General features: G+C 43.0%; 3 protein-coding genes across 4 annotated transcripts in view; all 3 read right to left on the reverse strand.

Annotated features, from left to right (window-relative positions):
• Positions 1 to 57,597: 57,597 nt before the first annotated feature.
• Positions 57,598 to 226,023, reverse strand: GDF11 (growth differentiation factor 11). Its single transcript, XM_069972291.1, has 3 exons — positions 225,326 to 226,023; positions 63,505 to 63,878; positions 57,598 to 60,251 (listed from the first exon to the last, which is right to left on the reverse strand). Exons 1-3 carry the CDS (start codon positions 225,723 to 225,725, stop codon positions 59,871 to 59,873), a joined length of 1,155 nt encoding a protein of 384 aa, XP_069828392.1. The 5' UTR covers positions 225,726 to 226,023; the 3' UTR covers positions 57,598 to 59,870.
• Positions 120,544 to 121,163, reverse strand: LOC138793630 (CXXC motif containing zinc binding protein-like). Its single transcript, XM_069972290.1, has one exon. The coding sequence runs from the start codon at positions 121,039 to 121,041 to the stop codon at positions 120,685 to 120,687; it is 357 nt and encodes a 118-aa protein (XP_069828391.1). The 5' UTR covers positions 121,042 to 121,163; the 3' UTR covers positions 120,544 to 120,684.
• Positions 226,024 to 270,095: 44,072 nt separating the features above from the next.
• Positions 270,096 to 288,358, reverse strand: part of PAN2 (poly(A) specific ribonuclease subunit PAN2) — a 21,688-nt gene continuing 3,425 nt past the window's right edge. For both annotated transcript variants that reach the window (XM_069970483.1, XM_069970482.1), the window contains exons 6-26: positions 286,338 to 286,605; positions 285,323 to 285,665; positions 283,480 to 283,576; positions 283,249 to 283,359; positions 282,126 to 282,245; positions 281,405 to 281,533; positions 280,490 to 280,692; positions 279,433 to 279,581; positions 277,157 to 277,266; positions 276,316 to 276,414; positions 275,139 to 275,212; positions 274,292 to 274,436; positions 274,020 to 274,163; positions 273,678 to 273,737; positions 273,503 to 273,593; positions 273,255 to 273,412; positions 272,192 to 272,335; positions 271,925 to 272,104; positions 271,535 to 271,628; positions 271,163 to 271,360; positions 270,096 to 270,283 (exon numbers count right to left, since the gene is read on the reverse strand). In XM_069970483.1, coding sequence (XP_069826584.1) covers positions 270,249 to 270,283; positions 271,163 to 271,360; positions 271,535 to 271,628; positions 271,925 to 272,104; positions 272,192 to 272,335; positions 273,255 to 273,412; positions 273,503 to 273,593; positions 273,678 to 273,737; positions 274,020 to 274,163; positions 274,292 to 274,436; positions 275,139 to 275,212; positions 276,316 to 276,414; positions 277,157 to 277,266; positions 279,433 to 279,581; positions 280,490 to 280,692; positions 281,405 to 281,533; positions 282,126 to 282,245; positions 283,249 to 283,359; positions 283,480 to 283,576; positions 285,323 to 285,665; positions 286,338 to 286,605 — 2,952 coding nt within the window. In that variant the 3' untranslated portion in view covers positions 270,096 to 270,248. The remainder of the gene's footprint in view (positions 270,284 to 271,162; positions 271,361 to 271,534; positions 271,629 to 271,924; positions 272,105 to 272,191; positions 272,336 to 273,254; positions 273,413 to 273,502; positions 273,594 to 273,677; positions 273,738 to 274,019; positions 274,164 to 274,291; positions 274,437 to 275,138; positions 275,213 to 276,315; positions 276,415 to 277,156; positions 277,267 to 279,432; positions 279,582 to 280,489; positions 280,693 to 281,404; positions 281,534 to 282,125; positions 282,246 to 283,248; positions 283,360 to 283,479; positions 283,577 to 285,322; positions 285,666 to 286,337; positions 286,606 to 288,358) is intronic.

Raw genomic sequence — 288,358 nt, forward strand, 5'->3', positions numbered from 1 at the left:
TCAGAGTGTGTCCCTTTGTTATTGTGCTTATTTTCTTATACTGTTTTCAATCATGTCCCCCATCAAAGAACCTACTTTTCAATGCTGTACAAGTAAGGGCCGTAACAGAGTCGATATTAAGGAGCAAGCGAGCGCCAACCTGTCAGGTCAGCGCTCAGTTCCTCCTAATTCCCCGCCCCCTTACATGCACAGACATTAAGTGGGGGAAGGCCTTTCCAGACGATGCTGGTGGCCCATAGAAGATAGCGGTCTATTACACAGATCGGCGGCCAGCAGGCCATCACTATAGTTATTACTTTGATAGGTTATGTTTTAAGACAATGATCAGCCGACATTGTGTCTGTTACATTAAATAATTATTGGCCGGTAATCGGCAAAGTAGGCTCTGACTGCAACCAAACACTAATTAATTGTGAGAACAGTAAGCTGGGAGGAGGTTCCTAAAACAACAGAGTACACTGCCTTGGAGGTTGGTACTAGAGATGAGCGAATATACAGTAAGGACGAAGCTGCGGCGCTTTGAAGTGTGCTCCGCTATGTGCCGCTCCTTCCCAGGTGCTGGAAAAAGATGGATCCCATCCTGGGAAACTGGGAGAAGATTCCCAGGACGGGATCCATCTTTTCCCAGCACCTGGGAAGGAGCGGCACGGAGCGGAGCACACTTTAGGTTACAAACACACTTGCCGGATCTGCAGCGAGTCTCCTTGCTGCGTTTTTGCAGCGAGACTCGCTGCAGATCCCGGCCCTATACTTTCAATAGCAGAGAAACTCGCAGCAGGGATGTACATCCCTGCTGCGATTTTGTCTGCAGCCCGCCCCATTAACCCCCTGGCCGCCAGACATTATACATTACCCGGTCCCCGTTCCTGCTTGCTTCGGGGCTCCCGGTGTCTTCACGGCCTGCCCGGGCCAATCAGTGCGCTGCGGCGGGGCAGCGCACGGATTGGCCGGGCGGAATGTATAATAATAATGTATAATGTCCGGCGGCCGGGGGGTTAATGGGGCAGGCTGCAGACAAAATCGCAGCAGGGATGTACATCCCTGCTGCGAGTTTCTCTGCTATTGAAAGTATAGGGCCGGGATCTGCAGCGGGTCTCGCTGCAAAAACGCAGCAAGGAGACTCGCTGCAGATCCGGCAAGTGTGTTTGTAACCTTAAAGTGCCGCAGCCCGATGAACGGAATACAGATAGGGATGAAGAGCTTTGCTTCGTCCTTACTGTATATTCACTCATCTCTAGTTGGTATCCAATCAGGCCTGAATCTTTAATTAATTATAAGGTATAGTATACAATTGTGTAAATGTGATCACACTTGTATGTGTATATCTGGACAACATACTTTATAGATCAGTGCTTCTCAACTCCAGTCCTCAGGCCTCACCAACAGGTCATGTTTTGAGGATTTCCACAGTATTTAACAGGTGATATAATTATACTCAGTGCATCAGGTATCATCACAGGTGATCTTTGTATGGGAAATCCTCAAAACATGACCTGTTGGTGAGGCCTGAGGACTGGAATTGAGAAGCACTGCTTTAGATAACTGTGAAACTGCTTCCTTTTTTTGTTGCTACATCAGTCTTAGGCTATGTTCACACAATGTCAAAAATAGAGAAAAGGCACACGCTTTTGCAATTTAAAATAACGTCCATTATTGCTGGGATTAAACTGACTGCATAGCAATGCATTGAAGTCAATGGAAAGACTGATGTCTAATGCACACAATGTATTGAATAATGGACGTTATCACCGCGGACATCAATAATGATCAAATAATGATCATGACAATTATTTTCGGACATCTTTTGCTAACATCATTCTTTCTCTGTTTTTACTATTAAATTCAATGGACTTTTTAATTAAGACACACCCAAAGGCCAATTAGTAACCCAAACTAGAATAATGTACCAACAGCCGCCATTGCGGAGGACAGACAGCTAAATGACATCCATTATTTTGGACTCAAAATGACAGACGTAATTTTAAACGGAGCAGAAGAAACGTTGTGTGAACATAGCCGTATTAAAGCATTCCATAGTCTTTTTGTATAAAGAAAAACTGCACATAAAGAAGACACATTGAAATTTCAAAACCTCCACACACCAAATTGCTTTATGAAAAGTCCTCTTGTGGCTTCATTACGAGGTATCACAACACATGATTAATCAAAATATCTCAATTAAGCCAGACACCATGCCAGATTCTCTAAATTCTCTAGTAAATCAAATGCTCTATGGGTGCTCTTATCTCAGTATTGTCATAAAACAATCAATGCCTTTCAAACATTCTTTTACTCTATTTTGTCCTGGGTGAGAAAATCTGGAGATTTATTTTTTTTTCTATAGTAAACTTAAGTCTGGGTCCTTCATCCTGAATGGAGTCATCTTCTTCTATGGACATCAATGAGAAAAGAATTTCTTCTGATTGTTCAAGTGATAGAGAAGTGGGCCTCAACCCCATCTTCAGAAGTATTTTATTGGCAAATAGTTAAGATGTTTCCGCCAGTCTAAACAAATCTGGAATAATGTTTTTCCATATCATTAACTGACCAGTATGCCATCAGATAATATGGAAGCAGTGGTATTCTCAGCAGGATCCTTCCCCTTTTAAACATCAATCAATACTTCTGCGCTCATCTTTTTATTAGAAGTTACCGTCAATAAAGTAGAGACATTGGCCTTGCATTATTCTTCCGCTCTCATTACAATTAGTGTCATTTCTTATGTAATTGATACATCTGATCAATTGTACACTTTAAACCAATAGATTAGTTATGGTTAAGGATGCTTGACCTTTACATTCAGACACTGGGGGCAATTGACATAAGTGAAATTGATTTCTGGGTCAAGGTGGCTACTTTAGCTGAGAAAAATGGGGAACTGGACACTTCATGCTGAGACTGGACCATTTTAAAAAAGAGTTCTAATTGAATTGAAAAGATGGATGGAGAATACGACAATATCTTGTTGTATAATACCTCCTAATTCAGCAGACAAAGAGCAGCTCATCTCAAGTCTTTGCTGTCTTTAGTTCTATTAGATTCCACAGATTTCTCCAATAGCGCTCCAAAATCTCTTCTGCAAATCAGATAAGGATGCTTTAAGAGGACACGGATGCAATGCCCTTTTGATAATTGGTTTACAATAAAGAATGTTCACCAAAATATACAATTATATGGGATTAAATTGTTCTTTTCAGAATTTGGCTCTAGGCTATCAATATTAGATATATAACATGAAGTCAGTGGAGGTTAGCTGACTGAGGGAGCTATGGTCCATGAGTGAGCACTACTGCCTCTTCATTGTTTATAGGCACAGCTCCAAATATGTAGTCAGGGATAGGATGTGGCTGATTCTTTCTTCTTCTTTTAAAACTAAAATAACAGCTGATTTGGCAAACTGGAACTACAGAGAACTGGTTCTTTTGAATTCATCTGATACAGGCTTCATTTTTACAAGAGCTTGTTTAGATATAACACTTAGACCTGGTTCACACAGATTGAGACACCGGACGTTTTGTGACCCAGCCGTTTCACAGAATGGCCGGTATCAGTGAAGTTCATCCCAGCTAGTACTGCAGTACTGGCTGGATGAACTTCATTTCTGTTGCATTGGGATGCAGACGCATTCGGGTGCGCCCACATCTCAATTCACCATAGCACACAATGCGAAGTGCGTCCGGAGCCGCACTTTCCATTGTGTGAGCTGTCAGTGTTGTGCGGCTGCTATTCAATGAATAGTGGCTGCAAAAAACTGACATGTCAGTTTTCTGTGCGGCAGCTTGCAATCCTGGATCGATGGAATTCCATTGTTTCAATGGAATGTATATTTTGAATTAATCACGGCTGTTGTTGCAAATTGCCTTAAGCTGTGATTGGCTACTTTGGGAAAACCAGTGTGAGTTTCGGGCAGCTTGATAACTATATGGTGTACATTATACAAGAAGCACATTGTGTATTATAATTCATTTCAGGGGGCATGACGTGTATTGTTTTGAGTTTCAGGGGCAAGGGCTGTATTATAAATGACTCCAGGCCTCCTTTAGGAGGCACAGTGTATTATAATGAATTTTAAGGGAGTATGATGTATATATAGTATAATGAATTTCAAGAGCAATGTTATGTATTGTAATACAATCCAGGGTGTTAGTATGTATTGTAATTAATTTCAGGAAGCACAATGTATATTATAATGGATTTTAGAAGACATGGTAGGTATTACAATGAATTTCAAAATGTAATAAAATGTGGTGAGGTGAAAAAGCAAATCACCATTTCACTAATAAGTCAGGGGCTTATTTATTTATTTATTTTTTTAATCAGATTTTTTTAAAATTGAAAACAAAACGTATTTACACCATACATTTGCATTCCGAAGTTATGTCTCACAAAGTAACACATAAAGATAATAACTAAATCATTTAACATAATATTCTTGGTTTTGGTTTTTCTTTTTTTTTGTTCCGAATGTCAATTATGAAAAGGCCAATACACAGACCAATTATAAAACATTAACATCCAAAAAACTGTGACAATAACACAAGTACATGCCATCTTAAGCAATGTAATGTTAAATTCTACCATGTTACTTTCCTTCCAGATTTCATTAATATAATAGATGACCATGGAAAGAACCCTTCCAATCTGAAATCCTCAGAAAGGGGTTTTCCATACCATAGAGAATATGCAAGCCCCTGTACCCCTGTAGGGGGCTTATTTTAAAGAGGTACAGAATAAGAGACAAAGTCTTTGTCAGGGGGCAAAGTATGTGGCTTTTTTTTTAGCAGGCACCCTAAGTGGTGCTGTTTTTTAGATTAGAAGGAGCACGCTGGAGGCACAGCCGTGCTGAAGATCCGCGACTTTCAGGCGCTGAGTGGCAGTCGATTTTCTCCCACTATACTGATGGGAGTCGTAATGGTAGGAATCAAAGAGCTTTTATTGTACAGATAACAAGCTTTGAGGCGTGGCCTCTTCGCCAGATTTTTTTTTAGCTGGCACAGCATGGGACATTATTTAATAGGTATTGCGTGGGACATTTTATTTTCCGGAGCTATGTTAGTTTTAAAGGGAAACATAGTATGATATGAATGTATTTAGGGGGCACAATATGTAACACAGTTGTGTATTTGGGGTATACTGTGTGAAACTATGGTCTGGACCATACTAAAAAGGAAGGACTTTGCCCCTCTGCCATTTCGTCTCAAACCCCCTCCTAATAGTCTGTAAGCTCATTCATGTGTAATGGCCCAGTCCGGTATATATTGTCAGGTGTCTGGAGGTATATTGTTGCCATTGGCAACCCCGGACTGTCTGTATTTGGGCCTATGTGTTTGTGTTTTTTCCTGGCCTTTCTTGTGGTAATGTATTAAATGAGCATTGTTTTCTGTCATGTATTTGTTTAATATGCTGTAATGTATTGACCTCTATTGGTACAAGTGTTATTACAGTTTCCATAGCAAGCCACTAGAAGAATATTGATTGGTCAATTTATATGTTTGTAAACAAGTGTTGAGCTTGATCAGTGCTCATCCCCTGCAACTCATCAGGCAGGGGAAAGCTGACTCCGTCCACCTCCTACCCAGAGTGCTGTGCGGGTCTTGACAATTGACAGTTGGTAGTCTGTCTTGGCCAGAGGGTCTCCCAATCACCATCGATATCTTCCTGGCTCTCAAGTCAGTGGTGGAGATTTATCAAAGGGTGTAAAATTTAGACTGGTGCAAACTGGCCACAGCAACCAATCACAGCTCCTCTTTTCTTTCACCAGAGCTGAAAGCTGAGCTGTCATTGGTTGCTGTGGCCAATTTGCACCAGTCTAAATTTTACACCCTTTGATAAATCTCCCCCAGTGTGCTCATGCGTCTTCCTCTTGCTCGCTAGTGAGCGTTGACAGCGTCATTTCTTTCAAGTCAGTAACTTCAAGTATCTATTCACACATACCTTATAAAGTCTGGAAACCACAAAGTTCTGTCTACCCTATTCCTGTAATCCTATCTATCTACCCCCCCCCCCGAAGCTAAGGGAAACTCTTATCAAGCCAAAATATATTCACCGTCAGATGCCCCTGTATTGGATTGTACATAGTTATTCTTCAAGTAAAGTTTCCATATACTTGCACCGCTACTGTGTAAAGACTTTAATTAAAAATATTTCCCTGTGTATATGCTGAGAGGAGAAGGGCCCTGACACCCTTGGACCCCACTGTGACAGGAAGGTTACAAAAGGTGAGTCCTAAGGTTGCACTACACCACCCAGCAACAACCCCTCTGTGTTGTTGCTGGGTGTGCATGCGCGCAGGACTCAAGACGGACGTGCGCCACTGAGCTCCGGGCCGCGCCGGCCGCCGACAACCACCTTAAGCTATTATAAGCGGGCTACCCGGTCCTTGCAGCTGTGGGAAGGTGCCCTGACTCCCGGGGGAGAGTTTAACAGCCCGGATGGCCACCAGAACGAGTAGGAGAGGCGGCGGACAGTCCCGGGCTGGCACGGGCCCTGTGACGTCACAAAAGAGGGCGGAGCAGAAGCAGAGGGAGACGGCCGCCGCCATTACCAAGAGCAGGAGCAGCGTGTCGCAACCCAGCTCCCCGCAGCTAAAGTCAACCAGCAGCAGGTCTGTGGATATGAGCACCCCTCACCCCAGAACCCCCAGCCCTCAGTCTGATATATTTGGAGACAATTCACAGACATCCTCCATGGACAGAGCTATAGCAGAATTGCCATTCAGTCAGTCCAGTCCTGAGGTAAAGGAGGGGGAAGATAATAGTGCGGACGGAAGGGGGCCTGCAGGGTCCACTGAATATTCTGGGGACAAAGTTCTCATTGCACGCTTCTCTGTGTTATTGCAAAAAGAATTAGAGAAAGCATGTGCTAAGATAACAGCAGACCTGAGAGCTGATTTCCAAGCTATTGGAAGCAGATTTGAGGCCATTGAACAAAAAGTGGACTCCACTATTGCTACAGTGAATTATCATTCTGCTGAAATGGAAAATCTTGTGGATCAATTGGAAGTTACTAATTCCAAGATAGAAGACCTTGAAAATAGGTCCAGAAGAGAAAACTTTCGTATAAGAGGCCTGCCAGAGACGATCACTAATCTAGATGAAGCGACTAGGGAACTGTTGTGTAGTTTGCTACCAGACATGTCTGATCGCTATTATGACCTTGATCGAGTACATCGTGCCCTAACGGCCCCTAGAGCGGATGGCCTCCCCAGGGACATGATCGTAAAACCGCATTATTACTCTACGAAGGAGAAACTATTGTGGGCTGCCCGTGACACGCCACAATTGCAGCTTCGAGATACCCCTATACAAATATATGCAGATTTGGCTCCGCGGACCATACAGAGGAGACGGGAATTGAAACCTCTACTGCAAGTCCTTCAACAACGGGACATTCGCTATTGTTGGGCATTTCCCTTTCGTCTGGTGTTTCTCTATAAGAATCGCAATCACAGCTTCACTACTTTCTCTGAGGGAGAGTCGGTGCTGGAGTCGCTGGGACTTCTCTCTCGAGATCCGCCCTCGTCACCCAGAGGATCTTTTACAGATGCCATCCTGGAGCAAAGGAAACGCCGGCCTATCTCACCGCTGTGGAAAAGAAGCAACAGACCAGTCCCTCCTTGACTCTGGTGCTATTGGTTTTAACTGGTCGATTGTGTAACTGTTGCCAATGGCAGCTGACTGTTGAAGTTGCCTATTCGAGGCCCTCCTGAGAAGTGTCCTGCAGAGGTTTTGTGGGACTTCGGGGTTACCTGTTCGGAAGTGTGTCTAGTTTTAGCTGACCGGGACTGCCACTCTAAGCGGGGCTGCGGCGAGCCGGTGTGGTTATGCGCCTGCACTCTCCGCGACTCCAAGAATGGGTTCCCTGCTGAGTTGCTGGGCAAACCCTGACCCGGGGTCCTATCGAGGGGCTCTGGCCCTTTGGTCCATTGGGACCGGTAGGAGTGTGTCTGTAAGGTGGTTGTCTTGTCTGGTGTGTTATGTGTGTTTGTCTTTGTTCTTCCCCATCCCTCTAATGTTCTGTTGGATTGTCTCCTGCGCTTTTCCAGGGCTATGTCTGTTAAGCGACCTTTTGATTACTCATGATGGCGGATAAATCTATATTTACAGTGGCGTAGCTATAGGGGTCGCCGGGGTCGCCATGGCGACCGGGCCCCTACGCTAGGGGGGCCCGCACGGCCCCCCCTTGCCACTTGTGACACTGTCACTTTAAGCATCCCGAGAAGCTGCGGCCGCGCAGCTTCTCGGGATGCACAGATCGCTTCGATGTTCCGCCTGCACATTGAGCGGGCGGAACATTACAGCGATCAGAATACAGGAGAAGGACCTGTCAGCGTCCTCCTCCTGTATTCTCTCCCATAGGCTGCCGGCACTTCATACCAGCAGCCTATGGGAGGCCGGGACGTGACCTCTCCGGCAGGCGTGATGATGTGACGTCATCACGTCTGCCGGAAGTCCCGTCCCTGTGGCTCGCAAGATGGAGCCCGAAGAGGAGGAGGAGAGCTGCTGCCTGCAGCCACAGCCCGGATTAGGTTAGTAGGATGTTTGTTTTTTTAGGGGCACCTCTGGGGGCATTATTAGTTCTTGTGGGCACCTCTGGGGGCATTATTATTGTATGGGGGCACCTCTGGGGGCATTATTAGTTCTTGGGGGCACCTCTGGGGGCATCATTATTGTATGGGGCACTTCTGGGGGCATTATTAGTATATGGGGGCACCTCTGGGGGCATTATTATTGTATGGGGGCACCTCTGGGGGCATTATTAGTTCATGGGGGCACCTCTGGGGGCTTTATTAGTATATGGGGGCACCTCTGGGGGCATTATTAGTTCATGGGGGCACCTCTGGGGGCACTATTAGCTCATGGGGGCACCTCTGGGGGCATTATTAGTTCATGGGGGCACCTCTGGGGGCACTATTAGCTCATGGGGGCACCTCTGGGGGCATTATTAGTTCATAGGGGGCAACTCTGGGGGCATTATTAGTTCATGGGGGCACCTCTGGGGGCATTATTAGTTCATGGGGGCACCTCTGGGGACATTATTAGTTCATGGGGGCACCTCTGGGGGCATTATTAGCTCATGGGGGCACCTCTGGGGGCATTATTAGCTCATGGGGGCACCTCTGGGGGCATTATTAGCTCATGGGGGCACCTCTGGGGGCATTATTAGTTGATGGGGGCACCTCTGGGGGCATTATTAGTTCATGGGGGCACCTCTGGGGGCATTATTAGTCCATGGGGGCACCTCTGGGGGCATTTTTAGCTCATGAGGGCACCTCTGGGGGCATTATTAGCTCATGAGGGCACCTCTGGGGCCATTATTTGTTCATGGGGGCACCTCTGGGGGCATAATTAGCTCATGAGGGCACCTCTGGGGGCATTATTATTGTATGGGGGCACCTCTGGGGGCATTATTAGCTCATGGGGGCACAGCATGGAATCCTACATACAGGGGGCATCCCACATTCCTACTCACTTTACTGCACATTACACCAAACAGTGCAGTTACTATGGGAGCCTACAGGAGGGAGGAAGGGAAGGAAGTTGCTAGAAATGTGCGGAGCCTAAATTGTTTGTCTCGCAGGTTCTAAGGGGATGAAACGTATCTGGAAGGAATCATCTTGGAGGACTGGGCCGGATGAAGAGGAAAAGGGAAAGTGACGCCTCAGATCAAAGAAGACATCACCGGTGAGTCACTGTATGACGGTTTTCTTATTTTGCAGAACATCATTTAGTAGGGGTGCCCCGAGGTGGAAAAGGTTGGGAAGCACTGCGCTAATCTGTCCCGCTGCGCCCGCTGGCACATGCTGTCATCTGATTGGGCTTCTTACCTAATCAGATGACAGCAAGTACCAGCGCCCCCTCCTCCAGACATCTGCCTTGGCGGCCCAAGCTATGTCCTATGGCCGTATCTTTACCGCGTTGAGCTCCAGCTTGTGCTGCATCTACATTATCTGTACTCAGAGATATCACTGTGTTATCTGTGGTGTTACATAGGACTGCAGGGGACATCTACTACATGATGTGTACTCAGAGATATCACTGTGTTATCTGTGGTGTTACATAGGACTGCAGGTGCCATCTACTACATTATCTGTACTCAGAGATATCACTGCGTTATCTGTGGTGTTACATAGGACTGCAGATGACTACTACATTATCTGTACTCAGAGGGATATCACTGTTATCTGTGGTGTTACATAGGACTGCAGGTGATATCAGGTGACTTCTCCAGGTTGCAGAAGTTCAAACTTCATCATGCCCTGCTGACAGTTTATAATGGGAGTTGTAGTTTTGCAGCATGTGGCTCTTCAGGTTGCAGCACTACAACCCCCATCGTTTCCAACTGGCAGTTCATGATGAGAGTTGTAGTTTTTCAGCTGTAGAGTCAAAGATTGGAATACAATGATTAGACAATGACACAGTACAGTCCATTATCTATAGGGGGCAGTAGTGCAGTACATGAGGTGGAGGCAGTGACAGGGCATTAGAACATGGTGGCACATTAGAGTAATTGGATATAACGTTAGATAGGACTTTGCCTGATCGGGTGAGATGGGGGGCCCCAAGCTAAAATTTTGCACCAGGGCCCATCAGCCTTTAGCTACGCCCCTGTATATTTAAAATAGTTTCTCATAACGTGCAAGGACTAAATAGTCCGGTGAAAAGGAAGAAAGCGTTCCAGTTATTTAAGTCCATGAGAGCGGATGTGGTGTGTCTACAGGAGCTGCATTTTTCAAAAAATTCGGCCCCAAAGTATATGCATAATCAATTACCTTTGTTTTTTCTTTCTTTAGCAGAGGAAAAGAAGAGAGGAGTGGGCATTTTTTTCTCTAAGGCGGTGGACTTTGTGTTGTCTGGTGTGCATTGTGATCCAGATGGCCGATACTTGCTGGTAACGGGTACGCTCCAGGGCTTGCCGGTCTCCTTTCTATCATACTATGCTCCCAATACAGGACAGGTAAAATTTTTTCAGGACATGCTTAAGACACTCGCCCCTCATTTTGTGGGACAGCTCATCTTTGCTGGTGACTCTAATTTAGCATTGGACTCCACTCTAGATAAAAAGGCTGGAGAACTTCCTAAAAGTAGAGCCCCCACCAAAGCAGGCTTGTGCCTGGCCAAATTATTCCATGCATACGACCTGATTGATGCTTGACGGTCAGCTTATCCGACATCCCGAGATTACACATATTTTTCTATAGCACACTCCTCATATTCCCGTATTGATCATGTGCTTCTCTCTTCCCAACTCGCTTTTAATTTAACTTCTGCCAAAATTATCCCCACGCCTTGGTCTGATCATGATCCACTATTAGTGACCTTGGAGTCATTCTGGGTCACACCCACTCGCTTACCGTGGCGCTTTAATGAAACTTTACTGACTAATCCTGTGCTCTGTTCAGAAATTCTAGCTGAATTGAAGGCCTTTTTTCAGGTTAATCTGGCTTCTGACACTTTCCCATTTATAAATTGGGAAGCTCATAAAGCATGTCTTCGGGGGAAACTAATTAGCATTGCTTCTAGGTTGAAGAAAGATAGGGAAGCCACTCTGATTAAAAAACAGAATGAACATGCAGCCCTCTTGTTGAGGCATAAACGGGATCCACAGGCCAATGTGTTGGTGGCTCTGGAGGCCGCCAGGACGGAGTTGAATATGTGTTTAACTTCGGAGGCGACAAGCCTTCTTTACCATGAGAACTGTGAATCTGTGGAACAGTCTACCACAGGATCTGGTCACAGCAAAAACAGTAAAGGGCTTCAAAACCGGCCTAGACAAGTTCTTAGACCAAAATAATATAAATGCATATGTATAGAACTTATCACCCCTCCCCCTTCCCTGTATCCATCCCCTCCTTGGTTGAACTTGATGGACATGTGTCTTTTTTCAACCGTATTAACTATGTAACTATGTAACGCAGTCTGAGATGGACGCAATTTAGATTTTTTAGTCAGAGTGATAAACACGGTACCCTTCTGGCCCGGAGGCTGACCCTCAGATTAGAAGCTTCTGCTATACCCACCCTTAGGTTGGGAGAGGGTTCATATTCCCAACTCCCTCATCTGGTGTTAGAAGAGTTTCACTCATTTTATTCCACTTTGTATGCCAACACTTATTCTTTCAATAGACAGAAAGCAGATGAATTGTTTAGAGACATATTTCTGCCTACCCTTTCATCAGCACACAGTGAGTTAAAGGAAGAACCGATCTATTTAGAAGAGGTCCTTTCGACAATAAAAGTTCTTAAAGGGGGTTCTGCCCCGGGGCCCGACGGCTTCTCTAGCCTATACTATAAGAAGTTTGCTGAAGAACTTTCCCCCCACTTGAAAGATATGTTCAATGCACTACGTGATGGCAGTATGCCATGCCCCAAGTCTTTGAAGGCCTTCATTTCAGTTATCCCGAAACCTGACAGAGATCATGCCCTGTGTGAAAACTTCCGCCCCATTTCATTGATTAATGTAGATTTGAAAATCCTTACAAAAATTTTAGCTACGAGATTGAACTCTTTCTTAGAGGCAAGCGGCTGATCAAACAAGGAGGGTTATTGATTTGACCTCTTTAGTACAATCCCAATGAGCCCCGACTTCCTCTAAAAAAGCTTTGTGTTTGTCCTTGGATTTACATAAGGCTTTTGATTCTCTGAGCTGGGATTACTTATTTTATGTTCTTGAGCGCTGGGGATTTGGTTCTAGATTTGTCACGATTTTACGTGGCCTTTACTCTGCTCCCTGCGCCCTTGTTAACATAAAGGGTCATCTGTCTCAGTCGATCTCGGTAGCTCGGGGCACGAGACAGGGATGCCCGCTGTCACCGGCATTGTTCATACTGGCGATTGAGCCACTTGCACATCTCTTTAGAGCGAATGGTGGCATCAAAGGAATCGAGGTCAATGGGGCTCAACATAAATGTGTGTTATACGCGGATGATATATTGCTAATGCTAACCTCCCCATTGACTTCTCTTCCTAATGTTTATAATGTTTTAGATCTCCCAGATTTCTGGCCTCAAAGTGAACCACAATAAATCTGAAATTCTTAATATTAATATCCGAGTAGAAGAAGCTAATGGGCTTAAGTTCAATTTTGATGTACAATGGAAGGAGGATAAACTTAAATATTTAGGAATTTTTCTCACCCCTTCCTTGCCTACTCTCTTTCCTGCTAATTATGTGTGGATCAGACGGAAGTTGAAGTCAGATTTAACCTTGTGGTCAGCCCTGAATTTGTCCTGGTTAGGTCGTATAGCTGCCATAAAAATGACCCTGTTACCCAAAATTCTATATTTATTTAGAACTATTCAAATTGATGTTCCGATCTCATTTCTACAAGCTTTTCAAAGAGAGATACTGGAATTTGTATGGGGCCCACGGCGCTCTCGGGTGGCTAGGAGGACCCTTTACACCAGTAAGACAAATGGAGGATTGGGGTTGCCCAATCTCACAAAATATTATGCAGCACGCCTAGCATCAATCATTGTGTTGCATCGAAGACTTGCCCGTCCATTATGGGCAGATATTGAACAGCAAGCTTATCTAAAGACTCCCATAGATCTATTGCCATTGATGCTTATGCGTAACAGACCTCTGATTCTCTGCCCACTCCTCTCTTCCTCTCTGGCTCTTTGGGATCGGCTGCGCAAAGCATTTGGTTTGAGCTCTAAACATTCGCCTGCTGCTCCGATTTTTGGTAACCCAGACTTTCCACCAGGGGTACGATCTAGACAGTTTCAGTGGTGGGTGGATAAGGGTTTATATAGGATTGGAAATTTTTTTGGCCGAAAAGGGGTGCGACCTAAAGAGCATTTTATTTCTTTATATGAGGTGCCGAAGGAAGAATATTTTAGATTCAACCAGATTTTTCATTTCCTTTCAGCAGTGCAAGCTAGGGCGGATGATGAGTTAACCCCCACGTTATTTGAAACTCTATGTATGAAGTATGCTGCTGGTGGACACCTGTTGTCCAATATATATAATGTGCTCATATCCCCTCCGGACAAGCTGAGTTATATGGCCCAGTGGGAACACGATCTCTCTTTATCCTTCTCCGCGCGAGAAAAGCAGGATATGGCTATGAATACAGCTAAGGTTTCCATCAATGTTGCCTTGGTTGAAGCCAATTATAAAGTGTTCATGAGGTGGTACATAGTCCCTGCTCGAATAGCAAAAATGGTCCCTAACTATTCAGCTAATTGTTTTTGAAACTGTGGTTTAGAGGGGACGATGTATCACATATGGTGGACCTGTGTGAAGGTTAAAAGGTTCTGGAGGAGGGTTTTTAACATGCTATTCTCGCTAACTCAATGTAATGTTAAAATGTTGCCTTCTTATGCGCTGTTAAATGTGAACATTCCAGGGCTCTCTAAACCTTCTCAACGGTTTGCCTTCTTTCTGTTTTTAGCAGCTAAAAAATTGCTATTGCTACCTCCTGGAAAAAGGCACTGGTGCCCCTAGATCTAGTGAAGTCCAAACTAAATTGGATCATGGTCAATGACCGGCTCCATGCGATTCTTAATGATAAAGAGGAAATGTTCCTTAAGGTTTGGCGGCCCTGGATGTTATATTTGGATCCGACATTGGCTACTGGAAAAGTTGCTTAATTGGTATGGGAGATTGGGGACAGGCTCACTGGCTTTGTCCCCCCTCCTTCCCCTGACCCCCCCCCGTCTTTGTCTCGTGGGTATGTGTGTGGTGTATTTGTAGAAGTTCTATGTGGTTGGTGTTTTAGACCTTTTTTTTATTTTTTACTCTCTTTTTTCGAGTTATGAAGTTGAAGTTAGCAGAAGTCCGTAATACTACAGCTGTGATTTACGAGTGCTTGAATGCGCTGTTTCTATGTGGACATTGCTAATACTTTATGTGGTATTTGCCTACCTGGCCCCTGTTGAAAAAATTAATAAAATTCTTTGAAAACCAGCAACAACCCCTCAGTATATTACAGTACACCGCACATGCGAGCAGGGCCCTCACTCCTCATGTATGGATAATTATATGTAGATCTCTGTAATGTCTGATTTATGTCTATGTATGTACCCCCAAAATTGTAAAGTGCTGCGGAATCTGTTGGCACTATATAAATAAAAATTATTATTATTAAAAATACACTCAAATAATACATCCTCGATCTGAATGAATAAAGTATTCTCATTGAATATTCTCATTCTCATTTGTTCTGTACAAAGTTGAATGTGCTGTCAACAAAATCACACAAAAATTATCAATGGAAATCAAATTTATTAACCAATGGAGGCCTGGATTTGGAATCACACACAAAATTAAAGTGGAAAAACATACTACAGGCTGATCCAACTTTTATGTAATGTCCTTAAAACAAGTCAAAATGAGGCTCAGTATTGTGCGTGGCCTCCACGTGGCCACACAGCCCTCCATGTGCTGCCAGAGTTAGCCTGACTGCCAATAGGTACTAAGATAAGATCCTCAGACCCCTTGTGAGACTATATGCTAGTGCGGTTGTCCCTGGGTTCCTCCTAATGCAGGACCTCATGTGGCTGGAGTGTGTCAGCAGTTCCTGCAAGATGAAGGCATTGAAGCTATGGACTGGCCCGCCTATTCCACAGATCTGAATCCGATTGAGCACATCTGGGACATCATGTCTTGCTTCGTTCACCAACATCATGTTGCAGTACAGACTGTTCAGGAGTTGGCGGATGCTTTAGCCCAGGTCTGGGAGGAAATCCCTCAGGAGACCATCACCTCAGCAGGAGCATGCCCAGGCGTTGTAGGGAGGTCATACAGGCACATGGAGGCCACACACAATACTGAGCCTCATTTTGACTTGTTTTAAGGACATTACATTAAAGTTGGATCAGCCTGTAGTGTGTTTTTCCATTTTAATTTTGTTTGTGACTCCAAATCCAGGCCTCCATTAGTTAATAAATGTGATTTCCATTAATGATTTTTGTGTGATTTTTTTGTCAGCACATTCAACTTTGTACGGAACAAAGTATTCAATGAGAATATTTCATTCATTCAGATCTAGGATGTGTTATTTGAGTGTTGCCTTTATGTGTTTGAGCAGTGTGTATAGTGTGGCAATCCAGAGAAACATTCTAAGCAGAGAGCCTCCCACATTTAAACAGTTTATAGGATGTTATGGTCATGTGAAAAATATTCATTTGGAGCCCACAATTATATACATTTGGAAAATAATAATTTTATTTGATTATTAAAAAAGTTGTTCCTGTGCTTTATATCACAGGCAGCCTGATCATATGTCAGCCAAGAAAGGATCTGCTGATTGCCTCCACCATATCACTAATCCAAAACTAACCAAAAGCCTTTATTGCTTGGTGTTGAGACTATTTTGGGGCACATTGTTGGTGTATTCCCATTTCAAGTTAAATATTTTCACAGATAGCCTTGTTTATCTGTTTCCCCTGTCTTCACTCAACTCCAGTCCCCACCCACCCCATGTATCACACCTGGTACTAGTGATTGCTAAATCCCTATATATTCTGGACTCTGGGTCATATGTGAGTCCATCTAAGTGAGCCATTTTAAGTGTGAAAAATGAATTAATACCAGAATTGAAACCAGAATTAAACCAAAGGTAACACTCCGCCATATTCTCATCTCCTCTCCCTCTCTTTGCTCACAATGTTTATTTTGGCTTTCACCTTTGCTTCCGTTATCCTCAAACTCTGTGTTAACCCTCCACTCCCCACACCAAGTAACAATCTCTTTATTTCTCCAGCTCTTTTACCCGCTGATCTCACCCCTCCTTTTATCCTCTTTATATACACTAAAACCTTTACCTACAAATGCTCTCAATGTCTGCGCCCTCTTACCTACTCACACCTACTGTCTCTGTCTCTGCTACTTCTCACTGCTGGAGACATTTCACCAAACCCTGGCCCTCCCCACCTGAACTCATATACTCCACTGCCCTCCTTTCGTCCACATTCTTCTAGATCACGGCGGCGCCCCTCTAACACCATACGCATCCGTCCTGACCCCCCTCCCCCTGTCCCTTTCTCTGCTGCTCTCTGGAACGCACGTTCTGTCTGCAATACACCTACATTCATACACGATCTCTTTCTTTACCACAACTTCTTCTTCCTAGGCATAACTGAAACATGGCTGTCCCCTACTGACACTGCTTCCCCTGCTGCACTTTCCTACGGTGGGCTCCAGTTTACTCACACCCCTCGCCCTGGCAATAAGCCGGGTGGCGGGGTTGGCCTGCTGCTAATGGACAACTGCTCCTTTACGCCAAGCCCTCCTCTCCCTGCTCTCACCCTCACCTCCTTTGAAGTACACTCTATCCGTATCTATTCCCCCTCTAACCTCCAAGTGGCCGTCATCTACCGACCACCAGGCTCCGCAACCACCTTCCTTGACCAGTTCAACACTTGGCTGTTGCATTTCCTTTCAACAGATATTCCCACCATCATCATGGGCGACTTCAACATCCCCATCGACACAACCAAATCACCCGCCTCTAAACTCCTATCACTATCCTCCTCCTTTGGCCTTACACAGTGGTCCTCCATGGCAACTCACAAAAAGGGCCACACACTGGACCTCATCTTCTCCCGCCTCTGCCCCATATTTGATCTCACCAGCACATCCCTCCACATCTCTGACCACAACCTCCTAACTTTCTCGTTTCTCCTCTCTTCATCTGCCCCCCCAGTCCAGAAACTTGCCCACCCTCGCAGGAACCTCAGAAACCTCAACACTCAAACACTCTCTGACTCCCTTCTGCCTCTCTCCACCATACACTCTCTGAACAACACTGACACAGCCGCAACCTTCTACAATTCCACAATAACCTCAGCCCTCGACTCTGTTGCCCCTCTCACGAAAAAGAAAACACGAAGCACGAACAGACAGCCCTGGCACACCGACCTAACCATACAACTAAGGCGAGTGTCCAGAGCTGCTGAACGGCGCTGGAAGAAGACTGACTCTGAGGAACACTTCCAAACATACAGGAGAGCACTCCTTGAGTTCAAATCTGCCCTCACCTCTTCTAAACAGGACTACTTTTCTTCCCTCATATCTTCCTTATCTCATAACCCTAGGCAACTGTTTAACACCTTCAACTCTCTTCTCCGCCCCCCACTGCCACCCCCCACATCTCTCATCTCTGCTGAGGACTTTGCCACATTCTTCAAGCAGAAAATCAATGACATCAGAGGAAGCTTCAACTCACAGTCCCCTCAGCCCCCCCTAATGCCTGTCTACTGCCCGTCCCCACTAACTCAACTCTCCACCATCACAGAAGAACATCTCTCCAAACTACTCTCCACATCGCACCTCACCACCTGCGCACTTGACCCTATTCCATCCCACCTTATCCCCAACCTCTCCTCAGCACTTGTCCCAGCACTTACCCATCTCTTCAATCTATCACTAACTTCTGGCATCTTCCCATCTCCATATAAACATGCAACCATCACACCCATCCTCAAAAAGCCATCCCTTGACCCTACCTCCTTATCCAGCTACCGCCCCATCTCGCTTCTCCCCTTTGCCTCAAAACTCCTGGAACAACATGTCTACCATGAACTTTCCTCACATTTTTCATCCAACTCGTTTTTTGACTCCCTGCAATCCGGTTTCCGCTCCCACCACTCCACAGAAACTGCCCTCACCAAAGTGGCTAATGACCTGCTGACTGCCAAAACCTCGCACCACTACTCTGTGCTCCTTCTCCTTGACCTATCTTCTGCCTTCGACACAGTTGACCATTTTCTCCTCTTACAAATCCTCTCATCCCTTGGTGTCACTAGCCTAGCTCTCTCCTGGATCTCCTCTTACCTCTCCAACCGCACTTTTAGTGTCTCCCACTCCCACACCACCTCCTCTCCTCGTCCCCTTACTGTTGGTGTTCCCCAAGGCTCTGTACTCGGGCCTCTTCTCTTCTCCATCTACACCTCTGGCCTGGGACATATCATAGAATCCCATGGCTTCAGGTACCATCTTTATGCCAATGACACTCAGATCTACCTCTCTGGTCCGGATGTCACCTCTTTGCTATCCAGGATTCCAGAGTGTCTATCGGCCATATCCTCCTTCTTCTCCTCCCGCTTTCTAAAACTCAACATGGACAAAACAGAACTTATCATCTTTCCCCCATCTCGCTCCACCCCGCCTTCTAATCTGTCAATCACTATCAATGGCTGTACTCTGTCCCCTGTCCCCCAAGTCCGCTGCCTTGGCGTCACCTTTGACTCTGCCCTGTCCTTTAAACGACATATTCAGGCCCTGACCACCTCCTGCCGCCTTCACCTCAAAAACTTTTCCAGAATCCGCTCTTCCCTCACCCCTGACTCCACCAAACTGCTGGTCCATGCTCTCATTATCTCCCGCTTGGACTACTGTAACATCCTCCTCTCTGGCCTTCCAGCTAACTCCCTTGATCCTCTCCAGTCTATCCTTAACTCTGCTGCCCGACTAATCCACCTTTCCCCTTGCTTTGCCTCAGCCTCTCCCCTCTGCCAATCCATTCACTGGCTCCCCATTGCCCAACGTATTGACTTTAAATTGTTGACCATGACATACAAGGCAATCCACAACCTGTCCCCTCCGTACATCTCTGACCTGATATCCCGCTACCGTCCCTCACGCAACCTTCGATCCTCCAGTGACCTCCGTCTCCGCTCCCCCCTTGTTCGTACCTCGCACAACCGCCTCCAAGACTTTGCCCGAGCCTCCCCCATACTCTGGAACTCGCTACCCCGACACATCCGTCTCTCATCCACCATCAAGTCCTTCAAAAGTAACCTGAAAACCCATCTCTTCAAACAAGGCTACAACCTACAATAACTCTGCATCACACTTGAATGGCTGCACTTTACCTCCTGTTTCTCTCCCTATACCCCATAGATTGTGAGCCCTCGCGGGCAGGGTCCTCTTCCCCCATGTACCAGTCTGTCTTTTGCCTTCATGTAATGTTTTCTGATTTTGTATTGTTCCTGCCTGTTGCCTATCTATTGTATAGCGCTCTGGAACTAAGGGCGCTTTATAAATAAATAATAATAATAATAAAGATACATTAATTAAGCAAACTTGCCTCCTGATATGTATGTGTGTATATATATATATATATATATATATATATTTCCAGTTTATATACACTCTATAACTATACAACTACACTATTTTAGTTTAAAGCGACTCTGTACCCACAATCTGACGACCCCCCCTCCCAAGCTGCTTGTACCTTCAGATAGCTGCTTTTAATCCAAGATCTGTCCTGGGGTCCGTTCAGCAGGTAATACAGTTATTGTCATAAAAAACATCTTTTAAACTTTCAGCCCTGTGACAAATTGGCGTGGCTTAAAGTGTCTATGCCCTAGGCTTTCAACACCTCTCTGTCCCTCTTCTCCACCATCTTCATCATTAGGAACGCCCCGAGAGCAATTTCTCCCATTCATCACCGGTGTGAACACTGCACATGAGCTGGATCGTTAAGGCACCTTTGCAGTGTTAGGTGAGGAACAGAAAAATTCCTGCACAGGGGCATTTCTAGTGATCAGGAGGGGCAGGGAGGCGTTGCAATCCTAGGGTGGACACACACTGTAGGCCATGCCAATTTGACACAGGGCTGCAAGTTTAAAAGTTGTTTTAAACAACTGCCGAACGGACCCCGAGGAAGTTTTTCAGACTCCTCTCCTCCTCTCGCCCCACCACCTGCCCTAGTGATCCTATTCCCTCACACCTTGTCCAGTCTCTCTCTCCTGTTGTCACTACGTACCTTACTAAAATCTTCAACCTCTCCCTCTCCTTTGGCATCTTCCCCTCGACTTTCAAACACTCCGTCATCACTCCATTACTGAAAAAACCCTCCCTAGACCCATCTTGTGCAGCCAACTATCGACCTGTCTCTAATCTTCCTTTTATCTCTAAACTCTTGGAACGCCTGGTCTATTCCCGCCTAACCCGCTACCTCTCTGACAACTCTCTTCTTGACCCCCTTCAATCTGGTTTCCGTCCTCACCACAACAGCCTTACTAAAGTCTCTAATGATCTCCTCACCGCCAAATCTAAAGGCAACCATTCTCTGCTCATTCTCCTGGATCTATCTGCAGAATTTGACACTGTAGACCACCAGCTCCTCCTCTCCACGCTTCGCTCTATTGGCCTCAAGGACTCTGCTCTTTCCTGGTTTTCCTCCTATCTCTCTGACCGCTCCTTTAGTGTATCACTTTCTGGCTCCATGTCATCTTCTCTTCCCCTTACAGTTGGGGTTCCTAAGGGATCAGTCCTGGGCCCTCTCCTTTTCTCACTTTACACTTTACCCATCGGACAAGTCATCAGCAAGTTTGGTTTTCAGTACCATCTCTATGCTGATGATACCCAGCTGTATACCTCCTCCCGTGATATCACCCCCGCTCTTCTACAGAACCAGTGGCGTCGGTAGGCTTAATCATTCGGGGCCCAAGCCCCGAATGATTTCAGCTTAGCCCCGAAAGTCTTTTGATGCCGCCAGCGCCGAAATAACAGCAGCCGGGGCCTGTGATAGATCACTATCAGAGGCCCCAGGTTGCTGTTTCTTCAGCGCTGGCGGGCCGCGGGAGCGGGATCAGCCGGCGACACTTAGTGCCGTACGTCCGGACGCCATCACCCTGCTCTTGATTGGACGGAGGCCCGCAGTGGAAGGCCACACGCTCTGGCCCCGCCTCTCTCCTGCGCTCCGTGGATGTCCACAAGTAGCTGTAGCGGCGTCAGGCGCCGCGCCGCGCTCCTTTACCTCAGGCTGCTGCACGGGGGTGAGTATTGTAACCCCCGGGGGAGTTACTGTGTGTGTTTGGGTCTGCAGGGATAATGTGTGGGGAATGGTATGGGGGGGGGGGGGGGGGAGATAGTGACCAGGTAGTACTCTATGTGTGTGTATGGGTCAGATGGGGGTAGTGTGTGTGTAGGAGGAGGATGGGGGTAGTAGTGTGTGGAGGAGGAGGAGGATGGGGGTAGTGTGTGTGGGTGTGTGTGTGTAGGAGAAGGAGGATGGGGGTAGTGTGTGTGGTGGAGGAGGAGGAGGATGGGGGTAGTGTGTGTGGGTGTGTGTGTGTAGGAGAAGGAGGATGGGGGTAGTGTGTGGAGGAGGAGGATGGGAGTAGTGTGTGTGGGTGTGTGTGTGTAGGAGAACGAGGATGGGGGTAGTGTGTGGAGGAGGAGGATGGGAGTAGTGTGTGTGGGTGTGTGTGTGTAGGAGAACGAGGATGGGGGTAGTGTGTGGAGGAGGAGGATGGGAGTAGTGTGTGTGGAGGAGGATGGGGGTAGTGTGTGTGTAGGAGAAGGAGGATGGGAGTAGTGTGTGGAGGAGGATGGGAGTAGTGTGTGTGTGGAGGAGGAGGATGGGGGAAGTGTGTGTGTAGGAGGAGGAGGAGGATGGGAGTAGTGTGTGTGGAAGAGGATGGGAGTAGTGTGTGTGTGGAGGAGGAGGATGGGGGTAGTGTGTGTGTAGGAGGAGGAGGATGGGGGTAGTGTGTGTGGTGGAGGAGGAGGATGGGAGTAGTGTGTGGAGGAGGATGGGAGTAGTGTGTGTGTGGAGAAGGAGGATGGGGGAAGTGTGTGTGTAGGAGGAGGATGGGAGTAGTGTGTGTGGAAGAGGATGGGAGTAGTGTGTGTGTGGAGGAGGAGGATGGGGGTAGTGTGTGTGTAGGAGGAGGAGGATGGGGGTAGTGTGTGTGGTGGAGGAGGAGGATGGGAGTAGTGTGTGGAGGAGGATGGGAGTAGTGTGTGTGTGGAGGAGGAGGATGGGGGAAGTGTGTGTGTAGGAGGAGGAGGAGGAGGAGGATGGGAGTAGTGTGTGTGTAGGAGGAGGAGGATGGGAGTAGTGTGTGGAGGAGGATGGGAGTAGTGTGTGTGTGGAGGAGGAGGATGGGGGAAGTGTGTGTGTAGGAGGAGGAGGAGGATGGGAGTAGTGTGTGTGGAGGAGGATGGGAGTAGTGTGTGTGTGGAGGAGGAGGATGGGGGTAGTGTGTGTGTAGGAGGAGGAGGATGGGGGTAGTGTGTGTGGTGGAGGAGGAGGATGGGAGTAGTGTGTGGAGGAGGATGGGAGTAGTGTGTGTGTGGAGGAGGAGGATGGGGGAAGTGTGTATGTAGGAGGAGGATGGGAGTAGTGTGTGTGGAAGAGGATGGGAGTAGTGTGTGTGTGGAGGAGGAGGATGGGGGTAGTGTGTGTGTAGGAGGAGGAGGATGGGGGTAGTGTGTGTGGTGGAGGAGGAGGATGGGAGTAGTGTGTGGAGGAGGATGGGAGTAGTGTGTGTGTGGAGGAGGAGGATGGGGGAAGTGTGTGTGTAGGAGGAGGAGGAGGAGGAGGATGGGAGTAGTGTGTGTGGAAGAGGATGGGAGTAGTGTGTGTGTGGAGGAGGAGGATGGGGGTAGTGTGTGTGTAGGAGGAGGAGGATGGGGGTAGTGTGTGTGGTGGAGGAGGAGGATGGGAGTAGTGTGTGGAGGAGGATGGGAGTAGTGTGTGTGTGGAGGAGGAGGATGGGGGAAGTGTGTGTGTAGGAGGAGGAGGAGGATGGGAGTAGTGTGTGTGGAAGAGGATGGGAGTAGTGTGTGTGTGGAGGAGGAGGATGGGGGTAGTGTGTGTGTGTGTGTGTGTGTGTGTGTGTGGAGGAGGATGGGAGTAGTGTGTGTGTGTGGAGGAGGATGGGAGTAGTGTGTGTGTGTGTAGGAGGATGGGAGTAGTGTGTGTGTGTGTAGGAGGATGGGGGTAGTGTGTGTGTAGGAGGATGGGGGTAGTGTGTGTGTAGGAGGATGGGGGTAGTGTGTGTGTAGGAGGATGGGGGTAGTGTGTGTAGGAGGATGGGGGTAGTGTGTGTGTAGGAGGATGGGAGTAGTGTGTGTGTAGGAGGATGGGAGTAGTGTGTGTGTGTAGGAGGAGGATGGGGTAGTGTGTGTGTAGGAGGATGGGGGTAGTGTGTGTGTAGGAGGAGGAGGAGGAGGATGGGGGTAGTGTGTGTGTGTGTGTGTGAGGAGGAGGATGGGTGTAGTGTGTGTGTAGGAGGAGGATGGGTGTAGTGTGTGTGTAGGAGGAGGATGGGGGTAGTGTGTGTGTTTAGGAGGATGGGGGTAGTGTGTGTTTAGGAGAAGGATGGGGTAGTGTGTGTGTGTGTGTGTATAGGGGGAGGAGGATGGGGGTAGTGTGTGTGTGTAGGGGGGCAGATGGGGGTAGTGTGTGTGTGTGGGGGGGTCAGATGGGGTAGTGTGCAGGGAGCAGGTTTATTGTAGGCAGAGGGGGGAACTTTATTACTATGGTGGGTACAGTAGCTGCTATATTACTATATAGGGGCATAGAAGTAGGGGGGGCATTTTTACTATGGGGGACACAGCAGGGGGCAATAATACTATATTTGGGTGCACAGCAGGAGACATTACTACTATATGAGGGGCACAGCAGGAGGTAGTATTACTATGTGGGGGCACAGAAGGAGACATTACTATATGGAGGCACAGTAGGAGACATTACTATATGGAAGCACAGCAGGGGACATTATTACTATATGGAGGCACAGTAGGAGACATTACTATATGGGAGCAAAGCAGGGGAAATAATTACTATATGGAGGCACAGTAGGAGACATTACTATATGGAAGCAAAGCAGGGGACATAATTACTATATGGGGGCACAGTAGGGGCATTTAACAAAGTGGGATAGCACAGCAGGGAGCATTATTACTATATTTGGGTGCACAGCAGGGGATATTCTGTATGGGAATGCTGCACAGCAGGGGGGTTTATTCTATATGGGAATGCTGCACAGTAGGGGGGCTATTCTATATAGGGAGGATGCTGAGCAGGGGGGCTATTCTAAATGGGGATGCAGCACAACGGGGGGGCTATTCTATATGGGGATGCTTCACAACAGGGGGAGCTATTCGATATTGGGATGCTGCACAACAGGGGGTATTCTGTATGGGGATGCTGAACAGCAAAGGGTATGCTATATAGTAATGCTGCACAACAGGTGGTATTCTACATGGTAATGCTGCACAGCAGGAGGGAAGTTCTATATGGGGATGCTGCACAGCAGAGGGGGGCATATACTGTATGGGGTCTGATGCATGGGGGGCATATACTTTATAGTGTGTGTTGCACAGGGGGCCATATACTACATGAGGACTGCTGCATGGGAACCTATACTATTTGGAGGCACAAGGTAGCACAGGTAGGGCATATAGGGCACAGAGGAGACCTAATTACTGTGTGTGCTGGAGCAAGGAGCCTAAAATGTTTTTCCTGGCAGATTCTGGAGAGAAGGGTTATGGCTGGGGCCGAATGGAAAAGAAAGAGAAAAGTGAGTGACTCTGATCAGAGAAGACGTCAACTGTGAGTCACAATTTCAAATACTAGCCTATGTGATCGTCTGTTTAAAAAAAAAATGTGTATATATATGTATGTATGTATGTGTGTGTGTGTGTGTGTAACGCCACTGCAGAAGTCAACTCGGGGCCCGTGCCCCGGATGTTTTAGGACCCTAGCAACGCCCCTGTACAGAACACCAGTAACTGTCTGTCTGCCGTCTCTAACGCTATGTCCTCCCTATTCCTAAAACTAAACCTTGCTAAGACTGAGCTTCTTGTATTCCCTCCCTCTGCTAACTGCCCCCTACCTGACATCTCAATCTCTGCCTGTGGTGCGACCATAACCCCTACACAACAAGCCCGCTGCCTTGGGGTTATGTTTGACTCGGATCTCTCCTTCACTCCTCATATTAAATCTCTTTCACGTTCCTGTAATCTGCATCTTAAAAACATCTCTAAAATCCGTCCCTTCCTTACTGTTGAATCCGCTAAAACTCTAATTGTTGCTTTGATTCATTCCCGTCTAGACTACTGCAATTCCCTACTAATCGGCCTTCCTTCCTCTAAACTCTCCTCTCTCCAGTCCATTCTCAATACAGCGGTTTTGGTGTGTGTGTGTCAGATTGTAGGTACAGAGTCGCTTTAACTACAACCTAGCACAAAAAAAAATGACTATTTCATCTTGCCTTTAATTCCTGTTTGCAGAAAGAAATCTGTTCTTTTTTCCTTGAGCATTTATATACATAATTGTTCTCCGGAGAAAGAGTCTGAGAAAAGTAATGTGTAAAGGAGTCGCCCTTTCACATTATTGATAATAATAATAATAATAATAATAATAATAATAAATATTTATTAGTTGCACAAGGAGATTAAATGTGTGATCATTTGATTACTTACCTAATATACTGCACAAATGTGGTGCAGTGTATAATACCTGTCTGTCAGTGTTCCACAAGCAGGGCTAATAGATACACATACATGGCACAGAGGCAGTCCCCTCCCTCTGTGTACACATCTAGGTGTTTTGGCATCTAGAGGGTTAGAAGGCTGGGATCATAAAATAAATCATGCTAAATAGCAAGCTTTCAAAACTACTTAGGTATCTTCATCTTGCATGATTTAAGACATATTAAATTAATGTTTTTAAACATAATTGCTTAACTTTGCTATCAAAGTATTTTTGTAAAATTGCTATTTTATTTTTCTCCTTAAAAACAATTAACATTTCTTGTGCTGCACACAAAATATAACACAAATAAAACATGCAAGCAACATCTTGAAAAAAAAACATGTTTGAAATATCAACAAAAATATAAAATGGTAAGAATTAAGTTGGAAGAAGGTAGACAATAAACTGAACTTTACAGTATACAGAGTGAAAAGGGGGGGCAATACCCCTGGTTGTAAATTTTCAAGCTCATGCGTTTATTTATTTTTCTCCAAGTTAGATGTCAAAAGTTTAACAAGCTCTTTCTATTGTTCTGGTCACGTAGAGGGTCCAGCCAGTGAGTCATATGATACATTGAAACAACAGTGACCCAAATTCACAAATGGAGAGGGGACAAAAAATAAATTCATAATAATCACAAGGGTATGTGAAAGAGGGAGAGTGGAAGGGGAGGAGGTAGTAAAAATTAGGGCACAGAAAAGCTATTTATTCAAAACCTCCCCCATAGCCTCCTGCTGGGCCACCCACAGCTGTCCATGAGCAAGCTTATGGCTAACGCCAACTATGACATCATATAACCTATCACCCCATTGCTGAGCAAACTGTCCTCATGTGACGTTCCTGAGAACATTTGTTAGCCAAGCTTAGGTTGCTGACCTATACATTTAAATAAACCATCACAACCACTTAAATAAAAAAAAAAGCTAAATGGCATCCGTATAGAGGACATAAGTAAAATGAGTACAATTACACTTAGACATTTCTTCTTGCATCATGTTTTACCATGGATGGTTGAAAATCAAACAGTTTCCACATTTGTATGTTAACCCTCTAGAAGTATGGCCGACCACGGTATCATGACTTTTACATAGTCTAAGACATAATTAAGTTTTTAAATAAACAGTTACAATACAAAATCACAGAAAAAAAAACATTTGGCCTTCCATGAATATCTTTTATTCTTGATGAATCTACAGTTATACACAAATCCTGACACTTTAAGCTCATTATACAAAGAATTAATTGGAATTTTAATAAATGTTTACTTATTTAGCAGCTTATTGTGGTGTCTATAAAGAAAAATCATCTATAATTCAGCTATTATTAAAAGGCACTTTTATGATTTTACAAACAGCAATTAACCAATATAATGGTATGGTTAATTGTACCAACCTAGCGCCGATCTGCAGCTCTGTACCTCTTAAGGAGCTAGTTCATTTTAAAATACACCTTGTAGAAAACAAATTGTGTAAATAAAATGTAAGCATCAACTCATCTTACTGGAGTGATGAGAATTATCTTCACTAAGAAGGTACATGTGAAACCATCTAACATTTCCTTTCCACTTCAGGGATTTTCAATGCCACCCTTCTGTAAAATAAACGACTAGCACAATGCATCGTAGAAAAAACACAAGAAGAAACACAATACTTTGCATGCTCTGTTTAAATTCAGGAGGTGAAACAAGGTGAAGAGTCCCCATCTTTCAGTTCTGGTTTATAATGTACTAACCTTTAGCCCTTCTCATAATGTTCCCCATGCAGGTGCCTGCTCCATCAAACAAAGTCATGGACTCAAATAAACCATGCTACCTGTGACCCAGCTCAAGATGTGACCTTTAACCTCCAATCACCAGCACTAAGAGAATGAGCTGAAATCTGCTGTTAGTTTGGGCTGTAGGGTGGCAATTGCCAGATTTCTCTTTGTCTCATATCTCAAATAAAGAGCAGTTCATGGTTCACACTGATCATTTAACCTATGTTCACACACTGACATTTCATCTCTATTCCATCAATTTTCTCTTTACCTTGATAGCAAAACAGCATAACCTGTTGCGCTATTCTACCCAGTCAAAAATGGAAGTCTAGTCAGTAGGTATAGGCCAAAATTTTTGATTTATTTGGAGCTGCCATGAGCAAATGAGGCTATACATTTATAGCTGTGGTTTATAATTTGATAGTGATATTTTTTTCAGATATATTTGCAATATTTTTATGTTGCTTTTTTTTTTTACTATTTGAACTCAAGTGTTTTTGTTGTTACACTGCATGCTGACATTTTGTTATATATAATTCTTAATCCTTGACAGCTACTGTATCTCTCCTGACTTACATAAGAAGAATAAGCTTTTGTGCAACAGGTGGTATGAGTAAATAATACTAATACTGATTTTGATATTGATTGGAAATAATACAAGGAGATATTGATTGGAGATAATACAAGGAGATATTGATTGGTTGCCCTGGGAATGCCATGGCAACCTGCAGCCGTATTTTTCTATCCAGGCAAATAATGGGTCATACTGCGTTGTAGTCATAGTCCAGCAACTTCATCCTTATGGTTTTTCCTCCACTTAGACAAATACCAAAGTGCAGCACAAAGTCCCCTTCCAGAAGCACCAAACACGACAGGACAGGACAAAACATGTCTACAAGTGCCAGATACCACGGTGTAGCACATATATTCTCAGCAGCACCATTCACTTGACATATAGGGCCACTTAATATGGTGGTTTGGGTGGTTTCCCTGCAGGAGCCACCCCTCGGCCGGGTCCTTCCCGGAGGGATATCTGGCTAGTCCTGTGTTTCGAGACTCTTAAATGAGGCTCCACGGGCTCTTCTTTTTGCATATTCATGTTTCCCAGAGAGCAATGCACCTCGGATTTCACTGCATTGAGTGCTTTAACCAGCAGCTGGCAGTGTTATCTTTGACTGGTCTCCCCAAGATCAGTGATCTGTTTCTCTTATGGCTTTACTAGGCATTGCTCCCACCGAGCCAGAATCCTGTTCCACACTGATGAGGGGCAACACCCCGAAACAGCTGTCTGTGGATGGATACCTGGCCTTAATTTTTTCCAATGTCATTACACTGACATATAGGGCCACTTAATATGGAATATGGTGGTTTGCTTACAGGAGCCACCCTTTGGCGGGGTCCTTCCTGGAGGAATATCTGGCTAGTCCTGTGTTTCAAGACTCTTAAATGAGGCTCCACAGGCTCTTCTTATTGCATATTCATGTTTCCCAGGGAGCAATGCACTTGGGATTTCACTTTATTGAGTGCTTTACCCAGCAGCTGGCAGTGTTATCTTTGGCTAGTCTCCGTGAGATCAGTGATCTGTTTCTCTTATGGCTTTACTAGGCATTGCTCCCACCAAGCCACAATCCTGCTCCACACCGATGAGGGGCAACACCCTGAAACAGCTGTCTGAATGGATACCTGGCCCTTTTTTCCCCATGTCATTACATTGACATATAGGGCCACTTAACGTGATGGTTTCCCTACAGGAGCCACCCCCCTGCTGGGTCCTTTGTTTTAGACTCTTAAATGAGGCTCCACGGCCCTTCCTTTTGCAAATACCAAAATAAGTTTTCACTAGGGATGAGCAGACTTTTGAAAAGTTCAGTTCGGTTCGATCCGGTGAACTTTCGTGAAATTCGGATTCGTACGAATCGAACCTAAAACAAACCTTGCTATAACGGCTGAATAATTGCAGCTACAATAGTGGGAGTCTGATAGGGTATAGTTTTGTTTAGTTGCAGTTGCAATGAAAAAAGTGCAAAAATAGTGAAAAAAAATTAGCCAAGACGTAAGTGATTACACGGGACATAGGACACAAAGTTCCTTGGGCCCAGTAGGGTGGAAAACAGACGTTTTACAGTGGAACCAGCACCAATAATAGTACTGTATTGGACCCAGTATGGTAGAGAACAGACAATTGATGGAGGAGGAGGAGGCAGCAGCACTTGATTGCACCCAGCCCAGTATGGTTGAGAAGAGAATATTGGAGGAGGCGGCACCACTTGATTGCACCCAGCCCAGTATGGTTGAGAACAGAATATTTGAGGGGGAGGAGGAGGCGGCAGTACTTGATTGCACCCAGGCCAGTATGGTTGAGAACAGACAATTGACGGAGGAGTAGGAGGAGGATGTTCAGCCTTGGAGTGGTGGCCTGGGAATCCTTGCTGATGATGTTGTTCAGCGCACTTTCCAGAACACGGACGAGTGGGATGATGTCGTTGAATCCATAGTCATGCCTGCTCACAAAGGCGCGTCCTCAAAAGGGATCAACAATTGGCAGGAAATGTTCGAAGAAACCTGTGCACTATGAGGTTTATCACATGTGCCATATAAGGTGTATGACTCAGCCCTCCCTGCTGCACTGCAGAGACAATGTTCCTCCCATTGTGAGCTACAACACTTCCCACCATTAGTTGACGTGGGGTCAACCATTTATATATCTCCTCCCTGATGGTCTGGAGGAGCTCCTGCCCACTGTGGCTCCATTCACCCAGTCTTACAAAATGGAGGACAGCCTGAGAGCGCGGGGCCTGACATCGTTGGTAAGACATCGGGGCAGGTTGGACTGCAATTAAAGCGGTGGATGGTTGCAAGCTGGTGGAGGCAGAACTTTTGCAGAACTGGCCCCCTAAAGTACCGGGGAGGTGACAGTGGAAAGAATGGGCTAACTTTCTGATGGTTTTCTGGGGGAATGTTGACCCAATGGGCAGTAACAGACATGTACTGCCCTTGCCCATAATTAAAGGACCAGACATCAGCACTGGGGTGCACGGTCTTGGACACCAAGAATCCCAACGAGTCACCAACATTTTTCTTTACAACTGTGCAGTGACGGGACAGTGATGGGCCTTTTTTTGTACATTTTTTTTTTTGCGGCTTAACGGAGTTCTCCTATTTTTTGAATTTTTATTGTAAAGATATGAATTGAGATTTTCACTTAATAAAGTAGATCAGCTTGAAAAACTGATGTTGCTTTCATGTGTCTTGGTTGATACTCACAGACAGGATTATATTTTTGATTAGGCAGCACCCAGGTATATCTGAGGAGACTAATTTAAGGTCTCACTCTAACAGGGGTGAGGTCACACGTCTTGATATGCACAGAAAACAGGATACAAGGAATTATAGGAGTAATAATCCCTTGTATCCTGGTCTATTCTGTGATTTTATTTGTTATTGTTATTTTAACCAGATTCGTGCCGAACCAAACTTTTTGCAAAGTTCGTAACGAATCTGGTTTGTTAAGGTTCGGTTCGCTCATCCCTAGTTTTCACTAATTAGACTGTCCACCGTTTTTGTGCCCAGCTTTGGACCCATTCTATTTTATTAATATCCTATTTTAGGTGAGGTCTCAGTTCAATAACAGCCCCCCGGCTCCACCACAGAGACAGTGTCCGGCTCTGGCTCTGCAGCACCTCTGCTGGCACGATCCTGCCCCCACACAGGGTTCATTCTTTGGGTGGACGGCGGAATCTGCCTGACCATAGAATGGCATGGTAGTGTATGGCACAGGCAGAGAGTGAAGCGGGAGTGCGGGGGGACGAGCAGCAGAATCTGACGCAAGTCCTCTGCGTGTTTTCCTCAGTGTGCACATATCCTAAAGGCCACAGAGTTTCCTTCCTCCGCCCCACAGACTACACAGCTAAGGCCCTGTTTACACAGGGCTAGTTATACCTGTGTCTGTCATCCGTCCTATGTCCTTCTGCTTAACCCTTTATGTACTGCAGTGTGTTAGTGACACAAACTTCCCTTACATGCGCAACACAAAAAGGATTAAAGGGTTAAAAAGCAGAAGATGGAGATCTTTCATTGCTCATGCATTGATAACCCCTGATCTCCGATCTCCAGCTGCTACAAGTAGAAAATCCTATGGTCTCCTACAGTGATTTGGGGTTATCAGTGCACAGGCCATGAAGCAGAGGTCTACTTGTCTTCTGCTCTTTAAAGGGGTAGTGCGGTGCTAAACAATTATTCACAAAATAACACACATTACAAAGTTATACAACTTTGTAATGTGTGTTATGTATGTGAATGGCCCCCTTCCCCGTGTTTTCTCCCACCCATGCTAGACCAGGAAGTGTGGTGCATTATACTCACCGCATCTCGTGTTGACCCCCGTCCGCCATCTTGGGACAATGATGTAGTTTTCGGGAGGGCGGCCAAACCGCTCCATCCGTCCCTCATGCCGCCCCCCCTTTGCCTGCCTCTTTGTAATGTGTGTTATTTTGTGAATAATTGCTTAGCGCCGCACTACCCCTTTAATCTTTTTTTTGTGCTGCAGCACACAGTATTAATTATGTTCCAGTTTTCTTACTGACAATTGTGATATTGTGATTTACCAGTCCAACTTCAATCTTAGCCGCATACAGTCTACTATATCAAAGTAATGTTCCATGTTTGACAAAGGTTTGGAACTAACAACTGCGTACAGGGGACATTTTTCAATCCAGAACATATTTCTCTTTATGCTATGGAATGCTTGAATACAATCATTGTAGCATTTTTAAATTATGTAAGGGTTATCCTACCCCTCAGGATAGGAATAAAATGGAAATATAAAAACTGAGTCAGTAAACCCCACATGATCTGCAATACGTGGTGCATTCCAAAATATATTTAAAGTTTTAGATTCTATCTTCTGTAGCTTAACTTTTAGACCTTCCCAAATTTACTAAATGACCTTATATATGCTGGTTATTGATATTATTGATGAATACTCTAGGGAGAGGGGGCCCAACTGCTGTGACGCCCCTTCTAGGTGACACTGTCCACTACACAAAAGAACACAGAGCAAGAGTGACAGTATCACTTCAATACCCAATACCCTGTTTAACCACTAACATACTAGCCTTATTGCTGACTGCAGGCAACTAAATTGTATCCTTCAAAAGGAATTCCTACTATTTTAGCTTTTTGTTTTAGATTTATGTATGAACAAAATGAATACTGTAGCTAATATTTTTTTTCTTTTAGTTTATAAAGCTTTACCTGAAAGCAGCCATGTTAGGGACACATGATTTCTACATTTCTTGGAGTGTGTGTTCTATGTCAGTTGCATGTATAGGAGCCAAATGACAGATCAGTGGCAAATTATTTTAGCCCTGTTACACAGAGAAATAGGCCAGTATCATCCTGCATAATATGGTTAGCTCATTCAATCATGTGCCTATCCCTGTCAAAAGAAAAAATACTTGGCCTTACATTGCCCATGTAATATGTGCTACGTGGCTGATAAATGATAGAAGTAAATGGCTGCATGAACCGTCCAGCGATGGTCCAGCTATGTGTGGGGCAGGGAGTTTATATACACTACCTACTAAAAAATAAAGGGAACACTTAAACAACAGAATATAAACAAACTTCTGTGGATGTTGCATATTGTACATACACTTCTATTTTTTATTTAGAGTGCTTATTGTGTTCTCAGGCTCAGTCACATAACCACTCTGCCAGTGTTTTCTTTACTTCCTGTGATGTCACGTTCCCTTTCTGTTTCCTGTTCCTGCCAGTGAGGGAACAGTGAGTCATCAGGTGGGTGGGGTTATGCATCCACAATTCTTTAGTCCCACCCCTGTAGGAGGAGCTAACATCTGAGCCCAGTAGTAACTGCAGCAGTAAGGGGAGCATGACATGGTGGAGACCAGAAGCTGATAGCTATGTTGTGGATGGCACAGAGGTTATGTGCTATGAGCTATGTTGCTTTGTAGTGTTGGGGTCCTGGGATATGTATGTCCCCAATGTTTACATGGGTTTTTGCACACTCTCCAAAACATTGTGAGCTCCATTGGGGACAGGGACCTAGATGAGAGACTACAATCTCTGTACAGCACTGCAGAATAGGTTGGAGCTATATTTAGCAAAACATGTGCAGCAGAGTAGGAAAACAGTTGCCCATAGCAACCAGTCAGATTCTATGTTTCATTTTTAGAGGTCTTTTTAAAATGAAAAAAAAAAAAAAAAAAAAATAAGAAGCTATCTGATTGGTTGCTATGGGCAACTGCTCTACTGTTTGTATGCACAGGCATTGATAAATGTTCCCCCCACCATATTGTTACTATTGTACTATATAGTGGTACAGTGTTAGGGCAGTGCTACTGCTGTGTGTAATATGGAGAGGAGAGATGCTGCTTCACCTCATGTCAGTCACCATTCTATCTATTGCTGAGGTAAACTTGCAACACAACCCTGCCTCATAGAAACCCCGCCTACCTGTAGGATGGCTACTGTAGTGTATATGTAATCCAGGACTACAACTCCTATCATGTACATGTGTGCTGGGGTTTGTAGTGCTACAGCAGATAAAAGATTCAAAAAGCTAGTTTATTTGATAATACAAGTAGTAAGCAGATGCTGAGCCACCATGCTGCTTAAAAGGCTCTTGTAGGTAGAAAGACATTATCCTGCCTATGCATAGAGTGGTTGGAGCTAGATTCATAGAGGAGGGGGTGGAGCAAAAGGCTTACAGAGCTGAATCATGTGACCTGGAACTTCTTTATGTAAACAAAACAAAAAAACAGCAACAGAGGAGGATGCCCAGGGCCACAGGGGTGAATATTTATATAAGCAATGGTGTGTTCCTCATTTCAAGCAATTTATTGAAACAAAAGTCAACACCAGTGGTGGGTATACCCCAGCAAAAAAATTTCAACATCTCAATAACTTGTCATGTGTCCTCAGCATCAATTATGGCTTCATAATTTCATTTGCTGTTCACAAGTCGACTTATTGTCTGCTGAGGCATGGCATCCCACACTTTTTAAAAGACAACCCTCAGGTCATGAAGGTTCTGGGATACGCCTCTACACTGTGACTCAGCTGATCCCATAAGTTTTCTATGGCATTTAGGTCTGAAGAAAAGGCAGGCCACTCCATTTGAGGTCTTCCAGTCCCCAGCAGCTGTCCCCTAATAATGAGACCTTGATCTGGACCATTGTCATTAGAGATGAGCGAAGCAGCTGAAAATTTGGGTTGGGTTCGTAAAAGTTTCTGAATCGAATACAAACAAATCTCATTAAAACATCCAAACTATAGTTGCTACAATAGTGGGGCTATTACAGAGTTGTTACAGTGTCAAAAATTGGAAAATTGCAATTAAAAAAAAAAAGTCACTCGGCCAGTCAAGCATTTAATTTCCTCCATGGATAGCAGTGGACCTTGGTAAATAGGCAGCATAAAATGACACTTTCTCCCAGGTCAGCAGTGGACATTGGTGGACCAGTGGCATAATGTCAATTTTCTCCCAGGACAGCAGTGGATACTAGTAAATGCGCAACGTAGAATGACACTTTCTCCTAGGACAGCAGTGGACATTGGTGGACCAGTGGATGTTGGTGAAGCCGCAGTATATACTTACCTTTTCTCCATAAACATCATTTAATGCCAGTGGATTAGTAGCGTTAAATGACACTTTCTCCCAAAAGAGCAGTAGACATTTTAAAGCAGAAGCCATATCAGGGGAAATGGTCATAGAAGGCTCCAGAACAACAACTGCACATGGCAGTACTCTGACACTCTTCAACCCTGAGAGGCCTAGGACAGACACTGGGAGGTGGCAGGGGCAGCACTCTGACTCACTTCAGACCAGAGGGGCCTACCACAGACATTTAAGAGTGGTAACTGTAGTGGGAGTTTCCTTTTTTCTTTAAAATATACAAGAAAAGAAAGAAAGCCCCCAATGAATAGATATACACACACAACATATTTTTTTAACATGTCAAGTAAAATTACTCAGACAGTTCATCTGAATGGGCCATCCAACTGACAAAAAAATTGAATGAACATCTAGTCAATTAGGATACACTTAAATAGACCGGAAAAGCCCACCCGCAAAAGAAGGTACCATGTGATGGAGAATGAAATAGAGAAAAGTCCAGATTTGAGAAGGCTTTACATTAATTACATTAAATAAAACAGTGGCAAATGTTCCTACAATCTTAAAAAAGTCCGTTCAGGTACTTTTTATACCTGGCAGGGGCAGGGGGTGGAACATAATAACCAGTCCTTACTTACCTCTCCCCGTGCCTGCCTTCTGCCACGTGACCGGCTCTGAGACCACTGCTGGAGGCAGTGGCGTCGGTAGGCTTAATCATTCGGGGCCCAAGCCCCGAATGATTTCAGCTTAGCCCCGAAAGTCTTTTGATGCCGCCAGCGCCGAAATAACAGCAGCCGGGGCCTGTGATAGATCACTATCAGAGGCCCCAGGTTGCTGTTTCTTCAGCGCTGGCGGGCCGCGGGAGCGGGATCAGCCGGCGACACTTAGTGCCGTACGTCCGGACGCCATCACCCTGCTCTTGATTGGACGGAGGCCCGCAGTGGAAGGCCACACGCTCTGGCCCCGCCTCTCTCCTGCGCTCCGTGGATGTCCACAAGTAGCTGTAGCGGCGTCAGGCGCCGCGCCGCGCCGCGCTCCTTTACCTCAGGCTGCTGCACGGGGGTGAGTATTGTAACCCCCGGGGGAGTTACTGTGTGTGTTTGGGTCTGCAGGGATAATGTGTGGGGAATGGTATGGGGGGGGGGGGGGGAGATAGTGACCAGGTAGTACTCTATGTGTGTGTATGGGTCAGATGGGGGTAGTGTGTGTGTAGGAGAAGGATGGGGGTAGTAGTGTGTGGAGGAGGAGGAGGATGGGGGTAGTGTGTGTGGGTGTGTGTGTGTAGGAGAAGGAGGATGGGGGTAGTGTGTGTGGTGGAGGAGGAGGAGGATGGGGGTAGTGTGTGTGGGTGTGTGTGTGTAGGAGAAGGAGGATGGGGGTAGTGTGTGGAGGAGGAGGATGGGAGTAGTGTGTGTGGGTGTGTGTGTGTAGGAGAACGAGGATGGGGGTAGTGTGTGGAGGAGGAGGATGGGAGTAGTGTGTGTGGGTGTGTGTGTGTAGGAGAACGAGGATGGGGGTAGTGTGTGGAGGAGGAGGATGGGAGTAGTGTGTGTGGAGGAGGATGGGGGTAGTGTGTGTGTAGGAGAAGGAGGATGGGAGTAGTGTGTGGAGGAGGATGGGAGTAGTGTGTGTGTGGAGGAGGAGGATGGGGGAAGTGTGTGTGTAGGAGGAGGAGGAGGATGGGAGTAGTGTGTGTGGAAGAGGATGGGAGTAGTGTGTGTGTGGAGGAGGAGGATGGGGGTAGTGTGTGTGTAGGAGGAGGAGGATGGGGGTAGTGTGTGTGGTGGAGGAGGAGGATGGGAGTAGTGTGTGGAGGAGGATGGGAGTAGTGTGTGTGTGGAGGAGGAGGATGGGGGAAGTGTGTGTGTAGGAGGAGGATGGGAGTAGTGTGTGTGGAAGAGGATGGGAGTAGTGTGTGTGTGGAGGAGGAGGATGGGGGTAGTGTGTGTGTAGGAGGAGGAGGATGGGGGTAGTGTGTGTGGTGGAGGAGGAGGATGGGAGTAGTGTGTGGAGGAGGATGGGAGTAGTGTGTGTGTGGAGGAGGAGGATGGGGGAAGTGTGTGTGTAGGAGGAGGAGGAGGAGGAGGATGGGAGTAGTGTGTGTGTAGGAGAAGGAGGATGGGAGTAGTGTGTGGAGGAGGATGGGAGTAGTGTGTGTGTGGAGGAGGAGGATGGGGGTAGTGTGTGTGTAGGAGGAGGAGGAGGATGGGAGTAGTGTGTGTGGAAGAGGATGGGAGTAGTGTGTGTGTGGAGGAGGAGGATGGGGGTAGTGTGTGTGTAGGAGGAGGAGGATGGGGGTAGTGTGTGTGGTGGAGGAGGAGGATGGGAGTAGTGTGTGGAGGAGGATGGGAGTAGTGTGTGTGTGGAGGAGGAGGATGGGGGAAGTGTGTATGTAGGAGGAGGATGGGAGTAGTGTGTGTGGCAGAGGATGGGAGTAGTGTGTGTGTGGAGGAGGAGGATGGGGGTAGTGTGTGTGTAGGAGGAGGAGGATGGGGGTAGTGTGTGTGGTGGAGGAGGAGGATGGGAGTAGTGTGTGGAGGAGGATGGGAGTAGTGTGTGTGTGGAGGAGGAGGATGGGGGAAGTGTGTGTGTAGGAGGAGGAGGAGGATGGGAGTAGTGTGTGTGGAAGAGGATGGGAGTAGTGTGTGTGTGGAGGAGGAGGATGGGGGTAGTGTGTGTGTAGGAGGAGGAGGATGGGGGTAGTGTGTGTGGTGGAGGAGGAGGATGGGAGTAGTGTGTGGAGGAGGATGGGAGTAGTGTGTGTGTGGAGGAGGAGGATGGGGGAAGTGTGTGTGTAGGAGGAGGAGGAGGATGGGAGTAGTGTGTGTGGAAGAGGATGGGAGTAGTGTGTGTGTGGAGGAGGAGGATGGGGGTAGTGTGTGTGTGTGTGTGTGTGTGTGTGTGTGGAGGAGGATGGGAGTAGTGTGTGTGTGTGGAGGAGGATGGGAGTAGTGTGTGTGTGTGTAGGAGGATGGGAGTAGTGTGTGTGTGTGTAGGAGGATGGGGGTAGTGTGTGTGTAGGAGGATGGGGGTAGTGTGTGTGTAGGAGGATGGGGGTAGTGTGTGTGTAGGAGGATGGGGGTAGTGTGTGTAGGAGGATGGGGGTAGTGTGTGTGTAGGAGGATGGGAGTAGTGTGTGTGTAGGAGGATGGGAGTAGTGTGTGTGTGTAGGAGGAGGATGGGGTAGTGTGTGTGTAGGAGGATGGGGGTAGTGTGTGTGTAGGAGGAGGAGGAGGAGGATGGGGGTAGTGTGTGTGTGTGTGTGTGAGGAGGAGGATGGGTGTAGTGTGTGTGTAGGAGGAGGATGGGTGTAGTGTGTGTGTAGGAGGAGGATGGGGGTAGTGTGTGTGTTTAGGAGGATGGGGGTAGTGTGTGTTTAGGAGAAGGATGGGGTAGTGTGTGTGTGTGTGTGTATAGGGGGAGGAGGATGGGGGTAGTGTGTGTGTGTAGGGGGGCAGATGGGGGTAGTGTGTGTGTGTGGGGGGGTCAGATGGGGTAGTGTGCAGGGAGCAGGTTTATTGTAGGCAGAGGGGGGAACTTTATTACTATGGTGGGTACAGTAGCTGCTATATTACTATATAGGGGCATAGAAGTAGGGGGGGCATTTTTACTATGGGGGACACAGCAGGGGGCAATAATACTATATTTGGGTGCACAGCAGGAGACATTACTACTATATGAGGGGCACAGCAGGAGGTAGTATTACTATGTGGGGGCACAGAAGGAGACATTACTATATGGAGGCACAGTAGGAGACATTACTATATGGAAGCACAGCAGGGGACATTATTACTATATGGAGGCACAGTAGGAGACATTACTATATGGGAGCAAAGCAGGGGAAATAATTACTATATGGAGGCACAGTAGGAGACATTACTATATGGAAGCAAAGCAGGGGACATAATTACTATATGGGGGCACAGTAGGGGCATTTAACAAAGTGGGATAGCACAGCAGGGAGCATTATTACTATATTTGGGTGCACAGCAGGGGATATTCTGTATGGGAATGCTGCACAGCAGGGGGGTTTATTCTATATGGGAATGCTGCACAGTAGGGGGGCTATTCTATATAGGGAGGATGCTGAGCAGGGGGGCTATTCTAAATGGGGATGCAGCACAACGGGGGGGCTATTCTATATGGGGATGCTTCACAACAGGGGGAGCTATTCGATATTGGGATGCTGCACAACAGGGGGTATTCTGTATGGGGATGCTGAACAGCAAAGGGTATGCTATATAGTAATGCTGCACAACAGGTGGTATTCTACATGGTAATGCTGCACAGCAGGAGGGAAGTTCTATATGGGGATGCTGCACAGCAGAGGGGGGCATATACTGTATGGGGTCTGATGCATGGGGGGCATATACTTTATAGTGTGTGTTGCACAGGGGGCCATATACTACATGAGGACTGCTGCATGGGAACCTATACTATTTGGAGGCACAAGGTAGCACAGGTAGGGCATATAGGGCACAGAGGAGACCTAATTACTGTGTGTGCTGGAGCAAGGAGCCTAAAATGTTTTTCCTGGCAGATTCTGGAGAGAAGGGTTATGGCTGGGGCCGAATGGAAAAGAAAGAGAAAAGTGAGTGACTCTGATCAGAGAAGACGTCAACTGTGAGTCACAATTTCAAATACTAGCCTATGTGATCGTCTGTTTAAAAAAAAAATGTGTATATATATGTATGTATGTATGTGTGTGTGTGTGTGTGTAACGCCACTGCAGAAGTCAACTCGGGGCCCGTGCCCCGGATGTTTTAGGACCCTAGCAACGCCCCTGGCTGGAGGGCATTTTCCCCCTAGTCGTGATGACGTCACTACTCAGGGGAAAATACTTGTCCCAGCTGACAGAATGGCCACGCAGGCAATCAGTGAGCTGAGCAGCCAGTCAATAAACCGGGTTGTGACATCGGCTCTGGTTGAGATCCCTGAGCCTGGCGGGGTTCCTAGAGCAGCGATCTGCTGCTGAAGAGGCACAGAGAGAGATGAGTTGAGATAGTTATTTATGTTCCCCCTCTGCCCTTTGGCAGAAATTATGTGTTCAAAAACCTTGCTCAATCTGGGTCATGCATACATATTAACACCGGGTTAGTGATTCAACAAAGTGGAAGATGCAATGCATTAATGCATCTCTTGGGGTGTTTAAGGTGTCTGAACCTAAAATGAACAGGGAAGGGGGCTACCCCAGTAGGGTATGGGAGTGACCTTCCCACTCTCCCCTTTGTCACTCCCAAAAAACCTCATGCTAATGGTGCATTCATGTGTCGCTCCAGGACTGCTGCATAAAACCATCAGTGGATCATTGTGCTGGTGAGTACTATATTGACATTGGGAAATATGTAGTTTCAGTGTTGAACTAGGTTGTACATCCGCTGAGAGTTTTAAGCAGCAGAAACCAAAAGGCCACCATTCAAGGATGAATGCACTATAAATAAGGGAAGGTAACTTGCCTTTCAGCAACAGATAGTTGCTGGTAGTAGCTTTAGAAGTTTCCTATATCATGTTTAGAGGACATCATCCTCTGAGATATATACCTCATAAAGAATCTTTACTATAGCTTGAAACCACTGAAGAGACCACAAGAGCTTATAAAACGTCACACAACAAGTACCCTATTAGGAACCATTGTGTAAGCTCTAAGTTCCCTTGTAATATCTTAAAAATCCCAAGAACAGTTATTGTCCAGTTTCCAAACTTGTCCGCAAAAATGGGACACAAATGGTAAGTGCCAGGGTTGAAACCCAATGGCTATGGTAAACCAGGAGGGAAATGTCCTCTTTGTGAACCATAGTCATGGGGATGTGTGTCTGGATAATCCTGTTCTTGGGGCATGGGTTGCACATTGTACTTTGGTGAGGCATTAAGCTGCTATCTATATCATAAAAATGAAAGTCGGTCTGTCTGTCTGTCCCAAATAGACTTCCAAACGCCTGAACCGTTTGACCCCAAATTTGGCACACAGATACATTGGGTGCCCGGGAAGGTTTTAGTGAAGGATCCGTCCCCGCCAGATGTACAGGAGGGGAGGGGGAGGGGAAAGAGCGCCCCATAGAGATGAATGGGAAAATCTCCTCACTGCAAACACAGGTGATATAATTAGCTGCAGCTTTGCCCAGAGAAAACGGCAGTTGGAGCCTTAGCAACCAATAGGATTACTGCTTTCCTTTTCACAGGGAGTTGTGGTTGCTAGGGCAGCTGCCTCACAACATCCACAGTAATAACTGGTAGACCCCCTACTCCATCTATACAGTACATGTATATACAGGACCCCCTACTCCATCCATACAGTACATGTATATACAGGACCCCCTACTCCATCTATACAGTACATGTATATACAGGACCCCCTACTCCATCTATACAGTACATGTATATACAGGACCCCCTACTCCATCTATACAGGACATGTATATACAGGACCCTCTACTCCATCTATACAGTACATGTATATACAGGACCCCCTACTCCATCTATACAGTACATGTATATACAGGGCCCTCTACTCCATCTATACAGTACATGTATACAGGACCCCCTACTCCATCTATACAGTACATGTATATACAGTACCCCCTACTCCATCTATACAGTACATGTATATACAGGGCACTACAGGTATACCAAACTGTGACTGGGTAACACTGCCACACCAGACCTGACCAATACCGCCATACTGTGCTGGATAACACTGTCATACCAGACTTGACCAATACTGCCATACCATGACTGGATAACACCGCCACACCAGACCTGACCAATACCGCCATACTGTGACTGGGTAACACTGTCATAACACACCTGACCAATACCACCATACTATGACTGGAAAAAACTGCTATACCAGACCTGACCAATACCGCCATACTGTAACTGGATAACGCTGTCATACCAGACCTGACCAACACCGCCATACTGTGCTGGATAACACTATCATACCAGACCTGACCAATACCGCCATACCATGACTGGATAACACCGCCACACCAGACCTGACCAATACCACCATACTGTGACTGGGTAACACTGTCATAACACACCTGACCAATACCACCATACTATGACTGGAAAAAACTGCTATACCAGACCTGACCAATACCGCCATACTGTAACTGGATAACACTGTCATACCAGACCTGACCAATACCACCATACTGTGACAGGAGAACACCGCCATACCAGACCTGACCAATACCGCCATACTGTGACTGGATAACACTGCCATACCAGACCTGACCAATACCGCCATACTGTGACTGGATAACACTGCCATACCAGACCTGATCAATACCGCCATACTGTGCTGGATAACACTGTCATACCACACCTGACCAATACCACCATACCATGACTGGGTAACACCGCCACACCAGACCTGACCAATACTACCATACTGTGACTTGGTAACACTGTCATAACACACCTGACCAATACCACCATACTATGACTGGAAAAAACTGCTATACCAGACCTGACCAATACCGCCATACTGTAACTGGATAACACTGTCATACCACACCTGACCAATACCACCATACTGTGACTGGATAACACTGCCATACCAGACCTGACCAATACCGCCATACTATGACTGGATAACACTGCCATATCAGACCTGACCAATACTGCCATACTGTGACTGGATAACACTGCCATACCACACCTGACCAATACCGCCATACTGTGACTGGATAACACCACTATACCAGACCTGACCAATACCGACACATTGTGACTGGAGAACACCGCCACACCAGACCTGACCAATACCGCCATACTGTGACTGGATAACACCGCCATACCAGACATGACCAATACCGACACACTGTGACTAAATAACACTGCCATACCAGACCTGACCAATACCGCCATACTGTGACTGGATAACACCGCTATACCAGACCTGACCAATACCGCCATACCCAACCCGAAAAGACACCAGATTTTCTGGCAAGTCTGAACGGGAGGGTACTGCCCCTCTGCAAGGTGCTACCCTACGCACCAGACCATGGGTGCCTAATGGTAAATACGACCCTGCAGGTATACAGGACACTACAGGTATACAGGACCCCAAAACTATACACTACAGGTGCACGGGACCTTCACCAACTATATACTACATGTATACAGGACCCCAAACTTTACACTACAGGTATACAGGACCCCAAAACTATACACTACAGGTATACAGGACCTCCACCAACTATATACTTCAGGTATACAGGACCTCCACCAACTATATACTACAGGTATACAGGACCCTAAACTATACACTACAGGTATACAGGACCCCAAAACTATACCCTACAGGTATACAGGAACTCCACCAACGATATACTACAGGTATACAGCACCTTCACCAACTCTAAACTACAGGTATACAGGACCCCAAAGCTATATACTACAGGTATACAGGAACTCCACCAACTATATACTACAGGTATATAGGACCCCAAACTATACACTTTAGGTATACAGGACCTCCACCAACTCTATACTACAGTTATACAGGACCTTCAAACTATGCACTACAGGTATACAGGACCCCTGAACTATATACTACAGGTATGCAAGACCTCCACCAATTATACACTACAGGTATCCAGGACCCTCAAACTATAAATTACAGGTATACAAGACCTCCACCAACTATACATTACAGGTATACAGCACCAACTATATACTACTGGTATACAGGACCCCGAACTATACAGTACAGGTATACAGGACCTTCACCAACTTTACACTGCAGGTATACAGGACCTCCCTCAACTATACACTACAGGTATACAGCCCCCCCAACTACACATTACAGGTATACAGGACCCCCCCAACTATACACTATAGGTATACAGCCCCCCCAACTATGCACTACAGATATGCGAGACCCCTAAAAACTATACATTGTGGGTATACTGAACCCTTCCAACTATGCACTACAGGTATACACTAATTTCACTGATTAACTCAGATGAAACAATACCTTTAGCTTTGCCTCCTGGGCACCTTAGAACAAATCTAGTTAACACACTGACACTTTATACCCGGGCAGCGCCGGGTACATTTTCTAGTCTATATAATAAAAATCAAAGTCTGTCTGTCTGTCTGTCCCAAATAGACTTCCAAACGCCTGAACCGTTTGACCCCAAATTTGGCACACAGATACATTGGGTGCCCGGGAAGGTTTTAGCGAAGGTCCCGTCCCCGCCAGATGTACAGGAGGGGAGGGGAAAGAGCGCCCCATAGAGATGAATGGGAAAATCTCCTCACTGCAAACACAGGTGATATAATTAGCTGCAGCAGACACGGCAGTTGGAGCCTTAGCAACCAATAGGATTACTGCTTTAATTTTCACAGGGAGCAATGGTTGCTAGGGCAGCTGCCTCACAACATCCACAGTAATAACTGGTAGACCCCCTACTCCATCTATACAGTACATGTATATACAGGACCCCCTACTCCATCTATACAGTACATGTATACAGGACCCCCTACTCCATCTATACAGTACATGTATACAGGGCCCCCTACTCCATCTATACAGTACATGTATATACAGGGCCCACTACTCCATCTATACAGTACATGTATACAGGACCCCCTACTCCATCTATACAGTATATGTATACAGGACCCCCTACTTCATCTATACAGTACATGTATATACAGGACCCCCCCACTCCATCTATACAGTACATGTATATACAGGGCACTACAGGTAAAGCAAACTGTGACTGGGTAACACTGCCACACCAGAACTGACCAATACCGCCATACTGTGCTGGATAACACCGCCATACCAGACCTGACCAATACCGCCATACTGTGCTGGATAACACCACCATACCAGACCTGACCAATACCAACATACTGTGACTGGATAACACTGCCACGCCAGACCTGACCAATACCACCAAACTGTGACTGGGTAAAACTGCCATACCAGACCTGACTAATACCACCATACTATGACTGGAAAAAACTGCTATACCAGACCTGACTAATAACACCAAACTGTGACTGGGTAACACTGCCATACCCGACCTGACCAATACTGCCATACTGTGACTGGATAACACTGCCATACCAGACCTGACCAATACCGCCATACTGTGACTGGATAACACTGCCATACCAGACCTGACCAATACCGCCATGCTGTGACTGGATAACACCACTATACCAGACCTGACCAATACCACCACACTGTGACTGGAGAACACCGCCACACCAGACCTGACCAATACCGCCATACTGTGACTGGATAACACTGCCATACCAGACATGACCAATACCAACACACTGTGACTGAATAACACTGCCATACCAGACCTGACCAATACCGCCATACTGTGCTGGATAACACCGCCATACCAGACATGACCAATACCGACAAACTGTGACTGAATAACACTGCCACACCAGACATGACCAATACCGCCATACTGTGACTGGATAACAACGCTATACAAGACCTGACCAAAGATTTTCTGGCAAGTCTGAACGGGAGGGTACTGCCCCTCTGCAAGATGCTACCCTACACACCAGACCATGGGTGCCTAATGGTAAATATGACCCTGCAGGTATACAGGAAACTACAGGTATACAGGACCCCAAAACTATACACTACAGGTGCACATGACCTCCACCAACTATATACTACAGGTATACAGGACCCCAAACTTTACACTACAGGTAAACAGGACCCCAAAACTTTACACTACAGGTATACAGGACATCCACCAACTATATACTTCAGGTATACAGGACCTCCACCAACTATATACTACAGGTATACAGGACCCCAAACTATACACTACAGGTATACAGGACCCCAAAACTATACACTACAGGTATACAGGACCTCAAAACTATACACTACAGGTATACAGGACCTACACCAACTCTATACTACAGGTATACAGCACCTTCACCAACTCTTTACTACAGGTATACAGGACCCCAAAGCTATATACTACAGGTATACAGGAACTCCACCAACTATATACTACAGGTATACAGGACCCCAAACTATACACTACAGGTATACAGGACCCCAAAGCTATATACTACAGGTATACAGGAACTCCACCAACTATATACTACAGGTATATAGGACCCCAAACTATACACTACAGGTATACAGGACCTCCACCAACTCTATACTACAGTTATACAGGACCCTCAAACTATGCACTACAGGTAAAGAGGACCCCAAAACTATACACTACAGGTATACAGGACCTCCACCAACTATATACTTTAGGTATACAGGACCTCCACCAACTATATACTACAGGTATACAGGACCCCAAACTATACACTACAGGTATACAGGACCCCAAAAATATACACTACAGGTATACAGGAACTCCACCAACTACACTCACCGGCCACTTTATTAGGTACACCATGCTAGTTACGGGTTGGACCCCCTTTTGCCTTCAGAACTGCCTCAATTCTACGTGGCATAGATTCAACAAGGTGCTGGAAGCATTCCTCAGAGATTTTGGTCCATATTGACATGATGGCATCACACAGTTGCCGCAGATTTGTCGGTTGCACATCCATGATGCGAATCTCCCGTTCCACCACATCCCAAAGATGCTCTATTGGATTGAGATCTGGTGACTGTGGAGGCCATTTGAGTACAGTGAACTTATTGTCATGTTCAAGAAACCAGTCTGAGATGATTCTAGCTTTATGACATGGCACATTATCCTGCTGAAAGTAGCCATCAGATGTTGGGTACATTGTGGTCATAAAGGGATGGACATGGTCAGCAACAATACTCAGGTAGGCTGTGGCGTTGCAACGATGCTCAATTGGTACCAAGGGGCCCAAAGAGTGCCAAGAAAATATTCCCCACACCATAACACCACCACCACCAGCCTGAACCGTTGATACAAGGCAGGATGGATCCATGCTTTCATGTTGTTGACGCCAACTTCTGACCCTACCATCCGAATGTTGCAGCAGAAATCGAGACTTATCAGACCAGGCAACGTTTTTCCAATCTTCTACTGTCCAATTTAGATGAGCTTGTGCAAATTGTAGCCTCAGTTTCCTGTTCTTAGCTGAAAGGAGTGGCACCCGGTGTGGTCTTCTGCTGCTGTAGCCCATCTGCCTCAAAGTTCGACGTACTGTGCGTTCAGAGATGCTCTTCTGCCTACCTTGGTTGTAACGGTTGGCTATTTGAGTCACTGTTGCCTTTCTATCAGCTCGAACCAGTCTGCCCATTCTCCTCTGACCTCTGGCATCAACAAGGCATTTCGGCTCACAGAACTGCCGCTCACTGGATGTTTTTTCTTTTTCGGACCATTCTCTGTAAACCCTAGAGATGGTTGTGCATGAAAAGCCCAGTAGATCAGCAGTTTCTGAAATACTCAGACCAGCCCTTCTGGCACCAACAACCATGCCACGTTCAAAGGCACTCAAATCACCTTTCTTCCCCATACTGATGCTCGGTTTGAACTGCAGGAGATTGTCTTGACCATGTCTACATGCCTAAATGAGTTGCCGCCATGTGATTGACTGATTAGAAATTAAGTGGTAACGTGCAGTTGGACAGGTGTACCTAATAAAGTGGCTGGTGAGTGTATAAATTACAGGTATATAGGACCCCAAACTATACACTACAGGTATACAGGACCTCAAAACTATACACTACAGGTATACAGGACCTACACCAACTCTATACTACAGGTATACAGCACCTTCACCAACTCTTTACTACAGGTATACAGGACCCCAAAGCTATATACTACAGGTATACAGGAACTCCACCAACTATATACTACAGGTATACAGGACCCCAAACTATACACTACAAGTATACAGGACCCCAAAGCTATATACTACAGGTATACAGGAACTCCACCAACTATATACTACAGGTATATAGGACCCCAAACTATACACTACAGGTATACAGGACCTCCACCAACTATATACTACAGTTATACAGGACCCTCAAACTATGCACTACAGGTATACAGGACCCCCGAACTATATACTAGAGGTATACAGGACCTCCACCAATTATACACTACAGGTATCCAAGACCCTCAAACTATAAACTACAGGTATACAAGACCTCCACCAACTATACATTACAGGTATACAGGGCCAACTATATACTACAGGTATACAGGACCCCCGAACTATACAGTACAGGTATACAGGACCTTTACCAACTGTACACTGCAGGTATACAGGACCCCCCCAACTATACACTAAAGGTATACAGCCCCCCCAAACTATGCACTACAGATATGCGAGACCCCTAAAAACTATGCATTGTGGGTATACAGAACCCCTCCAACTATGCACTACAGGTATACACTAATTCCACTGATTAACTCAGATGAAACAATACCTTAAGCTTGGCCTCCTGGGCACCTTAGAACAAATCTAATTAACATACCGACACTTTATACCCGGGTAGCGCCGGGTACATTTTCAAGTGGATAATATATTCTATGTTGGAAATGTTTTGCTTTGGGCCCCAAATTAAAAGATGGGGGAGATTTATCAAAGGGTATAAAGTAGAACTGGCTCAAGCATATTCACCTGATACTGACAGACGTAGGCTTGCAACCGGTTTGTGCGACTTTTTAAAAAGTCGCAAATGATAAATTGGGCGCTAATCCCAGATTATCCAAACTTTTGGGTGTATACTCAAAACAGGCAAAGCTGCTATGGATAATATATTATATGTTGGAAATGTTTTGCTTTGGGCCCCAAATTAAAAGATGGGGGGAGATTTATCAAAGGGTATAAAGTAGAACTGGCTCAAGCATATTCACCTGATACTGACCAGACTTAGGCCTGGTTTGTGCGACTTTTTTAAAAGTCGCAAATGATAAATTGGGCGCTAATCCCAGATTATCTAAACTTTTGGGTGTATACTCAAAACAGGCAAATAAAAAAAAAAATAGAAAAAATATCTAAATATCTTCTCTAAAAAATATTCGCCCGTCAAATACCGGTTCATGAATAGAATTTAGACCAGAAATGGATGAAAAAACTAATTATTCACCTAAAAATAGACGCAAAGTCCTTGATAAATTCCCCCCGAAGAGTTTACAGAGTTTAAAGCGAATCTGTACCCACAATCTGTCCCCCCCAAACCACTTGTACCTTCGGATAGCTGCTTTTAATCCAAGATCTGTCCTGGGGTCCATTCGTCAGGGAATGCAGTTATTGTCCTAAAAACAACTTTTAATCTGGCAGCGCTGTGTCTAACGGCCGGGGCTTACATATGTATATGCATTAGGCTGGCACACCCTCTCAGTCCTTCCTCCCCACCCTCCTTATCATTAGGAATGCTCCAGGCAGATTGCTTCCTATTCCCCACCTGTGTGTATAATGAACATGGGCTGGATCGTTAATACACCTGTGCAAAGCTCAAACAGCATAAATGTTCCTGGATCATTCCTAATGATGAGGAGGGTGGGGAGGAAGGACGGAGAGGTGGTGCCAGCCTAATGCATATACAAATGTAAGCCCTGGCCATTAGACACAGCGCTGTAGGATTAAAAGTTGTTTTTAGGACAATAACTGCATCACCTGCCGAACGGACCCCAGGACAGATCTTGGATTAAAAGCAGCTATCCGAAGGTACAAGTGGTTTGGGGGGGGGGGGGGGGTCAGATGGTGGGTACAGAGTGGCTTTAAGGCGAAGCTTTGTAGACTGCATTCTAAGTCAGTTCAACAGTTCTGTACACCTCTCACTTTAGGAACAGATTGCATGCTGGTGTTTTGAGACTGTATTCAAACTAATGAACTTTATTTGTACAATATGTATGTTTAAGAAAAACAAACTCTTTTGTGTCCAAATTAGTACTTACCTTATTATGAAAGCAAATCAGTTATCTGACAACTCCTGTTTTCATAAGTATGTAATGCCTTTTGTTTATAAAATGTTTCCCTACCTTTATTCCTTCAACAGACCCTCAAATATATTTCCCATAATAGTCCTTAACTTCTCGCTGACAACCCATACACTTTAAAGCTATGTTCACACTACGTAAAACTCTGGCCATAGTTCTCGCCGCAGAACTACGGCCGAAGTTTTGCAGTGTGTAACATAGCCTTACTTTCACTGGCATCCCGGCCGGAGCGTACACACATCGTATGCGCTCCGGCCGGGATCCCATGCGGCGGCGGGAAAAACTGACATGTCAGTTTTCTGCGGCTGGAGTTCAGTGAATTCCAGCCGCAGAAAGACCTGTCAGTTCACACAGTAAAACGAGCGGCTCCGGCCGCTCGCTTCACTGTGGGCTATGGGAAGCTCTGATGCTGGCGGGCGCTGATGCGCCCGCATCAGTGCTCCGCGACCGGAAGGATCACCCGGCCTGTACTTAAGTCACGGAACGGCCGGGTGTTCACGTAATGTGAACATAGCCTAAACATCCTAGCAGTCAGCAATGAACTCTGCATGGATGGAGAAGGTAGGGATACTTTATTACTGCCACTGCCTTCCCAATTACTGTGTATATAAGCTTAGCAATATGGCTTACTGCTTCCCAGCCTGGTGAGTTCATAATGACAGCTTTTTCTAGCAGAATGTTCCATAGTCTCACTGCTCTTACAGTTGAGAATCCTCTTTTGCATTTTATGAATAGCAGTTTGTTAGGGACAAATGCTTTGCAAGTGTCTCATGGCTGATGTACTGCTCTGGATCAGCTAATCTCAACTGCCAGCCCTGGATGGTTTAGAACAGAGTTCAAGAGTGGTTAGCCTTTTTGGCTTGTGCAGTTCTATGCACATTGTACCATAAGCTGTTTGCATCTGTTTCTGTGTTCCTTGCACTTCTAGTACCATATTCTTCTTTTAGCTACTGCAGTCATTTCTTGGTTTTTCCTTTGTTATTTCTTGTGTTTGTATTTTAACCACTTCATGACATAACCTAAAATTGCTTAAATGAACAGGCCAAATTTATTTTTTTGTACCTTCGTTCATTAGTTCCCCCCCCCTCGTCGTCTAAGACCTATTATTTATTTATTTCTCTATCATCTCATCTATAGAGCCATGAATGGGCTTGGTTTTTTTTTCAAAATCAGGTGTCCTTTCACTCTACCATAAAATGTATGACAGAACCTCCAAAAATATTATTTCTTTGGTCTACGTAATACATTTTACAGTAAAGCTGACAAAATATCTTTATTCCATACAAGAGTCTGAACACAACAAATGTTTTTCTATGTTTTTTTTTTACAGTAAAACTTCTTTTTTTGCAAATAATTGTAATTAAAATTGCTATATTGTGACTCCTGTAACGGTTTTATTTTTTCACCTACGGGGCTGTTTGTAGCATCATTTTTTGCACCATGATTTCTAGTTTTTATTAGTATTATATTTGTGTAGATCAGATGTTTTGATCACTCTGTAGTAATTTCTTTATTCTATATAATGTTACAAAAAATTTGCAATCTTGGCTCAGAAACATACACAGGAACACTATTGTTATATTTTAATAGATCAGACAATTACACAAGCTAATATATATAACATGTTAATTTTTAACTGTATATTGGGAAAGGGCTGTGATTTTAACTTTTATTGGAAGATGGGCTTTGGCATATTTAAAAAACATTTTCATTTTTTCCCTGGGGAACTATTTCATGCAGTCATTGGATTGCATATACTGATCAATGCTATGCCATTTAAGGAGTTAATGATGGGCTGCACGGTGATCGCTGCTATCTGTCATTACTGGTGAGGGCCTCCTGAGCTTGCTGCATAGCGCCGTTGGTTGCCTCTTTGATTTAGTTTGTGTTCATCGTTGTTTTTTTCAGGTTTTTAGTGCCTGCTTACTGTTTCTGCAAGGGAATGTTATATCAGAGTTTCAGTAGGGTTATTTGCACGGACAGTGAAGCTTAGTGGTGCCTGGTGTATTTCAGGTCACTCAACAGGACTGAATATATTACACTGTATAGACACTGAATAGATAACACTGTATAGACACAGACAGAGCCATACAAATTGAAAGCCTAGAATTGACTATGTTCACACAACTTTTTTTCAGCTCTGTTTACAAGAGTCTAAAATAAGTCTAAAATAACGGACGTTGTTTAGCAGCCTTACCTCCCCTTAGTGCAATGACTGGTGTTTTTACATTATACTAGTTTGGTTACTAATTGGCCTTTGGGTGTGGCTTAATTGAAAAGTCCATTGAATTTAATAGTAAAAACGAAGAAAGAACGGTGACAAAAGAAAAACTGTGTGTGACCAACTAATAAAAAACGTCTGCTGTTTGTAAAAGACGTCCGAAAATAATGATCATGTTCATTATTTTGACGTTCGCGGTAAAAACGTCTGTTATTCAATGCATTGTGCGCATTGCAAGTCCGTCTTCCCATTGACTTCAATGCATTGTCATTGCAGTCAGTTACATCGTGGCAAAAGCGAAATCGGGCACCTTTTCTCAATTTTTAACATTGTGTGAACATAGCCATTATGTATTTTTACAAGAACACGGCCTAAATATAAACATTTATGTAGCATTTGTAACTGTTACATTTTATTGTTTATATATTTTAACCTCTACTTAACTATAAAATTGTTTATGGAAAGTTCTTCTAAAAGGTGTCTTGTGCGACCAAACCACTTTGAGTTTAACTATGGTTTAACTATTATCTGCTTTTTATCTTTCTGTAATACTTGTGGACTATAACATTTTATACATTTCAAAAATATTGTATTTGTTTATTAGAACACTTTTGAAGGATTATAAAATTGCTAATCCGAATGTAAAAATTCACTTCCTAGTAATTTGGTTGAATGCATTCCTTAAGAGAGCTAATAAAATAACCCAAGAAATAAAAGCGTTTGGCTATATTAATGCACTTTATTGTACAAAACAAAGTCTATAAAAATGGAGGAGGTGGTGCTAGGGTGTATGAAATTTACAAGAACAAGTACTAAAACATATTATAGCGTAACACCATTTATACATGACATAAGGAGCTTGAAAACCAAGTTGTTTCTCTCTACCAATAGAAAGCCAGCCATTCACAACCTTTACTGTGCTGCCATAAAGTTTATAAATTGAGACTGAGCCAGTACAGAAATATAAGGAGATATTCAAGGTAAAGTATAGCAAACAGAACCAGTACTATAGACAAACGTAATGTACGTGTGATTAGAAGCTAGTATTACAATGGATAAAAGTTAATGTTGAGTGTTTGCTTCATGTTCATCCATATTTCATATGTGCAACTATAACATGAAATCTAAAAGAAAATACTACATAATGTTTTTTTTTATTACATATCTGCCCTATACAGCCCTATGAGCAGCTATCTATGATGAGATCAAATGGTTCTGAAGTGAAAATTCAAAATTTAGAATTTTAAGAACTGGAGATCAGGATTCAATAAACGTTATATAAGCATATATATATAAATTAAATATAACACGACAATTCCTTTTAAATTTAGACCCCTCTTCCCTATTTCTCTGGACATCCAAGATGCATAGTGTTGATAACTTGAATTCTAAACAAAACTCCATGTAATGTTACAGATAGTGGAGTTAATTTAGAGACTAAGCCACCTAGCCCAGAGGAATGACTACTGGTTCCCAATTATATATTTGTAATAGGGCTCCCAGCTATCATGTTTTATGTTTAATACTGATCTTCGCAACCTTAGTAACAAATCACAAAGCATAGTAACAAATCAGCTAAGCGTACATATCCTAATGAGCTCTGGTTAATAAATGAAAGCTGAGCTGTTGGTGGTTACTATGGGCACAGCCAGACAGCTTTGGGTTCAGGCAGATTGACATATCGCAGCCTTTTATATATTTTAAATTCTTTTTTCGCAATGCTTAATAGTTATACTAGGCATGATAGATCACTAGCCTGCCTATTACACCAACAGATCTGGCGACAGATTATCTGCCAAAGATTTGAAGCCAAACCCAGGAACAGACTATAAACAGAGAACAGGTCATAAAGGAAAGACTGGATTTCTCCTCTTTTCAAATCCACTCCTGGGTTTGGCTTCAAATCTTTGGCAGATAATCTGTCGTCAGATCTGTTGGTGTAATAGGGCCTTTAAGGCTGGCTATGTAGCAGGTACATTTTTCAAAGACATGGTTGGTATAGTAGTTTTAGGGTGGTATTACACGGGCCGAGCAGGGCCCGATAATACCTGTAAACGAGCAGCGATCTGCTAGATCGTTGCTCGTTTACTGGACCTATTACACGGCCCGATAATCGTTTGACAAGAGCTGCAAGGACATCGTTACCGATGTCCTTGCAGCCCTTGCTAAACTGGCATACATTACCCATCCACGTTCCAGGGCTGCTCCTGCCGTCTGCTTCTCCCGGGGGTCCCGCGCGCTCTCTAGTGTCACAGCAGCCTGTCAGCTGGTAGGCCGCTCAGCCAATCATAGGCCGGGACCGCCGCGGCCTGTGATTGGCTGAGCGGCCTATCAGCTGACAGGCCGCTGTGACGCTATAGCGCGCGCGGGACGCAAGGAGAAGCGGACGGCAGGAGCAGCCCTGGAACGTGGATGGGTAATGTATATCGTTAGTCGCCGGCCACGCACCGCTATTACACGCAGCGGTGCGCGGTCGGCGCCCGACGAAAATAGGTTCTAAATTATATCAACGATCAGCCGATGATCGTTGTCATCGGCTGATCGTTGCATTTATTACACGGAGCGATAATCGGCCGAATCGAGCCAATTCGGCCGATTATCGTTCCGTGTAATACCACCCTTAGTGTGCTGGTCTGGGCATTCAAAGTATCTTCAAAAATAATTGTTCAGAGTAGACAATGACATTACAATCGCTATGGATATGGTTCCTGATACCTCTAATAAATTCCTACTTTATTTTAGTATCTAACTGGTCTGAACTATAATAATAATTCTACTTAGGGGAGTAACTAAGTGGTAGTTACACAGTGGTATCTAAAACCTGGTTGGAACAAGAAGGTCCATGTGCCCTATATGAGGAGATCAGTATTAGGGTCATTTTACACAGGGAGATTTATTTGACAGATTATTTAAGCCAAAGCCAGGAATGGATTTGAAAAGAGGAGAAATATCAGTCTTTCTTTATGACCTGTTCCTGGCTTTGACTTCAATAATCTGTCAGATAAATCTGTCTGTGTAAAAGAACCCTTAAACATAAAACATCATAGTTGAGAGCCCTATTAAAAACATGTCATTGGGAACCAGTAGCAACGCCTCTGGTCAAGGTGGCCCAGTCTCTAAATTAGCACTGTTTTGCTGCTATGGGGAAAACCAGTTTTTTCAATTAGATTGATAAATCTGGGTCAAAAAGTCTCTACTCATAAATATAAGTAAAATAATAAAGTTCTAAACCACTGGTGTAATTGTATCTGCAGTATCCGTATGGAATAACAGGTAAATGACAGTGAAATCCACCTATTTTGCCCAAACCAGATTTTCTGTGATAAAATTCTTGGTTCCACCATATACTCAATACATATCATATATCTTATTATGGGTGGTCAACTCAAATAAATGTTTCATTTCTGGTTTTTAAACATATCAGTAAACCAAGCTGTCATAATCCGATTGGACTGCAATATGAATTTGAACAGTAACAATGGGGAGATTCCACAATTTGTCCTTGGTACAATTTATATTAGTTAAACATTGTATTAAATTATACACAAATTATTCAACAGTATTCGAGTGGAAAAAGAGACACGTTTACAGAAATATAAGTTACAGCACCAGGTTTCCTCCATTTTTGCGGATGAGCTCCAGAACAAAGAAGTAACAACAGACATAAAACATTCCTTGCCATTATAGACAAACCATAAACCTTATATAAGAATATGTCTGCTCATCTTTCAGACACAATTTTATAAGGGAGGAATATGTGTCCTCAAATCATACATACAGTTTCATACATTGATAAGGCAAAAGATCCCACTGGTAAGCACAGGTTCCTTCATCAGAATATCTGTCATTGACAAATGACAGTCACATTGGGGCAGTATCATTTTGGCAGGTCAACACAGAAAAGAATAATCCTTCTTCTTTTCAAAGAACTGGCAGAAAATCCATTTGTTAGAGTATCCAGCCACCAAATGCGAGTGCAGTAAATGGTGTATGCTTTAGCATGTAGTTACGAGAACATCAGGTAATGATAGCAATGATGGTTATATTGTAACTCAAAGCTTGAAGCAGTCAAGTCAAGTTTGTAACAGATAAAGTCCATTAAAGTTTGTGGAGGCTTGCACAGCAACACAGGGCTTAGTTAGCATTTGGCATAAGGATATTGTCACCCCTAAAGTAGGCATTAGTTTTGTTTTCTTGCTGTTCTCATGGCAGGAAATTACCTTCCAGCAGAAAACAACCTTCTTTTTCAACGCTATACATACCTGCTACAAACTGTTCCCACTCACACAGGTAAACATACACATATAAATGATGGACAGTCCCAGCTTGGAAGGGACTACCTCTAGTAGTCCTGGATGTACAATTCTGATGCATGTGGGTGCTTACAGTGCAATGCCTCCTATAAAGAATTTACAGCATCTGGACAACCTGTCCCTTCAAGTCTGGAGCCTGTTGGAGACTAAACAGGAACAAAAAAATGGCATCTCTTCTTCCACTGGTCCAAAGACCTTCTATAGTGCAAATGGTGCCATTGACCCCCCAACATAAAAAAAATAAAAAAGAGATCCTTTGTAACCCCCGATGCTAAAGAAATATGCAAAATAGATGTGTCAAAAAACAAACAGAACCTATAGTCTGTGATTTTCTTCTCTAAATTTCTCGATTTCACAATGGTGCGTTTACACAGACAGATTTATCTGACAGATCTTTGAAGCCAAAACCAGGAACAGACTATAAACAGGGAATCAGGTCATAAAGGAAAGACTGAGATCTATCCTCATTTCAAATCCATTCCTTGCTTTGGCTTCCAAAATCTGTCAGATAAATCTTTCTGTGTAAACGCACCCCTTAGGGGTATGAAATACAATGAAGTATTGTCTCTTCTGCCCAAACTATTATTGCTAAGATTAAATTTGCAGTGAATTGTGTTCCTCTAAATCTAAAGCGTCTATCCAACAAATGGTTAAAAAAAACTTAAAATAGAACCAGTTTAAGTTTTAATAATGTTTTCTGGGCACTGCAAATGTATCATACATGATAACAGTTTTCAGAGCTGTACATCATGTCTCCAGTATTATACACTCATCTCTTCCTAAAAGTAAATGTTTAAAATGTCGCCATGATTTAAAGCTATTATATTTGGGGTAAAATTTTGCAGAATCTAAATATATTATAGGGTTTGGACTATGTGTCTATTCAAAGGACATTTAAAGTGAATATTTCAGCTTCATACCAGGATCCTGGCAGATAGGTGTTAGGTGGATGAAATGTACCATACCTTTAGTTTTGTTAGTTTGTAAAGATATGAAAGTGCCATTTTTATTAGTAGTTGAGGAGTCAAGCTGTTGGTGCTGAGTTGCAGCAGTATGCCTCTTCTCTCCCTCCCCCAGGACCTGTCTTGCATTATTGATTTACATCAGTCAATCAGTAAAAGCAAGAAGAGGTGGGAAGGAAGGAGGTGCTGCTGCAGCCCAGCAACACCAGTTTAACTATTTAGCTGCTATGAAATAAGAGACTTTTTATAACGATACAAAAAAAAACATTAAAACAACTAAAGGTATGGTTCATTTTATCCTCCTATGTACTTGAATATACAGCTCCATACCTGGTACAGAGCTGACACTGAGGAACTAAAGTCAAAATTATAAGATACTCTCATTGTTGTGAGAGTATGTGAACAGTGGTTGATATGTGAACAGCTACCATTTATTCCCAGGTCAGTATCATTTAATGCCACATATCGTATACAAGGAATGATTGTTTCCCACAGTGTCCTACATTACCCACATTAGAAGTGCAAGTATAGATGGGTATCTAGAACATTATGTATAAATACAATTTAAAACGTTTGAGTGACTTTAGGAAAGATTGGTGCCCTGGTTTATTATTTGGGGGGCCCTATTTGATAGAGTTAGGTATATAACAAAAACAACAGAGAATTATAACTTGATGAGTGCAAATGGATTGAAATAGCAAATTGGGCAAGCTTCCTTTTTAAGAGACACTGGAAATGAAAATGAGTTGAAGTCGACTGGTCTGTACATCACATACTTATGATACAAACCAAATAAAAAAAAACTTGATAAATAGGAACTTCACTCAAATCTGATGTTAGCCCAATCCCTGAGAAGGATTAACACTGTGATTCCTTGTGATTTCATACTCACTGGACTGCTATAGGAAGAAAATCCAGGCTAAACACGAAACATTTTTAGGCAAAGTATCTTCCTAGTATATTATATTTTCAAGTTTTAAGATAACCCTATTGATTGTGGATCCAAACCTTTGCCGTCGATTTTCAAACAGGATTCCTGATACATATGCTATGTATGGCATATGACTGAGAATAGGAAAATGACGTTACATGATTAGCCAAAAGTGGAAACTTCCAAGGAATTCTTTATTTAACTTATGCTTTGTATTTTGTATTGCACAGAGCAGTAGATACAGGCAACCTCCAGAGGAAATTCTACTGGAGTCTCCCTTTAAGGGAATAGTTGCAAAGGAATAAAGGTAGGAGTGAATTTCCAGTGATTTTAGGGCAGTAATATATGAGTGAGTAGAGTGTAAAGCACAAAGCAATCCATGCAATGCACTTCCGAGAAGGCCAGTTTGTAAAACATGTATAATGCAAAAGGCAGTTGTTAAGTGCAAAACAGATCTTTTTGGCCCCAGTTTGCAACCAACAACTTGCAAAAAATATTTTAAAAATCTTAGAAGTGAATATATCCCCTTCATACCCATTAAACTTGCAGCTTTGCACAATGAAAAAGATTAGCTTTCACTGTAAGCTGCCTAAACAATAGCAGGTCTTTTTCATCTAGTACAATATGACGCATTGTGATTTGAGCTACCGCTAGCTTTGTTTCATCATAGTCACATAAAAATAGGCCCAAACACTGGGGTGCCATATTGACCAGGTGTAAAGACAATGGCAGTCATTGCAAAAGCTTAACTAGATGCAGAAATAAGACATAAAAGTGTCAAATCTCTAGCTTTATAACTAGGTTTGGATAAAGGGATTGATAGCATAAATACTGCACTATCCCCAATACCAAATTTTGGTCTGCTTGTACCCTTGAGAGAAAGAAAAGAGTTGAATAGGAGTAGTTAGAGGACAGAGAGCCAAAGTGTTAAGAACATCCACAGCGATCTACGACCATTCCAGGGATCTTGCCATAAATAATTTGTTGTTTGTCATTAAAATATAGCATATTAATGGGTGACATTTTGGTAGGGGTACAACAAGGACCAGCAGACCCCCGTGGATTTGCTTGTTGGACCAGATGAGTATGGGGGTACTTTTGCATGAACATGTACTCGCACTGGCCAGAACAGTAGTTGGCTTTGTAGCGTTTGGGAGCAATAATCCAGTCCCAGCCAAAGGCCTCAAAGTCCACAGTAAGTGGGTAGCGACAGCAACGTGACTCTGTAGAGTGTTCATCACAGTCAAGGCCCAAGTTCCGCCTTGATCGCTTGTTGTTTTCCATAACACGTAATTCCATAAAGGGGTGCTGTGTAGGGAAAAAAACATACTTGATAATAAAGCCTAAGAAAAAGGAGAAGAATAAATATAACATTACATATCATTTATTTTTATGAACATGGTGGAATACTTGGACTGACACACTGTTCGAACACATATAGTGTGTCTTAGTGCATTGCTAGAACTGCGGTGGTGATGAACATATGGCTAAACAGTTTCTTATTGTCTGAAAACAAAGAAAAAACTAGCACTAACTTGGCACATTTGCTATGTTTCCTGATGTACAAGGGGTATCAAAAGAGTATCAATATACTCAAACATTTTTGTAGCTGCAGTATAAGGTAAACAGGTGCAAAAGAAGATGGGAGTAGTTGCTCATGGAAACCAGATTCCTTCTCTAAGTTTTCAGGGACTCGTTGGAAAATAAAAGCAGAGACCTGAGAAGAGGGAACACAATCATTTTTCAACTACCTTAATGCTGTGTCCGACTGCATTGATCACGAGAAAAGAGGGCAAATAACCCCAGAAGAAATAAAGCAATAGCATGAATGCACCGCCAGCACTCCATTCTCTGTGGGGTTATCAAACAATGTCATAGCCCCCAGAAGTTGGGAGCAGGGATAATAGGGATAAACACATATTTTTTATATTTTAACCCCTTAGCGACCCATGACGTATCTGATACGTCATGGTGCCACTCGGGGTGTTCAGAGCGGGGTCCCGCCGGGACCCCGCTCTGTACGGCGCTGATCCCGGCTGATACGTGCAGCCGGGCAGTGCCTCTATTAGCCGGCGTGGGTCCCGTTGCCGCGCCGGCTAATTAAGCCTCTAAGTGCAGCTGTCAAACCTGACAGCTGCACTTAGAGGCTTCAGACCTCACGTCCCTGGTGTCTAGTGGGACGGATCTCCCCCCCGCGATGCGATCGCGGGGGGGAGATCCGTTCTTCTGCCCGTGCCGGGCCTCAGCGTCGGAATGACGCTGATCCCGGCTCGGCAATAGATTACTATGGCCTGCAGCAGGCCATAGTAATCTATGACCGATCTAATCGATCTTTGCTGTGTATATACACAGCATTGATCTCTATGAGAGATCAGTGCTGTCTATATACAAGTCCCCCAGGGGGGCTTCTAGTTACAGAAAAAAAAAGTAAAAAAGTGTTTTTATTTATATTATTAATAATAATAATAATTATATTATTAATAAAAAATCCCCTCCCCTAATAAAAGTCCAAATCACCCCCCTTTTCCCATTTTATAAATATAAATTAATGAATAAATAAATAAATAAACATATTTAGTATCGCCGCGCGCGTAATCGCCCGAACTATTAATTAATCACATTCCTGATCTCGCATGGTAAACGGCGTCAGCGCAAAAAAATTCCAAAGTGCAAAATTGCGCATTTTTGGTCGCATCAAATCCAGAAAAAATGTAATAAAAAACGATCAAAAAGTCGTATATGCGCAATCAAGGTACCGATAGAAAGAACACATCATGGCGCAAAAACTGACACCTCACACAGCCCCATAGACCAAAGGATAAAAGCGCTATAAGCCTGGGAATGGAGCGATTTTAAGGAACGTATATTTGTTAACAATGGTTTGAATTTTTTACAGGCCATCCGATACAATATAAGTTATACATGTTATATATCATAGTAATCGTAACGACTTGAGGAACATGCATAACAAGTCAGTTTTACCATAGGACGGACGGCGTAAATGCAAAACTCCCCGAAATAAAAACAAATTCGTTTTTTTTTTCAATTTGACAGCGCAAATGATTTTTTTCCGGTTTCGCAGCATACGTTATGGAAAAATTACGCCTGTCATTGCAAAGTACAATTGGTTTTGCAAAAAATAAGCGCTCATATACGTCTCTAGGTGAAAAAATGCAAGCCCTATGGACTTTTAAACTTAAAATGGAATAAGCAAAAGCGCAAAAACGAAAATAGGCTTTGACCTTAAGGGGTTAAAGAACCCTGAGCTGGAATCTCTATTTGAAAAATCCTACCATTTTAAAGAACCACTTTACTACTTGGTATAAAATATGTTTCCTCATCATTAAAAGTTATCCCCATTCACAGCACAGCAAAACTAACTGATACATATAGTATATAAATCATTCCTGTACAGTGTAGTCATTGTCACAGTGTTGATCCCTGCTGAGCTGCACTTTTTTTTGTACAAAAAGAGATAATCAGCTAGGCATTGCCTCTCCGTGTGTACAGCGGGTAAGTTATTAGTGCGGTAAATCCCGGGCGATGCTGGATGTGTTGTTCATAGTGTGGCACTATAGGTAGTGCTCTGCCTGATAGAAGTCCAATGCAAAACAATAAGGTAGCAAGAAGGCGGTCACTCACCATACAAGTGCTGGATTTACTGAAACATCACCATAATAGGTTACAGGCAGACATGCTACGTGCGTCCCACTAAGGCTATGATCGTTTCGCGTTTACACGCTTCCACTGGCCTCGTAGCACCAATGTAGTACTACGAGGCCAGTGGAAGCGTGTAAATGCGAAACGATCGTAGCCTTAGTGGGACACACGTAGCATGTCTGCCTGTAACCTATTATGGTGATGTTTCAATAAATCCAGCACTTGTATGGTGAAAGACCGCCTTCTTGCTACCTTATTGTTTTGCACTTTTTTGTGTCAGTGTTGGCACAAGGACCTGCCCTCTCAGCCAATCAGTGGATGCAGTGGTGTTCCATCTCCACCACCAACTGGCTGAGAGGTCAGGTCAGGAAGTCAAGGAAGTGCAGTTCAGCATGGACAGACAGGGTAACAGTGGGGGTACAAGAGCAAAGAAGGTATGTTTTTTATTTCTATTTTATAGGCAGAATCTTTTTTAAAGTTCTTTCAAAGCACCCAAAATTAGATGTTGCTATCATTATTAGCTTAGGATGTCCCTATTACACACATTTCTTACAGTTTCTTGATACATTAATCCATTCCCGAGGTGTCTGAATTTATAATTTCTCTGACAATTAAGTTAATAGTCCGATGGTCATGAACTTCATTTATATTATAGAATTGGAGGTATGTATTAGATATACATGCCAATCTGACTACTAAAGTGCCAAATTATAAACCCACATATCTTGGGAACAAAAGATTGGATTAAGAAAGTGTAAAAAGGCCTGTGACCAGGGCAACCTGAGCTATTTCATTATAGTAATATCTCATTTTGGGGGATTGGCTACAGGTCCTCTTCAATAACATTGAATATATTTTCTTTCACTTCTTGTAATTTTTTTATATTAACAGATATACCCACCAGGCCTTCTGCTCCAGGTCCAAGCGAAGTGACTGCAAGATCATTTCCATTGGGATCAAACGCATTAATCTCAATGCCCCAGTTGTTGTGTGGCTGCTTGAACCAGTTTTGTAACACATGCTTAAAATCAATGCTTTGCCAATGGCCTGTACGTGAATGTAAGTCAATTTTCAAAGATCTAATGCGAATGTGCTTGCTGCCTTCTTCTGTTACAGGCTTCAGGCGCAGGATCTGCAGGTAGACTGTGGAGGTGTGCTGTACAGGTCGTAGGTAAACCCACAATTGGGCTTTTACTACCTTGGTGAACATAATTTTGGGGCTAAAGTTAAAAAAACAGCAGTGAGGGTTTCCATCCAACCTTACTACTGGGTCCGCTGTAAAAAGAAGAGAAAAAGTAGAAATGAGAAACATGGTAATTGAGCTATTTCAGATATCTTAGTAAACATATAACTTGGGAACGTTTATATAGGTACAATATACTCAGCCAGGTCCAAGCCTGGCTCATGGTTGTACCTCCCTAAGTGTTCATTGGTTCTACCATTAATAGACAGCTGCAATCTTTACACACCATACATTTGAAGGTGGATGAGTTTTTTTTACTTGAAAAAATGTATCCTCTTTTGATACCTGGCAAATACAGAAGTTCAATAAACAGTGGTTTATACTGTCTTTTGCCTCAAGTATTAATTTGTCTGACACTGACCCTTTAAGTGTTGGTGAAACCCACCAAGCAGGTTTACCCGTCCACCCTCCATTGAAAACACAAGTATGTTCAACAGAGAACCTGTATGGGTCCCAGGCAAATCTGGTTCGGGGTTCCCAGGAACACAGAAAGCATTAAAAGCCTTTAAAGAAGGTTTAACATACCCTCTACTAAGCTATAGAACAAAACTTCCAAACAAATACCAACCCCATTTAGAACTTGATGGCAACAGCAAATCTTAAAAAAGTTGGCACAAGGGCAAGAAAAGCCTGGAAAAATAAATGGTTCTAATAAAAAAAAAATACAAGTGTCACATGACTGTGTATAAAAAGAACATGTTACAAAGGCACAGTATCTCAGAGGCAAAAATGGGCATGGGTTTCCCAGTCAGTGAAAAATTGTGTCTAAAAATGTGTGAAGAAGTTTAGTAAAATGTTCCTTAATGTAAAATTGCGAATATCCCACCACCTACAGTAGATAATATTATGAAAAGATTTAGAGAATCTGGAGAAATCCATGTGCGCAAGGGACGAGGTTTCCAATTTTTGGAAACCATGGACACAACATCTGGTGGACTCAAGAGGAGAGGGACCATCCAGCTTGTTATAAGCGCACAGTTTAAAAGCCTGCAACTCCGATGGTATGGGGTTGCATTAGCGCCTATGCCAAGTACAACTAACACATCTGGAAAGGCTCTATCAGTACTAAACAGTATATTTTTGAGCTGTGTTGCTGCCATCAAATTCTAAATGAGGTCATTTTTTAATGATATGGTAAGAAGTCTCACTTTCAACAAATGATATGTGTTTTATGCTATTTTGTGCATAAAATATTGGTGTATAAGGTTTACAAATCATTTCATTGTGTTTTTATGTACATTTATTTATTTTTTTGAAATTGGGATTGTGGAATATTACCAGCACTAGCTGACAGATAGCATTTCGCTTCTATACATTGTTTGTGCCTACAAATATATTTCAACAAAGTGTTATAGAGCAACTCTATGATATAGTGCAAATCATTTACTAACACTGATTACAGCTACTGTAAAACTGAACGTTCTTCCAAAGCTTCTTAACAATGGAGGGGCTTGGAATGTATTGCTGGAGCTGGCTTTAAGCCTTTTCCTCTAACAAGGTTTCTGCATCCTGAAGCCATGGCAATGATTTTGAACAGTTTGTCTCTATAAAGGTTAAACAGAGCATGACAGGACCGGACAAACTGTTAATCAAACATGAGAAAATGCATCATGTATTCTTGTCCATTCAATAAAATGACCATAATAAAGATACTAGTATGAATAAACATGGCTAGCTTTGTTACATGGTTGTCTTATTAGAATTCCTACATTACGTAAGTGATACTGCCCTATTTCACCTATTTAATAACCCTTACTTTTTCTTATTCATCCAGCATTTGCAATCACTATTCCCCCTTCAAACTTGTTTCTCCAGCTCTCCCTCCTTCTTTTTCTATGGCAGGGATCTTAGTGGCACCAGTTCTTCAAGAGACGGAGCCCCAAGGGACAGACGGAGGGACATCTGTTTCTAATAAAGTTTCTGGTGCAGCAGGCCGTTTCAGAGCTCCCCGAGGAGTAATGAACACTGGGGAACAGAGCCAGAATTCCTCCAGTATGGAGCCAAGCCAAACAATCAACTCATCAAATCCCAAAGAACCAAACATAAGAGAGGGCAAGTGAGGGAGGGGAAGTACAGAAATAGAAATGTAGAGTGTACAGTATAAAATTGTAATAAAATGAAATAATAAGACAAGAGAAAAAGAAGTAGACAAGAAATAGACAAGACATACTTTAAAATGTATCACTTTCGGTAATAATCTTTTTACATATAAAGACAATGGGGGAGATTTATCAAACTGGTGGAAAGTAGAATTGTCTTAGTTGTGCCTAGCAACCAATCAGATTCCACTCCTCATTTCTCACAGATTATTTGAAAAATGAAAGGTGGAATCTGATTGGTTGCCAGGGGCAACTGAGCCAATTCTACTTTACACCAGTTTAAAAAATCTTCCCCTATATGTTGAATGATATTTTGTGGGAGTTACACAACTTGTGTAAGTTCTTTTGACTGTTATGGGATTTGTGTAAATGATGTAGCCCTACAAGCTTAGCTGCTTGCGGGGCTACACTTTTTGCAAATTCCCCACTTTGGTTGTTTTCAGCTTCACGACCACCTCCAATGGCTGCAAGACCTCCAAATCTGAACTGTCTTGCTAGTCCTTAAAAAAAGACAGGGAGAGTGTATGCCTATCATTCTATGATCAGTTTAATGAAAAGAATGTTGCCAAAAGAAGAATGGGTCTAGATATTAAGTGCTCTAGAACAGCATACAGGACATCTCTTGAAATTATGATGTTGTGATAGACCACAATCTGATTATTACTTCTGACTACGCTAAGCCCCTTTGGAGACAACATTAGGTCCACAGTTCACAACATTGTAATTTATAAACATTTTTAAAAGGGGTCCAAATCTTCAGATGATCTTCATTCTCGATCACAAAAAAAAAACATTTGTGGAGATTTATCAAGAAAAAGTAAAGTATTTGCTTATAGCAACCTGATTTCACTTAATTTTTTCATCTTTGTTTTCATCTTTACAGAATGCAATGTATTATGCAACCATGTCTCCTGTGTCTCCATCTTCTTTTTTCTCTGTTTTCTATGATCTACCCCAAGGCTTCAAAATATGTTCTTCATATATTATAGCAAGATTTCTAACACATGAAACTTTACATAATGGAAACTTTTCTTCACGATAAGTTCATGCTTTTCAAATAAATTTAGTAGAAGCAGATTTTACTCTTATTTCATAAATATTTATATAAATATGTGAAGTTTTTTTTTTTATTTGTTCTTGTTTTGTATTGCATGTTAGTAACAAATATGGTAACCACGGCAGTTTCTAAGAAATCCTTTTTTTAAATATGCATATGTTGCCATTACTATTTTTATGTGCATAGTTACAAAATTTTATTTGCTAAATGAAAAACATAAGGCAACAAGCAACATGCTGCAAATATTTCCATGTAAACAGGAAAATACTTCATATAATTTAATTTATTATGGAGAAGTATTGCATGATTTTTAATAAAGTATTATCTCATTTGAATAAAATGTGGAAATAAATTCAATTAAAAGTAATGCAATAACACAGATTATTGCTCTTTTCAGAAAAAGTTTTTTTTCTAACCTTGAAGGTAAACTAAATAAAAGCATAACGTTAGCAAATGTAAGTATAATGTACAGAACTTTTTGTTAAACATAAAATGTTTTATGATTAAAATAAATTGTTTACTTGAATCGCTTTTAAGACTTAAGCGCCCTACTATTATTCACCTGGTATTAGCCACAAAGAAGAATCTTGCCTAAAGCTTGTGAACCAACCTGTTAAACCGTTGGTCTTTAGTAGGTATGGCCGACACCCCCCCCCATCCAAAAAACAAAAACATTACCATCCATTACTGGCTTTTCCCTGAATATAAAGAACAATTTGGGTCCATAAACCCAGTGGGGAATTAAGTGGATGGCCGTCATCTAATGGCAAATAACGGACGTTATTTCAAAACAACAGCCGTTATTTTAAAATAAGGTCAATTATTTGTCATTAAATGGCGGCTATCCACTCAACTTCAACAGTGTGTGAACATAAGTAAATGAACAAAAAGTCCAGCTTGCAGGAAACGATGAATTCAATGAAATTTATTCATATCCACTCTACAGTGCACACACCACGATACTACCCCCAGTGTGTGAACATAGCCTTTCTGTGTTTTCAATCCACTCCTGGTTTTGGTTGCAAAATAGTGACCAAAATACTGAGGAAAAATACTGTGTGGGAACATGGTCTAAGTCTTTTTGGGCTGGGAGCTGGGAGTTAATGCGCTGAGCTTGGACTTCTCCTGCCTTGTTCTTCTGATCTGTTGCGGTCTGAACACTCAGACTATAACCGATCAAAACCTTTGACTTGTCTCTCTGGCATGTCAAAAGTTTTTTTTAGTGCCAGTGCCCATTTTTAAGTAAAATAATGGATCTTACATATATCATTTAATAAGTTACGAGTGCTGTCAAATGTTTGTGCAAATCGAGTACAATCTAAAAAATCGGGAACATCAGGCCAGTGCATTATGGAGTGATTTTCATTTTACAGTTTATCATAAATCTTGCATCGAGACATAAAAGAATGATAGCAGAAAAATATAGTCCATCTAGCCTGCCCTTATACAGTATCTGTTCCTTTAAGTATTTTTATAGAGTAGTTACCAACTAGGAAAAAAAAGCACTACTGTATAATATAGAGCACATCAAAAATGGTTAAAAATAGCTTTATAATGAACAGGCTAGAGTTAAAGAGATTTACAATACAAATAGGGTGTGCATTTAACCTCTACAGGGCTAAATAAAGTAACATATTTGAGCCACGTTCACACTACGTATTTTTACAATAAACAACAGCAGTTGTTGCAGATTGCAACAATGGCCTCTGTTTATTGACAGTGTGGCATTAATAATAATAATAATAATAATAATAATAATAATAATAATAATTTTTATTTATATAGCGCCAGATTCCGCAGCACTTTACAATTCATTACATTCATGTAACAATGGTCGTAGAGTATACAGACTGTATACACTACGGCCGTTGTTCTCTACGGCTGCACAAAGTACCTGACAGGTCTATTTTGTGCGGCCATTATTCAGTGAACAGCGGCCGTACAAGATAGCCTGTGCACACAATGTAAAGTACGGCTCCCAGCATTGTGCTCTATGGCTAACTGGAGTACGAGCACGCCCTTATGTGCCCACATTCCCATTAAATTGAAGTGATGTTCATCCAACTGATACTGCAGTTCACACAGCGTCTGAACATGGCCTTATACTGGGAAGTATGGCAGTATTGCACTTAAATAACAATACAACTCCCTTGTAATATAATGTCACCTAAGCATGTAATAAGGTAATAAAATGTAACACAATATGCCGCATAATACAGGCTATGATATAAACACACTGTGTAGCCCTAAGAGAGAATATGCATATTGGGCAATATACAATTGAGTAGAGTGAACACAGTCATTAACAATATGCAATGGGAAAAAAAAGATGTTGTATATGATCTTTTGTATAAGTTTCCCTGTAGGCAGGGGAAAAGACAAGAGCCAACTCAGAGATGCAAGTAGTTCAAAGTATAGAGTGAGGAAGTATTTTATTTTTGAATTCTACTCAGGCTGCTATATAATAGGAAGAAAAATCCATAATTACCTTCCCTGCTCGCCCTGCCACCACCATTCTCATGAAGCCCAGTGCTGCTGCTCAACACTTCCTGATGTTAGAGCTGCAAGTTTTCATTGTTTTGGTGCTTTATTTAAAAAAAAAGCGAGGCAGAATATCAACCGTATTACACAATTAATTATGATCAGCAAACAAATACACTTAAACTACCTATATTAACTGCAAACATATGAAGACAGAATATGGCCCAGAATAGGCTCTTGTGACACACCACTTGTAACCAGTGGTGTAGCTACCATGTAGAAAGACTACCCATGCGGCTAGTACTTTCTACCTGAACTTAGACAATGGCGTTTGACTGGCTCACCCAAATAATTTATATGTACTTCACGACTCTATGTCCAATGACAGTAACATCGCCAAATAAAGCACTTGTTGCCTCTCGTGTCACCCCCAGTCATCCTAGTCTGTAAGCTCCCGCGACCAGGTCTCTAACTCTGTATCTTTATTTATTTAAATTTGTTGAATAATGTAATATAAATATAACCTGTAGTGTTTGTGTATCTATCTATCTATCGCTACGGAATCCATGGGCGCTATACAAATAAATATTATTATTGTTATTACAGCTTACAGGTGTGTATGTGTATGTGTGTGTGTGTGTGTGTGTGGGGGGGGGGGGGGGTCTTACAGAGTGGGAATTACCTACAGGGGAGGATGTTTATTGCTGGGAGGGGAAATCACAACATAGAGGATTAACTACAAAGCGTACTAAAGGGGCATAACCTGCTTGAACAATACATGGGGTAACTACTAGGGAGACTACCAACCTGGAGGATAGGTGTATGAGGAATTCTACTTATGGGGGGGGGCTACCTATATGAATGCATACAGAGGCCTAACTACTATATGGGGGCACAGAGTGCCCTAAATAATACTTGAAGGCATAACTGCTTATATTGGGCCCGACGGAGGGGGGCACTATGTAAAGCATTTTGTGTTGTGCTTACTGGTGGTGGGGGGGGGGGGGCCTGTAGGTTTTTGTTATATGACCCCATGAATCCTAGTTGCATCCCTGCTTCTAACCCGAATGAACACCAGTAACAATACTGTTATCTATCTTTTAGCAACTGCAAATCAACTAAACTATCCAGGGTTAATTCCAAATTTCAATAAGTTATCAATCAATTTCTAATGTAGAACTTTATCAAAGACTTTGCTGAAGTTCAGGAAGGCACTATCTACTGCACCACCTTTATTTTTGTGACACTGAGAAAGTTGGCATTAGTTTGATATTATCTGCCCTAAGTAAAGCTGTGCTTTATTTTTTTACCACTGCAGATCAAGCTACCTGGCCTGTAGTGCTACTTTAATACTACCCCTCTTGTGGATGGGTATAGCATTGGCCATTTTAAAATAATCAGGAACACCTCTTGTTAAAATGGACCGAAGCAGTAATTACCGATTGAGGTTCTCTAACCCCTCAAGTCCACAATGCGTATATATATAGGTTCCTACTGCCGATGGATGTGAAGGGTGTTTAATGTGTGCAGGGGCCCTTTCAATGTGATCTGCCCTGCACACATTAGTGTCCCAGGAGCCGGCATAATGACAGGCAGCCGCAGTCATGCAGCTGCCTGTCATTAAAGTGACACTGTCACCCCCTTTTTGCATTTTGACTGCTCTCCACAGGTGTAAAGGGTAAATGGTACAGCTTTCAATACTTATTTTATATTAATCGTCATGGTGCTTGTTCTGGTAAAAAGTGGTTTTTATTATCTGTGGATTGGTATATGTGGGTGGGCCCCCCCTCAGCAGCCATTGGAAGGGCCAGCCTAAAGATCTAGGCACCACCCCCCTAGATTGACCCACACAAATGTCCGCAAAGGGGGCGGGGCCTATGTGGCGATGATGTCAAGGTTTGGGGGCGGGACAATGTGGCACATTAGAGACTAAGCCACGCCCCTTTGGTGCAGTAACAAGCGGATAGAAGTACACTTTTCACAAGAACAAGCACCATGATTAATAATCTGAAATAAGGTATGGAGACAGCTAAATTAGTCATTTAAACGTTTTTAATTATGTAAAAATGACAAAATGGGGTGACAGTGTCTCTTTAACCCCTTAAATGCCGCAATCGGTATAGATTAAGATTTCTATAGATTATTATAGATTAAAGGGGTATTCCCCCCAAAAATTTTTTTGCATTAATACGTTGCCCACCCGTAGCTTTCCATCTTTCCAATATAAAGTTATTACGGATTCTGCACAGTTTTGCTGTTATCTAGAAGCACTCACCCCCACAGTTTGCATAGAATCATCAGCTCTCAGTCCACTCCGACACGATTCCTGCTCCTGGCCCCGACCCTCCGAGACGGCATCACGTGTCCTCCCTCTCTTCAATGGGCTGGCTTCCAACCCTGCCTATTGAAGTGAGGGAGTACACTGACAGCTGCTGCTGTCTCCTGACTGCCTCCCCCCAGGTCACCTGTGTGCCCCCCCCCCCGCAGCTCACCTCGGCACCCCCCGCCCCCCCTCCAAGACTCACCGGCACCACAACCCCCGTTCTCACCCGCGGCACGACCACCCCCGTTCTCACCCGCAGCACCTCGGCCCAAGACCCCCCCCGTCTCACCCGCGGCACAACCACCCCCGTTCCCACCTGCAGCACCCCGTCTCACCCACGAACTCCCCCCCCCGTCTCACCCGTGGCACAGCTGGCAGCGGCGGTACCAACACCACCGGACCCCACGCAGCTCAGAACAGCACCCCCCGCCGCCGGCTACTTTGCTTGGTTGCCGGGATGCGGGGGGGTGCTATGGGGGGCTCACTGATTGTCCGATCCCCCCCCTCCTCCTATACCAAGTACATCCCCCCCCTCCCTTCCGATACCGAATACATCACCCCCTCATCAGATCTGCAGCACCGGGCAGCTTCCATCACAGCAGCTGCAGCAGCTCACTGTGCTTTGTCCAGCACAGAACGCTGTGAGCTCCTGCTGTGATGGTGATGTATTCGGTATCGGAAGGGGGGATGTACTTGGTATAGGAGGAGGGGGGGGGATCGGACGATAAGTGAGTGCCCCATAGCACCCCCCCGCATCCCGGCAACCAAGCAAAGTAGCCGGCAGCGGGGGGTGCTGTACTGAGCTGTGTGGGGTCCGGGGGTGTCGGTACCGCCGCTTCCAGCTGTGCCACGGGTGAGACGGGGGGGGGGGGGGGGGGGGGGTGGGGCGGGTGGGAACGGGGGTGGTGATGTCACCCCCACCCAAGCCTTCACCTCCTCTCCCCCCCCCCTTCACATCTCTCTCCCCCCCTTCACCTCCTCTCCCCCCCTTCACCTCCTCCCCCCCTTCACATCTCTCCCCCCCTTCACATCTCTCCCCCCTTCACATCTCTCTCCCCCTTCACATCTCTCTCCCCCCTTCACATCTCTACCCCCCCTTCACATCTCTCCCCCCCTTCACATCTCTCTCTCCCCCCTTCACATCTCTCTCTCCCCCCTTCACATCTCTCTCTCCCCCCTTCACATCTCTCCCCCCCTTCACATCTCTCTCTCCCCCCTTCACATCTTTCTCTCCCCCCTTCACATCTCTTTCTCCCCCCTTCACATCTCTCTCTCCCTTCACATCTCTCCCCCCCTTCACATCTCTCCCCCCCACCTTCACCTCCTCTCTACCTCCCACCTCCATCTCCCCCATCACCTCCTCTCTCCTCCATCTTCACCTCCTCTCTCCTCCCTCCTCCATATAGATATATAGGGTCATTGTACTTCGCAACTCAACCCACGGCACCCAACCCCCCCACGCACGGCTCACCGGCTGACCTGCGACCCCCCTCACTTAAATAACTCAACTCTGCTATGCAACACTCACAACTCTGCTATGCAACGCACACAACTCTGCTATGCAACGCACACAACTCTGCTATGCAACGCACACAACTCTGCTATGCAACGCACACAACTCTGCTATGCAACGCACTCAACTCTGCTATGCAACGCACACAACTCTGCTATGCAACGCACACAACTCTGCTATGCAACGCACACAACTCTGCTATGCAACGCACTCAACTCTGCTATGCTACGCACTCAACTCTGTTATATCTTGTGGATATCAGCTCTGCTACATCATGGACTAATCAGACGTAAGCATTGCATGATGGGAGATGTAGTTTTCTGGCTGGAGCCATGTTGGATATAGTTCGGCTTTCTAAAAAACTTGTAACTCAGGAACGGAAGCAGCTAGAAAGACGGGAGACGGCTCAAAATTCTCAGGGGGACTTGGTGAGTAAGACCAGCTAGGTTTGGGAGCATTTTATTTTTTTTAGCTCTTGGGGGAATACCCCTTTAAGGGAGTAAGTGACAGGAGCAGTACCTGTCACTGACTTATTGGGATCCCCACATCGTGACTGCAAGGGTCCCAATTACTTTCCCTGATGTGCAGGGGTATAATATTTACCTCTGTCCTATAGGATCGTCGATCTCATAGAATCTGGCAGACTCTACATGTAGATCACTCATAATACTGATCAATGATGAAATGGCATAGCATTGATGAGTTTATGTTATGGGCTTTCAAAATATAAAAAATTATATATATATATATATATATATATATATATATACCGTATGGTATGCCAGAAGTGCCCATCCAACCAATCCAACTTGTGGGAGCTGCTTCTAGAAGCGTGGGGTGCAATTTCTCCAGCTTACTTTAACAGATTAAAAGCTAGAATTAGGGATGGTCCGAACGGAGTTCGTATGAACCCGAACCATCCGCAATGATTACCGCTGTCTGCCCGCTCCGTGCAGCGGGTGGATACAGCGGGAGGACCGCCTGGAAAACTGGGATACAGCCTATGGCTATGGCTGTATCCCAGTTTTCCAGGCGTTCCTCCCGCTGGATCCACCCGCTGCACGGAGCGGGCAGACAGCGGTAATCACTGCGGATGGTTCATACGAACTCCGTACGAACTCGGTTCGGACCATCCCTAATTCTAGCTTTTAATCTGTTGAGGTAAGCTGGAGAAATTGCACCCCACGCTTCTAGAAGCAGCTCCCACAAGTTGGATTGGTTGGATGGGCACTTCTGGCATACCATACGGTCAAGCTGCTCAATGGGGTTCAGATTTGGTGACTGCGCTGGCCACTCTATTACCGATAGAATACCAGCTGCCTGCTTCTGCTGTAAATAGTTCTTGCACAATTTGGAGGTGTGTTTAGGGTCATTGTCCTGTTGTAGGATGAAATTGGCTCCAATCAAGAGCTGTCCACTGGGTATGGCATGGTATTGCAAAATTGAGTGATAGCTTTCCTTATTCAGAATCCCTTTTACCCTGTACAAATCTCCCACCTTACCAGCACCAAAGCAATCCCAGACCATCACATTACCTCCGCCATGCTTAACAGATGGCGTCAGGCATTCTTCCAGCATCTTTTCATTTGTTCTGCGTCTCACAAACGTTCTTCTTTGTGATCCAAACACCTCAAACTTGGATTTATCCATCCACAACTTTTTTCCAGTCTTCCTCTTTCCAATGTCTGTGTTCTTTTGCCCATCTTAATCTTTTTCTTTTATTGGCCAGTCTCAGATATGGCTTTTTCTTTGCCACTCTGCCCTGAAGCCCAAAATCCCGCAGCCGCCTCTTCACTGTAGATGTTGACACTGGTATTTTGCGGGTACTATTTAATGAAGATGCCAGTTGGGGACCTGTAAAGCGTCTGTTTCTCAAACTAGAGATTCTAATGTGCTTATCTTCTTGCTTAGTTGTGCAACGCGGCTTCCAACTTCTTTTTCTACTCTGGTTAGAGCCTGTTTGTGCTGTCCTCTGAAGGGAGTAGTACACACCATTGTAGGAAATCTTCAATTTCTTAGCAATTTCTCACATGGAATAGCCTTCATTTCTAAGAACAAGAATAGACTGTTGAGTGTTTAATTGACCCCACAAATGTGATGCTCCAGAAACACAATCTGCTCAAAGGAAGGTCAGTTTTGTAGCTTCTGTAACGAGCTAGACTGTTTTCAGATGTGTGAACATGATTGCACAAGGGTTTTCTAATCATTAATTAGCCTTTTGAGCCAATGAGGAAACACATTGTACCATTAGAACTCTGGAGTGATAGTTGCTGGAAATGAGTCTCTATACACCTATGTAGATATTGCACCAAAAAACAGACATTTGCAGCTAGAATAGTCATTTACCACATTAGCAATGTATAGAGTGTATTTGTTTAAAGTTAGGACTAGTTTAAAGTTATCTTCATTGAAAAGTACAGTGCTTTTCCTTCAAAGATAAGGACATTTTAATGTGCCCCCAAACTTTTGAACGTTAGTGTATATATATATATATATATATATCTATAATTTATAAACATGGCAAATCCTCTCCCCCAATAAAAGTTTAAATTACCCTGTTTCCCATTTTACCATCGCATGAGGAACTGTCCAAGCTATTCAATAAAAAAAATCCCATTTGCACCAATAAAAACTATAGATCATGGTGCAAAAAATGAGCTCCCAAGCAGCCCTGTAGGGAAAAAATTAAAGCGTTATAACTCTTCGAATGTGAGGAGGAGATCACTGCTTCATTGACACCTGGACATCCGTGCGTCAATGACCTTTGTTCATGAAGGGCTTAAGAATTCTAAAATATATTGCTTAATTCCACATGTACGCAAGGTAACCCGAAATATTAGCCACCAAAAACGCTAGAAGTCTCATAGGTAGAGGTAATGCTATGCCCAAATTTAATGCTATGTTGAAAGGGACCCTTTTGAAAATATATTGAAATAGGCACCTTATCCCCATCAAGATTTCCTGTCTAACATTTGTAATTCCGCTGTTAAGCTATGTTCACACAAAATTTTTTCCTCTCCGTTTAAAATTACCTCAATGTCATCTTGAGGTTAAAATGACGTATGTCATTTTGCTGTTTGGCCACCCTGCAATGACGGCTGCTGGTACATTATTCTAGTTTAGGCGGACTAATTGCCCTTTGGGTGTGTCTTTAATTGAAAAGTCCATTGAATTTAATCCCTTAATGACCAAGGGCGTAAATATACACTTTGGCGTCATTAAGGGCGTTCCAAGGGGGGCCATTCGGCGACACTGCTCTGAACCGCCGTGATCCCGGGTGCTATTTGCAGCCCGGGACTGCGTCAATTAGCGGGCATGGTCCGATAACCGTGCCCGTTAATTCGCTTTTTAAATGCAGCTGTCAAAGTTGACAGCTGGATTTAAAAAGCTGCTTTTCAAATCCCCTAGTGGGGGGGATCGAGGTACCGATAGAAAGTACAGATCAAGGCGCAAAAAATGACACCTATAAGCATGCTGTAAGCATGGTAATAGAGCGATTTTAAGGAACATTTTTTTAAAATTTTTTTTAAAAGCCATCAAATAAAATAAAAGTAACACAAGTTACATATTGTTGTAATCATAAAGTGCTATGGCCTTATATACACAAGGAGGAAAAAACGAAAGCACAAAAATGGAAATTGGTCCGGTCCTTAAGGGGTTAATAGTAAAAACTGTGAAAGGATGGTGAAAAAAGAAAAACTGTGTGTGAACAACTAATAAAAAATATCCGCTGTTTGCAAAAGACATCCTAAAATGATGATCAAGTTTATTATTTTGACGTCCGTTATTACACTGTAAGCATTGCATGTCCGTCTTTCCATTGACTTTAATGCATTGCCATTGCAGTCAGTTAAATAGCAGCAATAATGGACGTTTATTAAATATCAAAATTGCAGTTTCTCTATTTTTGGCTAAGGGATTTGTCACACTATAGTGCTCCTCAGTGCTCACTTCTGGTTTATGTGTTACACTCATATTCATGCTCATGCCATCGTATATATTCGTTGTTGGAGAGGCCCCTTTTCTTTGTTTTTTCCAGATTACATGTTTTATGCTATTGCACGTGTTTCAGCTGACATAAATTACTCATAAATTGTTCACCGTTTGTTTCATAACTTGCCTTATGACATTGCAATGTCTTTTGACTTATGTTTGTATGAAAAATAGAAAATTCAATAAAATAAGAGTTAACATATTTTTGACATTGTGTGAACATAGCCTCACACAAACAATGTCTATAATTTAATGTATTGTGTGCATTGGACGTATTGCATTGCATTGAAGTCAACTAAATTGCGGCAATAATGGATGTCTTTTTAAATAGAGAAGGAGGACACCTTTTCTCTTTTTTGACATTGTGTGATATGTCAATAATGTATCCAGAAAAAAAAAGTTTTATGCCCCTCATTAATATATTTGGACATTTCTCCCTCAATTGATGCTTTAGCACCTTTTAGTTTTTTTTATTCTTTTATAGGCAAACATGTTCTACTATACTATTTTTTTCCTTCCTACAGCCTCTGCAAGGTAGAAACCATCCTGCAGTCTATGCAAATATAAAAGAGTGCTGTCTCTTCAAACAGCTGATCTGCGGTGGTTTTGAAACCTATACTTTAACCCAATAAATTAAGAACTAACTGGATTATCCAACCTTTGAGGCTATATTCCCACTATGTATAAACATTGGCTGTTATTTGGCATAGCAGTTGTTTTAAATAAAAAACGGAATTAAAGTCTATGGATAGAGATGAGCGAACCGGGTTTGGGTTCGAGTCCATCCGAACCCAATCGTTCGCCATTTGATTAGCGGGGGCTGCTGAACTTGGATAAAGCTCTAAGGTTGTCTGGAAAACATGGATACAGCCAATGAATATATCCATGTTTTCCACATAGCCTTAGGGCTTTATCCAACTTCAGGAGCCACCGCTAATCAAATGCCGAAAGTTCGGGTTCGGATGAACTCGAGCATGCTCGAGGTTCGCTCATCTCTATCTATGGACAACGGCCGGGAATAAATGTCATGAACATTATTTTGATGGCTGTAGCCAAACAACGGCATTTGTTCATTATATTCTGTGACACAACTACTGTTGTTTGCATTAATTTCAATGCAATTCATGGCATTATGAAAAGAACGACATTGTTTTCAATGAATCCAACAGCCATTCTTTTCATAAAAAGTACAGCGTGTACACATAGCCTTAAACTTAGGATAGCCAATCCATTTAATATCAATAAGGTATCTTATGGATAGACCATCAAGGTAAAAAGGTTGACTAACCCCTTTAGCTCATGATTTAATGGATTACATTCTTGGTTTCAAGAGTGAGCAAAGCAGCTACCAGTTTTTCCAGAAAATCATATCATCCAATATAAGCTCCTTTATTCCAAGAACAGAGGATGTGGGGTAAGCCTTGAGGACATATATGATTTATTTCCATTTTAATATTAGAATATTTCTGGAAACAGCCTAGTGAGGCTAATGGATTGTTTTGGGTACATAACCTGATGATTTTTTTCCCTGTAGTTTTCAGCTGGGAGACTTTGATAAATGACAACATTAGTATATCAAATTCTTCCTCTCTGTGTGTCATCCTGTCTCCTTTTATGAGTCAACACTCAATGCCAGACCTGAAAAGCATGGGCCTTTCTTGCTGGTAATCTGCGTGAAATGTAAAGATCTAAACAGCAAGTCATTTACTGCTAATCAAAATGCCGCTGTGCTGGGGGCAGAGAATCCTAGAAGGGGTGGAGAGGTTTTTAAACTAGGGATGTGGAGGGAGGACAATGTAGTATGTAATATAGTGGCGGACAGGTTAGAGAGGGGACAGAACATTAAGGTGGGAGGAGAAGGGTCCTGTGGGGGGAGGATAAGACCAGTGGATAGGGAGATCCATATGTTGCGCATGAGCAGTGAGGATGATTGTAGCCACAGCACAGTAATAAATCCTATTTCTTATAATGAAGCGGTTAAACACGATGGTAATATAAAGTGTATGGTTACTAATGCCAGAAGTCTAGCCAGCAAGATGGGGGAGCTAGAGGCCTTGGTTCTGGTGGAGTCCATTGATGTGGTTGGTGTGACTGAGACATGGCTGGACTCCTCACATGACTGGGCTGTCAATATTCAGGGATTTGCGTTGTTCAGAAGGGACCGGGTGGGCAGAAGGGGAGGAGGAGTATGTCTGTATGTCAGAAGTGATATTAAAGTGAGTGTAAAAGATGCAATAGTGGGCGATGACTGTGATGATGTGGAAGTATTGTGAGTAGAACTACAGAAGGAGGTAAAGAGTGAAAAAATTATTCTTGGTGTAATCTATAGACCCCCCAACATTACTGAGGAGGTAGATGGCCAGTTGAATAGACAAATAGAGCGGGCTGCCCGGGAGGGGACAGTAGTGGTAATGGGGGACTTCAACTACTCAGATATAGATTGGGGTTACGGTTCAGCTAAAACCACAAAGGGGAGGGAATTTCTTAACCTCCTGCAGGATAATTTTCTGGGCCAGTTTGTGGAGGAGCCAACTAGAAGTGATGCCTTGTTGGATCTGGTTATTTCTAACAACGCTGAGCTGGTTGGGGATGTCACTGTCCATGAACACCTGGGTAATAGTGACCACAATATAGTGACTATTAGCTTAAAGTGTAGAAAAGAAAAACATTTTGGTAGGGCAGAAACTCTTAATTTTAAAAGGGCCAATTTTCCTGGGTTAAGGGCTGAACTTCAGGGCATAGACTGGGAGCGGCTGCTGTCACATACGGATACAGCTAATAAATGGGAAATCTTCAAATCCACATTAAATAACTGTACTGCCAAATATATTCCTATGGGTAACAAATATAAACGGTTAAAATCCAATCCCACATGGCTTACAACCGAGGTTAGAAGGGCTATAAAGGAGAAAAAAGGGGCATTCAAAAAATACAAATGAGAGGGGTCAGCTTTAGCCTTTAAACATTACAAAGAAGTCAACAAAACCTGTAAAAATGTAATAAAAGCAGCAAAAATTCACAATGAAAGACAGGTAGCTATAGACAGCAAAAGAAACCCCAAAAAATTCTTCAAATATATTGATGCAAAAAAACCAAGGTCAGAGCATGTAGGACCCCTAAATAATGGTGACGGGGAGTTAATAACTGCGGATCAGGAGAAAGCTGAGTTACTTAATGGCTTCTTCAGTTCTGTATTTACAAAAGAAGAGGATGGAGCTGTGGTGGGTGGGGCCAGTACTAAGGTGGGTGGAACAAGTGCTGCTAACACATGTAATGTACTGAACTGGTTTACTATAGATATGGTCCAAGATAAATTAAATAAACTCAATGTAACAAAAGCTCCAGGGCCTGATGAATTACACCCCAGAGTTCTTAGGGAACTCAGTTCTGTAATTTCTCTACCCTTGTATGAAATATTCAGTGATTCTTTGCTTACTGGTATTGTGCCGAGGGACTGGCGTGAGGCAAATGTAGTGCCGATCTTCAAAAAGGGCTCTCGAACTTCCCCAGGTAACTATCGACCCGTAAGCTTAACGTCCATTGTGGGGAAACTATTTGAGGGGCTTATAAGGGACTACATCCAGGAATATGTAGTGGCTAAAAGTAATATAAGTGATAACCAGCATGGTTTTACTAAGGACAGAAGCTGCCAAACCAACCTGATATGTTTCTACGAAGAGGTAAATAGAAGCCTGGATGGCGGCGTGGCTGTGGATATTGTGTACCTGGATTTTGCTAAAGCATTTGACACAGTTCCTCATGGATGTCTGATGGGTAAGTTAAAGTCTATCGGTTTGGAAAGTTTAATGTGTAACTGGATTGAAAACTGGCTTAATAATCGTACCCAGAGAGTGGTGGACAATATTTCCTACTCCGAATGGTCCCCGGTAATAAGTGGTGTACCCCAAGGGTCAGTACTGGGCCCTCTTCTGTTTAACTTGTTTATTAATGATATTGAGAATGTAATTAAAGGACAACTCCCGCGGGACCCCCAAAAAAAAAAAAACACAGACACACACAGACACCATACTCACCATCTCTCCGGTGACGATCGCCACTCGATTCGCCCGCCGTCCGCCTCTCCGTCGCCGCCGTCCGCCATCCAGCGATGTCTCCGACTTCCGGGTCCAGGGGATGGAAAAGGCTGCCAGTGCGCTTGCGCACCGGCAGCCTTTTCATTGGCTGGAGCGCATCACATGGCTTCCAGCAAGCTCAGCCAATCAGGGCTGAGCAAGCTGGAAGCCATGTGATGCGCTCCAGCCAATGAAAAGGCTGCTGGTGCGCATGTGCACCAGCAGCCTTTTCATCCCCATTCACTTTGCATGAAGACACCGAGGAGGAAGAAGACCCGGACCGCCCCTCGGCTCTGACGTCGTCGTCACCAGATGCCGCCCCGGAGAAGAGGACCGTGACGATCGTAATAGGTAATGTATACATTCTTTAACTTCCGGGGTGGGGGGTCGGGGGTCCGAAAGTGGGGGAAGGGGGCCAGGCCAGGTATTTAACCACATTACAAAGTTATATAACTTTGTAATGTGTGTTAAATGAGCAAAAAAAATTTTTTGTGGGAGTTGTCCTTTAACAGCAATGTTTCTATCTTTGCAGATGACACCAAGCTTTGTAGTACAGTACAGTCTATGGAGGATGTGCAGATGTTACAAGCTGACTTAGACACACTGAGTGTTTGGGCGTCCACTTGTTTCTATCTTTGCAGATGACACCAAGCTTTGTAGTACAGTACAGTCTATGGAGGATGTGCAGATGTTACAAGCTGACTTAGACACACTGAGTGTTTGGGCGTCCACTTGGCAAATGAGGTTCAATGTGGATAAATGTAAAGTTATGCACCTGGGTACTAATAACCCACATGCATCATATGTCCTGGGGGGAGTTACTCTGGGAGAGTCGCTAATGGAGAAGGATGTGGGTGAACTTGTAGATAATAGACTACAGAACAGCACACAATGTCAGTCAGTGGCTTCTAAAGCCAGCAGGATATTGTCATGCATTAAAACAGGCATGGACTCACGTGACAGGGATATAATATTACCGCTTTATAAAGCTTTGGTGCGGCCTCATCTGGAGTATGCCGTCCAGTTTTGGAACCCGATTCATAAAAAGGAAGTTCTAGAGCTGGAGAGGGTACAAAGACGGGCAACTAAACTAATAAGGGGAATGGAGCATCTTAGTTATGAGGAGAGATTAAAAGAATTACATTTGTTTAGTTTGGAGAAGAGACGTTTAAGGGGAGATATAATTAATTAATTAATTTAAATATATAAATGGCCCCTACAAGAAATATGGGGAAAAGATGTTTCAGGTAAAACCCCCTCAAAGGACAAGGGGGCACTGCCTCCGCCTGGAGAAAAAAAGGTTCAATCTCCGGAGGCGACAAGCCTTCTTTACAATGAGAACTGTGAATCTGTGGAACAGTCTACCACAGGATCTGGTCACAGCAAAAACTGTAGAGGGCTTCAAAACAGGGCTAGACAAGTTCTTAGACCAAAATAATATAAATGCATATGTATAGAACCTATCACCCCTTCCCCTTCCCTGTATCCATCCCCTCCTTGGTTGAACTTGATGGACATGTGTCTTTTTTCAACCGTATTTACTGTGTAACTATGACTATGTATGTTACAGAAGAAGAGATAAATGCGTTGCCCCAACATCACATTTTCTTGATGTCCCATTTTTATTGTTACATTATGCTGCTAAAATTCATAGCAAGATACAGTCCAGAATCATCCTGTGAATAGGACTACATTCCTTTCTATGTTTGTTTCTTGTTTGTTTTTGCATAACTAAGTAAAACATAAACTCAGGGCTGGGATTTGAATTCCAAACATCCCAGACACAGCTTCCCAAGCCCTCTTCTAATCCTTTTTCTCATTTGTTATTTATATTGCTTTTTATTATTTTTTTTTTTTTTGCAACATTTAGAGATTTTTTTTTTATTTTAAAACATGTAACTATGTAAAAGGTTACATCCACCTTCACAACAATTTCTAATATATTTAAAAGAAACCAAATTTGCACAGTCAATGTTTCAATTAAAATATTTCACCATCTTCTGACAAAAGCTTATATGCAGAACTATAAGTCTCCATGGTCACAGACAACAAACAATCCTTGTGTTGTCTGCTTCTGCAATCATACCCTTAAATTTGTTTCCTATTTAGAGGGAAAGTTGGGAAAACCCCATACATTTTAAAAGGTCTGCTGGTCCCTCCGAAAATGGATGATCCAGCCAACTTTTCACTAAATGTGTATAGGGGCCTTAAAGCAGTTTTACACCTGCTCCGGAGGTATAGATCACAATCCCTGTGATACGCGCAGGTCGAGCTAGCTTTATTAAGAGTCATGCGCCTCTTAGTAAGTCTGGCCAGGGACCAGTACACCAGTTTTAATAATATCCCCCAAGATTTTTATTATGTTTTATGTGCAGGAAACACTGCATAAAAAGTTTTTTTTTATGTATCCCTTTAGAGCTCCTGAACACATTTAGTGAAATGTTGACCAAATCCATCACTTTTGGTGGGACCAGCAGGCCTTTCCCCCTAGCAGATTATGTTGGGAAATTAAAGGATGTCAGATGTTACCTGATTAGTTTTTGGCACACGGATTAAAGCCAAATCATGATCCGTGAAATTATGGCTGTGTGAATAGGGACCATAATTTGGGATTCGCAACTATGGTCAAAAAATACACATGTGAATGATATCTTACTTCTTGCTGCCTTGCCTAATACATTTAATTTAGAGATTTTTGGTGGAATATGTGGGGAAGGGAGGAAAAGTACAAAAGGTAGCTCTTCTGGTTTGCAGGTTTATCAGAAAGTGACAGGGTATAGCTTAGATTAAAGTTTAGTACAGTGATAGCTTGGTTTAAGAGTAACTTCGATTAAGAGCGTTTTGCAAGAGGAATTTTGGTTTAAGAGCATTGCTTTGGTTTAAGAGCTCCCTGTACTGGGTGGGAGGGAGAGTGGGGGAGGGTCATGATCTGGGTCTACAGCACTGTACTCTGACCCAGAAAGTCTCCCTCACCTTCCAAATAGCAGATCAACTTTAGGCTGGGCCTCACATCAGGGGACAGGACTGTGGAGGTAATCACTTTCTAGCTGTAATCCCTCTCTCCCCGGACAGAGAGCTCTGCATTTTTGTACCCAAATCTGCCTTGTTCCTTCCTTCATACTCCCTGCAGTCTGTCAGCCCTTGTGTTTCTCATCCTCTCCATTACTGCTATAATGTGCCTGCACTCACACTCAGCTATACACACTGCTGCTATAATGTGCCTGCACTTACACTCAGCCATTCACACTGCTGCCTGTATATAAAGTTTCTGTCTCTGTCCTCCTGGACAGCTCTGTGATTCTCACTCTCTGGTCCATGCTAAACACACCCCTTCCCCAGTGCTGTCATGTGACCACACAGACCTCTGACAGCTACAAACTGCTACTGTTTTTTTCAGACTTATGCCCCTATATACTATACATTTTACTCTACATGCTGATTGTTATACTGTTCAGTAACTTTTATTCAGATTTGAAAAAAAAATATCATTTTTTAGGGTGTGTAACCAATTGTCTGCATATCAGTGATTTCTTATGGGAAAATTTGCTTTGGTTTAGGAGTGGATTTGGATTACAAGCATGGTCCTGGAACAAATTAGGCTCGTAATCCACTGTATATGAATTATTATCATAGTATATTAGAAGGACTAGGGATCAGTGAAAAAAAGCTTGCCATGTTTGCCATGTAAAGAGATAGTCCGGCCCGGGGGTATATTTTTCAGTTATGGGTGGGGATGGGGTGGTTATGGACGGCGGAAGTACCCCTTCACATCTTTCGGCGGATAGCGGAATATGCCGGCCCATAGAATGGTGTCTATGGAGCCGTCGGAAAGGCGCACGGCCGTGCGCGCGGACAGACAGCGGAGTTCCGCGGATATTATCTGCGAGAAATCCTCAGTATGAACCCACCCTAAGGCTATGTTTACACAATGTCAAAAAAAATAAAAGGCGCCTGCTTTTTCTATTTAAAAAGATATCAGTTATTGCTGTGATTTAACTGACTGCAATGCAATGCATTGAAGTTAAGGGAATGATGGGTGTCTATTTTACACAATGTATAAAATGACGGACTTTATCTTTGCGAACGTTAAAATAGTGATCATGTCAAGTATTTTCGGACGTCTTTTGGATAAACAGCGGACGTTATTTTTTTTGTTGTTCAAACCCAGTTTTTATTTTTTTCACCGGCTTTTCTCTGTTTTTACTAAAATCAATGAACTTTTCAATTAAAGACACACCCAAAGGCCAATTAGTCCACCTAAACTAGAATGATGTACCAGCAGCTGTTATTGCATTGACGGGCAGCCAACCCTCAAAATAAAGTACGTAATTTTGGACTCAAAATAACCGACTCATTTTATAAATTATAAACCGACAAGAAAAAATATTGTGTGAACATAGCCTAAGACTGCCTTTACACACTCTATCCAAGCACCTTAAGGCTATATCATGGAGAGGTTAGAGGAGGGCACTCATTGTTGTAGTTCACTTCATCTTTATTTTCCTTACATCAAACAATAAAAAAGTCCAACTTCCGTAGCATGCTACATCGGACAGCTTACCACGCCAACACCCTCTTGCTGATTGTTACAGCTGTTTCGTGCCTCCGCACATTTACAGACAACAGTGTTGATGAATTCCGCCACTTTTGCTCTGTGTGCACGTAGCTTACACAGAAACTATTGAGAGTATTTATGGCCAAAAAAATCTGTGATCCAGAAAGTACAGTGCAGAATTTGTATAATATTAAGAAAAAAATGCAAATTGTGAGAATAAAAAGGATATTTTGAAATACAGTGGTACCTTGCTTTAAGAGTAACTTGGATTAACAGCGTTTTGGTTTAAGAGCTCACAGTTTTTCAAAATTGTGACTGGTTTAAGAGCATTGCTTTGGTTTAAGAGCTCCCTGTACTGGGTGGAAGCGGGAGTGGGAAAGGGGCATGGTCTGCATAGCGGGGTCTATGGCACAGTACTATGACCCAGGAAGTCTCCCTCACCTTCCAAATCATAGCAGATCCACTTCAGGCTGGGGTTTGCATCAGGGGACAGGACTGTGGGGGTAATCTCTCCATAGCTGTAACCCCTCTCTCCCCGGACAGAGAGCGCTGCATGTATGTGCCCACATCTGCCCTGCTCATTCCTTCATGCTCCCTGCAGTCTCTGTCAGCCCATGTGTTTCCCATCCTCCCCATTACTGTACAGTAACTTATAATATCACATATTCTGCTGTTTCTGAATGTTTGTTTCATCTGTTTTACGTTATTCAGAATAATAAATGATTATTTTGGGGTGGGGAACCAATTGTCTGCATTTCTATGATTTCTTATGGGAAAATTTGCTTTGGTTTAGGAGTGGATTTGGATTAAAAGCACGGTCCCGGAACGAATTATGCTCGTAATCCAAGGCACCACTGTACTTATGGAAGATAAATTTTCCGGTGGTAAATGTAAACAAAGAAGCTCCTGTTAGTTGAAAAGCTTTCTTTGAATACATTTGATAGAGTTGAATGAGACTGGAAAATACTGAACAAATTTGGCATTGAAGGTTGGTGTTCAATAATGGTGTAAAGCAGGGAAATTTCTGTATTATTACAAGTGTCCTTTGAGCAGCATGGTGGCTCAGTGTCTGCCAATTTCTTATATTATTACATAAGCTATTTTGCTGAATCTTTTATCTGTTGTAGGACTACAAACCCAGCACACATGTACATGATAGGAGTTGTAGTCCTGGATTACATATACACTACAGTAGCCATCTCACAGGTGGGCGGGGTTTCAGTGAGGCAGGATTGTGTGGCAAGTTTACCTCAGCAATAGATAGAATGGTGACTGACATGAGGTGAAGCAGCATCTCTCCTCTCCATATTACACACAGCAGCAGCACTGCCCTAACACTGTACCACTATATAGTACAATAGTAACAATATACAATATAGGGGGAAATTTATCAAAGCCTGTGAAGAGGAACAGTAGAGCAGTTTCCCATAGTAACCAATCAAATAGCTTTTGTCATTTTTAAAAAGCCTCTAAAAATGAAACCTAGAATCTGACTGGTTGCTATGGGCAACTGTTTCCCTACTCTGCTTCACAAGTTTTGATAAATCACCCCCATAGTTCTTTTCTTTATATAGCACCAACTTATTCTGCAGTGCTGTACAGAGATTGTAGTCACTCATCTTGGTCACTGTCCCCAATGCCGCCAGCTGCCCACTCAGCCCAGCATCTGTGAGTAGCGGCTAGCAAAGCCTAGGTTTTCACGCCAGTGACATCACAGTGTCCGCACCTTCATCAGCACATCATGTACACTATACTGCACATTAATATATAGCGTGTAATGAAAGGAGGCCTAGTTACATAATAACTGCTAAGGCTCTAACTGGTATTTGCTGAGCAGACTAGACTAGATGTGGAGGTGAGGTACTGCCCCGGTGGCCATGGGGACCACACACTACAGTGAGAAGTAGGTGGCGGTTGAAATTCTAGAGAAAGCCCAGCTGACTGTTGTTTGGTCTGTACATTAACAGCTCTGGCTTGGTGCATCACGGTGTGTCACGGCCGTGGGGTCTGCGAAGTGAGAACTGAGGACTGTACCTAGGGTTTAGGGATGGATACCAAGGCTGCCTCACTGTCCTGTCCTATGACTGTACCGGGCGCTGCAGAACTCAAGTTCAGGCTCTTAGTTTGTTGACAAGTTTGTATAGTGCAGCTTACCGGCAATCCAAGCTTACAAGAGACATTCACATGGGCAGGTTTTGTTGCATTTTTTTTGTTATTTAAGAAAAGCAAATACCTTAGAAACAGCTGTGGAGAATACCTCAGAACCCTTCTGTATGGATTATTCCCTTGGTCACAGTCTATGAGCGAGTTAAAAATTCACACAGAGGAGCTCTGAGGTAGGAGCCTATGTTATATTGGGGGGCTGCACAGTGGGGCTATACTACATGAGGACCTAACAGAATGAACTTATACTATATGGGGACTGCACAGAAGGCATTCTTTACAATGAGAACTGTGAATCTGTGGAACAGTCTATTACAGGATCTGGTCACAACACAAACAGTACAGGGCTTCAAAACAGGCATAGACAAGTTCTTAGACCAAAATAACTTAAATGCATATGTTATAGAACCTATCACCCCTCCCCCTTCCCTTTATTCATCCCCTCCTTGGTTGAACTTGATGGACATGTGTCTTTTTTCAACCGTATTAACTATGTAACTATGTAACTATATATGATGTGCTGCACAGAGAGGCCTAGTTCAGAGCATATCTAACCATTATGTGAAAGCACAGGGGGGCTTTACTACTATATATTCAGAAGCAAGAAACCTAAAGTGTTCCTCTCTGATCAGAGAAGACGCCCCTTGTGAATCATTGGATGTGACTGCCCTGTAATTACTTAAATATGCTAAACTTATGCTGTGTACACTAATATAACAACATTTCTAAATATTGCATCAAATCTGCAACAGATGTACATATTAATGTACATTAAAAATTCCACTATGTTTAATTTTCTAGGCTGCATCAGCTTTTAGACCAACATTCCTGTGTTAGGATTATGGTTTGCCCAACTTTGCTTCAATCTTGCCCAGCTCTTTTGCTATTCCACTCAGGAGTGGCTGCAGCTTAGCGCAAACATTGATCTTAACCACTACCATTATCAGCACACAGTGACTGAATAATACCACTATTCTGTCGATAAATAAAACCCACTATACAAACACATATATTACCAATAATTACAGTAGACACAGGACAAATAATACCGCCACACCATGACTTTTACCATCACCATACAGTGACTGTATAATACCACTATACTGTCACTGAGTAAAGTCTACTATATACAGTAAAAATCAATATTCTCCCTAAGCAGTGATCATATAGAGGTAGATTCAGCTGTAGACAGGTTCTACAGACCTTATAATTGATTATGGAGCAGTTACATGCAATGACTCACAGGGGACGTCTTCTCTGTATGAATTGTAAGAGAATTTTGTCAAAGTTGTTCACTTTTTCTTTTCTTCACCTTCTGGCCCGGCCAATACGAAGAATTCTCCAGCCATGACTCACTGTAGAATTTGCCAGAGAAATATTTTAGGCTCCTTGTTCCAGTATCATCCTCATCTGTATACAAAGTCCCCATCTATAATGCTCCACAGTAACAGTGCCCCCTCTGTGTCCCCATATATGTGTTATGCCCAATATGTGCCTCCAAATAGTAGTTAGGCTGCTCTGTGTCCCCATATAGTACACAAGCCTTCTTTGTGCCCACATATAGTGCAGAACCTCTCTCATCCCCCATATAATAATGGGCGCTCTCTGTGCCCCCATACAGTATGCACCCCTCTGTGCCTCCATATAGTATAGGCCACCACTATGCCCCCATATAAATAGGCCCTTTCTGTGCCTCCATATAGTAGAGGCCCCTTCCATGCCCCCATTTAATATACTGTAGGCCCTCTCTGCCCTCTCTCACTGCATATTGTATAGATCAGACATGTCAAACTCTGGCCTGCGAGCCAAATCTGTTCCACGGTGCCATTTTTTGGCCTATCACAGAAATCATTTTTATAATGTAGGTGGTCTGAATGGCCATATTAAAATCTTGTAGGCCACAGGCAGTTTTCAGCCTCCGGCCTAGAATTGTGTAAGTAGCGTCTCGGCATGGTTACGTCATCATAAGTCCTGGACTGGGCACGTCCTGCTGCCTGAGGAACTGCAGCGTAGAAGTCCAGCTCAGTCTCCTGGTATGGTTACTAATGGGGCAGTAATTAACAACTATATTGGTAACTATTTTAGGGGCTGGATACTCTAAAAGACACTATTGTGGAGTGCTGACTACTATATAAAACACTATTAGGAGGTCAACCATGCAAGGTAGGTAGGGGTGGAAGAGGGAAGAGGAATGCATGCTGCAGCTCAGCACTGCCTTCTTGACACTTGAGCTCTGAGCTTGATCTAGAGCTAACATATTCCCTTAGAGCTAACATATAACTTAATAGCACCCCCTAAGGGAATTACTAAGGTAACTAGTACTGCATGGGTTACAGAAGGAGGGAGTATAAAAGTGTGGTGCCTAAGGTGAGCTGGCATTGTGGGTGAAAGTTCTCTGAACAGTCCATAGTACAGTTAATCTGCCACTGGGGTCCATATCACTGCTGTATATACTGCTCATGACGCCAGATGTTTCCTGCCATAAGGGAGCAAGCTTATAAGGCCACAGGCAAGCTATCTACATAGTCGTGGGTGGTACATGCAGAAGTAATATGGATGCTTCCATCCAGAGAGAATCCCTCTGTCTAGCAGTTCCAACTGCTCTAGCACACCATGATTGGCAGCCCCTGGCAGGGGGGTGGGGGATTAATTATAGTGACACACACCACAAACACCAGAAATGCTTCAAGCACACTTCAATAAATATCAAGGTTCGCTCGTGACTTTGTTTAATTTTTATTCTATGTATTTGTTTAAGTTTGACACGCCTGGTAAAGATAATGTATATGTCCCCTCTGTGAATCTATATTATAGTCAGGCTATCTCTTGTTTAGAAATAACCAGATGCGTCCTGCCGTAGAGGAGCCCGCATATAAGGCTGCAGACGAGCCATCGCCCTTAGATGGCAGTACGTGTGTCATGGCTAGTACAGGCAGCAGTAATATAGATGTTCCATCCAGAGAAAAGCCCTCTGTCTAGCAGCGCCAATTGCTTTGGCACACCCCGATTGGCTGCCCCTGGCATGGTAGTGTGTGTGTGTGTGTGGGGGGGGTAATCCTAGTGCACAGCACTGGCAGACACATACCACTCTGACAGTAGGTGGATGAGATACTACTTTTCTCGGGATAATAAATCTCACATAGCAGTTTTTATAACATTTTTCCCATTTTTTCCCATTTAAAAAAAATTCTTTGTAAAAATTTGCTTTGTGACAATTTGTGCAATTGTAGTAAAAAAGTATAATTTGTCAATGATTCCCGTGATGACTATGGGAATTTATTGTCAAATGATGTCTGTCTATTGATAATAAAAGCTGTAAATAATGATCATGAACATTATTTGTGGCTGTTATTATCAATAGACAGCCATTATTTTGTGATTTATTTTCACAAATCCATAGTAGGAATTACACTTTAAGGCTATGTTCACACTGCGTACAAATCCGTACGCAGGTCTTACGCTGCCATACATGTGCGGCTGAAACTACGGGCGTGCGAAAAATCGACATGTGGCCGGATGCGTACGCACCGCGAACATACGCCCGCAGTACAGTTATGCTTCCCTAGCTTGTTTCAAAGCGATCTGAGGTAGGTCATTTACTTGGAAATCTTCTCCCAGCCCCGTAAACCACACAGAACCTTTTGGATCGAAAAATCAAGTTCAATTTGGCTGAAATAAGTACTTTGTACGGGACCGCATGGAAATCCATGGCCGTGAGTTTTAACATTTCCGTCCTCAAACAATGGTCTTGTTCATTTTTCACGGCGCCGTACATAGTGTGCACTGTGCGGGCGTATATCGTATACTTTCAAGCGAAAGCATCAACCTCAAAACTACGTGCGTATATTCGCGGTTCGCACTATGGACGGATTCATACGCAGTGTGAACATAGCCTCAAAATGAACATCCATTTTTATTGGATGGCCCTCAATTAATGTCAATTATTGTCCGTTATTTTATAATAATGGACGTTGTTTGTAGAATTTGAGCAGTGTGTGAACATAGCCAAAAATGCAATGTGTCAACACAGCTTGAAGTGAATCTGTACTTATCGGGGCCTATTTTCTCGATGTCATTTATTTCATTTTTAGTAAATTTTTATGGGGGCAGCCATCTTTGTATGGGACACACTTGTAAGCATGCTCAACAACCGTGTGACTGTGTTATTCCACAGGAAAGGGGGAGGCTTGGCTGCAAATAAAGCATAAAACATAGTATAAAAAAAGACTAAGGACCCTGGAGGAAAGAAGGGAAAGGGGCGACATGATTGAAACCTTTAAGTATGTTAAGGGACTAAATAAGGTTCAAGAGGGGAGTGTTTTTAGTAAAAAACTAATCTCAAGAACAAGAGGACACAGTGAGAGGTTAGTTGGGGGAAAGATCAGAAGCAATGTGAGAAAATATTATTTTACTGAAAGAGTAGTAGATACCTGGAACAAACCTCCAGCAGAGGTGGTTGGTAAATCCACAATAACAGAATTTAAACCTGTCTGGGATAAACATACATCTATCCTAAGATAATAAGAAAGAAAAAAGGGCAGACTAGATGGACCCAGTGGTGTTTTTCTGCCGACAATCTTCTATGTTTCTATGTTATTACACCAACAGATTATTGGACAGATTGAACAGACTATAAACAGAGAACAGGTAATAAAGAAAAGAATGAGATTTCTCCTCTTTTCAAATCCATTCCTGGTTTTGGCTTAAAAAAATCTGTCAGATAATCTGTTGGTGTAATAGGGCCCTTAAGAATTTGAATCTGTTAAGTCTAAAGGAAAGAAGGAAAAGGAGGGAAATGATCAAAATCTTTAACCCCTAGGCGACCAAGGATGTATCGGTACGCCTTGGGTGCCTGTCCCCAGATGACCCTGGGCGTACCGGTACGTCCTGAGCTTTGAAGCTTCATGGGAGGTGGGGGCCGGTTGCAGTGAGCTGCCTGGCCTTTACTGTTAATGACAGGCTGCAGCGATCACGCTGCAGCATGTCATTACCACCTTAAACACGGCGTCCGCGGCGTTTAAGTGTAAGTGACAGGGGCAGTCCCCTGTCACTTAACGATCGGGACCCCCACAGGCAGGCTTAATGAGCAGAACGCCTATTACACTGATCAATGCTATGCATATGGCATAGAATTGTGCAGTGTATGCAATCTGAGGATTGTATGTAAAAGTCCCCCAGGAGGTCTTAAAATGTGTAAAAAATATAAAGTAAAAAAGTTTTTATAAGTACCCCAAAGCCCCTCCACCAATAAAAGTTAAAACCACCCCCCTTTTCCATTATATAAAAAAAATATATAAAAAAAAACATATAATATACCGTAGCTTGCGTAATTGTCCAATCTATTAAAATATAACAATCATCATAACAGCGAACGGCGTAGACGAAAAGTGGGAAAATAGCGCCAGGATTACCGATTTTTTTTGTCACATTATATATAAAAAAATGTTTTTAAAAAGTGATCAAAATGTCCGATCTACACAAGTATGGTATTAATAAGAACTAGATATCATGGCGCAAAAAATGACACCCCATACAGCCCTATAGGTAAGAAATAATAAAAAAAAGGATTTAATAAAAAAAATATATATAACATTAGAGAATCTGTGTAAACCTGCATATGGTTGTATTCGGGCGGACCTATAGAGTAATGGTATCATGTCACTTTTACCGTATAGTGCATTACGTAGACAAAGGAACCCCCCAAAAGTTACCATATTGCATCCTTTTTTACGATTTCACTAATTTATAGCTTCATAAATATTATTTTTGGGATTTCATCATACATTATGGTAGAATGAAAGATGCCATTACAAAGTACAACTATTCCTGTAACAAACAAGCCCTTACATGGCCCTGTAAATAGAAAAATGAAAGTGCTAGAGCTCTTAGAAAGGGAGGCTTGGTCCTCAAAGGGTTAAATATGTTAAAGTACTAAACGACTTATTGGTTGAAAAAGCAGAAACATCAAATAAAAACGCTACCGTTCAATACTACTATTGAACGGTAGAAGATGCTTGGGACAAACTTCCAGCAGATGTGGTAACTGAATGTAAACCTGCCTATGATAAACATATATCTATCCTAAGATAATAAAGGAAATACTATAAGGGCAGACTAGATGGACCAAGTGTTTTTTTTCCCCAACAATCTTCTATGTTCCTATTGGCTATCTGTTGGTGTCAGCTTTCACTGTAATGCTGTACAGATCACTCTCCAGCAGCTCCCTATTTATCATCACAAATAGAACAGGAAGTCTCAGCTTTGTTTTAAAGTGACTGTACCACCAGGCCCAGGCTGAAGCACTGGCGGCCCGAGCCACCTCCAGTGGGAAGGAACCCCAGTCCCTCCATAACGTGACTCCATTAGAATCAATGGAACCCTATCATGGAGGGACTGGGGTTTCGTCCCACTAAGGGTGGGTCGGCCCGCCTCCAGTACTTCAGCTTGGGCCTGGTGGTACAGTCACTTTAAGCCTGGTGGCCCAAATGGCAACTGCAATATGTCAAGACTATTGGATTATACAGATAGTAAAATTAGAGAAACAAAACACCAAAAATTTGTGAAGAATAGGTTCAACATAAAAACTTGATTTAAACAATAGGTAGTTTTCTAATGACAAATTTGACAACTTTCTTTAAACATCAAGAGGAGAACTTGTAACTGACTTCTAGTATAAAAGATGAAAAAGTTGCTTTGGTGAAACTGTTATTGCTACTGTGAATACTTTACAAACAGTACGTTTTGGTTAACATAGTACACTTTGGTTAGCAACCAGAGCCTATCGTTTATTTTACCAGGGATGCTTAATAAATCTCCCCCAAAGTGTATTAACTAGACTCATGGCAGAGCGGGATTTGCACCACCTAATTTTTTATTTTACTTTCTTGCGACCCAAATTCAACACGTAATAGATTCGGATAAAGAAAAATGCAAATAAATTAAAAGCAGAATTATTTTTGTATTAGGAAAATCATTGAATAAGTGATTACAGAGAATAAAGAATAGATGAAATCTTATACCTTTAGGCTACGTTCACCCAACGTATTATTTATGACACAACATGGTCGTTGTTTTCAATTAAAACAGCAGCCATTATTGACAGAAAAAATGTGTTGCATTGAAGTCAAAGCAGTGTCTGTTGTTTACACAATGTATTGAGCAATGGCCGTGGAAATAATTGATCAAATCAAATCAGTTTGGTGTAAAGTTCGGGTTCGTCTGAACCAAACCGTAAATGAACCACACTAAAACAGCTAAATAATTGCAGTTAGAATAGTTGGACTATTGGGGCTCTTTTGCAGTGAAAACGACAAACAAAAAGAACATTTTTAGTGGCAAAAAAGTACTTTTTAATGTCACATTGCTTTTAATCGGTGAAGAAGCTGTTTGAAACATTTCTGCGTGTGCTTTTGTGGCATAACCCTAGCAGAAAAACGCATCACAATGAGCACCTGAGCCCCCTCCAAGAACCCTTGGTGGCCAATCCTCATGTGGGCTGTTAAGAGGACAGTAACCCTCTCTTGCACCAGCACCACTGTCTACTACTCCACCCCTGTCCTTTTGCAGATGGTTTGGAGAGAATAAGGTGTATTAGTGGGACATCAGAAGACTTTTGGACATCCCGATCCTGGTTGAAGTGTGTCCTAAGTGGAGGCTGGCCACTGTTGAGATACAAGGGGTATTGCTTCGTAAGCAATCTCCATCATAGCCATACCCTATTTATTGGCAGAAGGTCTGTAAAAATGGACTACCGCCCAGAGTTAATGCATAATCTTTAACCCAGTGAGGAGGTGGAGACACCCCTATGTGAGGGCCATATGGTTGGTGGGCTGGTGAAGTCTATTGGCCGGGTGTGTTGTCACCAGAGCCTTTCTCTGTCCTTAGCGAGTCGGAGGTAGAAGATGCTCAGCAGCCATCTCAAGCCCTGGTTGACACACCTGAGGGCCTGAAGCTGAGGCCACTACATAGAAGCTACACTACATAGAACTTCCAGAGCAGAAACCATCCCCACAGCTGTCAGTTCTACCTCAGAAGCTCCTCCTTCAAGCAATGGAATCCCTCAAGTGGCTAAGTTGTTCCCCAAGAGCCTGTGGTATCTTCCACCATGGTGGCTGTCACCGCTACATCAACAGGAGCACAACTGTGTGTGCCATCAGGGGTGAGAGGCTACTTAGATATCTCAGGGGCCACAGGTCGAGGTTATCTCTTGGCCCTGCATCAGCATCTTGCAAACTAGGGACAGTTATTTCTTGTTTATGTTATGTCTGCCCAACTGGGAAAAGTTTTGAGGCTGCACCATCTTGGTAACAAGTTTAAGAACTGTGCGGGGTCATTAGAACACATATGTGGCTGTAAAACAGCCAACTATTGTGGGGGGTTAGTTTTGTTAAGGTTTAGTTTGTTAAAACACTCTACTACTGTTATTGCTACTGCCACCTTTTATAAAGAATGGTGACTATTTTGTGCAGAGAACCTACTTGCTATGTGCTAGACTAGAGGATCTCTGTCTACAAAAAGGGGCTTCTTATTCAAAGGACAGTATATGGATAAATGCTATCTTCCCACAATGTCTTTTAGGCAAAGTAATGGCAGTTAAAATAACGGTTCTTATTTTCTGTTTTAATAGTTTTTATTATTGCATATAATAACAAGTACAGTGGTGCCTTGGTTTATGAGCATAATTTGTTCCGGGACCGGACTTGAAATCCAAATCACTCTTAAACCAAAGCAAATTTTCCCATAAGAAATCACTAATATGCAGACAATTGGTTCCACGCCTCAAAAATGATTTCTTATTTTGAATAACATGTAGAACAGATAAAACAAACAATGAGAAACAGCTGGATATGTCATATTATTATAAGTTACTGTGCAGTATAGCAATCAGCATGTGGAGTAAAATGTATACAGGTGTTTATAGGAAAACTTTAATATGGACGCTGTGTCAAATGACAATTATAAGTTAAAGGTGTACTCTGTACCATAATGGACACTGATTACAAGTGTTGTTTACAAGTGCCTTATGAAGGACTTAAAGAGTGTTTCCCATTGGGAAGAAGCCCATCCAACTTTATAATTCAAGTTTCTATTAATTGTGATATTTATGTCTATTGCACTTTATGTGGGAATATTCACCTATACTGCTATTAAGTTGAATATGAGGTATGTGTTGTATTTGAGAGATAACTTTGCAGTTATTGCTATTAGTATTTATAACATATTTTATTTTTCAGAATGGGCTGGGCTTAGCATGGAACCTATGTTACATATTTAGGTGTATGTTGATGTATGTTTAATTCATTGCATAAAAGATAATTGGGTCTTCTTAAGTGCCCCATCTCTGGCCAGCAGCCATTTAGAAGATATTTCAAAGATAACGTCCAGCCTGTGTCAATGCTTTATTTTTGCTTCAGTATACTCTCTCCTTATTAACAGAGTTAACTTCACCCAGGAGAGCTATGTCTGTTGGTGGATCACTGGCATACAATCTCACAGTTATCCACCAACATCCACAGCTCTCCTGGGTGAAGTTAATCCTGTGAAACACCTGCCAGGTTATGTCAGGTGCAAGGTTTCCTCTGCTCTCATCAGGAGGGAACTTTAGCAGCTAAAAAAACAAACTTGAGGATCATCAAGCATCTACCTACAGTGTAGATATCTTTCTTTTTATGGATTGTTATATAAGGTTGGGTTTACGCTGCACTTTTTGCACACAGTCTGTTTTGGCCTTGTGGACGCAGCCAATTTTCATTTTTAGCATAACTATTTCATTTTCCATATTTAGAGCTATATAAGGGTTAATATTTCCTTTTAATTAACCATAAACTTACAGAGCAAAACACAAAAAAACACAAAATACAGTAATGCAATATTTCAGGTTTCATTAGTGCACAATGCGTAAATCATGATATATTAGGCACAGGAGTAGGCCACACCTCTTCTCTGCCTTGCCGTGACCCACTGCTCATCCTTTAGGCAAACGGAGTTGCGCTGTTTTAAAATAATTGCAGATTTATGCACAGAAAATTTGAGATTATTTTCAGGTATTCACCAGGAGCCAGCATGATAAATCTCCCCCACGCTTACCAGTACGGATGGTCCGAACCGAGTTCAGTTCGGGTTCGTACGAACCTGAACTCTCGGTAATGATTCCCGCTGTCTGCCCGCTCCGTGCAGCGGGCGGATCCAGCGGGAGGACCTCCTGGAAAACTGGGATACAGCCATAGCCATAGGCTGTATCCCAGTTTTCCAGGCGGTCCTCCCGCTGTATCCACCCGCTCCACGGAGCGGGCAGACAGCGGGAATCTGATGCCGAGCGTTCGGGTTCATACGAACCCGAACCTTGGAGGGTTCGGACCATCCCTACTTACCATCAATACCATCATAGCTTAAACATGTGTATAAATGCATTGGAAATAGAAATTTAGAATCATAGCATATAGTTACAATAACTAATTTAATAACACAAAATGTAGCAAAGGTGTGATACCTGTAATTTATAAATTTTTGGAGAGACCTAATACATCAATGAAAAACTATGGTTTTACATATTGATGAGATAACACTGTCAGGGATCTTAGCGAAGCAACTCTTGCTGGCAATATTATCTCTACCTTTAGGGCCCGTTCACACTGAGCAGGTGAAATACCATGTCTGAGCTCCCCGTCGCAGAATTCCACCTGCCTCAGTGTCACACAGTGTCTTGAAGAGCAGCGGGAGCAGAGGCTCGCGAGCCATCCAATAGAGACACTGTGTGACACTGAGGCTTAGCGGCAGAATTCCCCCTGTTTTGCTCAGTGTGAACGTACTCTTAAAAATGTACCTGTCATAAGGGGCCACTTCAGGATCAGCAGTGAATTCCATACTGATCCAATGATGGTTGCATACATTACTGATCTGGTCTAATTTTGATTTAATGGGGCCTTGCACATTAAAATTGTAAGCGTGTTCAGTAGGTTAATAAGATTAATAATAATAAACAAAATAAATTATATGAATCTCCCATTATAACAAATATCAGATTACAGCTTGGTAGTGCACCTTGTACTTCTTCATAGGGATGAACAAATTTACAGTACTAGCTAAGCCTGGCATCTGGGTGTCTGGAAAGGCTGGATCCACTCCTGGCAAACTGGGAGAAGGGTCCACTGATATCAGTGGGTACTATACTGACCGCAATTATGGATCTATAACGCAAACAGTATAAGGCTATGTTCACACTACGTAAAAGTACGGCCGTTGTTGCCATCGGCAACAACAGCCGTACTTTGTGCGGTGTGGACATAGCCTTATCTTCTGTGGGATTACATTATGTGAACATTATGTAAAGCCTAATACTGATGAGTGAAAGGGGCATTACTTTATTACTGAAAATTGTTGCCCGTGGGCATCTAACTTTGCATGTTTTATCTATGACATAAGCTCTGTCACTGAACTAAGGTATTTCCATTTTGTGATTTGTTGTTTAATGAAAAAGTGATTAGATAAACATTTCCTGTTAAGATTATTTGGAAAAGGAATAACTGTAGTTCAAAGAGCAATGTACTGCAAGCACAACTGATCCATTCCTATTTATCCAAACAACATCATAATAAACTGTGTGGGTTGCATTAAATAATAGACAAATAGATGGTCATCTTGGGTGGACACAAAACAACCCAGTGGTTTGAGGAATTTTTAACTTATTGGGTCAAAAACCGAGGTGAAAGAAAATAAACTCTATAAACAGTAGAGAATAAGGATGAGGAAGGAACTATAAAAAATAAAATATACAAAAATAATTATTTCTATTATTTTTGTGATACATACTTCAGAGTGGAAAAGTAGTAGACCCAGACCCTAGGGTGAATGCCACCATCAACTGTAATTGGTAGTTTGGAGGGAAGAAGGAACATATGCCCATGCAGCTATGATAGTAAGAGTACTAAATGCGGTTATATGAATTATAATTATCCTTAAAAGGAATCTGTCAGATGTAATTCAGGTTCCAAAACTGCTGACACTGTAAAAGTCTAAGGGGCCTATTCCACGGGGACGATTATCATTCACATAATCGTCAACGATAAACGATCTAAAAGGAACGCTATTGCAGACAACCTGAAATCACTCACCCATTTACACGGAAAGAATATCGTTACTTATGATCGTTCTTGCGGTCGTCTTGTCATCGCTATTGCGTTCGTCGCTACTGCGAACGACCAAACAACGTCTTATTCCATGCGAACTATTTGCAAACAAGCAAAAATAAAAATAGGTCTAGGTCTTATTTAGCGATCAACAATTTCTCGTTCGTCGTTTGATCGTTAACTGCTATTCAACCAAACAATTATCGCTTTGTTCCAAACGATTTAACGATTATCTGCATGATAATCAACCCATGGAATAGGGCCCTAACTGCTGTTATGACAAGGAAACACGTGGTACCTTTCATATATCTGTCTGTGCTTCCAGGATGTAGAGAAATGCTTTTATTCTCTGGTACAAGGAGTCAAAGAGGCTTTTCAAAAACACCTGAATAGCTGCAAGCTAGAATACCTCCTCTCTCCCCTCCCTGCTTGATTGACACATGGAAACACCTGGAGTCCCAAGCAGGGTCAGGTATGTGAGTGGGGAGTACATAGGTGTAACAGTTTGCACATCACTGTACCTGTATCTACAGTCAAGCCATCCGGCACAACCGCATATGTTTTACCTCTGTGAATAGAAAGGAACTTAGGAGCCTCAACATTTATTACCATCCAAGAATGACTGAGAACCAAAGTGCCAAAGCCAATAGAATATCAAGAAGTGAGCTCTTACATTACAAAATAAGGCAAGTAAACCATTAAAGGAGAATTTTTATTAAAGTATTATATTGCCCCCCAAAAGTTATACAATTCACCAATATGCACCTATTACTGGAAATGCTTATAAAGGGCTTTTTTCCCCTGCACTTACTACTACAATAAGGCTTCACTTCCTGGATAAAATGGTGATGTCACGACCCGACTCCCAGAGCTGTGCGGGCTGTGGCTGCTGGAAAGGGTGATGGCAGAGGGATGCTCAGTGTCCCTCCAGTGCCCTGTGTCCCTCAGTGTCCCCCTGCCATCATCCTCTCCAGCAGCCACAGCCCACACAGCTCTGGGAGTAGATAGATCAGTGTTATCGGCGATATGTGCTTAGAGACTCTGTGCACAGATAGATGATCCGACAGGTCGAAGGTAAGTGTCTTACCCCCGCCCATCGGTACAAGTGATTGGGTACCGATCAGTCAGTGACAGGTCAGTGCTTAACTGCAGCTGCCTGTCATTATGCTGGGCTCCGGACACACTGATGTGTGCAGGGCCGCCCACACTGCAGTGGTCCCGCACACATCTAAAGCGCCTCACTGTCAGGAATGTATATATACGTTCCTGCTGCATGGTGCATCTGCAACAGGACACATATCTATACGTATTGCTGACACAAAGGGGTTAAACGAAATAAGAAAATAATAATAATTTGTTGGTGTTATCGGGCCCTTTGTTCACACTGAGCTAATTGCCCCATTTGCTCAGTGGTAACATATCCTAATTTATATTGCATTAGTGCATCATTTCATTGCATTACTGTGAATGTGTGTGAACATAGCCTCAGGGGTTTATGACTTATTTTGTGGCACAGAGAATATCATCCTCCCCTAGTTAATGTGTGTGTGTAGTCACAGCAAATAAGCAAACTGATTGACCATTACACATATTAATAATACTTACTAATGTCACACATTGTTAATGTGTGCAAGAAGCCATCCCCCAGAAGGAAAAGAACTAGCTCTCCAATGTGACCCAATAGAGGCTACCTTCCAGCTCCAGTGCTGCTGCTTGCATTCTGCTGCTCCAAGAGGATGCACACATTTTTTTGCCCGTTGAACTGCAGTTATTATTGGGGTAGATAGGACTTTTTGATAGCTTTTTACTCCATGTTTTCTCTGATGCTAGTTGATCAAAGATAAGTAGTTCTGGCATAGTTTTTTTCTTATTTCGTTTAACCCCTTCGTGTCAGCAATACGTATATATATATGTGTCCTGTTGCAGATGCCCCGTGCAGCAGGAACGTATATATACATTCCTGACAGTGAGGGGCTTTAGATGTGTGCGGGACCACTGCAGTGTGGGCGGCCCCACACACATCAGTGTGTCCGGAGCCCAGCATAATGACAGGCAGCTGCAGTTAAGCACTGACCTGTCACTGACTGATCGGTACCCAATCACTTGTACCGATGAGCGGGGGTAAGACACTTACCTTCGACCTGTCGGATCATCTATCTGTGCACAGAGTCTGTAAGCAAATATCGCCGATAACACTGATCTATGCTATGCTATGTCATAGCATCGATCAGTATATGCAATCTAATGATTGCATGTTTTACAATAAAATAAAAGTGTAAAAAAATTGAAAAAAAGTTTATAAAAGTAAAAAAAAAAAAAAAATAAATAAAAGTTAAAAATACCTCCTTGCCTATTCTAAAAAATATATGTTACAAAAAAACAAAACATATTACATATTGTAGCGTGCAGAATTGTCTGATCTAATAAAATATAAAATTATTGTTCCATCCGGGTTAAAGTAATGCAATTAATCCCGGTCATGAAGGGGTTAAAGTTGACAGTGTGGGATCACTAACATTATACTTTACTTCACTTGCATCTTTGATATTTCTTTTAAGGTTGAAAGGGAGGGAGGTGATTTGTATTATTATTATAATAGGCAGAGCCCAATGCAACCCCATAGATGCATTATAGGGGCATCAACTAGATGTTGTAGTCATTATTGACCGCAACATCTATGAGATCAGAGGTAGTTTTGAGCAACCAAAAAATTTCCGCTTGCAGGATTTTTTTTATTGACACAAATACATATACACACACATTCACACATACATATACACACACATGAACCTCCCCTGTTATGGCACGTTTACACAGAGAGATTTATCTGACATATCTTTGAAGCCAAGGCCAGAAACAAACTATAAACAGGGAACAGGTCATAAAGGAAAGACTGGTGAAAGTATATAGAAGAAAATAAAGTTATTACCTACCTCTTTACGCTTCCCAGTGTCCTGCCTCCTTTTCCTTGCTCACTGCAGATGGGGATTCCCCATCTCCAAGACCCAACAGCCAGATTGGTAGATTGGTAGGTAATACCTTCAGGCGTCACTTTTAACACTGCCACACCAGAACACTGAACAATACCACCATACTGTGACTGGATAACACCACCATACCAGACCTGACCAATACCGCCATACTGTGACTGGATAACACCGCCATACCAGACCTGACAAATACCACCATACTGTGACTGGATAACACGGCCATACCAGACAGTGGCGGATTAAATGTACCCTGGGCCTCGGGCTGTCCACCCAACCTGGGGCCCCCCCCACAAGTCAATTTGCCCACATTATAATCCGCTACTGCGCCCCCCCCCCCCCCACTGTCCCCAATAAACACTGCCTGCCTCCCCTCCCTGCTGGCCCCAATAAACATAATGTTTGGTCCCTTGCTGCTACCCCCAGTAAGCATTGCCCACCCCACCTCCACTGTCCCCAATAAACATATTGCCACCACACCTGGTCCCCTGATGTTGCCCCCCCCCAAGGTCACAGCAGCACAGAGGATGTCAGGAGAGGAGGGTGCTGATCTTATAGGAGAGGTAACAGCAGCACAGAGGATGTCAGGAGAGGAGGGTGCTGATCTTATAGGAGAGGTCCGAGCAGCACAGAGGATGTCAGGAGAAGAGGGTGCTGATCTATAGGGGAGGTCACAGCAGCACAGAGGATGTCAGGAGAGGAGGGTGCTCATCTATAGGAGAGGTCCGAGCAGCACAGAGGATGTCAGGAGAGGAGGGTGCTGGTCTTATAGGGGAGGTCGCAGCGCCCAGCAGCACAGAGGATGTCAGGAGAGGAGGGTGCTGATCTATAGGGGAGGTCCCAGCAGCACAGAGGATGTCAGGAGAGGATGGTGCTAATCCTATAGGAGATGGTCCCCCTTTATAGATGGTCTCCCTCTTTCCCCCTCTATAGATTGTCCCCCTCTTTCCCCCTCTATAGATGGTCCCCCTCTTTCCCCCCCTCTATAGATGGTCCCCCTCTTCCCCCCTTATAGATGGTCCCCCTCTTCCCCCCTTATAGATGGTCCCCCTCTTCCCCCCCTTATAGATGGTCCCCCTCTTTCCCCCCCTTATAGATGGTCCCCCTCTTTCCCCCTTTATAGATGGTCCCCCTCTTTCCCCCCTTATAGATGGTCCCCCTCTTTCCCCCTCTATAGATGGTCCCCCTCTTTCCCCCTTTATAGATGGTCCCCCTCTTTCCCCCCTTATAGATGGTCCCCCTCTTTCCCCCCTTATAGATGGTCCCCCTCTTTCCCCCTCTATAGATGGTCCCCCTCTTTCCCCCTTTATAGATGGTCCCCCTCTTTCCCCCTTTATAGATGTCCCCCTCTTTCCCCCTTTATAGATGGTCCCCCTCTTTCCCCCTCTATAGATGGTCCCCCTCTTTCCCCCTTATAGATGGTCCCCCTCTTTCCCCCTCTATAGATGGTCCCCCTCTTTCCCCCTCTATAGATGGTCCCCCTCTTTCCCTCTTTATAGATGGTCCCCCTCTTTCCCCCTTTATAGATGTCCCCCTCTTTCCCCCCTTATAGATGGTCCCCCTCTTTCCCCCTCTATAGATGGTCCCCCTCTTTCCCCCTTTATAGATGGTCCCCCTCTTTCCCCCCTTATAGATGGTCCCCCTTTTTCCCCCCTTATAGATGGTCCCCCTCTTCCCCCCTTATAGATTATCCCCCTCTTCCCCCCTTATAGATGGTCCCCCTCTTTCCCCCTTTATAGATGGTCCCCCTCTTTCCCCCTTTATAGATGGTCCTCCTCTTTCCCCCTTTATAGATGGTCCCCCTCTCCCCCCTTTATAGATGGTCCCCCTCTTTCCCCCCTTATAGATGGTCCCCCCTCTCCCCCTCCCTTATAGATGATCCCCCTCTCCCCCCTCCCTTATAGATGGTCCCCCTCTCCCCCCTCCCTTATAGATGGCCCCCCTCTTTCCCCCTTTATAGATGGTCCCCCTCTCCCCCCCTCCCTTATAGATGGTCCCCCTCTCCCCCCTCCCTTATAGATGGTTCCCCTCTTTCCCCCTTTATAGATGGTCCCCCTCTCCCCGCTCCCTTATAGATGGTCCCCCTCTCCCCTCTCCCTTTATAGATGGTCCCCCTCTTTCCCCCCTTTATAGATGTCCCCCCCAGTCAGTAAATAACACAAAAAAAACAAAATACAACTCACCTACCCTGCGTTCCCCCGTTGATCCTCTTTCCTTCTGCAGTCTCCGGCTGATGCGCGGCTGCCGATGTGCGGGGCACGGGGGGGAAAGAGGGGGACCATCTATAAGGGGGGAAAGAGGGGGACCATCTATAAAGGGGGAAAGAGGCGGCACTAGGAGCTGTGTGACGGGGCGGGGGGAAGGGGGCCTCCCGGGCGGCATTATAATGTGGGTGGCGTGGCATGGGCCCCCCCGGAGCCTCGGGCCCCGGGCGGCCGCCCAAACTGCCCACATTATAATCCGCCACTGATACCAGACCTGACCAATACCACCATACTGTGACTGGATAACACGGCCATACCAGACCTGACAAATACCACCATACTGTGACTGGATAACACGGCCATACCAGACCTGACCAATACCACCATATTGTGACTGGATAACACCGCCATACCAGACCTAACCAATACCACCATACCCCCACACACGCACCTAGACATTAGGTTTACTGGCAGTTCTGAATGGGAGGTGGGAGACTAAAAAAACAAAAACAAAAAAAAGTTGTTTCCTTCCCCTTGTTCCCTGGTGCTGCCCTCTGCAAGGTGCTGCCCTAGTGGTAAAAGCCTAGTGGTAAATACGGCCCTGGATGGGCCAGTCCGACATTGGCCCTATATACAGCAAGCTGTACTTCACTCTGTATTTTAACACCTTTCTGTTCTACTCCTGTCATAAGTTCTGCTACATGATCTCTTCTGTGGGCTCAGACCACCAAAGCACATCAATGAGCTTGGATGGGGATAACCCAGTTGTTGTTTTAATGGTATCTCCTTTCCAATACAGCACTGAAAGTTGGAAATGGAGAGGGAAATAAAGGAGTATTGGTAGCAGATCTTATAGAGTTCTGGGATTTTTTATTAGCTTAAACTGTAGTTCCTCTTTTCCTACCTGCTGTTAAGGTTCAGATGTTTTTTCATTCTCAAAATATCCCATCCATTGTAAAACAGCAAATAGTAGACAGGAAATTGTTTGGAATACCAAAGCAATGCTTTTAGACCACACAAAGATTTTAAAAATACTTCTCTTTTCCATTAAACAGTGATGATCTCTGTGATGATCTACGCATTGCTAAAGATCATAAATACCTTTAAGGTGCCTTCATACGTACAGAATCTGCAGCAGATTTCACACTGTAAGTTCCCCAGTGAAATCTGCTGCAATCCTGTGTCATGTCCTTTTCTATGGCTGTACATACTTGCAGCGGATTTTTCATTTCGCTGCCAGAATCTTTAGCCCCTTCACACTTAACATGACCTTGACCGGCTAATATGTTACCTGGCTGCGCTCATGCTTGCTTGTCAGGCTCCTGGCTCCCTGGTATCCCACCCAGCTAATCAATGCACTGCCCCGATGCAGCCAATGATTGGCTGAGTTGGATGCCATGGTATTGGGAACCTGAGAAGCAAGCAGGAGCGCAGCCTGGTAACATATTAGCTGGGCAGTAGAGGGTTAAGTAAGAAGGCGATTTACATTCTCACAGTAGAATGAAAAATCCGCTGTGAGTATGTAAAGCTATAAAAAATTACAAGAAAGAGTATAGCAGTGGATTTTGCTGCAGACCTTGCAGTGTGAAATCCGCTGTGTATCCTGTACGTATGAAGGCACCCTTAGGCCATGTTCACACAAAGTAAGCTTCATACTAGGGATGGTCCGAACCTGCCGAGGTTCGGGTTCGTACGAACCCGGACTCTCGGCAATGATTCCTGCTGTCTTAAACCTCCGTGCAGAGGGTAGATACAGCGGGAAGACCGCCTGGAAAACTGGGATACAGCCTATGGCTGTGGCTGTATCCTTGTTTTCCAGGCGGTCCTCCCGCTGTATCCACCCTCTGCACGGAGGTTTAAGACAGCGAGAATCATTGCCGAGAGTTCTGGTTCGTACGAACCCCAAACCTCGGCAGGTTCGGACCATCCCTACTCCATACCAACGGCCGTGATAGGTACAGAACTTACGTTTGGCTGCAGGCAGAGGGAAACACATGGTATACACTCCGGCCGGGATCCCTAGCGACGCCATAGAAAACTGACATGTCAGTTTTCTGCTGCCACTATTCATTGAAAACCCTGACAGAAAACCCTGTCAGTGCACACTATGGAGTGAGCGGCTCTGGCTGCACGCTCCATATTGTGCATTGGGGAGTTCTGATGCAGGTGCGCACTGATGCGCCCGCATCAGAACTTAGTGGCGTAAAAGATCATCTGGCCAATACTGCATTACAGGCCAGCATGGGTCACGGAATGTTCTGTCTCACACCAAATGTGAACACAGCTTTAGGGTGCCTTCACACCTACCGGATCCACAGCGGATCTCACTTCTGCGGATTCGAAGTGAGATCCGCTGCAGATCCGGTATCAATTCACCCCTATGATAGCACATATTCGCAGCGGGATTGACATCCCGCTGTGAATATGTGCTTTAACTCCCTGGTGCCCGCAGCCCCTCCGTCGCATCCCCCATCCCCGGCGGCGGCACATCCCCCCCCATCCCGGCCACATCCCCCCATCAGCCCATGTCCGGCCCGCCGCCGCGAGCATATACTACCTGCTCGGCGGCGCGGCTGCAGTGAGGCTCCCGGCTCCGATCCCGCTCAGCTGATCTGAGCGGGATCCCGCTCACTGCAGGCTGGGGGTGGGCTGATGGGGGGGATGTGGCCGGGATGGGGGGATGCGACGGAGGGGCTGCGGGCACCAGGGACTTAAAGCACATATTCACAGCGGGATGTCAATCCTGCTGCAAATATGTGCTATCATAGGGGTGAATTGATACCGGATCCGCAGCGGTTCTCGCTTCGAATCCGCAGAAGTGAGATCCGCTGTGGATCCGGTAGGAGTGAAGGCACCCTTAAAGTAGGAACTCACCTTCCAAACACTAAAAAATAATATAACAGATATTTTGCTTTATAAGACGTACCTGACTATAAGACGCACCCCTGATTTAGACAACTGAAAACAGAAAAAATATAAACAGTGGTGCTTTGGATTACGAGCATAATTCGGACCATGCTTGTAATCCAAATCCACTCTTAAACCAAAGCAAATTTCCCCATAAGAAATCATTGAAATGCAGAAAATTGGTTTCATACCCCAAAAATAATAATTTTATATTCTGAACAACATGTAAAACAGATGAAACAAACATTTATAAACAGCTGAATATGTGATATTATAAGTTACTGTACAGTACAGCAATCAGCATGTGGTGTATAATGTATAGTAAGTGCATAAACCTGATAACACAGCAGCAGTTTGTAGATACAGGATGGAGCTGCAGATCCCCATAATTCAGTAGCGTAGTACAACAGGCTAGAATAGAGAAGCAGGGCTGCTGTCAGAGGTCTGTGTGGTCATATGACAGCAATGGGAAAGGGGGGTGTTCAGCATGGACCAATCACGACTGACAGAGACTGAAGGGAGCATAAAGGAATGAGCAGGACATATGTGGGCACATACATGCACATGCACATACATCTGTCCAGGGAGAGAGAGAGAGGTTACAGCTATGGAGAGGATACCTCCACAGTCCTGTCCCCTGATGTAAGCCCCAGCCTGAAATGGATCTGCTATGATTTGGAAGGTGAGGGAGACTTCCTGAGTCAGAGTACAGTGCTGTAGACCCCGCTATGCAGACCATGCCCCTCCCCAATTTGCCCTCCCACCCAGTACAAGGAGCTCTTAAACCAAAGCAATGCTCTTAAACCAAGTCACAATTTTGAAAAACCAAACCAAAACGCTCTTAAATCAAGTTTCTGTTAAACCAAGGTACCACTGTATTTCATTCTAATTAAACTTCCCTGGTGGTCTAGGGCAGTCAAGAAGTCAATGCATTGAAGGGGTCAAAGTTTACAGTACATTATACCCACGCATACACAGCCCTGCAGCATGCACATTACACAGCCAGCTCTGCCGCATCATACACACCCATCTTTGCTACATCATACACATCCAGCTATGCTACATCAAAGCACACATACACACAGCTCTGCCACGAGAAGATACTCACAGACACACACAGTGCTGTATGAATATATATACTGTACACACGCTCAATCACACCTCTGCTACATCACCATATACAAACAGCTCTGCTACATACATACAGGCACAGACAGACACACGGATATTGTCCCTACCTACAGTATCTGAAATGCATGCTTCTCACAGTCATGTGACTAATCACATGACTGTGCCATCACTGCAGGTTTTGGGTAAGTTTCCAGGGGCCTTGCAGGAATCTAGAAGAGAGATATCGCATCCAGATTCCTCTCCTGCCAGGCACTCATCTTACTAATCGGTGTCCTGCAGAAGAAGGAAGAGAATTGAGCAGCTGTCAGTCGCTACACAGATCACTAAGCAGTTGGGCACAGAGCTGAATCAGCGCCAGGGGCGTAACTAGAAATAGCTGGGCCCCATAGCAAACTTGGCAACATAGCAAACCCCCTCTCGATCGACCACTATGCCATCAACACACTCAGCTCTAGACAGGTTCTGTACACCATATAAATTACAGTACAGTTACATCAGGTGACTTACAGGGGACGTCTTCTCTGATCGGAGTTCTTCCCTTTTCATTTTCTTTTCCATCTGCCCTGTGCCGTTATGAGAACTTCTCTGGGCCACGAATCCACAGAATCTGCCAGACAGACATATTAGGCTCCACACTCTGTCACCATCCTCATCTCTACCAACTGCACATCTGTATTGGCCCCTTTACACCCACATTTAGCGGGTAGGCTGACTCTATGTGATCCCATTTTAGTATATGGCCCTCCTCTCTGTCACCCCTCCTTATAGATAGCTTCCTTATGTTGCCCCCCCCGCTGTCCCCCTTATAGATGCCCCCCATGTTGTCCCCTTATAGATGGTCCCCTATGTTGCCCCCCCTATAGATGGCCCCCTCTTCCCCTATATTGTCCCCTTATAGATGGCCCCCTTTCCCCCAATGTTGTACGTTTATATCCCCCTCTCCCCCTATGTTCTCCCCTTATAGATGGCCTGCTCTCCCCCTATGGTGTCCCCCCCTTATAGATGGCCCTCTCTCCCCCCCCTTATAGATGCCCCCCCTTCCTTATAGATGGTCCCTCTCTCCCCCCCTCCCTTATAGATGCCCCCCTCTCCCCCCCCTTCCTTATAGATGCCCCCCTCTCCCCCCCCTTCCTTATAGATGGTCCCTCTCTCCCCCCTCCATTATAGATGCCCCCCTCTCCCCCCCTTCCTTATAGATGTCCCCCTCCCCCCCCTTCCTTATAGATGCCCCCTTCTCTTCTCCCCCCATTCCTTATAGATGCCCCCTTCTCTTCTCCCCCCCTTCCTTATAGATGCCCCGTTCTCCCCCCCTTCCTTATAGATGCCCCCTTCTCTTCCCCCTTCCTTATAGATGCCCCCTTCTCTACCCCCCCTTCCTTATAGATGCCCCCTTCTCTTCCCCCCTTCCTTATAGATGCCCCTTCTCTTCCCCCCCTTCCTTATAGATGCCCCCTTCTCTTCTCCCCCCTTCCTTATAGATGCCCCCTTCTCCCCCCCCCCTTCCTTATAGATGCCCCCTTCTCCCCCCCTTCCTTATAGATGCCCCCTTCTCCCCCCCTTCCTTATAGATGCCCCCCTATAGATGCCCCCTTCTCCCCCCTATAGATGCCCCCTTCTCCCCCCTATAGATGCCCCCTTCTCCCCCCCCTTCCTTATAGATGCCCCCTTCTCCCCCCCTTCCTTATAGATGCCCCCCCTATAGATGCCCCCTTCTCCCCCCTATAGATGCCCCCTTCTCCCCCCCCTTCCTTATAGATGCCCCCTTCTCCCCCCCCTTCCTTATAGATGCCCCCCCTATAGATGCCCCCTTCTCCCCCCCCCCCACCCCCCCCCCCCCCCCCACCGAGGAAAGCAAGTTTAAAAAAAAGAAAGAAAACTCACCTAACAACACGCTCCCCCGTCGAGCCTTTTTCCTGTCACCCCGTCTGATGCGCGGCTGCCGTCTGATGCCGCGTCCTAGCCCCGGCAGCGCGCGTATCACAGTGTGGGCCTGTGGCCGTGAAGTCGCGGCCGCAGCACAAGCCCACACAGAACTCTATGATACGCGCGCTGCCGGGGCTAGGACGCGGCATCAGGCGGCAGCCACGCATCAGACAGGGGGTGACATGAGCACTGTGGACCGGTCCCGTGCTCCTCCTGGCCCAGTGACTCCTTTTCCCTATGGTTGGGGAAAGGAGTCACCGGGTCGGGAGGAGCACGGGACCGGCCCCCGGCTACAGCACCCGGGAGGCATGCTCAGCCGCCGGGTGCTGCAGGATATGTCAGCTCCAGGGGCCCGCGTCACGGGCCCCCTGATGCGGCGGGGCCCCGTAGCAGCCGCTACGGCTGCTACGGCGGTAGTTCCGCCAGTGATCAGCGCTTTGACTGAACATTAGAGAAGCAGTCAGGGCAGCCTGACAGTTCTGGGCCACCCTATCTGCAGAATATAAAATGCTGGCACTTTTTAGCAACATATTTTCTTGTTAAAAAGTGGTTCTTATAATACGAAAAATATATATATATATATAATATATAAAATAATATAAAAAATGATAAAAGAACAATAAATTCTCCTATTAAAGGAAAAGTCCATCGAAAATGTTTATTAAAGTATTGCATTGCCCCCCAAAAGTTATAAAATTCCCCAATATACACTTGTTACGAGAAATGCACATAAAGTGCTTTTTTCTCTGCACTTACTACTGCATCAAGGCTTCTCTTCCTGGATAAAATAGTGATGTCACGACCCGTCTCCCAGAGCTGTGCGGGCTGTGGCTGCTGGAGAGGATGATGGCAGGGGGATGCACAATGTCCCTCCAATGCCCTGTGTCCCTCAGTGTCCCCCTGCCATCATCTTCTCCAGCAGCCACAGCCCGCACAGCTCTGGGAGTCGGATCGTGACATCACCATGTTATCCAGGAAGTGAAGCCTTGATGCAGTAGTAAGTGCAGGGAAAAAAGCACTATATAAGCATTTCCTGTAACAAGTGTATATTGGTGATTTGAATAACTTTTGGGGGGTAATAGAATACTTTAATAAAAATTTTCACCAGACTTACCATTTATATATTCTTATTGTAGAGATTATGGCAATCAGGCAAATATTAAATCTCACAGATCTGATAATTCTAGATTTGATTTTCACAATAATTTGGCCTAGATTTGTCACATTAACACATTCTGCCTTACATGTACAGTGAAAGTGCATTAGGTCATTAGCTAAGCAAGATAAATACCTTGCAGCTAACAGCCACTGTTATTGTCTTAACTTTAACCAACTATGATGATGCTGGTCATTTAAAGGGATATTCCCATCTCAACTAATATAGTTATACTTGTAGGGCTCGTCAAGTTTAATATTTTTGCAAATAAGTTCATCTAGCAAACTTGCCTCCTTCTCCTCATATGCTGGGGCAGATTCCTTTTAAAGGGACTTTGCAGAGAGCAGAAAAGATCCTTCCTCTGCTGCTTTCCGATGCTGTATTTTCTCCCTCTGACTGTTTCTGGTGATGACTTCCGAGACTAGAGGGGACGGGACCATGTAGAGGACATGTAAGTAATTTCCAATAGTTGTCTGATGTTACCGTGACATTGGAAACATTGGGCAACTATTGATCATTGCTCACAGCATACTCCCGCTCTACTCTCATCTTGGCAGTTATCACCAGAGAAGGTCAGAGGTATGAAGTGAAGTGCCGAAGAGCAGAAGAAGTAGGACTTTTTTCTGCTCTCCAGATAACCCCTTCAAGATATATTTACACATGGTAAAATTTGGCTGTAATTTTGAAGTAAAAATATGGATGTTCAATATATTAATACACTTCATTGAAGTCAATGGGGAATTGGCTAGCAGAGCACACACCAAATAGAACAACAGCTGTAATTGAATATGACCCTCCAAATAATTCACATGCTTACTATTTACAATCTACTTTTTCAAAATATGCCAAAATTATGGTTGTATTTGGCTTTCAGTTAACTGTGTGTCAACCTAACCTAAAGGTACATTCACATGTACAGGATCTGCTTCAGTGCTTCTAAATTCCATTCATTATGCACCACAAACCGTTCATGTTTTAAGGATTTCCCATACAAAGAACACCTGTGATCATACCTGATGCACGGAAAGAGCTATTTCTGTGATGAGGCGAAATGAGTTTATTGCTTAGACAGCAGATTTGTAGGGGCGGCAGATTTTATGGAGTGGCCATAAATTATATTGTCTGCTACACACAACTGACTTCATTGACCCCATGACCTGCAAATGATAGCTAGACACAGACGTAGAATACAAGGAAGTCATGACTGCAAACACCTTGCAGATAATGTTATATGCTTCATATATCACTATAATTAATAAAAATAATTAATAATTTTTTATTAATATAGCGCCAACAGATTCCGCACTTATATAGCGCCCACAGATTCCTTACTACACTACAAGTGATCAGTACTCTTTTTCAATGGAGCACAAGGTGTAATGGTAGTATGATCATGAATAAGGTCACCATGGGTAGTCACAATGCATTAACTCTTGTATATGTGAGGTGCTTTTATTCTTGGATAAGCAATAAAGATTGAAGAATTGTTTATACACTGGTGTAATTGGGAACTTTAAAACTTTTTTTTGGTCCTAACCTAGGATGGAAGATAGTGCCTGAACATGGTGATTTATGGTGAAGCTGGATTGTGTGTGCAATTATTATTATTATTATTATTATTATTATTATTATTATTATTATTATTATTATTATCATTATTATTATCATTATTATTAAGTTTTCTGCACACATGCCTTACTCTTGATCTTTGATAGGCTGTGGGGGCACCCCATTTCAGGTTTTGCCTCAGGCAGCAGAAATCCTACAATTGGCCCTGTGCCCCGAGTATAATTATATCACCTGTGGAATACTAAGGAAAACATAACCTGTTGATGGGCCATGAGGACTGGAAGCATTGATCTAAATGATGAAACACTGTTTTTTGCAGCTACAAATCTGCTGTAGTTCCTGTATTTGTGAATGTACCCTAAAAAAGTAACAAAAATTATAAAATTGGGTATTACTGTCCCTTAAAATAAAGTTAATTTCAATGTCAGTTTTATCTCAGCTTAAAAATAAAATCCAAATGCAAAATTGTTTATTATTTTACCTCACAAATAAGTTTTTGTTTGCCATTACATGGTATAAATTAAAGGTATTCCTTAAAAAGTAAACTTGGTACTAGGGATGAGCGAACGGAACCGCTACGAACCAGGTTCGTTACGAACTTTGGGAAAAGTTAGGTTCGGGCCGAACCAAACTTTGAGAAAGTTTGTTACGAATCTGGTAAAAACAACAACGGCGACGCAAAATTGTACTTTTGTCACAAAATAGACCAGGATACCAGGGATTATTACTCCTATAATCCCTTGTATCCTGGTTTTCTGTGATTATTAAGTTGTGTGACGTCAGCCCTGTTAAGGTGAGACTTTAAATTAGTCTCCTCAGATATACCTGGGTGCTGCCTATTCAAAAATGTAATGTGACAGCTGTCTGTGAGTATTAACCAAGACACATGAAACCAACTTCAGTGTTCAAGCTTATCGAATTTATTAAGGGAAAATCAGTTCATATCTTTACAATAAGGTTCAAAAAATAGAAGAACCTTGTTTAGCTGCAACAACAAAAAGTTCCATCACTGTCTGAGAAACAAAAAAAAGTCCCAAAAAAGTCCCATCACTGTTTGAGAAATAAAAAAAAGTCCCATCACTGTCCCAGGAAAAAAAAAAATCCCATCACTGTCCCAGAAAAAAAACCCCTCCAAATAAAAGTCCCATCACTGTCCCAGAAACAAAAAAGTCCCCCAAAAAAGTCCCATCAGCTGTCCCATTGGCTGTCCCATCACTGCACAGTTGTGTAGAAAAATGTTAGCGACTCATTGGGTATCTTGGTGTCCAAGACCGTGCACCCCAGTGCTGATGTCTGGTCCTTTAATTATGGGCAAGGGCAGTACATGTCTGTTACTGTCCATTGGGTCAACATTCCCCCAGAAGACCACCAGAAAGTTAGCCCATTCTTGCCACTGTCAACTCCCCGGTGCTTTAGGGCAGTGATTTTCAACCTTTTTTGAGCCGCGGCACACTTTTTATACTTAAAAAATCCCGGGGCACACCACCAACCAAAATGGCACAAAATGACACTAAAACAGTACATATTATACATATAGTTCACGGAGTTCACTCTTGGGGGTTTTAAATCAGCTTCTTATCACCACAAGAGCTGCTTTTTAAGCCCTCAAGAGTGACATATGCCGGGCAGAGATCCTTTCAATAAATTATTCATTTTAAAAAAAGTGAAATAAAAAAGGATAACCCCCTCATATATACAATCCCATGTAACCTCATACATACAGTCCCATGTATTCCCATATATATATATATATATATATATATATATATATATATATATATACACATACAGTCCCATGTAAACTCATACATACAGTCCCACGTATATGAGCACATAATTATCAGCACCATATACTGTGGTGATGTGCACTGTATAGCCACAGTATATGGTGCTGATAATTATGTGGCTCATATAACTGCAGTATAAAGGGGTACAATGAGACGTACTATGGCCATGAGGCCAGAGAACAAGGGCCCCCTGCTTTGCCCTCATACAGTAATAATGCCCCCTGCAGTATGCCCCATATAATAATAATGCCCCCTGCAGTATGCCCCCATATAATAATAATGCCCCCTGCAGTATGCCCCCATATATTAATAATGCCCTCTGCAGTATGCCCCCATATATTAATAATGCCCTCTGCAGTATGCCCCCATATAATAATAATGCCCCCTGCAGTATGCCCCCATATAATAATAATGCCCTCTGCAGTATGCCCCCATATATTAATAATGCCCTCTGCAGTATGCCCCATATATTAATAATGCCCCCTGCAGTATGCCCCCATATATTAATGCCCCCTGCAGTATGCCCCCATATATTAATGCCCCCTGCAGTATGCCCCCATATAATGCCCCCTGCAGTATGCCCCCATATAATGCCCCCTGCAGTATGCCCCCATATATTAATGCCCCCTGCAGTATGCCCCCATATATTAATGTCCCCTGCAGTATGCCCCCATATAATGCCCCCTGCAGTATGCCCCCATATATTAATGCCCCCTGCAGTATGCCCCCATATATTAATGTCCCCTGCAGTATGCCCCCATATAATGCCCCTTGCAGTATGCCCCCATATAATGCCCCCTGCAGTATGCCCCCATATAATGCCCCCTGCAGTATGAGAATATGCACCAATAGTTTTAAAAAAAACAAAACAACAAACCATCATACTCACCTAATCAGTGCTGTGTGTTCTCCCTCCTCTTCAGGCTCCGTCCTGTGAGCCGCGGCGACTGAACCTCCGGCAGGCGTGATGACGTCACATCATCACGCCTGCCGGAGAGGTCACGTCCCGGCCTCCCATAGGCTGCTGGCATGAAGTGCCGCGGCCTATGGGAGTCAATGTCAGAGCAGGACGCTGACAGGTCCTGCTCTGACATTGTGCGCGATTGAATGTTTCGCCCGCTCACTGTGTGAGCGGGCGGAACATTAATCCATCGGCATATCCCTAGAAGCTGCGCGGCCGCAGCTTCTAGGGATATTAAAGGGACAGTTTCTAATTTCCGACCGGGATCCCGCGGCACAGCTGGCGGGTTCTCACGGCACACCAGTGTGCCGCGGCACCCCGGTTGGGAAACGCTGCTTTAGGGGGCCAGTTCTGCAAAAGTTCTGCCTCCACCAGCTTGCAACCATCCACCGCTTTGACTGCAGTCCAACCTGCCCCGGTGTCTTACCAACGATGTCAGGCCTGGTGCTCTCAGGCTGTCCTCCATTTTGTGAGCCTGGGTGAACGAAGCCACAGTGGGAAGGAGCTTCTCCGGACCATCAGGTAGGAGATATATGAATGGCTGAGCCAAGGTCAACTAACGGTAGGAAGTGTTGTAGCCCACAAAGGGAGGAACCTTTTCTCTGCAGTGCAGCAGGAAATCATACACCTTGTATGGCACATGTTTCTTCGAACATGTCGTGCCAATTGTTGATCCCTTTTATGGACGCGACTCTGTGAGCAGGCATCAAGGACATCATCCCACTCGTCCGTATTCTGGAAAAGTACGGTGACCAACATCATCAGCGAGGAATCCCAGGCCACCACTCCAAGGCTGACCATCCTCCTCCATGAATAGTCTGTTCTCAATCATACTGGCCTGGGTGCAATCAGGTACTGCCTTCTCCTCCTAAAATAGTCTGTTCCCAATCATTCTGGGCTTGGTGCAATCAAGTGGTGCCGCCTCCTCCAATAGTCTCTTTTCAACCATACTGGGCTGTTTGCAATCAAGTGTTACTGCCTCCTCCTCCCCATCCTCCCCCTCCTCCACACTGGGTCCAATACAGTACTATTACTGCTGCTGGTTCCACTGTCAAATGTCTGTTTTTCACCCTACTTGGTCCAAGGAACTTTGTGTCTTATGTCCTGTGTAATCACTTACACCTTGGCTAATTTTTTTTCACTATTTTTGCACTTTGGTTTTTTCACTTTTTTCATTGTAATAGCAACTGCAACTAAACGAAACTATACCCTATCAGACTCCCACTATTGTAGCTGCAATTATTCAGCCGTTATTGCAAGGTTCGTTTTAGGTTCGGTTCGTACGAATCCGAACTTTACGAAAGTTCGCTGTATCGAACTGGACCGAACGTTTTTTTAAAAGTTCGCTCATCCCTACTTGGTACCACAAAAAACAAGCCCTTACATTTGTTTTAATGGACAAAAGAGTTATGGCTTTAAAAAGGCAAATAGGAAAAAACAAAAATGCAAAAATAAAGATTGGTGTTTTCATTAAGGGGTTAAACTAGTATATGCTTACAGGCTTTAAAGCGAATGTACAACTAGTTACATCGCTTTGGTTTTTACATGAAAAGACCAGTGCTGGCGCGGGACGGCCGGTGCCGAGGTTCTTTTCTTGAATGGCCCCTGTGAATTAATGAAGGGGGAGGGGGTTTTGTCACACTGGGGGCCTACCTCAGTGTTTCATGCTGGGCCGGTGCTTAGGAATAGACCGCCACAGTGCGCAGGTGGTCTCTTCAGTTCGCTTTAGCGCCAGTTGCAAGTCAGTTCTAAAATGCTGCCTCTGTTATACAGTTGTTAGGTTAAAGAAACACATGGTGTCTTTCAGATATTTGTCTGGTCTGAGCATCCATAACATACAGTACATACTGTAAATGCTTATAATCTCTGGTGCAAAGAGTCTTTTCTAAGCTCTCAAAGGGCAGGAAGCTGAAAAGCCTCATCACTCTCCCTCCCATTGCAGTCAACTGGAAGCTGAGCCCCAAGCAAAGTCAGGTTTGGGAAGGGAAGAAAAGAGCCGTTATGGCCCTTAGCAGTTCAGGAGCCCAGGAAAGCCTTCTTGATTCCTTGCACTAAAAAAAAAAAGAGTAATTTTTCTCAAATCTGGAAGCACAGTTGCATATGTGAAAGGTACTGTGTGTCTCCTTGTTCTATCTGACAGTTTCATTAGTTTGGGTCCTGAATTACAATCTCTCTGCTTCTGGGGACTGTATCACCAATTTTCACCTTTTGGCAAGTTGGTAAATGATGCTGTGATTGAGGTGAAGTTTGACACAAAGCTACCAAAGTAACTGGCATAGCCAATAAAAAACATTACTTGTTTTTTGTTAAAGAAGAAGCCCTGCAAAATTGAAGAATGTGAGGAAGGAAAGGGAGTGTGGGGAAAATAATTAACAAAGTAAACTCACGCATCCCTGCACCTCTGTAACATCGCAGCCAGGTCCCGATGACAGCTGCCGGATGTCAATTTCAGCTGGAAGACGGGTATGTCACATAACCAGCTCTTCCAGCTGCAACATCATGGCTCAGCTGAGTGACTGCTTGCTCAGCCAGTCAATGACTGGGGCGTTGTCCCACCCCAGTAACTGATTGGCTGAGCAGGCAATGAATCATCTAGGTACATGATGTTGCAGCTGGAAGAGCTGCAGGTGGCTGGTGGGTGTCAACACGACCTAGAAGCAGTGCTATTTGACACGGAGACAGGTAAAAATAGTTTGTATATTGTTTCCTCGCACCAACCTGGCTTTTTCCTTTGTTTAATTTCACATGACTTCTCCTTTAAAATGGATTGCTCTTTAATTAACCCTCTGGCTTCCTTATGCACCTGAGAAAATCACTTACGGAATCGAGTATTACCTATGTCTTACTTAAGTAAAAGGGGCTCCATACAAACAAAATGCCATCCCTACATGGAGTAACCACCTATCTCAGGTTAAAAAAGGCAATAATTTCCTCCATCTCATCCACTAATGCAATGTTGCTACTGTATATACCTTGTGTTATCCAACTTCTTAGTCAGCTCCTCTACACTACCATTAATATTTTGCAGTTATCTCTGAACTCCTTGTGATTTTGTCCTGCACCAACACACCGTAGAAAAGGGTAATAGGAACATTTACAAACTGTGTTTGGCACCATGGGAAGAGCTAGCTACCACTCAGGCGCAGACCCACTGTACAGAAACAAAGGGGTTAAGTGGAGCGAGGCATATCAGACAAAGACAAAACCAAGGCAAACATAGCATAACAAGGTTGATGCCACCTTTAGTGCAATAAACATTTATAAGGCACAACAGTTTAAATTGCAAAGATACCATACTTGAAGTAAAAGCGTGTCCAGTAAAAGCATGTGAAAAAGTCCAAAAAATAGTCTTTTGGCATGTAAACTTGTCAACTTGTGCTTTTTTACAGGCTGGCGAAACTTTCTGTGACTGAGTCATTTTGGCCAACAAAGTTTAGTGTGTCCCCTGTTACATGCCCTGTAACGTTTAAGTCCCCTGTACCATCTATGCAATTTAAACTGTTGTGCCTCATACATGTTTATTGCACTAATGATGGCATTAATCCTATGCTTTCTATGTTTGCCCTGGTTTTGTCTTCTCTGAGGTGTATCCCTCCAGGTAACCCTCAAGAGTTTTGATACAGTTTCACTTTATACCATGTTTGACAAATCTCCCCCATAGTTTTTTTTTTTTAACGTATTAGAGTTTTATTCCAGACACCTGAGTTATTTACACCGGAACTCACAGGGCTGAATGTGAAAGTTTTGGTAATGTCCGTCGTATTGGCCGTGTAATGCTTCCCAGTGGATTGCTGCTGACCTCTTGATAAATAATGTAGAAACGGGATGGTGTTAGCACTTCTTAAACTGATGCGTCACCTCGTAGATCCCCACAGCTTCTTTCGCTTTCTCGTCATAATCCGTCCAGTCCTTTTCCTGTAAGTTTATGTCATTGAATGGAGTCCCGGTCTCTGCTCCTTCTGCAGCAAATCCGGCCTGAGGCTGGAAATCCACCGGCTCCAGACCCCGACACTCAAACTCCACGATTGTTTTAAACCGTTCATTGTCTTCAGCGTTATACGGCTGCAGCGAGGCAGTCAATATATCTATGGAGTTCTCTCGTGAGCACAGCTTACACTTCTGGACCATACTGGCGCTGCCTCTCCCACCTTTCAGAGGGACACTGTCCATGGAGGTGATAACTGCCATTTATCCGACACTTCGCCACAGTTTCCACATTTCAACTTTAGGAACCAGCGGAAATCATCGCCCACCGGCCGCAGCCTCGTGATGTTCTCTAGAGTCGCCTTTAACTGCAACGCAAACTTCTACAAGAGGAGGAAACTGAACACTTTATAATAGTTCACAAAAAGCAGAAGACGATATCAGATCCGGGATTAGTGAGGGCAAATAGCAACGAAAAAAAACCCTGACCCTACTAAAACTTAAACATAACGTAAAGGGGTCTCTGGGAGGAACCCTGCTCCCTGTGTAATGTATATTCCCTGTGTATCACTAGTGCTCTGTGTGCGGCTGGATCAGACCGGGGTCCGGGCTTACACAACCCTGCAGTTCCCTGTATGAACATTGGTGGCAGCAGAGAGGACGGTGTCCCAGCTCCTTACTGCTGTCACCTAAAATCCTGTATATATAAAAAAATTATCATCTGAACAGGCGGCTACAGTGGGATAGGAGCAGCGATCAGCTGATCACTGAGCAAACACTTTTTTTTTTCTTTTTTTCTTTTCCATCTTTATTTCTTTATTTCAATAATAACTTCAATATAAATATTCCAAATTCCTTCCCTACCTCCCCAAAATCCCCTCCCTCTCCCCCGAGCAAATGTCATTATAATACATACATTCAGTACATTATTCAACACAAGTAATTCGTCAGCACTTCCTCCTTATTTCCTACCTGAGTCTTTCTTTTCATAACTTCCATATAACCTGCAAGCTTCCCTTCAGCTTGCCACACTCGGAGTATTAGGGGGCATCCAATTCTTAACCACTTGCAGTCTTGCTATGAAAAGTAGTTTATTTAATCTCAATCTATCTTTTTTCTTTTTTACTTGGGAATCCTCCCCCAGCAGCACTAGACCTGGTGTAAATGGTACCTCAAGTTGGACTTCTCTTACTATCACTGCACTCCAATAATCTCTTATTTTTGGACAATCCCACATTAAATGCAACCAATCTCCCGGACTTCCTTCGCATCTTACACATTTCGGGGAATCTCTCTTTCTTATTTTGGCTAGAAAAGATGGGGTATAATATAGTCTATTAACAATATAAGGCTGGGTTCACACTACGTATATTTAAAGCTGTATATTTCAGGCCTCATAGCAACCAAAACAATGTTGAAACTGAGTGGATGGCCGTCATATAACGGTAAATAACTGCCATTATTTCAATATAACAGCCGTTGTTTTAAAATAAGAGCAAATATTTGCCATTAAATGACGGCCATCCACTCAATTTCAACATTATGTGAACAGAGCCTGTCTGTGTTTTCAATCCACTCCTGATTTTGGTTGCTATGAGGATCTGACTTGAGGACCAAATACAGCCTCAAATATACGTAGTGTGAACATGGCCTTAAACTGTATCATTTGGTGATTACTATTTACGGAGACTAATTTGATATTTTGCATAATTCTATGCCATTCTTCCTCCGAGAATTTACCCAGATCACTTTCCCATTTATCCCGACTCTTTACTGGCATATCTTTATATACATAGTCCCTAATCTTAGAGTAAATTCTTGATAGTCCCTTTTTCCTATTTTCCATTACCAGTAAACTTAATACTTCTGGGGATTCTTGCACCAAAAATAAACCCTTCTCTTTTAATGACATATATGCGTATTGTAGTCTCCCATACTCAAGCCAACTTATACCTTTCAAGCTATATTTCCTTTGCAAATCTAACCAGGTTCTAAGTTTCCCCTCTACAAAGGCATCCTGTATTCTTTCTATACCCCCTTTTCTCAGTTCTTGTACATCCCATCTATGCAATTTAAACTGTTGTGCCTCATACATGTTTATTGCACTAATGATGGCGGTAATCCTATGCTTTCTATGTTTGCCCTGGTTTTGTCTTCTCTGAGGTGTATCCCTCCAGGTAACCCTCAAGAGTTTTGATACAGTTTCACTTTATATCATGTTTGACAAAACTCCCCCATAGTTTGTAACTGTTCCTATTACCCCTTTCTACAGTGTGTTGGTGCAAGACAAATTCACAAGGAGTTCAGAGATAACTGCAGATTGTTAATGGTAGTGTGGATGAACCGACTAAGAAGTTGGATAACAAAAGGTAAATAGCATTCATGTCACAAAAAAATATTAGTAAATTCCATTAATGGATGAGATGGAGGAAATAACCATTTTAGTGATGGCATTTTGTTTGTATGGCGCCCCTTCTTACATCTGTAAGTTATAGGTAGTACTCGATTCTGTAAGTGATTCTGTCAGGTGTATTGGGGCTACAGGAAGGTGCTTCCCTCAAAGAGTGTGATGAAGGATGTTATACTGCATTTACTGTGTTCTTTCCTGATGTTCTATTCAGCAAGTCTGCTAAAGGGTTAATCAGGGCCTTGATCAAAGTGTCATTGTGTCTTCTGCCCAATCACTGACCAAGTTACCTCAGGTCACCACCACCAATAGTAAACACTCCCTAATAGATATATAGGGTGGTTAGTGCAGGCCTGAGAGTTCTTATTTTCTAGTCTGAGTCTATTCCTGAGATTGTAGTAACTGAGAGTCTTCTTCCAGTGGTCTTGCCACTAGCCAGAGCCGAACGCTAACAAAGCTACTGTTCCTGTGTTCCTGACTTCATAACTACAGTATGCAGTGCTAAGCCACCAGAGGTGCAACTACACCTGAGGGGAACCTGCATGTCCACGCTGAGAGGGTCATCAGTCTTCAAGTCTACAGTCTTCAGTCAAGTCCTGCATCCAGCAGAGGTATTACAAAGACTAGCCAGGGGTTGGAGAAACTACACTTATTGCAACAATGCTCCCCTGTTTTTGCCGAGTCTTTTCTGACAAATGTCAGAGGTCAAGTACTTCTGGATGTACCACTCCACATACTCGTCAAAGCAAGGTTGAACTCTTTACTGGTTTACTGTTCATTCTTTAAGAGGAGAGGAAAGGCGCAAGAGAAATCCCATCAAAGAAATAGAACAGGCAGAATTATAGGCGGAATCCACTGCGCAGACTCCACTTATAAATTCAGCCTCTTTTACTCACTGTGCAAGGCCCTTAGGTTGTAATGCATTTAGCATTTTCCAATATACAGACATCTCCAGAAAGATCAACCCTACTGCATACTCTTGTGTCATCGGCAAACAGGCAAACCCTTTCCTATGTCACTTTCTAAACACTTAGGGCCCAGAAAAGACCTTTTTTGTCCTCCACCTTTATATTCTCTATAACCTGTGAAATATATAAAAAGCCCCTTTTCTCAATACACTAAACTTAACCCCTCAAGGACAAAGCCAATTATTGTTTTTCCTTTTTCGTTTTTTCCTCCTCATGTTTAAAAGGCCATAGAGCTTGCATTTTTCCACTTACAGACCCACATGGAGCCCTTATTTTTCGTGACACATATTGTACTTTGCTACGATACACTAAATTTTTCCATAAAAATTTCACTACGCTAAATTATTTGCGCAGTGAAATTGAAGAAAAAGCTATGTATTTTCATTTCAGGGAGTTTCGTACTTTTGCTGTTCATGCTATGTTAAAACTGACATGTTATCTATGTTTCCCAAGTCAGTATAATTACAACAGTAGGCAACTTATATAATTTTTATTTTATTTGACTGCTTTAAAAATATTAAAGCCTTTAAAAAAAACAAAAAAAAACTAAATGTGTTTAAAATGGTTCTGTTACCATCCTTAAAAGCTTTTATTTTTTGATCTATGGGGCTGTTTGAAGTGTATTTTTGTGCCATGTTCTGTACTTTCTATTGGTACTTTCTATTGGTAGGTTGCTCCTATATTTTTTTACTAGAAAATGTACCCGGCGCTGCCCGGGAGTAAAGTGTCAGTGTGCTAATTAGATTTATTCTAAGGTGCCCAGGAGGCCAATCTATGTCCTTGTTTTTTTTTGTTTAAGGGGAAATCGCCAGTAGCCCTATATGTCCCTATATACCCGACAGTTCTGCACTGTTTATGTAAATTGTAGCTTATGCACATTAGAAATAAACTAAAAATGTCAAACATCCGTCTTGTATACCTGTAGTGTATAGTTGGGGGGGCTGTATACCTGTAGTGTATAGTTGAGGGGGTCCTGTATACCTGTCGTGTGTAGTTGGGGTGGGGGCTGTATACCTGTAGTGTATAGTTGAGGGAGGTCCTGTATACTAGTAGTGTATAATTTGGGGGGGGGCTGTATATCTGTACTGTATAGTTTGGGAAGTACTGTATACCTGGTAGAGGCTGGTAGAGGTCCTGTATACCTGTACTGTATAGTTGGGGGTCCTGTATACCTGTAATATATAGTTGGTGAAAGTGCTGTATACCTGTAATGTATAGTTGATGGAGGTCTTCTATACCTGTAGTTTATAGTTTAAGGGTCCTGGATACCTGTAGTGTTTAGTTGGTGGAGGTTTTGAATACCTGTAGTATATAGTTCGGGGGTCCTGTATACCTATAGTGTATAGTTTTGGGGTCCTGTATACCTGTAGTATATAGTTGACGGAGGTTCTGTATACCTGTAGTGTATAGTTTTGGGGTCCTGTATACCTGTAGTGTATAGTTGGTGGATGTCCTGTATACTTATAGTGTATAGTTTTGGGGTCCCGTATACCTGTAGTGTAGCGTTTGGGGTCCTGTATATGTGTAATTTATAGTTGGTGGAGGTCCTGTATACCTGTAGTGTATAGTTTAAGGGTCCTGTATACCTGTAGTACAGAGTTGGTGGAGGTGCTGTATACCTGTAGTATAGAGTTGGTGGAGATCTTGTTTACCTGAAGTATATAGTTCGGGGGTCCCGTATACCTGGATTGTATAGTTTGAGGGTTCTGTATACCTATAGTATATAGTTGGTGGAGTTCCTGTATACCTGTAGTGTATAATTTTGGGGTCCTGTAAACCTGTAGTGTATAGTTTGGGGTCCTGTATACCTGTAGTATAGTTGGTGGGGGTGCTGTATACCTGTAGTGTATAACTTTGGGTTCCTGTATATCTGTAGTGTATAGTTTGGGGTCCTGTATACCTGTAGTATATAGTTGGTGGAGGTCCTGTATACCTGTAGTGTATACTTTTGGGGTCCTGTATACCTGTAGTGTTCTGTAGTATACAGTTCATGGATCCTGTATACCTGTACTGTATAGTTTGAGGGTCCTGTATACCTGTAGTATAGAGTTGGTGGAGGTGATGTATACCTGTAGTATGGAGTTGGTGGAGTTCCTGTATACCTGTAGTGTCAAGTTTTGGGTCCTGTATACCTTTAGTATAGAGTTGGTGAGGGTGCTGTATATCTGTAGTATATAGTTGGTGGAGGTCCTGTATACCTGTAGTGTATAGTTTGAGGTCCTGTATACCTGTAGTATATAGTTGGTGGAGGTCCTGTATACCTGTAGTGTATAGTTTGAGGTCCTGTGTACCTGTAGTATATAGTCGGTGGAGGTCCTGTATACCTGTAGTATAGAGTTGGTGGAGGTCCTGTATACCTGTAGTGTATAGTTTGTGGTCCTGTATACCTGTAGTATATAGCTGGTGGGGGTCCCGTTCACCTGTAGTGTATAGTTTTGGGGTCCTGTATACCTGTAGTGTTCTGTATACCTGCAGGGTCATATTTACCATTAGGCACTCATGGTCTGCCTAGGGCAGCACCTTGCATGGGGGCAGCACCAGGGAGCTGGCGGAAGAAAACAACTTTTTATTTTATTTTATTTTTCTAGTCTTCCACCTCCTGTTCAGACTTGCCAGAAAATCTAGTGTCTTTTCGAAGTGGGGTATGGTAGTATTGGTCAGGTCTGGTATGGCAGTGTTATCCAGTAACAGTGTGTTGGTATTGGTCAGGTCTGGTATGGCGGTGTTATCCAGTCACAGTGTTTCGGTATTGCTCAGGTATGGTATAGCGGTGTTATCCAGTCACAGTATGGTGGTATTGGTTAGGTCTGGTATGACAGTGTTATCCAGTCACAATGTGGCGGTATTGGTCAGGTCTGGTATGGCAGTGTTATCCAGTCACAGTATGGTGGTATTGGTCAGGTCTGGTATGACAGTGTTATCCAGTCACAGTATGGTGGTATTGGTCAGGTCTGGTATGGCGGTGTTATCCAGTCACAGTATGGCGGTATTGGTCAGGTCTGGTATGGCGGTATTGGTCACGTCTGATATGGCAGTATTGGTCAGGCCTGGTGTGGCGGTGTTAAATGTGACCTCTGGAGCTATTATCTACCAATCTATCCTGATGCTTATTAGTAAGTGAAGATGGGGCGTCCTCAGGTTTAGTGCTTAGGGCAGCAGCAGCTGGTAATACTGCCCTGTATACATGTACTGTATAGTTGGGGTAGGGGGTCCTGTATACCTGTAGTGCCCTGTATATACATGTACTGTATAGATGGAGTAGGGGGTCTACCAGTTATTTCTGTGGATGTTGTGAGGCAGCTGCCCTAGCAACCATTGCTCCCTGTGAAAATGAAAGTAGTAATCCTATTGGTTGCTAAGGCTCCCAACTGCCGTTTCTGCTGGGCAGAGGTGCAGCTAATTATATCACCTATGTGTGCAGTGTAGAGATTTTCCCATTCATTTCTATGGGGCTGTCTTCCCCTTCCCCCTCTCCTCCTGTACATTTGGCAAGGACGGGACCTTCGCTCTAAGCTTCCCGGGCACCCAATGTATCTGTGGGCCAAATTTGGGGTCAAACGGTTCAGGCGTTTAGAAGTCTATATGGGACAGACGGACAGACAGACAGAATTTCATTTTTATGATATAGATATACATATTTTCTAAAGTTGATGTGACAAAAATTTGCGAAGTTTTTGGGTTCTTGCACTTACGCCGTTTATCGTGCAAGATGAGGAATGCGTTATAGAGATATAGGGGCACAATTATGAAAAAGTGCTGTATTCGTACCTTTACCTTGGTGTAGGTCAGCTGTAGGCAACACTTGTCAGATAGACAGGCGGGGGGGGGGGGGGCAGTAAGGCAATGGTTTAGTTGTCATGGTTTACGTCTGGAAACAGATGTAAACCATGCAGAAATCTACAACTGCTCTGGGTGCAGTAAGGCAATGGTTTAGTTGTCATGGTTTACGCTGGGAAACAGATGTAAACCATGCAGAAATCTGGATTTCTGCGTAAGCCTGCAGCAAGCGCAAGTTCTGCTGGCTTTACTAAGAGGCGTGCGTCTTATATAATGTACATATACTTTAATGTATATATAATGTACAGTATAATATATATATATATATAATGTGCAATACTTTTAGAGTAGAGCAGTGGTCAGGACTCTAGAAAACGCGCTGTCAACAATGGGAAGGAAAGAGCAGTTATATCAGGAGAAGGAGCCAAGTTCTCTAAATGAATGTATTTGCAAAAAATATTTAACCTGATAAGCCCTACAAGTTTATATTATTTAAGACAATAATACCCCTTTAAATACCAATATTTCTTAAAATGCATTTTACTTCACAGAGCCCTGATGGACAGCGGACAGAGAATTCTCCCTCTGAAGAGGGAGGATTCTCTCTCAGAAGCCCTATAGATGCTGTGGTCGTGATGACAGCAGTATCTATAGGGTTAACGCTCAGCACCGGAGCACGGCTGGTCTCAGGCTATCACTGACGGCCGGGACCTGCCGCAGATGACATAGGCGTAGCTCCTGTGCCTGTGTCATCCTTCGGCGTAAATTAATGTCGCTGCAACATCAGGCATAGGCAGCAGCGACATTAATTTACTGCCCAGTGGTGGGAGAAGGTTAATAACCTAACAATAAAAAGTTATATCTGTTTAGCTAATATATGTTAAAAAAAATTGTATATAAATATATCTATATACAATTTGGTCAATAAAGCCCAGAATGCATCCAGGCAACAGACGTTAACCCATTTAGTGGCCCACGACATTTATTTTTGTCCTGGGGCTGTTCTGGAGCTGGTATGGAGAAGGCTTGGGATGTGAGCAAACTCATTACCCAGCAACACCCGGTTACGTTCAGCAACTGGGGCCAACGCTAATAGCCAATAAGGAGAGATCATTGTGCCATCTACTTAACCATTTAGATACTGCTGTCAAACCTGACAACGCATTTAAAAGACATACAGTATATTGCCTTCTTTTACCGAGTAGGGCCAGATACTAAAACATGTTCTTTCTCTGTTCTGTTGTTCGGATTCTGTTTTCTGAGTGTAATCTTTTTTTTATTTATTTTTCTGTACATTTACTGGCCTCATGAACAAGAAATACAATAGACAGGACTTGTCCTTTTGAGATGAATGTGAAACATTATTAAGCGTACTCTCTTTTCATTGTCAAGCTTAAAAATTATTTTCTGTCCTCCTGCCCTATCAAGCCTCAGGCCTACTATTGTTATATGGATGATATTCTAATCATCTGGACAGAATCTGAACAACTAAATATATTTCATGAACATTTCAATCGGTTCCATCACACTAACACTCAACTACTCTTTTACCAAAATAAACTTTCTGGATCAAAATACAGGACAAAAAATAGAGACATCACTGTACCAGACACCAGTTGACTGCCCAACATACCTCAACATACCTCCATTATCTATAGTCAAGCCATCAGGTACAACCGCACATGTTTTACCTCAGGTACAACCGCACATGTGAATAGAAAGGATCTTAGGAGCCTCAACATTTTATAAGCATTTCCCGTAATAAGTGTATATTGGTGATTTGTATAACTTTTGGGGGGCAATACAATACTTCAATAAAAATTTTCGTAGGACTTCTCCTTTAAGTACCTCCGGTAGTCACCTACAACTCACATCTGGAATTGCTGAGGGGAAACTACATCCTATATTACAGAAAAACAACCATAAAAAATTGATATTTCCAGGCCTCTATATTTATATTTCAAGGCCACGCCTGTGTATGAGGTAGCTCCCCAATGTGAGAAGTATCATTGAAAGGAACTCACTATCTTCTTCAACAACTCCAGGAACCTTTCCTTGCAACCAGAAAAATGTGAGACTTGTCCATACATACTGTAATTACCATGGACAGGATATAGATCCCAAACATAGGACTACAGGCACATTCACCTGCATTGAATGTAATTTACTTAATTGTAAGTACGAAAAGTCCTACTGGGGGTCTCTATGTAGGGAAACAGGGCAGAGACTAAGGACAAGAATAAACTCTCATCGGTATATAGTAAAGGTTAAAATGACAGCTGCCTGTGGCACATTTCGGTATGCCACACCACAACATCATACTTATGAAAGTGTTTATATAAAAGGACATTTTAAGTGCCAGTGGGAAAGGTAAGTCTGTGAATATAAATTTATAACAACCTTTAACACTCTGAGATTAGAAATTAATATGTGCCATGAATTTATGTCATTCTACATACCTTAAAGGGGTACTTTGGCGAAAATCTGTTTCTTTCAGATAAAGATTTATAATTTATTTCTATTTAACTATCTCCAGTCTTACAGTAATTATCAGCTGCTGTCTGTTCTGCAGGAAGTTGTATATTCTCTCCAGTCTCTCTGTTGCCACTTCTGTCAGAAACTGTTCAGAGCTGCAGCAAATCCCCATAGAAAACCTCTCCTGTTCTGGACAGTTCCTGACATGGCCAAGGGTGGCAGCAGAGGGCACTGTGTCAGACTGGAAAGAATACACCCCTTCATGCAGGACATACAGCATCTGATAAGTACAGGAAAACTGGAGATTTGTAAGTAGGAGTAAATTACAAATCTAGGTAACGTTCTGAAACCAGTTGATTTGAAACAAAAACTTTTTTGCTGGAGTACCCCTTTAAGGAACATGCCCCTCAGAGCTTGGAAAGCCATCAAAACCATGGACCAGACCTTTATCAGGACAATAAAACTTCTACACTGCTTATCTAAGTCCCACCCCAACAATTTACAGCCCCACTGGTTAATCTTCCCCCAACATATTGATGTTTCTGTTTTCTACTATTTGTCAAGTTACCTCTCTATTGCGTGTTGTCCTTTTGTGTAAAAGTGTAATTTATATTATATATTATTTATATAACTTATATTTATAAGTTATTGTCTTACACCTTGCCTGATGAAGACGCCAGTACTGTAGCCCTGAAAGCTCACATTTTGTTATTATCTTTTTCAGTAGCCAATACTCTGTGACAGTGACAGCACTCTGTGACCTTTGTAGAGGTCATTCCACAGGAAGCTGGTATGATCTTATACTGATGCTATCTGTCTACTGGTGTCACAAATTGCTGTTATTCCATAGAGATCACTTTACAGTAGCCTCCTCTACATCAGTAAAAAAGGAACAGAAATTCTACGTTTGGCTATAGACCTTGTGGTGAGATGGAAAACACCAAGTTTCCGGAATATTTAACCCCTTGCCTCTGCAGCCTGTTTTGGCCCTAATGCCTAGGGCCTTTTTTTAACTCTGCAATGCTTTTAATGTTTTTTTGTGACAAATTCCTGTTCATGTTTGTGGTATACTTTGGTGGATAAATTCAGTAGTTTTTTGTAAAAAACACATTTGCGCAAAAGCTTGAAAAATTTATGTTTCTTTACATTCAAAATTCTCTTGTTTTCCCTAAGAAAAATAGTCATGTCACATAAACTAATTATTACTGCAACATCTACAACATGTCTACTTTATGGTGATGTCATTTGGTAAACGTCCTTTTATTAACCCTTTAGGTGTTTTGTAAAAATTTAAAGCGACTCTGTACCCACTTTGTGCCCCCCACAACTAATCATACCTTCCTGTAGCTGACGATAAGTTCTTGCTGGTGGTATGTTTATCATCGCTGGTGTCGCTTTCCAGTGCCCGAAAATCATACTTTACTGTAGCTGGAACCGTGTCTAAGAGGCGTGGTCTAGAGCGATCGTGCCTTGGCCAGCACCGCCTGTGTGGTGGTCTTCTCTGTCTTCCCCGCCTCTCGCTCCGCCCGCTGACCGCCCTCTGTCCAGCGCCCAGTCATCGCATTGATTGCGCATGCGCCGCCTCGTAACCCCCCAGCGCTGACGCAATGACGTGTTTGGGTCACCGCCACCTCTCTAGTGTGGCCGCTCAGCGCTATTCCCGCCCTGTGTTTCTGAAGTTCCTGGCCTTTCCCCGCCTCTCTTGCCTGTCCCCGCCCCCCACCGCATACCATGGTGCCGCCCGCTGTTATCATCAGCTGGTCTTCTTCCCGGCCCATGCGCCATTGCGCCCACAACCCGCGCACACGCAGTGATACACGCGGCTAGTCGGAGAAAGCCGTCAGCATCACTGCGCGTGCGCGGCTTGGGAGGGCAATGGCCCATGGGCATGAAGACGACCAGCTGATGGTGGCAGCGGGCAGCACCATGGTATGCGGTGGGGGGGGGCGGGGACAGGCAAGAGAGGTGTGGAAAGGCCAGGAACTTCGCGGGGATGGCGCTGAGCGGCCACACGAGAGAGGCGGCGGTGACCCAAACACGTCATCGTGTCGCCGCTGGGGAGTTACGAGGCGGCGCATTCGCAATCATTGCCATGACTGGGCGCCGGACAGAGGGCGGTCAGCGGGCGGAGAGGGAGGCGGGGGAGACAGAGAAGACCACCACACAGGCGGTGCTGGCCTAGGGCACGATTGCTCTAGGCCATGCCTCTTAGACACGGTTCCAGCTACAGTAAAGTATGATTTTCGGGCACTGGAAAGCGACACCAGCGATGGTAAACATACCACCAGCAAGAACTTATCATCAGCTACAGGAAGGTATGAGTAGTTGTGGGGGGCACAAAGTGGGTACAGAGTCGCTTTAAGCAGGTTGGAGGAGAAATTTAAAATTGAAAATTAAAATTATTTGGCAGATTTTCCATTTTAATCAATTTTTTCCTCTAATACAGCAAGAAATATCACTTACTATTTATTCAGCTTATTCCAATGTTTCTACCAATCCCCCATATGTGGCCGCAGTGCATCACCTGACTCAACCACAGGCCGCAGACATGACAGAGACCTGGGGAATTTTGCGGCCTTTTATAATTTCATTTTTTTTTTGCCATTATACCATGTCACAGAGGCCTTGCGGTGCCAAAATATTTGTGTAAGACGAGTTGACGTTTCCATCTCTACCATTCAGGGGGACATGTGAGACCCTTATCAATTTTTATTTATTTTTTTATGAGGTGGTACGAATAAAAAACACAATTTAGCAGCTTTTTTTTAATCATTTTTTGTACGCTGTTTACTATACGTTACATATGACATATTATCGTTATTCATCAGGTCAGTACAATTACAGTGATATTTATTTTATATAGCTTTTGTTATAGTTTATGGCATTTATACTATAAAAACTGTGTCTTGTATATTGTAAGACACAGTCCCCCAGGGAGGCTTCTAGTATATGTGTAAAAAAAAAAAAATGTTGTTATCAATAAAAAGCCCCCTCCCCTAATAAAAGTCTGAATCACCCCCCTTTTCCCATTTTACAAATAAAAATAAACAAATAAATAAATAAAAATGTTTGCTATCACCGCGTCCGTAATCGCCCGAACTATTAATTAATCACATTACTGATCTCGCACGGTAAACGGCGTAAGTGCAAAAAAATCCCAAAGTGCAAAATTGCGCATTTTTGGTCGCATCAAATCCAGAAAAATTGTAATAAAAAGCGATCAAAAAGTCGTATATGTGCAATCAAGGTACCGATAGAAAGTAAACATCATGGCGCAAAAAATTACACCTCACACAGCCCCATAGACCAAAGGATAAAAGCGCTATAAGCCTGGGAATAGAGTGATTTAAAGGAACATAATTTTGTTAACAATGGTTTGAATTTTTTACAGGCCATCAGATACAAGAAAAGTTATACATGTTACATATCATTTTAATTGTAACAACTTGAGGAACATGCATAACAAGTCAGTTATACCCCAGGGCGAATGGCGTAAAAACAAATATCCCCCAAATAAACAAAATGCGTTGTTTTTTTTTTCAATTTCACCACACATTTATTTTTTTTCTGGTTTCGCAGTGTACTTTATAAAAAAATTCAGCCTGTCATTGCAAACTACTAAGCACAAGGGGGAAAAAGCGAAAACGCAAAAATTTTAATTGGCTCTGTCCTTAAGGGGTTAAACTGTTTAGAAAAAAAAAAAGAGACTTAATGCAGGGAGCCCTGGTCATCTGCGCTCGCAGAGAAGGCAGTCATGTGATTGTTGGACACATTGAGCCATGACTAGGGATGAGCGAACTTTTGAAAAGTTCGGTTCGGTTCGATCCGGCGAACTTTTGTGAATTTCGGATCGGGCCGAACCGAAACCGAAAACGAACCTTGCTCTGACGGCTGAATAATTGCAGCTACAATAGTGGGAGTGTGATAGGGTATAGTTTTGTTTAGTTGCAGTTGCTATTACAATGAAAAAAGTGGGAAAATAAAATTTCCAAAAATAATGAGAAAAATAATAATAATAATAATAATAATAATAATAATAATAATAATAATAATAGGAATAAAATTAATAAAATATAGTGAATAAAAGTGCCAAAATAGTGAAAAAAATATTGGAAAAAAAAGTTTACAAGGAGGATGCGGCGGCACTTGATTGCACCCAGGCCAGTAGTGTTTAGAAGAGACAAGTTGAGCAGCAGGAGGAGGCAGCAGTTGATTGATTCCAGTCCAGTATTATTGAGGAGAGGCTACTTGAGGAGGAGGCAGCAGTTGATCGATTCCAGGCCAGTATTATGGAGGAGAGGCTAATTGATGAGGAGCAGGCAGCAGTTGATCGATTCCAGGCCAGTATAATTAAAAAGAGACTACTAGAAGAGCAGGAGGAGGCAGCAGTTGATTGATTCCAGTCCAGTATTATTGAGGAGAGGCTACTTGAGGAGGATGAGGCAGCAGTTGATCGATTCAAGGCCAGGATTATCAAGGAAAGGCTACTTGAGGAGGATGAGGCAGCAGTTGATCGATTCCAGGCCAGGATTATCAAGGAGAGGCTACTTGATGAGGAGCAGGCAGCAGTTGATTGATTCCAGGCCAGTATTATTGAGGACAGGCTAATTGAGGAGGATGAGGCAGCAGTTGATCGATTCCAGGCCAGGATTATTAAAAACAGACTACTTCAGGAGCAGGAGGCAGCAGTTGATCGATTCCAGGCCAGTATTATTGAGGACAGGCTACTTGAGGAGGATAAGGCAGCAGTTGATCGATTCCAGGCCAGGATTATTAAAAACAGACTACTTCAGGAGCAGGAGGCAGCAGTTGATTGATTCCAGGCCAGTATTATTGAGGAGAGGCTACTTGAGGAGGAGGAGGAGGCAGCAGCAGTTTATCGATTCCAGGCTAGTCTTATCGAGGAGAGGCTACTTGAGGAGGATGAGGCAGCAGTTGATCGATTCCAGGCCAGTATTATTGAGGAGAGGCTACTTGAGGAGGATGAGGCAGCAGTTTATCGATTCCAGGCCAGTCTTATCGAGGAGAGGCTACTTGAGGAGGATGAGGCAGCAGTTTATCGATTCCAGGCCAGTATTATTGAGGAGAGGCTACTTGAGGAGGATGAGGCAGCAGTTGATCGATTCCAGGCAAGTATTATTGAGGAGAGGCTACTTGAGGAGGATGAGGCAGCAGTTGATCGATTCCAGGCCAGGATTATTAAAAACAGACTACTTCAGGAGCAGGAGGCAGCAGTTGATCGATTCCATGCCAGTATTATTGAGGAGAGGCTGCTTGAGGAGGAGGCAGCAGCAGTTTATCGATTCCAGGCCAGTCTTATCAAGGAGAGGCTACTTGAAGAGGATGAGGCAGCAGTTGATCGAAATAGAACAGCTGATCACAAACAAACAAACCAAAATTATTATTTTTTTAAGGTTTTTTTAAAAACTTTTTTGGTTGCGGGTGGCTAGAGGGGTTTGACAGCAACCAGCAGAGCACAAACGGACAGCTTTTGTGGGGCGCTGACTTTGCCTCAAATAGAACAGCTGATCACAAACAAACAAACAAACTTTTTTTTATTTTTTTTGAAGGGTTTTTTTTTTACTTTTTTGGTTGCGGGTGGCTAGAGGGGTTTGACAGCAACCAGCAGAGCACAAACGGACAGCTTTTGTGGGGCGCTGACTTTGTCTCAAATAGAACAGCTGATCACAAACAAACAAACAAACTTTTTTAAATTTTTTTTGAAGGTTTTTTTTTAACTTTTTTGGTTGCGGGTGGCTAGAGGGGTTTGACAGCAACCAGGAGAGCACAAACGGACAGCTTTTGTGGGGCGCTGACTTTATCTCAAATAGAACAGCTGATCACAAACAAACAAATAAACGTTTTTTTTTATTTCTTCTGAAGGTTTTTTTTTTACTTTTTTGGTTGCGGGTGGCTAGAGGGGTTTGACGGCAACCAGCAGAGCACAAACGGACAGCTTTTGTGATAACAAACAAACCAATTTTTTTTTTTTAAGGTTTTTTTAAAACTTTTTTCGTTGCGGGCAGCTAGCCGTGGTTAACGGCAACCAGCAGAGCACAAACGGACAGCTTTTGTGAGGCGCTGACTTAGCGTCACCTAGAACAGCGGATCACAAACAAACGTCTAGCGTCTCCTCTCTGTCACGGAACAGTAGCTGGTTCAATGCTACGTGTCCTGAGTGACTCTTCTCACTTTTCTCTCCCTATTTCTTTTTTTTATCTCCCTATCTCTCCCTAGATATCACGATTTTTGAGTTAGATGGCTCTCTCCCTCTCTCTACCTAACTCTTGATTTCTCAGCCTCTTTCACTATGTATGAGCTTATCAAGCTTTCCCTGTATCTTGCGATTTTTTTTTTTTTTTATCTTCCTCTCTCCGGCTTGTGTCACAAACAATATATACTCCTTCTCTATCTCTCCCTGTACTTATCCAGTTGTTTTGATATGTAATCTATGTGTTTTCCCTCTCTGCCTAACGTACACCTCCTCTCTCTCTGCAGTCTAGACACACAATGAGAAAGAGCATGGACGCTCAGGCACTTCCTGTTCCTGGAGTGACGTCACACACCTTGATATTCACATAATAACAGGATACAAAGGATTATAGGAGTAATAATCCATTGTAGCCTGTTCTATTCTCTGATTAAAGTACAGTTTTGTGACGCCATTGCGATTTTAACGAACTTCGTCACAAACTTTTTGAAAGTTCGGTTCGGTACTGAACCGAACTTTTTGCAAAGTTCGTAACGAATCTGGTTCGTAAGGGTTCGGTTCGCTCATCCCTAGCCATGACACTCTGTACAGGCTTTGTTTCTGCATTTAGTCTCTTTTTTTTCACCCAGCAAAAGACTAAAAAGCTGCCTTTAGGAGACTGGACCTGGATATAAGTAGGTATGGCTTTGTTTCACAGCATGATAACTTAAAAAAAATAATAATGTGTATTGGAAACTTGATTTTTTTCACATACGAGGGGCTGCTTTGTGTTCTTTTTTTGTTTGTATGGTAACGCATGTTACATCACATAAAAGCCTTATGTGTCTAACATATGTTTTATAAATTTTGTGTATGTAGCTTATGGCAACAGTGATCCAGGAACGCAGGAAAACAAAATGGCGGAGTCTAAGGCGATATTCACAGCAAATGAGAGCAGAGAAGTGATACAATTCATGTTTTCGCAAGAAAAGTCTGCAAGGATATTCATGGTGATATGTCTCAGACATTGGGGATCACTGCCCTTCATATTCTACCGTTAAGAGCTGGGTTGCCAAATTTAAAACGAGCCACTTCAGCACCAATGATGAGGAACATCCTGGACGACTGAGAATGGTGGTTGTTCTGGAGATCGTTGATGGTGTGCACAACTCATACTGGAGAATCGGTGAATAACTGGTTTAGGTCACAACTGAAATCCTTCTTTTTGCAAGTCTTACAGAACTTGGAATATTGATGTAAGAAGTGTGTTGACATCTTCCTATCTCGTTTCTGGGTAAAGCCAAAGACTTATCAGCAGCCCCTCGTATACTGTTAATTTAGATTTTGAAAGTTATAATGACAGGTACACTTTAAAAATATATTTAACATTTAATATTTTCTGATGACACATTCCCTTTAAATGCAATCTGACATATACATGTTGCATTGATGTGTAGGAGCAGTAGAGTGGTTTACTCATTCCAAATGGAATAAAATGTGATCAAATGGTCTAATCTACACAATCATGGTAACAATGAAAACTACAGTGTTTCCCCGAAAATAAGACAGTGTCTTATATTAATTTTTGCTCTCAAAGGCACTATGTCTTATTTTCAGGGGATGTCTTATTTTTCCATGGAGAATTCACACTTATTGTTGAACAAGAAAAAAGAACATTCATTATATACTGTACAATAGTTGTCATCACAAACCAGCATGACCCGACACAGCCCTGGTGTCAGCGGGGGTCTTAGATTTGGGGGATGCCTTATTTTCAGGGGATGTCTTATTTTAAGCTATCCTGTAAATCCTCCAATATTTTCAAAGGATGTCTTATTTTTAAGGAAACAGTAATACAGCTCTGTAGCCAAAACATTTTAAAAAAGTTATAGGGGTCAGAAAATGGCAATGTAAATGTTTTAACACACACACACATTTTTTTTTTTTAAGGAGAAAAGTTTTAACGTAACAACCTACCAGAGGAAAACAAATAATATGCAAATTTTACCGTGAACAGCATAAACATTGGGAGGGCAATGGCGCATGGGCCAGGAAGACGACCAGCTGATGATGGCAGCGGGCAGCACCATGGTATGCGGTGGGGGGGCGGGGACAGGCAAGAGAGGCGGGGAAAGGCCAGGAACTTCGCGGGGATGTCGCTGAGCGGCCACACCAGAGAGGCGGCGGTGACCCAAACACGTCATCGCGTCGGCGCCGGGGGGTTACAAGGCGGCGCATTCGCAATCATTGCCATGACTGGGCGCTGGACAGAGGGCGGTCAGCGGGCGGAGCGGGAGGCGGGGGGAGACAGAAAAGACCACCACACAGGCGGTGCTGGCCTAGGGCACGATTGCTCTAGGCCATGCCTCTTAGACACGGTTCCAGCTACAGTAAAGTATGATTTTCGGGCACTGGAAAGCGACACCAGCGATGGTAAACATACCACCAGCAAGAACTTATCATCAGCTACAAGAAGGTATGAGTAGTTGTGGGGGGCACAAAGTGGGTACAGAGTCGCTTTAAGCAGGTTGGAGGAGAAATTTAAAATTTTCTTTTTTTGGCAGATTTTCCATTTTAATCCATTTTTTCCTCTAATACAGCAAATACTAACTAAGAAATATCACTTACTATTTATTCTGCTTATTTCAATGTTTCTACCAATCCCCCATATGTGGCCGCTGTGCGTCACCTGACTCAACCACAGGCCGCAGACATGACAGAGACCTGGGAAATTTTGCGGCCTTTTATAATTTCAGGGTTTTTTTGCCATTATACCATGTCACAGAGGCCTTGCGGTGCCAAAATATTTGTGTAAGACGAGTTGACGTTTCCATCTCTACCATTCAGGGGGACATGTGACACCCTTATCAATTTTTATTTATTTTTTTATGAGGTGGTACGAATAAAAAACACAATTTAGCAGCTTTTTTTAATCATTTTTTTGTACGCTGTTTACTATACGTTACATATGACATATTATCGTTATTCATCAGGTCAGTACGATTACAGTGATATCCATTTTATATAGCTTTTGTTATAGTTTAAGGCATTTATACTATAAAAACTGTGTCTTGCATATTGTAAGAGCAGTAATAATTTTATTTTTTAGCCAATGGAGTTATGTAAGGGCTTTTTTTTTTGCTGCATAAATGACATTTTTAGTGGTACACCTTTTGGGTACATATGATGTTTTGATAGCTTTTTTCTATATTTTTTAGGGGGCGGGATTAACAAAAAAAAATCATTTTGGTTAGTTTTTTACTTATTTTTTTTACAGCGTTAATCGGGTGGGATAATTAATGTAATAGGTTAATAGACAGGGTCATTAAGGATGCGGCAATACCAAATATGTGTATTTTATTTATAGGGGATCATTTATAAAGGGGGTGGGGAATGTGTATGACACATTCTCTTTAAATGCAATCTGACATATACATGTTGCATTGATGTGTAGGAGCAGTAGAGTGGTTTACTCATTCCAAATGGAATAAAATGTGATCAAATGGTCTAATCTACACAATCATGGTAACAATGAAAACTACAGTGTTTCCCCGAAAATAAGACAGTGTCTTATATTAATTTTTGCTCTCAAAGGCACTATGTCTTATTTTCAGGGGATGTCTTATTTTTTTCATGGAGAATTCACACTTATTGTTGAACAAAAAAAAGAACATTCATTATATACTGTACAATAGTTGTCATCACAAACCAGCATGACCCGACACAGCCCTGGTGTCAGCGGGGGTCTTAGATTTGGGGGATGCCTTATTTTCAGGGGATGTCTTATTTTAAGCTATCCTGTAAATCCTCCAATATTTTCAAAGGATGTCTTATTTTTAAGGAAACAGAGTAATACAGCTCTGTAGTCAAAACATTTTAAGGGTATATTCACACGGGCGGGCTCGCAGCGAGATTCTCGCTGCGAGCCCGGCAGGTCCTGGCAGTTCCCATACACTACATACTTGCTGCGGTCTAAACGACTGCAGCGAGTATGTAATTCTGCCGCCCTTAACCCCTTCTGCTCCCCCGTTGTAAGCATACTTTACCTGTCCTTGCTGCACGGGGTCCCGGCGTCCTGCTCTCCCGTCCGGCCAATCAGTGTGTTGCCCAGCTGCAGCCACTGATTGGCCGGGCGGGAGAGCAGGACGCCGAACCCGTGCAGCAAGGACAGGTAAAGTATGCTAACAGCGGGGGAGCCGGCCGGGAGCAGAAGGGGTTAAGGGCGGCAGAATTACATACTCGCTGCGGTCGTTTAGACCGCAGCAAGTATGTAGTGTATGGGAACTGCCAGGACCTGCCGTGTGAATATACCCTAAAAAAGTTATAGGGGTCAGAAAATGGCAATGTAAATGTTTTAACACACACACACACACATTTTTTTTTTAAGGAGAAAAGTTTTAACGTAACAACCTACCAGAGGAAAACGAATAATATGCAAATGTTACCGTGAACAGCATAACCACAGTACCCCCCAAGAATTTACTAAATTTACTAAACTAATTTTTTTTTTGCAATTTCACCTTACAACTTTTTTGGGGTATAAATTATGATAAAATGAAAGGTGTTGTCACAAAGTACATTTCATCACAGAAAACCAAGACCTTATATGGCTCTGTAGATGGAAAGAACAAAATATGCAAAAAGAGAAATTTCCAGGGCTCTTAAAGGATTCCATATTTGTATATCAGGGCTTCTCAAACTATTTCTACTCAGCCTCATAAGACAGTCATTGCTCATCTTCTGCCATTTTAACAATGGAGAATGCAATTACAATGTAGGATCTACATTATCAGTGCATTTTACAATGTTGTGCCCCTGCAGCCAGGCAATGGGCTCACTAGTAGGGCATACATAACAATTTAGTAAGCACTGATATAGTAATAAAAAAAACAACAACTGAGTATGATCCAGTACAGAATATTGATTACTTGCACAGTATGGCACCACCTGGTGTTCAAAATGTATAGCAAGATGCATATCCACCTAATGACATGATTAGTTACTCTTCACAGCTGATTCTCTGCAATGTTATCCTCTGATCCCTGCAGAGAAGATAATAAAAATAGCTTTCCGACACCTTTAACTGGGAAGGACTAAAGCCTCTGCAGCCTGACATGTGAAAAGTTTAATAAATCCCCATAGGGATAAAACTTAACTTTTATTCGAATTTATTAAACTTAACAAGTGCTAGTGTATGTACAGTGCTATAATAAAAATAGTTCAATTGGTGGTTGTTTGTCCGTAATAGTTATGCAGGTATGCCGTACTTGTAATGATTGCTAATAATTTAGAGTAATTAGTATAAATTTGCAATCAAGATACAGTACGCTTTGACTCCATTCATGGGTTCAGTATGCTCTGTGCGAGGGTGCTTGATTGCCGGCTAAACAAGCGCTTCTCCTCGAGACTACTATAGTGATATTAGAAATTGGTAGTAGTGTTTTACTGTAACCAGGGGCGGAACTACCGCTACCCCTACGGGGCCCCTAGCATCGGGGGGCCCATGGTCTGGGCCCCCGGAGCTTACTGCCTACAACACCCGGTGGCCGAGCGGGCCTCCCGGGTGTTCAGTGTTCTGATTGACAGCGCGAGAAGCCATAGGCTTTCCGCCCTGTCAATCACTCTTGTGACCGCAAGCAGCATTTGCTTGCGATCACAAGAGTGTTGCCCCCGCCCCGACAGATCAGCAGCTTCCAGGCGAAGTCCCGGGCAGCGACATCACTGAGGTCAGTGTGCGTCGCGGCGGCTGGGACTTCCGGTACAGGAAGTGACGCGCACTGTCGGGTGCAGATGGAGAGAAGAAGAGGCCTGCGACCGACGGGGGATCGTGTGGTTAGGTGAGTTGTGAGTTTTTTTTATTTTTATCAGAGGGGAACACTGGGGGCTGTATATATATGGGGGATATGGGGGATATATATACAGCCCCTAGTGCTGTGCATCCCCCATATACATTATATATATATATATATATATATATATATATATATACATATATATACACATACAGCCCCTAGTGCTCTGCATCCCATATATATATATATATATATATATATACAGCCCCTAGTGCTGTGCATCCCCCACATATATACAGCCCCTAGTGCTGTGCATCCCCCATATATATATATATATATATATATATATATATAACGAAAGCAGGTGGAGGACAGCATCATATTCCAATTAAAACGACTTTATTGTGCCAGTCTGCATAACAATGCAACGTTTCAGCTCTTTAGACCAGAGCCTTTCTCAAGCTTGAGAAAGGCTCTGGTCTAAAGAGCTGAAACGTTGCATTGTTATGCAGACTGGCACAATAAAGTCGTTTTAATTGGAATATGATGCTGTCCTCCACCTGCTTTCGTTATTGAGATTGGGGAAACGAGTCGAGCCCTTTGGGGACTGTGCATCTGACAAGTGTTTCCGCGGATCCTGTTTCTACTTTCTGATATATATATATATATATATATATATATATATGTACAGCCCCTAGTGCTGTGCATCCCATATATATATATATATATATATATATATATATATATATATGGGATGCACAGCACTAGGGGCTGTGTATATTATATATATATATATATATATATATATATATATATATATATATGGGATGCACAGCACTAGGGGCTGTATATATATATATATATATATATGGGGGATGCACAATACTGGTGGCTGTATATATATATATATGGGGAGGCACAGCACTGGGGGTTGTATATATATATGGGGAGGCACAGCACTGGGGGTTGTATATATATATGGGGGAGGCACAGCACTGGGGGCTGTATATATGGGGGAGGGACAGCACTGGGGGCTATATATATGGGGGAGGCACAGCACTGGGGGTTGTATATATGGGGGAGGGACAGCACTGGGGGCTGTATATATATGGGGGAGGCACAGCACTGGGGACTGTATATATAGGGGAGGGACAGCACTGGGGGCTATATATATGGGGTAGGCACAGCACTGCGGGCTATATATATATGAGGGATGCACAATACTGGGGGCTCTATATATATGGGGAGGCACAGCACTGGGGGCTATATATATGGGGGAGGCACAGCACTGGGGGCTATATATATGGGGGAGGCACAGCACTGGGGGCTATATATATGGGGGAGGCACAGCACTGGGGGCAATATATGGGGGAGGCACAGCACTGGGGGTTATATATATGTGGGAGGGACAACACTGGGGGCTATATGGGGGAGGCTCAACACTGGGGGCTGCATATATGGGGGAGGCACAACACTGGGGGCTATATATATATGGGGAGGCACAACACTTGGGGCTATATATGTATATATGGGGGAGGGACAACACTTGGGGCTATATATATGGGGGAGGGAAAACACTGGGGGCTATATATATGGGGAGGGACAACACTGGGGGCCATTTGTAAGGGGAACAACACAGGGGGCAATCTATAAGGAGGAGGCATCGTCACAGAGGAGGCATCTATAAGGGTAACTACACTGCGGGATGTTTATAATAGGGTATGCGCAGAGGGGGGGTATTTATTTTAGTGGACTAAACAGAGGGGTCATCTATAAGGGGACTACACAGAGGGGGCCATATACTACAGGGCAGGGATAGGGAACCTTGGCTCTCCAGCTGTTTAAAAACTACAGCTTTAGCTTTGACTGTCTACACATGATGGGAGTTGTAGTTTTGCAACAGCTGGAGAGCCGAGGTTCCCTACCCCTGGTATAGGGGATGCACAGAGGTTGTCATCTACTATAAACACAGAGGGGCTCTCTACTATAGTAGATGCACACAGGGCCATCTATGTGGAAGACTGAACAAGGGACTATCTATAAGGAGCCAGGGCTACCCACTGAAAGAGGGCTTAAAGGGGCCAATACAGATGTGCAGTGTGTATAGAGATGAGGATGGTGCCAGAGTGAGGAGCCTAATATGTCTGTCTGGCAGATTCTGTGGATTCGTGGCTCGGAGAAGTTCTCATAATGGCCCAGGACAGATGGAGAAGAAGATGAAAAGGGAAGAACTCTGATCAGAGGAGAAGTCCCCTGTGAGTCACTAAATATATTTGCACTGTAATTTATATTTAGTACAGACCCTGTGTAGAGCTGGGTGTGTTGACGGTGTAGTTGTCGGTTGAGGGGGGGGGGGCAATTAAAAGTTTGCTATGGGGCCCAGCAGTAGCGAAATTTGGTGGGGGCAAGGGGGGCGGTCGCCCCCGGGCCCACTCAGGCAGGGGCCCACTGAGGTCTCAGACCATGACAGGACTGATAATCTGGCACAGCAGGCAAATGCCGGCCAGCCAGATTATCAGTCCGAGGGCCGCCTGCCATGCTGCCAGGGCCACCTGCCATGCTGCCAGGGCCCCCTGAAACATTCCCCAAGTCCGCGACCCCGGCCGCCGTGGCTTCTTGGGGCCGTTCAGCCACCAGCCACCACGGCCTCACAGACTCCGCCCCCCTCTTCCCTGCGGCTGCTGGCGCTTTCTGCGGCCTCTTTGAAAGCACGGCTGACAGGCAGCGTGATGCACTCTGCCATGGAGGCTTACAGCTCCACTCCGGCAGCGCCAGTGCTTCTCTCCTCTCTTGTTCGGCTGCAGCCGTGTATCGTGAGCCGTTACCTGTCTCATCCGAGCAGTAGAGGAGAGAAGTGCTGGCGCTGCCGGAGTGTAGCTGTAAGCCTCCGTGGCAGAGTGCATCACGCTGCCTGTCTCTTACAAGCCCTGTCCCAGAACGTGTAAGAGCAGCTGATGGACCAGAGAGAAGCAGCGACAAGAGGGGAACAGAGAGACGCTGCTGGATCCACGAGAGGTGAGTATACTTTTTTTTTCTTCACAGTGGAAGCTACACATGGGGCCTCAACTATGTTGGGGTTACAGAGGGAGGGGGGCAAAGGGGCACAATACTATGTGGGGGCTACACAGGGCCATTTTCTGTGTGGACTACACTGGGGCTATACTGTGTGGGGGCTATACAGGGGGCCTATATTATGTGGGCTACAGAGGGCAAGCTATACTATGTGGGGCTATATTAAGTTGAGCTACAGAGGGGGTCTTTTAATATGTAGGGGCATCTATTCTATTTGGGAGCTACACAGAGGGGGGCCAAAAATATGTGGGGCTACACTATGGGGGACTGCACAGGAAATCTATATTATGCAGGGCTGCTTGGGGGGGCTATAGTATTTGCAGGCTGCTCAGGCACTGCTGCACAGTGGGACCTATAGTAAACGGGACTTCTGCACAGGGGAGCCTACTATAGGGGAGCATGAAAGAGTGGCCTAATACTACATGGTGACCCAGCATAGAGTGGGTCTAATTCTATATTGGCACACTACTTTTTCTACTATTTGGTGGCACATATTGGGTCCTTACTGCTCATATGGGGGCACAGAGGGGACACTATTACTGTGTGAAGCAGTACACATGGGGAATATAAGGTTATGATGACGAATAATGTTAAGATGATTGTAGAGCAAGGAGCCTAACATGTTTGTCTGGCAGATCCTGTGGAGACGGAAGTCATGGCTGAAAAAATCTGCATGATGGGCTGAGCCAGATGGAAAGGAAAGAAGAAAAGGGCAAACAGACAGCTTCGGCCACCAAAAACATCACTTATGATTCATGTAGAGAAGACGCCCGCGGTGAGTTACTGGATGTAACTGCACTATAATCACTTATAAGGTTTGTAGATCCTTTGTATAGCTGGATCTCTACCTTTATTTGGTCACTGCTAAAGGTGAGCAAACTTACAGTAAGTTCAGGTTCACATGAACCCAAACACTCTATATTTGAATCCCAGTGGCTGGAGAAAATGGATGTAACCTATGCCTCCATTTCATCCAACCATCAGGGTTTAAATATGTGTGAACCACAACTTACTGTACGTTAAATCATCACTGTAGTTCGCTTAGTTCTAGATCAGTCAATGCTAGATTAGATAGATAGAGAGATAAATAGGAGATAGATATCTAGCTCATCACATATCTTGAATTGTACATACATGGATGATTACAACCAGTTGACCCCTTTTAATGTCTAAAAGCTTATTACTTCTACCGCTATTATTTATAGGCAAAGATAATCTGGTTAAAAGGGTTCTCCAGAATAAATAAAAATAAAAAAAGCACAGTTGCTTTCTTCCAAAAGCATTGCTACCCCTGCCCTTAGGTTATGTGTGGTATTACAACTTGGCTTCATTCACTTCAGGGGAACTGAGTGGCAATACCACACCCAAACTGAGGACAAAAGTACTGTTTCTAAAAGAAGAAGGCAGCTATATTTTTCTAATCTTTGATAAGCCCTTTCATTGTTTTGTGGTTCTATATGTGAAATGGAGAAGCCTTTTACGCTGCTCTTTATCCTTATTCACTATAAGTAATGTAAAAGAATATACCCTTTATTCAGAAAGCCTTGTCACCTGCTGAGGTTCCCTATGGGTAAGGTTGGTTGGGTGCCCACTCAGACTCACTCGCCCCCCCCCCCCCCAGGCTGAACCCCTAGCTACGCCCCTGGGGCCCAGCCATTTCTAGTTATGCCCCTGACTGTAACGTACCGAGTAGTATCGGTATTCAGTAGTTCCTGTGTAATTGCTATGGAGTGATTTGCTGCTGTGATCGATAGGTCCGGCCGTGACCTAATCGGTCCTAGCCGTCATGCAATGGAGGTAGCGTTACTGTTTGCAATCCCCGCTGTGTAAAATTGCATGTGAGTCGGCAGCAGGTCACGCTTGCCGTGCGGACAGAGAATACAATCACACAGTCAGTGTAGGCGGTGATCCTGCTCTGACGCCCGTGGGCACCGTGCCCTGTGGACGCTCGAGTGCGGGGTTCACTCACTAGTATCGGCTACTCTGCATTCATAATAAAGTCAGTTAGGCTCACTGTACTTGGTACCTAGCAATCATGTAATGGAGGTAGCGTTACTGTATGCAATCCCCGCTGTGTAAAATTGCATGTGAATCGGCAGCAGGTCACGCTTGCCGTGCGGGCAGAGAATGCAATCACACAGTCAGTTTAGGCGGTGGTCACGCTCTGACGTCCGTGGGCACCGTGCCCTGTGGACGCTCGAGTGCGGGGTTCACATACATAGATTTTAGTTACAACTGATCTGCAATAAATCAGCACATTATTGTAATAACTAAGAAACTTTACTGTATATTTAAGTGTTGGAAGGAGTATTCCATGATACATTTATGTGTCTTCCTTTAATACTCCCAAAAAGCTTGTAAACTGTCTCATAGGTTGTCAGCTCTTGTGATCAGGGCCCTAGTTTGTTATAATGTAATCCAAAAAGTAAACTCTATGCTGGTATTTCTTTTATTAAGATAGTGGTACTGCTTAATTCATATTGTGTTATTCATACATTTGTATGTAACCTGATTTTAACTTATTTCTGAGTTCTCAAAGTTTCTATTTTTTTATTGTTTTATTAGCAGTTAATGGTATAGTTGCCCAAAATTGAGAACCTTCATTTTCTTTATATCAGTCAATGGAAAGACCATCCTTGCTGTACGATTGCTGTGAAAACCTAAAGTACAAGAAGTGCCATCTAGTGGTAGTAGATACACTATACAATATACCTCTGTGTCTAGTCCCACCAGTCTAACATCATGACATTACTAAGACCATGATTCCCATTGGCTTCCCCAATAACATCATGACAGTTCCATTATTATGTAACACTACAGGAATTAGTCAGCACTATAACTCATTACACCAATATAACCAATCAATAAAAGGCAATAAAAATACAATTATTTTATGCAAATGTTTAATATACAGTATATTGTGTATAAATCTCTATCTATACCAATAAGCCTTAAAGTGTTACTGTCATTTGAATAAACAAAAGTCAAAATTTAGATCAGTTGTGGTGTCCAGTGGTGATATACCCTTTGACCCTTACATTATATTGTGCATTATACCGTGACTCTGCACTTAAAGCGATTCATTGCAGGAGACAGGCTCTACTACACTCTAATGCCAAGCTGTTAGTGTACCCAGAATGAAGACTATTTGTACACAAAGACAAAGGCTTTACCTCTTATACAAATATCTTTTATTATATCACATAAAACCCATGTAAAAAGAGTAAAACATGTCAGGGGATTAACAATGAAGGACTGCATTAGAGGGGTTGTTCACAAAAAAAAATTCCAGGTCAACTGGTGCCAGAGATTTTTATTTTCTTCAATTAAAAAAATCTCAAGTCTTCCACTACTTATCAGCTGCTGTATGTCCTGCAAGAAGTAGTATTCATTCCAGTCTGGAGAATGGGAGAGGTTATAGGGATTTTCTACTGCTCTGGACAGTTGCTGACATGGCAGCAGAGAGCATAGTGTCAGACTGAAAGAATACAGCACTTCCTGCAGGACATTAGCAGCTGATAATTACTGGAAGACTGGAGATTGTTTAATAGAAGTAAATTACAAATCTCTGACACTTGCTGGGACCAGTTGATGAGAAAAAAAGATTTGGTCAACTACCCCTTTAATAAAGCAATGCTTATTGGGTCAATAGGATCCTTTACAAAGTACAATGTGAGCATAATCTATAATAATATCTCTGGGTAAATGTAAACATGGCCTCCTATCTAGCATTAGCAGTTGCGGACTATCATCTCATACAACTGTTACACTACAATATAGTACCATAAGATCAGCTTACCCATCGCAGTGTAATGGCTGCCATTACATGCCATTAGACTGCGATGGGTAAGGAGCTAATTATAGTGCTTGAAAAAGCACTATATTGTAATCTGTATTCTTCTTCTTCCGCTTCTTCTTCTTCCAGCTATTCTTCTGCAATTAATACAGGCGAAACTGCTTTGCGCGCAGGCTCTGTTCAAACTCTGCGGTGACAGGTGTACTATTTATTTTTGGTTTCGATCGGATTTGTCGTTTTTAAGAAATTTACGTTTAGTAAATAATGGCCACATTGTATAGCACTAACAGCCAATCACATCACATATGCAAATAGCTGAAATATAGCAGCCGATAGAAATTCTAAGGTCTTGTCAGTCAATGAATGACAACATCCACGCAGTCACATGTCCACTATTGGCCAATAGAAGATGTAGAAGATGGAAGGTCCTCAACGATTTTGTCTCTCTGACATGAGTAAGATTGTCATGGTAACCCAGCAATATTCTTTACCATTATAAGTAGCAGAGGTCAGTCAGTGAAGTAGCAGAGGTCAGTCAGTGATGTAGCAGAGCTGTTCCCGAATGACACAGCAGAGCTAAGTCGTTGTGGCAGAGCTGATACCCACATGGCACAGTAGAGCTAAGCTGGTGTTGTAGCAGAGCTAATACCCGCATGACACAGCAGAGCTGAGTCGTTGTTGTGGCAGAGCTGATACCCGCATGACACAACAGAGCTAAGTCGGTGATGTAGGTGATGTAGCAGAGGTGAGTGAGTGAAGTAGCAGAGGTGAGTCAGTGATGTAGTAGAGGTGAGTCAGTGATGTAGAAGTAAGTAATTGACATTCTACCGATTCATTAAAAGGGATATCCAGAAGTAGGATAGGTTCTACCTTTTCTGCTCTCCGGTGCTCTATTTCCTCAGTCTGGCATCTGTGCTGACACTTTTGTGGACGAGAGGGGGGCTGGAGCATATTGCGGGTACTGTGGGTATTGCGGATGTCATCATAACATCAGTAACATTGAGCAGCTATTGATCACTACCCGCAACAGGCTCGTGCCCCCCTCTCTTCTGCATATCAGTGTGTATGGACAGAGAGAGAGAGAGGAAGTGGAGCACTGCAGCAGAAAAGTTAGGACCCCAGAGGGAATGTAATTTCTTCCATTCAAGTAGGTTCCCCCAAGTATATGTCAGGACAGGGAAGGCAGGGACAAGACACGACAGTGAGCCCTGATGCTCAACCCACCAACTGTCCCTACCTACTTGCCTCAAACAGCCCTAGGCGACAGTGGACAACCACGTTCCCTGTACTAGATACGCGCACACAGAACAAGACAGACGGACAAACACAATAGCGGATAGTTAAACAAGCAAGGTCAGAACCAAACTGACAGCGCAGTACAAAATCAGGTAACAATCGAATAGGCAAAAAGTCAAGCAAGAGGTCAGGTAACAAAGTCGAGCAAGCAGAGGGATTAGGTACGGGGATCACAGGAATAGACAGGGTGAGCTGGGATCAAGGTATGAACCTAAATAGCCAGTGCTGAGAGACTGCCTCAACTTTGTTTTATGCCGGCCAAGAGCCCGGTCCGGATCCCTATTGGACTGCTGCTCTGATCCTCCGGGTTGCAGACAGACAAAGAAACCCGTCAATCACACAGACAACAGAGCTGCATAATCAAGTCCAGAAGCTTCTCAGCTTAACTCCTGCATTGCCGGAAGCTGAGAAGCAATCGGGTGTGGCACACAAAAGCAAACACCAGGCGCAGTTCACACCAGGCTACTGCACATTCCTGACAGTATATAGGTACTTTTCCCCCACTTAGGAGGTGCCCCATGTAGGAAAGTAATTCCACCCCCCCCCCCCTTCCATTAACCCCTTAACGACATAGGGCGTATATTTACGCCCTGATGCAGTTAGGGACGTTCAGAGCGGGGCCGCGTGGCGGCCGCGCTCTGAACCGCGGCGGTCCCGGGTGCCGCTTGTAGCCCGGGACCGCAGGTATTAGCCGGCACGGTCCGATCGCCGTGCCTGCTAATACAGTAATCAGATGCAGCTGTCAAAGTTGACAGCTGCATCCGATTACCGGACGCAGCGTCATCACCTGGTGTCTGGTGGGGAGATCGCTGCTCCGGGATGTTATCCCGGAGGAGCGATCTCCGTAACTGAAGCCGGCCGGGGACCGCTCCAAGATGGCGCCATCCCCGGCTCGGCACTCATTTACTTCCGGCTGCAGCAGCCGGAAGTAAACGAGTGCCTATCTCATATATCTCTGCAGCATATCTATGCTGCAGAGATCTCTATGAGAGATTAAAGTGTATATACTAGAAGTCCCCTAGGGGGGCTTCTAGTATAAGTGTAAAAGAAAAAAAAAAAAGTGTTGTTAATAGTAAAAAGCCCCCTCCCCTAATAAAAGTCTGAATCACCCCCCTTTTCCGAGGTTATTAATAAAAGTAAACAAATAAATAAATAAACATGTTTGCTATCGCCGCGTGCGTAATCGCCCAAACTATTAATTAATCACATTCCTGATCTCGCACGGTAAACGGTGTCAGCGCAAAAAAATCCCAAAGTGCAAAATTGCGCATTTTTCGTTGCATCAAATCCAGAAAAATTGTAATAAAAAGCGATCAAAAAGTCGTATATGCGCAAACAAGGTACCGATAGAAAGAACACATCATGGCGCAAAAACTGACACCTCACACAGCCCCATAGACCAAAGGATAAAAGCGCTATAAGCCTGGGAATGGAGCGATTTTAAGTGACGTATATTTGTTGACAATGGTTTGAATTTTTTACAGGCCATCAGATACAATATAAGTTATACATGTTACATATCGTTGTAATCGTAACGACTTGAGGAACGTGCATAACAAGTCAGTTTTACCCCAGGGCGAATGGCGTAAAAACACATTTCCCCCAAATAAACAAAATGCGTTTTTTTTTTAAATTTCACCACACTTTGAATTTTTTTCTGGTTTCGCAGTGTACTTTATACAAAAATTTAGCCTGTCATTGCAAAGTACAATTAGTGACGCAAAAAATAAGGGCTCATGCGGGTTTCTAGGTGGCAAAATGCAAGTGCTATGGCCTTTTAAGCACAAGGAGGAAAAAACGAAAACGCAAAAATCGAAATTGGCTCTGTCCTTAAGGGGTTAAGGAGGTACCCCAAGTTAGGTAGGTAACATTTCTATAAAGCAGCATAGGAGACTCTCCCTTTAGCTTCCCAGCAGCAGCAACAGTTCAGTGCTTAGTGCTACCCCTCCTTGGTGTTCTACTGCTGCTGTTTCATTTTTGCATACATAACACATTGCAAAGCCACTACCCTGTAGGGTACTATAGATCACCCCTCAGCACAGTGCCAGCCTGCTTGGTCCAGTGCACCTCTACCATTACTATGCCATTGCATAGCAGAAAGAAATAAGTGCTTTGCTGTGACTGGCCAGAGAAGTAAGTGAGGAAGTAACTGTCTGTACTACTACAAAAATCCCTGCTTTGGTCCCATCTTTTTAAATGGAGAGAATAATAAATGGCTGTTCACCATGAGGGGGCTATCAGGAGCTCAATAACAGCAGTAAGAGCACAAAAATCACCTTGCCACCACTTAATCCATGAAAGTTTTATAAAAATTTTAAATGACAAGTGCACTTTAATATAAATGCATGATCCCTAAAAGCCTTAGCACTAGTACCCCCATCCTTCTTAGGGTCCATTTACACAGAAAGATTATCTGGCAGATTATCTGCCAAAGATTTGAAGCCAAAGCCACGAATGGATTTGAAAAGAAGAGAAATCTCAGGCTTTTCTTTATGACCTGATCTCTGTTTATAGTCCATTCCGGGCTTTGGCTTCAAATCTTTGGCAGATAATCTGTCAGATAATCTTTCTGTGTAAATGGACCCTCAGTGTGGTTAACTGCTCTACTTAAAGCGACTCTGTACCTACAATATGTCCCCCCCAAACCACTTGTACCTTCGGATAGCTGCTTTTAATGCAAGATCTGTCCTGGGGTCCGTTCGGCAGGGGATGCAGTTATTGTCATAAAAATAACTTTTAATCCAGCAGCACTGTGTCTAACGGCCGGGGCTTACATATGTATATGCATTAGGCTGGCACAACCTCTCCTTCCCTCCTCATCATTAGGAATGATCCAGGAACATTTACTGCTGTTTGAGCTTTGCACAGGTGTATTAACGATCCAGCCCATGTTCATTATACACACAGGTGGGGAATAGGAAGCAATCTGCCTGGAGCATTCCTAATGATGAGGAGGGTGGGGAGGAAGGACAGAGAGGGTGTGCCAGCCTAATGCATATACAAATGTAAACCCCGGCCGTTAGACACATCGTTGCCAGATTAAAAGTTGTTTTTATGACAATAACTGCATTCCCTGCCATACGGACCCTAGGACAGATCTTGGATTAAAAGCAGCTATCCAAAGGTACAAGTGGTTTGAGAGGGTCAGATTGTGGGTACAGAGTCGCTTTAAAGTCTATGAGGCTTAAAAACCACAGTTAATGTATACAAAAAGCTAGTAATATTGACTTAGAAGTCATTCTACCAGTAAGGAAGCCAAGCTCATTAATACAAAACTATCTGGCCAATCTAGTAATAATTTATAGATGTAATGATAGAAGGCATTTTAAAAATTGCCTGAATTGAATCTCTGATTAAAAGAAGGCTATGTCACATATCTGAAGCTCTCCTCATTGACTGATTTGATCAGACTGTCTGTATAAAATATAACTGCTCACCATTCTATTTTCTGAACAATCCATTAAGAAAATATTTGTGGTTAAATAAATTATTTGTGCATGAACATGTTGCGAAGAGTATTTTAAAAATAGACTGCATTCATTCCAACTAATTACAAAACGGGATATGTATTGATAGAGAAGTATTCCTTTTATAGAGGAAGATGTTTTATGATAATGAAACCATAAAACCAATTAACAGTACCAATAAAGGGAGGAATTTATTGTTTGTATATAATAATACAATAATATGTTTCAGGATACATATGTGGAAGTGCAATTAACCAATCAACTTTGCAGAATTAAGGACCAAGCCATACTTTTCAAATCTGAACGGTCGCATTTTATGAGCTAATAAATTTGTGAAACTTATGATTGTATTCTTGTGACAAAATATACTTTATGGTAGTAGTAAAGTTTTGTTGAGACATAAACCCTTTTTTGTGAAAAACTGTAAAATGTAAAAAAAAAAAAAATTTCTCTAGGTTTAAAATCTGTGTGGAACAGCCACGCAACACAAATAAGATAATATTTCACATTCCCAAAATATCTACTCTATGTCAGCATTATTTGGTAAAGGTCCTACTACTTTTTAGTATCGAAGACAGGAGCAACATTTACATACAGTAACAGGAGCGAAGATGATGTGCACTAACAGTGGCAACATTCAGATACAGCAACAGGGGTCAAGGGCGACCATTAGATACAGTAATAGTAGACAGGGAACACAACTCCCACGAAAAATTTTTTTTGGCTTATTTAACACACATTACAAAGTTATATAACGTTGTAATATGTTTAAATAACGGGCCCCCTTTCCTCACCTTCGGACCCCTGACCCCCCCCCCGGAAGTTAAAGAAAGTATACAGCACCAATTACTGTCGTCACCGTCCTCTTCTCCCAGACGCCATCTTGTGAGGACGACGTCAGAGTCGGGGGCGGCCCAGGTCTTCTTCCTCCTCTGTGTCTTCATGGAAAGTGAATGGGAGAGTAAAGGCTGCTGGTGCACTTGCGCACCAGCAGCCTTTTCATTGGATGGAGCGGATCACATGGCTTCCAGCTTGCTCAGCCCTAATTGGCTCCGGGCTGTGTCAATCATTCTTGTGGCCGGAGGCAGCGTTATGCCTCCAGCCACAAGAGGCTGCGCTCCGCATCGGCGCACGCCCCCCGAACTTTATGTCTCTCTGTCTTGCTTGCGGCCGCAAGAGGCAATCTTGCCCCGTCTGGTGCGTCGCTCCCTGGGGGACACCCAGGGAGTAAACGTATCAGGAACCTTAGTGCACGTTGCTGGGACTTCCTGTACCGGAAGTCCCGGCCCGGGCGCACACTCAGCTTCCAGATGTGTGCGCTGCCTGGGAATCCCCCAGGGAGCGACGCATCAGCTGGGGGCAGAAGAAGAGAGGACAGCAGCGACGGGGGAGCGCTTGTAAGGTGAGTTGGGTGTTTGTTTTTTTTAATCTGCTATACAGAGGGCCATCGATAAGGGGGGAATACAGGGGAGGGGAGCCATCTATAAGGGGGGGGATACAGGGGGGGGAGCCAACTATAAGGGGGAATACGGGAGGGGAGCCATCTATAAGGGGGGATACAGGGGGGAGCCATCTATAAGGGGGAATACAGGGGGGAGCCATCTATAAGGGGGGAATACAGGTGGAACCATCTATAAGGGGGGAATACAGGGGGAGCCATCTATAAGGGGGGGGAATACAGGGGAGGGGAGCCATCTATAAGGGGGGAGCCATCTATAAGGGGGGAATACAGGGGGAGCCATCTATAAGGGGGATAATACAGGGGGGAGCCATCTATAAGGGGTAATAAAGGGGGAGCCATCTATAAGGGGGATAATACAGGGGGAGCCATCTATAAGGGCGGAATACAGGGGGAGCCATCTATAAGGAGTTAATACAGGGGGAGCCATCTATAAGGGGGTAATACAGGGGGGGACATCTATAAGGGGGCAATACAGGGGGAGCCATCTATAAGAGTCAGCCTACCCACTAAACAAGGGTGTAAAGCGGCCAATACAGATGTGCAGTTTGTTGAGAGATGACAATGGTGTCAGGGAGGAGCCTAATATGTCTGTCTGGCAGATTCTGTGGATTTGTGGCTCGGAGAAGTTCTCATAACGGCCCAGGACAGATGGAGAAGAAGATGAAAAGGGAAGAACTCCGATCAGAGAAGACGTCCCCTGTGAGTCACTAAATATATCTGCACTGTAATGTATATGGTGTATAGAACCTGTGTAGAGCTGGGGCTACCGCTAAATGACTGGATGAGGTGATATTGGTCTGTGTACAGTGGATTATTCAGTAGCAGCGGTGGGGTTAGTCAGTATGTGCTGGTATTAGTCGGTATGTGGTGGTATTAGTCAGTATGTGGTGGTGTTAGTCAGTAAGTAGTGGTGTTATTTGTTACTTGTAATCTGGTACTGTGTTTTATTGGATTTAGTATAGAGGATTTAGTCAGTAACAATATGGTGGTGATGGCAGTGGTTGTGGCGATAATATTTTCCCCTTGTATACTGGTATTATTGGTAATACCATATATATATACCAGTAGCATGTGCTTGGTCGAGGAAGGGGGGCTCCAGGTTGACAGTCTGCAGCCCTCAGGATATGCTGGGAGTTGTAGTACAGTAGTACAATCCTCCGATAACTGCCGCTGTAGACAGATGTATTGCTGGAACTTCAGGGCTGATGGTTGTCACCCACAGGTTGCAGCCACTAGGAGAATCAAACTGAGGACAAGAGTGGTGCTGTCTGTTAAAGAAAGCAGCTATATTTTTCTAATCTTAAGCACTTTTACTTTTTTTGTAGTTCTATATTCCAGATGTTGAAGTCTCTTACACTGCTCTTTATCCTTATTCACTATAAGAAATGTAGAAGAATATACCCTTTATTATTCCAAAAAATCCTTGTCACCTGCTGAGGTTCCCTATGGGTAACGTTGGTTGGGGGCCCACTCAGACTCACTCGCCCCCCCCCCCCAGGCTGAACCCCTAGCTACGCCCCTGGCGGAGAGACATCGAGAGCAGAGGCTTCCTATACTTAACATTGAGGCAGGCGAAATTCCAAGCGAAGTCTGCAGTGGGGATTCCGCTTGGAATTTCTGCCCCGTTTTCCACAGTGTGGACGGGCCCTAAGAAAGCACAAAGTCTGCCTGACTGATATCTGTTATTTTTCTCTTAGCAGCTAAATGCTAACAAAAAAAATCAAGGCAAAATTGACTATAGCCTTAAAGAGGCAGATGTCACAAAGAAAAAAAGGACCCTTTTAGAATTATTGCTACAAAAATTATTGCTACCTAGTGTAAATGTGCAACACTATATATAATAAATGTATGGTTTATTATTGATCAGAATGTATCATTAATGACTAAAATTGTTGTCAAAATGTATTAAGTCTTGATATTTGTAAACTTTTGGTCAACCATTGTTGTGTAAACAGGGGATGTGTGACTGATGGGGATTCAAGTGAAGGGTCGCATGAACAATCTATGCCATTACTGCATGCTCTGTCCAATCATTAAGCCATGTAAAAGGCCGATTTGTATTGGTCGTTGGTCTGCCTGTATAACCGTTGACCCCATGAACTGCAAATGATAGCTGGACACAGACGTGGAATTTGAGGATCTCAGGACTGCAAACACTTTGCAGGTATTGTTATATGCTTCACACATCGCTACACTAAAAGTGATCACTACTCCTTTACATGGAGCACAAGGTGTAATGGTAGTATGTCCATGAATAAGATCACTGTGAGTGGTCTCAATGCATTGACTCTTGTATATGTCAGGTGCTTTTATTCTTGGAGAAGCAATAAAGAATGAAGAATTATAATATATAAAAAGACAACCAATACTATATATAAAACTATACTCATATGCATAGGTTATATCACTGCGGTGACTGCGGTGTAAACTGTGGTTTACAGCATGCACGAACCGATCACTTTACCATAAGGATGACCACCCGTTCACACACTGCGTTAGTATTTAATAGAACAAGTAAAAATTAACTGCCTGAGCAGCCTCGGGAGTGTGCCATGAGGGTAGTAGTGTTGCAATTCTGATAGTTCTGGCGATATGTATCAACAGTCCAATATCGATGTACATTAGTATCCATGTTGGTTGAATTGTTACAAGGTAGCAGCTTTCTCCCTACACTGTCATGAAAAGGGATGCCCCGGCCGGCGGCTATCCCCGAAAAACAAGTTAGTGCAGGAACCCAACTATCGGTTCACGGAACCTAGTGACATCACTCTCTCTGTAGCAATTCAACCAACACGGATACTAATGTACATCGATATTGGACTGTTAATACATATCACCAGAGCTACCAGCATTGCAACACTACTACCCTCATGGCACACTCTTGAGGCTGCTCAGGAAGGTAATTTATATTTGTTTCATTGGATACTAACGCAGTGTGTGAACGGGGAGTTATCCTTATGGTAAAGTGATTGGTTCTTGCATGTTGTAAACGAGTCACCATAGTGATGTAACCTATGCATATGAGTATAGTTTTTATCTATTGCATTTTTTAATTCAGTATCATTATTTGCACAAAGATTGAAGAATTGTTTACACACTTGTGAAATTGGAAACTTTAAAACTTTTTCTTGTCTACACCAAGGATGCAAGGTAGTGCTTGAACAGGGTGATTTATGGTGGAGCTAGATTGTGTGTGCACTTATTATACCTTATGATTTTCAATAGGCTGGGGGCAGGGGTGATGGGGTGGTGTGGGAACTGGGGGGGGGGGGGTGATGGGGGGCAACAACTTCAGGCAGCAGAAAACCTAGAATGTGCCGTCAGTTTCCATGGACAAGGATCGTTTGTGCAGCTTGGCCAGTTGATTTGTTGTGTCGTGTAAAGGCACTTCCCAAAAACACCAATCTCCCTGATCAGCGTTCATTTGCAGGAAAGGTGACGGGACCTTTAGTGTAATAGGTTCCTAACCAACGAATGTGAATATTTTACTAAATGATATCATATGTAGCCTATTCCAGTGATTGTATTTTCTATGCATCAATGATATGATCTCTCTTCAGAATTTCATTGACTGATTTTTCAATGGCTTGAAAGGCTAAAAACCGGTATACAAATGAAAAAAGCAAGATTAAAATCTCCCCCCGAATAATATTTGTACATTAGTTGGTCTTATTTACTATAACTCTTATTCAGAAAATCATGCTAATTTTTATTAGTGGCAAAAGAAATGTGGGTCTCCTGGACTGAACTAATTTCCACATTATGCAAAATTGATAATTCTACTAGGAAGAACATTTAAAGAAGACATACCAAAAGAAAAACACGGCATATGTGTACACTGAAATATGCTATAGTTTTTTAGTACTAAGATACTATTACTTGAAATTATAGGTCCAAACCCTACAGCTGAGGTACTGAGATATTCTAATGACAGTATGCACTCCTCTGGTTTCTGGCAGTTGCAGGTGAAGACATTGGATTCAAATCATTAGATGCATCCACGATCACAAATAGATCTTATTTTTCAATCCTGTAGGTCTCCTATAAGTATTCTCTTAGAGGTACAGTATCCAGTTTCAACAGTGATGCAAACCTGTGGCAATATATCAACTTACCTCATTAATCAATGTTGTCATCATCAAAAATATTGGGAGGTGAGAAGGTCTAGGAAAGAATAGGAACAGCAGAAGAATGAGGGGTAAAAAAGAATGGAAATAGCAATCATAAATGAAAATGTCTTTGGTGGCATGTAGGCATGTGATATATGAGCAGAGATCAGGACATCCAGCCTAAATCAAAGGCCAGGGAGAAGGGAATGCTAAAGTACTGTCTTTGCAAGCTTTGCAATAAGAAAAAATGAAATAAACACCGGCAGCAAAGCAAGTCAAGAGTTACAATAAGACTAGAGATGAGCGAACTTGCCGGATTTCTGGTTCATATGAACAAGAAATCTCAGTGTCTGAACCAGAAATCTCGGCATCTGATTCCCGCTGTCTGCTCGCTCCGTGCAGCGGGTGGATACAGCGTAAGGAACGCCTGGAAAACTGGGATACAGCCTATGGCATTGGCTGTATCCCAGTTTTCTAGGCGTTCCTTACGCTGTATCCACCCGCTGCATGGAGCGAGCAGACAGCGGGAATCAGATGCCGAGATTTCTGGTTCATACGAACCAGAAATCCGGCAAGTTCGCTCATCTCTAAATAAGACCTGCTGATATGTCAGGGAAGCCTTTACCTTTACAGTGCAAATTGTCTAGGGGCTTACAGCTTAATGCTGGGTTCACACGCTGTAACTGTGCGGCTGTATTTTTTATGCGGCTGTAAATGTGCGGGTGAAACTCCGGCCGTGGGAAAAAATAGACATGCGGCTCAAAACATACGGTCATTTACTTGGAAATCTGGTTCAACTAAAAATAACAAATAAAATGTTAAGAAAGTGATGGAAACACCTCAGGATGCATCTGGGAAAGCAGGGAACACAGTTTACATGAATCGCTATTACCGGGGTTTGCGATCCTCTGCACTATAGCCGATGTCTCTCATGGTTAATATATTGAATTAATAAAACACATTTTCTGTCTAATAAAGTCCCTTTTATTGTTCAATAATTAAATGTAAACGATTCCATCATTTTGCAATTAAATATACTGTTAAAATAAATATATATATATATATATAAATAAATGTATATTTATATATATATTTATTTTTTGACAGTATATTGAATTGCACAATGATGGATTCGTTAGAATTAAATTATTGAACAAAGAAACTGTATTTATTTAAACGAAAATGTGTTTTCTTAATTAAATATTAATTAGTACAGGAAGCTCTATAAGCCGGTAATTCATATTCCCGGCAATAGAGCATTCTGCATCCGGTCCGCAGTACAGTGACTTCATTGTGCTGCGGACCAGCGAAGAGGACACATCGGGGTGAGTATAGAGATCTCCACACCCCCTCCCCAGCACTGCACCCCTCCCAGCAAGGAAGGGGGGTCAGTTAACCCCTTCCTTGCTGGGATGGGTGCAGTCTGACATCAGTCTGGCCCCCCGGGGGTTAAGGGGGATGCAATACATCCTCCCTTAACCCCTTGGGGGTCAGACTGTAAGCAGTGATCTGTAAAGATGCTGCATACTGTAAGGAGCACAACACCGCTCACAATGATGGGTGTTGTGCTCCTGTTTGTGTTTTTTTTGTGTGTTTCTCCCTTTTTGTTTTTCAGATATCGGTATCCTGGGGATTACGTCGGATTCCATGGACTACGTCGATGACCAGCGGTTGTTCTTTGAATTTTTTAAATAAAATGGTCAATGAGGGGTGTGGGGGTGTTTTTATTTGAATAAAAAATTTTTTAAACTTGTGTCTTGTCTTTATTTCTTTACTTTTTAGACTTAGTAGTGGAAGCCGTCTAATAGACGGAATCCATTACTAAGTTGGGGCCTAGTGTTAGCCGGTATAAAATGGCTAACACTAACCCCCCATTATTACCCCAGTACCCAATGCCACCAGGGGTACTGGGAAGAGCCAGGTGCCAGTGGTCCCGGAGCGTCAAAATTGGCGCTCCTGGACCGGGCGGCAGCAGGCTGGTAAGATTTAGGCTGGGAGGGCCTAAACCAATGGCTCTTCCCACCCTGGTGTTACCAGGCTGCTGTCGTTTGGTTTTTAACCCGGCTGGTTATAAAAATAGGGGGGACCCTATGCGTTTTTTTTTTTATTATTTATTTATTTAAAAAAAAAACCCGCATAGGGTCCCCCCTATTTTTATAACCAGCCGGGTTAAAAACCAAACGACAGCAGCCTGGTAACACCAGGGTGGGAAGAGCCATTGTTTTAGGCCCTCCCCAGCCTAAATCTTACCAGCCTGCTGCCGCCCGGTCCAGGAGCGCCAATTTTGACGCTCCGGGACCACTGGCACCCGGCTCTTCCCAGTACCCCTGGTGGCATTGGGTACTGGGGTAATAATAGGGGGGTTAGTGTTAGCCATTTTATACCGGCTAACACTAGGCCCCAACTTAGTAATGGATTCCGTCTATTAGATGGCTTCCACTACTAAGGCTAAAAAGTAAAGAAATAAAGACAAGACACAAGTGTAAAATTTTTTTTATTCAAATAAAAACACCCCCACACCCCTCATTGACCATTTTATTTAAAAAATTCAAAGAACAACCGCTGGTCATCGACGTAGTCCATGGAATCCGACGTAATCCCCAGGATACCGATATCTGAAAAACAAAAAGGGAGAAACACACAAAAAAAACACAAACAGGAGCACAACACCCATCATTGTGAGCGGTGTTGTGCTCCTTACAGTATGCAGCATCTTTACAGATCGCTGCTTACAGTCTGGCCCCCAAGGGGTTAAGGGAGGATGTATTGCATCCCCCTTAACCCCCGGGGGGCCAGACTGATGTCAGACTGCACCCATCCCAGCAAGGAAGGGGTTAACTGACCCCCCCTTCCTTGCTGGGAGGGGTGCAGTGCTGGGGAGGGGGTGGGGAGAGCTCTATACTCACCCCGATGTGTCCTCTTCGCTGGTCCGCAGCACAATGAAGTGACTGTACTGCGGACCGGCTTATTATATGTGCGCTCAGCCGAACAGCCAATCAGCTGAGCGCACATATAATTCTAAATGTTTCTTCTAATAATGTTATTGTCATAACATAATTAGAAGAAACATTTGATGTTTTCATTAAAGTAAAGTGATGATTAGTACAGAATGCTCTATTGCCGGCATATGAATTCACGGCTTATAGAGCTTCCTGTACTAATTAATATTTAATGAATAAAACACATTTTCTTGGAAATAAATTCAGTTTCGTTGGTCAATAATTTAATTCTAACGAATCCATCATTGTGCAATTCAATATACTGTCAAAAAATAAATATATAGATAAATATACATTTATTTATATATCTATTTTTTTTAACAGTATATTTAATTGCAAAATGATGGATTCGTTAGAAATAAATTATTGATCAACGAAAGTGTCTTGATTACAAATAAAATGTCTTTGATTAATTTAATATATTAACTATTAGAGGCATCGGCATTCGGCATCATTGCCGGCTATTTTTGAAGTACTCCGTACGGACCGCCTGTCAATCCACGGCCGCATGTCCAGCCGCAAACAATGGTCTTGTTCATTTTTTACGGGTCCGTTTACGATAGGGCCGTAGATTCAGAGATAGTGTGCACTGTGCAGCCACATATCCTATACTTCCCAGCATACACACGAACCATCAAAAATACCGCCGCACAATTACAGCCGCACATACAGCCGCACTCTTACAACGTGTGAACCGAGCCTAAGGCTGGGTTCACACTACGTATATTTGAGTCAGTATTGTGGTCCTCATATTGCAACCAAAACCAGGAGTGGATTGAAATCACAGAAAGGCTCTGTCCACACAATGTTGTAATTGAGTGGATGGCCGCCATTTAATGGCAAATATTTGCTGTTATTTTAAAACAACGGCTGTTATAGTGAAATAATGGCAGTTATTTACTGTTATATGGCGGCCATCCACTCAATTTCAACATTGTGTGAACAGATCCTTTCTGTGTTTTTAATCCACTCCTGGTTTTGGTTGCAATATGAGGACCACAATACTGACTGAAATATACGTAGTGTCAACCCAGCCTTAGGGGACATGGGCAGACTTTCTTTTTCTCTACCTCTCTCTCACTCCCCTCTCTCCTGCACAGACCACATGTTATGCTCCCCCTCCCCCATTTCCTGTAGTTTGTCTTGATAAGGCTGTTACTGGAGACAGATTTCCCCTAACAACAGGCGGTGGACAATGGAAATGGAAGGGAGACACCTAGTGGCCAATAATTTAGGAGTAATTCTTGGTAAAAATAATTTACAAAAATATAAGCAATCACAAAGGCTACAAATCGTTAGGAATCCTACAGAGAGAAAGGGTTCAAAATCTAAATTAGAAACAAAGCACTGCTGAATTTAACTATTTTAATGTCACTAGTAAACTGCCTTAATAACAGCATTTTCCACAAGCCAGAATAAGTGTCAAACTGAAACAATAAAAAGCTGAAGTAAAGGAATAATGATTGCAACAATACACAATCAGGCGTTGCGGTGGGAGAGTGCACTGATTGGCTGAGTGCCGTCAATAACCTGGGAGCTGGAGAAACAAGGCGGAGCATTGACAGGTAATGTATGAGCCTCTTCAAGCGCCGTCTTATAGCAGACAATTAGTTAATAAGGCAGAGAGGCTGTATTTTCACAGCGAATTAAAAATCCACTGCGAGAATGCAGTGACCATAGGTAATACCTGTACCACATACCACAGTGTATTTTGCTGCGGATCTTGTAGCGTGATATCCTCTGCGGATGCTGTACTTTTAAATGGTACATGTAAACTTAAGGATGATCTTTGGCAGCATATTAAAAGTACAGGTCTACAAAGTATGCTAAATGGCATAAAATATGAATGGTTAAACATAAAATTATAAAAAAACACATGCTTCTCTGAGCACAATGTATTCATAAAGAGACTACTGTCCCAGCCTCTTTCCACCCTCCTGGGTGACAGCTGATCCTGTGTATGTGTGTATAGCAAAGTGACTGGGGGAGCCGCATTGCTTTCCTTATGTATTAAGCAAATTTACAAGTTTCCAAGTCTGCGGTACTCTTTTTAACATATTTTTTTTTTTTTTTATTCTGTCATCTGGTAAAAGTTCATCCCTCACAAATTATACATATTTAGGCTATGTTCACGCGCTGTACAAACAACTGGTGTTCCATGTTAATGGCCGTTGTTTAACCCCTTAACGACCACGGGCGTATATTTACGCCCTGCGGCTGCCTCGGGGAGTTCAGAGCGGAGCAGCCGAAAGCAATTTAGTGCCTATCTCATTGATCTATGCTATCAAATCCAGAAAAATTGTAATAAAAAGCAATCAAAAAGTCGCATATGCGCATTTAAGGCATCGATAGAAAGAACACATGATGGCGCAAAAAAATGACACCTCACACAGCCCTATAGACTAAAGGATAAAAGCGCTATAGGACTAGGAATGGAGCGATTAAGGAACATATATTTGTTTACAATGGTTTGAATTTTTTACAAGCCATCACATAAAAGAAAAGTTATACATGTTACATATCGTTGTAATTGTAACAACATGAGGAATATACATTACAAGTCAGTTTTACCCCAGGGCAAACGGCATAAAAACAAATACCCCCCAAATAAACAGAATGCGTTTTTCTCCGTTTCACCACACATTTTTTTCTTCTGGTTTTGCAGTGTACTTTATGAAAAAATTCAGCCTGTCATTTCAAAGTACAATTAGTGTTGCAAAAAATAAGGGCTCATGAGGGTTTCTAGGTGAAAAAATGCAACTGCTATGGCCTTTTAAGCACAAAGAGGAAAAAAACGGAAGTGCAAAAATCAAAATTGGCTCTGTCTTAATGGGTTAACGCTGCCAATGGCTGGAATTAATAATCATTATCTATAATCCCTGTTGAAGGTAGCGCTAAACAACGGCCGTTCACATGGAACGGTAATGGTTTGTTTGTACAGCATGTGAACATAGCCAAAAAGATATTCTGCAACATAAAATCAGCATTTCTGATGCACGTTTGTATCTTAAGGGTGGGTTCACACAACGTAAGACACCGTCCATTCTGTGACACGGCTATGTAGTGGTACGGGCCCCTGAGTTATTATTGCATTGCATTGCACCTGAGTGAAATGAGGTATCCACTGCAGTTAGTGTTTTTCCCACTGCATGTCACTGCTGAGTTTGTTTACAAGTAACTTATTTCTATGCACAGCTGAAACTCCCCAAGGGTTAAGTGTTGTTTGTCATGTGTTGCCTTTTGTCCACTCACAGGTGCAGGTGCTTTCCCTCCTTTCTCTAGCCTTTCTTCTTCTTTCTTTCTTGCTGCACACAAACAGCCCACCAATCACAGACAGGGTTAGACAAACCCCTGTAGTTAGGACTTAGTTCCCGGTGGGAGGAGTTAGTTTCAGTTGTCGTCTGGATTCAGTGTGAGAGGGAGCACGACAGACATGTCTCTGCAGGAGCCAAGCCAGGGCCTGGCTTTGGCCAGGTCCTCTAACAGGGACACAACTAAAAAAAGCTAGTTTCTTCCTGATTAGCACAATAACCGCTATGCAGTGCTGAAACTCTACAGGGAAAGAGAAGCCAAACAAGGAACACCTTTTCCATGCTAGGAACCTCTCTACAAAGTGCAGGGCAGTTACCTTAGGAGTCATAGTAACTTACCCCAGTGGTACAAAGGTAAGGAGAGTCTTAGTATTCCACTGCATAGCGCAGGAAAACTGGGAAGTCTCGGGAGTCTGCTTAGCCCAAATAACAAGGCCTGGGGCTCGTATTAGCCACCTAAGACGGGTAGCCCCCAACTAGGGGGCATAGGCGGTCAGACTAGAAGTCATCCGTGAGTACAAGTATTTTCTATCTCTTTTTTTACACACCTCTACTGTTCCGGCAGAGTAAACTTCTACCTTTGGCAAGGGCCCCTCTGACAATTCCTTTCCTCTATCCTCTCTACTGCAAAGCACCTTCTTACACAAAGCACCTGGTCTCTCCCTAAACTATTACCACTTGAGTCTCTTGCAAGATTGTATACTTGCTGAATTGCAGTGGACTGTATTACTACTACAAGTACTGTTCTTGTATTGCACATAGCGGCCGCACAAAACTGACATGTCAGTCTTTTGTGCGGCCACAAGGAATCCCAGCCGGGATTTTATAGACTTCAATGCAATGTATATTTTCAATTAATCACGGACGGTGTTACAATTTGCAACAACGGCCAAAATTAATTGAAAATATATGTTGTGTGAACTAAGGGTCAATTTACACAGAAAGATTATCTGCCAAAGATTTGCAACCAAAGCCAGGAATGGATTTGCAAAGAGGAGAAATCTCAGGCTTTCCTGTATGACCTGATCTCTGCTTATAGTCTGTTTCTGGCTTTGGCTTCAAATCTTTGCCACATAATCTGTCAGATAATCTTTCTGTGTAAATGGACCCTCAGCTCAAGGCTATGATATTTTTCATGACATAAAAACTCTCAGCCTTGTTTCATTGAATTGAAATCATCTCCTACATTACATTTACTTACAGATATAAACATAAATGTAAATGATTTGTTTTTGTGTTTGCATTCTAAAATATGTCCATATTTTCATCTGAAAAAAGTCTTCTTCTTAAAAAGATTTTGGGCTAGAGCTTTTAAAGCCACAAAAATCTCAAAAACATAAAGAAAAAAGCCCAAAATATTTATTTATTTATTTTAAAACTCAAACTGCAGAACAAATGTCTGGAAGTTTAAGGCTTGTCACAGAAACAGTGGGGAAAAAAAGAGATGAAAACTTAAATGTAATCCATCAGGATCATAATAGAGTTAAGACGTCTTCCAAAGAAAAAAATAGTATCTTATTTTAAATGTAGCAATGAAAACGCTTAAATTTTTCCAGGGAAGTGGGAATTCTGTGGATTATTTTGAATGTAGCTATTTAAATAGCATAAGTGTTCACAGGGAACATGTTTCTCAAGTCATTAAAGTTTCTATTTGATTTATACTGCTTACATATGTCATGTAGTTTACACTTGAGGACAAGGTTATGCATTGTTTCAAAAGCAATTAACTAAATGTTCACCTTACTGAACTACTATCATAGCAACATCTGGGCTGCATTGAGCTGAAATAGGTCAAAGACTACCTGCACATGTCAGATTTAATGGGCTCCAGCTGCTGGGTAAACAAAGACCTAATGACCTGGACTGGCAAGTAAGGGTACGGTACATACTGGTGAATGTGACAGGTCCCTGAAAATGTCATTAATACATTACATGGCCTTATACACACAGCCTAATGACTCTCATTATGTAATCACAATTTAAAAGAAAAATAAAACATACAAATATATATTATATATATATTGAAATATATAAATAAGTTAATGGATACTGCAGTAAGTGAAATCTTTTCTGTTTTGTGTAACGGATTGAGCCATGCATTTATGATCTGCATGATAATGATTGACCACTGTTACAGAAGTCCGGCTGGGGACTAAGAAATCATTACAGGCGGGGGAGGGGGGGAATAAAAAACACACTAAACTTACCGTTCATGGAGCATCATGGAGCTCCTGGACCTCATCAGCTGTGATTTTCTCTCCAGTTCCGGATACATCAGGACTAGAGATGAGTGAACCGTTTTTTGGAAATCCGTTCCGATTTTTTTTTTCTTGCTTTCTAAAATAACAGCCGCGATTCTGGAAAAAAGGAAGTGTTCCAGGCGGGAAAAGCGCTTTCCCATGATGCCTGGAACACATCCAATCAGCAGGAATCTTGCACTAGCTCACCCCCTTTGTGACGTCAGTATTGCTTTAAGAGGAGCGGTCACATGACCACACCATGCAGTCTGCACAGAGAGAGGAAGGAGGTTGTTACTGGCTGCAGTACACACAGCTTGTGATTATCAAAACGCTGCTGGTGCTGCTGCTGCTGTTGTGTACTGCAGACTACTGAGAAGATATTGTAGGAAAGGAAAGATTAGTAAAGCGGAAAGGAGAAACATCTAGTGATTGAGATAGAAATATAGAGAGGGCGAAATATAGATAGATTAGGTATAGGACAGCAAAGGGTGCACGGAACAAAAACGTGCTCTACAGATATACAAGTCCTATAGTTCTGATAGTGTGCATATCACATCCGTCTTATCCTGAGAGACAAAAATACCTGGTGCAGGTGTATAGCATAAAAGTCTTTAAAAAAGTGCTATAAATATAGACAATTTCTATACTTGAACCCTTCTGATAGTGTGTATATCACATCCGTCTTATCCTGACAGACAAAAATACCTGGTACAGGTGTATAGCATAAAAGTCTTTAAAAAAGTTCTATACATATAGACAATTTCTATACTCGGACCCTTCTGATAGTGTGTATATCACATCCGTCTTATCCTGAGAGACAAAAATGCCTGGTGCAGGGGTATAGCATAAAAGTCTAACTGGCATCCAGGTTGACTACTGGTGTGCCTGCCCTTGCCTCCATGTTGGCTACTGCTGGGCCTTAACTGGCATCCAGGTTGACTACTGGTGTGCCTGCCCTTGCCTCCACGTTGACTTCTGCTGCTCCTATACTGGCCTCCATGTTGGCTACTGCTGCTCCTGCCTGGCCTCCATGTTGGCTACTGCTGCTCCTGCCTGGCCTCCATGTTGGCTACTGTTGCTCCTGCCTGGCCTCCATGTTGACTACTGTTGCTCCTGCCCTTGGCTCCATGTTGGCTACTGCTGGGCCTTAACTGGCATCCATGTTGGCTACTGCTGCTCCTGCCTGGCCTACATGTTGACTGCTGTTGCTGATGCCTGACCTCCATGTTGGCTACTGCTGCTCCTGCCTGGCCTCCATGTTGACTACTGTTGCTGATGCCTGTCCTCCATGTTGACTACTGCTGCTCCGGTACTGGCCTCAAATGACTATTGCTGGACCTCCACTGGCCTCCAATGACTACTGCTGCTCCTTCACTGCATTTGTGACCTTTTTCCTGCATAGACCCAGTAATGGTGAATTTCCTGCATAGACCCTGTGATGGTGAATATTGAAGTCTAAAAAAATGACTTTGCAATTTCGAAAAGATAATGATGTTAATGACATGTAGAGCCCTAAATTCAACCAAATACACTACCCCCGTATCATATAGATGCTTTAAACTATGAAATCCGAAGAAATCCGAAATTCGGTTGAACCGAACTTCCCGGAAAAATCCAGAAGTCCGGTCGGAACAAACTTTTGAAAGGTTTGCTCATCTCTAATTACGACCCGTGATCCACGTTACAGATGGGTGGGATTTAGCCCGCTCAGCCAATCAAAGACTGCAGCGGTGTCCCACCCCAGTCACTGACTGGCTGAGTCGGGTATCTGTCAGCTGGGTCGTGACATAACTGGCTGGGAGCTCAGAAGACAGCAGGGTCCATGAGTGGAATGCGGTTTTGCACGGGTGACAGGACAGATGAATATAACTTGTTTTTTTATTCCCCTTCAAGACAGAGCCCTTTGATGCACGGATGTCCAGGTTAAATTAATGCAATGTTCCTCTTCGCCTTCTAAGAGTCATTGCGCTTTTATTTTTCCACCTACAGGGCTGGTTGGGGTGTCATTTTTTGCACCATGATCTCTAGTTTTTATTGATATCATATTGGTGTAACTGAAAAATTTAGATTGCTTATTTTGCTTTTTATTTATTTATTATTTTTATAATGGGCAAGGGGGTATTTTAAACTTTTATTGGGAGTTTTTTTTTATACTCTTTATACTCTTATTTACATATAAACTTTTTTTACACTTTTTTTCACTGTAAAACATGCAATCAATAGATTACATGTACTGACCTATGTTATGCAATAGCATAGCATAGATCAGTGTTATCGGCGATCTATGCAAAGAGCCTGGCCGAGAGCAGACTCTATTCATAGATGGGCGATCCGACTAGACGGAGTGATTTACCCAGTCGGCACAAGCGATCACTCAGTCAGCGAATCACTCAGTGACAGAAGCTTGTTCTGTCACTGAGTACTTTAAAATGACAGGATTGCAGCCACCTGTCATTACTTCCAGCCCCGGACACACTGATGTGTGTGCGGGACTGCTCTCACTGCAGCGGTCCCGCACACATCAGTAAGCCCCTCAGTCAGGAATGTATATATACATTCCTACTGCACAGGGTATGTGCAGTAGGAACGTATATATACGTATTACTGATGGGAAGGGGTTAAGGAAATCCAACCATATCCTGCAGAAATGACCCTATTCATATAAAAGGAAGAGACTTCTATTCGCAGATAATATGCAAAAAATTGCTCCTTTTTTACCGCAATTTTGCATAGATCAGGGCATCATGACATTATATATCCTGTACTATGAACACCACGCTAGTGCTGCCAAAGTTACAGTAGGGTGGGGTCAACAGCCCAGGGCCTATGATCAAGTTAATCCGCCCCTGAACAAGTCAATTTAATTGCTGATATCCACACAGATTGTTTCTTCAGTGTGTAAGAGACATTTATCTCATTCACAACACTGGTAATGCCACATGCTATGGATCTATCACAACTTCTTTCCCTGCCTCGCTGCCCTCTGCATCTCCTTGAATAAAACAAGTTCCACTGTAAGTCTATGAAGCTCTTCTTATGCACAGAGAGAGCAGCGAGCCAGGGAGTAAAGCACTCTGCATTGCATTTCTTTTGGCTCTATCTAGCAATTGGCAGGGGTCTGAACACTCAGATTCTAAACAAAACTTTTGACATGTCACAGTAAAACTTTAAGCTAGTGACTAAGTGCTTGATTCATTAACCCTTAGAGGACCCGGCCAATTTCAATTTTTGCATTTTCGTTTTTCCCTCCTTGTGTTTAAAAGGCCATAGCATTTGCATTTTTTCACCTAGAAACCCACATGAGCCCTTATTTTTTGCACCACTAATTGTACTTTGCAATAACAGGCTGAATTTTTGCATAAAGTACACTGAGAAAAAAATTCAAAGTGTGGTGAAATTGAAAAAAAAAACGCATTTCTTTTATTAGGGGGGTTTGTGTTTTTACGCCGTTCACCCTGGGGTAAAACTGACTTGTTATATATGTTCCTCAAGTCATTACGATTACATAACGATATATAACATGTATAACTTTTATTGTATCTGATGGCCTGTAAAAAATTCAAACCATTGTTAACAAATACTGTATATGTCACATAAAATCGCTCCATTCCCAGGCTTACAGCGCTTTGATCCTTTGGTCTATGGGGCTGTGTGAGGTGTAATTTTTTGCGCCATGATCTGTTCTTTCTATTGGTACCTTGATTGCGCATATACGACTTTTTGATCGCTTTTTATTACAATTTTTCTGGATTTGATGCGACCAAAAATGCGCAATTTTGCACTTTGGGATTTTTTGGCGCTGACGCAGTTTACCGTGCGAGATTAGGAATGTGATTAATTAATAGTTCGGGCGATTACGGACGCGGCGATAGCAAATATGTTTATTTATTTATTTATTTGTTTTTTTTTATTTATAACATGGGAAAAGGGGGGTGATTCTGACTTTTATTAGGGGAGGGGATTTTTACTTATAACATCACTTTTATTTTTACTTTTACACATATACTAGAAGCCCCCCTGGGGGACTTCTAGTATATGCACTCAGATCTCCCATTGAGATCTTTGCTGTATAGTTATACAGCAAAGATCAATGAGATCGGCACTCGTTTGCTTTCGGCTGCTGCAGCCGAAAACAAACGGGTGCCGAGCCGGGGACGGAGCCATCTTGGAGCGGTCCCCGGCTGGCAGCAGGTACAGAGATCACTCCTCCGGGACAACGTCCCGGAGAAGCGATCTCCCCACTATACCACCACCGATCATCTGCAGCCGGTAATCGGAGGCAGCTGTCATCTTTGACAGCTGCCTCCGATTACCTGATTAGCGGGCATGGTGATCACACCGTGCCCCCTAATAGCCGTGATCCCGGGCTACTTGCGGCACGCGGGATCGCGGCGGTTCAGAGCGCGGCCGACTAAAGGTTAAAAGCTTTATTTTCAAGTCTCTCCACAGACAGGAGCAAAACATTCATATTTGATTAATAAGCACAAGGGAAATGATCCAGTTACAGACATGTTTGACAGTACTGTATCACCTGGCAGAGCTTAGTGTTGGGCATATAGAAACCTTTTTGGGCACACTTGAAAAAAATCAATAGGATCTGCTTACATAATATAGGGAACAAATATCAGATAGGTGGGAGCAGTGTCGGACTGGGCCACCGGAGGACCCTCCGCTGGGCCCCTCCCCCACTCCCACTGCCTGTCCAGCAGCTGGGGCCCCCAGACAGCCATAGGATGATGCTGCCTGTCCTCAGTGGGCCCCCAGCTTCAGCAGGATAAATACATGGTTTTGCCGGATCTGCCCGACTCTGAGGAGACAGCCCCGGCAAAACCATGTCCTGGGTAGTCTCTGGAAGCTCCGCCCCTGCCGTTGGAAGCCCCGCCCCTTCCGGCATTCGCGATCTCACTCAAGCAGAGCAGGGAGAGGAGTCGCTGGGGTACTAGAGGAACCTTACAGGTGAGGTAAGTATAACTGTTTTTTGTTTTAAATACAGATGGAGGGGCTGGAGAATGATAAGGGAGGTACTGGTATGCTGATGAGGGGCAAAAGGATGAGAGGGGTACTACTATGATGATGGAAGGGCAGGAGGATGAGGGGGGAAGGAGGATGATGGAGGGGTTGTAATATGATGGAGGGGCAGGAGGATGAAGGGGGTAGTAGTATGATGGATGGGTAGTAATATGATGGAGGGGCAGGAGGATGAAGGGGTAGTAGTATGATGATAAAAGGTGTAGTATTATGATGATGGAGGGGCAGAAAGATGAATGGGTAGTACTATGATGATGATGAAGAGGGTAGTAGTATGATCTTGGAGGTGCAGGAGGATGATGAAGGAGGTAGTAGTATGATGATGAAGGGGTAGTAGTATGATGATGGAGATGCAGAAGGATGATGAAGGAGGTAGTAGTATGATGATGGAGGAGCAGGAGGATGAAGGAGGTAGTAGTATGATGATGGATGATATGGTCAGTAACAGTGTGATGGTATGTTGAGAGGTACAGTATGATGATGGAGGAGCAGGAGGATGAGAGGGGTAAGAGTATGATAATGGAGGAGCAGGAGGATGAGAGGGGTAGTAGTATGATGATTGAGGAGCAGGAGGATGAGAGGGATAGTAGTATAATGATGGAGGTGCAGGAGGATGAAAGGGGTAGTAGTATAATGATGGAGGAGGAGGATGAGAGAGGTAGTAGTATGATGATAGAGGATCAGGAGGATGAAGGAGGTAGTAGTATGATGATGGAGGTGCAGGAGGATGAAGGAGTAGCAGTATGATGATGGAGGTGCAGGAGGATGAGAGGGGTAGTAAAATGATGATGGAGGAGCAGGAGGATGAAGGAGGTAGTAGTATGATGATGGAGGTGCAGGAGGATGAGGGGGGAAAGAGGATGATGGAGGGGTTGTAATATGATGGAGGGGCAGGAGGATGAAGGGGGTAGTAGTATGATGGATGGGTAGTAATATGATGGAGGGGCAGGAGGATGAAGGGGTAGTAGTATGATGATAAAAGGTGTAGTATTATGATGATGGAGGGGCAGAAAGATGAATGGGTAGTACTATGATGATGATGAAGAGGGTAGTAGTATGATCTTGGAGGTGCAGGAGGATGATGAAGGAGGTAGTAGTATGATGATGAAGGGGTAGTAGTATGATGATGGAGATGCAGAAGGATGATGAAGGAGGTAGTAGTATGATGATGGAGGAGCAGGAGGATGAAGGAGGTAGTAGTATGATGATGGATGATATGGTCAGTAACAGTGTGATGGTATGTTGAGAGGTACAGTATGATGATGGAGGAGCAGGAGGATGAGAGGGGTAATAGTATGATAATGGAGGAGCAGGAGGATGAGAGGGGTAGTAGTATGATGATTGAGGAGCAGGAGGATGAGAGGGATAGTAGTATAATGATGGAGGTGCAGGAGGATGAAAGGGGTAGTAGTATAATGATGGAGGAGGAGGATGAGAGAGGTAGTAGTATGATGATAGAGGATCAGGAGGATGAAGGAGGTAGTAGTATGATGATGGAGGTGCAGGAGGATGAAGGAGTAGCAGTATGATGATGGAGGTGCAGGAGGATGAGAGGGGTAGTAAAATGATGATGGAGGAGCAGGAGGATGAAGGAGGTAGTAGTATGATGATGGAGGTGCAGGAGGATGAAGGAGGTAGTAGTATGATGATGGATGATATGGTCAGTAACAGTGTGATGGTATGTTGAGAGGTACAGTATGGTGATAATATATATATTAGTGATGTTCTGGGGTCACTTCCACACACTGAGCCCCCACATAACTATGTATTCTGATCTCCCACAAAGCATTCAGTGTACAATACACCAAGAATCCTCCAGGTACAACAGCTGCAAGCACTACAACTCCCAGCATTTACTGATAGTCTACATCCCTCAGGATATGCTGGGAGTTGTAGTACATATGAGCTGCCACTGTAGAGACATATAGTGCTGGACCTTGAGGGCTGATGGTTGTAACAGATTACACCACCAGAAGCTTCTGCACAACAATCAATTATTAAAGGTTTGAAGCTACAATTCCCAACATACCCTTCATTAAAGCTTCATAAGTGTAGGGTATTCTGAGAGTTATAGTTCGACTGAAAACATGTCATTCACAAGGGAGTTGTCGCAGATCCAGATGAATCCAGGATAGGGCCGGGTCAGTATGTCGCTTTTTACAGATTTTTCTTTGGTGGGCCCCAAGGATCATTTCCTCTGGTGGGTCCCAGGTACCCCAGTCCAACACTGGGTGGGAGAAGGAGCAGGAGGGTCAGACTGCCAGCATCCCAACAGATCAGTTGAATGAAATGGTTGCAGAACTCTTACTAGTGTATTGCAGATCACTGCCATTCACTTAAATGGGAATGAGCTGAAGATAGGTGCAGTACCAAATACAGCCACTATAAAATATATGGTGCTGTGACTAGCAACACAGTTTTTGCCACACCTATTCTACTTACTTTTCCTACAACTTACTGTTCTAAGGTAACAATAAGCAACTATTTTTTATATTGTTTACAAATTCTTATTTCTTTGTTTTCAGTATACCCCTCAGTAAGTATAATTCATTATGTATTCAGTCCATTGTGGTAATGCACAAAAGATTGCCAGTGTAGGTCAACGCAGCTTTTTTGCTGTCCGTTTAGTGTATCAATTTAAAAGGAAAATATACAGTAGATGCAAAAACAGATGGTAAAAACTGATGCAGTTGTATGTCATCAGGCAGCGCCAATTTTACATTGACTTGCATTATAAAAAAAAATTATGGAAATGGATCTTATTGCTTTTTCGTTGTTGTTAATTATTTTAATGTACACAGAGACATTGTTAATCATGTTTTTCCATACCTTAAAATGCAACATTCTAAGGCTGGATTCACATTAGTGATTTTTTCATGCATAAATAGATCGGTCTATATTAAAGGTATGGATAAGCACAAACTGATGGGCAAACTGATTGCAATGTAATCCGTTTTCTTAATGGTCTGTTTCTTTCTGGTTTCTCACTTCTTCTGCACATACTCAGTGAACAAACAAACAAAATGATGATGATGGATAACTTGCAAACGCACATGAACGGAAACATCTTGGGGGACATTTATTAAAAGTCTAAAAGGCCTTTTTAGGATCGATCTAAAAATACAAATGGTGTTTTTGCGCCTCTTGTGCCAGAGGGGCGGGTAGGGGGAGTAACAGGGGATGTGGGAGCACGCAGAGGGGACACAGCCTCTGTGTGCACCGCATTTATAATTTTTTCATATGTCATTTTTTTCGCACCGACGGGCTCCAATGCGCATGGGATTTATGTAGAGGCATTGTGCCTCTACATAAATCCTTAGAGCTCCGGAGATACGGGGACATTTTTAAGCCTGGCGCCGGACATAATAAGTGCCCCCCCCCCCTCTTATGTTTAGATCCTTCTTCAAAATGGAAGTACACGTTCCATTTCAGATCCATTTTTTTTTTTTTTTTTTTGGATGGATAAAAAATACAGTAAGAATACAGTAAAAGAATAAGAATACAGTAAAATGGGTGGGTTCACACTGCATTTTTCCAGTCCATTTAACACGTCCACTCAATGGAATAAAGTGGATGCAAAAACAGATGCAATTGTGTGCATCCATTTAGATCCGTTTTTCCCATTGACTTCCATGGATTAAAAAAAAAAGAACCATTTGTCTTTTTATTTTTATTTTTTTGCATATTGTGAAAAACTAGCTTTATTACATATTATGTTCTTCAGACCTGTTGGTGATGGCTGTTTCTCACAGTATTACACATGCTTCTTCCGGACTGCTTTGTTAACGCAACAAACGATCATTGCCCACAGGTCCACCCCTAACATGTCAACCTTAAAAACCACTCAAAAAGCAAAAGATAAAAATTTCATTGATATATAAAAGATAATAAAGAAAATAAAAGGAGGCGGAAAAAAAAACACACAAAGTAATAGATTAATTCAAAATTTAATCTAAACTTACATGGTAAAGGAAAACCTTATTAAAGCTAAGGCTTCATATTTGCACCTCTGAATGCCTTGTTTTTTATGCAGGGCATACTTTTTTTTCTTGTACAGATTCCACATGAACCAAGCAGAAAAAATAATGATATCTTCCACTGCAGGCTGTGCAGCATTACTCAGTGAGGGCATTTCTGACATATGGCAGAACCCAGAGTCCCAGCCATATAACCTCCTGCACACACCACGCTGCCATGTAAAAAAGGCCTAAGGGTGCTTCTTGTGTATCTTAATTTTTTTTTCTTTTGGCAGAAACTTACAGGCCAGAAAACAATTTACATGTTAGCAGACTGAATATTTAAAGGACTGAAAGGAAGCATGTGGATATTTTGGGATGCTTTCCCAAGCAGATGGAAGCAGAGAATAGCTTTTAACACATAATACTAATCTTTATTAATATAGTGCAAAAACATTTTGCCACACAATACCCAAAGTAACAAACAAGAAGAAGAAGAAGAAGAAGAAGAAGAAGAAAAGCATAGAATCTCTGCCCATAACAGCTTGCAATCTAAATGGGCATGTTTTAGTGCCTCGATGCTGGAATCTCCATATATATATATATATATATATATATATATATATATATTTGAGTATAATTGGTACCATTCAAAGCAGAAAATACAGAAAAACTAAAGATAGTCATGATATCCATGTGTTACAGATACTGCACCTGTAGCTCAATGTGTCTCCTATTAGACACAAATTCTGCAAATATTGTTTAGGAGATCTATAAGGATTACACACAAAAAAAACCCCATGCAATGCTGTATGAGAGAGTTCTCAGTGCCTCACAGACATACCAAAAGGTAGTATATCAACACATAGGGGGAGATTTATGAAGGGGTGTAAATATACACCTGGTGTAAACTGCTCACAGCAACCAATCACAGCTCCTCTTATATTTTACCAGAGCTAAAAGCTGAGCTGTGATTGGTTGTTGTGGGCAGTTTACACCTGGTGTATATTGACACCATTTCATATATTTCCCCCATAATCTGTATATCCTAATCAGATATCTGCCAAAGTCCCATATCCATAGCCAGAGGGAGATCCGCTCCCTCCGACCCCCCCCCCCTTCAACCCTGCTATGGTATAAGACGATCAGGCGCCTGCTCTGAGGCAGGGACCTGATCGTATGAATGAGCTGTCAGATTCTGACAGATCATTCATTCTATAATACATTACAGCACAGATCATGTGCTGTAATGTGTTATATACACCTGTAAAAGTTAAAGCACACACAAACAAATACATACATGCACAAAAAATAAAAAAAATAAACAAATAAATGAAATAAATAAATTAATAAACAAATAAATGTACACATTCCCCATCCCCCTTTATAAATGATCCCCTATAAATGAGATACATATATTTGGTATCACCGTGTCTGTTATGACCCCGTCTATTAACCCGTTACATTAATTATTCAGCCCAATTAACGCCGCAAAATAAATTAATAAAAACGAATCAAAATGACAATTTTTTTGTTAATCCCACCCCATAAAAAATATAGATAAAAGCTATTAAAATGTCCCATGTACCCAAAAGGTGTACCACTCAAAACGTCAGCTTATGCTGCAAAAAAAAGTCTTCACATAACTCCATTGGCGAAAAAATTAAAATATTACTGCTCTTACAATATGCAAGACACAGTTTTTATAGCATAAATGCCATAAACTATAACAAAAGCTATATGAAATGGATATAACTGTAATCGTACCGACCTGACAAATAAAGATAACATGTCATATATCATATAGTAAACGGCGTATGATGAGGGTGTCACATGTCCCCCCAGAATGGTACCAATGGAAATGTCAACTCGTGTTGCACAAATATTTTGGCACCGCAAGATGAGGTCTTCACCAATTCACCGTGTCTCTGTCATGTCTGAGGCCTATGGTTGAGTCAGGTGACGGAGGCCACATATGGGGGATTTCTTAAAAAACATGAATAAGGGGAATAAATAGTGCGTGGTATTTCTCAGTTAGTATTTGCTGTGTAAGGAAAAAAATTATTAAAATAGAATATCTGCCAAAAAATGAAAATTTTAAATTTCCTCTCCAACTTGGTTACATTTTTGCGAAACACCTAAAGGGTTAATAAACTTATGAAATGTTACTTTGAATACTATGAGGGGTGCAGTTTTTACAGTGGAGGAATTTATGGGGATAACTAACATACAGGCCCCACAAATCCACTTCAGAACTGAACTGGTCCCTAATAAAATCTGAGCTGAAATTTTCATGAAAATTTGAAAAATCACTGCAAAATTTCGAAACCCTCTAACAAGTAAAAGGACAATCACCAAATGATGTCACCATAAAGCAAAAATGTTGTAGATGTTGCATTAATAATCAGTTCATGTGGCATGACTATCTTTCTTAGGAAAAGAGAGTTTTGAATATAAAGAAATGTTACAAAAAACTATCAACCAAAATACACCCCAAACATACAGAGGAATATGTCACAAAAAACAATCTCAGAATAACCGCGATAGTTAAAACCATAGCAGAGTTATTACTACATAAACAGAGAAAGCTCCGATTTGAAAAATAGGCCCTGGGCATTAAGGCCAAAACAGGCTGAAGAGGCAAGGGGTTAAAACAAGTCAGAATGAGGCTCAGTAATATGTGTTGCCTCTACATGTCTTTATGACCTCCCTACAACGCCTGCGCATCTTCTGATGAGGTTGCAGATGGTCTCCTGAGGGATCTCCTCCCAGACCTGGACTAAAGCATCCGCCAACTCCTGGATAGTCTGTGGTGCAACGTGACGTTGTAGAATGAAGTGAGACATGATGTCCCAGATGTGCTGAATCAGATTTAGGTCTTGGGAATGGGTGGGCCAGTCCATAGCCTCAATGTCTTCATCTTGCAGGAACTTCTGACACACTCCAGCCACATGAGGTCCTGCATTAGTAGGAACCCTGGGCCAACCACACCAGAATGTGGTCTCCCAAGAGGTCTTAGGCGCCAGTGACAAATTTGCCAATCCTGGTGTTCTCTGGCAAATACCAAGCATCCTGCACAGTGTTGGGCTGTGAGCACAACCCCCATCTTGCAGGACTTGCTGCTGAAAAGCTAAAGGAGCAGTAGACATTGGAAGAAGAATAACTGAAGTAAAGTTGCAAAACAACCAAGTCATAATCGCACATGAGTTGCTTTGAGGTTTATGGTGGTTAAGTCATATGTGACTTACGAACTGTAACCAAAAATCAGAAACCATACTTCTAAGTTACACAAAAGCTATTTGGTGAAAATACTCTGATGGACTGGCTAGCACAATCACCTGATATCAAACCTGTTAACTTCTTGTGATATGTACTTCATCCTAAAGTAAGGCAATGTGGTGCTTTAAGATCTATAGAAGTCACAGAATGACTCTTTAAAGGCAAATTAACAGCAGGTTAGAAGACTGTAACTTGCTGTTCTGTTTCCATAGCACATGGGAAGGTAATTTTCTCACCTTCATCCTTAGTGCTGTTTTTGCTAAATCTTCACTTTAATAAAGATGTAACTTTGTCAGTTTGGTGCACTGGGGTGGAACTAATGTCTTTTGTGCACCAACCTGCCCAGCTGTGTGACATCACCGCAGTCCAGATGCATATTTATGAGAATGGGCAGGCCAGAGGCGCAGATCGGAGGGTGGTAGTCCCAAACCCAATGCACCAAACTATTATATATATATATATATATATATATATATATATATATATATATATTGATTTGACTGATAAATATGTCTCACCTGTAGACTGTCTGGTCTAAGTTTACTCCAACTATATCACAAAACAACACCCTCATTTCTTCACCATTAGCCTTGTGATGTTGCCAGGATTATCAGCAACATCCCATGGCTACTGGTAAAGAAATAGGGGTGTCGTTTTGGCCGCATTCGTGGTCAGTAATGTGGGAATGCGGCCAAAGGCTCGAGCTACACTGTGACTTTTTGTACAAAATAGATTATAAACTAGAGATGAGTGAATCTACAGTATTAAAAAAGCAAAGCGCTTCATGTCAATGCACTATATTTCAGTGTGTTGCCCTAAATAAATACTGTCAGGCTGGGACCCAGAGACACAGGACAAGTGAAGCCCTAATGGCACCTGTCCCACTGTCCCTTCCTCTTGGAGTTGTTGGCTCCTTAGCAGGCCGGCCCCAACCTGAAGACTGGTTGCTATGCTGATTTAAGTGTAACACAAAGATGGAGACAAGACAATACAAACACAATAATATCAGAGTCCACTAGCTGGGTTGGTATCTATCAGTCATCGCAGTACAGAATCAAGAAGTAAGGAGGGGTAGTCAGAAAGCCAAGATGGAATCAAGAAACTAGTTAAATCGCACTCAGGATACGACGCTAGCTTAGTCCCGCTCGAGCTTTCTCAGGCAAGGAAGCATGATAGGGGTGGTATTTTTATGGAGGCTGGAGTTCCCAGCCCCAAAGTGTGGTTGGGGCAGAGACTCCAGCCCCCAGCACGCACTATAGAGCTGACTAGTGGTGCCGGCCGCCTGTCAGCTAGTAATGCTGCGGCGAACCGTAGCTATGGATACTGCTGGCAGCCACCTAGCAGCCGGCCAGGCCGGTTTGTCAGGGACGCCGCAGGTCCACCCAGGAAAATGGCCGTGTGCTCTGGCAGTGCCGGGAGCCGTTGCTACCCCTCTCGGTGCCCCTCAGGGTCAAAGAGAGTCGGAGTGCTGCCACTGCCACCTCCCATTGTCTGTTCAAGGTCCCTCAGGGTACAAAGAGAGTCAGAGTGCTGCCCCTGCCACCTCCCAGTGTCTGTTCTAGGCCCCTCAGGGTCAAAGAGAGTCAGAGTGCTGCCCCTGCCACCTCCCTGTGCCTGTTCCAGGCTCCTTAGGGTCAAAGACAGTCAGAATGCTGCCTCTGCCAACTTCTGGTGCCTGTTCTAGGCTCCTTAGGGTCAAAGATGTTAGAGTGCTGCCACTGCCACATCCAGGTGTCTATTCTAAAGTCTTCTAGGACTAAGACATTGCCCCTGAGGGGGCTGCCACTTTAGAATGTCTACTGCTGTCCTGGGAGAAAGTGTTGTTAATGTTGTTGATCCACCGGCACCCAATTATGTCCATGCAAAAGAAGGGTCCGTGGAGTCTCAGTTACGAGTCTCAAAACACGGGAATAGCCAGATATCCCTCCCTGAGCTCAGCAATTGCTGTGTTTTGTTGATCTATTTTTCATTGCCCCTGTTAGCCAGAATTCTACTCCACACTGACGAGGGGCAACTACCCCGAAACGATCGTTTGTGGATGGATGCCTGCCTTGGTAAACCCTTGTCATGTGGCAATACTCGCCACAAAGTTAGACTTTGACGTAAAAGGGGTCACCCTGGTATTTTCCTATTTAAGTTCCAATATTTGCAACTGAGTGGGACTTAAGGGGCTACGTATCAGGGTGGTTTGGTGATCTCCCCACTGGGAGGCACCCCCTTGGCAATAGGCTTCCCTCCCCTGGAGGGATATCTGGCTATTCCCGTGTTTTGAGACTCGTAACTGAGACTCCACGGACCCTTCTTTTGCATATTTAAATTTATAGGGGGCAATGCATCAGTGGAGACTCTTCAGTGAGTACTTCATTTGATTTTTTTGTCGCTGGTCTCCCTGAGCTCAGCGATTGCTGTGTTTTCTCAATTATGTCCATGGAAAAAAGTTAAGTATACACCGCTGATTCACCAACGTCCATTGCTGTCCTAGGAGAAAACTTAAAATGCCTCTGTACCCACAATCTGCCCACCCCAAACCGCTTGTACTTTCACATAGCTGCTTTCAATCCAAGATACGTCCTGGGGTCCGTTCGGTAGGTGATGCAGTTATTGTCCTAAAACAACAACCGTAATTTTTTATAGTCTTTGTGGAAATACTTTAACTTGCAGATTTTAATGTTCAAAATTTCTCCAAGGCTTAGAATTAATAATCCCTCTTATCTGCATTTATTCAGCGTCTATTTTCATTTATTTTATTTTTTTTTTACAGAATATGTTTCTGCATTCCAATATATAGCAGTATACCTTCACTGATTGGTTATTTCAACAAAAATTAACAAGCTGTCTGTCTGTTATACTTTTTTTGCCCTCTTGGTAGTCCGGTCATTCTACATTGCAGATACAGTAGTGCAGGTAGTCAGTGGATGTATCAGGGGCTCAGCTATCTCCCACAGCTAGGTAATAGGTAGTCGGGAGATTACACAAAGCAGAGACTGTCCTGCCTGTACGTCCAGCATTCCATCTCGGCACAGCGACAGCTGCCAGAGACAGAATTACCTTAGTGATGACATGTGAATATCTCCCCAGTTACCAAGATGACCCCCTGTGGCCAGAAGTATAGGAGCTATTTTGTAGTGAGCTTTTCTGTTGGTTGCAATATCAAACAAGATTTACTATAACATTGGTTCCAACAATTACTATTAATGTTATTCTATTTACTTTATATAGTTTTATCTGCTTACACATTCTTCTTTTTTTGTTTTATGCAAGTTGTGCAATGACTTCAGAGCTTCTTTAAAAGACTTTGTTTTACATCTCAATTTACATGCTTATACTGTCCAACAGCTGACAAAGCCTGAAAGCACAGCTAGTCTCCTGCCAGAATTTAGGATTCCCATTATGTCACACTCACAATAAATCAAGTACATTGCACACTATTACATAATAAGCTTGCAACACTGTGCTAAAAAATGCTCATTATTGTAATTTCTGTTCCGATAAAAGTTTCATTACATGCAGTCAATATATAAAGGCCACAGTTCTCCAGTCCATGTTTTATAATGACATCTCCAATTCAATTGCACTACCTCATCCACACATGACACCAGCCATTCATTTCCATGACCTTCCTCATGATTACGGGATGTCATTTGTATTGCTATGTGAAAAGCAGATGGGTCCCAATTATTGTTCACAGGAGCACTTAATTATGCTTCAGTAAATCCCGCTACACTAACCGCTAATATGTGTATTGTATGAGTATTATAAACTATGCTGATAAAGAACAAGCATTTTGTTCACTATTGTTAGAGAAACCTCTTCTTTATCAACTTTTACGACTATGTACTATTATTAACACTGAATTAGGCACAATACCAAAATGCCAAGACAATAACAAATGCTACAATATAATGCTACATGACAAAAGGAATGACACCTCTTATCTGTCCCATCATTCTGGTAAAAAGGTATAGTGGGAGGAAAATAGAGTTGGCTGAATTCACAGCTTGAGTGTGCAGCAGGAAGTCCATTACAGGATGTACAGTAGAAAGCATGAAAGACCACATAAAGGTACTAAAATAACTATTTACCAATATATATTCATTTATCAAAATATGTTTTATTATTGGAAAATACCTTTAAGGCTTTGTCGCTCATTTAGGGACCTGGGCATTTTTCTATTAAGAAAAAAGAAGAGCTTTCAATTTCTTGCTTGTTTTAATGAAGCAACAGAGATTAAAAAGAAAAAAGAATTCTTATATGTTAGATGTGTACAGTATGTTTATAAAAAAAAAAAAAATGTGTGGAGTATTTAAATGGCTTCATTCCTGTTTACAGGAGCACATTGGTCTTGGAGTGGATTTAGGTTAGGGGGTCATTCTGTTCTAGAAACCATGTGGTTGTATTGAAGCATCTTCTGATATAACAGGTGGAAGTAGCAGAATAATAGGTGATCATAGGTTAAAAAAAATTTTGACTGAGATTCCTTCTGCAGAGATTCCGCCACTCAATCCATCTGTAGTTTGGGGTCACATTGAAATGTCCTTATTTTTGAAGGAAAAGCACTGTACTTTTGAATGAAGATAACTTTAAACTAGTCCTAACTTTAAACAAATACACTCTATACATTGCTAATGTGTTAAATTACTATTCTAGCTTCAAATGTCTGTTTTTTGGTGCAATATCTACATAGGTGTATAGAGGCCCATTTCCAGCAACTATCACTCCAGAGTTCTAATGGTACAATGTGTTTGGTTTGCTCATTGGTTTAGAAGGCTAATTGATGATTAGAAAACCCTTGTGCAATCATGTTCACACATCTGAAAACAGTCTAGCCCGTTACAGAAGCTACAAAACTGACCTTCCTTTGAGCAGATTGTGTTTCTGGAGCAGCACATTTGTGGGGTCAATTAAACGCTCAAAATGGCCAGAAAAAGAGAACTTTCATCTGAAACTCGACAGTCTATTCTTGTTCTTAAAAATGAACGCTATTCCATGCAAAAAAATTGCTAAGAAATTGAAGATTTCCTACAATGGTGTGTACTACTCCCTTCAGAGGACAGCACAAACAGGCTCTAACCAGAGTAGAAAAAGAAGTGGGAGGCCGTGTTGCACAACTAAGCAAGAAGATAAGCACATTAGAGTCTCTAGTTTGAGAAACAGACGCCTCACAGGTCCCCAACTGGCATCTTCATTAAATAGTAACCGCAAAACACCAGTGTCAACATCTACAGTGAAGAGGAGGCTGCAGGATTTTGGGCTTCAGGGCAGAGTGGCAAAGAAAAAGCCATATCTGAGACTGGCCAATAAAAGAAAAAGATTAAGATGGGCAAAAGAACACAGACATTAGACAGAGGAAGACTGGAAAAAAGTGTTGTGGACGGATGAATTCAAGTTTGAGGTGTATGGATCACAAAGAAGAACGTTTGTGAGACGCAGAACAAATGAAAAGATGCTGGAAGAATGCCTGACGCCATCTGTTAAGCATGGTGGAGGTAATGTGATGGTCTGGGGTTGCTTTGGTGCTGGTAAGGTGGGAGATTTGTACAGGGTAAAAGGGATTCTGAATAAGGAAGGCTATCACTCAATTTTGCAACGCCATGCCATACCCAGTGGACAGCGCTTGATTGGAGCCAATTTTATCCTACAACAGGACAATGACCCTAAACACACCTCCAAATTGTGCAAGAACTATTTACAGCAGGCAGCTGGTATTCTATCGGTAATGGAGTGGCCAGCGCAGTCACCAGATCTGAACCCCATTGAGCTGTTGTGGGAGCAGCTTGACTGTATGGTAAGCCAGAAGTGCCCATTCAACCAATCCAACTTGTGGGAGCTGCTTCTAGAAGCGTGGGGTGCAATTTACCTCAACAGGCTAATAGCTAGAATGCCAAAGGTGTGCAATGCTGTAATTGCTGCAAAAGGTGGATTCTTTGATGAAAGCAAAGTTTGATGTAAAAACAATGTTATTTCAAATACAAATCATTATTTCTAACCTTGTCAATGTCTTGACTCTATTTTCTATTTCACAGCGTATGGTGGTGAATAAGTGTGACTTTTCATGGAAAACACAAAATTGTTTGGGTGACCCCAAACTTTTGAACGGTAGTGTATATATTTATTTAAATATATAGGGTTCAATGGTTTCTATCCAGTTTTGTAGTATTGTTTCCTAGCCACTGTTGAGATGTAGAAGGGTAAGTGTGTATATTTGTGAGGGAATTTTGTGTCATTTTCAGGGAGTTGACAAAGAGGGCCCAAGCATTTCTAGGGGCAAAGGGGCAGGAGATATGTCTAGTGGCAAAGACATGAATTATACGTCAGAATGATTTGATTTGCGGGCAGTCCCTGCACCTGGAACAGGAGAAGGTAGGGAGATTGGTCATGTAAAAGTTTTGTTGAGTGGATGTAGCTGTTCTGTAGAATTTTCAGAGACATTGAGTGTTTTAGATAAGGTTTTGAGGAATGCTGAAAGGGAAAGTTGAGGGTTATGAGTAGACCACTTTGTTATACCATAGGTAGTAGCTGTATAGTCAAGGTAAGAGCGAAGCAAAGAATAATTACCGGAAATTAGGCCCTAAGTATGAGAGAAAGCAGTCGGAGGAGGACACAGTAGATCATCCCAATCCTGTGGTGGCAGAGAACAAGTAACTAAGATTGCATAGCTTTGGACCTTTAGGAAATAGAACATATAAGGGTGCAGGAAATTCTATTTCAAGCACACCTGAGAAAATTATGGTGTTTTTGGCAGTGAGGTACACAATGTCTGCCACGATTTTAAGACTGCTGGTTCCCCACCGATATCAACTGCGGTTTTCCTTGATGGAAGGAGGGGTTGTCAGAGAAATGGAGGGAGTAGGGAGAATGGAGGAGAGCTTGGAGTAAGAGGGTTTGCTATTAGGTATGTTTCTAAGGGTATTAGAGAGTATTGGAATGTGTCCTGGAACCAATCTTGTAGAATTCTCATATAAGCAGCTAAATTGAATTTGGAGTATAAACAAATTTTATAGACAATTCTTAGTCTCTTACCTTGCCATTTAAGTTTCTAATGACTGCGTTCAAATGTTTTTCGTTTTTTGGGCGAAAGTGGAGTGGAAGAATGTTAAACAAATATAGCAAGTGAGGAGATCATTTTAGGTAGGTTTAAATGTTCAAAGAGTATAGTTCATAGGAGGATCTGGGGGTTTTGATTCCTAATTATGTAGTAGAGGGATATTGCCATTTTAGGCTGGGTTCATACTCAGGAATTCTCGCGGATAATGTCAGCGGAATTCCGCTGTTTGTCCACACGCACGGCTGCGGGTCTTTCCCCCGGCTCCATAGACACCATTCTATGGGCCGGCGTATTCCGCTATCCGCCGAAAGAAGGGACATGTCACTTCTTTCGGCGGAAAGTGGAATACGCCAGCCCATAGAATGGTGTCTATGGAGCCGGCGGAAAGGCGGGCGGACAGCCGATGGAATTCCGCGGATATTATCCGCGAGAATTCCGTAGTGTGAACCCACCCTTAGAGGGAATTCCTTTATCCAAGTTGGGCATGTTGGGCCTATAAAGAGTTGGGCTTTTAATTTTTCAATATTAATTTTGAATCTTAATATGGCACCTATTGTCAAAATTTGTGTCAGGAGTGGGGCTAAAGTTTGCTGAGGACACAAGAAAAACAGTAGGAGGTCATCCACAAAGGCAGAAAGTTTCAGCGGTATAGTGCCAAATGAAATTTCTTTGAATGTGAACCACTTAGACAAGTAGCGTAAGAGAGGCCCAAGAGCTAGATTAAATAAAAGAGGGCAGAGGGGTCATTCCTGTCTTGGCCCTCTTTCCATTATGACTGGCGAAGATAGAAGTTATCTGGTGGTGGGTGAAGTTTTTTTTTTTTTACATATATAAATATTTATTGGTTTTAACAAGAATTATTGTCCTTTAATGCTTATTTGTATTTTTTATTGACATATGTATTATAAACTAATTTATAAAGATTATTTACATGATAAAGATTTCCCTGCTTATATGTCCAGCATATAGCAGATATATAAGTTTTGATTAGTTAGGGCATGTAGAGGACCACATTTATTAAAGTTTGAAGTACTTTTTGGTATAAAGTGCCCCAAAAATTTTCACAAACCTGTTTTGTGACCTGGCCAGGTCACAGAAAGGCCGGTCTGTACTGCAGTACTGGCCAGATGACCTTTAGCGCCGCTGAGTTCTGATGCGGGCACATCCGTATGCGCCCACATGAGAACTCCCTGCGCGCTCTATTGTGTGAACTGACAGCGTTGTCAGTTTCTCATGGCGCTACTAGGGATCCCGGCCGGAGTGTATAATATGTATATACACTCCGTCCGGGATTCCCTCAGCCTTCAGCACAACGTAAGTTCCGGACTAATCACGGCCGTTGCAACAACCGCCATGATTACCGCGGAACTTACGTTGTGTGAACATGGCCTCATATGGTAAATAGCCATGATCTTGAGGCAGTATGAAAGCTCAGAGGTTAGCTCTGTGATCTTACAGCACTGGGGTGCTGGGTTAGAATATGACCAAGGACAACGTCAGCATTCAGGTGGTATATTCTCTCTGTGTTTGTGTAGGTTTTCTCTGGGAACTTCTTTTCACATTAAAATATACTGATAAATTAATTGGCTTCCTATGGCCCTAGTTTTGATATATGAAAAAGGAAAGTTAGACTCAGCCCTATTGGTTAGACGGACTCATGTAATGTGTTGACAATCTCAGTGCAGAGCTGTAGATGTAATTTCCATGGCTGCCATGTGATGTCTACTATTGCAGTCTTGCACAGGAAGACTGTAATCAAAAAATGAAAAGAAACTGTCACCCATATTAAAATTGCAATAAAATTTTCAATTAAAAATATAAGCACCAAAAAAGAAAAATAATTGATAGATAATTGCTGTGTGTAGAATCGTCAAAATTATTAACTATAACATTATTTATTCTACTTATCAACTTACAAAGAAAAACTGTGCCAGAATCATTTTTTGTCACCTCACATTCCACAAAACATGAAATAGAAAGTGTTCAAAAATCCAAACTGCCCCCAAATGGTACCATTAATAGTGACTGATCACAGAGCAAAAATTTGCCCTGGCATTGTAGAAAGAATTGGAAAAAAATAAATATATATGTATGTCAGAATATGCAAAGGATTTGGAAAGCAATATCTCTTATTAAAGGGGAACTCCAACGGGGGGCACTTTTTTGCTGGGACCGGGGAGGAGGTGGCCGAGGGAAAAGACGTCCACTCACCTCCCCGCTTCCAGCGGCGGGTCCCGCATCGAGGCGCTCCGGTGCCCGGCTCCCGGACGCTTCCGGCTGTCTGACGCGGGCCCGAGACGATACGTCTCAGGTCTGCTCAGCCACTCAGTGACAGTGGCGGGATCTGAGCGGACTTAAAACGGATCCCGCCTCCTTCACTGAGTGGCTGAGCGTCAGACACTCGGAAACGGCCGGGAACCGGGCACCGGAGCGCCGCGATGCGGAACCCGCCGCTGGAACCGGGGAGGTGAGTGGACGTCTTTTCCCTCAGCCACCTCCACCCCGGTCCCAGCAAAAAAGTGCCCCCCCCCGCTGGAGTACCCCTTTAAAGAAAAAGCTTTTTAAAAGTAAATCATAACAAAAAATATAAAAATTTGGTTTTTCTGTTCTCATACTGCATACTGGAGAGAATGAAAATCCCAATGCTGGCAGGGTGGGGGAGGAACATAATAAAGCAGCTTTACTTACCCATCCCTTTGCCTCCACAGTGCTGTTTCACCAATAACGGACCCCCAGTGGCCTCCAGTTTCTCCTGCCTTCCTATGTCATCGTGACCTAGCAGTAACTCCCCGCTCAGGCAACGAGTGACTGCAGAGGTGTCCCACCTCAGGCTGAAAGGGCATTCCTCAGCTAGGTCATAACATCTCAGGAGTATGAGCTGTAGGAGGCCACTGAAAGGGGTCTGTGATCGGTGAGGCAGCACTGCAGAGGCAAAGGGATGGGTAAGTAAAGCTCTTTATTATGTTCCCCAACCCTACTGCCAGCACTGTGTTTTTCATTTTCACCAAGGTCTTCTTTAATATGTCAGATTTACCTCACAATGAACGTGAAGGGAATGTGTGGTCAGAAAATGACTTTTTGTTTAATGTTTTCATGTTAAACATATTGTTCGTGATTTTTAGTGACATTTTTTTCTAATCTTCCATTTTTCTATCCATATTATAAAAGTACAGTGGTACCTTGGTTTAAGAGTAACTTAAATTGAGAGCGTTTTCCAAGAAGAGCTCACAGTTTTTCAAAATTTGTAACTTGGTTTAAGAGCATTGCTTTGGTTTAAGAGCTCCCTGTACTGGGTGGGAGGGGGAGTGGGGGAGCGGCATGGCCTGCACAGGGTGGTCTACAGCACTGTACTCTGACTCAGGAAGTCTCCCTCACCTTTAAAATCATAACAGATCCACTTCAGGCTGGGGCAGAGAGTGCTGCAATACTGTGCTCACACTATACCCTGCTCATTCCTTTCTTCAGTCTCATCCCTTGTGTTTCCCATCCTCTCCATTCCTGCTATAACGTGCCTGCACTTACACTCAGCTATACACACTAACAGGGCCGGGACAAAGGGTAGGCAAGGGTAAGCGATGGCCAAAGGCGCCATCTGGTGATTAATTACAGGGGGCGCAATTTTTTTTTCCAGGCTTCACCCGTGCAGCTACAGGCTCCAGCCCTGCGGTGACAGGCACCTGCACTAGAGATGAGCGAACCTGGAGCATGCTCAAGTCCATCCGAACCCGAACGTTCGGCATTTGATTAGCGGTGGCTGCTGAAGTTGGATAAAGCCCTAAAGCTATGTGGAAAACATGGCTATAGTCATTGGCTGTCATTACAGACAACTTTAGAGCTTTATCCAAGTTCAGCAGCCCCCGCTAACCAAATGCCGAACGTTCGGGTTCGGATGGACTTGAGCATGCTCGAGGTTCGCTCATCTCTAGTGCAGGTGCCTGTCACCGCAGGGCTGGAGCCTGTAGCTGCCCGGGTGAAGCCTGGAAAAAAAAATTGCGCCCCCTAACTAACTTGCACTATTCTCTTCTGCTTGGCTCCAGAACTGCAGCTAAGCTAAGCAAGCAGTATGTGGGGGCTACACTATGGGGGGGGGCATTTATCCGACCCCTGCCTCTGCGCAGCAGCCTTGCTGAGAGACAGCAAGGAGGAAGCTCCTCTCCCCCGACAACCCCCCCCCCCCCTCCCGACAGAGACAAATGAGGAGTATGATCCTCCGCTCAGGGAGAGTGTTATCCTTTACTTCTACTGCTGTGTGGGTGAGTATATGTATATGTTTGTATCTGTGCATATCTCCCAACTTTGTGGCTGGCCAAAAAGATACTTGAGGTTCAGTCTAGGAAAATATTTTTACAGACATTTCTATACTTTTTAATTCAAGGATGCATTCACACATACAGGATCTGCTGTAGATGGATGCATTTATTTACATCGATATCTGCAAATCTGCTGCAGATCCTGTATGTGTGATGCATCCTTAGGTCCCATTCATACATCAGTATCCCTGTCTGTAATTACTGACCCACGGACGGAATTACAAATGTGCTTGGGTAACCATACCTCCCAACTTTTTGAACGGCCAAAGAGGGACACTTGTGGTTCACTCTAGGAAAATTTTAGAGACATTTCTATACTTTGTATTTCAAGGATGAAGTCACATATACATGATCTGCTGCAGATTGATGCATTTAGTTACATAAATATCTGCAATCAGCAGATCCTGTATGTGCATCCTTAGGTCCCATTCACACATCAGTAACCCTGTCAGTAATTATGGACCTGCAACTGCAGACAGGATTATAAACGCGTTTCAATAACTGGCCACATTTGCAGGGACCCACTGTCATATATGGACCGTGGGACATGGGTCAAAAGTAGGGACTGTCCCTCTTAAAAAGGGACACTTGTGAGATACGTATGTGTGTGTGTGCTAATAGAGTGTGTGTGTAGTTAGAGGTAGAACTACAACTCCCAGCATGTACCTGTGTGGCTGTAGTAGAACTACAACTCCCAGCATGCTCCTGTGTGGCTGTGGTAGAACAACTCTCTCAGCATGATCCTAAGTGGCTGTGGTAGAACTGCAGCTCCCAGCATGATCCTGTGTGGCTGTGGTAGAACTACAACTCCCATCATACTCCTGTGTGGCTTTGGTAGAACAACAACTCCCAGCCTGCACCTGTGTGGCTGTGGTAGAACTGCAACTCCCAGCATGATCCTGTGTGGCTGTGGTAAAACAACAACTCCCAGCATTATCCTGTGTGGCTGTGATAGAACTACAACTCCCTGCATGCTCCTGTGTGGCTGTGGTAATACTACAATGTGGGGGCTATTCACTGTGTGGGGACTATACACTATGTGGGATCTATACTATGTTGAGACTTTACCCTATGTGGGGTCTATACTGTGTGGGGATTATACACTATGTGGGGGCTATGTAGAGGAGCACAGGGGAAGGCCTAACTACTATATGGGGCACAGAGTTGCATAATTAATACTACAATACAATCCTAGTGGCTGGAGAAGATGGATGCAGCCTATGCAAATAGCGAGCTTTTAGGTTTGTGTTAACCTAAACTTATTGTATTTAAAATGTGTATATATGTCTTTTTTATGCAGATATATAATTATTTTCATGTGTATATGTGTGTGTGTGTGTTGGGGGGGGGGGGGCGCCACATACCCCTTCCCCATTGCTGTCATTTGACCACACAGATCTCTGACAGCATACCTGCTTCTCTATTCTAGCCTGATGTACTATGCTCCTGAATTTTGGGGATCTGCAGCTCCTTCCTGTATTTACAAATTGTTGCTGTTTTTCATTCTTATGCACTTACTATACATTATACTCCACATGCTGAGTGCTATACTGTACAGTAACTTATAATATGACATATTCAGCTTTCTAAATGTTTGTTTCATTTGTTTTACCTGTTATTCAGAATAGAAAATCATTATTTTGGGGGTGGGGAACTATTTGTCTGCATTTCAATGATTTCTTATGGGAAAATTTGCTTTGGTTTAAGAATGATTTGGATTACAAGCACGGTCCCAGAACGAATTATGCTCATAATCCAAAGCACCACTTTTATGCAGTTTTTATTCTCACCACTGGGGCTAGAAATAAGCTGAGATTTCCTGTTGCGCTTGTGGTGATAAGAGGAGGCTGCTGTAAAGTGATCTATACAGCATTGCAGCAACAGGTGACACCAGTAGATAGAGGAGACAACAGCAGCTACACATTCTACACATTCATCTCAAGGGGACAGACTCTTTCTATTGCCCTCTATGTCCATGAGTCTTATTGTAAAGCATGTCATTAAATGCTGTTAATAACAGCCCAGACAATATGGCTTCCCTCATAACAATGTACAAAAAGTGAAATTTAAAAAAATGTTGGTCACAAAATTCAAACAGATTAGAATAAAACAATTTTATTTTGTATCTGACTTTAATCATTAACAGAAAATATACGTCCCCTTTAAATTGTCTGTGTCATCAAAGGGTTAACATAAAGGCCAATTAAACTGTAATGGATAGAATAGCCATAGAATAAGGTTTTTGACTTTAGTCCAAAGTATGTCAAATTAATTGTCAAAAGTATTGCACTGGCAATCCATGACCAGGAGAGAATTTAATGATCCTGACTAGAGATGAGCGAACCTCGAGCATGCTCAAGTCCATCCGAACCTGATCGTTCGACATTTGATTAGCTGGGGATGCTGAAGTTGGATAAAGCTCTGAGGTTGTCTGGAAAACATGGATACAGCCAATGACTATATCCATGTTTTCCACATAGCCTTAGGGCTTTATCCAACTTCAGCAGCCACCGCTAATCAAATGCCGAATGTTCTGGTTCGGATCGACTCGAGCATGCTCTAGGTTCGCTCATCTCTAATCCTGACCAATGCTTCTTGAGCAGCATGGAAAGCCAGAAGTAATAGTTCACCTTAATATACTAGGTGAATCATTTTACCAAGAAAATATTAGTATTCAAATTGTAATGGGACAACTTCTGTCTGGCTAACGTCTAGTTAGATTACTGGCTAACAGTCACTAGAACATTTATGACATGCAGAAGAGATTAGTCACTTAGGGTAACAGGTCAAGTGAAACCAGTAGGGTGATTAATGCTCAATCAGCAAGAACAGGGGCATGGTCATGGATGTATGAAATGGGAATATAAAAAATACTCTCATGGCAATTAGATTAACATTCAGATTTATTTAGGGCTTTTTTAATTTTCTTTCTTTTCTTACTGGTTTTGTTTCCCCTCAACTATTGTCCCTAGGCATATAGGCTATGTTCACACAACCTTTTTTCAGCTCTGTTTAAAATGACATTTGTTATTTTGAGTCTAAAATAACAGCTGTCATTTAGCTGTCTGGCCTTCCCTTAGTGCAATGACTGGTGTTTGCAAATTATTTTAGTTTGGGATTATTATTATGGGGCAGAGCACAGGGGGCATTACTACTATGGGGCAGAACACAGGGTCGATTATTACTATAGGGCCGAGCACAGAGGGGATTATTACTATGGGGCAGAGCACAGGGCGGATTATTACTATGGGGACAGCGCGGGGGATTGTTACAATGGGGCAGAGCGCAGGGGGGGATTATTACTATTGGGCAGAGCACAGGGGGGGGGGTTATTACTATGGGGGTAGAAAACAGGGGGAATTGTTACTATGGGGACAGCACGGGGGATTATTACTAATGGGACACATTTTAGGGGGGTTATTACTATGGGGACAGCACAAGGGGGATATCTACTATGGGGGTGCAGCACAAAGGGGGATTATTACTATGGGGACAGCACAGAGGGGACTATTACTATTGGGGCACTACACAGGGGGCATTATTACTATGGGACAGAGCAGAGGGGGGATTATTCCTATGGGGTAGAGCACATGGCGGATTATTACTATTGGGGCATTGCACAGGGAGCATTATTAAATAAAGGCAATTATATTATATGGATGCAGGTAGCATAATTACTATATTAGGGTACAGTAGGGGGCATTATGGTGGTCAGGGCTAGAGGAGAAAAGAAAAAGGAAAGTGACGCCTCGGAAAAAAAGAAGATGTCACCTGTGAATCACTGAATAATTTTTTTATTTTTTATTTTTTTGCCTCAAGTTGATAAGGGTTGAATAACTCTGTTCTATGCCATAATACACACACAGTTTCTTCCTAAAAACACCCCCCCCCTGACATCACTTGAAGCAGGGGGTGGCTTTTAGCAAGATTCACCCTGTAATTAAAATTACCTAGAAACGGCCCTGCTAATCTGCATGAGGAATTTTTGGTAGCCCACTTACTGGGCAGCAAAGACTGCTACTGCTTTATGCCACATGCTATTGTTATGTATTTGTAGCCTTGTGACGTCCTTTTTATTGTTTGTAGTCAGGCAGTTTTGCAAGCAGTTGCTCTCTATTCCCTTCAGACTGTGTTTGCTCATGTTTGTGCTTTGCTAATGTCACATTCTTTTTCAGATGCCCTGCCAGAAGGAAGTGGAAAAGGGAAAGATTAAAAGATTTCACATATTATGCAAAATCTGTGTGCAACCTCTGCCAGGCAGCTATAATAATGACATCTGCATTTATTGTCCGCCTCAGGAGTCCTCTTCTGTCCAAGTAAAGGCCTGGCGGCACAGGGAGATCTTTATTTCTTAATGTCTTAAAGTAACATTGGTAAACAAAGCCCCATGGATTGGAAGGTAGATGCTTTGACCAGAGAGAATTCTTGGGGTGGTAAAGCTGGATCATTTGTGCTGCCTTAATATGACACTGTCACCCCCTTTTTGCATTCTGACTTCTCTACACAGGTGTAAAGGGTAAATTTTGCAGTTTTCAAACCTTATTTTATATCATACTGTACGTCATGGTGCTAAAAAAAAGTGATCTTTTATCAACTGCAGATTGTGCTAAGTGGGCGGGGCTTCACGGCAACAGCACCACTTAGCCCCCCCCCCCACAGTGCCACCTTTGGCCCTGCCCCTCTGTGATGTAATCAACACATAAGTGGGGCCTAGACCTGTAGGCCAGCCTGTTCCATTGGTCGGTGAGGGGTTGGGGCCTATGTGCCTATGACATCATGGAGGTCAGGCCAATGGTGGCACTGTGGGCAGGGCTAAGTGGCGCTGTTGCTGTGAAGCCCCGCCCACTTACAATCTGCAGTTGATCACTTTTTACTTGAACAAGCAGCATGAGGTATGATATAAAATAAGGTATGAAAACTTCTAAATTTACCCATTACACCTGTGTAGAGAAGTCATAATGCAAAAAGGGGGTGACAGTGTCACTTTAAGTTCTATCATCTTTGATCTCACATCTCCCAAATCAGCTTTGCTACTGTACCTGTTGCCATAGTTCTCTGTGTATGAATCTAAATTGCAAGAATAGAGCATTAGAGTTCATTTGCCCAAGCTGACACCCTCAGGCTTGCTAGAAGTCAGCTCCTTTCCACAGCAGCAGACCTTTGTGAAGTAAAGAAACTGGGAACATTCCTTCCAAAAATCAACTTTCTGATTCCTAATTTGACTAAGTCCTTGCTTGAGGAAAAAAGCATCTCCTTCCCCATATCTAATAGAAGTCTTATAGGAGAAATCTTATGAGACTCATTCAGTGAAATTAAAGAATCTGGGGTTCCTGCTGAAATCTCTTCCATGCTGCTAAAGCTGTCTCCAGATGGAGAATTAAGGATTTTCTTCACTATTCTTCACCTTGCGTTCCATCCTGTCTAACGTCAGCCAGGAAAGCCATGCAGTCCTAGGTCTGAAGAAGTTCTCTATGAATGCAGTTCCTTGGGTAAATCAAATATTCTGCAGCACATTTCAGCCTACTCGAAAGTCCATCATAGGTTTAAACATGAGAAGGCTGACCTCCAACACCACCATTCAGGATGGATGGTTTATAATTTTACAGCTGTATCTTGTTTTTATTTTAATGAACATTGTCTAATTGTGAACAGTTTTTATCATGGGTTTGTGGTTTTATAGTTGTATATCAAGAATATAATGATGTTTGCACGGATATGTCAGGGAGGAACTTTAAGATATATTTAGCTCCTTTCTACACACCTTTGATTGACTAAAGAGCTGGGGGTATGAAATGCATGAGACATTTTTGCCATGTCAGAGGTAATAAATTAACCTACAGGAACTGGTGATCTCTTGGGATTCACTTTGCAAGAAATAAAGAAGAAATGGTTAATCTAGAAGATTAACCACTGGAACTAGGCTTGGCTCTTGTCTGTCAGCATGTTTGCATTAGGTGCACTTCTAATCAGAGCTCCTGGTCTGTAATTCAGATCAGTATTCCAGTTAGGGTGCGTTCACACATACAGGATCTGCCGTAGATCTGCAGCAGATTTGATGGCCCAGAGTTACTTTGCATTGAATCTGCAACTTCAAATCTGTGCCATCAAATTTGCTGCAGATCCTGTACGCGTGAATGCACCCTGGCTTATGTTCAGACTACATAAAAGTACTTTTTGCGTAGCGAAACATAACCTTATCTGATATGGGATCCCGGACGGAGCGTATGCACTCCGGCCGGGATCCCATACAGGGCCGCAAATAACTGACATGTCAGTTTTCCGCGGCCAGAATTCAGTGAATTCTGGACGCAGAAAGACCTGTCAGTTCACACAGTGAAGCGAGCGGCTCCGGCGCTATGGGCGCTATGGGCGCTATGGGCTGCGGGCCCGGCCGAGGTCACGGAACGGCCGGTCTTATACGTTGTGTGAACATAGCCTTAGGGTGCGTTCACACGTACAGGATCTGCAGCAGATTTGATGGCGCAGATTTGATGGCTCAGATTTGAAGTTGCAGATTCAAGGCAAATCCAATCTAGACCATGAAATCTGCTGCGGATCTGCTGCAGATTCAAATCTGCGCCATCAAATCTGCTGCAGATCCTGTACGTTTGAACGCACCCTTAAAGGGGTGCTCCAGCATGGGGGCACTTTCTGGGGGGGACCGGGAAGGAGGTGGCTGAAATAAAAGACGTCCACTCACCTCCCCGGTTCCAGCGGCGGGTCACTCATCGCTGCGCTCCGGTCCCCAGTTCCCGGCTGCTTCCTCGTGTCTGACGCCGCCCGAGACGCTACGTCTCAGGGCCGCTCAGCCACTCAGTGAAGGAGGCGGGATCCGAGCAGACTTCAAACGGAGGAGGTGAGTGGACGTCTTTTATTTCAGCCACCTCCTCTCCGGTCCCCCCCAAAAAGTGCCCCCGCACTGGATAACCCCTTTAAACTAGACAACTAAGACATGTGAAACACAGCTTTAGAGTTAACTACTTGAAATGTGATACTCTGAAGATAATGGCAGGAGATGGGACCACAAAGAACACACCTGTCAGAGGGATATATACAATTCTGTGTTTCTCACTTTGTTCTGGCACTATATATACTGTATGCACATCTATGTGCTGAGCTTGGGTCTATTATGTTCATAGCTGCATCAGATCCTCCATGGTATATTGATAGCTTTGATGGGAAGCATAGTGCTGCATAAAAACGCTATTCTTGTCTGATCAGTAAGCTTTATGCTGCGTTTACACGGAATGATTATCGTGCGAACTTGCACGATAATGATCGAATTTGAACGATAACGTACGTGTAAACGCAGCGAACGATCAAGCGGCGAGCGAGAAATCGTTCATTTTCATCTTTGAACATGTTCTCAAATCGTCGTTGGTCGTTCGCAAAAAATTTGCAGATCGTTCCGTGTAAACAGTCGTTCACCGATTTAACTTATGTGTGAGATAGGCTTAAGCGATCGCAAAACGATCGCAAAATGATTTTTCCGTATGATATATCATTCCGTCTAAACGCTGATTGCTATAAAAAAAATTGTTACTTCGAAATCATTACTCGTACGATCGGGCGAATTATCGCTCCATGTAAACGCAGCAATAGTCTGTTACTTTATCCAGTCAGTAAGCCTGGTTCTGGTGCAATATCAAAGCATTCATTTGCTTTTGTTATTTTATCTATGCAGTAAGCTTGGTTCTGGTGTACAGTGTCCATATTAGGACACAGTCAGAAGTAAGAGTCAAGAATCATTATTACACAAGTGTGACAACTAATACTTGGCTTCTAACTACTGACAACTGACTTCTGACTACTGACTTTTGACTACTGACCTCTGACTACTGACCTCTGACTATTGACTTCTGACTATTGACTTCTGACTACTGACTACCTATACCTGACTTCTGATAAAATTATTCCGTTTGAGTTTCACTTTCACTTTAATTGCTAGGCAGCCCCTAGCTTGCATTATTCAGGTAACAAAATGAAGTGATATCTGTTCTCTGACTTGTCAGAAGTGAAAAGTCCTGATTATTGCATATGGAGCTGAGTTTTGAAACATTGTATTTGTTTCAGTTTTGCACATAGCTGAACTATTGCTAACCTGGAGCAGTAGCACTAAAGTTACTGACTGAGTGTGTGGAGCCCTGATGTTTCCCTGCATGAAAAATCTGTATCTGTGCGGGGCCGCTTTTATCGTCGTAGGAGACTGGGGACCACGCCAGGTGCAGTGATTTTGCAGCAACATTTTCTTCCTCCGGCCAGCAGCATCCAGCTGTGAGGCAGCAGGTTCAGCCTCATACATTCCATCCCTGACAGTGTCATCCCCGCAGCTGCAAACAGAGCAGTGGTGTCAGTATGTACTAAGCTCTAGTATGCTATTCATTGTTTGCAGTTTATACTGTATAGTTATGTGGTATCAGTATGCAATGAGCTCTAGTATGCTATTCATTGTCTGCAGTGTATACTATATAGATATGTGGTGTCAGTATGCACTGAGCTGTACTATGCTATTCATTGTCTGCAGCATATGTTGTATAGGCATGTGGTGTCAGTATGCACTGAGCTCTAGTATGCTATTTAGAGATGAGTGAATTTACGGTACAAACTTTTTATTAGCTTGGCAATTGGCTTTTCAGCAGGCCGCTTTTGAAGTCCATGCCGCTTCACTCCGGGTGCTTGAAAAACTTCTCCCAGGACTGATCCAGCTTTTCCAGGCACCCAGGGCAGAGCAGCACAGACCTCAAAGGCAGCCAGCTGATAAGCAGATTGCATACTGACACCACATACCTATACAGTATACACTGCAGACAATGAATAGCATACTAGAGCTCAGTGCATACTGACACCACGTAACTATACAGTATATGCTGCAGTCAATGAAAAGCATACTAAAGTATACTGATACCACTGCTCTGTCTGCAGCTGCTGGAATTACACTGCAAGGGATAAGATCTGTGAGGCTGGACATGATTCTTTACAGCTGGATGCTGCTGGCCGGAGGTAGAAAATGTCACTCATCACTTAGTTCTAAAGTTAATCACTGCAATTGGTGCCCCGTACCATCCCGTTTCCCATGGCGGTAAAAACAGCCCTGCACAGACACTTATTTTTCATGCAGGGAAGATTCAGGGCTCCACACATTCAGTCAGCAACTTTAGTGCCTCTGCTCCTGGCCAGCAATGAGGGGACGGATGGGGCCTTTAGCTATTTGCAAAACTGAAGCAAATGCAATATTTAAAAAAAACTAATCTCTGTATGCAATGAACAAGTGAGACAGGACTTCTCACTTCTGACAAGTCAGAGATCAGATATAACTTCATTTTGTTACCTGAATAAAGCAAGCTAGGGGTCGCCTAGCAATTAAAGGGAAAGTGAAACTGAATAGGCACTTGTACTACTTAATGACTGACATTTTAGAGATCAGATATCACACATCATTTTAGCAAAAGTAAGGTATAAGCAGACATTTGTCAGAAGTTAGTTGTCAGTAGTCAGAAGTCAGTAGTCAGGAGTCAAAAGTCAGTTGTCAGTCAATAGTCAGTTGAAAGTCAACAGTTGAAAGTCAATAGTCAGTTATCAGAGGTCAGAAGTCAGTTGTCAGAAGGTAGTTATCAATACTGAGGTATCAGAGTCAGGTGTCACACTTCTTGACTCAATTGTTGAAATGATTATTTACTTCTGACTATGTCCTAATATAGACACTGTACGGGTTCCATATCTAATCAGTGAGTTGTTAGTCTATCTATGCTGTAAGCTTGGTTCTGGTGTACTATAAGCTTAGTTCTGTTACTACATCTATGGCATGGTATAGATGCTCTGTCTAAGCAGTATGCTCGGGGTTGTAATTTTGTTTATGCAGGGAGCTGGTTCTGGTGCCATATCTAATCAGTAAGTTTGGCACTGTTACTGCATCTAGGTTTTAAGTAAATTAGGTTTTGTTACCAGTAAACTTAGGTTGTTATTTTATCTATACAGTAATCTTGGTGCCTTATCTAATAACTATGCTTGGTTCTGCTACTTATCTATGCTGTTAGCTTGGTTCTGGTGCTATGTTTAACTTATATACAGTACAAAATAGTATGTTTGGTTTTCTTACCTCATCTCTTCTGTAATTTTGGTTTTCTTACCATATCTAAGGCTTGGTTCTGATGCCTTATCTAATAAGTTAGTGTCAGTACAGGTCAGGGTACACACAGGTGATGCAGAGACAAGTGCAGACAAGTGCCCGCCTAATTGCCACAATGTGTCCTAAGCGACACAGGAAACTTGGAGACGTTCCCTATGCTAATATAGGTGGAACAAGACACAAGACAAATACGAGGCAATTACCAGGCAAGGACAAAAATGCACAATGGTGAGTGGTAAGAAAGTTGGGGTCAAACCAGGAGAGACAGATACCAGTGCAAAGTTGTTGGGAAATAAATAGAGTCAATGAGGCAGACCAGAGTAAAAAAACTAGAGGTCTAAAATACAGACCAAGTCAGAAGGCAAACACATAGTCAGGGACACAAGCCAAAGCCAGGAAACCAATAAGTCAGGATAGGGTAGGAAGCGAGTATCGGCACACAAGTTATACACTAAAGCAGGCATTAGGCACAGTGAATGACTGAGTCTTAAAGAAAGCCAGGTCCCTGTCTCAGAATTGATTGTGGCAGACACACAACTAAGACTAGAGGATAGGGCTGTCAATCAATGGCAAGGCAAGGAGCTAACTGTTAAGATGCTGGTAGAATCAACTTCAGAAAATGCAGGGTGTTTCCCAGAATGTATCAATTAGGCCAAGACAGAATCCACACATGTTTACACTAGGTATGACAGAGGTGAGCAGTATGGCGTCTGCTCACAGTTAGGGTATGTGCACACTATGGAAATCACGTGGATAAATTTCATCGCTCCCCTCACCCCCTGCACACTCGGTCCTGCTTTACTCTCCGTTCGTCCCGTAGACTCCATTCTATGGTCAGGCAGATTGCACTGTCTGATAAACCAAAATTAACCCCTTACAAAAATACCAAACACAATCAATTAAATTAATATTGCACGAACTTTATTTAATCCATAATTTCCAAAGTATCCCATAAAATCAACATATACACAACAGAAATTTAAAAACAAGGTGGAGGGGTGTCATAACATCAAGATTTCATAAATATCAGTGCATGTAACAGGCAGGGCTAGGCTGGTATACAAAATAAGTAACAAAGTGCTGTGTAGCAGAACCTATTCAAAGTGCAAGTGCCTATGGATAAATAAATAGATAAATAAATAAATTATCACGTGGATAAATTCCATTGCTCCCCTCACCCCCTGCACACTCGGTCCTGCTTTACTCTCCGTTCGTCCCATAGACTCCATTCTATGGTCAGGCAGATTGCACTGTCTGCCTAAAGAATTAATAGGTTAATTCTCCAAACGGACGGCAGACTCCGCCTGACGATAGAATGGAGTTTATGGGACCAGCGGAAAATCAAGGAGGAGCAAGGGTGTCAGCGATGGAATTCACAGCATGTTATCCACGTGAACCACATAGAGTGCACATACCCTTAGCTTGGATTCATTATAAAACTATAAGCGTGTGTCTGGTGCCATATCTACATGCAGGTAGGTAACCAATGCAACTAGAAAATCACTGATCACTCTGAGTTTTAGGGTATAAACCCACACACCGTATATGCAGCAGATATGCAACAAATACGCAGCAGATTTGTTGGTACAGATTTGATGCTGTGTTCAGTTATTTAGATCTAATCTGCTGCGAGTTTGCTGCGAGTTTGCTGCGTATCGCAGCAGTAAATACGCTGCATATACGGTGTGTGGGTTTATACCCTTAAGGTTGTTTTTTAAATTAACAGCTTAGCCACTCATGATGTAAAAAGACATCCATGGTGGTCTAGTGGTAGATCGGCTTCTCACAATGAAAAGCCGATCTGTTATACTGCCTTCAGAAGCCCTTAGTAATAAACTGCAGATAGAATAGATCAATGCAGTACATATGTGCTGCATTGGTTCCTATGAGCAAACAGTATACTGCTCATAGGAGTCCCCTAAAAATACTGTACATTACTGTACAAAATAGTAAAAATAAACTTTTTATATCAGTAAAAAATCCCAGTCTCTTAATAAAAGTTTAAATCACATCCTTTTCCCATTTTATAAATAAAAATAAGTAAATACAAAAATAAATAAACATGTCTGCTATCATCTGAACAGGTAAACGGCATAAACGCAAAAACCTGCCAAAGCGCAAAATTGCAGACTTTTGCTCACATTGTATCTACAAAAATTTTAGCAAAAAGCAATGAAAAACTTGCATATACAAAAGCATTTTATTTTTTAGCATATATAGCATTACGTAGTCATTGTAGGGTAGGACACCAACTAAAAGTCCTGCACAAAGTCAGCAGATTTGATGGTGCAGATTTGAAGTTGCAGATTCAAAGCAAATCCAATCTGGGCCATAAAATCTGCTGCGGATCTTCTGCAGATCTGCTGCGGATCTGTTTCAGATTCAAATCTGCGCCATCAAATCTGCTGCAGATCTGCTGCAGATCCTGTACGTGTGAACGCACCCTAAGGCTGGGTTCACACGCTGTAACTGTGCGGCTGTATTTTTTATGCGGCTGTAAATGTGCGGGTGAAACTCCGGCCGTGGGAAAAAATAGACATGCGGCTCAAAACATACGGTCATTTACTTTGAAATCTGGTTCAACTAAAAATAACAAATAAAATGTTAAGAAAGTGATGCAAACACCTCTGGATGCATCTGGGAAAGCAGGGAAACAGTTTACATGAATCGCTATTACCGGGGTTTGCGATCCTCTGCACTATAGCCGATGTCTCTCATGGTTAATATATTGAATTAATAAAACACATTTTCTGTCTAATAAAGTCCCTTTTATTGTTCAATAATTAAATATAAACGATTCCATCATTTTGCAATTAAATATACTGTTAAAATAAATATATATATAAATAAATGTATATTTATATATATATTTATTTTTTGACAGTATATTGAATTGCACAATGATGGATTCGTTAGAATTAAATTATTGAACAAAGAAACTGTATTTATTTAAACGAAAATGTGTTTTCTTAATTAAATATTAATTAGTACAGGAAGCTCTATAAGCCGGTAATTTATATTCCCGGCAATAGAGCATTCTGTACTAATCATCACTTTACTTTACTCAAAACATCAAATGTTTCTTCTAATTATGTTGTGACAATAACATTATTAGAAGAAACATTTAGAATTATATATGCGCTCAGCTGATTGGCTGATCGGCTCAGCGCACATATAATGAGCCGGTCCGCAGCACACTGACTTCATTTTGCTGCGGACCAGCGAAGAGGACACATCGGGGTGAGTATAGAGCTCTCCACACCCCCTCCCCAGCACTGCACCCCTCCCAGCAAGGAAGGGGGGTCAGTTAACCCCTTCCTTGCTGGGATGGGTGCAGTCTGACATCAGTCTGGCCCCCCGGGGGTTAAGGGGGATGCAATACATCCTCCCTTAACCCCTTGGGGGCCAGACTGTAAGCAGCGATCTGTAAAGATGCTGCATACTGTAAGGAGCACAACACCGCTCACAATGATGGGTGTTGTGCTCCTGTTTGTGTTTTTTTTGTGTGTTTCTCCCTTTTTGTTTTTCAGATATCGGTATCCTGGGGATTACGTCGGATTCCATGGACTACGTCGATGACCGGCGGTTGTTCTTTGAATTTTTTAAATAAAATGGTCAATGAGGGGTGTGGGGGTGTTTTTCTTTGAATAAAAAATTTTTTAAACTTGTGTCTTGTCTTTATTTCTTTACTTTTTAGACTTAGTAGTGGAAGCCGTCTAATAGACGGAATCCATTACTAAGTTGGGGCCTAGTGTTAGCCGGTATAAAATGGCTAACACTAACCCCCCTATTATCACCCCAGTACCCAATGCCACCAGGGGTACTGGGAAGAGCCGGGTGCCAGTGGTCCCGGAGCGTCAAAATTGGCGCTCCTGGACCGGGCGGCAGCAGGCTGGTAAGATTTAGGCTGGGGAGGGCCTAAACCAATGGCTCTTCCCACCCTGGTGTTACCAGGCTGCTGTCGTTTGGTTTTTAACCCGGCTGGTTATAAAAATAGGGGGGACCCTATGCGTTTTTTTTTTATTATTTATTTATTTTAAAAAAAAAAAACCGCATAGGGTCCCCCCTATTTTTATAACCAGCCGGGTTAAAAACCAAACGACAGCAGCCTGGTAACACCAGGGTGGGAAGAGCCATTGTTTTAGGCCCTCCCCAGCCTAAATCTTACCAGCCTGCTGCCGCCCGGTCCAGGAGCGCCAATTTTGACGCTCCGGGACCACTGGCACCCGGCTCTTCCCAGTACCCCTGGTGGCATTGGGTACTGGGGTAATAATAGGGGGGTTAGTGTTAGCCATTTTATACCGGCTAACACTAGGCCCCAACTTAGTAATGGATTCCGTCTATTAGACGGCTTCCACTACTAAGTCTAAAAAGTAAAGAAATAAAGACAAGACACAAGTTTAAAAAAATTTTTATTCAAAGAAAAACACCCCCACACCCCTCATTGACCATTTTATTTAAAAAATTCAAAGAACAACCGCTGGTCATCGACGTAGTCCATGGAATCCGACGTAATCCCCAGGATACCGATATCTGAAAAACAAAAAGGGAGAAACACACAAAAAAAACACAAACAGGAGCACAACACCCATCATTGTGAGCGGTGTTGTGCTCCTTACAGTATGCAGCATCTTTACAGATCGCTGCTTACAGTCTGGCCCCCAAGGGGTTAAGGGAGGATGTATTGCATCCCCCTTAACCCCCGGGGGGCCAGACTGATGTCAGACTGCACCCATCCCAGCAAGGAAGGGGTTAACTGACCCCCCCTTCCTTGCTGGGATGGGTGCAGTGCCAGGGAGGGGGTGGGGAGAGCTCTATACTCACCCCGATGTGTCCTCTTCGCTGGTCCGCAGCACAATGAAGTGACTGTACTGCGGACCGGCTTATTATATGTGCGCTCAGCCGAACAGCCAATCAGCTGAGCGCACATATAATTATAAATGTTTCTTCTAATAATGTTATTGTCATAACATAATTAGAAGAAACATTTGATGTTTTCATTAAAGTAAAGTGATGATTAGTACAGAAAGCTCTATTGCCGGCATATGAATTCACGGCTTATAGAGCTTCCTGTACTAATTAATATTTAATGAATAAAACACATTTTCTTGGAAATAAATTCAGTTTCGTTGGTCAATAATTTAATTCTAACGAATCCATCATTGTGCAATTCAATATACTGTCAAAAAATAAATATATAGATAAATATACATTATTTATATATCTATTTTTTTTTACAGTATATTTAATTGCAAAATAATGGATTCGTTAGAAATAAATTATTGATCAACGAAAGTGTCTTGATTACAAATAAAATGTCTTTGATTAATTTAATATATTAACTATTAGAGGCATCGGCATTCGGCATCATTGCCGGCTATTTTTGAAGTACTCCGTACGGACCGCCTGTCAATCCACGGCCGCATGTCCAGCCGCAAACAATGGTCTTGTTCATTTTTTACGGGTCCGTTTACGATAGGGCCGTAGATTCAGACATAGTGTGCACTGTGCAGCCGCATATCCTATACTTCCAAGCATACACACGAACCATCAAAAATACCGCCGCACAATTACAGCCGCACATACAGCCGCACATACAGCCGCACTCTTACAACGTGTGAACCGAGCCTAAGGCTGGGTTCACACTACGTATATTTCAGTCAGTATATTTCAGTCAGTATTGCAACCAAAACCAGGAGTGGATTAAAAACACAGAAAGGATCTGTTCACACAATGTTGAAATTAGTGGATGGCCGCCATATAACAGTAAATAACAGCCATTATTTCAATATAACAGCCGTTGTTCTAAAATAACAGCAAATATTTGCCATTAAATGGCGGCCATCCACTCAATTTCACCATTGTGTGAACAGATCCTTTCTGTGTTTTTAATCCACTCCTGGTTTTGGTTGCAATACTGACTGAAATATACATATACTGACTGAAATATACGTAGTGTGAACCCAGCCTAAAGGTACGTTCACACTTACCGGATCCGCAGCTTATTTTCTGCTGCGGATCCGCAGCAGATTTCATTTAAATAACTGAACACAGCATAAAATCTGCCCCATCAAATCTGCTGCGGATCTGCTGCAGATTTGCTGCGGATCCTGTAGGTGTGAACGCACCCTCAATCTACCCTTCTACAGAAATTCCAGAGTTTCAAGCTTTAGTTAGGAACTGAATATATAAACATAAAAGGGGGAATTTATCATGTGCTTGTTTTTTATGCGACACTGAATATTTCTTGTACAATATTGCTACTGTAGCCACTTGGTAAATCTCACAGGTATGTGATGTGCAAGTTGGCAGTTATACTGGCATTCAGAGTTTACAATTTATTAAAGCCATGGGAGCTCAGAAGTAGTGTGGCTTTTGTGGAATAGTTTGTGACTTTAAAAAAACAACTGAACAGCGCAAGCAGAATACCCACAGTGTAAGGGTGCCTTCACACCTACCGACTATTAACGCTGCGAGTCGGCTAGGTCCTGGCAGATCGCTGCCAGTACATACACGCAGCGGTCTTAACGACCGCTGCGTGTATGTAAATCTGCCGGCCGCTTAACCCCTTCTGATGCCGGCCGCCTCCCGCTCCGCTCTGTATACATACCTCCTCTCTCTACGGGGTCCCGGCGTCCTGCTCTCCCGCCCGGCCAATCAGTGGCTGCGGCAGGGCAACACACTGATTGGCCGGGCAGGACGCCGGGACCCCGTAGAGCGAGGAGGTATGAATACAGAGCGGAGCGGGAGGCGGCCGGCATCAGAAGGGGTTAAGCGGCCGGCAGATTTACATATACGCAGCGGTCGTTCAGACCGCTGCGTGTATGTACTGACAGTGATCTGCCAGGACCTAGCCGACTCGCAGCATTATTAACGCTGCGAGTCGGTAGGTGTGAAGGCACCCTTAATATGTATATATATTTAGTACATGCAGGAATTTATGCTACAGTAATCAACAAACTTGCAGATGAAAAACTACTTAAGAACCTTAGTAAATATCCCTAAATTCTATGTGATTCTTTGTAAAGGTTTAAATCTGTAACCACAGCTAAAAAATAGACAATTTCCATAATAAATCCATAACACAATCGGCCTTGCAATCAATGTTAGCAACCAAAAATAATATGTCATTTTCCTGCTGTCATGTGTGTGTGTGAAACACATGGCAAAGTGAATGTGGTTGGTTGAGTCAGTTCTTCCAAATTACCAAATACTGATGATTTCTTTTTCCTGCCAAATTTCACAGCAGGAGTGTATTTTTTCATATGAAAAGCAGTGTATGAACAAAATGTTTTACAATTCTATAAAAATGATAATAAAATAATTATAAAATTACAAAGATGAAGTGGTAGTGGATAATCATAATTATTTCTCCTTTACATCTATGTAAGAATCTGCAATGATGAGTATTTGGAACAGTCTGAGGTTTCAGAAGGATGAGACAAAACCATTCAATAAGCTGACATAAAGAGGATCAGAAATAATTTACTAGAGGAATCCTTGTGATCTTCTACTATAAAGTTTTCTATTTATGTTGATCTATGGAAAGAAAAGAATGCCATGAGAGCTTCAGGTGAATGACAGGCTTCAGGGGCTTCCAGCGCAGTGTCTTTGTACTATGCTGCCTGTGCCAGAAAGATAGTGGAGAAGATACGCAATTGCCGGGAAAGGAGCTGCTGGGAACGGGTGACAGGTGAGTTCATGTTTTTTTTTACTGGGGGCCCTGCTCAGAGGGGATGGGACACTGCCAGCAGGAGTCAGGAGGTGTGGGGGACTATATTGCAGGCTCTCCCGGACCCCCGGCACTGGCATCTCCTTCTTGGGTTAACCCCTGCCTGACTGCAGCAGGGCTTCCCAGTTGCAGGTCAGCCACTTCTACATTATAGTCTGTATAGATTATAATTTAGAAGTGGGTGACTGGCTGCAGCTGGTAAATCCTGCTGTGGTCAGGCAGAGGTTAACATTTTGGGGCGTATAAGACGACTTTGAACCCCTGAAAATCTTCTTAAAAGTCAGGCGTAGTCTAATATGCCCAGTCGTCTTAAACGCCAGAAAATGTGGTGTATATATATATAATTTTAAAAAAGCATTCTGGGGACTTTTTTCGCTTATATATTACCTGCTCGACGCTGGTGCGGGGATCCCAGTGGCACAGTCCTTGTTCAAAATGGTGCCTGGTTTCCATGCTCAGCACTGTTTTCTGGGGAGGGGGGATGCCGGGCCTACCCCCATTGCTCTCAGACAGGCCAGTGATCAGGCAGAAGATGGCGCCCAGTGCTTGAACTGGGCGGCATTTTGAAAAAAGGACCGTGCCACCTGGATCCCTGTGGCGAGCAGATGCTGCAAAAAAATATTTCAGTACCTGTGATGGTACATTCCCTTAGATGTGACAGGCATGGGTTTTCTGCAATCTTCATTTCTTCTTTAAAATTACAGCCTACACTTTCCATGATGCTTTTGGTAACACAGAGACAGAGCGGTTTAGACTCATCACTGAACGTGCTCTGTGTCTTATCAAAGTGAAGCAAATGATAGATCAGTGACACAGATTTTCTGTTGCCTTCCACTGTAATGTATTATATGAGATGCAGTTTCAGTTGACGCTGAGCTGGGATGAAACAAATGAAACTACAGGAATACTGATTGTGAGCTAACATCATAACACAGAAAAATAATAATCATACCTGTAGTGCTTCTTTGAGCTGATTCTGATGTTGCATAAATAAGCAAAGTCCCGACAGTTAAACCTATAGAAATCTTACTCTGTTTACCATTGGGGCTCTGCAAAATGATCTATGATCTAGATCATTTATGATCTATCAAAATGATGGTAGCCATGGATACCGAGCTCTGCCCTTTAAGGCCTCATTCACACATCCATATTTTTATGGACAAAATATGGTTCTATAGGGTTCCTATGTGCCTCTTCACTTCATGGATTTATAATTTCATGGATCTGTAATTTGGCTGTGATTAATACTGACATTGCGTCATGGACACACCAACAGAAGTCTATGGGATCATTTGTCATTTACGTTTGCAAAATACGGGTCCATAATTCTAGTTAGTGACTTCATTTTGACCATGGATCCCTTAAAAATATGGACAAATATGGACGTATTACTTGTATTTTTGCACATCATTTTGGGCACATAATATAGGCAATAAAAAAGAATGTGTGGATGTAACCTCAGGCAAAGTCTGGGCTTAATCGGCACGGACAGCACAGATGTGGAAGCCCTGCAGTGGATTCTTTTCTCACCTGGCAGGATGTATCAATATTTTTGAATATGAAACAGGTCACATTTCAAAAATTGTAGGGAATGGGCAATAACTGCAATGATTGCCACAAAGTTAAGGCAGCGGTGTGGCGGCTGGACAGAAAGAAGAGCCTAGCTGCTAAATTCAGGATGGACTTGAGAGAGGAGAGTTTGGAAGGGGAAGACCAATTAGTAAAGAATTACAGCAGTCAAGAAAAGAATGAACCAGAACAACAATAAGAGGTTTAGCTATTTCAACAATAAGAATATGGCAAATTCTAGACATGTTTTTGGTGATGCAAGTGAATGCATATAGACAGTGAAGGACAGATACATGTTTATTATAGTTCCACTCTGTAATTTCACTGGAGTTCCTCGTCTATGAGTGACGAGGAGCAATAACCTTCTGGTTTACCAGTGCACACCTTTAGGTTTATCTGATAAAACTAGCTGATAAAAGTCCAGTTTAAATGAGCGAAACCAGCCAGTGTTTGAAGGCTTTCGTTCTGACTAGGATAGGGTTTTTATAGCCCATGAAATCTATTGGCACTGTTATGCAAAAGTAAGTTATCCAAATGATCGTGCTGCTGCCAAATACAGATCTGCTCAATGCTCTGAACTGTGGGCAACTTGGATCGTTTCAGTTATGTTGGCAAGCAGTGTGTCCAACTTGTTCAGCACAAAATTAACATGTTCAAGTACGCCGGAAAGCTCTCAGAATACTGCTGAACACATAGCAGAAGATTTGTAGAGCACTCTAAAATCATAAACCTAATTTGGAAAATGCAACATGGCACTTTTCATAGTTGGCCAACATGCATAAAATATAATTGTATAAACATATAATACTACAAACATTACTGCATAAGTACATAATCAATATATGAATTTTCATAACAAGCTGGAATAAATTATTCTGTTATCATAGTAATAATCAGAGTAAAACAGCATTTTTATATTTAGTCAGTTATAGGATGACTAAGATGACATAAGATAAGCAGACATAGATCATTACATGTTACAGGGTTTATCCAGGCTTAGAAAAACCTAGCCACTTTTGTCCAGAAACAGCACCACTCTTGTTCTCAGATTGGATGTGGTTTTGCAGTTCAGTTTGCAGTTTATTGAAGCAAATAGAACTGAAGTGTAATACCACACACAACCTGGTGACAGGTGTGGAGCTGTTTTGGCAAGAAAGTAGCTGTGTTTTTTGTCTGATCTTGAATAATCCCATTAGAGCTGTTGTATGAGGATATGTGGTTGCTTCTCTCAGCCTAGTGTCTGCCTTCTGAAAAATCATGCAATACTAACTCAGTAATATTCCTGCAGTGTCATTTTTATCTCAGCTTTACATGCTTTTATGTGGAGACAGGAGACAAGTGTCTCCTGTGTAGCTGACAGATTTATCTGACAGATTATTGAAGCCAAAGCCAGGAACAGAGAACAGGTTATAAAGGAAAGACTGAGACTTCTACTCTTTTCTTTGCTTTGGCTTTAATAATCTGTCAGATAAATCTGTCTGTGTAAACGCACCATTACTGATAACGACAGGATTACATCATCACCTATGAGATGCCTCTTGGAAGCCCTCAGACCTCTCCCCTATTCACCTTCTTGTCCATCTGTTCACCCCTGTAAACACAGAGTGCTACTAAGGATATCACCTCTGACCTGCCTTATAAACCACGAGTGCAGTGATATAGTAAGACATTCTATGTAACTATTAGATGTAGACTGCGTATTGTCTCTGCAATTTCTAGCTCTTTCTCTAGGGTCTCCTATGAGATGCTGCCCTCCTCTGCTCCTTGCTTGCAAACACTGATGGGGACGTAATCACAAGCTGAAGCTGACACCTCTCTGTCTTTGCAAAGGCAAATGCATCATGGGAAATGTAAGGCGCATAAGAATCAAAAAAACTATCTTATTGTTACACTAATAGTCAGATCTTCTAGGTAGGTTAATCTAAATTTGGCCCATTTTGTTTCACAATGCTGGAACAAATCAATGCATTATTGTTGATGCTAAATAGTACTTGAATTGTATAGGTCTTGTACACTACACTTTAAAGCGAATGTACCATCAGGTACATCGCTTTAAGATTTTTACATCAATAGACTGGCACAGACGCAGATATCCCAATGCTGCAGTTCTTTTTTTGAACCGCGACCCGGTTCCTGTGCACAGCGCCAGACTATTCCCGGGCACTGGCCCGGTCTGATGTACTGTAGGTCTGATGGCCCGCCCATCCCCAGGACAGCGGCACTGGCATCCCTGTGCCGTTGCTAGTCTAATGATGTAAAAATCTTAAATCGATATACCTATTGGTACATCCACTTTAAGAATAACAGCAAAAACAGTAGAGGGCTTCAAAACCGGCCTAGACAAGTTCTTAGACCAAAATAATATAAATGCATATGTATAGAACCTATCACCCCTCCCCCTTCCCTGTATCCATCCCCTCCTTGGTTGAACTTGATGGACATGTGTCTTTTTTTTCAACCGTATTAACTATGTAATATGTTGGTATTTATTACTACAAAAGTAGATGCCAGAAGCAGAATATCATTTTCCTAACTTTATATACATCATGATTAGCATGCAAAACTATCTTGGTTTAGATCCTGCTATACAGGATACACATTCCTGGAGTCACCAAATATTTAGCATCATCATAAACATGGTACCTTTTGTACATTATTTGGTCTAATATGTTTCTTAAGGCACTGTTTTTTAATAGAGAAAACCATGGAACAATATGCATAGTAAATGCTAAAATAAATACAAAAATAGAGCCAGCAAAGAAGTATGCATTTTGTAAGCGGTAATTGAAGACTCCTACATTTGACATTTTCTCCTTTTATGTTATATGTATAATTCCCTAAACACATATGCCAAGCCTCTACACACTTCTCTATATAAACAGGTCAAATAAGTGTTATTTTAAGCTTTCTAGAAGGGTAAAGGTCAGGGGTCATGAGTGTCATGTACACTTCATAGACAATTAAACCAAGATATTTGTGTAATTGGAAACATTTACTACCACTGGCTCCCAAGCATCAAATGTCATGACCCATCTGGCACTAAGTTTACTTTTGAGGCGCAACATAATTACTTAACTACTAAACAGTAAAGGGAGGGTTTTCAGTTTACAAAGTGATAGTATATCGCTAGGATCGTCACTGATCTTAAGAATAAAAAAGCTGTAGAGCTGCCCTGGTGCTCCATTGCTTTACTGTTTTTCTCCTGCAAAGCAACAATATGCCAACTGGTTGTGCCAGCAACTGCAGTGCAACCCCAGTTAAGTTAATGGGGCAGACTCAGTTTCACATACTGCAAGGTGACCAAGATTACTGTTGTTGAGGGAAAACCAAGAAGGGGGCACAGCATCAAAGTAGCTCTATAGCTCTATAGCTTTAGTCTCAGGATGGGTGGCAATATGTAATCACTTTGTGAGGTAGGAAAACTCATCAAAACTCTGAAAAAAATGTCAGACATATAATATGTACAACTGCAAGGGACCCTGGTAGGTAAGGGGCCCACTGATACCTTAGTCTGGGTCCACATATATCAGGAACATCAGGATCAGTTTTTTTATTCAATGACTGGGCAGAATTACAAATGCCAAAAATGACCACAATAACCAAGGAGGATTAGTCCTGGCATCAGTTTCCCTCTAACATTTTACTACCATGGATCACCACTTCCTGGGGAACAATCTCTTTAATGTCACTGTCATTATAACTTTCAAAATCTAGATGTGATATAAAGCAAATTTGCAATTTACATTTTTTTTAAGTTATGGAAAACACAGCACTTCCTGTTTTCTGACTTTTTTTTCTCAGAAAACAGGAAACGGTCAAAAAACAGGAAGTCCTGTGTATCCCAGGACTACTGTGCTGTACAACTTTCCAATATATCTATCCCATGTGAGCCAATACGGGCTCACTATTGAGGGCAATCAGGGCAGGAACTATTGAGGTGTGCGGATTTCCTATTTTTTGAGGTATTTATTGTATTTTAATAGTATTGTCTGATTCTGTTGTGAATCGAAGTTTGTTCCTCTGCATTAATTTGTATCCTACATTGTATTCTCACAATGATTTTCTTATCCCGTATGCTGTCATTGATCTTTTATGTTTTTATGATACCTGTCCTTAAGAAAAAAAAAGCTAGTAAAAGATTAAAAAATCTTCTTAAAATAAGAAATAATCAATACTAGTTTTAGTCAGATTTGTATCACCTATTTTATGAAAACTGTCCAGACAAAATAAAGCTTATCTGAAGGTGCTAACTTTTCTATAGCTTATACGCTGCTCAAAAAATTAAAGGGAGCACTAAAAGACCACATCCTAGATCTCAATGAATGAAATATCCCATTTGCAAATCTTTATTGAAACATAAAAACATAAAAATGATCAATGTAAATCAATATTAATATTTCATGGGGGTCTGGATTTGGAATGATACTCAAAATCAAACTGGAAATTCAAATTACAGGCTGATCCATAAGCATCCGCCAACTGCTGGACAGTCTGTACTGCAAAGTGACGTTGGTGGATGGAACAAGACATGATGTCCCACATGTGCTCGACTAGATTAAGGTCTGGGGAATGGGTGGCCAGTCCATAGCTTCAGTGCATTCATCTTGCAGGAACTGCTGACACACTCCAGCCACATGAGGTCTAGCATTGTCCTGCATTAGGAGCAACCCAGGGCCAACCGCACCAGCATATGGTCTCACAAGGGATCTGAGGATCTCATCTCGGTATCTAATGGCAGTAAGGCTACCTCTGGAGAGCACATGCAGGGCTGTGCTGCCCTCCAAAGAAATGCCACCCAACACCACTACTGACCCACAGCCAAACTGGTCATGCTGAAGGATGTGGCAGGCAGCAGAGCATTCTACTCAGTGTCTCCAGCCTCTGTCACGTCTGTCACATGCTCAGTGTAAACTTGTTCTCATCTGTGAAGAGCTCAGGGCGCCAACGTTGAATCTGTCAATCTTGGTGTGTTTTCTGGTAATACCAATCGCCCTTTATGGTGTTGGGCTGTAAGCACAACATCGACTAGTGGACAACGGGCCCTCAAACCATCCTCATGGAGACTGATAATTTGAGCAGACACATGGATAGTAATGGCCTGCTGGAGATCATTCTGCAGGGCTTTGGCAGTGCTCCTCCTGTTTCTCCTTGCACAAAGGTAGCGGTCCTGCTGCAGGGTAGTTGCCCTTCTACGGCCTCCTCCACGTCTCCTGGTCTACTGGCCTGTCTCCTGGTATCTGCTCCATGCTCTTGATACTGTGCTGAAAGACACAGCAAACCTTCTTGCCACAGCTCACATTGGTGTGCCATCCTCGTCACCGCCTGCAGAACCGCTGATTTATAGGGGCTGTCTTACTTATTGCCTATCACTTCTACCTGTTGTCTGTTCCATTTGCACAACGGCAGGAGACACTGATATAGTCAGTGTTGCTTCATAACTGGACAGGTTGATTTTACAGAAGTATGATTGCCTTGGAATTACATTATATTGTTTTAGTGTTCCCTTTATATTTGAACAGTGTATATGGAACAATTTCTTGATCAATGTCTTTTCCTTAGGGCCCTATTACACAGAAACATTATTACACTGATTTATCTTTCAAAGTTAAGAGTCTCAAATTGTGTCTTTTGAGCTGACCAGAAAATCATTGTTAATAGGTTGAGTATACTAACTTTAGTAAAAAAAACATTATAATTCTGATCATAATTAATGACTATTGTTCCATGTATTACTGTCAGCGTCGGGTATGGCAAAAGGCTGTCTGACAAGACACGGACAGTGAGCCCTAAGCTGACCCCGCCCACTGTCCCTGCCTACTTGCCACTAGGCGACTGTGGACAACCACGGTGACAGTCCCTATACTCAATTGGGTGAAACACAGAACAGTGACAGACAAACACAACAAATCCAAGGTCAACAATCCAGGTCAGTAATAGCGGGCAGCAAAAGTACAAAATCAGCAGACAAGTTGGGTAAACGAGAACAGGCTATAAGTCAGGGCAGGCGGCAGACAGGATAGAGAGGGAACAGGCAAGGGTCAGAGAAACACACAGCAGATATCAGAGAGAGTACACTTAGCCTAGATTGCTCTAATAGCCAGAAACTAGCTGCTGGTCACAGAGACTTATTATAAGCAGCCAGGAGTCTGGTCCAGATCCCATTGGACCGGCGCTAAGCTAAACAAGGACCCTCACTGGCAGAGGCACCTGCCTGTCTAGGGAAACCAAAGACTGCTCAGCTTCAGGATTCAGCCAACAGTGAACAGTAACCCTATCATTGCCAGCGGCTAAGAGGGAAAGCGGGTGGGGCTGAACAGATAAAAACAGAACCCTGTTCACACGAGGTTCAGTGCCATCTGCGCTGCACGCCCCTAACTGAGGAGCGCAAAGGCACATTCCGGACAATTACGGTAAATGATTGTCTTATAGGACCTTTTCCTCCTGTTTGTAATTTATAACCACAAGAATTTCTTGGTAATCTAATGTTGGTCTCTGCTTATACACATCAAGCAATCTATACAAGTAGATGACCTGCAGCGTAAAGTAACAGGGGCAGAGCGTACATCTAATCATCTAGTTGTACACCACAGTGAAGACTACAGTGCAGTAATACATAGATGAAATCATTTGTATGACAATTACTGTACTGTACACAATACCTTCACCACTGTATAACTAGCTTCTAGTTTACAGTAAATGAGGATTTCTGAAAGCCTTTGCAAGAAATCCTCATAGCAGAACAATGTGGTGTACAATGTCTTGAAGCCTACATTTGTACCACATCACTGTATTGTGGAAAGCAGAACCCATTAAGGCTTTAAATGATAGCATTTGCATAGAGAGCTGGCACCTGTTATCCCTGGGGATACTAGAAGAAAGTGCCCTGTAATACTGGCCTCACATTTACAACAATACACTACTATAAGTGTATAGAGTCTCTTTTTATGCTGCAGGGAACTGACTATTACCTGATAGTGTAGAGCTAAGAAGTTGCTGCAAAGAAGAAGAGTTTCTCACCTGTGAGGTGAAAAGTAACCCAGCTGGCAAATGCCCCCGTAACCTTTACACCATCTTTCCCTGAAATAATCACTGTATTTGTCTAGCTCAAATCGAATGTTGCATACAAGGGGTTGTCTAGGAGTATAACATATAAATATAATGCATTCTGATTTACTACAGCTAGATTAGAACACTTAAATTTTTTTTATTAGATTGATAGAAAATGTAAGTAAAAAGTAAAAAAAGAGGATATTCTCACTATAATCAATTATCACCCATTCAATGTAAAAATGAGGAACCTCAGTCCTTCCCTTCCTTAAGGACACAGCCATATTAACACAGACTGAGGACGTTTGAATGGAACGGTGATCCACCTTGCACCCTGCCACTCCATTTAAAGTGAATTTGTCAGCTATAATTCACCTTCCAAACTGCTTGAACTGTTAGATAGCTAGTAGGGCAAGGAGACACATGATACCTTTTATAAGATTATCTGTGCTTCCATAATGTACAAAATGTTTTCATCTTTGGTATAAAATGTCAAAGAAGCATTCCCAAGCTCCGTAACTGCTGAGGGCCTCTTTGACAGAGAATAAAAAATGTTTTCTACATTATGGAAGCGCAGAAGGTTAGAGGAAAGATACTATAAAAAACACTGTCCTATAGATAGGTACCCTGATTTATACACAAAACACTCCTAGTGAGGACAAGTCTGTTAGAGGCTGGGTCCCTGGGTGGTCCCTATTTGTGTATAGTTTCTCTTTGAAGCAAATGTACCACTAGTACATAATTTTTTTGTTTTGTCCATGAATGCCCCCCATTGTGACAATCTGCCCTCCCCTCTGTGACGTGGCTTCATTAGAATTAATGGAGCCACGTCACAGAGGGAAAGGGAGATCATGACACTGGGGGCCGGCGGGCCTGCCCCCAGCGCTTCATGCATAGCCGGTGCTTGGTAACAGACCGTGGTGGTTCAAAAAATGGACTGCATCACTGGCATCCCCGCACCTTTCTATTCATGTTAAAAAAAAAGTGATGTACTAGTGGTACATTCGCTTTAAAGTGTTACTGACAATAAAAATTGTGTCATTGCAAGAGTTTTAATTGATCGCTAGAACAAACTGGGAGAAATGCTCAGATGTTCTCTCTATCTTTTTCCTTACTGCTGGAGATGGGCTCATAGATTTTCTATAGAGTCTGTCTACTGCAGCAAAGGCAAAAAGAAAAAGACAAACCCTTAGATGAGCATTCTAGTGATTGGTCGGGGTCTCAGCACCCACACCTCAATCAATCAAAACTGTCAAAAGTTTTCTAATGACGGTGACACTTTAATTAAATCTATCACTACAATGACTTTTTTTTTAAAAAGAAAATTAATTTGAATTTACAGTTCACAATGGATAATACCATTTCTTCAAATATGCTGCATGTAAAATGCATCCGCTTTTAGTTTATTTCGCTTAGCTGTGCAGATGTTCTAAGGTTTATACAGATTGTGATATCATAGGTGCAATTTTCAGGAACTATCCTTGAAACTTGTTACTATGCCTACAAAAGTATTCATGCACAGCATTGAATAACTGAATTAGTTTTTCATTGGCGGAGATTAAGTAATGATTTACAGAATTACATAAAGCCTATTGAAGCATAAAAGATATTAAAGCAAGTTATGTGATCACCTCATTCCTGCACAAGGTTATGGCACAGCGCACAAATTTCACATGATGAAAAGATCTAGTGAAACTGTTGAGTTGAAACATCACAAAGAACAGGTTTTATGCTAGAAATAAAACAAATTCTTTATGAGTGACGCAGCATTATTGCTGGGTTTCATTCCTTCAACAGTCTCATCAATAGATAGAAAGAAAATCTGAACGTTTAGATTGTATCTAATGTCTAAAAATCTACCATGGACTATTAGGCAATGGCACTAAGACAACGTAGTGCTTCCCTCATTAAATTTGTGTTCCCTGATGTTTTAAATCAGAGGATATAAAGATACCTAGGTATTTAAATGCTAACCATATGATGCCCCATTGTTCCGCTTTGTGAAGTACATTTGTTTTAATTCCGCCAAGGTATGCCGTGGGTGGCCTTACTAAAGTGAAAGATTACAGCTTCCCCAATTCCTTTCTAATTTCACAGATATTGCCTTTACTCACAGCTGCCTGCATGCCTATCTTTTACAAGTTGTTGACTAATGCTGTAACTATTCCCTGAATATTCACAGACTCTATATTATCTGCTGCCCAGTATGTGAAACACAGTCCCTTCAGTGAGAGAAGGGAGAGTAGGAAGCTGTGGACATAAGATGTGTGAGGTTCTGTGATAGAGGAAGGGGTGGAGGAGAGATCATACAAGCAGAAGTATGGTACCACCACCCATTAGACACATCTCTAAGCTTTGGACATCCTCTTCTAGACAGACATGAGCCAAAGAAGCCACCACAAAGTCACTGCCACAATCTATAATCTCTCTAAACATATTACCAAGTAGGTACAGTGGAAATGCCCTGTAGTGTCAACACTAATAAAAGTTTCTTATTACATATATACATGTCCCCATAATCCTGTGGTCAGTCTTTCAGGTCAAAGGCCACCCAAAATGCATATATTTTTGGCCACAAGGATCAAAATGGCTTCCAAATAGAAAACTAGAATCAACAGGATACTGGTTTTGAAAACATTATGGCTATCTATCTAGAGTGTTTAAAAAAAATGTTTGGCAAAATTGGATCTCCCTACTTGATTTGACACAATACTGTATCATTACGATGGATTTTATTGATCTTTTTCAACTGTACAAAGCTTTTCCTTGATATTTTTTTTCTTTTACTTTCAATAAAATTTCTACACTTGAAAACAATGGAAACATTTTCCAAGAGGTGATGTAACATTACAAGAGTTCTTTTTATTAACAATTTTATCACCTTTCTACGGGATATGTGGTACGTGTCTGACTGCTGGAACTAACAAGGATTAACTCAAGTGCTGTCTTTGGCCATCTCCAACTTTGCTCAGCTTTAGACATCCTCTACTAGCTAAACATGACCTAAAAGGGCAACAAGAAAGCCAACCATCTGGGCATATGTATATGCATTCTTATATATGTATTCTTAGGAACAACACTTTATAAGTTTCCAAAGAAGAAGTGATAACTGTCTGACTGGTGATGATCTGACAATGAGATTGGCAAAGATTAGCCAAGTGTTGTATTTGGCTATCTCCATCAGACTCGTAAAGTTGAATGGAAAAGCATTGTGCATGCTTGATCATCACTATGTTTGAATAGGCAGACATTAAACCCCTGTTGTTGTAACTGTTGGGGGTTCCAGTCTTCTGGCACCCACCAATCACACACTTATCCTGTACATGGGTGATAAGTATTGTTCATGATAAAAACCCTTTTGTATCTATGTGCTACATCTGTCCTTTATTTGTAATGTATTTAGCGAAAATACCATTTTTAGCAAAGTTTTCATTAGCCTTCAAAATACATGGATTCTACCACTGTGCAGCTACCAGAACATGTACATATTATTTTGAAGTACAATAATAAGCATATTGCATATACAATGGAAAAGTATTACAAAACACATAGATAGTGGGAAGGCAGATGCTTCAGTAAGGCTCAAGGGAAGTCTGAGACATAGCTTTTTAAATTGGATAGAATTGGCCTTGGCCATGGACACCGGACGTCATCTAATCCTATTCTATCATTTTACATCAATCACCATTTTGCCAATGTGACATACCTGTTCCCTGCAGCTGTAATGCTGTAATTCTTCAATACACTTTGGATTTGTATAATAAACATCTGTTCCGTGGTATAACAAATACATGCATATAATATTCTAAGAAAATTGTGCAACAGAACAGAAAATTTTTTTTCCAGTTTACTTTTAACAAAGGCTTCTAGTTATTATCTCAGCCAGTGTAATTCTGGTACACGAGAAAGTTGCTTTTCAGTGAAAATGAAATTTTGGGTGGCAAACTAATTGGCCAAGAAATTAGAAATCTACCAGGTGGCCTTGAGCTTCACAAGGTAACACTGTACATGGGAAAAACAAAAGAGTACAGGTATTCTGACTATTAGGTCCCTATTCAATAACTTGAGCAAACTCAAACAATGACCAGTCAGTAGATCTAAAGACATTATAAGGTTTAGGTATTTAGCATGAGTTGGAATAGACATAAGGGATTAGAAATGCTTCCAGTCACATTCCTTTAACACTGCCAAATGGATCTGTCCATCTCCTCCCAAAACCAATGAAAAGGACAACACAAGGACCCCATGGGGGTAACCACAGCCAGGCTTTGTTATTACTGCACATGGTAAAAAGGAAAAACCAACAGAAGTGACCTGAGGATAACAAAAGACTAGAGAGAATGAGCCAAGGAGAACGCAAAACCAAAGTGAAAATAAAAGGGGATAACAGCAAGGAATTAGCAGAAGGGATAACCAGGCAGAAGTATGAAGAAGAAAAGACATTGGAAATGGTAAAGAAGGTTTTGACAAGTGACAAAAGAAAATAAAATGCAAATCTTGATGTCAATGTATATATATACAGAGACAAAAGATAGATAGCTAGATAGATAGATAACAGATAGCTAGATAGATAATAAATAGATACATAGAGCAATAAGATAGATAGTTAGATAACAGATACATAGATACATAACAGATAGCTAGATAGATAATAGATATATATATATAGATAGAGCTATAAGATAGATAGATAGATAGATAGATAGATAGATAGATAGATAGATAGATAGATAAAAGTGATAAGATAGATAGATAACAAATAGATAGATAACAGATAGATAGATAGATAGATAGATAGATAGATAGATAGGAGATAGATAGGATATAGATAGATAGGAGATAGATAGATAGATAGATAGATAGATAGATAGATAGATAGATAGATAGGAGAGATAGATAGCGCAATAAGATAGATAACAGATACATAGATAGATAACGGATAGATAGATAGATAGATAGATAGATAGATAGATAGATAAAGTAGATTGTCGGCACTCCGGATAACGTAAGAACAGTGCAAATTTATTCAAAGTTGTCACAGCATAACAGGAAGGCAACGTTTCTGTGGCCTCTCGCCACCATTTTCAAGCCGTTAGAGGCCACAGAAACGTTGCCTTCCTGTTATGCTGTGACAACTTTGAATAAATTTGCACTGTTCTTACATTATCCGGAGTGCCGACAATCTACTTTATATATCTACAAGTGGGCTCGAGGTTGGAGTTCCTTGCCTGGCACCCTTATTCTCCTGAGTGCTGCTGAATTTACTGATAGATAGATAGATAGATAGATAGATAGATAGATAGATAGATAGATAGAGCTATAAGATAAGGAGATAGGAGATAGATAAATAGATAGAGCGATAAGATAAGTAGATAGCAGATAGATAGATAGATAGATAGATAGATAGATAACAGATAGATAGATATTGTAGATAGAGCAATAAGATAGATAAATAGATAACAGATAGATAGATAGATAGATAGATAGATAGATAGATAGATAGAAGATAGATACAGTAGATAGATAGATAGATAGATAGATAGATAGATAGATAGATAGATATGCAGAGAATCCACAGCACTCCAGCGTAGTGAAAAAGCTCAATAAGCTGTGTTTATTCAGTCAATTCATAGTGCAACACTCCAAACGTTTGGAGTGTTGCACTATGAATTGACTGAATAAACACAGCTTATTGAGCTTTTTCACTACGCTGGAGTGCTGTGGATTCTCTGCATATATATTTACTACGATCTTTGGTCTGGATCAAGATCCGCTGGCACCACCATTACCACATTAAAGCAGTGCTGCTTCTTCTCTTTTGCTAGATAGATAGACAGACAGACAGACAGACAGACAGACAGACAGACAGACAGATAGATAGATAGATAGATAGATAGACAGATAGATATTGATGTCTAAAAGTCGATGGCTTTTGTAGCACATAACAATGTATTAGCAACCAGCAAAGAAAATGTTCTACTCAGGCTGAAAAGCATGACACAGCAGTATTCAACTAAAGACAAGGAAGATTTGAGGCTGAATGACCCCAGCTGCTGGGAGAAACTTGTTCTGTCAGAATGAAGGAACCATATCACTTGTTGAACACTTGTATTCAGGTAAATGACAAGTACTGCCATTAACATCCAGGAAAGAGCACTATTAATATAAAGTACAGTAACAGCAAATAACAGAGGATGTAAATGTATCTATAAGAAAAGTTGGAATTATCAATATTTTGCTATAGTTGTAACAATTTAAACACGGTTTAATCACAGAAACTATTCTTCATGTGTCAACAGACCGTCACTTTAACAACTTTAATATCAATTACAAAAAGAAACTTTTATTCATTTTGATACATCTATAGTACCATAGTGAATGTAGCATATTGTTTAGGTATAGTGTGGAAATCCCTACATTTTCATCATTATTTTGCCAAATGTTTCGCAAATATCTAGGGTTATTCATAAAGCAGAGAGCATATGAATTCTATTATACTGTATAAAAGGAGTACTGCTCCTTATATTATATTTATAGACCATTCATATCTATCCCTACAATAGGACCTGTCTTATGACACACATTTTTATTATGTCAGATAATACTATGTCAGAGATTGCCATCCACAAAGGACAATGCTGAGAGGTCACTTACAGCTCAGGTGATCATCTCCATAGAAAGGCTCTATACTCACTTCCTACCACAAGAAGAGCCCAGCTTGGTGTCTTTCCTAACTACTGTACTCTGCAATGGATTTTATGGCAGCATGCAGATTACTGCCTGACATTATATGCAAACTCTCCCAGTCTAGAACTGGCACCAACCTAAAGCAATGCAGAGTGTCAGTAAAAGCAGCAAATGACTATACAAGCTCAAGCACTTTAACCCTTACATGCACTCAGGTGATGGCATGAAATTGTCATTTAACCCTCCTTATGCCCAAGAGAATGTCAGGCAGCTCCTGCTATCCATTGCCTGCACTGATGATCAATGAGAGAGCTGTCACACGTGGGTACAAAGCACGTGTGAGTGCCCTGACAAGCAGCCATCTCCTGCGCTCTGGCCATAGTGATTGATGGGCAGGGGTGTACTTACTTTCCTGGGCCATGCTGATGACAGTCTCCGTGGTGGCATGATACTCATCCTCTTCCACGAAAGCATTATGCGGGAAGGAGTCTCCCTGGAACTCGTGCTGGTCCAGGATCTGCTGCAGAGGGGGCGCCTTGGGCAGCAGCTGGTTGACCACCTCCCGGGTGATGTTAGGGGCTTCCTTTAGCCGCAGTTTGCTGAGGATCTGGGACTTGATGCTCTCCAGCCGCATCTCCTTGCTGTGCTTCCTCCACATACACACCGGGCAGTCGTGCTCGTCACTTTCTCCCAGGGAGCTCTCCACCTGCAGGGCTCCTTTCTCCATCAGAGACTCTCCTCCGCTCTTGGAAAACTCCAGGGACAGGACCAGCATGCAGAAGAAGAGTGGGGACCGCTGAGACAGCATAGCTGGGGGCCCAGGAGGAGTAGTAGTGCTGCTGCTGCTGGGGGTGGTAGTGCTGCTGCTGCTGCTGCTGCTGGTGCAGAGAGGACAGCTGCCTTGTGCAGGTCTTTATAGGGGAGGGGTAGGCAACCACAGATCATGGACTAGGCACAGGGACTCCTTCTTTTTATATCCCAACTGTTCTCTGTCGTAAAATGTTTTCATTGGCTGGAGAGGTAACAAAAGGCCCCTAGCAGGGCTGTCAGCAAAGTAAAACCCAGGGAGAGAGAGAGAGGAGAGAGGAGGAAGAGAACAGGAGCAAAGGGACTACTCTGGATTCAGCCCCTGTGACTTGGTACAGGGAAGGGGGCTGTGACACATCTTAAAGACACAAAGCCCTCTTATTGTAACACTCCTGTGCTCCCTCCTCATCCACCTCTGAACACAGGGAACACCCCCCTTTATTGCTGCTTTATGGCAGGCAGAACCTGTAGCTAAAGGCAAGTGCAGGACAAGCTCCAAGTCCTGACAATATGGAACAGAGAGGGTTGCTTGGTCTCTTTATGCTCAGTGGTTTTCTCATATACTGTACTGATGGAGCAGGGCTGAGTGTGCCAGTACTGCTGGGTCAGGCATGTCATATGTCAGGAGGTGTCATTTCCACCAATGTATTTTCTCTGTTTAGTTATATTTACAAGGTATATATATATATATATATATATATATATATATATATATATATATATATATATATATATATCACAGTTATTTGGTGGTGTAATACATATCCCCAGTAGAATGAAAAGAGAGAGAGAGAGGCACAGATAAAGTGATACCTGGTGAAAAACAGGATGCACATCACATATCATTCCCCTCATCAGGTCCTTATATCTGACAATAGATGCAAGCAAGCCTGAAAAGCAGTGTCTGTTTCTGCAATAGACTACTGATGGCAGAATATCTTCCATGAACGGCCATCTTTACCTATTTTGGACTACTAGCTAAGTGAGGGTTTGAAAAGTAGTTCCCACAATTACCATCTGTTTAATAACTTCTCATAACTCCCATTTATTAGATACATCTATGCCAATAAATCTTAGATAGTGCCTCTATAGATTACCATACCTGCATAAAAGATATACTTAGTCACTAGTAGTCATATCTTTATAAAATATTAGTTACATGATTCGTATATATCATATTATATACAGTAATTTGCCTTGGCAATGCTTATTCACTGAATTATTAACGGAATTGAAATAAATGCAGCTGGCAAACTGAAATAGACTAAAAAGTATCTCTAGGATATACAATATTATACACAAATGCTTAAAGTGTAACTGTCCTTTAATTTTTTTTTTTTTTGCAGAAATTAATAGTACAAGCGATTTTAAGAATAGGTTTTATTAAGCAAAAGAGTTTCCTTCTGTATGCTCTGCAGGTACTTCAAGATTATCCCATTTACTTAATTGGGTTGTTCAGTTCTTGGGTTGGAACTGCTGAAGGGCCCATAGCTTCTTTGGTCTAGGGATTTTTGTTGGTGTCTAAATGGACAGTCCCAAACTCATGAGAAAGCTATAAATGAGCACCCATAAGGCTATGACATTTTGTATCTTTAGGCAGGATAACAGGGTAGGAGGACTGGTTGTCTACTTATTTGACATCAGGTTTTAGTCTCATATCTGTGTGCTCTCCCAGATTATACAGGTCCCTACAAATAGCTAAAAAAGAGAATTCTGAAAAAAATTGTAAGGGTAGATTGGCTTTTTCCTCTTTGTGCTTAAAAGGCCATAGCACTTTTTTCACCTACAGACCCACATATGCCCTTATTTTTTGCGACATAAATTGTTCTTTGCAATAATACACTTAATTTTTACATAAAATATGCTGCAGCAAAACAAAAAAAATGATTGGTGATGTAAAATTGAAAAAAAAATAACAATATTTCAATATTTCAGTTTTTGTCTTCACGCTGTTCACCCTGTGGTAAAACGGAAATGTTATCTATGTTTCTCAAGTCAGTACGATTACAATGATTTATATAACTTTAATTTTATTTTACTGCTTTTAAAAAATGTTAATAAAAAAAAACAATGTATTTTTAATTACTCTATTACCATCTTTATATTGCTTTTATTTTCTGGTCTATGGGGCTATTTGAGGTGTCATTTTTTGCACCATGAGCTGTACTTTCTACTGGTAGCTTACTTGTGTATATGCAACTTTTTGATCACTATTTATTAAAAGTTTTCTGGATTTCATGTGACCAAAAATCTGCAATTTTGCACTCTGGCATTTTTTTGACAAATTCTGTGGGCAGCAACAGCACATGTTTTTTTATTTACAAAATGAGAAAAGGGGGGTGATTTACACTTTTTTATGGGATGGGATTTTTTTTATTAATGAAAAACCTTTTTTTTATTTTTAACAGTAGTTTGTAGCCTCCTTAGGGGAATTCTATGTACAATGCACTGATTTCTCATAGGGATCAATGTAGTATAAATGTACTGCATTGATCTCTGCAATCGGTGATCCATTATTAAGGGCTGACAGAGCCCATAGTAAATAATTGGTGTAACGGGATCAGCGTCATTACAACGCTGAGGCCTGGCCTGGCCCGGCAAGTAGGAAGGATCACCCCCTCACGATCGCCCCGCGATGTATGATGCTTTCTTAATGATGCATTCTTAACAGTATTTAAATGCTGCTGTCAGTTTTGACAGTGCCATTTGAATGGTTAATTAGCTGGGTGCTGTGACTGGTGTTACCCCTCTCTGAACCCCCCAAGCGGCCCCATTACATGGAGGGAGTTAAGTAATGGCAGAACTTAACATACTCTGAATTGCTACATATACCAGGGATCATCTTGCTATTATGTCTTTTTCTGTCACATAGGTTGGGGCAATTAGTGTGGATCAGTTGATCTTGCTGCTCAGCTCAGGGATCATTTATATAGTTACACAGTTAATAAAGTTGAAAAAAGACAAGAGTCCATTACATTTAACCTACTTACAGTATAACCCTACTGTGTTGATCAAGAGGAAGGCAAAGACCCTCAGAGTGGCATTGATTGCTTAGCATCTCATTTAATATACCTGACCTTTGCAGTGTGGTGTGAAACATAGTGTATTCTATGTCTGTTGTTCTAGTCTAGTTTTGTTCCCTCGGTTCATTTTTGTGTAGTCCTTGTTTCTGTATCTAGTACTTGCTGTTGTTTCTCCAAGTTTAATCTAGCCTTATTTACTTCTTCATCCAACACCTCTCAGCCTTGTCTTTGAGTCCTAGAGTGATCCTGCTGTTTGAGTTGGGGTTAATTTGGATATTTATTAGGGATATTTTGAGTGATGGTGAGGGGCAGTGGTGTCTGGTGCTAGGGCCAATGTTCAGGGTTAGATTTAATAAAAAGATTTGGGAAAACTTGTCAGCATTTTTAGTTTGTTTCTATTCATCATTTGTCCTATTCAATTGCTTAGTGCTATTTTAATCATTCATTTATGTCATCATTCATTCCCATCTTTATTTGTCTTATGTCATCTATTGTTGAGTTCCTATTTTTTGTTATTCATCATTGTCTTTCAGCGATACATGGTTTCAAATGTTGTTCTTGTCAATGTCTAACTGTTACACAGTCAGGCTATGTTCACACAACATATGTTTTCGTAAATATACGGCCATTGTTGCTATCGGCCAAACCGGCCAAACCGTATACACATACTATACGCTCCGGCCGGGATCCCTCACGGCGCCGCAAAGAACTGACATGTCAGTTTTCTGCAGCCGCTATTCATTGAATAGCAGCTGTAGAAAACAATGTCAGTGCACAGTATGGAGCGAGCGGCTCCGGCCGCAAGCTTCATAGTGTGCAGTGGTGAGTTCTGATGCCGGTGCGCTCTGATGCGCCTGCATCAGAACTCTGCGGGCCTAAAGATCATCGGTATCGGCCGGGATGATCTTTTCAGAGAGCGGCCAATCCATGACCCGGCCGGGTCACAGAATGCCCGGTCTCTTAAGCCATGTGAACATGGCCCTTAGCTGGGAGTACTGGGAGCCACTCTTAGGACCCAGAAAACATAAACATACAGATAACATGGTCAACACTATTTTAGTGTACGTTGAAAGAAGCAAAAATTATTATGTTAATTTGTTTTCCCTGAGACCCATTGGCATCACAACATTGGGGTATTATCGCCCCTGCAAGCCGCTAGGACGAAGGAATATTTAATAAATCACTAAAGTAAACTTTTTAATCTTTATTGCTCCTCCCCCAGGAAGTATAAATAGGCCCCACCTCCCAACACACCTCAGTCAATTATAAAGAACATAACACAGGGAGGGTGTCTTGTGATGCCAATGGGTCTCAGGGAAAACAAATTAACATAATAATTTTCGCTTCCCTATCGTCCCATTGGCATCACAACATTGGGGAATTAGCAAGAATGCTCCTCACTGGGTGGGTTCTCAATTATAGCTGCAAACAGTACCGATCTCGCAAAAGTTGTTCTTGCAGCACAAGTCGCGTCCAACCGGTTTCACAAAAGGGAAGACCAGGTCGCTGCCTGACATATCTCTTCTAAGGGCACAGCGGCACGCTCAGCCCAGCTAGAGGCTACTGTCCTGGTCGAATGAGCTTTAGTAAATTCAGGAGGAGTCAGGTCGGCCATCGTATAACAAAGTGCTATGGAATCGCAGATCCATCGAGATATTGTAGGTTTGGATGCCTTCTTCGCTTTATTCTGACCTGAAAAAAGTACCAAAAAATTCTCTTCCTTACGGAAAGAAGTCACTCTGTCCAAGTATATTCTTATAGATCTTGAGACGTCAAGAAGAGAAAGATCCAGTTCCTCCTGAGCCGATCCGGCAGGAGAAAAAACAGGCAGTACCACAGGTTGATTGATATTGGAAAAAGTGGCTACTTTTGGAAGAAAACCTGGAAGAAACCGTAAAATGACCTTGTCTTGGAAAAACATAACATAAGGAGGAGTTGAACCGAGAGCTTGCAGCTCTCCCACTCTTTTCGCAGATGTAATTGCCAGCAAAAACGCAACCTTAAATGATAGAAATGTATAGTCTGTTTCTTCCAGGGGCTCAAATGGTGGAAGTCATAGGCGTCTTAGCACTAAGGACAAATCCCAAGGGTCCGCCTGCCTAACAATGTTAGGTCTTAATCTGGTCACAGCTTTGATGAAGTTCTTGATTTCCATGAACTGGAACAACCGTAAACTTAGATGGGCTGAAAGGGCCGGTTTTTGGACTTTAATAGATCCAGGCTTGAGTCCCCTATCAAACCCCTCTTGGAGAAATTCTAATATCTGAGGGGTAGAAATTTTAGATGGATTAAATCCCTTAGTAGAGCACCAAGCCTGGAAAATTTTCCATATCCTCAAATAAGACCTATTTGTGGCATCACTACGTGCATGAAAGAGAGTCTGCAAGACTCTTTCAGACAATCCAGGCCCTAAAATGGAACCTCTAGCCTCCAAGCCTTCAGGTTGAGGCTGTCTAGGTCCCTGCAGAGATGTTGTCCCTGGACTATTAGGTCTGGATAACGAGGAAGTTTCCACAAGTTCCCTCTGCTCATGTTCATGAGCAGGGAAAACCATGACCTCTTCGGCCAGAAGGGTGCTACCATGATTACTGACGCTTGGTCCATCCTGATCTTAATCAGTACTCTGGGAATCATGGAGATCGGTGGGAAGATGTAGGCTACTTGAAAATCCGACTGAATCGTCATAGCATCTACCACCGTCGGGTTGTCCGACGTATACAGAGAACAAAATCGCGTCAGTTTGACATTGTTTGCTAACACCATGAGATCTATTTGAGGAAGTCCCCAACAAAGAAAAAAAGACTGAGGTGTGTGGGGAGGTGGGGCCTATTTATACTTCCTGGGGGAGGAGCAATAAAGATTAAAAAGGGGCTCGCAGGGGCGATAATACCCCAATGTTGTGATGCCAATGGGACGATAGGGAAAAACAGTTCTGTTTCAATAATTTTTTTTTTTTATGTAAGTCAATGGGAAATGGATTCTGCAGTATGGTATACAGCAGTATCAGTTTTCTTTACTTAAAAGAATACCTTTAAAGTAAAATAATGGAAAAACACAGTTTGAAAGTACCCTCAGAGTCATGAGAGTCATGTAAAAAGTTTTCATTGGTCACTGATCGTTAGTGTTCGGAGGAATGCTCGGCTAAGCACTTCACTCCCCTTCTCACTGCAATATCATGCTACTACTCTATGAAATCAAATACAGAGACAGAACTTCAGTACTTGTAGGTATACTGGTGATTTTACATGGACCTAGAGCAGTTTCTTAAAAACAGCCCTTTATTCTCATTCATAAAGTACTCTTTTATGAGTCTTAATGAGAGAGGAGCAGAAAACTCTTGCCACAGTGCAAATTTATTTACAGTGTATGTAACAGTCTTATAGATTTAGCAACTTATATTTGTACCAGCATGTAGTGGTCCACAGAGATGTACACTTATTTGCTATGGGATACACCCCGTACCCAGGGGCGTAGCTAATGTCTCCTGGGCCCTGGTGCGAGAGGCCAACTTGGGCCCCCCCCCCCCCTCCTTTCACGACCAAGTGATGCTATTGTTGTGTGTGTATATATATATATATATATATATATATATATATATACACAGTGGTGCCTTGGATTATGAGCATAATTCGTTCCAGGACCGTGCTTGTAATCCAAATCCACTCTTAAACCAAAGCAAATTTTCCTATAAGAAATCATGTAAATGCAGACAATTGGTTCCACACCCCAAATATATTTATTATTCTGTACTGTACAGTAATGGAGAGGATGGGAAACACAAGGGCGGACAGAGACTGCAGGGAGCAGGAAGGAATGAGCAGGGCAGATGTGGGCACATACATGCAGCACTCTCTGTCCGGGGAGAGAGGGGTTACAGCTATGGAGAGATTGGCCCCCCCCCCCACAGTCCTGTCCCCTGATGTAAGCCCCAGCCTGAAGGGGATCTGCTATGATTTGGAAGGTGTTTAGAGTACAGGGCTGTAGACCCCGCTATGCAGGCCATGCCCCTTCTCCACTCGCGCTCCCACCCAATACAGGAAGTTCTTAAACCAAAGCAATGCTCTTAAACCAAGTCACAATTTTGAAAAACTGTGAGCTCTTAAACCAAAACGCTCTTAAACGAAGTTACTCTTAAACCAAGGTACCACTGTATATATATATATATATATATATATATATATATATATATATACACACACACACACACACCAAGACAGATATTACCTATTACCGCCATACTGTTACCGACCAAATCCTGTATACTGAGACCAATATTACCAGTAATACCAGTATATAGGGAGGAAACATTACCGCCACACCACAACCACTACCATCACCACCATATTGTTACTGACCAAATCCAGTATACTAAATCACCTCATCCAGTCATATAGAGGTGGCCCCAGCTCTACACAGGTTCTATACACCATATACATTACAGTGCAGTTATATCAGGTGACTCACAGGAGACGTCTTCTCTGATCGGAGTTCTTTCCTTTTCATCTTCTTCTCCATCCGTCCTAAGCCGTTATGAGAACTTCTCCGAGCCACGAATCCACAGAATCTGCCAGACAGACATATTAGTCTCCTCACTCTGGCACCATCCTCATCTCTCTACACATCTGTACTGTCCCCTTTACACCCTCATTTAGTGGGTAGCCCTGACTCTATGTGACCTCCTAATTATATATGCCCCCCTCTGTGTATTCCCTCTCCCCCTATGTTGCCCCCCCCAAATAGATGGCCCCCTCTACCCCCTCCCTTATAGATGGCCCCCTCTACCCCCTCCCTTATAGATGGCCCCCTCTACCCCCTCCCTTATAGATGGCCCCCTCTCTCCTCACCCTCCCTTATGGATGGTCCCCTCTCCCCCCACCCTCCCTTATAGATGGCCCCCTCTCCCCCCACCCTCCCTTATAGATGGTCCCCTTCCCCCCCCTTATAGATGGTCCCCTTCCCCCCCCTCCCTTATAGATGGTCCCCTCCCCCCCCCCTCCCTTATAGATGGTCCCCTTCCCCCCCTCCCTTATAGATGGTCCCCTTTCCCCCCTCCCTTATAGATGGTCCCCTTTCCCCCCCTCCCTTATAGATGGTCCCCTTTCCCCCCCTTTATAGATGGTCCCCTTCCTCCCTCCCTTATAGATGGTCCCCTTTCCCCCCCCCCACCCTCATAGATGGCCCCCCTCTTTCCCCCCACCCTCATAGATGGCCCCTCTTTCCCCCCACCCTCATAGATGGCCCCTCTTTCCCCCCACCCTCATAGATGGCCCCTCTTTCCCCCCACCCTCATAGATGGCCCCCTTCTTCCCCCCACCCTCATAGATGGCCCCCCTCTTTCCCCCCACCCTCATAAATGCCCCCCTCTTCCCCCCACCCTCATAGATGCCCCCCTCCTTCCCCCCCACCCTCATAGATGCCCCCCTCCTTTCCCCCCACCCTCATAGATGGCCCCCTCTTTCCCCCCACCCTCATAGATGGCCCCCTCTTTCCCCCCACCCTCATAGATGGCCCCCTCTTTCCCCCCACCCTCATAGATGCCCCCTCCTTTCCCCCCAACCTCATAGATGCCCCCCTCCTTTCCCCCCACCCTCATAGATGGCCCCCTCCTTTCCCCCCACCCGTACAGGCTGATAAAAAAACAAAACTTAACTCACCTGACATCGCGCTCCCACGTTGATCCTCACTCCTTCGATCTGTCCCCGGCTGCTGCGCAGCTGCCGGGGGTGTCGCGTCTTATCCCCGGCAGCGCGCGCATCCCAGAACTCCCTGCGCGCCGGAAACCGGAAGTCAGGGCCCAAGGCGCGCAGGGAGTTCTGGGATGCGCGCGCTGCCGGGGGTAAGACGCGACACCCCCGGCAGCCGCGCAGCAGCCGTGGGAAAGACGGAGCCAGACTCTTGTGACCGCAAGCAAAACAATGCTTGCGGTCACAAGAGTGATTGATCGGGGGGCCCCGCGGGCCCCCCTTGTGGCGGGCCCGGTCGCGGCGGCGACCCCCGCGACCACGGTGGCTACGCCACTGCCCGTACCTTAGATTCTGCTTCTCCTTAATTCAGCAGTCTTATCTTCAGACTCAAATAAGCAAAAAAAGAGGTTACCATGTGATGGGTGTCCTTGCCTCGAATGTTATCTCTAGGCTGCTCTGATTCCTTTGGCTCTTGCTCAATGCGTTTCCTGTGCATTCACAGTCGTCAGGAGCTGGTGAGTAGAAGTGAACATCGGAAAATCTTAGGTTCTATCGAACTCGAACCTTGTCGAACCTTCCGCATTTAATTCCTGATGCCTTGCTGGTCCGTGGGGAAGTAGGAGACAGCCCGGGTACCGCCTGGAATTCTGGGATTCAGCCTAGGTAATAGGTACCAAGGCTTCAGCCTAGGTAAGATTTTCCGATGTTCCATCATCTCTACTGGTGAGAACTGTAGGTGAGGTACATCTGTACGGCTCTGACGTAGGCTGTACATTGAGCACTGTCTGCGGTACTTTAACAGGATTTCCCATGTTAGCTCCACCCACTCTCTACGTAATTAAGGTCTGACAGGTAATAACCTGTGACGTCTAGATAGTGTGGAAACCAGTAGGGCAGATCGCAGGCGGGTCCCATTTTAAGTGTTTAAATTGGTTTAAAGAAGTACGGAGTTAGTCTCCTCCCCGTTCCCTGGCTACATAGCGTGCAGGCATGATAGTGAGATGTAGGCATTGTCAGATGTAGGTATTGTGGTGAATCGAGGGAAATACAGCCGTAGTGGCTTACAGTTGGAAGTCTAATATGGCCGTGGAAGCTCCAACTACGAGTATGTATACATGAGTCTACTTATGTATACAAGCACTCTTGAAGAAGATTGTACTAGTGACTTTAAGAAAGTTTAAGCAAAGAAGTTTTAATAAATTCAAAACTGCTATCCTTCTGTGTTTTTCCCTGCACAGTAAATCCTCCTGATCTTCCAGTTAGAGACCAATCCTTGACCAAATGTGGTCCACACAGCTCAAGTCTAATATTCTAATATTCTAATATTTGAATAACTCTGAGCATGAGGTGCCACCTGCATCACTTCCACCTGCTGGGGGAGGATCATAACAGACCCTGGAGTGTGTTACAGTGTTTCAATGGTACAGCCACCTGTAGATGGGTCCCCTTATTTAAAGGGACTCTGTCAGTAGATTTATGCTGCCTTAGATGAGGGCTAGCATAAACTAGGGACAGAAATACTGAAGAGAACAATGTATTACTAACATCATTCTGTGCATAAATTTTTGCACTCAAGTTGCTGATTGACAGCTGTCAGCCTATAAACGGCATAGATAGACAACTGCCAATCAGTGGCTGGTGGGCAGAGTGCGTTGGTACTCATGAATATCCATGAATACTGAGCACACACACTAGTTGGTGTCTTTGTTATTTAGGAGGATATCTCTCATTAGGCTGCACAGAACAATGTGATACATCATTCTGTTCAGCTTCTCTGTCACTAGTTTATGCTACCCTTAGATAGGACACCATAAACCTGCTAACAGAGTCTCTTTAGGGTGCCCGTTTACGTTTACAATAATTGTCGGTCAACAGTTATTTCTTATGACCTTCCCCATATGCATAAACATTTGGCATGGCTGAGCATTCATGTGTCCTCTAAGGAAGAGAAGTTGGCCACAGCCAGGCAGCTCTCAGTATGGGCTCTCGGGACTCCCTATCTCCAGAATCCATCACTCACTGTTACTACATGATAGGCATGTGGGCTCCATTTTGGTATCAGAATTTATTTATGGTGTGATTTGGGATCTAGATGAAGCTCTGATATGGTGTCTGTATTACATTTAAGTCTGATCAGGGGTCTGGTCTTTGGTCTGAAGGGGTATGGTCGTGGGTCTAAATTTATCAGTGGTGTACAGTCTTGATTTATTTAGGTGTGTAGTCTAGGGCCTGGACATATTAAAGCATCTGGGGTCTAAATTTTTTGTTTGGTTTATTGTACCAATAGGCCTCGTCTGGAGTCTATTTTTTTAAGTCTACATTTATTTAGGCATTTATCTGAGGTCTGAGTTAATTGAGTGGTCTGAACTGGTGTTTAAAGTCATTGATTACTCTGATCTGGAGTCCAACGACTCAGGTCTGTACTAATTAATTGGTCCTGTCTGCGGTCAGAATTATGTTTGGGCTCTGGTCTAGGTCTAAATTAATTTAGGAGTCTGATGTCTGAATTAATTTTAGGGTCTTGTCAGGTCTAAGTTAATTTAGTCATCTGATACAGTGGTCTGAATTTGTTGAGGGGTCTGGTCTGGATTTTGTGCTAATTTAGGGTTTGGTCTGCAGTCTGAATTAAGTGTGGGCTCTTGTCTAGATCTTAATTCATTTAGAGATTTGGGGTTTGACTTAAATTCAGGATCTAATCTAAAGTCTGACTTAATTTAGTTGTACAATATGGAGTCTGTTTTCATATTGAGAGGTCTGGTCTGAACTAAATAAGGGGTCTGGTCTGCAGATCAAACCCACTTTGAAGTTATGTCCTCACAGCACTTACTGACAGCAGCTCCCTGTGCACCTCACAGAGCTAAAATCAGACTCCTCTCCTCCAGGCTGTGCTGTCCTGCTGTGTGGTGATTTTGTCCATAAGATGACTGATCATGCAGAATCATGTGACCATCCTTGAAAATGATTAGGTGTTTTCATTTTCAACTTTTACTATACCGGCTTAGTTTTTTGTATTATATGGTGTAGTGGCTGCATCCATTTTAGTGATTCACTTAAATGGTTATTCATATCTCAGCTTGTTATTCCATATTCATTTATTCACTATGGGGCCACTTAAGATTTCTGGCTTAATTGCCTTTGTTGGCCCTATAGAGGATGAATGGAGGGCAGGTTGCAGGACCCACAACATGCTGATATGGAAATAATCCTTTAACTAAACTGTCAAAGCCTGAAGGAGCCTGAATATAGCTGGAAGCTACCTACCCATTTTAAACTATAGAGACCTAGGCCCAACAGAGGTGACTTTGTTTAGTGTTGGTCCTATCTGAAATGAGGGACCCTTGTCACTATTGGATGGGCTCACACATTTCGCTCAAAAAGTGTGTTAACAACCTTACCTTTATATGTACAGTGCGGTTGTGCTTAAAAATTTATATACCCCCGCAGTCCTTTTTTCAGAGAATATGATTCATAACACAAAAACTTTTTTCCATTCATTGGTAATGGTTGGGTGAAGCCATTTATTGTCAATCTACTGTGTTTTCTCTTTTCACATCATGACAACCAAAAACATCCAAATGACCCTGATCAAAAGTTTACATACCCCAGTTCTTAGAGTATTGCCCCTCCTGAAATCAGTGGCAGCTTGAAGTCTTCTGTGGTAGTTGTGGATGAGGCTCTTTATTTTCAGATGGTAAAGCTGCTCATTCTTCTTGGAAAAATTTACAAAAATTTCAGCCACAACTGCCAGGAAAGTTGTTCGGGATTCAAAGAAAAAGCCACAAATAACATCAGCTGAAATACAGGACTATCTGAAACTAGCGGTGTGGCTGTTTCAAGATGCACTATAAGGAGGCACTTGAAGAAAAATGGGCTGCATGGTCGAGTCGCCAGAATAAAGCCATTACTGTGCAAATGCCACAAGTTTCTCTCCTACAATACGCCAAACAGCACAGAGACAAGCCTCAAAACTTCTGAAACAAGGTAATTTGGATTGATAAGACCAAAATCAAACTTATTGGCCACAACTATAAACACTACATTTGGAGAGATGTCAACAAGGCCTATGATGAAAAGAACACCATTCCTTCTGATGTGGATTGCTGATGTTTTGAGGATGTGTGAGCTACAAAGGAACAGGAAACTTGGTCAAAGTTGAAGGAAAGATGAATGCAGCATCTTATAAGCAAATACTGGACGCAAATTTGCCCCCATCAGCCCAGAAGCTGCGCATGGGATGCACTTGGACATTCCAGCATGACAATGATCCAAAACAGAAGACCAAGTTGACCTGTCATTGGCTACAGCAGAACAAAGTGAAGGTTCTGGAGTGGCCATCTCAGTCTCCTGACCTCAATATCATTGAGCCACTTTAGGGAGATGTCAAGTGCAGATCATGCTAGACAGCCCAGGAATTTACAGGAACTGAAGACTTTTTGCCAAGAAGAATGGGCAGCTTTACCATTTGTGAAAATAAAGAGCCTCATCCACAACTACCACAAAAGACTTCAAGCTGTCATTGATGTTAGAGGGGGCAATACACAGTATTAAGAACTGGCATGTGTAAACTTTTAATCAGGGTCATTTGGATGTTTTGGGTTGCCATTATGATTTAAAGAGAGAAAACACAGTAGTTTGACAATAAATGGCTTCACCCAACCACTAACCATGAGTGGAAAAAAGTTTTTGTGTTATTATTTAAATTCTCATAAAAAAAGGACAAGAAAGCAAAAATTCTGCTTGTGTATGTAAACTTTTGAGCACAACTGTAAATATAGGAATAATGCAATTTAAAATAATCTAGGTATTCAATATTTACATATGCCTTGGACTTTGCAGTGTGCCTGTGGTATTGTTAAGCATAACCAAGCAATATGCCAATACTTACTGTGCTGGGAAGAACCATTTTAAATTAAACATATACCAATAAGATATCCCAAGATCAGTTAGTTATGGGGGGAATTTATCATCCTTTTACATATGTCTTTTCACAAAAAATTTGTTCGACAATTTTTTTCAAAAATGCGCAATCCTTTTTTAACTTTTTTAAAGTTTACACCACTCACGTCTGCTCTCAGAATAGGTCTATTGGTACGTATGTTTTTAGTGACAGAGCTAATTTAACAAATGTGAAGGTTTTTTAAATGGTGCAAAAAGGCTTAAAATTGTGCAAAGCCACTCCAGTCCGAACCATACTTACAAATGGTGCGAATTACACCTTAAAATGGTGCAAATTCAAAGATGGGTGAAATGATGCAACCACTTTTCTGCTCCAGATGTATTTTGATAAATTTGTTGTGGGGGGAAAAAAGTGCTCTAAATGCAAAAGGCATAATATAGAGCACTTCTCATTTAGAACAATTTTGATAAATCCCCCCTATGTGTTTATGTAATAAGTATAAATTCAGTACATAGTAGCAGCTAGGCATGAGTCCCTTGGACTATTATGTTAAAACATTAATGTACAGGTGGTGCAACAATAATAATGATACTCAGTATGAATAGTCATGATGTAGTTTTAACAGCTCTTATCAAATGCAAACAGCAACAGAGTATACACCATACAATCCCCTGCCTGTGCCTCTGAAAACTATTGTATTGATGATTTATTTTATCTTGACTCCACTGACCTCAATCATGCCTCAGCTGTTATCTGTCAGTCAAAGGGTTACCAAGTTTCATGAATATATATTGTTGAGATAATGCCATCTGAACTGTGCTTTAACGGGTATTTAAACATTGAAAAAAGACACTTTCAAGTATATTGGTATTTTGGCATAATTAGTCAGATTTCAGATGGAATGCATTTTGTTTTAATATTATTATTATTATTATTATTTTATTTTTATTTTTTTATTAAATTTGAAAATAAAAATTAATTTACTAAATAATAAAATAGTACGATAGCATAGTGTAATCGAATCTGCACATGATCCATAGCAATATGGCATTGGCCATGATTTAGATTCACTAAATAGCTATATATATATATTTTTTTAGATTTATTATTATTATTATTATTATTATTATTATATAGGAAAAACATTGCAACATACATTTGGATAGAGCTTCAAATAATATATTATGTAAAGCACATGCATAATTCTGTTTTATCCATATACTTTTATATAATTTTAGGAATAAATACGTAAACCTTTTCAATATGTAACCTTTTGTCTAAGGGAGCTCTGGAGCAAAGTACATCAATCATCTACCTTTATTTTTAGGCTTTTGTTATGCGAGTGGGGGGAGGGTTACAGCTGCATCTTTAGGCCAACAGGGTCCAAGGTCAATGCTATACAAATAAAAATACTAATAAAAATAAGCAGCAGATTGAACCACCTGAACTCTCACATGGCATATATCCAAACCTGTGAGAGTAGGATTTTTGCATGTTGTTAACAGAAGACTTTGCTTACTTCAACTAAAGTGAAATGCTATATATTAAAAGTAGGGAGTAGGGGCGGTGCATGTAATACATATTTACGAGATTTAACCACCGATTATTAAACATATTAAAAACCTAGCATGCTTGTATACAGAACATTATTAGATTAATACAGGTCCTGGTCTGATAACTGTAGAGCTGCTGAAATTATGCACATATATAAGCAGTAGCATAAAATACAGATATTGTGAGGTCTTGGCACTAAAGCCCAATTGTGAAACAGCCCTCTGGCCTCTAAACAACATTGTTGTCATACTTTTCACAAGACTTGCTTCATTGCGAGGTATATTCTAACAAAACATATTTACAATAGTTATATAGTCTTTTAAGCTTAATATTTGTATGTAAGTTTGCATTATACTTTTCGTGTTTTTTTTAATCATATACTATAATTCAGTATTGCATTAGTACATACAGCGCAAACCTAAGTAATATATCTGATTAACTGCCTCACCTTCTAGTAAAATTGTTCCTCTTTTTCTTCTTCTAGACTCTCTCTATATGTTCTGAAATCTCGGTAAAAAGCTTGTCTTCATTAACCCCTTAAGGACAGAGCCTGAAATGGCCTTAATGACAGAGACAAATTTTATGAATATGACCAGTGTCACTTTAGTCATTAATAACTTCGGGATGCTTTTACCTATCCGGCTGATTCTGAGATTGTTTTCTCGTGACATATTGTACTTTACATTTCTGGTAAATTGGAGTCGATACTCATAACAAATCTTTATGAAAAAAACCCAAATAAGGTGAAAAAATGTGAAAAAATGCATTTTTCCAACTTTGAAACTTCTTTGCGTATACAGAAAGTGGTTATACCACATAAATTATATATTAAATAGCATTAGCAACATGTCTACTTTATGTTGGCGGCATTTATTAAACTATCTTTCATTTTTTTTAGACGATAGGAAGCTTAAAACATTAGCAGCAAATTTCCAAATTTTCAGTAAAATTTCAAAATCAGATATTTTTAGGGACCTGTTCAGGTTTAAAGTGTATTTGAGGGGCCTGTATGTTAGAAAGCCCCACAAAGCACCCCATTTCAGAAACTGCACCCCCCAAACTCTGCAAAAGCACATCCAGAAAGTGTTTAAACCCTTTAGGGGAGTCACAGAAATAAAAGCCAAGTGTGTAAGGAATTTGAAAATTTTAATTTTCTGTGCAGAGATTTTATTGTAATCCAATATTTTTCATAATTATAAACCTATTACCAGAGAAATGCACCCCAATAATTATTGCCCCGTTTCTGCAGTTTATAGAAATACCCCATATGTGGCCCTATTGCGCTATTTGACGCAACCACAAGCCTCAGATATAAGGGAGCGCCTAGTGAATTTCAACGCCTCCGTTATATTTGGTCATTTTTGACTGTACCACTTCAGGTTGGCAGAGGCTCTGGGGTGTCAAAACCTAAAAAACACCCCTAAAGGGACACCATTTAGAAAACTACACCCCTCAAGGAATGTAACAAGGGGTGCGGTGAGCATCTGGACCCCACAGGTGCTTCACAGATTTTCCGAACAATATGGCGTGAAAAAAGAAAAATTTATTTTTTACACTAAAACGTTGTTCTAGCCTTCAATTTTTCATTTTCTTAAAGGGATAAGAGGCAAAAAAAGACAAAAAATATGTAGCGCAGTTTCTCCCGAGTACAGAAATACCCCACATGTGGCGATAGAGTGCCAAGGGGGCGCAGGACGAGCCTCCAAAGGGAAGGAGCGCCAATTGGCTTTTGGAAGCTGAATTTCACTGAAAAGGATTTTAAGGGCCATGTCGCATTTACAGAGCCCTCGTGCTGCCAAAACACTGGAAACCCCCCACAAGTGATTCCATTCTGGAAACTACACCCCTCAAGGAATCTAACAAGGGGTGCAGTGAGCATATGGACCCCACTGGTGACGGGCACAAATGTGGAACAATGTGACGTGAAAGGGAAAAATTTCATTTTTTCACTTTCATGGCACAAATGTGCCCGTCATCAAGGGGTCCATATCCTCACTGCACCCCTTGTTAGATTCCTTGAGGGGTGCAGTTTCCAGAATGGGGTCACTTGTGGGGGGTTTCCAGTGTTTTGGCAGCAGGAGGGCTCTGTAAATGTGACATGGCGTTCATCATCCATTCTAGCCAAATCCAACCTCCAAAATCCAAATGGCGCTCCTTCCCTTCGGAGGCTTGCCCTGCGCCCACATGGCGCTTTATGTCCACATGTGGGGTATTTACGGACTCGGGGGAAATTGCTCTACACATATTGTGTGTTTTTTTCTCTTTTAACCCCTTGTGAAAATGATAAATTCAAGGCTAAACCAACATTATAGTGTAAAAAATGTAATATTTCATTTTCACGCCACATTGTTCCACATTTGTGCCCGTCACCAGTGGGGTCAATATGCTCACTACACCCCTTGTTACATTCCCTGAGGGGTGTAGTTTCCATAATGGGGTCACTTGTGGGGGGTTTCAACTGTCTTGGCAACACAGAGGCCTTTTGAATGCAACATGGCCCCTCAAAATCCATTCCATCCAAATCCAGCCTTCAAAAACGAAATGGTGCTCGTTCCCTTCGGAGGCTTGCCCTGCACCCGCATGGCGCTTTATGTCCACATGTGGGGTATTTACGGACTCGGGGGAAATTGCGCTACACATTTAGTTTTTTTTCTCCTCTTTTAACCCCTTGTGAAAATGATATATTCAAGGCTAAACCAACATTATAGTGTAAAAAATGTAATACTTCATTTTCACGCCACATTGTTCCACATTTGTGTCCGTCACCCGTGGGGTCCATATGCTCACTACACCCCTTGTTACATTCCTTGAGGGGTGCAGTTTCCATAATGGGGTCACTTGTGGGGGGTTTCAACTGTCTTGGCAACACAGGGGCCTTTTGAATGCAACATGGCCCCTCGAAATCCATTCCATCCAAATCCAGCCTTCAAAAACCAAATGGCGCTTCTTCCCTTCGAAGGCTTACCCTGCACCCGCATGGCGCTTTATGTCCACATGTGGGGTATTTCCAAACTCAGGGGAAATTGCTCTACACATTAAATGTTTTTTTTATCTTTTAACCCCTTGTGAAAATGAAAAAACATGACAAGATTAATGATTTAGAGTAAAAATTTTACAAAAATTACACTAAATGTTGGTCTAGCCTTGATTTTTTTCCATTTCCACAAGGGGTTAAAAAAGAAAATGAACACAAAACGTGTAGGGTAATTTCCCCTGAGTACGAAAATACCCCACATGTGGACATAATGTGCCATATGGGCACAGGGCAAGTCACCAAAGGGACAGAGCGCCATTTAGAGGCTGGAATGGAGGATGGAGGCCATGTCGCAATTACAAAGCTCCTGTGCTGCCAGGACAGTAGAAACCCCCGACAAGTGACCCCATTCTGGAAACTACACCCCATAAGGAATCCAACAAGGGGTGCAGTGAGCATATGGACCCCACTGGTGACGGGCACTTACGTAGAACATGTGCCGAGAAAATAAAAAATACAATTTTTTTCATTTTCACGTCCCAAATGTGGCCGTCACCAGGGGGCCATATCCCCGCTGCCCCCCTTCTTAGATTCCTTATGGGGTGTAGTTTCCAGAATGGGGTCACTTGTGGGGGGTTTCTACTGTCCTGGCCGCACAGAGGCTTTGTAATTGCATCATGGCATCCTCTAATGGGAATGGCGGCCATACCTATTTAGCTGGGGAAAAGGGACAATTCTAATTTATTTTGGGGGTATTAGGCCAATTATTAGTTTATAAGGTTGAAAATGACAGGTGTCCATCAAATTCAACCTGTGTTGATCCAGAGGAAGGCAAAAAAAAACCCTCGTAAGGCAGACGACAGTAGCCTCATCACAGGGGAAAAATTCCTTCCCGACTCCATAATGGCGATCAGAATAATCCCTGGATCAACGTGACCCCTGAAATAGGAATAAGGGACAGAATTTAGATAATGTAGAACCCCAATGACGTGTGGTGCGCCTTGAAGCGATCCAGTATGCAGAGGCCGGGGTGATCAGGACAGGCGTCACACTGGAAAATGTTGTCCTTCCTGATCCCCCTGTTACACCACACTCTGCACTTCTTCTGGGGTCTCCCTTTCTCCAGTGTGGGGGACGTCACCTGGAAAATGTTGCCCTGGTGCGATACGGGGTCCTTCATATCCAGAAGCGCTGGGTCCGCTCCATGGCTGCTAAATATTAGGGCGCTATTACTACTTCTGATATGTTCGGATCGTGCCGCAAGCTACAGGGCAGCGAGAGACCAGAGGAGGGGGGTGCTGGTATAAAAGTTATCCCCGTACAGATGGTGACCTTTATCCAGCAGTGGGAAAATCAGTTCCCGGACGATCTTCCCACTAACTCCGAGGATGGGGGGGCATCTGGGGGCTGGATTCGGGTGTCCCTTCCTACATACACTCTAAGGGTACGTGCACACTGCGGAATCGCGACAGATAACCCTTCGTGCATTCCACAGCTGGCACCCACCGGCGGACTGATGCAGGCGCGCGTCTCCACACGTGTCATAGACTCCATTCTATGCACGGGCGGATTCCGCTCTCCGTCCAACGTGTTCATTCTTTGGATGGACGATGGAATCCGCCCGTGCATAGAATGGATTCTATGACACGGGTGGAGACACATGCCTGCATCAGTCCGCCGGCGGGTGCCAGCTGTGGAATGCACGAAGGGTTATCCTTCGCCATTCCGCAGTGTGCACGTACCCGAAATCTGTAAGTGTACCCTAAGGTACGCTCACAGAGTTTGTAGAATTTCACTCCATACCGTCATCTCTTATTGGGACGGTACTGGCGGAAAAGATGTGTCTGGGGGGCAGCGTACGCTACACTACCCCCAGACACGTCACTGGAGGATGAGGATGATGAGGATGAATGGAGGAACGAAGGACCCCCCATTCATCCTCACTGGCTGTTTCGGTGTCGGAGGTAATAATAACGTATCCCTCTGACGCCGAAAACACCCAGGGGGCCATCTTTATACGGGGATTAGTATATGGGGTATGTAGTGGTGTAGTGTCAAACTTTATTCAATGTAGTGTGGTGTAATGTAGTGTTTTTTACGTGTTTTTTTACAGTAAGTATAAAAAAAAAACCTACGCCAACAAAGGAGTTGCTGATAAATGCCGCACTTATGTGCGGCACTTATAAGCAGACCGTGGCAGTAGAATATAGAAAAAAAACACCCTACGCCAAAAAGGAGGAGTTGCTGATTAGCAGCGCACTTTCGTGCGATGCTGATCAACACTCAGCGGCGATAGGGTGCGGAAAATAGAAAAAAAAAAATTTGAAAAAAAAAAAATAAAAAATTCTGAACATCCCTGTAGCTGCTGATAAGTGTATTACACATATCAGCCGCTAGAGGGCAGCAGAGCGCAAAATACGGAAAGAGCCGACGCTGGAGCCGAAAATAGCCGAGAGAAGCCGAACGTGACGTCACGGAAGAAGCCGAAGACCCGAACGAAGACGAGGATGCCGCGAACCCGGAAGACGCCGATCAGGAGCCCGGGACAGGTGAGTAATGTACAAATACCTGCTCTGGACCCCTCGGCTGCCTAGCTGAGGGGTCCAGGGCAGGTATTTACTATATTGTGGGACTCTGATCGCCGTGCCACCGGCCCGATCGCCGTGAATGGCCGGCCGGTACCGGCCGGCCGTTCACGGCGATCGGGCCGGTGGCACGGCGATCACCATTGCTTTTTACAGTAATGGCGGTCGGTGCCGTCCTCGGACAGCACCGACCGCCATTTTTTTCCGGGTCATCGGGTCGCCGATGACCCGGAAAGGTTCCGATCGCCGCTATTGGCTGATCTGAATTGATCAGCCTATAGCTGCGATCGTAAGCACGGGGGGTGTTAACCACCCCCCGTGCCGTGAAGCTAAGATGGCCTGCTATGATTTATAGCAGGCCATCTTCCCAGACCGCTGTGTGTGAACACGCAGCGATCGGGGAAACATCGGGCATAAATTTACGCCCTGATGCGCCAAGTACCAGGGCGCGAGGGCGTAAGTTTACGCCCGATGTCGTTAAGGGGTTAAAGGGGTAGTGCGGCGGTAAACAATTATTCACAGAATAACACACATTACAAAGTTATACAACTTTGTAATGTATGTTATGTCTGTGAATGGCCCCCTTCCCCGTGTCCCACCACCCCCACCAGTGTACCCGGAAGTGTGGTGCGCTATACATACCTGTCACGTGCCGACTCGTCTCCGATCTTCAGTCAGCGATGTCGTCTTCAGCCAAATCCCTCCGTCCGTCCTGAGTGCCGGCCGCCCTCTGCCGCGTCATCGGTTGCTCAACCGCGATTGGCTGAGCACAGTTTGGCTCAGCCAATCACGGCTGAGCATCTGATGACGCTGAGGAGGGTGGCCGGCACTCAGGATGCTCGGAGGGATTCGGCACGGCCGTCCGAAGACGACATCGCTGACTGAAGATCGGAGACGAGTCGGCACGTGACAGGTATGTATAGCGCACCACACTTCTGGGTACACGGGTGGGGGGGGTGGGACACGGGGAAGGGGGCCATTCACAGACATAACATACATTACAAAGTTGTATAACTTTGTAATGTGTGTTATTCTGTGAATAATTGTTTACCGCCGCACTACCCCTTTAATACAGTGTCAGATAGGAAACTCTCCTTAGGAGGGGCAGCACTGGGGTTTACTGCTCTGATGCTGTACCACTTATCCCCATAGCCTGTGCTTACAGCTGACAGACTGTTGGCCATGGGTCAGTGTTGTGCTGCTGTCCTGTCAGAGTGACTGAAGGGCGGATGGGGAAGATGGTGCCAACAAAGTGTTGTGCTCAGGTCAAAGTTAAAGATGGTGGTGGAAAAGGATGGTGGGGATTAGTAAAGGGGCAGTCCTTAAAGTGAAACTGTCACCCCCTTTTTGCATGCTGACTTCTCTACACAGGTGTAAAGGGTAAATTTTGCAGTTTTTATACCTTATTTTATATCATACGTCATGGTGCTTGTTCTAGTAAAAAGTGATCTTTTATCATCTGCGGATTGTGCTACCTAGGCGGGGCTTCACGGCCGTGGAGCTACTTAGCCCTGCCCACATTGCCACTGTAGGCCCCGCCCCCTCAGCGGCCATTGGTATGGGCTGACCTAGAGTAGGTGTGGCCTAGATCTTTAAGCTGGCCAGTTTTAATAGCCCCAAGGGGCGAAGCCTATGCAATGATGACATCACAGAGGGGCAGGACCTACAGTGGTGATGTGGGCGGGGCTTAGTGGGTCCACGGCTTTGAAGCCCTGCCCAGGTAGCACAATCCACAGATGATAAAAGATCACTTTTTACTTGAACTAGCACCATGATGTATGATATAAAATAAGGTATAAAAACTGTAAAAATTACTCTTTACACCTGTGTAGAGAAGTTATAGTGAAAAAGGGGGTGACAGTGTCACTTTAAAGCGACTCTGTACCCACAATCTGACCCCCCAAACCGCTTGTACCTTCAGATAGCTGCTTTTAATCCAAGATCTGTCCTGGGGTCCGTTCAGCAGGTAATTAAGTTATTGTCCTAAAAAACAACTTTTAAACTTGCAGCCCTGTGTCAAACTGGCATGGCCTAGAATGACTATGCATTAGGCTCGCACACCCTTTCTGTCCCTACTCCCCACCCTCCACATCATTAGAAATGCTCCAGGCAGCTGTGTAGTTTTCACTGCAGAGGAATAGGAAATTTCCTGCCAGTGGCATTCCTAATGATGAAGAGGGTGGGGAGGAGGGACGGAGGGGTGGTGCAAAGTTAGGGCACAGATACTGTAGGCCATGGCCGTTTGAAACAGGGCTGCAAGTTTAAAAGTTGTTTTTTAGGACAATAACTGCATCATAGGACATAACAAGTAAAATAAAGAAAATTGAATTATAAATCCAGTAATCAGGTTACAGTTGACAATGAAGCTTTTGCTTAATGAAAACCTTTTTGTTTATCTTATGTAGTTTGAGCTGTTGATCAAGAAAATCACCTTTAAATTTCCCTATTACGTACCATTTGTTTGTTTATTTTTTTAATATTTTCAGGATGTCCGTGTATTGTCCACAATATATGTGCTGGTATGTAAGTTAAACATAAGGCAAGGAATGGCATGAGTTCCTTGCTTTTCATTGAAGTTGCAAAACCTCACTGGTATAGTTACAGACTAGGCCCCTGATGGCGAACTTATGACATGTTCGCTGGCACGAGGCTGCATGCCAACTCCATCACAGCCTTGGTGGCGCACAAACTACAGGAGCCAGGACGCACCCTGACCTGACCCCACGCCGTGTTGCCCATTTCATGTACAGGCCGAACACTGCTGCGGTGACAGCACCTGCCACACTTTCATTGGATGCGGGTGCCACGGCCGGCCGCAGCGGCACCACACTTCAGCCCTGCCTTGCTCCTTGCGCGCTCCACTGTCACCCTCACAAAGGCATCCTAATGACTGAATTGAAACCCTGGGGAGCAGTGTGTAGGGAGAGATGGGGAGTCAGGGGGTAGTGTGTGTTTGTGGGGAGGGATGAGGGGGTAGTGTGTGTGTGCGGGATGAATCATGTGGGCATCCTAATGACCACTGCATGTTGGTATTGAATTGTACACCTGGGGAGCAGTGTGTGTAGGGAGGGATGGGGGTCAGGTGGGCTAGTGTGTGTGGGGGGGATGAGGGTCAGATGGGCTAGTGTGTGTTGGGAGGGATGGGGGTCAGGCGGGCAAGTGTGTGTGTGGATGGGGGTTAGGTGGGCTAGTATGTGTGGGGATGGACGGGGTTAGGTGGGCTAGTGTGTGTGAGGATGGGGGTCAGGTGGGCTAGTGTGTGTGGAGGGGATAAGGGTCAGGTGGGCTAGTGACTCGTTTTTTTGCTGAATGTTGACACACTAAGTTAAAAAGGCTGCCCATCACTTGACTAGGCACACCTACACATGTCTGGACAGTGCTTCAATGCTGTAAAATCTTCTTGGAAAGATTCTGAAAGTTATTTAAAATCTAAGCAGCTATAAACCACTAAAGTATGATCTAATATAGCTAAAATGTCTTGTCAGCTCACTAGACACCAGGGAATGGACTGCAATAAGTATTCAGATGCAGCTAGCTCACTGGCTAGGGCGCTCCGGACACAGCAACAACAGTCCTACGTTCGTCCAAACGGGCCCGACTTCGCGAGCTAACACACCAGGCGCAATCGCGGCTGCCTTTAAACAGTTTTATGCCACCCTATACGCTGTAGACAAAGACAATCCTGCGACGCTAGATGCAACATTTTGTGACAAAATCCATCGCTACATCGCACAATCGGGTATGCCCACGCTGTCGGCTGAGGATGTGGAGGCACTGGAAGCACCAATTTCAGCCGGAGAGCTGGCACTGGCGATCAAATCTACACAAACCGGTAAATCCCCGGGTCCGGACGGGTTTGGCCTGGCATACTATAAGACGTTCCAAGAAGACCTGTCCCCACACTTCCTGGCCGCTTACAATTCCATCTCACAGGGGGCTTCCTTGCCAAGTGACTCCACACGCGCCCATGTAGCGGTCATACCCAAGCCGGGGAAAGACAGTGCCCTTTGCTCTAATTATAGACCAATATCTTTGCTAAATGTTGACCTTAAACTGTTTGCCAAGATACTAGCCTCCCGACTGGTGGCCCTGCTAGAACGTATCATTCATCCAGACCAAGTGGGCTTTATGCCTGGTAGAGAGGCGCGCGACAACACCATGAAGGCCATTAACCTGATTCATAAGGCCGATCTGCCTTCTTCCCCGCTTATGCTGCTCTCGACAGATGCAGAGAAGGCTTTTGATCGGGTTAATTGGTCCTTCATGGTGGAAACACTGAAATTTATTGGTCTGGGCCCCTCTTTCCTGGCTTGGGTCATGTCCTTATACGCCTCACCAAGCGCACAAGTCAAAGCGAATGGCATCCTCTCGGATAGCTTTCCGATTCGGAACGGCACTCGCCAGGGGTGCCCCCTGTCCCCTCTTATTTTTATTTTAACCTTGGAACCATTCTTGTGCCATGTCAGGGCAAACCCGAACATGACTGGGACAAGGATACAGAAGACACAGTATAAAATAGCACTCATTTCCAGCATGACCCCCATTCTGGGGAATCCCGACTTCACTCCCTGCCTGACAGACAAGGTATTCTGAGACTGGATAGCAGCCGGAACCCATAGAGCCAAATTCTATATACAGAATAAAGAATGGTTCTCAACGGAAGCCCTTCTGGCGTTGACGGAACCGTGTGCCCTGGGACAGTGGAGGGTAATGCAACTGCAACACTATTTGTCATCTCTGCCCCCGGCAACCCAATTCACCCGAGCGCTCACGGACTTTGAACGGCTTTGCAACACCCAAGAGCCGCTCAGGCACACTCTTTCCATTACGTACCAGCTACTCCAGGATGCCCTGGAGGAGTCCCCACCGCCCTTCCTCCTTAAATGGGAAGCCGATCTGGGACTTGCCCTTACGGAGGCCCAGAGATCAAAAATTTTCTACTTGACGCACAAGTCCTCCATCAGCTCCAAATTTCAGGAAGCTAACTACAAAATCCTCTCGCGCTGGTACAGAGTACCGTCTACACTGCACTCCCTTATCCCCCAGGTTGACCCTGTCTGTTGGAGATGCGAGGAAGCCAAGGGGACATTCATGCATTCATGTTTTGGGACTGCCCACGATTGCTTGGCTTCTGGTCAGCCGTAATTGAAACCATCAGGAAGGGGACTGGCCTGTCCATGCATTTGGGCCGGGCCCTGTTTTTACTCCACAGCGAGATCACTCAAGAGGCATACAAACATTCTTTGCTGGGTTATCTGGTAATGGCGGCCAGGGCATGTATTCTGTTTTGTTGGAAACAGAGCTCCCCCCCCCCTCTCTTTCGCTCTGGGTCACCAAAGTGAATGACTTGATGTGGATGGAAGACCTCACTGCAGAAATACATTCCACTAATAAGAAATTCCACTCCACATGGGCTCCTTGGACTACTTTCCAGGAGACTGATGCCTACAGGGACCTCCTGCGTACTGCTGATGCCTCCCGGACGGGGCCTGTGCCTGAGGTACGATGATGCCGCGTATTCATACATCTGCTGGTGCACACTGGCCCCCATCTTTTCTTCCCCCCTCCCTCCCTCCTTCTCTTGTTACATGGTCTTTCATGCTTACTCATTCCCCCGTGTTCCTTTTGTCATAATGTAGTCCTGTGTTAGTCTTGTGTTAGTGTGTTGCTTTAAGTTGGGTAAAGTGAAAAGTTAGAGCTGGACAGGCGGGGTGTCCTCCCGCGTATGGTTGGGATTTTTTCTTAGTTTACTGTATGGTTAAATGTGTTAAGGAGCCGAGTTGTGGCTCCATGCAAACCCATGATGATGTTTATTTGCTGTTGATGTTTTTCTTCTCCGGCATATGTGGCTGGACACTGTTGTGCCTTGTTCCGTGCTTGGTTGAAAATAAAGAATTTAGAATTCATTAAAAAAATATATATAAAAAAAATTCAGCTGTCAACTTAATTAGCGGGCATGGCGATTGGGCCATGGCCGCTAATAGCTGTGGTCCCGGGCTACATATAGCACCCGGGATGGCAGCGGCTCAGAGCGGAGCCGGCGCGCAGCCCCGTTCTGAACTCCCCTAGCGAGCACTGGACGGACACCCAGGGTCGTCTAGGGGTTAAGCCTTAAAGATGCACCATGACAGCTCTCATAGAAGCCTATGAACTGTACTTTGGACGCAAGATTGATGACCAAGACAAATCTTGGGCTCCTCATATCTGTTGTGCAAAAGATGTGCTGTTGATCTTAGAGGTTAGCTGAGAGGTTCTTGCAGGTCAATGCCGTTTGATGTCCCAAAGATATGGCAGGAACAAAAGGATCATGTGACCAGATTTTACTTCTTTCTAATGTCTCTGCTAGGAATAAGAAATCCATGGAATATCACAATCTGCCTTCAGCTATGAGAACAGTGCCACATGACCAAAGCCACCAGAGTTATGGAGCCTACAGGAGGCAACTGATAAAGTTTCTGCACTCCATGAGTCAGAGATGGTGAACCACGCTGATACAGACTTTGAGCCATGTATGACTGGTGATCCTGGTGATTATCCCAGGACATATGTATTTGCTGTCACCTGGTACAAAAGTTTATGTCTTTCGAAGACACCACAATGACTTAAAGCGACTCCGTACCCACAATCTGACCCCCCCCCCCCCCCCCCTTAAACCACTTGTACTGTCAGATAGCTGCTTTTAATCCAAGATCTGTCCTGGGGCCCGTTCGGCAGGGGATGCAGTTATTGCCATAAAAACTACTTTTAATCCGGCAGCGCTGTGTCTAACGGCTGGGGCTTACATTTGTATATGCATTAGGCTGGCACACCCTCTCTGTCCTTCCTCCCCACCCTCCTCATTAGGAATGCTCCAGGCAAATTGCTTCCTATTCCCCCCCTGTGTGTATAATGAACATGGGCTGGATCGTTAATACACCTGTGCAAAGCTCAAACAGCAGTAAATGTTCCTGGATCATTCCTAATGATGAGGAGGGTGGGGAGGAAGGATGGAGAGGTGGTGCCAGCCTAATGCATATACAATAGTAAGCGCTGTAGGATTAAAAGTTGTTTTTAGGACAATAACTGCATCCCCTGCCGAAAGGACCTCAGGACAGATCGTGGATTAAAAGCAGCTATCCAAAGGTACAAGTGGTTTGGGGGGGACAGATAATGGGTACAGAGTCGCTTTAAAGGTGTCAGCAGAGCGCATTGACAAGCAGAGAGCTGTGATTAGTCACTGGCGGATCCCAGCCCAGATAACTAGTGCCGCCCCTGTCCTGGCATCACGCGCTGGAATAAAACACCTTTTCCCCCCCATGTATAGCTGCCGCTGCAGTCGGGGCTGGTATGTTTGGAGATCTGCACAGTAGATCTTTAGTGTACAGCTGAGAACCATATTAGCACAATCCCGCTGATTGGTTCCCTTTAAAGCGACTCTGTACCCACAATCTGACCCCCCCCCCCCCCCCAAAACCACTTGAACCTTTGGATAGCTGCTTTTAATCCAAGATCTGTCCTGGGGTCCGTTCGGCAGCCCCGTGCCCTACGGGAGTATCTGTGCCCTAACTTTGCACAAGCCCTCCGTCCCTCCTCCCCACCCTCTTCATCATTAGGAATGCCACTGAAACATTTTCTCCTGAACATTGCACAGGTGCCTTAACGATCCAGCCCATGTTCTGTATTCTCACAGCTGATGAATAGGAGACAATCTGCCTGGGACATTCTTAATGATAAGGAGGGCGGGGAGGAGGGACAGAGAGGTTGTGCCAGCCTAATGCATACACAATCTAAGCCCGGCCGTTGGGCACGGGGCTGCCAGTTTAAAAGACCCCAAGACAGATCTTGGATTAAAAGCAGCTATCCGAAGGTACAAACGGTTTGGGGGGTTCAGATTGTGGGTACAGAGTCGCTTTAACGCTATGTTCCCAATTCGGGAATTTATTGGGGAAAGGCGGCTGCCTCGTTATATAGACGGCTACAAATAATATTCATAGCATAATCTTACAACTCCTTCTTAAACGTATTAAAATCGGGAGACCTTTTTATTGCTTTTTCATTTTTCTTTAGATCTTTATACCTAAGGGCCCTATTCCCATATATCGTTCAGATTATCGTTAAATCAGTCGAATCTAAACGATAACCATTTGGTTGAAATGCAGTTAACGATTAACGGCCGAACGAGAAAACGTTGATCGCTTTATAAGACCTGGACCTATTTTTATCGCTGCTCATTCGCAAAACGTTCGCAAATCGTTCGCATTGAATAAGACGTCTTTCGGTCATTCGCAGTAGATACAAACGCAATATCGAAGAAATAGCGAAGAAAAAACGATCGCAAATACGATCATAAGTAACGATTATCGTTCCATGGAAATGAGTGAACGTTTTCAGGTCTTTCGCAATAGCAGTCATTTGAAATTGTTTATCGTTAACGATTAATGCGAACAATAATTGTCCGGTGGAATAGGGCCCTAAGCCATCCCACAGTGATCAACTTAAAAAGCCCTGGTATGTGTTTATTAGCAGTTGGCATGTACAGTAACCAATGCAGCCAATCAGTGGCCTCTGTGGTCACATGCCATAATACTGGCATCATGGCTTTTATCACTGAGCAGCAGTACCAGCAGTACTGCTTGTGACCACTGAGGCCACTGATTGAAGAGATTAAACAGAGACCAGAATGTCCACCAGAGCCTCAGCTGTAGTTCACCACTGAATCAGACAGGAGACATTTTTTATGGTATTTGGACCACCTATTAAATGTCTTTCAAAGTGTGGGTAAACCTTACAAGCTGTTCAGGTCCATAGGCAGCAAAGCACCCCTAGTCTATCAAACCACAGATCCAATGGGACTTGTGAGGTTCAAAAGGTTTTTACATTGCCATCAGCCGTCGGCCAGGCAACGCCATTACATGTAGTGATGCACATTTGGCGGACAATGATTCCTCAGCTGGTTGAAAGACATGATTGTTTCTTTTCCTGATCGTTGTCTTTATTACACAGGACGATAACATGCAGAATCAGCCTGACTGCAGGGCCAGTTTTAGACTAAATGTGGCCCTGGGCAAAGTTCAAGATTGGGCCCCAAATGCTCAAATTATTTTAGAAACAATTTAAGGTCCCCATACGTGATCAGGTAAGTAATAGCTTTATTATTTTAAAACACGATCATCAGTCATCGACCGCGCTACCTGTAGCGATGATTTTTAAACTTGTCAAAAGACAACAATCATCCGATGATTGGCTGTTCAGCTGATCGTTCTCCTTATTACACAGAGCGATATCGGCCTGATTCGGACAATTATCAGTTCATGTATTAGGGCCCTTAGTCACAGTCAGTCAGCTCAGAAGGTTACATGTCAGGACTGCTGCTAGTGGCGTAAAAGACTCACACAAAAACTATTTATATGCATTGTTAATATAACAAACATATTATCAGAACCAAATATAAAATCCATACGGTTACTGAAGAAAATACGCACATGTAAAGACTAATAATATCACAACTGCATGACCACCGCATAATGACCCAAAAACACACTCTATACAGACCAATATTACTGCTATAAAGTGACCACAGCACAATGACTCTATATACACTCTCTACAGACCAATGTTACCACCATAGAGTGACCACCACATAATTGGGGAGATTTATCAAACTGGTGTAAAGTAGAATTGTCTTAGTTGCCCCTAGTAATCAGAATACACCTTTCCCTATCGTCCCATTGGCATCACAACAGTATGGGGTATATTCGCCCCTGCGAGCCCCTGGGACGAAGGAATCTTTTAATGAAAACCAATTAATCAATCATTTTAATCCCCTCCCACGGAAGTATAAGTAGGTCCTCCCCCCTTACATCGTCACTCCACCGGAATTTACAAGAGCCCATTCCACTAGGTCAGTGGCTTCTTCTTGGGCAGAAAGAGCAGCAGTGCCATTGGAGAACATTTGTCAAGCTGCCTCGTGGTCGTCATTATCTACCTTCGTTAGACATTATAGGATTGAGGCTAACCTGTCAGCTAGAACGGCCTTTGCCAAGGCTGTTCTCAATGCAGCCTCTATAGATGACCCACCCTAGGGGAATTTTTTTCTTGCTAGTTCCCCATACTGTTGTGATGCCAATGGGACGATAGGGAAGCAAAAATTATTATGTTAATTTGTTTTCCCTGAGACCCATTGGCATCACAAGACTCCCTCCTCATATGTTCTTGCTATTAGACTGACGATGTAAGGGGGGAGGACCTACTTATACTTCCGTGGGAGGGGATTAAAATGATTGATTAATTGGTTTTCATTAAAAGATTCCTTCGTCCCAGGGGCTCGCAGGGGCGAATATACCCCATACTGTTGTGATGCCAATGGGTCTCAGGGAAAACAAATTAACATAATAATTTTAGCTTCATTCCTCACAGATTCTCTGAAAAATGAAAGGTGGAATCTGATTGGTTGCTAGGGGCAACTAAGACAATTCTATTTTACACCAGTTTGATAAATCTCCCCCAATGACTCTATATATAGACCAATATTACTGCCATACAGTGACTGCCGCATAATGACTCTATATGCATTATATACAGACCAATGTTACCGCCATAGAGTGACCACCACATAAGGACTCTATATACACACTATATACAGACCAATATTACTGCCATAGTGTGACCACTTTATAATTACTCTATATACACACTATATATAGACCAATATTACCACCATATAATTACTCTATATACACACTTTATGTAATGGCCCAGAACAGTATTTATTGTCAGGCGTCTGGAAATGTATTGTTGCTATTGGCAACCTTAGACAGTCTGTATTAGGGCCTATGTATTTGCTGCTCTTCCTTAGCTCTCTTGTAGTGGTATTGTTTTCTGCTATGTATTTATTTAATATGTTGTTATGTATTAATTGCTAATAATACAAGTGTTGAGCTTGATCAGTTCTCCTCCCCTGCAACATATCACACTCTAGTGATTGGCCAGGGGAAAGCTAGCTCAGCCCACCTTTTACCCAGAAGGGCTGTGTGGGCTTGTCAGTGACAGTTGGTAGTCTGGCTTTGCCAGAGTCACATCTAACCTCCCTACGTGACCCAGGGCCGCTTTAACCAGAGGGCACATGGTGCACGTGCACCGGGCCCACTGGTTAAAGGGGCCCCCCGAGCAGGCCGGCCGTTGCTATGTGCGACCAATGCGGTCGCACAGGGCTCCGGCCACCAGCCTGTCAGGGGGGAGCGCCATGGATGGGTAATCTACTTACCCCGCCATGGCGCCCCCTGCAGGGCCCCCCCCGTCTGCCGTTGCCCCCCCCCCCCCCCCCCCCCTGTCCGCTGCTGCGGCGCTTCAGCGCTTCAGCAGCAGCGGTACTGACAGAGAGAGAGCCATTGGCTCCCTCCCAGTCAGTCACTCTTGTGGCCGCACTTCCTGAAGTCACAAGAGGCCGCACTCTCCCTCTAGCGCCCGACGTCACTGGAACGTCGGCGCGAGGGTAAGGGGAGTGCAGCCTCTTGTGACTGCAGGAAGTGCGGCCACAAGAGGGAAGAGAAGAGGAACGCGTGGACCTAGGTGAGTAACAGTGTTTGTTTTTTTCAATGTTATATGGGAGGGGGAGCTATATACTATTGGGGAGCACAGGGGGCTATATACTAGGGGGGGCACAGGGGGCTATGTACTATGGGGGGCACAGGGGGCTATATACTATGGGGGAGGACAGGGGGCTATATACTATGGGGGAGCACGATGGGCTATATACTATGGGGGAGCACAGGGGGCTATATACTACTGGGGAGCACAGGGGAGCTATATACTATGGGGGAGCACAGGGGGCTATATACTATGGGGGAGCACAGGGGGCTATATACTATGGGGGAGCACAGGGGGCTATATACTATGGGGGTAGCACAGGGGAGCTATATACTACTGGGGAGCACAGGGGGCTATATACTATTGGGGAGCACAGGGGTCTATATACTACTGGGGAGCACAGGGGGCTATATACTATGGGGGAGCACAGGGGGCTATATACTACTGGGGAGCACAGGGAGCTATATAAAATGGGGGAGCACAGGGGGCTATATACTATGGGGGAGCACAGGGGAGCTATATACTATGGGGGAGCACAGGGGCTATATACTATGGGGGAGCACAGGGGAGCTATATACTATAGGGGAGCTATATACTATGGGGGAGCACAGGGGAGCTATATACTATGGGGGAGCACAGGGGAGCTATATACTATCGGGGAGCACAGGGGAGCTATATACTATCAGGGAGCACAGGGGAGCTATATACTATGGGGGAGAGCACAGGGGGGCTATATACTATTGTGGAGAGCATAGGGGTCTATATACTATTGGAGAGCACAGGGGGGCTATATACTATTGGGGGAGAGCACAGGGGGGCTATATACTATTGTGGGAGAGCACAGGGGGGCTATATACTATTGTGGGAGAGCACAGGGGGGGCTATATACTACTGGGGAGAGTGCACAGGGGGCTATATACTAATGGAGGAGCGCACAGGAGGGCTGTATATAACTGGAGGAGCACATGAGGGGCTATATACTACAGGGACACCTTAAAACTATGGAGGCACAGAGGGGTGTAACTATGTAGGGGTACAGATGGGTGTAACTACTGTATAGGGGTACAAGGGACCTAACTACTGTATGTGTTGGAGCCTAAAATATTTCTCTGGCAGATTCTGGAGAGAAGATTCACAGCCAGGAGAAGACTTCAAGGTGGCCCAGGCTGGATGGAGAGAAAAAGAAAAGGTGACAGACTCTGATCAGAGAAGAAGCCTCCGGTGAGTCACTGGATGTAACTGCACTCTGTTGTAGTGTTAGGGCGGTATTATGTAATGGTATCATTGATGATAGCTTTCTGTTTTGTTTAGTGCAGTTTTTATGTGATATGTAATCACTGTATGGTGGAAATTGTGTTATAAGGTAACTACTGTATGTATTGGGGCTCTTGATACAGTGTGGGGGCAAATTCAGTACATTATACAATGTGCCGAAAGGGAGGGGGGGGGGCCACTCTTGAGGGCTGTGCATCGGGCCCACCAATGTATTAAAACGGCCCTGACGTGACCTCATTAATCCTGTCAAACTCCATCTTCAACCCCCTAACCTGTTTCCAATCAGCCGTAAGGACTAATACGTGTCTTCAAAGTCTCAGCAGGACATCCTCTGTATTTACTAGTGCCTGCTGTCGGATTGGTGAAGTGATAGAGGGTCTCCCATTCAGCGTCCACATCTTCCTGGCTTCCAAGTCAGTGTGTCTATGCGTCTTCCTCCTATATGATAGTGAGCGCCGACAGCGTCAAGTTTTTTAAGTAACTTCAAGTACCTATTCACACGTACCTTATAAAGGCGGAAAGCTATAAAGTCTCTGGAACAGGTCTGTCTCTTTGAAATCCTATTTATCCACCAAGTCTAAGCTATAGTAACCAAGGTAAGCCTCCCCCTGAAGCAAAGGACTCTGATCAAGCTAACAGTTTGCCATCATTAGATGCCCCTGTATTGGATTGTATATAGTTATCCTTCAAGTAAAGTCTTGATATACTTTCACCATTATTGTGTGAAGACTTTTATTAAAAATTATATGTCCCTGCGTGTATGCTGAATAAGACAAGGGCCCCAGCACCCTTGGACCCCATCGTGACAGGAAGGTTTCCAAAGGTGAGCCCTAAGGTTGCATTACACCACCCAGCAACACAATACCCTCAGCATATTACCATAATACCACCAAAGGGACATGATAATTTTCTTGGCATCACGCATAGGACACTATTATTTTTCTTGACGTCCTACAAACAGGCTTTTACCTCTGTGCCTATTCTGCAACGCTGCAGAATAGGAAAAAGTACTGTGTTGAAAGAGGGGGAGTTCTGTTTATTGATCTGCGCTTGGACTCTGCTGTGACTGCCTGTGTTTTTACATTTTGGGCGCCATTTTCTCTCTGTTTCTGCTGCTGGAGCAGCCAACAAGGAGTTAATTTAACTGTAAACTGTAGGTCTGCCTGTGCGCACCAGGAGCTCAAGCCCCGCCCACCTGCAGTATCTTCTGTTTAGTAACTGCCACACAGCCACTGGAACCTCCAGCACCGTTGCTGCGCTTAAGGAGGAAGGATTTCTCTGCTGCACCCAACTACAGAAAGAGATAGCTGCCATACATTGCTGCCCCAGCGTTACCCTAACGACCTCAGCTTTGTCACCGATGCTCCGCTCTTCATTTCTGGTGCCTTCATTCTTCCCCAATCAGCCTGCATCTATCATCCACCACTGCTACATCACTCCAGCCTGCATCTGCTGCCTGCAATCTATATCACCAGTCTTATCAGCTTCCAGATAAGTGTCATTTTCATTTCTACTGTGCTACTTAAGATAAAGAGGGGGAGGATTTCCAAGAGACTGTTTTGTTGCATAATTTTTGAATTTCTTAAAGAGACAGGCACACAATTTTTTTTTAAAAAAAAGGGACAGTGTACCATTGCTGCAAATATGTCTGATCCCCAAGCTATTGATCAAGCTGTCTCCAGCAGTCCTGCCTCATCATCTAACAGTGTTCCTGCATCCTAGGCTGCTGCTGCCAATGGTGTTCCTGCTCCAGTTGTTGCCACTGGTCTACCATTCTTCATAGGAACCTCCAGTCTTCCCAACTATAGGGGAGAGCCTCACACCTTTGCTAGCTTTAGGGAGAAAATACTTCGTACCTTTGAACTTGTCTCACTTTCTCCTACTCAGCAGGTACAATTGCTTCTAGGCCAGCTTGAAGGTCCAGCTGCTGAAGAAGTGCGTTCTTGGCCAGCCACTGAAATATCCCGTGTTCAGCAGATTCTCAACCATCTACATAAGGAGTTTGAGCTCCAATCACCTACAGAGGTACGGTTAATATTTGACGACAGACGTAAGAAACCAGGTGAGACCCTCCGAGATTATGCACTCACACTACAGTCTGCATACAGAGCACTAAGCCAAGTTGACCCTTCTGCTGCTGAAAGTATCATCACAGACAGATTCATAGAAGGTGTGGACTCTAGAATGATACAAAGTCAGTTACGCATGCTAGCAGCACAAAACCCCAATATGACATTCCTTGATTTTAAGGCTCTGGCACTACGTGTTATAGGAACTGATTCACCATGCACCACTTATACATCTACTACTTATTCCAAAGACATGGCTGGTGAAATTTCTACTCTATTACTACCTTCTGTGCCACCTATGCAAGCCACCCAAGCTGCACAAGCATCTACACCAGCATCCAGCACCACTGTTACTCAGGATACACTTGCACAAGTGGTGGACTCTTTATGCCAAGTTTTAAAAGAGTTAAAGAGCCGTTCCCCTTCCTCATCCCATGAGTCTTTTGCTAGTAGACCGTTATCTCCAGAGCCTCATCCTAATCGTTTCAACACAGATAGACCCACACCAACAAGGTTTCAAGAACGTGAACGTCCCTACTGTATTTATTTTCAACGGTATGGACACTTCAAGTCACAGTGTCATCAGTTAAACGGGATCCCCCCAGCTCAAGGACCGCCCCTCGGGAGGTAATGCCAAAGGCCCAGAGGGATTTCGAGATTTCTATCCAAATGCCCGCAAGTAACTGAATGGATTGATGGTGTTCCCCTTGAAGCTGGATCCCAGGTCACCACCATTTCCAGACAGACTTTTGAGAAACATTGGGACCACCGTGTATTGAGATCGGCTGACAAGGCTTAAGTTCAGTTAATTGCTAGTTATGGTCAGCCCATTCCTCAATTAGGCTACTGGGAGCCTACCCTGCAAATTGGTGATCGTAAGCTGCCACGTCAAGGTGTTATAGTGACTGAATCTGAGGGAGTTAGTACAGCCATAGTGTTAGGCATGAAAGTAATACACCTTGTGTTTCCTGAGTTATTGAATGCTTTGCATGCCTCTTTGCCGTCTATTTCTTCCCCTTACAGGCAAGCAGTTCAAAAAACCATTAGAGCGTCCAGCGCCCAGCAGAAGTTCGCCGACCACAGAGGAGAGATTTGCCAAGTTCGCACTAAAGATATCCGTCCAATCATTCTGGCTGCCAACAGTGAGACCTGGCATTGACAATGCTGACTACGAAGCTCTGATTAACTCTGTCCAAGTTAATGGCTAGAGATGAGCGAACCCGAACGATCGGTATTTGATTAGCTGGGGCTGCAGAACTTGGATAAAGCCCTAAGGTTGTCTGGAAACATGGATACAGCCAATGACTATATCCATGTTATCCACATAGCCTTAGGGCTTTATCCAACTTCAGCAGCCACCGCTAATCAAATGCCGAAAGTTCGGGTTCGGATGCTGCTCGAGGTTCGCTCATCTTTATTAATGGCCATCTTCTTGTAAAAGCTGCAAGAAGCATTGTTACAGTCTCCAATGGACAAATTCCTGTACGGTTAGTTAATCTCAGTGAATACACTGCTGAACTCCCAAAGTTAACCACAGTCGCTCAGTTATACCAGTTGGATCCTGAAGACATTCTGGACGAAGAAAACCCTTGCCTACCAGAAATCGATCAAAGCTACCTCTAAAGGTCCTAACCAGTCTACTACCCTCTGGTGGGATGAACTTAACATCGGAGACGCTAATACTCCCCTTGAGCATGTCAACGGTGTCCGTAAACGTAATTCTCAGGCCTTCAGTAAATATTCCCTGGATTTCGGCAAGACCAGTTTAATCCAACACCGCATCAATACTGGTGACCATCCTCCCATCAAAGAAAAGCATCAGCCAATCCCTCCTGCCAACTACCAACAGGTGAATTATATTACTCCTTTTGTGATCCACCCTCATTTCCCCCTACTTGTATGTTCGTTGTCGTTATTTCTTTTAATTTCTTTTCCAGTAGTGATTCATTGCTTCGTTCCTGCTCCTTGTATCTATACGTGTATTTTTAAACAATAAAGATTTTTGCATGTTGATATTAGTTCGAGGTTCAGTTGTTTCTGTGTCGGTTTACCAACAGGTGAAGTTAATCCAGGAGATGAAAGACACGCGCGTAAGTCCTTGGGCCGCACCTATCGTTCTGGTAAAGAAGAAAGATGGCAATATTCGCTTCTGTGTAGACTACCGCAAATTAAATAACATCACCCATAAAGATGCGTACCCTCTCCCGAGTCCATTGCTGCACTTGGCTCTGCTGCCTATTTCTCTACTCTTGACCTCACTAGTGGTTATTGGCAAGTCCCCATGGCTCCAGAGGATCAAGAAAAAACAGCATTCACTATATATATATATATATATATATATATATATATATATATATATACAGACCAATATTACCGCCATAGAGTGACCACCGCATAAGGACTGAATACCAACTTATTTAACTAAGAAATCCATAAAAGCACATTATACAAATCCAAAACAACCAGTCCATACACTATACTACATAATACATTCATGCATTATACACCTACATTCATACACACACTACATGTACAGTATACTTACTAACATCAGCAGCATGCTGGGTGTAGTGCTGCACATGTCCATGTTCCATGTGTACTAACATCATCAGCAGCAGGCTAGGATTCTCACACAGCCTGAAGACTTCTCCCCCATTGTCCCGACACCAGTCAAAGCAGGAGGACAGAGGAGGTCACAGGGTGCCGGAAGAAGAGCTGGAGGGAGAGGGAGGGGGTCCTAAAGGAGCACAGCCACCTGCAGCCTCTGTGTGATCCCCTGATAGCAGCCATTAGCTGTAGCCAGAGATCCCTCCCAGAAGCTGCAGGATGCTGTCTGTGCGGTCCTGCCCCTGACACATTACGTAACTGTGTAGGGGGCCCAGTTAGCCACTTGACAGGGAAGAGAAAGAAAGAGAATCATTGCCAATGCTGCAGTGATCACAGGACGATACAAAGACACAGCTTATAGTGATGTTACAGGGTATTACACTGATTATGAAAGATAGGGCTTTCTCAGGAACTCAGCTAATCAATGGCACTTTTAATTATTCTAGACATGAAGCTTGAACTTACAGAGGGTTTTCAGAAGGATCTCTGGAGCTCTGCTTTACAGAGGACAACCACCCAATAACATCTTAAAGGGAACCTGTCACCCCCCGTGCCGGGGTGACAGGCTCCCGACCCCCTGTTAGAGCCCCATATACTCACCTAATCCCGCCGGGTCCCGCTTCTGGAGGTGGTCGGGTGACGGAGATCTCAGCCGCTGCAGCCCGGCGCGCGCGCTGAGAGATGAGTCCAACGCTCATAGAGAATGACGGAGCGCTGGACTCTCCTGTCATTCTCTATGGGTGTTGGACTCATCTCTCAGCGCGCGCGCCACAGCATGCTGCGGATCCGGTACGTGTGAACGTACCCTCAGGACGCGGCCAATTTGGGAATTCAGGCTTGGTCCCATTTTTTCAAATCCGACCTATTTCACTTTAACTTATCCAAAAAATTCTGCGACTTTTTTGTCACACATTGTAACTGTTAGTTGTGCATTTTGGTCTATAAACATTCACCGATTATTTGTGAAAACTACATTTTAACATTTAAAAAAATATATATTTTTTTAATTTGAAAACTCATTCCAAATAAATTATTCACAATTAGAATGTCTACTTTATTTTGGCATCGTTGGGTAAGTGCCCTTTTACTTTTTTAGAATGTTAGAAGGACTAGATGTTTACCTGCAAATTTTCATTATAATTTCCAAAACCAATCTTTTTGGAGACCAGATGATTTCTGAAGAGGATTTGATAGGCCTGTATGGAAGAAACTCACATTAAATCAGACCATCGTGGAAACTGCACCCCTCATACAATTCGCAAAAGGATTTACAATAGTTATTAACTCTTTAAATTGTTCACAGGAGTTGACGCAAAGTGTGGGTGAAATTTAAAGGTTTCAATTCTTTTTTTCTAATTTTCCATTTTAGTATTTTTAGTTCTTTTTCTGTAACACAGCAGGTATTAAAGGGGTACTCCAGAGAATATTTTTTCTTCAAATTAAATGGTATCACAAAGGTATACAGATTTGTAAATTACTTACATTTAAAAATCCCAAGTCTTCCAGTACTTATCAGCTGCTGTATGTCCTGCATGAAGTGGTGTATTCTTTTCAGTCTGACAATGCTCTCTGCTGCCACCTCTGTTCATATAAAGAACTGTCAAGTGCTAGAACGGTTCCTGGCACAGACAGAGGTGGCAGTAGAGAGCACTGTCAGTTTATTTATGTTTTATTACCTACCCTGTTTCTGCAGTTTTTAGAAATATCCCATATGTGGCCCTAGTGCGCTCCTCGTCTTGAATACAAGTCTCAGAAATAAAGGAGCACTCTGTTGATTTGGGGGCTTTTAATTTATTAACATCCCTAAATGAATTTATTTAGCAGGGGTAGGACACTTCTGACCCCCACAGATATTTAACAGAATTTATTACAATTAGGCCATAAAAATAAAATATTATTTTGTTGTGGTGCAACCTGTTGCCCTCTAGCCAGACAAGTTCATCCCTTTGCATCCTGAAGCGGGGTAAAGGGTGAAGACCGGTTGACAAGCACAGCGGGTCCACATTCGCTGTCTGTTACAGTGTGAAGTGCTGGTCATGTATGTGTACTGCTGCTCCATTCAAGCCCTAGGTGTCTGACTGGATGATAGTGGATAAAATTGTGGAATACTGCCACTGGCTATCTTGAGCAAGTCAATATTATGTAAAAGAGCTGTAAAGTAGTCTGGATACTACTTCATTCATTGAGGAGGATTGAGAACCCTCATCTTTGTAATTGGTCAAGGTCACAGCTGTTGGATCCCCACCAATTACCCAAAATAAATCCTCTGGATATGTCATGAATTTGTAATCTTGTAATGGATTAAAAAATAATGTTTTTTCATTGCCATATTCCAGCCATAACTTTATTTTTCAGGAGGGGGGGGGGGGGGCTTTTATTTTGCATATCAAGCCATGGTTTTTATTGGTACAATTTTGGGGTACATACTACATTTTATGAGGAAAATTGTTATTCAATCATTTTTTAATGGTGTACACTGTCCGGTAAATTACTTTTATTCTGAGGATCAGTAGGATTATGACAACACTAAATTCATATACTGTATATTTTTAATGTTTTACTACCTGCACCAAAAAAAAAAACAGCCATAACTTTTTTTTTTTGGCCAAGGAGTTGTGTAAAGGTTTAATTGTTGCAGAACGAGCTGTAGTTTGTATTGGTACCAGTCTTGCAGTACTTGCAATCTTTGATTATTTTTATTCAGCCTTTTTGGAGGCTAGGTGACAAAAATAGTCTCATTTTATTTTTTTTGTAAATCTTAGAACAAAGTCACATAAAATATAAAAAAGTAAAAAGTGTCTGCAGACACTCTGAAAGCATTGTAGATAACCTTGGCCTTACAGTCAGGTTCGCCACACAAACTGAAAGGATACAGCCTATTAGTATTCATATACTAATGTTAGGGTTCAGTTTTCAATAACTTTGAAGCTAGAAATGTATGCTTAATTCACGTATACGGGAGTTGCTCTGCATGCAAGCATGCACTGAACTGCAGAGAAAGCTCTATAATACTAATACACCCTGAAATGAACATTAAACTGAAATCAAACTAGAATAACTAAAACATTATGCACATGGCCATACTCTCAGCTATTGCCCTAATTCTTGCCAAAAATGGGAAACATTGCAGCAGAGAAGAGTAGAAACACTTCCTTAACGTTAAGTTTTCCTATTATATTGGACTCCACTGATCATTTTCTAAAAAGATCAGATTTTCTGTAGGAAGGATTTATCTAAAACGTCAGCCTCGGCACACCAATGAATACCCTGAATAAATGCTACTGTACACAATGTCATCCTATGCTCTTGGGCTACATTTCATGTAATATTCTCTTATTGGATGCTTCTGTATGAAATAACCGTCTGCTAGACAATAGTCAGTACAAAGCAAACAAAAATAAAATATGGGGGGGGGGGCACCTAATGGAGACTAACCTTTCTGACCACTTTCTGGTGAATGGACCTATGGATCAGCCTAACTTTTTTTGGCAGTTACTTTCCTGACAAATTGAAATCTAATTAACACAGTGTAAATCTACAGTTATGTCATTTATAGGATTATCAGGATGTTCTTATTCCCATTTAGGGTTCCTTATCCATCATGGATACCTTAAAAACTAAACCAGCTATTAGTGTGGATGGAGCATAAGTGTTGGAAAATTCATATTGTATTTGCGAAAGGTATTTTGCCTTCTTATGTAAAAGTACTAACATTTCTAGCAATTAAGTGCTTTCTTGGTGTGCAATCAGTAAAATTCAAAAACTGTTTTTTGCACAATGGTGCCATCTCCTGGAAAATCCAAAATGTTCCCATGTTATACATAAGCACTACACTGATAAAAGCATCCAATCCATTTACCTACGAGTACCAGTTCAAAGTTCTCCATGAATTTATGAAACATGGAAATAGCAAAATATTGATTTCAAAATGCAGATAAAATGGAAATGAAAATTCGATAACTTAAGGAGAAGTCTGGCAAAATTTTTATTAAATTATTGTATTGCCCCACAAAAGCTATACAAATCACTTATTATGGTAAATGCACATAAAGTGCTTTTTTTCCCCTGCACTTACTACTACATCAAGGCTTCACTTCCTGGATAAAATGGTGATGTCACGACCAGACTCCCAGAGCTGTGCGGGCTGTGGCTGCTGGAGAGGATGATGGCAGGGAGACACTGAGGGACACTGATCATCCCTCTGCCATCATCCTCTCCAGCAGCCACAGCCCTGGGAGTCGAGTCATGGCATCACCATTTTATTCAGGAAGTGAACCCTTGATGCAGTAGTAAGTGCAGGGAAAAAAGCACTTTATGTGCATTTCCTGAAATAAGTGTATATTGGTAATTTGTACAACTTTTGGGGGCAATACAATACTTTAATGAAAATTTAAAAACACTTAAAAAAATATGAACATTTTTTTAAACAGTATCGCATCTGGATGAATTACATCTTAGCCATAGGGTAGGGCATAACTAAGATAGCAAAGGGGAGAGTCCAACCACTGGGCCACAAGTTCACTTCCACTTCAGATAGACGAAAGCAGCATGTATCTGTGGCGACAGCGAGGGGCAAACAAGCACTATCAGCGCTTGTTTGCTCCTTGTTCCCGCCGCTATACACACGGCAGCAGCGAGAGGGTGAGTGCGGGAGTGGCTGCGGGAAACTGTGCGGGTGGGGGGGGGGGGGGGGGGGGGGCTGCCCAGGTGATCGCTAGATCGTCCAGACAGCTCAGAGGATAGTGGAGGTCTGCTGCTGCCGCTCCTATTCCACGGAGCGATGGCAGCAGATCGCTGCTATCAGTTGTTTGTTTTTCAACATGTTTGGAAGAGAAAACGATGCAACGATCAGTCGACATGAACAATGTCTGCTGATCATTGCCTTCTATTCCACAGGACAATTAACGTCTGTGTCGTCCGATAATCGTTCCATGGAATAGGGCCTTTAGTTATGCCCTGTTTGTGGCTTAGGCATAACTTGTTTAGAGGCAGTCAGCAGCTAAACCAACTTCTATAAAGGGGTGTATGTGTATATATACACACACATTTTTTAATCTTTATTGTTCTTTATAGCACTGTGATACAAGCCATTTGTAATGTTTGTAATCAACTCAAATGCCCATGAGTGTTCTCAAACAGTGAAAAGGCGCTGAAGGGGAAGGTAAGAGACAAGTCTTCTTCCTCAGCATCTCCTTTGCAATAGGGACATATCAGCATGTTAGATTCCTCCAACCTGTCGTTAGTTCCCCTTAAAAACAGCCTGATTTAAGCAGTAAGTGCCAAAGTCTTACTTTACTTGAATGGTTTAGGATTTTAATGACATTTGTGAGACTGCTGAGCACCACTGGAAAACCAAACTGTAGAGAGTCTGAAGAAAGTCATGGGGCTCTACGATTAAGACTGTAATAAAGACAACGACAAACAATGGCTGATGGGTCTTTTGGTCCTGACCCATAATCATTGGCCACGCATCGCTACGTGTAATAGCAATGTGCGGCTGATGACTAAATAAAATAAGTGTTACTTCTCCCCACAGCCACCGATGCAACTTCAGAGCAGCTCTCTGAAGTGACAGGCTGCTCAGTCACTGACCGGGACAGGACCGCAGATTGAGCTAATCAGCATCCATTTACATTACTAATGAGGCCATGTAATATAGCCCGTAGTAATATTGAATGTTTTGCAATAATGCTGGTTCGGTTATTTATGACATATCAAAAGATTTTCTAGAGGACAATTACCATTTGAAAAAATGCTTCTGCACAATGCAAAAAGGTGAACAGATAGAACTTTGACCCCCTCCCCTTAAGCTGGCCATATGAGGGCAAAAGGCATTTTAAGACAGACTAAAGCCTAAACCCTCCCACTACAATACTTTATGGTTGTAGCCATCTTACACCTTAGTAGCTATACCAATATTGATATAGATGTAAATATATTGTAACTGAAACAGAACACCTCAACCTGGAGGTACAATCCAAAACCAGGGTATACCCCAAGAATAAAGATGACCCTGACTTACAATAACTTTATTTTAGCAAAATTCATGTTTAAGAAAACAGATGTTGATATTTCAAGAATAGATTACAAGTGGTTTGTGAAGCGCAACACCTTATGGGATTAATAAATCAGACAATGGACTGTTTTTTGTTTTATTAAAAGTAGATGTGTTTGCGTTCACAGAACGGCTTCACAGATCGATACAAGTAAAAAATAAAAAACAATAAAAACAGTTAATGGAAATTAGTTTCCACTATACCAAGTTCATAAAAAGAAATTAAAAAGAGGACACTAAAGTCCCACCATAGCAGAATACACTGGCGCATCTGTGGATAAAACAGAATTGGAAATCAGTTAGGCAAACTTCACATGTGCATTTGTAAAGCAAAGAAAAACTGACAAAATGAAACCTACACATGCGCGTAGTAATATCAATGTGGCAAATTCATCATCTGCATCTACATATAGTTAGCAATTTCTAGGTGGCAAGACAAACATCTAACAGGCATGCTTTTGGAAATAAAAAACGTCCTTCTAAAGCAAATGTTAATTCAAACATACAGGGAACTAGTAGGTATAGAGGGGGGGAAAAAAAAAAAAAAAAAAAAAAAAAAAAAAAAAAAAGTAAAAAAACACTACACTGTCTACCCCAGAACTACTTCTCAATTACTTTAAAATTGGTACAATATATTCGGGATGCAGGATAGCAGTATTAGAAAGGTTGTGCTGAGACTTCATTGTAGAAGCAGCTCCAATTTTCAAATGTTTGTATTCAGCATGAGGAGGACTTATTCTAAATGTTAACACTGGAGATGGAAATCTCATAGCAAAACAAAGACCCGGTAATTCCAAGGGAGACAGAGTTATCCATGCAAGCATTAGTCAGAAGATTACAGAAAAGGATAGAGTACAGCTGTCCGTCCAAGAAAACAGTCAATTAAAAAGGATGCATCTTCTCAATCACAGCCAACAACTACACATAATAAGGAGCTAATAAGGAGCTAATCTAATCATAAAAAGCAAATATGTACAATTCAAGTGTCGGCTTTCACACGTTAGTTGTCAGTAAGTTCTAAATAAGACTAGTTTAGTGTCAGTTAAAGAAAGATGCAAAAGAGACAGTCAAGTAAGGTAAAGGGACAGTCACTGAGCACAAGTGATGTCATCATTTGTATCAGGGTCAAGAAGAATCACGTCCACTTTACTTTTTGGGCTGCTTTGACTCTCTGGTTCTGGAACCTTCCAGTCCATCTTTCGTCCCTTTTCGTATAGGCACTTCAACACTTTGCGGAAGTTATCTGGCTCTTTTCCATTGCAACTAAGCTCCAAGTACTTGCGATAGAGCTGCAGGGCTGTCCGAGCATCCTCTATGCTATCGTGGGTCTCTCCTTGTATCTTAAGATCTATAAAATAGTAAAAATATGGTATTTGAAGTTCTTTCCTTTAATAATTTGCTTTTCTATGGTACAACAAGGCAAAAGGTGCAAGGTACTTGTGTTATTTTTTTAAAAAGCAGAAGACTTCAGTTAGATGTTTTTGGGAAACAAATCATTTGTAAAGCAGAAATATATGCTCACCAAGGAAATACCATGCCAAGTAGCGCAGAGAGATCATTCTTTTACGTGGTATGTGAAACAAGTAGACTGTATCAATGACTTGATCCTTAGGCACCTTCAAGTAATAAATAAGATGACTTTAACAGCTGAAATGTTAACAGGTCTTCTTATAATAAAAATGTATCTATCCTTAGCGGTCAAGCCTGCATGCTGCCATACCACAGCCAGAGACGAGAGTACAGTAAGACAAATAGCACCCATACTTGAGTGCTGTTAACCGAGACCCCATGAGATTAAATAAAGTGTCTGATCAGTGTGGTCCAAATACTATCCTATGGATAGGCAATACATTTTTTTGTCTATGGGAAGACCCCTTAAAAAAAAAAATTAAAATTAATCTTCAATTCATACCATCAAGTTTATGACACGGAAATCTTTTTGAAGGCCATGACCCACAAATTTCACTCCTACATCAATGAGAAACCTTAGTTTTAGGTAAGTGGACTTCAATGTAGTCAGATGCTTGGATGAGATCTTTGCATCCAAATCACCAGGCTTTATTCCAGAGTACTGTGTAAGATAATCCACAACCTACAAGAAAAAAAAAGTTTTTTTTTTAATTAGAAATCCACTTTTGAATGCTTTATCCGCATGGTATATGGAGGCAGAACAGCTCACCTGCTCCTGTGTGGAGATGTAATCGTCAATGAATGGAACACCTTCATTAGGTCCTTGTCCCCTTACACAGGTAATACGAGCAACAGACATCTGACTAGGTTTTATTGTGGACTTTGTGCCATCACTCCGTAGCTCAGCTTCTTCCTGTTAAGTCAGGAAATATACCACACTGAGCTGACAACTGTCCAAAGACTTAATGTTGGTTAAGGAAAAAAAAAAAAAAAAAAAAAAAAAAAAAAAAAAAAAAAGTACTGGAAATACACAAACACCTGGAACAATTAATGAAGCATCTGTATCTTAATCTGTAATATATGTGCCATAGAAAGTGGTGACTGCACACGCAAATGTCAGCCAGATGTCAAATGGGATACCAATGTTTACAAGCATAGACCAGTGCTTCCTAAACTGAGGTGGGCCCTACCAGTAAGGCACAGCCAGGGGGAAGCAGTTTTCCCAAAATGGCAGTAAGCCACAGAGTCCTCTCTCTGGCTGCAACTATTTTTTTTTTCCCCTCATGGGCAAGATGATTTTCCCCAGATACACCTGCCCTAAACAGCAACACCCCTCCCACCGTCATAGACTACTTGTGGCGTTAGTCTTGGCTATGTAAAACATGCTCTAGCTCTTTTGTCCAGCCACTGAATATAGATAGAAAATGTATTGTGTAGGTTTATTCTATGTATTCATTACCTGACAGTGTTAAGTTTTGTGTAAGTAAAACTCTTTTTTATGCAACTTTGTCATTTTGTGGCCGGAGCGGAATGAGGTTGTTCAGAGCATGGACACTCGATAACATTAATATGGGTCAGTCTGACAAAAAAAAAAAAAAAAAAAAAGACACACATTGCAGACAGATGTAAACTGAACCTGACATGTTTGCTACACTTACCAATGCAATGTCCTGATGTTGTACATTCATTATGAAAGATTTTTCTCCCTTACAGTAAAGATCAATGAAGCAGCAATCTGCTAGTAGTAATACTCAATATCCTAATAACCCAATAACCCAAGATGGATGTAAAATGCAGTGACCACAAAGCAGCAACCTTGCACAAGAACTTACCTGGTTTAAGGTAACAAACTCTGCATCGAGACCCACCAGTTCCCCAGCCTGAGGCATCTCATTTAGCAATAATGGAATAAAGGTGGCATGACACTTTCTTTGTTTCCTTGCTAGAGATGCTTCCGCCAGTAAAACACTAGCTTCAATTGGGTTCTTAACTGTGGGGAAAAGTTAAGCAAATGATAAGCTAAGAAGAATAAATAAAGAACAGTGAATTGAAAAAAAGAAAAAAAAAAAAAAAACCTTACTTGACAAGTTGTATTTTGAGTTCAGGTTCCTCTTAGAATAGAACAGTATTGCTGGAACCTTCCAGTTCATGTCAAACTGTACAGCCTCACACTGGGATAACACATCAAGACATATGTATTAAAATGTTCCCACTACTACAATAGCTTCATTACTTTTAGGTTGTTTTCACCTTACCTTATCCACAGGCTCAATAAGGAAATCATTGAACAGATACCACTGTTCATGTGTCACTCCCTGAGTGGGGAAAAGAAAAAAAAAAAAAAATCCTTTGTTACTGTGTTTTTAACCAAGCCTTTTGTGCCCAGTACAGGAAAGAGCGTAGACCCAATAAAGCAGCATTTAGAGTGGATACCATATTGAATTCCAGAGACAGAGGAGCAATAGCTTGTTTGGCAATGCTTCTAGTATAAATCCATAATACATATACAACTATTAAATTTGGACAAAAACGAAGGCACAGAGTTTCTGTAAGTGCCAAATTACAAATCCATGATATGTTTGCCTTCTAATACATACCTCCTTTCTTTGGTGATAGGTCTCTCCCACTTTGATATGTGCAACTAGACTGCCACCAGTTCGAGGATCCAGGATGTGCACAACAGTCGCCATAAGATCATATATGTTTGTTGCTTCGTCCGCATTATCTTCTGACTGGTTTGGCTAAAAACACAATTTTACAGTAAGATATGTAATAAAATTCTATAATATGAGCCACTGATTTATGGAATGGCACTTTTACAGGAACCACTTAAGGGAGGAGGGGTGGCTTATTCATTTAGTTTTCTTACCTCATCATTCTCTGAACAATTAAGAACCTCCAACACTTTGTTTTTCGAAAGTTTCATCTTTAGAGAACAAGGGACCCATACATTGCGAAGTTCTTCCACTGAAGGCAGGAGAGATGGTGGGGCACCATCAGAGTTAGGATCATTCCTGCCAGCACAAAGAAGGTATTTAGCCAAGTACTAAAGGTGGAGTTATTAAAATATGGACATGGTTATACAAAAGCAGAATATTCAGGGTGGAAGCTCTAACTCTACAATTACAGAGCTGGTCAGCACAGCCTAATGTCCAACCTGTCTGTGCAGAGACATTGTCTGAAGAAGCACGCAGGTGCATGTAAAACAGCTATAAACAGTTTGCTGAATGTTTGCCAGCATCTCACTTGCTGCAATTTTATCATGCACTAAACAGAAAGTGCAGTCTTTATATCTTTTTGCTGAACTGTACAAAGCAGCTGCATGGAATGCATGATAAAGCTGTAGTATAAAGAGGAACGTCTCAGAAGCATATTACACTTTTGGAGACCTAAATGAAGCAAACTGACATGTTGCTCATATTCCATTTTAATGCCTGTAAATTGTCATTTTTAGCCTTTTGGGAACTATAAACACATGGCAAGAACAAAGATTAAAAATAGGTCAGGTTGATCACCTGAAAAGCAGCACTTTTATAACTGGCATGTTCAGGACAGCTTCTTTACCCCCTCCCAAAACAGAGCACCACGCTTATCCACAGCCTGGCAAGGTTTTAAGAGGAAGGCAGCGTTTTCTAATCCTTGACTACCCCTTTAACGTGTTGTAGGCCACCAAATTGAACTGGACATACGTTCGAGCCTCTTAGTCATGGTCTTACCATTCTTGCTTGATAATTTCAGGGGGATTCATGTAGTTCAGTTCTGCTTTACGCAGAGCCTTTTTAAAAGCATACTGCAAAATAAAGATAAAAAAATTACAGGGGGAAAAAAAAAAAAAAAAGCAACTAAGACAAATGTACTTTTTGCAAACAAACCCACTAAAATATTTTATATTTAGTTTTCCTATTATGTGTCAGTTTAAATATAGGGTTATTAAAAAAAAAAAAAAAAAAAAAAGTGGTGACAGACTTCTAACATTTGTCAGTAGCTCATTGATTTGGGGGTGGGGGTTCCGGGCAAAACATACTGGCAACAGGACAGGTCAGTTACCAAAGAATGTATTTAAATCTAAATCCCAAGTGTGCATAGTGCACTGGTCATGTTATACAAAATTATTAAGTATGAAATATACAGAAAGAAAGGATTACCTCTCAAAACAAACATTGAGAACACACAGAAGACTTTCTAGACGTGCGGTCTGCGCTTTTTTGGTCATGTAACTTGGTCTGGTGAGACTTCGCTCACACATCAATTTGTCTTGTGCTGCTGAGGATTTGGATTAGGTCTCAAATAGTAATATATACCAGTATGCCCTGATCGACACATGCCCCGATGCATCTGCCTTTGTCAAGAGGTTAACAAAGGTAGATTCCAAAACATGCATTGGGGCAGAAGCATGTGGAAATTGCAGAAAGTCTCACTACTGAGATCCAACTGTCAATTAAATCATTCAGTTCATTAGAGTCTGGACAGAAAGGGGGACATCAAGACTGACGTACAAGTATGCAAGTCTTCAAGCCCCGTACCCCCAGACCGATTTACTAAGAGGTGCACACCTCTTTGTAAATCTACTGGCCCTGCAGTTGGTACTCAGGAGCAGGTGTAGATTTCTGCCATGATTTACACCATGCCCCCTCACCACCTTGCCACGTCCCCTCTTGCTTGCCCATCAGGGCATTCAAAGATTTGCTAGCCAGTAGTTACGCCCCTGATTACCAGCGCTTTACACCAATGTTATATTGCGGTCCTCAGTATGGAAGACAGGCTCCAGTAGAAAATGGCTCACCCAGAGAACACTGCCATAGGAATGAGAGGGAACTCACATTATGAAAACTTAAGCATATTTTTACATTTCATAATAAAACTGTACATATAAAAACAGATGAACAGCTATACCTCTGCCTGCACCCTCCAAAACTCAGCCTCCTTTGTGCTGTTAACTTCACAATTTATTACAAGAACATCAGGAAGACAACGAATGTTACGGGTCTGAACCTGTAGGCAAGAAGACATTAAAAGCATTAATATGCCAAGCTGATGAGACTGGGTTTACACACAGGTCACCATTTGTTGCAAAAATCAGAAACAGATTTGCACCTTTTTTTAAAATAAGTCATTTGCTTTAAATAAAAAAACAAACCCCATTTATACAAGATGCAAATCCAACACAATGTGTTTCGGACCTAGGCCTGATTTTTTACTGTAAACTCACTTAGGCGGGTTCACACTACGGAATTCTGTCAGCTGTCCGCCCGCACGGGCACACTCCACTCATTTGGCAGTGTTAACCCCTACTGCCCATTAATAGCAGCAATGACTGCCTTCACCTCCCCTTACCCCATTTCTACCGCCACTCCACTTTCCCTCCTTCAAGGCATTACCAGGAAGACACCCTGTCCTGGGGCTGTGAATAGGAAATGTCTAACTGAAGGTGGAGCGTAGGAGAGTTGCTGAACTGTAAACAGCCCCCTCATATAGAACCTGGGTGATCAAAGCAATATGGCTAAGATAGATACTTTACATACTGCAAGTATGGAACCTAGACTGATAATGCAGCGCTGCCATTATCCGTGCAGTCTCCGTATGCAATGTCTACACAGAGGGACCCTGTGCTTTACCAGACTAAGCTGTACTAAGTATGAGAAGTCCTGCTCTAGAGTGCACCTAGCAATGGTAACTTTGTGGCACTTTACATTGTTACTTCATGATCAATGTTGCACAGTCTAAACACACTTACTGTAGGCTGGTATTTCTCACAATTTTCACACCAGGCCTGAGTGTTCTGTTCCAAGCAAATGCTTCTCCTCAGAACCTCTACAAACTCAGTGTCTTGAGGAGGGATTTTATCTATCCAGGGAAAAAAAAAAAAAAAAAAAAAAAAAAAAAGTAAGTGATACCCCAAAAACAAAAAAAAAAAAAAAAAAAAAAAAAAAAATATGGAACCAGTTATGCACATATCATTGGGGTGGTCCCCAGCAGCTTCTGCCTGCCCACTGGTTGTGATTTTTCCCCATTTGGGTACAGTGAGGCTGGCAGGCGCTACTGGAGACCACCCCAGTGACTTGGGGTGGTCTCCCATCCCAAAAACAAGTTTGCCTGATGTTTACAGCCAACTTTAGAGTCACTGAAAGAGGATCCAGTTTGGAACAGTTTCAGCAGGACTGAGCCATCTATAACAGATCTCAAACTCATCCCCCCCAGCTGCCCCATAACTAAAATTCCCATCATGCCTGGACAGCCAAAGCTAAAGCGCTGGCTGCCCCGACACGATGGGGATTGTAGTTTTGGAACAGCTGAAGGGCCGGAGTTTGACATCCCTGATCTAGAACATGATTATTTTTATTGCAAAGTGTGGTATTGCAATGCATTCTTACCCATTTGTCTGCCATTAATTCAAACAATACATGATCATCAACACTATTGACATCAGTAAAGAAAAATTCTCAAATATCTGCCGCTGTAATGAAAGGTCTCACACTATCCTTAAGCTAAGAGGTTAATACAAAAAGGGACGGCTATTATATACAAACACTTTCTGTGTAACTAGGCGATATCACGATTGCCACTTGTCCTTTACTATACTTCCCTAAGGAGTCCAGAAACATAACTAGGGGAAATACACTGGAAAAACAAGTATATATATATATATATATACATATTCATCAAGTGTGTATTTACTGGACTGACACCAGCCTCTAAGGACAGGTGCAGGTCCCTGCCAATTGACAACTATAAGATGTCAATCCTTGCCAATTCATAGACACATAAGAACTACGCACCACTTAGAAGGGGTACTCGAGGGGAAAATAAATTTCAGATCAAATCGTGTCAGTTTACAAATCTGTATAACTTTCTATTCATTAAAAAGAAAAAAAAAAGAAAATCTCAATTCTTTCAGTACTTATCAGCTCCTGTATGGCCAGCATGAAGAGGTATATCCTTTTCAGTCTGACAGTACTCTTTGCTGCCACCTCTGTTCGTGAAAGGAACTGTCCAGAGCAGTAGCAAATCTCCCATAGAAAACCTCTACTGCTCTGGACAGTTCCTGACATGGACAGAGGTGGCAGCAGAGAGCAGTATGTCAGACTACACCACTTCCTGCTGGGCATACAGCAGCCGATAAATACTGCAAGACTTTAAAGTAGTAATTTACTAAATTGGTAAATTCTGGCACCAGTTGCAGGGGAGGGAAAACACACACACCACCCTTTAATTTGCTGACTACCTACATTTTTCTTCCTCTAGAGGACAGACAGTAAACCTATCCTCTTATCACGGAAGACAGACAGCCCCTCTTGGCCATCAGGAACACCCTTACCAGAGAGTCCCTAGTGGTGAGGTAGGGGAAATTGACTGTTCAAATGTATCTTACCTGGGAGTTCCCTTTCAAATGTATCTTACCTGGGAGTTCCCTTTTAAACCTTAACAGTTACAGATGTTTCTATATCAAGATTTACTATCACTGCACTTTTCCCCTAACCGATGATTCATTGCTACCAGGAAGTGCTAAAAAAAAATTCCTCCAATGCACCCACTTAGTTTTCTGCTTGCTCCACTCTCCCCTGCAGGAAACAGACCATGCGAATATCAGGCAGATGAGAGCACCAATGCACCTGGGAGAGGCTTCAGGGGATACAAGAGGTAAGCTTCAAGCAACTGCTACCGAGAGTTCCCCTTTAAAAGGGTGACATTACTCTGGGCCTTATGCACGTTATAGGTGTTCATGCTCCCCCACTACTGAATTTGTTTGTATTTCACATGTTGCCACAGGTGGTGTCTAAGTAGTTTTGTTTTTTCTGTACACATAATAAAAGCTAAGTTTTATGGTCACTTTAGTCTACCACAATTATTCTGTCTTTCCTGTTTACCCTCTAAACTGTGGAGATGGACTGTATACTTATTTGGGTCTAGCAGTCAGGCATCCACTGTCATTTAAAAATTAATTATACACTATATATATTTCACATGTCTGCACAATAGTGTGGTAATGTATGCGTATGAACAGTCACATACCAATACTGTTGGTCTCCGGGTATGACAAAGTAAAAAGTAGAGTTGTAGATAGACGCACAGTTTCTTTGCCACAGCGGCACATGCTGCAGTTCTCCACTTCACATCCAAAAAGCTGACCTATCACAGAACCTCCTGAAGAGGAAAAGCAGCTGAGACAAGAGCAAATAGACAAGTAAGAAAAAGGGTTGAATGATCGCTGTAAAGTAAAAGTGCGATTTACAATTATAACGGAGTCTAATATCTTTGAGTGGAGGGTTGGCCACATATGCATGCTGTCGCTCTATTGATTCGGAGGACATTTGACTTCAGTTCTTGGGATCAGCTGAGGGTTTTTGCAGGCTGACTCCCCCACCAATCAGCTAGTTATCACCCATCATGTGGACTAAGTATAACTATTGTTGTAGAATAGTTGTTAGTTATGATGCAAGGGTGGATAACGAAAGGGCCCCGGTAAATAAGCTGTATATAGACTTTGGATGTCCCAAACGCAAGTTCCCCTGCCCACTAACCCATTTTAGAGTTAAATGAAGCAACAAAGTAATTTGATATCCGAATAGCAAACCTTGCATATATAAATCAGGAAAATAAAAAAAAAAAAAAAAAAAAAAAAAAAAAAAAATCAGATTTCCACCTGCCTCAGTGTCAGTCTCACATGCAGCAGAAGTGGAGGCGCGCGAGCCCTCCCATACACATTAAGGCAGGTGGAATTCCGCAGATTTTGCACCGTGTGAACATTAGCCATGACTCCATTTGAACTTTCCTCATCTGGCAGAGTGTATTGGTGCCTTTACACAGACAGATTTATCTGAGATTTGAGGCCAAACCCAGGAATGGATTTGAAGAGGAGAAATCTGTCTTTCCTTCATGAACTGTTCCCAGTTTAGAGTCTGGTCCTGGCTTTGGCTTCAAAAATCTGTCAGAAAATCCTGTTACTCATTAGAGTCGTATGGTGTGTTTACACAGATTTATCCAACTACTGTCATTTGTCCACAGGTAGGGAAAGGTGTATGAGGTATTCTGCAGGAATAAAACAAGGTTTAATATCCATCTTTTCTACCTTGTGCTTCCAACACCACGATAAGCTTGAGGACCTTCCAATTCTTGTGTTTCTTGGTGAAGTTGTGTCAAGAGAAAGCGACACCAGCTCTGTATCAGGCGACCCAGATTCATCTTTCCCGTGGCCTCATCGGAATCAGCCAAAATGAGTCCCAATGCCGCTGCCTCTGGGATGGTTCGGAAAGCTCGTAAAAAGTTACTAGCCTTTTATAAAAAAAAAAAAAAAATAAAAAATAAATAAAAAAAAAATGTAAAATACTGGGTTATATGGCTTAAGGATATTGAAAGTCCATCTTTACTGTATGTAGCTGCATTTTAATAAACTGCAAATGCTTCAGTGCCACCCCCCTGCTTGCTCAGTCTCCAGACCCTCCTGTCTGAGTGCTTACATTTATCTACACCTAGCTTAGTTTAAAAAAAAAAAAAAAAAAAAAAAAAAAACCACACACCCCACACACCATGTCATAGGTTAAACACGTCCAGTGTAGGGCAACACTGCCAGAGGGACGATTGTGCAAAGAATCATTATAATGGTCAAATTTAAACAATAGTTTTTAGTGTGAATGCAAGCAGTGATTGAAAAATAGTTTTGAGTTGATCGCATCTTTTGAGCTGAACCTAAAAATCATTAAATCGTTTGCTGTAATTCCGCATTCGTTAGCCAATCGTTATTCCGCATTGTTCGTTCATTTGCCGAGATGAAGAAATGTTGTGTTTACCATGAATGTTCAAAGTAACAATAACCAACGACGATCGCTCAGTGTAATACAGTGAGCCATTTCAAGGAAGCTCTCATATGCCATTAAAAATCTGAACCACATGAATTGTAGCATAAAGTTAAAAGGACAAGACACAGAGGGGGGGTCCTTTATGGAAATCGCTCCTTTTAGTTTAATTATTTTCATGTTAAGCATACCTGGCACGGGTCTCCACGTGACAAGTCCAACATATGAAACAGAAATCCAAGCTCACAACTCAAGCAGAACTCCTTCTGACAGAGGTGGTTTTGAAGCAGACATCTTACTGGCTCCAATAAGTACATCACCTACACAGGGCAGACAGAGAAACTAAATCACGAGTTACCTTAATGTGATGGTTGATGTAGTGTTTGAGATTACTAGTGCAGATACAAATTCCAATGATACATATACAAGTTTTGTGGATGTGCTGCAATGTCTATATTTCTCTCCATAAAGTACATTGTAGATTCTGTACCCTCATTTTTTGCCTTGGTTCAGTGCTCCTCCAACCAGGCGATTTTAAATCAGTAAGTACATATAGTGTTAGCCTGGCTTTACTCAGTCACTGGCTGATAGCACAAGGTAAGGTGTCAAGGTGTCTCTTCTGTACACAGACCACAAGGCATTTTTGTGGCGAACTAAAACTGAAAGTTACTGCATCTGTCAGTTCTACACTAGAACACTGTCCCATTTCTGTGTATGCCGCCTATGTCACACTGAAGTCCACTTGATGTTAGTCAACAGAATTCTTGGCTTAGAGTGCAACATATAAAATATATATTATTAGTGTGTCAATCCACAGTTTCTTGATGCAAGCTAGGAATTGTAGTTTATTCACTCCACTGTAATTTGGCCAATCATCTACTACCACCCACACAGAACAGGTCTCCTGCTTACCTGGATCATGCTGTTGCAGTAGGCGTTGGGAATGTGAGGCTCTAGGCCAGCAAACAGCGTTTTATTGTAGTGCTTAAAGTCAAAATCTTCTAAACCCAGTTTAGAATATTTTATGGTGACCTGTGAAAGCAGAAAATAATTTTGTTGCTGACAATGAGAGAAAATTTAGCAAACAGATCTCTTCGTGAGACTAGCCAAAGACGACCCTGTCAGCTGCTGGTTAAAGCGCTCAATACAGTGAAATTCTAGGAGCATGGCCCCCTGGGAAACATCAATATGCAAAAAAAAAAAAAAAAAAAAAAAAAAAAAAGAAGTGAAGCCTCATTTAAGAGTCTTAAAACACTGGACTAGTCAGATATCCCTCCAGGGAAAGGCCTAGCAAAGGGATGGTTCCTGTAAGGAGACTATCAAAACCACCATATTAAGGGGACATGGGCCATTAACTTAACAAACAAAATTCCCAGCACTCTATCAGCACTTCAATTGCAAAGTGATTTGATTTATTCATAATAGGAGGTGCACAAACATACACAAAGTCAGGACGCGTTTCGGCGTTGAGAAAGGTGGTAACGCCGAAACGCGTCCTGACTGTTTGTGCACCTCCTATTATGAATAAATCACTTTGCAATCGAAGTGCTGATAAAGAGTGCCGGGAATTTGTTCGTGTGGAATCCTATTGGCATCCACAAGCACCAAGTCAGAGTGCCGACAACTTGGTTGAGAATTAACTTTATAACACACATTACAAATTTGTATAACTTTGTAATGTGTTTTTAGTGAATTTGGTGGTTTAGTAAATGCCACACTACCCCTTTAACTAGGTGCAGGCTAGGTATATTTTCCTGGTGAGTGAGTGCATGCTGTAATCGTCACAGTATCAGAGAGGCTTTGGAGACAAAGCAGAATAGAGCAAGGAAAAGGCCATACATTTCTACTCCAGGATAATCCCACCACAGACAGCAATTGCAGCAGTTTCATAAATGTATAAAACAGACATGGCAGGACAGTTTGCACGTGCACCAAGACACATGCTGAACGCATGGGAGGTCACTGCTACAACTCCATGGGGGAAACTGATAGAGCAGTTAGAGCAGTTAAATTAGAGCAGTAAAAATTTAACAACCTTTCTGTACTTTTTGAGCACCATATAAAGATGAGGTTCTTCCTCTCTTCCTATCGGAGATTCTGGAACTTGGTTAAAGTTGTCAAAGTCATTTTCCAGTTGATAAGGAACCTGAAAGGAGACAACACATGGATATTTACACACCACACAGCCCAGACTGGCTGCTGGAAATGTGATGCCCCTACAGTTACTAACTATAGAGTTATATCTAGTAAAGAAAGTAATACACACCTGGTTCCTGAGCTTTGTCCTAGGATTGGGAGAATAGCCAATGAATCCAACTTGTTTCATGGTGCGCAGTATCTCAGGATCAACTGGAGGAGCACGACTAAAGGAAAAGAGGAACACTGTCACAGGTAAGGAACAGACTTAAATTTACTGCATAATATGGACATATCAGGAGGAAGACTGGGTGTAAATAGGGCTTGACATGATTATGGGCATGCCATTTTTTTCTCCATAATCCTCTACACCAGTGTTTTTTTTTTTAACTCTAGTCCCAAGGGATTCCTTAGTATTTAACAGGTTATTTAATCATAGTAAGTGCATCAGGTGTGCTCTATACGGCATATCCTCAAATCATGACCTGTCGGGGATACTTCTTTACAGCACTGAGATATAAGCCTATTAATATGCAAAACAAGGCTCATAAGCCCAGACATTCCCAAGCAAGTTCATAGCCCAGGTACTACCAGCTTATGTCCTCTCACTCACTACCTCTGTACCCGTTTGTATGCACCTCTATTTGACTGTCCGTTACCAAATAACTAGGACATGGGACAGACCTTCCTGGGCTTTTGCCAGACAGCTGCAATTTTAGGTCTGCTCAAATACTGCAAAACAGACACCAAGCATAATCCTGATGGATCCCATCATAGGCAACGAGAGGACTTGGAAATATGCCTGATCTGTTAGCATCTTTTCTTAAACTGACTGTAGTCTGGATCTAATTTATGGAGCAGAATGGCATTAGTTAAAAAAGAAAAAAAAAAAAAAAGCTGCGACACTAGTGGCTTCTACAGGAGTAGACATTTTCAGTTCCAGTCCTCAGCAGGTCATGTTTTCCTTTGTATTGCGCATGTAATACAATTATTGACAATGAATCAGGAATTGTCTCTATGGGGGTAGACTCACTAAAGAGGTTTCTCCATCACCATAGGTGGCCCCCTTTTTTTACTAATGATCTGCAGTAAATGTGTACAGTATTTGTTAAGGGACATAAAAATTGATCCTAGAAGACATCAGAATTGTCCAACAGTTAAGACTAATTTAATTTCCCCAAACAAATACAGTATGACACTTCACATTTGGGCCAGCAATTTAGGACAATATGTTGGACTTCACAGCATTTCTCTTCCTTTGTGCCTGTGATCTGCATTGGTCAAGTGCTATAGACAAATCATGGAGGAAGATTGAGACTGCAGTGAGAGAAAGTGAGAAGCGATCAGAAAGAAATTCACACTTGCTCCTGCCATGGTAAATCAGGTGCAGGAGTAGGACACCTCTCTGCCTTGACCACGCCAGTTTGGCTAGGGTTACGTTTGTGTACGCCATAAAGGTGGTAAAAATCTGTGCCTTCTTTGGAGTACACCCCTGGCACAAGCTTCGTAAAAGGTTCTTTATGTATTTAGCAGAGTGCACCCATCTGATCAGATATGGCATCAGAAAAAAAGGGATCTGAGCTCAGAGTTCAATAAGTCAGGTTTTTATACGAGTTCATGTCAGTTTGGGTCAATTCTTTCTGTAGGTCATAATTCGGGTGGACATAGTGGAATGCACCATCCAGATCCATTTTCTGGCTCTGAAAGCAAAATGTAAACCTAACCTCAAAGTGTTGCATTAGTGCTTACCCCAGGTACTGTTTAAGGTGAGGCCTTATCCCAACGTGGGGACATTACAGCAAGAGGCTGGGACCTTGCTCATTAACATACTGACAGATAATGTGTTGCCCACACATTACATTAAACTCAGGATTTTTTTGCCTTAACCCTTTGAATATGTTATAATATACAACCTTTAACCAGGGCAGTATATTGCCCTGTCAGATCTATTACAATTAACAGGATAAACGTACCGAGGAGCTGGTGTACAGTTAGCAGATGGCCAATCAGAGAGCAAGGATTCATTTATCAGTGGCACAGGGATAAGAGACAGAGGCATAAGATCCTGATTCCAGTCTAAATGTGGCAAGCTGTCCACTAGGCAGGGCATTGCAAACTCAGTGTCCCGAGGGTAGGTGTTAAATGTTGCTTCTGGGGTATCTGCCCATAGGTGCACACATCCATCAGAGTCTCCAAATGCCAAGACTTGTTTGCTAGCAGACACATCAAAAGACATAATAAGCTGGCTTACAGTACTGACATGGAATATGTCTGCAGGGCTAGCCAAACCAGTGGGTTCACAAAACTGGCACTGACCTGTAACAAAAAAAAATAAAAAAATTGCTACTTTAACATTATGCTGGCATTTAAAGACAATTTACAGACAAAGCACTGAATAAAATCAATGTAAAAACACAATACAAAAGTGCAGATAAGTTTAGATTAACGATTGTGGAACATGGGATGACTGCCAACCACAAAAGCTTCTGGAAACCTTAATGAAATGATCAAGGAGCTATGCACCTCTCAGAATAACAAATCATGGAGCAGTTGTGTAACAAGTTGACAACTGAATGCAAGTTATGTTATATCTCCTGTACTGCTTGTTATATTTTTATGTTTGTCTTATTAAATGGGACCTTCACTTTCATGCTGCTTGGACAAGTTACTGAATGCAGACCAATACTGGTGGAGTGAGAAGAAGTTACCTGGGACCACCTTGATTCAAGCACCATGAAAGTTATGATGGGTTCCCCAAGATAATGTTTTATCATTGAATGTTTAATACATGGCAAACACCTCAGACTACCATTTCTAATATTTTTCCTGCAGGGCAAGTAAGTCATACAACAGGTTACTAGATTAGCCTCTTACTAAACTGTAATTTATAATGGAGGCTGCTGGCACCCTGCTCCAAGTTATCTATGGGTATTACAGTAGACAAAGGTTTCATAGCATTTCTTAAAAAATAAGGCAATTTTAGCTTACCACGTTGGGAAATTATAGCTAGCCTAGAAGTGTAGGTAGGAACGAAGCGAAGAAAAAGAGGATCAACATGAACTTGAAGGGGAGTGATGGCCCGCATCATACGCAAGTCGTACACCTTCAGGAAGCGGTCGCAAGCAAGACCATTCATGCGGCTTGAGAATCCACATGTCACCACAAGATTTCCATGGACATCAAAGTCAGACAAACTACCTGAATAGGCATCAAACTCGTGTTCAACTTTAAAGGTGCGCAAATCTCGTAACGAAAGCTGCAAAGGTAATCAGGGTAAAGATTACTGAGGGAATTAAAAATACACAAAACAGACTAGTAAGAGGCAGAAGATATATTGTTTTTCCAGTACTGAGACCGGACACCACTCATTAGAACTAGCGCATGGCATTTTTTTTTTTTTTGTATAAACACACTACTCCGTGGCTTGCAGGATGTAGAGCTGCTGCAAGCTGGGAAGGGACTTTCTTCTGGCTCGTTCTACTGATCAGTGGGAGGGGTCTCCCAGAAGCTTTTCTAAATGTCAAGGACACCAAGAGAATTTAATCAAGGGCTTTGAGCCTATTTTAAGGTCAATTGGATTTTTCACACATTTGTGGTCTATTTATGAACCAGTATTCAACAAGCAAGCACTTAAAAAAAAATTTAAGTCTGCCTGTTTAGCGCATTGGGATTTGCACCCAATCATTTGCGACTTCTTAAGTCACAAAAACTTGTGTAGGCTTACATCTGGTCAGTACCAGGTAAATCTGTTTGCAACTTTTTACTTCTGTGCATTTGCTATGACAGTGTGACTTTTCCATAAATCACAATGGATTTGAACAAAACACCAACCCATTAAAATAGTCACACACATAAATGTCCCCCAAGTCCCTCTGAATTTTAAAGGGAACCAACCACCAAGGGGGGGGGGGGGGAAATTGATACCACAGCAATAATCTGTGCTAATACACCCTCTAACACACATCTATAGCATCTGCCCCTGCCCGATACACCCCAAAATCCTACTCTGTTCTTGTCCCGTGCGATATGCCAATTCCTGTAAGGTAGTCATGTGGGCGTTTGTTCAGGCTAAATAGTCATGGCTCCGGAGGCTGGGTTTGGCTGTAATCACGCCTCTATAGGTGTGATTCACAGCATCATAATCCAGGGCTGGGACAGCATAGCTGAGATACAGCACACCGGCTCCCTATCCCCACTGTACTCTATGTGTGAGCTGGATTCAGTCAGATGCTGCTTTACTGAGCCTCCCTGAATGGAACATTTTAACCCTGCTGCAGCCACCACAAACCAAAATGCTGTTATTCCTGTGCTGTTGGCTGCAGCAGGGTTAAAATGATTCCTTCAGCAAAGCTCTTGCTGCTGCAGCCACCAGCCCAGGAACTGCTACGTGACCTAAACAAACACCCAGATCACTACCTTACAGGAATTAGCATACGGCATGGGACAAGATCAAAGTATGATTCTGGGGCATATTGGGCAGGGGCAGATGCTACAGATGTGTGGAAAGTGTATTGCATGGATTATTTCCGTCATATCGATTTTTAAGTGATTGGTTCCCTTTAAAGTGCAACTGCCATTTAAATGTTATTTTAACAGAAATCACTAAATATCAAGTGCAAGAGATTAAGAAACTCTAAAGTTTTATTAAGGAAAAGTTTCCTTCTGTAATCAAAGCGCTGTTTTCCTGAGTTGACAGTGGCGAGTGAGCATTGGGAGGAGAAAAGGCAGCCCTTTAAGAGACTACATCTTGCAATCTAGTCCCACCACGGTCCCTGATAAGCACAGACCTTTCCTACCCCTGAATCCAGAGTTTTATGCGCCGACCGTCTCTGAACTGTACAGCTGCTTCTCTGCTCACTCAGCCCCCTTGGGCCCAACCCCCTGCATAGGTTATAATGGACTCAACAAACCAGTCTTCGCTCCTCTGTAACAAAGACCGCCTTGCCTGATAATGCACAAATAAACTGGCTGGGAAGCAGCTTTGAGTACAGAAAGATGCTTTTTTGCCT

The sequence above is a fragment of the Dendropsophus ebraccatus genome, chromosome 5 (assembly GCF_027789765.1).
Source record: "Dendropsophus ebraccatus isolate aDenEbr1 chromosome 5, aDenEbr1.pat, whole genome shotgun sequence".
Classification (NCBI taxonomy): Eukaryota; Metazoa; Chordata; class Amphibia; order Anura; family Hylidae; genus Dendropsophus; species Dendropsophus ebraccatus.

What these genes read in the sequence shown, in the direction of transcription:
- LOC138793630 (XM_069972290.1), bottom strand. Translation starts at nt 121,041, where the DNA reads ATGGCAGTTATCACCTCCATGGACAGTGTCCCTCTGAAAGGTGGGAGA.
- GDF11 (XM_069972291.1), bottom strand. Translation starts at nt 225,725, where the DNA reads ATGCTGTCTCAGCGGTCCCCACTCTTCTTCTGCATGCTGGTCCTGTCC. An exon ending in CATCAGCATGGCCCAGGAAA is followed by an intron (nt 63,879 to 225,325) that starts GTAAGTACACCC and finishes TTCTTTTTACAG; the next exon opens with CGGACCCAGTAGTAAGGTTG. An exon ending in GACCTGGAGCAGAAGGCCTG is followed by an intron (nt 60,252 to 63,504) that starts GTGGGTATATCT and finishes TTCCCTACACAG; the next exon opens with CACCCCTTTATGGAATTACG.